The sequence below is a fragment of the Myodes glareolus genome, chromosome 3, assembly GCF_982192425.1.
Source record: "Myodes glareolus chromosome 3, mMyoGla1.1, whole genome shotgun sequence".
NCBI lineage: Eukaryota > Metazoa > Chordata > Mammalia > Rodentia > Cricetidae > Myodes > Myodes glareolus.
Genome location: NC_142028.1, coordinates 56,564,302 through 56,808,094, shown reverse-complemented (window position 1 = coordinate 56,808,094; position 243,793 = coordinate 56,564,302). Strand labels below are relative to the sequence as shown.

The window sequence follows — 243,793 nt, the reverse complement described above, 5'->3', positions numbered from 1 at the left end:
AAGTGGTTTTTCATCCTAGGCAACATTGGTCTTTTTAATTTCAGCAACTACAGAGAATGTGTGTAGTGTGTGTATAGTCCTGCCTCTTCTTTCTTTTTCGGAGGCAAGTACTTGCTTGCAATACAGATCTGATTAGCATGATACTCTTGTAGCCCAGGCTGGCCTTGAACTTACAGCAACCCTCCTGCTTTTGCCTTTTAGGGGCTGGGATTACAGGTACGTACAATCATTATACCTGGCACACAGTGATATTTTATTGTGGTCTTGAGTTGCATTTCCCTAGCATGGGAGCCAGTTTCCAACATGGCAGCCACTGCTCTTTACTGACTTTCTGGTATTTAACTAGCCCAACCTAGTAGTATATACGAATGACTTATATTACCAGTAAGCTTTTGTAAGAATGGCTCCTGACTTCCTTCTGAGTACAGGTCATAAAAGAAATTTCAATTTAACAGTTGTAGAAAGAGGGAGATCAGTATTTCCCAGGGATGAGCCCCCTAATTGGTTATTCAGTACCAAGGATCAACCCTGAAATGTACATACAAAAACACTAAATGAATTCAGCAGCTTGTATTTGTGTGTGTGTATGTATATGCACATGTGTATGACAATAATCATCAAAGAAAAAGAATTCATGAATTGAGAGGGAATAAGAGGGGCAATGGGAGGAGCTGGAGGGGAGAAAAGGAAAGGGAGAAAATGTATATTTTAATTAGAATTTAAAAATTGAATCTACAAAGATGGCTTAGAGATTAAGAGTATTGACTTCCCCTGCAGAGGATCAGGGTTTGATTTCCAGCACTAACATGGTGACTGACAATTGTCTGTAACTCCAGTTATAGGAATTTATTTAGTTATCGATATATAATAAGAAACAACATATACTACATTAATATATGATAGTCAATAAATGTAATATTAGCATGTGTGAGCGAGTGTTGGAGGCAGGTGTAGAGGTTAAGAAACGACCTGTGGAAATTGGTTCTCTTTCAGCATATGGGTCCCGAGGAGTGAACTCATGTCTCAGGGGTTGTGGCAAGGGCCTTTACTTGCTGAACCATCTCATTGGCCCTGTGTAACAGCATTTTGTTAGTAGCCATCTCCAGACTTGGTGACCAGCAATGACCCCCAAAGGGAGTGTCAGGCACTATTTGGAGGTGTGTTACTGTGGGGGGGGGCGGGCTTTGAGGTCTCTTTAACTATCTTTCCTTTGCACTGTGTGTGACTGTTCACTACAAGCCCGGACACAGTACTCTCAGCTCCCGCACTACCTCTGCCCGCATGCCTCGCATCATGTCAATGTACTGGCTCTGAACTGCCAGGAGGCCACCCCAATTTAAGGTTTTCCTTATACGAGTTACCGTGGTCATGGTGTCTCTCCACAACAATAAAAACCCTAGCTAAGACACCTACTAAGCGATCTCATTGGCCCTAATTGTTTTTTGATAGGTGCTACCTCCACCCTTCCCTTTCTCACCTCTAATAACCACTCCCCAACTCTTTTGAATAAGTAAACTAATTTAATAGGAAATACATGTCAGTAAAAATGGAGTATGCTACTTTTTTTGGGGGGGGGGGCAAAGGAAACTTATTTTTGTTTAGCAATTTTTCTGATAATGGATTAACAAAAACCCAGACAGAACCTGCACAGAGAAAGCGAAAGAACAGCCTTTTTGGATTGAGAGTAGGAAACCACAAGCTGGCCTTCAGATGCAGGCAGTGCAGCGGGAGCAGAGTCCTTCCTCCAGCCGGCCACGCTTCTCCGGGCTCTCCTCCCGGCTCTTCCCGTAGATGGCAGCCGGGGCCACCGGCGTGTGCGAGGTCCTTACTTACCGCATCTCGTCCTGGACGCAGGAAGGCGTCCTGCTGGCGTCCAAGACACTCGAGACCCCAGGCTCCCCGCCTCAACGAAATGGCTCAGCGCCAATCACTGGCAGGTGCACGTGCGCGGTTGTTGTGGCGTGACGTCACGACACCGGCCCCGGAAGTAGTTTCCCTACATCCCGCCCCCAACATGGCGGCGCCCAGTTCCTTGGGGCAGCACCAGCTTCTGCTTCACCTCTAATGTTAGCCTTGGAGGGGTCGGCGGAACCATGGACGGGCCGGGCTTCACGGCCTCGCTGGTGGTGAGTGCGGGGCTGGGTTGGGTGGCTGAGTGCAGGCTGCATGGGAGCCGTGACCGCTTCTTTGCTTTGGCGCCTCCTTCCGGGTTTGCGCAGTGGTCTGTCCTCGTGTCACTGGCAGCTAGGTCTAGGGGCAAACCCGGGGGGCACCAAGAAAACCTGTTTTCAAAGTCAGGCGGGTCCTGCCGGGATTTCAGAGTAGACGGAAATGCTTGGCTCATCGTCTTTTTTTTTTTTTTTTTAAAGGGGCGGGTGTTCGAGACAGGGTTTCTCTGTGTAACCCTGGCTGTCCTGGAACTCACTCTGTTGACCAGGCTGGCCTTGAACGCCGAGATCCGCCTGGCTCAGCCTTCTGTGTTCTGGGTCCAAAGGCGTGCGCTAATGCCTGTCTGTTGTCTTCTTCACTCAAGGCAAAACAGCTTCCCTTATACACCACATTCAGTCTGAACTTGGGAATTAAAGAAACATGGAAATAAACACGATTAAGGAAAACATTCATGACCCTTCCGTCCAAGACACTAACTTGTCTTTTTGCTGTATCTATACATTTAGTTCATAGTAATCTGTTTATTTTGCTCCAAGTTTAGGCTTTGAAGAAGTACCAAGCACAAATAGTTGTGGAGTCGATAGAATATTTATTGTTTAATTCCGTCGAATTATGGGACCCAGTGCTCTTTGAGGAGCCTGTTACAGCAACTCTAGCAGGGGATAATAGACTCAGCAGATCCAAGACAGATTGGTTGATTTGACTTCGTTGTGGAGGAGCGTACAGGTGCAGACACGAAACACCTTAAATTTTAAAATTCCTCCCGCAATGAGCAAATAGAAGCTCAGAGGTGTTGTTCACAGAATTAGCTAATGTTCTGGATGAAGGGGTTGGAGATACAGTGATGTACAAGAGACACCTCCCACGAGAGTCAGGTGTTGGAGACAGTGCTGAAGTGAATATTGGGGTAAGTGACAGAGAGGGTTGGGTTCAGGATATTATGGGAATAGGTGAAAGGGAGGGGTGGCTTAGCCAGACGTACGGGATCATAGTTTTAAGTTTAGATTCAAAATATATCACATCAGCGAGCGCTCTCTTATTGTGGGTGAGGCAGCAGCAGCAGTTTTGCCAGTTAACATTGCGGTTCTCAGAAATGATATATGTGCTTTACGTGTTACTCAAATTCAGTTTTCACAAACAGCTCAAGTATTACCCCATTGTTCTAGTTTGCTTCCTGTTCCAATAAAACACGGACCAAAACCATCTTAGGAAGGGTTTTTATGGCTTATATGCCCTGATCACGGTCTGTCTTTGTAGGAAACAAAGGCAGGAACTAAAATGGAGACTGGAGGAGTGTTGCTTACAGGCTTATTGTCCTGCTTTCTGGTACCACCCAGGGCCACCTACCTAAGGGTGGCACCATCCACTTTGGGCTGGGCCCTCCTACATTAATCACTAATAAAATTTGCCCAACCAACTTGCCCACAGATCAGCTTGAGGGAGGCATTTTCTCAAGTGAGGTTCTCTTTTTCTCAGATGACTCTAGCTTGGAGCTCAGGCTCCACTCTCGGTAGTTCAGTGGTGGAGTCGATGTTCTTAGCTGCTTCCTGATTTCTCAGATCAACAACAGTCGTGGTTTTAAAAACAGATGAGTGTTGTCAGGCGGTGGTGGCACATGCCTTTAATTCCAGCACTCGGGAGGCAGAGGCAGGCAGATCTCTGTGAGTTCGAGGCCAGCCTGGTCTAGAAGAGCTAGTTCTGGGATAGGCCCCAAAGCTGCAGAGAAACCCTGTCTCGAAAAACAAACAACAACAACAACAACAAAAGAAACAGGTAAGTGCTAAAGTCAGCAAAAGAAGAATGATTTAGAAATGAACATGCAGGGGAACGAGAGGTGGCTTAGCAGTTGAGAACACTTGCTGGGTTTGGTCCCCAGCACCCACAAGGTGACCGCAACTATCCGACACTGTAGTTTCAGCAGGCAGATCTTTTGCCTTCTGGCCCCTGGGCACCAGGCATGAATGTTGGTGCACAGACATACATACACACACAGGCAAAACAGCCATAGACATAAATAAACAAAAAATCCTAGTAAATGAGCATATAGAAAAGTATATTTCCTTTCATTGTTTGGTAGAGGTTCAAAGTAGGGTAAGTGGGCAGCAGTTCCAGGAAGTTGGATTTCATTCATTCCAGCTGAAGAACAGTTTTTTTTCCCTCTCATTGCTGTTGGAGACTACAAAGACTGCCTCCCCTTTCTCATGTTTTCCTTTCTCTTTAGGTGAGAGAGGGGTGCTTAGAAAGTTTTAATGTTTGGAAATTTAGCTGTGACTCATTTGGTAGGAAGTTTTGTTTCCACTTCCAAACCCTTAACACTCCATGCCGATAGCTACCCTGTTTTATGACACAAAATCCGAGTAAAAGAATGGAGTGTCAGAGAAGAGGAAGAAGTTCCGTTTAACAGTTGTCCCATATTCATGAGCCAGGTTTGCTCTGTTAGAGCATTGTTGCCCGTTCCCTCAGAGACTAATGTTCTAGCGGGAGAGATTAGAAACCAGGCTGTGGAGAGCTGAGTGAAGAGTGAGCAGACGCTTGAAGTCATTATTAGTCATGTAAGACTTGAATTTAGAGGTTTTAATAGATGAATTTGTTCATTGAGTTTAATATTTCAGTGTAATCCTAATTCTTTGGTAGAGGACTCCTTAGTGTTTGCATGTTTTTAATATTGGTATTCAATATTGGCATTGGTAAACTTTGAAAGATTTAAGTGACAATGCAGTTCCAAAACAATAGCTCATTTATATTGATAGACCCAACTGCAAAAATAATAGCCTGCTTGTACTGATAGCTGGTTATATGCCAGGCATTCTAAATATATGAGATCCACTCATGTTTGAGGCAGTGGCTCCGTGGTTAAAGCACCTGCAGTGTAAGTGTGAGGGCCCGAGTTCAGTTCCCAGAACCTTGGAGATGCTGGCTGGTATGGTGTGCTCAGGTGGACACAAGGCATCCCCGGAGCAAGCTGGCTAGCTAGACTAAACTCTTGACGATCTCTGGGTTCAACTGAGGGACTCTGCCTCTGTGAACAAAGTGGAGAGACTTATGAGGAAGACTTCTAGACTTCTGACTCAAGGTTCAGCTTTCACACACAGACACACACACACACACTCAACACATGCAAGCACAAATGCACACAGCACACAAACATATGACTAAAACAGGTTCTTTTATTTATTTATTTATTTGGTTTTTCAAGGAAGGGTTTCTCTGTAGGTTTGGAGCCTGTTTTGGAACTAGCTCTTGTAGACCAGGCTGGCCTCGAACTCACAGAGATCCACCTGCCTCTGCCTCCCTAGTACTGGGATTAAAGGCGTGCACCACACCGCCTGGCTATATTTTTCCTTTTTTTTTTAAAGAATAAAAAACTATTGAATTGTACACTATTATTTTTTGAGATACGGTTTCTCTGTGTAGCCCTGGCTGTCTTGGAACTCACTTTGTAGCCAGGCTAGCCTCAGACTCTGAGATGCACTTGCCTTTGCCTCCCTCCTAGTGCTGGGATTAAACATGCCTGACTTGAACTGTACACTTTAATTATTTATTTTTGCAGCACTGGAGGTGCTTCATGCATGCTGGGCAAGCATGCTACTACCTGTGACTGTTTCTCCCCCTCATTTTATTTCTTCTGTCCACTCTTTCCTTCCTTTTCTCCCCCAACTTCTTTTGTGGGTCAGGGTAGAACTCAAGTCTTTCTATATGCTAGACAATTGCCATAAATCTAGCTACTGGACCTACTTGTATTTAACTTTCATTTAATATTATTTATTTCTCAAAACTCGTGAAGCATACCCTTTCCTCCATTTTGTACATGAAGAAATAGAAATGAATTTGCCCCAATTTGAGGAGAGGCTCTCCCACGAAGTTGGGCTGGAGCTAGCTTTGTCTGATAACAAACCTGTGTTTCTATGCAATAATTTAATCTGAGAGAATTTCTAAAGAAATGGAAGAATAGTCAAGCCCGATTCTACGGCTACTTTTGCATTCTTAAGAGCAGCCTCATTAAACAGATTGAACACCACAGTCCTGTCAGGAGGGGCTGGTTTCTGGAGAAGTGTCCCAGGATACAGTGTGACTGGGAATGCTAAGAAATGCCACCACCTTACAATTGTGTGTGTGTGTGTGGGGGGGGAAGCATTGCAGTGTCAGAGGTGCTGGCTTAGCTGTCTAGCAAGCTGAAGGTCACTGACCTGGCTTGCACTCTGAAGAATCTTGCGTTATCACACATTATGGTTAGTACTAAGGAAAACAGGAACACAGTTTGAGAGGGGCAGAGGAGGTAGCTTTTCACTCTAATTGGGAGGTTGACCTTGGCTTTGTGAGGAATACAGCATTTGGTTGCTGCCAAATGAGTAGATAGACAGGAGTTTTGGGAGGGATATGTGTGTGTGTCAGGTGAAAAGGTGAGAAGAGAGTGAGAAACAGTGGGAAAACCAGTCTTCTGGGAATAAGTTGAGTAAGAATGGCATTTCAGACTGAGAGAGAAGCCTAAGCTGAAACAGAGATAGGAGAAAGTTCTAGACACTTTTGGGAACCATAGTCGTTGGAGTGGATGGTGGTCCAGGCTCTGTGGTAGTGTACAGGATGCTGGTCCAGGTTCTGTGGGTGTGTACAGGCTGCTCCAGGCTCTGGGAGTGCACAGGTTGCTGGTCCAGGCTCTGTGGGTGTGTACAGGCTGCTCCAGGCTCTGGGAGTGCACAGGTTGCTGGTCCAGGCTCTGTGGGAGTGCACAGGTTGCTGGTCCAGGCTCTGTGTGTGTGTGTACGGGCTGCTCCAGGCTCTGTGGGAGTGCACAGGTTGCTGGTCCAGGCTCTGTGGGTGTGTACAGGCTTCTCCAGGCTCTGGGAGTGCACAGGTTGCCAGTGGAGAGGAGGGAACATGGGTGCATGAATGCTACTCTCAGTTGTCCTTTGCCTAGTGCCTATCAGGTGCAGCTAGTGGGCTGAAGAGGTTTGGAGGACAGGTGTATTTATGTTGAATGGCTTTTACTTATGTTTGCAGTATTCCTTATAAACTGTGAGCAATTAAAAAAAAATAATACTTACCGCAAACCTCATTCCAGGGAGGTATTTAACTTCTAACCACCTGTGTGCTTGCTTCTTGGGGTCACACATAAAGTTACACAATCTCAGAGGTGGGACTGTGTAGCGTGTATTGTAGTATCACTTGATAAATTTAAGAGCATAATGTGTTTCTCTGTCAGTAGAGACACAGATTTTTTTTCTTTTTTGGTGCCGGTGCTTGAACCCAGAGCCTCACACGCCCAGAGTCAGTCTCTCTAGTCTTCTAGTTTCTCTCTCTCTCTCTCTCTCTCTCTCTCTCTCTCTCTCTCTCTCTGTGTGTGTGTGTGTGTGTGTGTGTGTGTGTGTGTGTGTGTGTGTTTGGTGGGGAAAGGGTCTTGCCATGTAGATTAGCTGACCTGGAACACATAATTTTACTACCTTTATCTCCTGACTTCAGGAGAACAAGCCCAGTAAGCCTTGCTGTTGCTGTTTTCATGTAGTGTGTGTGTGTGTGTGTGTGTGTGTGTGTGTGTGTGTGTGTGAGTGTAGGTCAGAGGTCAACCTCCAGTGTTGTTCTCCAAGAATTGCCCACAATGCCACGATGCTTGCAAGATTTTGTCAGCTTGACATAAACTAGGGTCATCGGGTAAAGGGAACCTCCATTGAGACAGTGCCTCCAGGCCAGCACTGATGACAGCACTGATAACCAGTGCTGCAGAGTGAGACACAGTCTCAAAACAAAACAAACCAAAAGAAAAAAAGAAAATGCCCCACCAGATTGCTCTGTAGGCAAGTCTTTCGGGGGAACATTTTCTTAGTTAATGATTGATGTGAGAGCATCCAGCTGGCTGTGGGTGGCACATGTTCTTGGCACATGTTCTTGGATTGTACAAAAGAACAAGCTGAGTGAGTCCTGGAGAGCAAGGCAAATAAACCCTTTCCTCTCCAAGTAGCTTTTGGTCATGGTGTTTTATCACAGCAACAGAAAGTAAACTAGAACACCCACCTAATGAGACAGAATCTTTTACTGAGACTTGAAATGCAGGTATGCGGGCAGCCAGCAAGTCCCAGGGATCCTCCTGTTTCTGCCTTCCCAATGCTGGAGTTACAAGTGCTTGTGTTGTACAGCACTGCCCTTTTAGCCAGACTGCAGCCATCTTCATGAGTTCAACTTTGCCTGCTTGCAAAACATCATCCCAGCTGGGCTTCGTGATTCTTAACATTCCTTCATAGGAGGAGGGGTGTGGGAAGGTCTTAGGATCCTCACCTGAGTATTTAGCCACCTTTTCTAGCCAGTTGTAGACAAGCTGCCCTAATTGCTCATGGCTTCCAGGAAAGATTAGAGTATACTGGCTGGGGAAGAGTAGAAGGGGACACTCCATCTGTGGGGTCACGGAGAAGTCATCATCCATGCAGAGCATCTGCTTTGAGGGCACCCATGCTCCTCTGGTCCACCCATGAGCTCATCCGTGTTCTTTCTATAAGTAAGCCTGATAAATAAGGATTTCCTAGGAGAATATTGGTGAAATTGAACTTTCATTATCATTAGGAGCCTAGAATGGGGCAGGGTAGATGTTGCCTCGCCCCACCACAGAGACAATTCTCAGACAATAAGCCAGCTTTCTCCTGGGTGCTGGAGATTGCAGTTAGGTTCTTAAGCTTGTATCCAGGCCCTTTACCAACTCAGCTGTCTCCCCAAGACCTTGTGCGTATACACCCTCTCCCCCAGTTTTAGCCAGGGTTTCCCTCTGTAGCCCTGGTTGGCCTTGAACTCACAGAGATCTGCCTGATTTTTGCTGCAACTATTTCCGCAATAAAACATCCTTGTGTATTTGAGAATTTATATATGGAAGAAATATTGAGGAATAAATTAGTTGGGTGAAAGGTGTAATATTTAAAAATATTTATTTTGCCAAATTGTCTTCCAGTAGATCATTTCTATTAATAGTGCCCAGAGAATTCATACTTAAATATTTTAAACTTAATTTTAATTTTTTTTATTTCATTAGTGATAAGGAAGTGTTTCCTCATTTTATTGGTCATTTGTATTTTTACTTTTTTTTCTTCTTATTTTAGAGTTTGGGGGTCTTGCAGTATTTTCTAGTGACCTCTGACTCTTCAACTTGAGAGGTCGCCTTCTCAAGTAAGAGGAGTGGACCACCGGCCTAGCTTGTTTGAGTTTTGTTCTTCCCCAGAGGATAGGTGTTGATTGGTTTTACCTTTTGCTCTTTTAAAATTTAGTATATTTTTTACACGTTGATGTGCAGTGCTTTCTAAAATATGAGTAGCATCTTTTAATTGTAGTTGCTTAGTGCTTTCGTGTGCTGATGCTAGGAAGGTATTTGTAAACAAAATACAGATTTTCTAACCCAGTGGGACAGATATTAAACAAATGGTTTGATGCCCAACTGTATCGTTAGCAATTTGGCTGAGAGGGTGCTTGAGTGGTAGAACATTTGCCTTATATAGCATGTGTGGAGTCCTGGATACAGTCCTCAGCACTACATCAAAAGTAACATTTTGATTAGAGTCTAGAAACAGCATCTAAACTCAAAGTGAAGAGCGGGGAGTCCTATAGGGCTTGTTTGAAAGGAGGAAGCCAGATTATGGGAGTGGAAAGGCCGGACCAGGCTCTGGTCCCATCCTCAGGGCTGCTGGAGGGTTGGGAGATGGGTAGAGTGGAGCCTGCAGGATGAAGTTGGCCTTTTATACTGGTTAGTCTGTCTTTAGGGAGGCTGGAGTCCTGCAGGGAGAATGAGTGGCCACTGTGGGAGGAGACCAGGGTCACAGGAAGCAGGGACAGCGGTTTGAGATATGGAAGATAGCTGGTAGATGACCAGTGGCCCCTTGAATGTGCCGTCAGCTGAAAACATCCGGAGAAATGGCTTCCCAAGAACCTGTGCTGGTCTAGCTGGTTCAGTTGTCCTCTGGGCTGCTGGCTAGTGTTGGGTTTGCTTATATCACATAGGTGTTTTAGGTTTTATCCTGAAAAGGGAACCATGGTGATTTTCACATTGCTGTCCAGCCAGTGTTGTTTCAAGAAAAAGGCTTGGTAGCATACAGTCTTGACCTTTTCAATTCCTAGGGCGATTTCCAAACAGTAGTTGCATAACTTCAAAACAGCAATCACTTCCCCATAGCACGCCAGGACTTCTTACAGATGCTGACTTGAGGCAGAGTGTGTGTTTTATCTACACTGATGTGTTTGAGGTCTTGGTTAATTGTTAGTTTGTGCACAGCTTGTGAGCTTTCTGCCCCATCCCATTTTGTCTTGATTTGAATTTATAGCATATAGCCACTTTCAGCATAAGCCTCTCAAAATCTTGAGCTTAGTCAGTTGCCCAATATCCTTTATGGCAAGCTTAAAGGACAAGAGAAAATGATAGTGTCTCTTATAATCCAGCTGGTGTTGGCTTGTGGTTATGCACAAAGTTCCTGTCAAGTTGCACATATTCCATAAAGGTTTTGCTTAAATGTTAAATATATTGTGTGTCTGAATAGACACTCTTAGATTTTCTGTTTTTTATTCTCATAGAGTTAAATGACATTTTGGTTATAGAAGCTTGAAATTCACACAAGCAATTAGTAACTTCTTATTTCTGTTTCACTAGATCAGTAGATTGCATCTGGTCATTTTATCCTCAGAAGATAAGAACTCTGATGAAAAGAGGTTTAGAGGATCAACTCGTGCACAGCAACCGTGCATTAAGAGAGTAACTCATTTATTAAAGTTTAGCACAGATAGCCAGCGTTTCTCTGAACTTGTGAAGATTAAAGAGAAATTAGAGTGCAGCTTGTTTTCAAACAATCGGCGTATATCACATATCCTCACTAGATTTTGTTCTGTGTTCTGAGAAAAGGCAGGCGGAATGTTTACTCGCCGAACCGCATAAAATTCCTTTTGGAAATGTGGCAAGGGTACCAGAGGGTTGCTCAGTTCCACATCACAGTGAGCCTCTTCGAGGTTGCAGAACATCCATCCTGTCTCCACAGAGAACCATGCATCTGTCTGTTCTTTCCCTTCTTCCTTTGTGGCTCCCACCCCCACCCTGGACTGCAGCAGGCATGCACAACTGTGCCTGGCCTACTCATTTTAGTACTGTTTGCGGTCTCTCCTGACACATCACAGAGCTCTTGGTGACATCGTTTTAGAGCATTCACATTATAGTCTTTACGGTTATTTTATGTCTTTCAGGCTGATCATGGAGTATCACAGTGTTGATACATTTGCCAATCTGCTTTAGCTTTTACTAATTCACTTGTATTATTTAATTAAAAAATAGCCATTGTGCTGTTTATCATCAGTGTTTTTTTTTTCACTTAACTCTTGCAGTAGTTTTGTGCTGAAAGGCGGGTAGAGCAAGTCGATCTACCGCACACTAAGCTTCACCCAAACTGAAAAGTTTGTAAACTCAAAACTTAAATTTGAACTTTGCCCATAAGTGTGAGTAGTACCCACTCTTTTCTCTCCCTTTCCCCCTCCTTTCTTTGCCATGGACACATACTTTTTAATTGTAAATTTCTGTATTTCAAAGAGATTATGCTCATATGGTTTGATATAAAAAGATGGAAATGTCTGTCAGACTTCTTACAGACTGCTCTGAGGACTCTGATCTGCAGTGTTCTGGTCTGCCCACCTGGCCCTTGCCCCCTGCCCCCCTGCGAATGGCGCTTTAGACCTTTCAGGGCACTTTGTCTGGATTTGTAGTTTTCTAGGAGGATAAGAATTTATTAGCTGTCTGAAAATTTAAGACCCCCAAAAGTTGTTATGCAGATTTAGTACCCAGTAATCAAAAGACAGAGTAGAACATAGGTCTGATTTGGCCATAGGGTAAATTGTTGAACAGCATAAAAGCATTATAGAATGGTCTGTATATGGTATGCCATCCATTTTTGTTACTTACTTAGTTTGGAGACAGTCTCCCTCGATAGTCCAGGCTGGTCTTGAATTCCAGGTCCTTCTGACTCAGCCTCCTCAGTGCTGGGATTACAGATATATGCCATTACATCTGGGTACTCTCTTTCTTTTGCTTTTATTTATTTTCGCTTTTTATTAAGACTTAAAAAAACCCTAAAATATATCACTTTCTTCCTTGTTCCCTTCCACCCCATATTGCTTCTGCCAGTCCTTTCCATGCCCCCAAATCCCTCAAGTTAATGGCCTCTTTTGATTGTTATTGTTACATAGAAAAGTGCATAAATTTATAAATACAACTTCCTAAATTCTTTGATGTGGCTTGTGTGTGTATGGTTTCAGGCCTGACAACTTTATATTGGGTAACCAATTAGGGGCTCATCCCTGGGAGAGCTAATTCTCCTTCTCCCAGCAGTTGTTAGCTGCCTATAGGTTTTTGTCTATGAGTGGGGCCCCTTGAGAGTTCTCCCTTCTGTGTTATCTTATCTATTGACATTATCATTGTTCAGGTCTTATTTGGGTAGCTGTATTGTTGAGGTATCATGGGTGTAACTTCCTGTCACTTCTAGGAGCCACAGTCTATAGCAGACTTCGCTCTCCTCCTCAATGTTCCCTGAGCCTTAGATGCAGGAGTTCTGTTGTAGATGTATCAGTTGGGACCAGGCTTCCCATGATCCTTGATTTCTGCACATGACCTGTTGTGGTTTTCAGTAATCATCTCCATTTTCTGTAAAGAGAAACTTCTTTAATGAGAGGTGAGAGCGACACTTACCTGTGAACATAAGGATACAGTTTAGAATGCAGGTAGGAGTTTCTGCTGGTCTAATAAAGTGATGGTGTTGGATTCTCTTCTAAGATTCATGACCTCATTAGTTCTAGTTAGTTGGTTAGGTTTCTAGTACCAGGCTTGATGCTCCTCTTGTTGAGTGGATCTTAAGTCAACTAGACAGCAGCTGGCTGCCACCAAGATGTGACTGCCCCTCCTGCACCTTTAGGGATAGCTTGCTATGGTGGTCATTGTTAAAATTCACTCTTGTCACAGCTCACTAGGGCTATTGGTTACTTCCTCCCTTGGCAGCGTGGGTAGTTCTGATACTGTGAAAGATAGGACCACTGGAAGAAGGCTTTCAGGTTATTTCCAGTCCAAATCCTCAGAGTCCTGCGTGCAAAGTGTCTTCAGCAACAGGGACTACCTTCAACCTCTGAGAGGCAACCCAGGGCAATAGCAATGGCCTATTTTGTTTTCGGAGTCACTTTGACTACCCTGACCAACAACTCAAATAGAGGTTTCTCATGCCTAGTACTGCATGTACGGGAGTATTGTAAGTTCAAGTGGAATAGCTTTATTTAAGATACACACACACACACACACACACACACACACACACACACACACACACACTTTCATGCACTGTGTATAATTTCAGGTAAATATAAAATAATATGATCCTTTGATGCTTCGTCAAATATCCTTGGTGTTTTTGTCCCTCCTCTCTCCCTCTCATTCTATATTGACTTCCCTCTCCCCCCCATAAAACAGAGCTTCCTTCTCTGTCCCCCCCTGCTTCATTTCACCTGAATCTGCTATTCCTTTCTCTAGCCCCTACCATAGTTCCCTTTTGCTTTCATGGTTCTAAAGTTACTACAGGTTATACACTTAGTGAATATTCTGAGTTAGGAAGTGCAGTTGAGAGAGAACATGTGACATTTGTCTTTCTGAGTTTGGGCCACCTCATTCATTATTCCTAGTTCCATTTACCTACAAATTTAATTTAATTTTTTAAAAAAGATTTATTTATTCATTATGTATACAGTATTCTTCCTACATATATCTTATGGGCCAGTAGAGGGCACCAGATCTCATTACAGATGGTTGTGAGCCATCATGTGGTTGCTGGGAATTGAACTCAAGACCTCTGGAAGAGCAGTCAGTGCTGTTAACCTCTGAGCCACCTCTCCAGCCCTTAATTTAATTTTTTTAACAGCTAAATAGTATTCCATTGTGTATAATTGTACTATTTCACTTCGAAGGTCATCCTTGATTGTGTAACATGTTCAAGGCTACTTTGGTCTACAGGAAACCTTGTCTCCAAAGGGAGACGGGGTTCACTGATCAGTTACCATAGCTGAGTTCCTAAGCTTCAGGTTTAGTGAAGGTGAAGAGCAATTAAGGAAAGATGCCTGATTTCTGCCTCTGCTCTCTACATGCCCACAGAAACAGTACATACACCACATACAAAATTTTAAAAAGAAATCAAAATAGGTAAGAAAAGAGTACCTCATGCTTGCCTAAATGTACCTGTGGTAATTTTGGGAAGACAGAACAGGAAACTACTAAGAGTAGCTTCTTGAGTAACTAGGGTACTTTGTACTCTTTATCTGTCTTTCTTTTTTAATGGCTGTTTAAACAGTTATTGAATTATATAAGTAAATTAAGAATGAACTTTAATTTTGTTTTAAGAATAAATTTAACTCATTAAAATTCATCTAAAAAGTAAAGATATGTACAAGTTGCAAGTATAGCACAATTTATACGTGCATTATTTTCTTATTAAAAATGCAAGTCCTTTGAGTATTGCAAAGAAATTGGTGGACTCAAAGATGTGAGAAGCTATTGAAAAACTTTCTTGGGGCTGGGATGTAGCTCAGGAGCACTTGCCTAGCGTGGGGAAGGAGAAAAGGCTGCGTTCTTGTTCTCCATGCCTGAGAGCTCACTGTTCTCTTTTCTCTTCCCCCTCCTTTTGCACAGGCTGGAGGAGTAGCAGGTGCCTCTGTTGACTTGATCTTATTTCCTTTGGATACTATTAAGACAAGGCTGCAGAGTCCCCAAGGATTCAACAAGGCTGGTGGTTTCCGTGGAATATATGCTGGCGTCCCTTCTACAGCTGTTGGGTCCTTTCCTAATGGTAAGGGTGTTGATATTCACACTGCTCAGAAGCCAAGAGAGTGGATTTATTTTCGGAATAGTTTTAAGATGTTACCTACAGAAAATTCCTTATGTGTTACAGCTGATCTTCTGGATTTATGTTTTGTTCTTTGATTATATTTAAACAGAATGTAGAGAGTGTTATAGATTCCATTCCAGGGTGTTTATACAGAAAAAGAAGATAATCTTTTAAAAATGGTTTTGCTGTTTAAATCCCCAGTTTAGAATCTTTAAAATGTTGCATTTTCATCATGATCCCTTAGAGCAGTGGTTTTAACCTTGCCTGCACGCCAGAATTTTCGGGCAGCTTTATAAAGGTGTGTTGAAAGCCTCCTAGGTGCGCCCAGTGTGGAGCTGGTTGGATAGTGCCTGCTTGGGAATGTGAGCAGGTGAGACAGAGAGGCATTTGCTTAAACTGCTCTTTGCTGAGGACGGCGCTTTGCTGGGTTGTCCTGGATACTCTCTTGCCAATGCCTGTTGTTTGGGTTTTAAAGTCCTGTCATGACTTTTGGTATTTTCATGGAATAATGAGGATGATGTGCTTTCATTTAATTCTCCCGCATTTATCTGTTTTCAGCACTTGCCTGATTTTAATTGTCTACCAACGGGTGCTTTATTTTTCTTTGGGTTGTACCCAGGACCTTGCTTGTGCTGAGCAGTGTTCTCCTGAGCTGTGTCCACCTCCCATCTCCCAGTCCCTGATGGATGCTTTTAATGCTCACACGTAAACTGAGCCAGCTAGCAAAATGATACACAGCTTGCATCCACAAAATCATGGCTCTTGGGGCTTCTTAAATCCTGGGACTTGTTTTCTCTTTTCTCTTTTTCCAGGATAATGAATGACTATATTAATCTGATGCTCACATGCCCAACAGTGGAGAGAAAAGGTGGTCTTTCTTCCCCATCCTCAAGGAGTTACTCGGAGCGACCCTTGACTCCTAGTCTTTGAAAACTAATGAGCTGTTGTTGAGTCCCCACTGTATAATGCATGTATCGTGCACATGCCTTAGTGTGGACAAAGGTTCTGGGTTGTCCCAAGTAAAATGACCTGATCAACAAGCAGCTTAAAGCCACACGGAGGTCAGTGGCCACCTGCAGGAATTGGGGTGTAATTAGTCTCAGGTGTGTCCACATGCTGGTAGTTTAAAACCCCAGGGCAATCCTCCTCTGTAGATAAGTTTGAGAACATTTGAGCAGGCGATGTGCAGAGGACTGTGCTCTGTGCTCATAGCTTTTGGTCAGTAGTTTTTGTCACTTTTGTGGTTCACTCTCTTACGTATTACAGTTAGGGTTCAGGCAGCTGTGATATCATCGGTGGTGCATGTGGTACATGGTACTGTGGTAAGCTCACAAGACTGTTTTACGTTCTTCTCCAAGGCATTTACATATAGGATGGGATTTTGAATTTGTGTGTGCACGCACACACTCTTGAGCATGTATACACATGTGTGTTTGTATATCTGTCGGTCTCTGGGAAGGCTATGTTCAAAATTTTTGCCTTTTATACCACAAAGTACAAGAGGCAAGTCAAAGCAAAGCCTTCTAGAAATGGGGTTTTCTGTAAATTTTGGATGAGTCAAACTTTGCATTGTGAAAATGTTGTCCTTTTGTTAATTGGTTAGCCTCTGTCTAGTCTGGGTACAGAATCCACTGTAACCATCAGGGAATATGAACATTTCTGAGAACAGAACCAGCTGCACAGGCAAGAGATTGAGAGAGTGTGGGGAGTCTTTAAAAGAGCCCCATTCCTTTTTGGACAAGAACATAACAGAAGAAGCACCAGTCTGGCCGGGGCTTTGTTCTTGGGGGGGGTTTAGGGTGGTATCGTGGCTAGCCCAACTCCTCTTCCCTTTTTTGCTCAGAGCTTTTAGAGCTGCACTGTGCCATCATTTCCAACTCTAGAGCCTTTTTGGATCTACCTGTGTGGCAGGGCTGGAATTTATGCCTCTCCTTCACAATAGTACCTATAAATGACAGTCTTGAGGTGCTTGATGGTAGAACCTAGGAACCTTCAGCTGCCTCCTTTCTCTGGGGGTGGGGCGAGGCTTAGGGGGTGTATGCACCTGCTGAACATAGAGCTGAATGCTGTAGAGCCCTTATATTCGGACATGTGTGAATGGGACAGAGTGGGGGAAACAGTGTGAGGAGCCACATATGGGAATAGACCAGACACAGCGACATCACAGCTGTTGTGTTTGTAATTACTCTTGTGAGCAGCCCTTTACACACTGGGTGACTTTGGGAAATGGTTTCCTTTGTTGGGTTGTTTTTCTGAGTGTTTAGTGCTCTCTTGTCCTTCAGAAGATGAATTTATTGTCCATTTATCATCTTATGAAAAAGGTAAAAATAAATCTCTTGATAGTGCACAGAAAGTTTTAAAGCCTCTTGTACAACTCTGATTGCAGCAATAGAGGTAGCTTTCTACTGATTTCCTTTTTGTTTTTCCTTAGATAGTCTCAGCGTGTAACATGTCTATACTGTAGTTTGCTATATAGACCAGATTAGCTTCGAGCTCACAGAGATCAGCCTGCCCTTCCTCCAGTGTGCTGGGATTAAAGGTTGCACTACCAAACCTGGCCCGACTTCCATTTTTAATGAAATAGTTGATTGTTTCCTTGTTTTATAAAGATGATTTGAAGTAGTGAAAAGTAGCATAGTTATTTTGCATAATTCATAGAAAACATTGTAGAATCGACATTTTACTTAAGGTATGTGTTTAAGGTCTTAACCTATGTATAACTCAGCAGCTGCTTGTTTTTGTGACTATATGTAATACTGTTTTGGGTCTGTGAAGCCCACAGTCCTTTCTAAGAAGTTTGCTAGGAAATGAAGAATGGCAGTGCCAGGCTACTTGCTGAGTGTACTCAGACAGGGATCATGTCTTCTGCATTTTTCCAAGTCCAAGGTCAATAATGTAGTTCAGACTTGATAGCGCTATAAGAGAGTGGAAAAAAGGCATGTACTTGCCAGTTCTTATCTCATAACTTAATTATTATTGTCACAGCTTTTGAGAGACATTACTTAGTATGTGAGATATTTACACTTAAAAGAGACTTTTGCATTTCAGCTGCTATGTTTTTTCTCACCTATGAATATGTGAAATGTTTGCTGCACACCGACTCAGCTTCACACTTCAGGCCCGTGAAGCACATGCTGGCTGCCTCTGCAGGAGAAGTGGTAAGCAATAGGCTACATGATAAAGTATTTCAGAAATGCAAATTGTGTTTGCTGGTGCAGGGAATTGCATTATTTTTAAAATTTAGATTTCTTGTAACTGATAGATAAAATCTAAAAATTGTATGTACCTTTTAATGCAGTACTTTAAAATATATATATTGTTTAACATTATTTATGTTATTTATTTCTGTTCTAAAGATCAAATTTAAAAGCCTTTAAAATGCTAGACAAACTCTGTATTGCTATATCAGATTCTACTGTGTAATGACTATATCAGAGTACATGTATTTATCTCCTTAAAACGTATTTATGTGAATTTTATTTAATTTAAAGCCCCTCCCCTTTGAGTCAGGGTATTACTATGTACCCAGATTGGTCTTGAACTTGTAATCAAACCTTCTTCCTCAGCCTCTTGTCCACAAAAATTATAGATATGTGCCACCACACCAGGCTTTAACAGTTCTTTTTGTGAGTATGCGTGCATTTAGGTGTGTGTGTGCTATGTATACACAAGTGTGCCTGTAAACCTGTGCTGTTGTATGCAGCATCAGGAGAGGACGATGTTGGGTGCCCTGCTCTACCTTTGTTGTAGTCCCTTGAGACAGGGTCTCTCACTGAAACTGGAGCTAGGCTTGTGGCTAGCAAGCCCTAGCCAGCCATCTTCCTGTCTTCATCTCCGACAGTTCTGGGCTCACAGTGCATGTGCTACGCCCATCTTTTTATGTTTATGCTTGAACCTAGCCTCCACTGGTTTTTGTTTTCATTTGTTTTATCTAATTTTGAAAGTGGTAAAATCCCAATAATTAAGAATGGATTAAACATGATGGTTAAAAGATAGTCTTATGATATAAGAAAAGTCCATTGTATATTATTGTAAGAGGCAGCCCTAAAATGTCATTGGACTGGTAGAATTAAAGAGATGGAAGAGGATATCTCTAAGTTTGGTCACTGTTGTTTGTATTAGAGTTGGAACTACTTTCCCCAGAATGGCTTCTACAGAGTAGTTTCAGGTGGTTAGTCACAGAGAAATGAAGGTAAAGTGAAGTAGCAGTTGTGGCTATGAACAGATGTAGGGTGCAGGGCAGCCACTGTGGCAGACCTGCTGGCTGCTTTGTCACTGCTCATTGGCTTAGTGTGTTGACCACCGGCCCATGCCTTCTCCAGTTCCCGTTTGCTTCAGCTTCTCTAGGTTCTGAGTCAAGTTGTGCGTATCTGTGGTGAGGGCTCATCTTAGGGTTTCTGTTGCTGCAAAGAGACACCACCATCACAGCAACTTTTGTAGAAGAAAACATTTAATTGAAGTGGTTACTTACAGGTCAGAGGTTCAGTCTGTCATCATCATGGCAGGGAGCATGGTGGTATGCAGGTGGACATGGTGCTAGAGAAGTAGCTGAGAGTCCTACATCTTACAGACAACAAGAAGTAGACTGTGTCACACCGAGTGAAGCTTGAGCATATATGAGACCTCAAAGTCTGCCTCTACAGTGACACATTTCCTCCAACAAGGCTATACTTATTCTAGCAAAGCCACACCTTCTGATAGTGCCACAACCTTTGAGGGCCATTTTCTTTCAAACCACCAAAGGGGTCTGGGGTTGACTGTGTGTGACTCTGTAGTGAAGGTGTTGGAGTCAAGTGTGTGTGTGGCTTTGTGGTGAGGGTGCTAGGGTCAAGTGTATGTGTTCTGTGATTTGGCATCATTGTTATGAAACTGTTACCTAATTTGAGTTCATAAAGATACACTTGTGTTTTCTTATACACATTTTATAGTTTTAACTCTTGTACTTGGGTCTTTGCTACATTGTGAGTTGAATTTTGTATATAGTATGTGTAAACAGAGACTTTTCTGTCCTGCCTGGTCCTGCAACTGCTTTTAAAATAATCCCTCAGAGGCTTAATATTAATTACAAAGCTATTGCTCAGGCTTATTACTAACTAGCTCTTAAAACTTAAATTAACCGATTTCCATTAATCTATATTTTGCCACATGGCTTCATGGTGTTACCTGTTCTCAAGTACATCTTGTTGCTCCAGTGGCTGCTGGGATCTGCCCCTGACTCTGCTCTTCTTCTCCCCGTATCTCTGCTTGGATTTCCTGTCTGGCTCTATCCTGCCTTGCTATCGGCCAAAGCAGCTTCTTTAGTAACTAATGGTAATAAAACATATGCACAGCATACAGAGCGGTTATCCCACAGCAGGTATGGGCTTTTGGTCTTACTTTATTCTTTCTTAAGTTTATTTTTATTGTGTATGTGCATGTGAGTACAGGTGTCACCATATGCATGTGGGGAGGTCAGAGGCATCTGAGGATTAAACTTAGGTAGTCAAGTGTGTGTGATGTGATGGCTAATCTTGGTTGTCAACTTGACACAGCTAGGAAGAACCCTTTAGATTGACTTGGAGGTATGTCTGTGGGGCATTTTCTTGATTGCTAATTAATGTAGGACGGCCAAGCCCACTGCATGACATACTATCCCTAGAAAGGTGGCCTGGGTAGTATTGAAAAGGTAGCTGAATGTGAGCCTGGAAGCAAACCAGTAAGAAATGTACTCCCATGACCTAGTTTCTGCCTTGAGTTCCTGCCTTAGCTTCCCTTAGTGAAGGACTATCTGTAAAATGGAATAAGTGTTTGTTTCCCAAGTTGGTTTTGTTCAGTGTTTTATCATAACAGAAACCAAACAAGAATACATGGCAAGCATAACCACCTGCTGAGCTATCTCACTGGTCCCTAACTTTATTCTCTGGGATGCAAGTATTGAGTTTTCTAATACCTTTACTGGAAGGACTCTTGCTCTACACTGAGTGACCCTAGAGTTCTTGTCAACAGCCAATTGACTATCAAAGTGAGATTTATTTCTGAATTCTGAGCTCTGGCCTATCTCTGTGTGGTCCTTACCCAGGTACTATCTGGTTTAAGTACTGTATGTAGCCTTGTCATAAGTCTTGGAATCGTTAAAACTTCTCCAATAGCTTTTTTTCAGTATTATTCTGCCTCTACTGTCGTTTTCTTTCTTCCATCCTTTTTCTTTTTTCTTTTCTCTCTCTCTATTTTATTATTTATTTTTTGAGACAGGCTGCTCACTATGTAGCTCTGGTTAGCCTGGACTTACTATGTACTATGTAGACCCAGCTGGCCTCAGATTGCTTCCAAGTGATGAGATTAAAGGCATTCACCACCATACCTGGCACATTCCTTTTGTGTGTGTACAGGGATGGAAGCCAAAAGAGGTCATTGCATTACCTCAGAGCTGGCTTGTTATGTGGGTGCTGGGATCTTAACTCTGGTCCTCATGATTATAGATCACACACTCTTAACTCCTGCACCATCTCTCCAGCCCTGGATCCCTTGTGTTTCTGTGTGAGTTTCAGAATCAACTTGTACATTTCTATAAGAAAGCAGAGAGTTACTACATTGATTATATAAATTAATTTAGGGCATTTTGTCATTTTAACAATTTATTAATTTAAAATCAATCTAGACGTAATTAAAAAAAGCTGTTCCAGCTTTTTGTTCTAGGCTTAAATCAATTTTGATTATGTTTTGACATAATCATATGTTTTATATAATGAGTAGACCTTATTATATGCAGTTAATTTTGAATATTTTAATGAAAAATTGTCTGAATGTTTAAGTGCATTTAGAATTGTTTTTATGATAGTTGTTGCCTATTTTATTTATTATTTTTGTGTATATATGTGTTTATGTGTGGATGTGTGGATGTCTGTGTATGTGTTGACAAGCATGGACATATGTGTGGAGACCACAGGTCCACCTTGGGTCATGATCCTTGAGATGTTTTTCTGGTTTTGGAGACAGTTTCTCACTGGGACCCGGGACTTTGTTAGACTAGACTGGCTGGTCAGTGATATGCAGAGATCTGGTGTCTCCATTTGTAGAGCACGGGGCCTGGCATTTTACATGGGCATGGGGTTCAAATTCAGATCCTCATGCTCTTTGAACAAGTATTTCACTGGTTGATTTATCTCCCCAGTTCCTCCTCTGTTAAATTTACTCTCCCCCAGCATGAACCCAGAGTCTTGCATGTATTAAGTAGTACCCTACCACTAACCTACCTCCTTGCCTTGCCATTATTTTGTATTTGCATGTGATATTGTTTTACTTCAAATATAGTTTCAGAAGTTGTTCATTTTACTTATATTTTCTAATATGTTGTTGAAAGCAAGAAACAAAATAGAACATAGCCATTCATTTCATTTCACCTGAGACCTTGATGTCTGAAGACCTTGTCGCTATACTTTTTTCAGTTTCCATACTCCTTTGAGCGTACTGAAAGGTTTTATAGAGATATAAACACTGCTCTGTTGCTGTGGCCACCATATTAATCGAATTAATCTGAAAGGAGGAAATGTTTTGGCTTCATGGTTTTAGAAAGTTTCAGTTTGTCAGGTGGTGAAGGAGTCGTAGAACTGCTCAGTTGATGGTGGAAGAAACCTCTGGCAACCAGGTCACAGAGAGGAGGGCAGGAGCCAAGGGCAGAGGTCACAGAGAGGAGGGCAAGAAGAGCCAAGGACCGAGGTCACAGAGAGGAGGGCAAGAAGAGCCAAGGACAGAGGTCACAGAGAGGAGGGCAAGAAGAGCCAAGGGCAGAGGCGGCCTTCAAAGTGCACATCTGTAGAAACTTATATTGTCTGATGCTTTGAGATCTGTAATTATTATTTTTTATGAATTGGCGCTTTTAAATAGAATTTTCTTGTGCAGACTGTTGGACTTAGGAACCAGGCAGCTGTGAGAGTGAGGACACAGTGTGGATAAGTGCATCACTACTTTTCTTAGGGGCTCCTCCATGACTCCCAGAGGAGTTTAGGAGGAGAACTGACCAGCAGGGGCGCATGCAGTGAGGGCTTGGGACATGAAACGTTTCTCTCTGTGGACTTTGAGTCGATTTAAAGGGAGTGTGGTTTGAGAGACGGCTCAGTGGTTAAGTACATGTACTGCTCTTTTAGGATCTGAGTTAATGCCCAGCACCCACCCCGCATTCACAACCTGCTGCAACTCCAGTTATAGGGGTCTGACACCTTTGCCCTCTGTGGCACCTTCACTCTCCTTCAAAAACCCATACAAGACTCATAATTAAAAATAATACTGTATGTGACAGTAAAACTGATTTATTTTGTTAAAAAGTTTGCTAAGTGGTGCAGATGATCTCCAGGCCCACCGTTTCTGACGGGCTGTGCACTCGTCTTCAGAGGATTGGCACTGGTCTGATTCTTTGTCCTGGTGGGTGGTCCCGCATCTGTGGATATGTGGGCAGCACTGGCTAGGCTTAGCGAGTTACTAAAAAGACCTGAAGTTAGGAAGGTACTTGGGAGAAGGATATGGGAAATGGGGCTTAGGAGTAGATATGGTCTTATTTCCTACATGTTTGGATTTCTCATGAAAAACTAAGAATTTAAAAAAGTTTGCCAGATTTCTGAAGTTTACAGAAGTACTATTCTGAAGTGCTAATAGTCTTGGAACTTAATTGGAAAACCTCCCTGAAGTTCAGAATTTGTTTTGTTAAATTGTTTAACAAGTTTACGTATTACTTCCTTCCTGTCCTAGTATCTTGTTTCCATTTCATAGAACACAAACTTTGGGTTTCAGTTTCATGTAAATCTGCTAAAAATAAGAGAAAGAAACAAGTGGACATAGGGGAAATGCAATTTCATTCATAAAGTAAAAGGAATAGACAACCCTTCTTCGCAGCCGTTGCTCAGACCGGCAGCAGCCTAGATAATACGGAACAGCTCAGTGCAGTACTACTTGGCAGCGCCTTCCCTTTGATCCAGGCTGGTTATGTATGCTGCTGACAGATTCTGTAGAAACAATACCATGTTTTGTTGTTGCTATTGAATATGTCTACAGTTTCTTTGGTGTAGCGACAATAAAGGTAACTGGAAAGAAAAGAACAGTGCCACAGTAATAAGCATTCCCTGTAGCTATAGCAGTGGCTTGATTAAATGTTAATGATGAATCAATATGACTTTAATCACAACCTTCTACCTTCTGCTTACAATTTGGAATACAGAGAAATCGATCAAATAAGATTTAATATGTAACCACAGCAAGAAGAGTCCCGTTTGTGCCATTTTTGTTAGGAAGTTTGCTGTACCAAATCTCTAAATCCCTACTTCAATTATTTCCCAGCCCAGTTTTCATCACACACAGAACAAGGCCTGTGAGAAGCAGAATCCATAATGAGGTCCAAGGCACGGAGCTTTTCCTTAATGGTGTGGGCACTGTAATCTAGCAGTGGTGATGTTCTTTAATGGTTTTCAGATTTGACTTTTTTTTTGAATCTTATGCCTCTTGGAGCTTGGTTCCAGTTACTTTTAGAAATGGAAGAACATTGAAAGTTCTTTGTATCCAAAAGGAACGCATGTGAATTAAATGTTTGTGCAGTGTCACAGAAGTCCCCACACGGATGCTGGTTGATGTCCTTTTCAAACCCATTCCCACACAAGACTGAAACAGCCAGAAGAGAAATTAGATCTTGTTTTGTAGGTGCCTTTCTGCCAGCTTCTAACAGCACTTGGTCAAATGTGACCTAAGGAGCATCTGCAACGGAAGCAGCTGCCCATATGGCAGGTTACAAGTCTTAGGAGATGGTAGTGGGGACTCTGCAAGGTAAACAAGAACCCCAGATGGTGCTGGTACTCACTGACACATACACAGACTGATTCTTTTGGAGGGTGGAACAGTACTCATATGTTTAGACTTGGCTTTTCTGTAAAAGGATGTTGTGTGAATGTTGCAGCCTGCTCTAGAGCTTTCTTAAAGGCCTATGCTCCTGGAGTCTTGTAGCTGAAGACACTCTATAGTAAGGCTTCCCTCTTCTAGTAGTTCAAAGGCTACTGGACCTGCTGTGTACAGTCTACTTAGACTCTTGTGGGTAGAGTGGAGTTAGGCTTCCACTAAGTGATCTGCTTGACTAAGTGCACTGAGGACTTGAAGTATGTTTCTCAGACACAAAGCTTAGAGCACATGCTGGTATTTGTTGTGTTTTCCCTAGTGAGGATGGATGGATGGATGTTCTGTTTGTCCTGTTAGTATCATGCGTGGGTATGAGATGGTTAGCAGTTACGTACATGTGCTGTTCTTTAGAGGACTTGTATTTCATTCCCAACATCCATATTAGGCTGCTCACCACCATCTGTAACTCCAGCTCCAGGGAATCTGATTCCCTCCTCCAACCTTTGAGGGAATCTCAGTGCACGCATATGTGTGAGCACATAAATCAAAATAAAATGAATATTTGATGTTGATTATGACCTTTAAGAACCACTCACTGTCGTGGCACATACCTTTAATCTCAGCACTTGGGAGGCAGAGGGGGTGGATCTCTGTGAACTGGAGGCCAACCAGGGTTATATAGGGAGACCTTGACTAAAAATAAATAAGTAAACAAATAAATAGAAAAATAAAACAGCAAGAAGAAACATTGAGCAAAGGAATGGGAGAAAAGTTAAAAACTTAAAATTTTTTGAAAGATTTTTTTTTAAAATTTTACTTTATGTGTAAGAGTGTTTGCCTGCATGTATGTATGTGCATATCTGCATCCAGGTCTCAGAAGTGGGTGTTGGATGGTCTGGGACTGTACTTAGAGAGGCTGTAAGCCACCAAGTGGATATTGAGAGCAGAACCTGGTCCTTTGCAAGAACCGCAAGTGCTTTTAACCACTGAGTTATCTTTCCAGCTCCAAGTTAGAAACTTTTGAAAAGAATTTTACATTTTGAATTATTCATGATAAATGTTGAAATAGTCATAAATATATGTGAACCATCCTTTTATAGTTAAACTTTTTTTTTTTTTTTTGAGTTAGAATCTCACTGTATAGCCCAGGCTGAGTGCTGGATTCCAGGCGTGCACCACGAAGCCTTCCTGCAGCTCTAGTATTTTTCTGACTCCTTGCTCAGTGTGTGACTGAGTCATCAGGCATAGCTGAGTGAGTTGAGTGAATCTTCTCCTGGGCCCCAGGCAGTGTAATGATTGGTTCAGAAGGAACTCACCATGATGCTATATAGGGAGCTGCTTACAGTTGAACATGAATAGGTAGAAATGTGAGTTTAACCTGCAGATTTATGCAATTAGAAGCTAAAACAGAACTGCTATCAGCCTGACCTCTCTGAAATCGAACACATACCTTTTCTTTGAGTGTGAGCACATGCTTGTGCTCAAGGACACCTTTCCCTGCTTCCTGTGGTGCCTGGGAACCCATTCTCCATGCAGTGCACTATGTATATGAAGTAGGCAGACTTTTATTTCTTCTTAGCAATTCTATTTTTTAAAATTTAATTCAATATTATTATTTTGTGTGTGGGTGTTTTATGTGCGTGTGTGACTGTGTACCACATTCATGCAATGTCCCAGGGGCCAGAAGATGTTGGATTCCCTGGAACTGGAGTTACAGATGGTTGTAAACCACCACATGGGTACGGGGAATTAAAACTCTGTCTTCTGCGTGAACAGCAAGTGCTCTTAACCCCTGCACCATCTCTCCAGCCCCTCTTTTTTTTTTTTTTTAATTGGCACAAGCCTTTAATCCCAGCACTTGGGAGGCAGAGGCAGGTGGATCTCTGTGAGTTCGAGGCCAGCTGGTCTACAAGAGCTAGTTCCAGGACAGGCTCCACAGCTATAGAGAAACCCTGTCTTGAAAGCAACAAGACAGGGTTTCTCTGTGTAGCCTTGACTGTCCTGGAACTTGCTGTATAAACCAGGCTGGCCTCAAATTCAGAGATCTGCCTGCCTCGGCCTCCTGAGTACTGAAATTACTGAGGACTACGTTACCACTACCCAACTTTTAGCAACTCTAAACCACAGAATTATATAAAAAGTTGTTCAGTAAAAGTAGCCCAACTCTGTTACATTTTACAGCTTATGAAAGGTCCCTATCCTTTCTTAGACCGTTTGTTTGTTTATTTACTGACTGTTGTTGCGCTCAGCTTAGTTTTCTCCACCTTTGCTATTCGTGCCTAACATTATGATCTGCATCTTCCCATGTGAAGTACAGGGACAGAAAGGTCAGGAGACACACAATACCCTCATGTGTCCAGCTGTTTTAAGAAAAGGCAATCCATGGCAGAGTGAGAGCCGGAGGGAAGGAAGGTGTAGTTGGTTTTGTCTGGGTTGAAATGAGTGATGGATGTTGATTTAGAAAGTGTCTCACAGAGTGCTTAATTGTTAAGTCTGATGGATTTAACTAATTACTTTGTGTGCATGTAGTTTGTGTAATGCATATATATATGTGTGTGTGTGTGTATGTATGTATGCATGTATGAGGGCACACATGTGAGCCCTAGTGTGTGTGTGTGTGTGTGTGTGTGTGTGTGTGTTTGTGTGCGTGCGTGCGTGCATGTGGAGGTCTGAAGTTGACATCAGATGCTTTCTCTATAGCCTTCCACATTATTCATTGAGGGAAGGTTTCTTGCTGAGCACAGAGCTCACCGATTCAGCTAGTTCAGCTAGCCAGCTTGCCCCGGGGATCCCATGTCTGATTCCTGAATGTTGAGATTATTGGCGGCCACTGTGCCTACTTAGATTTTATGTGCTTTCTGGGGATCTGAACTCCAGTCCTCACTCTTGCACAGGAAGTGCTTTATCCACTGAGCCATTTCCCCGTTCCCGACTTCCTTATAAAGTAGATTTTATTGTACATATTTAAGATACGTACATTGATATTATGGGATAGGCAAAGGTAGTAAAATGGTCACTGTAGTAAAATAAGTTAACATTTCTGTCCCCTTACATAGTTACTGTTTTTGTTTGTTTTTGTGGCAAGAGCAGCTAAAATCTCATTTAATAGGAATGCAATACAACTTTATTGCCTTGTATTACACAGTGTGATAATTTGTTCAGTAGAAACAAGGAAGTCTTGGAGAGCTCTTGCCATGCACTTGCAAGTTCCTGATGGTTGGAGGGCCATCTAGGTGAGGAGGGACTGCAGGCAAGAGAATCTGCCAGGTCTGGTAAGGCGTTTGCCTTTCATTCTTTGCCATCTGCACAGGGAGTGACGATGGTGATCCTAGTTGTGCCTTCCGATCATTGTCTGGCAGCTGACTGGGTAAGGAGAGCACGGTAAACCAGAGGTTGCTAGAGCCAGAGGGACCGCTACGGAGGAGGTGAACTCCAGAGAGACTAACGAGGAATCAGCAGAGAAAGGGGTGTTTTACAGAAGAGCTTCTAAATAATAGTGTGTTTGTTGACTGGTGTGTGTTGAGTGTCTGCTGGATAATTCTCCAACAGAGCTTAGTGTTTCCATGCAGTCCACATCACCCCAATCTTTATAGCTGTCTGGGGCACCTCATGTCCAGCAAGAAGAGGAGGTAGGGGACAGTCAGGGCTCAGCCACCCTGATTTGACATCACCTACACGGAGTGATGTAACCTGCGGTTATTCACTTATGGGGCATGAATGCTGAGGATCCTGAGGGATGTGATGGAGGCTTCTTGCCCATGTCCCTTCTGACCCTTGCAGGTTTTACATCTTGTAAATTCTCGCTTTCCTAATACACTGTGCAGGTTTAGTTCAGATGGCATTGATTTGTGACCTGACATCCTCTTTTGTTGATTATGCTGTTTAGTTAGAATACAAGAAGGAAGGGAAGCTGTTTTAATTTAACTTTGGCTTTGGAACAGTATCAGTTTATGGAAGACAGTTAAGTTGAGCTTTATAGTAATGACATGATGTTCATACATTATGATGAAATTGAAGGAACTGTTTGGAACTGTGAGAGTGTAATGTGGTTTGTCGTTGCCATTATCTTGTGCATAGGAAAATTGAGTCCTTCTCTCTAAGGATAGCAGCATTAAAGGAAGTTAGGTTTAGGTACATTTGTGTGAGCCCGAGGTTTGTCAGAGGCAAACTCATTTTTAAGACAATACTAGCTTCTGAAAGTAACTTTTCTCCCAAATGCCTACCAAAAACTTGGCATCTGCTAGCCTTCTGATTGGTTAGAATATAGTTCTTGGAAAGGTGATGAATTAAATGCCTTTGCCACGAATTTGCCTTGGTCTGTGGCTGTGTGATTTCCAGTATCTCCATATAGTTGGTACCCTGGCAGGTGCTAGGAATCAGAATAAGAACTGGTAATCCTATTTCTGAAGCGCATATAAAATAAATGGTTGGATTCGTTTACTGAATGTCCAGGGACTATTTTGAGGACTTGCGATGTGGATCATCTATTTTCAGATTATAGACGGGAGTTAGAGCTGTGACTTTCCCACACTCTCACACCTCTTGTGTGTGCCATGCACGCACTCACGCTCCTGCACTGTTGCTCCATGGAGCTGCTGCTCTGTTGACCTGGACAGACAGGCTTGCATGCTGCCTCACTCCCTGTTCTTCCAGGGATGCAATAATGCAGCAGTTTCACACAGCGCTAGCCTTGTGTCTCGCAGAGTACAATAAATGTTGTTTCTGGTTCCAGGCCACATAAATTGCTGTGTGACACATTTTTATAGTTTTAATACAAGAATACAGAGAAATTAAACTTAAAAAGTTGAGTGACTTGCTGAAGATTTCTTAGCTGTGTGTGGACAATAAAACACTATGGAGGCTGGTTAACGAGGCAGTGTGTCTGTGTATTGCCAGGAGCACCTCTCCGAGATTTTGCTGTTTTATGTTATGTATAAATGACAGAAGTGGAGATGAGAAAGTACAGGACTTGGGTAGTAAGCATCAGATCAGGTGTCCATCTGACCGTATCCTGCTTGTGCCATATTCAGCCAACAGAGACAGCACAGCCTGCACAGCCCGTCTTGGGCTCAGCCTGGTGAGTCTGCCTGACTCTAGCCCACCTGCACCTTGCCCAATTCCCATACCTAGGCATGGGGCCCGATCTGTGTGTCCACATCAGACATAGAACCAAAGACATCCACATGCCCAGGTTTCCTTAAAAATAAACAGAATAAGAGGTCAAGACAGCGCCCAACCCCCATCCACCAGTCCTGTAGAAATGTTCTCCAACAAAAATGACCTAGGAACCCTAGGAAGGAGGGAAAGAATAACACTAAGGATCTTTGAAAAGACCATAGGGAATCTTATTAATCTATATTTACCTAAAATTATACAGTGTGTGTGTGTGTGTGTGTGTGTGTGTGTGTGTGTGTGTGTAGTTTAACTGCAGTTATGCCATTTGGAGGACAATATTCCCTACAAGAGCTGTAGCTTGTCTAACAAAAGCTCCAGTACCAGCTTATGAGAAACCTTCTTTTGTGCTGTTGGTCAGGAGAGGCCAAACAACTCCCCCAAAATGTAGGCTATTGCTGTTGCCCTTGTTTGCTTCCCAGAAGTTGAAGGTAAGACAGTTGCTAAAGACACCGTGCACTTTGGACACAAGACTTAGAGGAATCGGGCTGGACCTTACCCCAAAGTCTCCTCTTTGAGTACCATAGTACCAGAAGGTGACATGCAGGCTCCCAAGGGAAGAAAGTAATCAATAGTCCTGCACAGCTGTGATGCACGGGAACTGCAACAGTGACCAGCATGGCAAACTGTTCCTAATGGTGGCTGTAGTCAACAGCTGTCTAATTGACTTTAGGCCCGATCAACTGGAGGGAACCCAAGCCTGGTTCTGGAAACGCAACTGCCCAAGGCAGGTGAGGTTGTGATCTTAGAAGAGAACTTACTATCACCATTACTGTGTACTGTGTAATGTGTATTTACAATTACTGTGTGATTCCTGTCTGCACTCTGACTTCTTATCCTCAGACCCATGGGTGGTGTAGCGCCAGCCCCTCATCAAAGAGGCTGCTGCAGCTGCTTCTTTTTTCTAAACAGAGACTATTTCAGAAACAGACAGCTGGTCCAAATGCAGAGGACAACGGTCTGGAATACCTAGCTCCAGTTGATAATCCACAACACAACCATTACACCCAGGAGAACACAGTGGAAAATGGGGTGGAAAGATCGTAAGAGCCAGAGGACCAGAAAGTCTGCAGTGAAGTTGTGTGTTCTAGACATGACAGGAAGCTCCACCCATGAAATCTGTAAGAAGGAGGTCTCTTGTTTGTTCCTGGCCGTTTACCCCCGAAATAATCATACAGAAACTGTATTAATTAAATCACTGCTTGGCCCATTAGCTCTAGCTTTTTATTGGCTAACTCTTACATATTAATTTAGCCCATTTTTATTAATCTTTGTATTGCCACGTGGCAGTGGCTTACCGGATAAAGTTCCATCTGGCTTTGGTGGGTCTACATGGCTTCTCTCTGACTCTGTTCCTTTCTCCCAGCATTCCATTTAGTTTTCCCCACCTAGCTCTTTTCTACCCTATCAGGCCAAGCCAGTTTCTTTATTCATTAACCAATAAAAGCAACACATAGATAGAACGACCTCTCATACCAAAAATCTTAGTAGTATGACTGCCTAAACCAGTTAACATGCTAACATGGATGGGGAAAAATCTCATGGATTTCCACTTCTAGGCAGAGAGCAACAGGCAACTAATGACTAGAGAGAGGGAGAATTAGTGTTTTTCAGGTTAGTTCTGAACACACACTTGCACATGCAGGTGGGTGCACATGTGAGGGCGCACACACACACACACACACACACACACACACAGAGAGAAAGAGAGAGAGAGAGAGAGAGAAACCAGCAAATACCTAAAACAAAGAAGCACTGAATCTGAGATAGAATTGGGGAGTGGCAGGAGGAGAGGAATGATGTAAATATAGTACATGCATATTAAATAAAAATTTTAAAAAGTTGAGACAAAAAATGCAGATAATTTTGATTCTTAAAATAAGAAAGCCATGTTCTAGAATTTACTGTTTCTATTTTAGAGAACATCATGCCCCGTCCTGGTTCATGAAACCTGAGAATGTTACTTTGCAAAAGAGGCTGGGCAGATAGGATTAGGGATATTGAGAGCTAGGATTTCCTAGATCATCAGGTGGGCTCAGCATAATCCCAAGCATCCTACACCAAGAGGGAAGGGAAGCAGCTGGACCCAGGAGACCTGAAGATTCCAAACTGACAACTTAACGGTGGAAGGAGGAGCCACAAGCCAGGGAATGCCAGTGACACTTGTGTGCTGCAGAAAGCATGCTGCATGGCGTATATGCTTTAGCTGAGGAGGTCCCTTCCTAAAGTACATTTATCATTGTGTGATGGTGTGTTACAGAAATGACAGTATTATAGTGTGTCCCATCTGCTGGTTTCTTTGTTAAGAGTAATCTACAGATTCATGCTTAGGGCTTCCAATCCTCTTTGAGTCATGACCCACTGCTGTGGTGGAGAGTATAGAAGAGGGAGGCCTTTGGCTTGCATAACGATTCTTAAATGTTTACTGCCAGGACCTGCAGATCAGTATAATGATTTCTGTTGAAAAGACTGTTCACTTAATCTGCAGTCTACTACGAGGGGCAGTGTTGGTTCTCTCAAGAGAGCGCAGGACCTGAAGAGATTTAATTTTTTCTTGTGGTGCTTATAGGGTAGTTGTGTAAGTGAGGGGAACCACTTAAGGAAGAAAGAAAGAAAGAAGAAAGAAAGAAAGAAAGAAAGAAAGAAAGAAAGAAAGAAAGAAAGGTTGAAAACTGTCTCAATATAAAGAGATATATGTAGGATTTCCAAATTGCTTGTTCACCAGTAGGTGTTGTTCCATATGTAACCAGAAGATGGCAGGCTTGATGCATAAATGAACCACGGAGTTATAGAGGTTTTCTTAATTTTAAATGGTGGCATAGAAAAATATGTTAGCTGTTAATTGAAGTCTGCTTTCTAAAGAGAATTTAGGGAGCTAGAAAAAGAAAGTAACATAAAATACAAGTAAACTGCTTTTCAGAAGTCTGTATTGTTACACTGTTTCCCTGATGCTCCTTGAAGCATCTGCCCTGAGTTTGCTCTATAAAGCCCAGCACTGGTTTTTCTTCAGATGTAATCAGTCTCTGGTTTGCTCTGTTCGACATATTTTTAGGTTTCTGTTGAATGTATTGTAGAGTTGCCATTTAAAATATGAGCTTACTTATTTAAAATTCGCTGAGTCCCTTGAGTGTTGTAAGCATGGCAAACTTTTAATGAAGTTGATGACTGTGTGGAGCTTGGAATGTGTGTGCACAGCGAGAGGGCAGAGGGAAACTGTGACACTCTGTTGACGGTGTGGAACCTGGCTGTGGCAAGGAAGAGCCAGAGATTTTAACATCATCCCCCGCCATGTTGTGTGTGTGTGTGTACATGCGTGTGAGCATGCATACTCAAAATGCCCTTGTGTGTGTACATGCTTGTGAACATGCATACTCATAATGCCCTTGTGTATGTACATGCTTGTGAGCATGCATACTCACACACACATGCCATGGTGTGCATGTGGAGGTCAGAAGACAACTTAGAGGTTCAATTCTCTCCTCCATGACACTCAGGACACCAGGCTCGGCAGCAAGCCCCTTTACTTGTTGAGCCGTCTCACCCACCAGTCCTCTTTCGGTTTCTTACTGTGATGCTAACAATCACTGTAATTAATTCACTTTCATACATTTATGGTTTATAGTTCTTCAGTTTTGTGTTGTATTTAATAAGTGGTTGGGATACCCCCTGCAACAGTAAGTTAACTTTGAGAGTAGTTCATTTCCAAGAAAGAAAACTTGTGGTAACTGCATAGTATTTAACCGAAATTTAAACCTAAGTTTTGTCATTTTTCTGGTATTAATTCTGATGAGCCCAGCATTCTTCTTTCTTTTTAAGGATGATAGAAGATGGGTGCACATGTGTCTGTCTGTCTGTCTGTCTGTCTGTCTGTCTGTCTCCTCTCCTTAGGCTCTATTGCTCTGCACTCTTGACTCCCTCCCCATCCCCTTTTCTACTTCTGCATTTAGAAGCACAGATGTGAACCATCACACTTAGCTCTATTTGTTTTCTGTATGTAAAGTGTCCTCAGGTCTGTGAAGATGCCACCATCCCTATGTCCTGGCTCCATCCTGCATGTGTGCTCCAGAGCAGTTCCAGGAGAGCTGGGGGCAGGGTTACTTGCATTTCCTGTCACAGACCTGCAGCACTCAGGCATGCTTTGTTCCTGTGCAGGGCTCTGTTGTTCCTCACATTTGAACTGAAGAAAAACCAGAAAACCAAACAGAAGGCATGGGGAGAGCAGGAGGAGAGAGACTGACTTGGGCCTGAACTGCCACACCACAGAAGTCAGACTCCGTGCTGGGGCCTTCGTACCAGGCAATGGCTGAGACTTTTTCCATCTGAGAACCTTTTCCAAGTTTTTCTTCTGTTTCTGTATTTTTAAGAAATAAAAATGTAATCTAAGAGCATGAAGGGTTATGAAGCATGAAGTTCCATAAATATTTATGCTGAACCTCGAAAGTGGACAGCTCCTATTTTCCTGCTATATTGGGGTCATATTTCATTGTTGACCTCCTGAATTGGAAAGCTCAAGGCATTAGCGTGCCCTTTTCTTTCTTTCCTCTTTCATTTATTTATGTGCTTTCATTCTTTGGTGAGCTGTAGATGTTGGGAGCTTGCCTTTAGGTTTCTATTGGTGTCAGTGGACTTCATTTTGCATCTCAGTTTTCAGTGGGTTTCTGAAAGCTCACGCTCTTACCCAGAGAAGTGATTTGTATGTAATTCCGAGCCTCTGGGACGCTGTCTGCTCCACTCTGTTGTAGACCATTGCCAACTTAAAAACAGACATCGTTGTCAAAGTCGTATTAGTTTTGCATCTACAAGGTTATTGTAATTTGGCTCCTGCATTTTATTTCTCCTCATGTAAAGTCTGTGGTCCATGGAACTTATTCATGGTTATTGCAAAGAAGTTAGAAAATGTGGATAAGCAGAAGAAAATACCTGTAATTCTACTGTATTTTTTCTAGTCTTTTAATCAAACTATGTATGGGTATTTCATATAAAGATAATTGAAAAATAAGGGAATATCAGTAAAGGTATTTGTGTGGAAATGTATAACTTTTTGGTGTTTTTTTTTCTTTTTGGTAGTTTAATTTCCTTTCTACATACAACACTACAAAAATGTTATCTATAATAGAGTTTTCTTTTTCTTCAGTTGGTTAGTGAGGTTGATATATATTTTTCTCAATCTCAAGGTGCTTATGACTCTGTAGAAAAGTTAGTAAGTAGGACTGGGGAGGTGGCTTAGTGGGTAAGAGTACTTGCTGCGAATGCAACATAATGTGAGTTCAAATCCTAGCACCCATGTAGCAGCCAGGCATAAGCTACATATGCCTATAACCCCATTATTGGGAGACAGTGATGGGAAGATTCCTGGCACTCACTGGCCAACTAGGCAGCCTACCTGAACTGTCAAGCTTCAGGTTCCATGAGAGACCCTGTCTCAAAATATAAAGGTGGTAAGCATTTGAGGAAGGTACCAGGTGTTGACCTCAGGCCTCAGCATGCACATGCACACAGGTGTTGTGGAGCATTATTTTAATCATGTAAAGATGCGATACATTTGTTTATGCTGCATTTGATTAATGCTGTAAAAATGCGTTGCTCTGCCTGCCTAAGGCACCTGATTGGTTTAATAAAAATCTGAATGGCCAGTAGCTAAACAGTAGAGGGATAGACAGGGCTGGAGGGCAGAGAAAATAAGTAAGAGGCAATATCTAGGCCCTAGAGAATGAAAAGAGTGAACGAGGGAGAAAGAGAGGGAGACACCCTGCCGGCCAGCCAGGCAGCCGCCAGCCAGGAAGACGTGGAATAGGACATACAGAATGAAAGAAAGGTAAAAAGCCCAGAGGCAAAACATAGATAAAGAGAAACAAGTTATGAACATTCATAGCTAATAATAAGTCTCCATGTCTTGATTTGTGGGCTGGCAGTCCGAGAAAGCCTGCTACACAGAAGTGCTTGTGTAGCTGTACACACAGCACACACACACACACATACACAGTGAGTAAGTGCAAAATGTCATAGTTTTATTTAGGAAGTAAGAATAATGAAGGACCTTTTGTGATAGAGGAGGTATAGTAATGGGAACTAAAGAAAAATTATAGAATAAGAGGCCTGGAGGGATTGCTTAGTGGACAAGAATGATTCCTGTGAAAGCTAGAGGACCTGTGTTCAAATCCCGAACACCCGCGTAAAAGCCATAGATAGCTGTAAGTGCCAATCACTCTAATGTTGGAGGCTGGTTGAGACAGGAGCATTCCTGTCTGGATGCCTGACTCAGTCAGTGGACTTCAGGTTCAGTGAGAAAAGTTTACTAGAGAAACAAGGTGCAAGAGTAGAGAAGATATCCAGTGTCCTCCTCTGGCCTCTGCATGGGCACCCATAGTGGCATGAGCTTGCTCTCATATGCACACACACTACATACTTGCCATACCACATACAACACATAAACAAAAGAATCTAATGGATACCACAAAACTTCTGCTTCAGATCGGTTAAGGAAAATCACACATGTATAACATACAGTTGTATAAATATGTATGTTTATTCATTAGTCAGGAAATAAAAGTGCAGCATTGAGGAACAAAGTGAGCTGAGGGAGATCAGGGGAATGCGTAAGAGGTTGCTCAGAGAACCCCAGTAGTGGTCTGAGGCCCCTCTGTTCATGTCATTTGGTACAGAGATGGTCCCATGATAGTTGGAACTGGCCGGGGCTCTTGAACGCCCTTCCGTAGCCTCTGTGTCTTCATATCTGGTCCCACTTTCCCCGGATTGTTAGCTTCTGTCTTACTGTTACCATGGTAACAGAATACACACTCAGTTGGATGTAATGGTCCTGTCTTTTGCTAGACATCTGTGTCCTGAGCCTCCCTAACAAAGGAGGTGGCCACATCACACTGTTGGAGCTAACAGTGCAAGGGGAGCCCGACTGGGAGGATGGTCCTCCCCCAGAAGAGGAGTGTGTTTTCGCCTCAAGTGTGTTGGTAGATGAGAGGTGCTGGAGAACAACCCTTCTTTTCTCCGTGAGACCACATGTGGCAGGGTAGTGGGATATAAGGTTAGAGAGCCTGGGTCTATATTAAGTGTTGAATTGCCTATCGCCAAATGAGTTTATAGACATAGTTAGGATCACTGATGGTCACTGTTACTACTGTTTCTGATCCACAGCACTTAGAATACATGGGAGTTGGAAGACCGTGGGTCTGGGAATGCATATGAAGGAAGGCCATAGAAAACCTCAACTGGGCCCGTGTCTCTGGGTTATCCTAGGAGTACTAGGCCTGTGCCGCCGGGTGATCTTGGGAGCACTGCACCTGCATCTTCCCAGTGATCTCAGGAGCACTGGGCCTGCATCTCCCATTGGTCTCTGAAGCACTGGGCCTGCATCTCTGGGTCATCTCTGGAGCACTGAGCCTGCATCTCCAGGTGATCTGGGTCATCTCAGCCTAGCTGAGGTGCCACCTCTGGTCTGCCCCACTACACTGACACTGGACTTTAACACCTCATCCTGGGAGCTGATGCTGCTCCTGGGAATGAGGATGAAGCTGTTCTAGCAGACACCTTGGAAGCACAGTACAGAAATCAGATGTAATTTCACATTAACAATAGTAAAAAACAACAGAATTCATACTGCATCCACACATACCCATGATACTAACATTTCGGTGTGTAGCCAGGATAGAATACATAATGGGATAGTTTATGATACTTCTTCATACTGCCTTTTCCAGATCTGGTGTGTATTAAACTTTTGGTATATCTCAGTTGTCTTGGCTCCTTCATAGGTGCCCCATAGCCTGGGTAGCCACTGCCTTGTATCACTTTAAGCTTAAGACTGACTCTCTGTTTAGCCTCTGGGAAGCCTCTCACAGAGCAGCCAAGACAGCATGGAGCTCACTGCAGCTGCCTGGCCTTCCTGCCCTGTGTGCTTTTCTGACCAGTGCTTGTCTTGCTTGCCTTTCAAGGAGCTGGTGCTCCTTAGGGCTCCATTCCTGGGTGATCTGTTGTTCTGGTGCCAGCGCTCACCTGACCTCTGGTGGCTCCTGTAGTTCGAGCCATGCTATTTTCTCACTTACTAGCTGTATTAGTCACAGAACTGATAGAATGCTTACATATTAGTAAGGGGTTTATTAGAGCAGCATACAGGCTGTGGTCTGGGTGGTCCTTACAAACCAAGTCTGGCAGTTTATTCCTGTCTTTTCCTTTGAATTTGACCCTTCTCTGAGCCATATTTATTTCCTGTCATCGTTCTTCAAACTTTTGTGGCAGCCTTTTAACTTGTCTCCTTCTTGTAGCTGGTCTTTGAATCTTACCTTTCTGTTTTCTCAGATTGCACTGTTCCCCACACCGCAGTCTTGGCATAGGTGATTGCATCTCTGCTTAAACTCTGACTTTCCTGGTCTGTGGCGTGAAGCTCAAGCTCTGTATGATGGTGCCTGGGGCTTCCGTCTGATTGCCTGGAGCTTTCGACTGTGACCTGATTTGCCAACTCCTTCTGGCTCATTTGAAAGCTCCTTCAACAGAATAATCTGGAACAGTTTCCCCTAGGTCTGGAGACTCCACCCAATCAATACCCCACTACCCTAAATCCAATACCCCATTTCTCCTCCTTGATTCCTTGAAATCCTTGTCAATCCCCCCATTTATTAGAGCCAGGGCATTGTTTCTTTTCTCTTCTTTCCTCTTCCTCATCTTCAGTCTTCTTTCTTCTTTGACAGGATAGTGTTTCCTGTAGCTCAGGCAGACCTTGAGCTCCCTACATAGTTGAGGATGACCTTGAACCTTGTGATCCCACATTCTGGGATTATAGGTGTGGACCACCACGCTAAGTAAAAGGGCACACCTTATCCATCATTACAATGGCATGTGTCTGCCCCCAATATAATTTTTGGAACTGGATTAATTTTGACAGGATTTTGGGTGGGAAGATGTTGGACTCCACTGCAGACATTTTTTTGGGTATTGTTGAGATTCAAATGTTTGATGAGTGAAGAAATAGAAATTAAACTTTATTAATGTTTTATAAATCTCAGTTTTGGGAGAGATGTAATTTGAGGTAATGGATCCTCATTAGAATCATATCTATTGTTATGCATCAACAAAAAGCATCAGTGCTTTGAGCCTGAGAGATTGTGTCCATGCCACTGACTCCATAGCATGTAGAGATGCATCATGTCACCTTTGTGTTTGCATCTTGAAGTGCTGAGGTGTACATCTGTACTGTGCTAAGGATAGTACCAAAGAAGAATTTGCCACTGTTTATACCTAGAGCAAACTATTGCTTGCTTTTTATAAAGTTTAATTAGAACATGCACAAACTGTTCATGCACATAAAATTGTCTATGGCTTCTTCATACTAAAAATGGTATGGTTGAACCATTGTAACAGAGTCTATGAAGGTTTCAGAGTCTAAAATGTTTGCCACTAATGTTTTTGACATCAAAAGTTTTGTAACTCTTAGAACTGTTTAGTTTTGGAATGAATAAAACCTCTTTTGCTACATCCAAGTTAGATTAGAATGTGTGATTAGAAATTAGAAGAATATGCTTTGAAAAAAGTAAGTCTCATCTGAATGAAGCTGTTGATAACTGTTCTCCCCTAGCAACCTTCATAGCATACTTGGCTCCCTGGAGCCTGTCTAGCAGGGAAGAATCCATCCTGTTAGCACCAACTTGATTTCTCCATGTCCTGTGACCCAAGTGTCTTCAGTGATAGGGTCTTACCATCAAATTCTAGTGAGCAACCAAGTGCACTGACAATAGCCTGCAGTGGCTTGGGGGTCTCCAGGTTACCTCTCATGAGCTATAAGGAGAGGTATTCTATACCTGACACTGGGCTTTTATTTAGGCAAGCTATGACTTTTAGAGAAGCATTATGCCCTGTTTAGGATAAATCCAATTAAACACCTTTTTCCCCCAAGACAGGGTTTCTCTGTAGATTTGGAGCCATTCCGCAAACTAGCTCTTATAGACCAGGCTGGTCTCAAACCCCTAGAACCTCCAACCCCTGCCTCTGCCTCCCAAGTGCTGGGACTAAAGGCCTGTGCCACCACCCCCCTGCTAAAAGATGCATTTATATCTGGTTATAAAGCAAGAGAATACAGATTGAAACTAAAAATGGCAGTTATCCTTTTTTCTCTTTCTCTTTCTTTCTTTCTTTCTTTCTTTCTTTCTTTCTTCTTCTTCTTCTTCTTCTTCTTCTTCTTCTTCTTCTTCTTCTTCTTCTTCTTCTTCTTCTTCTTCTTCTTCTTCTTCTTCTCCTTCTCCTTCTCCTTCTCCTTCTCCTTCTCCTTCTCCTTCTCCTTCTCCTTCTCCTTCTTTTTTTTTTTTTTTTTTTTTTTTTTTTTTTTTTTTTTTTTTTTTTTTCCTGAGACAGGGTTTCTCTGTAGCTTTGCAGCCTGTCCTGGAACTAGCTCTTGTAGACCAGGCTGGCCTCGAACTCATAGAGATCCGCGTGCCTCTGCCTCCCGAGTGCTGGGATTAAAGGCATGCGCCACAACTGCCCAGTTCAATGAAACACCTTTACATGACTCTGTGTGTGTGTGTGTGTGTGTGTGTGTGTGTGTGTGTATGTGTATTTAGGAATCTTAATTGGTCTGACAAGATAATACATCTGTGTAACAGTGGCTTGAATGTTATGGGAGTAACCAGCTGTTTCTTGTTTATATTTTTAAAGCCCATTCAATGGAAGGAAACACATGTAATTATGCCCAAGAACCCATGATTGGGAAGATCATAGGCCCCAAAGGTAAACCTATTATTTTGATAAGTGGACAAAAGATCAAACTGACCTCTAAGGTCATATCTTTATTATCATAGATTAGTGTAGCATAGCATCAAAAATAGCTCTGTTCAGAGGATAGTAGTTAATAAAGGAACTCACAGTTGGTCAAAATGCTGTGGCATGCCCACTATATATGGGGCATATCTACTACATACCCTCCTCCCAGGGTTCAGAAAATGTCATGTGAGAGGGGCCAGGAAGATTTTAAGAGGCAGAGATCAAGAAGGCCTGGTTCAAACAATATCTTTTAGACAAGGCTTACAGAAGCTGTGGTTGCCTTCCCAAGACCTCCACAAGGTCAGCATTCCAGCCTGGAGTGGAGGGGACTCACCAGCCCCTGCACTCGCTGAGAAGCTTCAGAGAGTTTATGGCTGCTGAGGGAGGGAGGGAGAGAGGGAGGGAGAGTCAGTTGTTTCAGGAGTATGGCCCCTGATTAGGTCCAACTATTCAGTGGATATAGCCCCATACCCATACATATATGCAGCACTAACTAGACTTCTGGGTTATTTAAAAAATCAAAAAGGACAGGACACAAGGTTGGGATGGTTGAGATAGATAATCATATTTCATTGTATAAAAGTATGAAATTCTCAAAGATATAATGTATACATGCATGAAATTCTTAAAGAATTAATAAAATACTATATTTTAAATGAAAAAATATAAGCTTTGGCCAGCCATATTAGTACATGTGTGCCTGTAGTCCTAATATTTCGGAGGTTGAGGTAAAAGGATTCTGGATTGAAGGCCAGCCTGGGCTGCATAATGAGAACGGTTCTATTTTGCAACATAGTTTATCTTGTGGTAATCGAGACTGAACCCAGGGCTTCATATGTGCTAGATAATGTTTGTACACCTGCCTGTGTCCTCAGCCCTCCTACTTTAGCTTTTGACGTCAGTCTTGCTAAGTTGTCCAGGGAGGCCTTGCACTTTGCGATCCTCCTGTCCCAGTCATCCCAGAAGGCCGACATTATAGATCTGTACCACCTAGTGTAGCTACATGTGTCACCGAAGAAAGATTATCTGCATTTCTTGTCCTCTCTTACATATAAATATATGTTCATATTCTAAAAGCTGAACTTTAGTGTCCTCAAGCATGTGTAAAACATTGCTGCAGAAAGCATTTGTCTCTCTGGACTACTGCTGTGTTGGGGCTTCGACACAGAAACAGTTTAACGATCCCTGTATCTCCCCTGTGACTACTGCCCGTCCCCTCTCCTACTTTCTGGATTCAACTTTAGTCTGTTTCTCAAAGTAGGCCTCCAGCCTTCACAGTGTGGAATCCTCTCTTCACTGAAGTCAATTTAAGAATTGCTTGTTGACTTAGCTAGGTGTGAGTGTGGCTAGTTGGGACCAATGTCTGCTGGAATTCTGGTACTGTCCCCAGTTGTGTGGTGGGAAGGCCTAGATGCCAGGCTGGCTTGAGAGTTGGTAGAGACTGGCGTGAGGTGGAAGGGACAGGACTGCCAGCTTCCAGCCAGTCTCGCCTCTCCTGGTGTGTTACTTCTAGTCAAGCAAAGGTATATTCCTTGGCCAAACAGGCTTGAAAAGCTGCTTAAGTGTGACATACTGTTCTATGAGCTGGGGATCCATGAGAATGGAACTTTCTTCCTGCCACTGAGTGGTGTGTACGTATGCGTGGAGCTTGGTGTCCAAGGTGAGTAGATTTCATTCAGAGGAGGGTTTTTGGCGCTGATGACTCTGTGTGTCCTTGAAGGTTCAAGAATTTTAGGGTTAATAAAAGTCTTTTTGAAACCTCACATTAAATCTTAAGATAATGTTTGCATTATTGGTTTTGCTTATGAAAAGATGTCAGTTTTACAACAACAACATCCTTTTCAGATATAATTAATCTGTATGTTTTAGGTTGCCTGCTTGATTCGAGTTCCTTCTGAAGTGGTTAAACAGAGGGCGCAGGTGTCCGCTTCTTCAACAACCTTGCAGATCTTTTCTGCTATATTAAATGAAGAGGTAAGGCTGCTTTTAGACCCCCTCTTTCTCTGATGAGGGCGATTTTAGTGAGAGCACCGTGTCCTCATTGCAGGGGCCTTGGGAAACTTTAGGATGGCCTTAATGTCCCACTACAATAACTGTTTTGCTGGGATTGTCTTTTCCCTTCTTTTTGAATTTTTATTTTCACTTTTTTTATTTTGAAGCAGTCATATATTGAGTACCTGTAGTGATATTTCATTTGTATTTTTAATAAATAAAGCTTGCCTGAAGACCAGAATGCAAAACAGCCATACTCGTCAGCTGTACAGGATAGGCAGTGGTGACACACACCTTTAATCCCAACAGCCACACTAGTTAGCCATAGAGGACGGGCGGTGGTGGTGCTCGCCCTTAATCCCAGCACTAGAGAGGAATATAAGGCAGGATGAGACAGGAACTTGCTCTTTTACGGTCTGAAGATTTCACAGAGGTAAGAACTCTCTAGTGGCTTGGCTGCTTTGCTTCTCTCATCTTCAAGTTGAGCCCCAGTATCTGTCTCTGGGTTATTCATGCTGCAAGTACCACTGGTGCATATGCTCTGAATGTAATCTGCTCAGTCAGTCAGACAGGCCAGTCATGTGAAGGAGCTAAGATACTCCTTCACAGCATTGCTACAGAAATAGAGGGCCCATGGGAGAGAAGTAGCATTTAATATAAATATAATAGTAGGCTGGTAATCATTGCCAGCATCATAACGTTACGTGAAATTGTCATTTCTCCTCTGACATGGGGCACATGCCTCTAATCCCAGCACTCTGGAGGCTGAGGCAGGTGAGCTTCCTAAATTTTGAAGCCAGCCTGGTTTACACAGTGGGTTCCAGGCCAATCAGGGCTACATCATGAGACCTTTAAACAAACAATTAAGTAAATGTTCTTTCTCTTTCTGATCAGTGTTGGCTGTGGTCAGAGCTGACCTCTGTAGACATATGTCCGACATAGGCATGTTTCTGTTGTCCTTGATCAGTTTAGTGGAAGCCTCTGTTCTGTTTTGCTTTGATATATGAGTCAAAGTCTTGCTGTGTTGCTCAAGTTGGCCTTGAACTCCTGGGGTTATTCATTGTTGCTGCCTGGGCTCCTGAGTGGCTGTGGCTTCTGCCATCATGTATGCCTTTTTTTTTTTCTACTTCCCTTAAATTATGTGAGCCAATCTTAGTTTAGGTTTAAAGAAAAAGTTATTCTTTATCTTTGTTTTGGAGATGGGGACTTCCTGTGTGACACTGGCTGGTATTCAGCCTTCTTCCTCATCCTCCTGAGTGCTGGAATGACAGGTGTGTGCCACCAAATCCCTCATCTTTCTGGTCTGTTACCAACTGTAGGGATGAGGTCAGTCCTGTGAACTGCTCATTGAACTGTGTGTGTACTTAAGCATATAACATTAGGCTTATCTGTAATACATACTTTTTGAGAGATTATTGACCAATTTCTGAAATAAGTCCTCTTCTTACATTAAAGAATGATGGACCGACTTTTGGAAATGTATATAATATAAATGTTTTCAAAAGAGAAAACGCTGTTACTTAATACATATATCTTGTTTCGTTATTAGAGATGTCACCTTCAGGGGAGCTAACTGCAGGCTTGTGTGCCTTAAACCAGTTTAGAATGTTTAACTTCAGAAAACTGTGGCTAAGCAATGTCTTAGAACTCAAATTTTGGAGCAAGCAGGTCTCTTTCTAGAATGTTCTTCAATTTTCTGATCACTTGGCTTTTGTTTGTTTCAGGGCATCCAAGGACTGTACCGAGGCTACAAAAGCACAGTGTTGAGAGAGGTAACCAGTTATTACCCCTGAAGTCCCAAAGCAGGGTGGGCTTTGATTGGTGAGCCTGTATTTCTTAAGAATCAGGAGGAGAAAGCTGTCACTCAGGAACTGCTTAGCTGCACCTTGGTTCTTCCACGTAGAAGAGCGCTCGTGATGGTTTGCCCGGCGACTGGTGTCTCTATCATTCCAGCTGGCTAAGCGTCTGCTGGCTGAAATAGTAAGGACTAACACGGCAAGATCAGCTGTGTAAGAAGCCCACCACAGGGAGGTAGCTTTGGGTTCCCCGATGTGAAATGCAGTGGGTCGGACACTCTTTCTGGAGAGAAATCTAGCGCTTTCATCTTGGGCCTTCTAACCAACATGCCATATTGGGTTTTTGGAGTAGGGTGGAATGGGAGAGGGAGCAATAAAGCAAGACTTGGCCTTCAGTAATGACATCACTAGATACTGTAGACAACATGCTTTAATCTTTGCCTTCCAGAGGGGAGACTGTTTGAAATTTTATACAGTGAGGTGTGAGGTTTTAGTCCGGGACACAGTTTTCCATGACAGAGGGAAGACTGGCTGATGTTTCCTCCTCTTCTTGGAGTCCTGTGACTGAAACATTTTAACTTGCAAAAGTATTTCTAATGTAAATAATGTGGGAGTTAGGAGAATATTGGTAATCTTTTGAAAACTCTTGTTTTGCGCTCCCTGTGGCTTGCAGGTTGTATGTAGTGTGGCCTAGGCCTTTGGTTTTCATGAGGTAACGACCTGCAGTGTGGCCTTGTTGTGAAGTCTGACAGCTCCCTTTTTGGCAAACAGAATGTTCCTCATTCGTAGTGTTCTGCATTTGTTGCTATTGTTTGTGAGAAATATCACCCGAATGAATCTCCTTTTGCCCTTTCTTTCTGACTCACGATACCTGTGTTCTTTGCTCATCTTACTCCTGAGTGCAGGAAAGAGTGGAGGAAAGAAAGAGTAATCAACATTTTTTAAAAATTTTTCTGAAAAGGGCTGAATAAATGAATATATTTCCATTCCAGAGAGTGCTAGTTTTGCATACAAAGAACTAAAACACATGCTTACAACTGTTGTTCCATCCTCTCAGAAATTTGTTTTGACATATGTCGTGCTAGTAATTAATTTTTTGGCTGCAATCCTCATGAATTGTGTGACCTTACTGAGATGACTTTGTTTACTCAAAGTGGCAGAGCTTTGTTGGCAGTTTGATTGGGGTCTTGTGCATTATGCGTGCTCATAAAGGCTCCTTCAGAGCTGATTTCAGTTGAGGTGTTGCTCTGTCCACGGCCTCAGCTGGGATGAGAGGGAATTACTGTGGAATAGAGTGCAGCTCTTCTCCAGGTGAGACACATCAGAAGGGATGTCTGCTGTAAACAACAGTTTGCATTATGAAGAGTTCCAAGCCTTGCATTAGCCTGACAGTAATATAAAATCTTTCTGTCTAGAGCCCATTTGGTTGTTTCAATAAGAAACACACAGAAACATTAGTGAGAACCACCAGGACATGTATGCAATTTGTTCAGTGTGCAATTTTTTCCTTAAAATAGTTTTATCTCACAAGCTACTGCCTTTAAGAGGGGTTTGAAGTCCAGCTCCATGCATTAGAAGCAAGATCTGTGTTCTCTGGGCTTTGTGAGCACTGTCACACAGTGTTGTGTTTGGTCTTTGTAGAGATTGTATACCTTGCCTCTTGTTCTCCTGAAGTAGTTAGGTTTCTGCGAATTTTGCACTGAGTCTGAGCAAGATCAACAGATTAGACTATTTACCTCACCTTTTCTCTTTTCTTCTTTCTCATGAACTTAACCAACTTAGATATGGCTGAGCATCTTGGTGCATTGGGGTTACTGCAGTTAAGATGGAGGTGGGGAACATAGTCATGTTTGTGGGTGTAGTCAAGATGATTTTAGGTTCATTGACCTGTAATTATACAAATTAGCCTCATGCTGTTGAGTGTGAATTAGAGGGACTTAGGTGGGGAAAGAAAGCAGAGGAAAACATTCTGTTTCAAAAGAGTGGAAAGTGAGTTAAGTTCAGCTGATGCCTTTATCTACAAGTTCTACTTAACACTATGCAGATAGCTCTGTGTGGTTGGGGAAGCACACACAGGAGTCTTCTTTACCATGCAGTTAAGGGCTGGAGTGATCCAGTCGAGAGTTCAGAGGGCGCCCATCCGGTTATACCCACGTTTGTCACATTTATAATAAAAGCAAGCCTTAGAGCTGGGGAGGTGGTTCAGCTGGTAAAGTATCTGCCACACAAGAGTGAGGACCTGAGTTTGAATCCCCCAGTCTGACATCAAAAGAGGGTTGTATTGACAATTGCCTATAGTCCCAGTGTTGGAGAAGCAGAGGTAGCCAGATCCCTGGTGTTCATTGATCACCCAGCCTAGCGGAACTGATCATTCCAGGTTTGGTGAGAGACTGTCTTCCAAAAATGAGGGGGAAAGTGATTGAAGAAGACACCTGGTGTTGACCTCTGACCTGCACGTGCTCACACATACACATATGCGTACGCATTTGCATACATGTGCATGTGAGGGTACATACATGTACACACTGACACAAAATGAGCCATGATTCTTGAAGGCTTGCAGTTAGAAGTAATCAAAGAGGTAAGTAGATGTGAGAGCCTGAACTTAAGACAGGGAAGGAGTGTGTGTGTTGCATGTCTAAGTAGAATCCAGGATTCCGTTTCCCAGATGAACCTCAAGCCAAGTAAGGACGCTTTCAGAGAGCACTGATAAGGTGGGGTGTTGCAAGGAGGATAAATTGAACCTCTCACCTCAGCTGTAGGTTTGTTAGAAGACTGGAGGGGAAGACTTGGGAGATGCCCCAGAAAGAGCCTGACTTTGTGTTCTGGAGGAGAAAATTCCAGTTTGTGGCTTTTGCTGCTCTGATCTGAAGGGATGATGCTGTTAGTGCCGTCTTGTTGTAGATATTATCATCTTAATAATGAGTAACTCCTGGCTTCTTGTATAGGAGTGTAGCCACTCAACAATTTGGAGGTAGATAAAGATACCCCCCTCCCCGACACACACATCTTATAAGCAGGTCAAATGGGTAGTGCAGCCTGTTCTGAAAATTCAAGACCCCAAACTGAGATGTAAAAGCCATTGTATAGTTCACCCCAGAGGAGACGGCCTTGCTTTGCAGACTCAGTCACTCTCGTTATCCCTGTCAGGCAGCAAGCGACCCCCCTTTAGGGATGTCTATGGGTTGTCCTTAGAATTTCCTTTCTGGTTCTGTTGTTAGCCTCTCTTGGAGTCTTCCCCCAAATTCATCATGTTGTTACAGTCTCTTGAGTGCCTTCTAGGGCCATTCATTTGATCCTTCGGGCTTCATCTCATGTTGATGATATTTGCTAGCCAGATTGGATCATTTTATTCTTTATGATTGCATGGTACTTGATTGTACAAATGAGCCTTTATTTACTTAGCCAGTCTCTCATTGGTTGCCATTACAGACGCACCCCCCAAGGTGTATGCTGTTTATGTGTCATCCTGTACACATGTGCCAAGACATATAAATGTGTAATTTTGACAGATAATAGAAAGTTGAGTTTGTGGAAGTTCCATCCTGTATTTTTGCTGAGAATTCTGAAGCTCCCCTGTCCTCGGGCTTACTGGTGGTGTGAGTGGTCTATGAGCTGAAAATGATGTTTTAAGTTTAAGTAAGACTGAATGAATTAATATGTATGTTAGAATTCATTTGTTTTTTGCGTTATTTGAGTCAACACCATTCTTTGGAGAATTAACCCAGAGGATATATGTAAATCTCTTTTTTTCATGCCTCTTACCTAATAGAAACTCAAGAAACATGATCTAAGTTTGTATTCTTGATAATCAAGTCTTTAAAGTTGGAGGCAGTGGGATGACTAGTTCAAGGCTTGTATGAGGGACAAAGCAAGATCCTGTCTTCAAAGAAAGCCACAACCAGAAAAAAGCCTTTAACAGTAAGAAGACACCTACATGTAGGGTCCAGCTCTGCCCCCAGCTAAGTTTCTGCAGTTGGCAAGTGCTGTTTCCGATCCCCAGTTTTCCTTGCTTTGCCAGGGGCTTTGCATTCTGTCCTGCTGAATCTTAGATAGCACGAGGACAGCCTACTGGACACCCAGATTAAAGCTGACTTGAAGCTGAGTTCTTGCCTCCGGAAGCCGCTTGGTTCTGTCTACATTTGAATGTGTAACTGTGGTTCATGATAGGAGGTGTTGGAAAGAGGAGTCCAGGACTAGGGTCAAGATGCTTCATCCAAATATCTGCGAGAGAGGAGTTTTATCATTGTAAATATAGTGTGGAGTAGAGTTACCCTAATGTTTGAACTTTTTAAAATCATTAATATAAGGTCAGGAAAAATTGTGATTTTTAAAAATTCTGTTGCTAATTTACTATAAAAAGCTATTTTTTATAGTTAAAAATTTTGTATTTTTCAAATAAGAACACATCTTAGTTTGCTTTCTATTGCTATGATAAAAAAAATTCTGACCAAGAGCAACGTGGGGGAGAAAAGGGTTTATTTGACTTACATTTCCATGTTGGTCCATCATTGAGGGCACTCACTCAGGCAGAAACAGAAGCAGAACCCATGAAGGAATGCTACTACTGGCACGCTCCCCATGGCTTACTGAACCTGCTTTCTTCTACAACCCGGAACCACCTGCCTAGGGGTGGCAACATTCAAAGTGAGCTGGGTTCTCCCACATCAACTATCAGTCAAGGAAACGCAGCACAGGTTTGCCCATAGCCAGTCAGGTGGAGGCGTTTTCTCAGTTGAGGTCCCTCTTCTCGGGTAACTGTAGTTTGTACTGCTATTGACAGAATATTAGCCAGCACAATGATCCATTCAAACAAAGCCTTTTGCTTTGCTGGGGTTGTTCCCAGGGCTTGACTTGGTTGGCAAGCAGGCTGTGGGCTGAGGTGCGTCTTCAGCCCGAGAGACTTTCTGAGTGAGTCCTGGCCCTTCTGTGTCCTCTTAGGAGGAATGATGTGAAGCTGCCGTTAGGGCTGTCCACTGCTTCCCAGCTTCTTGGTTGTACTTTTTACTCTCTGATCAGAGGGTTTCTTTTTAGCTGTGTGCTGCAGTGTGTGTCTTGGACGTTGTGTCTTTGATTTGCCTCTTTGCTTCACCTTTGGTTTCTCTATCCTATTTCCAGTGGTTTTTTTCTTCCTTTTAAATTTTTTTTTTTTTTTTTTTTTTTTTTTTTATCAATAGCCTGCATTTCTCTTGCCTTTTCTCTTTCTGGTTCTCTAGCACAGAGATCCTACTCAGTGGTGCTCAACAGTTTGTGTTGGTTTCCTCCTTCCATTAAGATCTGTTCTGTTTTGTTCCCATGCTATCAGACACCGTGTTCATCTCTGAAGGGTGAGGCAGCTCTAATCAGGGCTGGAGGCAGTGGCTCTCCCAATGATACGCTGCACTGTGACCTGCACACTTGCCAGGCACTGAAATTCCAAGAGGGACATACTTTTCCAAGATCTCAGTTTTCTTAACCCTTAGAAAAATTTTGTTAGTCTGGCTCTGCTGGAGATCTAGAGCCCAGTGACTGTTCAGTGCAGAATGGCCAGTAGCCTTTGCAAACTTTTAACGCGAAGTTGTCTTTCAGTGATAATCGAGTGCAAACACACTGAGCCCAATTTTAATCCTCCAGAATTCATTTTATTAACTATGACCAAATAGAACATCTGTTTAAATTCCATAATGCTGGCTTCATGGGAAAAGAAAAGAAAATCCCTGTTTGTCCTTGGAATTTATCCATTGCTTTCTTATTCAGTAAACGTGTACTAAGACAGTCTTATTAATGGGAATATTAAACAAATGACAATAAAATTTCCCCTTTAATTACACAGGTTTATAAGATGAGTCACTTAATTGCATTTGCATTACAGTAACTACTAGAGACCTGTGAAGAATGAAGGATAAGTCATTCAGTTAATCCTTTAGTGTAAGATCTTGACGTCACTGTGCTGCAGCTTGGATTTTAGCCTACACTTTCCACAGTCTCTTCAGTAAATATTTTTAAACAGATCAATTTAGTAAAATTAATGTAGAAAAAGGTCCTTTACTATCTGCGTTGTGAGGTCCTGTTCACAGAAGCCAGCTGCTGTTTTCTTTCCCGTTCTTGGAACAAATTCTGTTCTCACCTTAAAGTCCCAGAAATGCCTAGGCTTACCACATGGCCCTGCTGATGAGGCCTGGCAGCCTCGGCTTGGTGCCTGGGACCCCCATGGTGGAAGGAGAACGGGCGCCTGTGAGCCTGCACACGTGTGCCGCGGTACTCAAGTGCGCACAGACATGCGCACTACAAACCAAGAGCGGTGGTGCAGACTGGTGGTGTCCTCACACACTTCCCGCGCATCTCTGCTTCCCACCAGCAGCTCTTCTCCAGCGCAGTCGGGTTTGTCTTCTTTTTCCTACTATACTTTCTGGTGTTCTTGAGTCGTCTACAGATTTAATTTCTAGGTAAGGTTGCTTCTGTGGAAGGGATGAATACACACACACACACACACACTCACATTCACACTCACACATATATATCCATGAAATATATAGACACATGCACACACACATATTCATGAACAACTATTTTCTGAAATTACATATAAAATATATAATTTGTTTTGCGAGGAGGATCCTTCATCAGATAAATGCCAAGTGTGGCCATTGAATACTAGTGCTTGAAAAATCTTGAGTCCTATTACTGGTATAATCTTACTGTCTGCACTAATTCCATCTTTCTAGAAGGACTAAGAGAGAAATAACATTTGTATATTAAGAAAATTAAATTTGAAGTAAAATACAGAAATTTTATGAGCAATTCAATGTTGAAGGTTATTTGAAGGAATTTGAAGATTTCTATGTGTGTCTATGCATATGTGGATGTATGGATGGGCATGTGGAGGGCCATGTGTGGGTGTGTGGAGGGCTATGTATGCGTATTTGGGTATGGTTGTGTGTAGGGGCGTGTGTCTGTGTACATGGTCTGTTACTCAACCTGGAACTATGCTGGCAGCCAGCAAACCCTGCTGATTCTCCTCCATGGCACTGGGTCTTTAGGCAGGCATGCGGCTATGTCCTGATTATTTTTTCTTAAACATGAGTGATTATTTTTTTTTTTACCTCAAGTGCTAGGGACCCAGGAACCATTCATCTCTCTCTAATACTTGAGCACAAAACCTGAATTTTAAAAAATTCTATAAACTTCATTAAACTTGTTTAAAACTGTTTTGACTTCTTGGACATCTGTCCTCTTTCCTTCTCCGGGCTTCAGCATGACCAGTAGGTAAGAAAGTTGATGCTCGGGCATTGAGATGGCATTGGTACATAGCCAAGCAACTACTGTGTAATGGTGGAAAAGAAGAAACCAGTAAGAAACATTTCTTTCTTCTCTGAAAATGGTTACCTAAGTTGATATGAAACGTGTGGTGTAGAATGAGACACTAGAGGGCGCTCAAGGCCTGTGTTTTAAATGTTGAAGTTGGAACTCTCAACAGGCAGGAGGAACCTGAAAGCTTGGTAGTGTTTGCTGGCATCAGTAAGTGATTCAGATTGGAGTGTGTTCACAATTGTTTATGCTCCTGACAGAAAGTACTTAAATACATAGATTTGTTTTTTAGCTTTGGTACATACATGCTCAGAATTTATTATTATTATTATTTTAATTTAAAGTCAGTGTTAGCTAGTAGAGTGCTTGTAGTTGAAGCCTGTGTCTGTTCCCCAGTACTGCATAAAAATGGGTGTAGTATGCCAGGCAGTGGTGGTGCACACGTTTTTTAAAAATTTTTATTTATTTATTTATTTATTTATTAAAAATTTCCACCTCCTCCCTACCTTTCTTTTCCCTCCCTCTCCCCACCTCCCCCTCCCTCTCTAGTCCTAAGAGCAGTCAGGGTTCCCTGCCCCGTGGGAAGTCCAGGGTCCTCCCCCCTCCATCCAGGTCTATAAAGGTGAGCATCTAAACAAACCAGGCTCCCACAAAGTCGGTCCATGCAGTAGAATCAAAACCCAGTGCCATTGTCCTTGGCTTCTCAGTCAGCCTTCATTGCCAGCCACATTCAGAGTGTCCAGTTTGATCACATGCTCCATCATTCCCAGTCCAGCTGGCTTTGGTGAGCTCCCATTAGATCAGTCCCACCGTCTCAGTGGGTGAACGCACCCCTCGTGGTCCTGACTTCCTTGCTCATGTTTTCCCTCTTTCTGCTCCTCATTTGGACTTTGGGAGCTCAGTCCAGTGCTCCAGTGTGGGTCTCTGTCTCTATCTCCATCCATCGCCAGATGAAGGTTCTATGGTGATATGCAAGATATTCATCAGTGTGGGTATGGGACAAGGCCAGTTCAGGCACCCTCTCCTCTGCTGCCCAAGGAACATTCTGGGGACCTCTCCTTGGACCTGGGAACCCCTCTAGAGTCAAGTCTCTTTGGTGCACACTTTTAATCCCAGCACTTGGGAGGCCGAGGCAGGTTTATCTCTGTGAGTTCGAGGCCAGCCTGCTCTACAAAATGAGTGGCAAGACAGGCTCTGAAGCTACACTGAGAAACCCTGTCTCGAAACCGCCCCCTCCAGAAAAGAGGGTATAGCAGTACATGCCTGTAATGACCCAACTGGAGACAGAGACGAGAGGATCAGGAGTTCGAGGTCTTCTTTGCATCTCTTTCAAGTTTGAGGCCAACCTTGGATACATGGAACTCTTCTTTAAAAAAAAAAAAAACTCCAAAATCCAAATCAAAAGCAAATGAAGACAGTGCTTCCTTATCTAGAACTGGCTGACCCCAAACTCAGCCCCCTTATCTCAGCTTCCCAACCTAAACACAACAAAAATATAATGAATTTCGGTATGATCCTGAGGCAACTTCATACGGCCAAACGGGGAGATGGTGTGCTAGCTTGTCAAGGTCGTGAGAAGTAATGATGGAAGCCTGCCTGCCATAGGAATCAGAGACTCAAGAGGCTGGTGGAAGGTGGCTTCGGGGCCTGGGGCAGGAAGCAGATGTGTAAGGCGACACTTGACGTTCAGATGAGAGCTACGGTCTAGCCTTTCGGCTTTGCAGTACTGGCCTTGGCCTGCAGCCCCTGTGGTTTCCATTTTGTATTGTAGTTGCTGCTGTTTTCCCATGTGCTGGGAACAAGCCTGCAGCCTTGTTAGGTGCCTGCTCTGCTCCTGGGCTACTTTTCCAGTCACATGGACATTGGCTTCAAAGGACTATTCTAGAACCAGCAGCAGAATGTGTGTGGACTCTGTACCATACTAGTGACTTTGATAGAAATCTATAAATTATTTTTTAAAACAAAAAGAAAAAAACGGGGACTAGAGAGAGGCCTTGATGGTTAAGATCACCTTTTCCAGAGGACCCAGGTTCGATTCTTAGCACCCCACATGGCAACTCCAATTCTAGGGTGCCTGGCCGCTCTTCTGGCCTCTGTGGCCATAGCTATGTGTATAAACATACACAATAGGCAAAAGACCCATGCACAAAAAGTAAAATAATAATTTTATTTTTAAAATCTATAAAAGGGCCAGGTTTGGGCATTGTGTGAAAGGATTTAAAATAATCTAAAAATGGCAAGTTAAGTTTAGAATTTAATTCTTAAGCTCTTACTGTTTTGTCAAAGAAGTGTAAAGTGTAAAGTAAAAAGTGTAAAGAAGGCATGGTGAGCAGGGCCCATCCTGTGTCCTTCCTCACTTTGGACATGGCTTTTGTTTGGGCGATTTGATTAGGCCTGTACTTTTGGATACTGTGTTTAGATATCAGACTGTGGAATTTTTGGGGGTAGAAGGTGGGATGTGGTTTGCTGTATGTTCCTCCCCAGCAGGGATACAGCCTAGGGTCCAAAAGAAATGCATTTAAGTGCTTTGTATTTGTGTCCTTTCTTCTCCTCTCCCTCCCTTCTGCCCTACCATTTCTTTCTCGGGTGTGTGGGGCATGCCTCATATTGGCTGACAGATCCACAGGTCCTGTGACAGTTACACGGTGTGTAGTTCGTCTGTTGATTTACTTATTTGTTTACCAAGGGTTTTCACCGTCCTTGCAGTGTTCATAGTGTACACAGGGCATCTCACTTGTGAAAGCCACAGCATGTCCTCAGAAGGTGGAAGGTGCAGCCCGGACGTGGGTGTTCATTTCCCTCATGACTTTGACATTTTGTCCTATGGAGCCACGCATTAGATTGTCTGATTTCCTGTGGTTAGTTGTGGGTTACTGTAGTCTGACTGGTTCACACAGGCACTGTGCAAACGCTGGCGGCAGGCAATGCCCTGGTGATCACCTGGGTAGGTGTGCTCTGATTTCCACGCATGGGTGTTTCAGTTCCTTGTTGTAAAGCAATCCTTGGAGTGATATTTTGAGGCTGTGTGACTCTCCTGTTCCCCAATCATCTTTCACCTAATAGTTTTACCATCTGTGGATACTTCTTGCTTGAAACATTTATTACATTGGTATTGCAAAATGATGATTTTCCTAATACTGTCTTTTTCCTCTGAGTTTATTAATTGGCATTCATCTGTGAAGAAGAGTTTTCCTCTTTCACCCTCAGATTTTTTTTTTTAAATCTTCACTGTGGACTCATGGCTTTATGTTTTTCTTTTTGGGTAACGGCTTTATTGAGATATAATTCACATACCATTAAATCCACTTGTTTAAAGTGACAGTTTAGTGGATCTTAGTGTAGCTGCAGGTATATGTTCCTTATCACCACAGCCAGGGATCGTTGCTCAATAACCATGATGTATTTACATTGTTTGGTGTGTAAGTTTGGCCAGTAGAAGCCACTCCAGGTCTGCTAAGTCTCTATTGTTGCTGAGAACCTCCATTCCTTGTTGGTTTGGTCGATATTTGTGGAGAGTGTATTTAGAAGTCAATCTCTGGGTGGTAGGTGCATCATTACACATAAATTTTTATTTGGAGCAGAAAAAAAAATGAAGTCAGTCATGTATTCCTTTAATTGTAAGGGAGAGGGCAGCTTGTTTGTCCCGGTTGCCTGGCTAGCTTACACCCGAAATAACCTCACAGAAATTGTATTAATTAAAACACTGCTTGGCCCATTAGCTCTAACTTCTTATTGGCTAACTCTTACATATTAGTTTAACCCGTCTCCATTAATCTGTGTATCGTCACATGGCAGTGGCTTACTGGAGATTCTCCTGTGGAGGATCCATGGCTTCTCTGACTCTGCCCTTCTTCCTCCCAGCATTCAGTTCTGTTTTCTCTGCCTGTTTAAGTTCCACCCTATCAACTATGCCAAGGCAGTTTCTTTATTCATTATCCAATGAAAGCAACACACAAACAGAAGGAACTCCTACACCATTCAATTTCTATATATTTATCTCAGACAACAATATATAGTTGCTGCCATGTAGGTGCTGGGAGTTGAACTCGGTCCTTTGGAAGAGTAGCCAATGTGGCCAGTGGCCATCTCTCCAGCCCTGCACACAGACATTTTCTCACACAGACATACTTGCAGACAAAATGTCTCTGTTGAGAGAAGTGCTCGCTGAGGCTCCTCTGTGGATGTCAGAGGATAGCTTCGGCTGTTTGTCCTAGCCTTCCTGTTGTTTGAGATGGGTGTCTTGGGATAACCTGGGGTGCTAGTCCTAGCCTTCTGCGTTGTTGACATGGGCCTTTTGTTTGTTTGCGACTGTGATTCACCTGTCTCCACTTCCCACCTTGCCGCGGTGTTTGTGTTTTCCATGTGTTCCAGAGATCTGAACTTGTGTCATCAGGGTTGCATGCTAGTGTTTTTATCCATTTCCCAGTGGCTTCTGGTGTATTACACAGGAGGAAGAATGCCTTAGGGTCTTCCCGTGTCTGTCAGTTGTTCTTTGTCGCAGAGTGGTATTCCATTGTTTGCAAAATTCAATTTATATTTTCTTCTAAAAGTCTCATGGTTTGTTTTTTATAATTTGAGTTGCTATTTCTTCAGGGGTGAGGTGTAAGTTTTGCTTGTTTTGTTTGTGCATGTGGGTGTGCAGTAGCTCTAACATGGTTCTGTTGAGATGCTCCCTCTTGCCCCGCAGTTGATGATGTTTGTGGTTATGTGTAAAAAGCCATGTGCTTACTTCTCATTTTCTGCCAGGCAGTGTCTTTGCTTTCTTGTCATGCTCAGGAATTAGTTTGCCTGTCTCTCAACATTTATCTGCTTTGATTGTCTAGGGAATTTTCCTTTCTTTTTTTAATTGGCAGAGTAGGCTGTTGATTTAAAAAAAAAATCCTCCAAATTTATGTCTTCTGGATTCCCCCGTCCCTCCCTGATTCTTTTTTAATGGATAGGAAAGGCAGACTAAAACCATTCCAAACCTTATTATATTTCCTACCTTTTTCTTTTCTTACCATTTGTGAGAATGTCTGTTTTTTCTTGACTTGCTGTACTGTTGATGTGTGTACACCAGTGAGCCAGGACAGTTCTTTTTCTAATTTCAATTCACAAAATAATGTTTCTTTATAGAGATTGAGCTAGTTGTGTTTCCAAGTTATTGTTAGGTTACCGTGTAGTCACACTAATCTTGACATTGACCTACTGGAAGGAACAGGTTACGGCCTGGAATTCATGGGGGCTTTTCATGAAGAGCAGCTAACGGTAGCTGTTCTCTCTGTGTCTTACACACATCTCATGTGTCTCTGTGTCTGTGACCACATTGCGAGAACAATTAATATCCCTGGTGTGGTTGCTGCATAATGTTAGTTCACTTGGATTCGTTTATAGAGCCCATGGGGCACAGAGTCAGTTCCTAGGTAGGTGAACGTGTCAGGTGCTGACAAGTGCAGCACTAAGCAGTCACTGGCCCCAGAGTGAGCCTTCTCTCTGAATGAGTTGGATTTGCAGTAATGCTTTTACAAGAGTTCCTAGCAGGAGGAAGAGTGAGATGGGCAGACTGATACTGGGAAGCATCCTAGTAAGTATGTGCTGCTTAATTGCCTTCAGAATCTTTTGTAACTGGAATGTTTGTTTCGAGTGGTACTAAGTGCTACACTCGGAGTTCCTGCCTGGAATCACATGCACAGGCCCCCTTTGCAACTGGCACTCCTTCAACCCCATGCCCAACTCAGGATTTAAGTTAGAGGGCAAGCAGAATTGAAGCTGAAGTAGAGTTTGTTTGTTCGAAGTTCCATTAATCTCATGTGAATAAAACAATCAGTGTGGGATAGACAAGATTAAACACACATATGCACACACATATGCACACACATTCACTCCACTAGCACCATCACCACCACCACCAGTTAAAAAAAGGCATGGATTTGAGAACAAGGAGGGGTTCATGGGAGGAGTTGAAAGGAGGGAAGGGAAAGGGGGAAATGATGTCATCATAATATAAACAATTTTTTTTTTTTATTTTTTGAGACAGAGTTTCTCTGTAGCTTTGGTGCCTGTCCTGGAACTAGCTATTGTTAGACCAGGCTGATCTCGAACTCACAGAGATCCGCCTGCCTCTGCCTCCCGAGTGCTGAGATTAAAGGCATGTGCCACCACCGCCCGGCAATTTAAACAATTATTATTTTTTTTTTTTTAAAAAAAAACCCCATCCAGTGCTCATTATCCTCACTGGTTCTGGTGACACTGTAAAACACCCACTAACCTATTCACCGTGTTATTATTTATTTATTTATATTTGAGCACCAGAGGTAATAAGAATGACTGTGGCAAGGGTGCCCTGAGGCTAAACTGTGTGGCTATAGAGATGTGTCCTTTTGCTCTTGACTCCTAGTCTGGGGTTACACTTAGAAGGTTTGACTCTGCTTACTCTCATTGCAAGTAAAACCAGACCAGCCTTTTAGCGGGGCACCTACTGCAGTTCCTCATGCCGAGCTGGTGCTAGAGGTGGGCTGCAAACAGCGAGTAGTCACAGAAAAGCTTACTAAGTTAATCTCATGCAGAATAACACCCTGAAGAGTTGATTTCCCATTTCACCGTTTAGAGAATAGTAAGTAGGTATTAAAATAGTAGATAGTCTCATGGTGAGACGTTTTAGGCATTGCTCAATATATATGACTTTGTCAAGTTGAAGTGGCTCCTGTATTTTCTCAGACTTGCTTATGTGTATCTGAAAAAGCCTGTTATTTATATTCCATTTCTTAAAATAAAGAATTGGAGCCATCAAAATTGGCAAGCGTTAAGCATGCTAATTAGTTCAACATACTGACCAATTCTCTGAATTACTAGTTCAAAGGAGTGTGTGGACAGGGATGAAATTAGATTTAGGCCTTTTTCACTCTGGTTGTTTTAGGATCCTTGGGGTTGCTTTGATCTGTAAATAACAGCTGTTTCTTCATGCATGGTTCAGGATACATGAAACATGTTCCAAACTGTGTCTCAGACTTGGAACTCATCATTGTGATCCTGAGCTGGACATGCACACATTAACTGCAGCTCCTTTAGAAATGCCTTCTTGAATCTGTGAACAGAAGTGAACAGATTTTATTTTTCTTTACTTTTAAATAAGCTGGTATAACATAGTTACAAGGTACTACATAAAATTTACTCATCAGTTACCAAGGCATATTGACTTATTTAAATATCACTTTCAATTACAAAAGCTGAGACAGCTGCAAACATATGTAGATGATGTTTGTATGTGTGCATGTTTATAATTTTATAAACACATAGAAAGTTATTCACATGTATATATGTATATATATAACTAAATATTATAGACGTCTACTTTGTAAAGATAAACATGCTTGTCTTGCTTGCTAAATATTTAAATTTAAGAACTATTTGATAACTAGAACTACTTCACTTCAGTGCACAAAACATTTTACTTACGTATCATAATTTATACCTTTTTTGGTCCTATGCGAGAAGATTTTAGTGCTGGGGAAATTGTTTTAAGAAAGGGCAAAAAGTAAATAGTAGATGAAGAGAGAGACATTTAAAACCAAGGTAATAAGGACCTAGCTTTCTTTGTTTTCCACACCTTGATCAGAAGGTTGAACTGCAGGCTCATTCTGGCCAGGTGTGGTGTACAGCAAAACGGTGTCACCAAAACCCAGTTAGTGTCCTCTGTATGCTTCTGTTTACAGATAATATCAGAGATAACAGACTGAGGAGATGGCCTAGCCTTAGGAGAGTGTACCCTGTTGCTGAGGACGTGTGTTCAGTTCCAGCGTTAATGTCTGTGAGCACAGAACTACTTGTAACTCTAGCTCTAGGGATATAACGCCCTCTGCAGGTACCTACACACTATGACACACCTACGTAATTAAGAAAAACAAAATCTTGTAAAGAAATAGAAATAGTCATGTCTTATATTAACTCTAGAAGTGAGATCTCTATTTAGTAAAGCCTTTTGTTCATTGCAAACTACACAAGGTTCACATTGTATTTTTTCTTTCCCGTCCACTATGTCAGACCCCAGGAAGCAAAGTCCCGGTTGCAGCAATATAATCTGTTGTCTTGTGACTTTTTGAGGTGGCATGAACCATGTTGGTTTTAAAATGCTATGCTGTAACTTGTCTTGGTAGTAATGCCTGTAGGCTCCTAGCCACTCTCCTGCACGGCCTGCTTTCACACCGCACAGACTGCACTGGTGTGGGAGAGACTACGCAGCCTGAAGAGTCGGCTCTCCTTGTTATCTGGCCAGTTAGAAAAAGGTTTGCTGAGTCCTGGACTCTAACCTCTGAAGAATGTTCCCTGCCTGCGTTGGGGTTCTTTTTTGTAGAACCCCTTGTTAGCTCCAGGACCCAAAAGTCTTTCTAATTGCCAGGTCCACTGACTATCAAGAGAGGGGGGAATGCCCGTTTGGTTATTCAGGTATGGCGCTGGGCCAACAGCTTCAGCAATTCCTGGGTACTTGGTAAACATGTAAGTCCTTAAGTTCTGCCCCACGAGTTTGCATTTTATCCCCTCCAGGTAGGCAAACCTGCTGAAATGTGAGAGCAGCTGGACTGTATGATACCAAATTCAGAGAAGAGATTTCGCTGTGGGATACGAGCTTACTTAGTGTATGCAAGGCTCTGTGCCGTCCAGTCCCCAGCACAGCAGAACAAACAGTAAGCAAGACAAATCCCAAACAACCAGAAACAAAAAAGAGGTTCTTGTTCTGTTTTGAAATAAAGAAACAGTGGATAATATTGCAAGGATCGGTGAGCTAAAGTGTTTTTTTTCCATCTCTAGTAGCGTTTCTGTCGTGTTTATGACAACCCCTGATGTCTGTGTTATCTTCCACATATTTTTCATGCAGACACAACTCAGTGGATTATTTTGATAGTTTCATGTTTGTGTATTACACACTTTGCTCACACTCTCACCCACCCTCTTCTCATCGTGTTGTTGTTAAAGGACAATAAACAGCATGATTGATTTCTTCATGTATTTTTTTCTCCTGTTTTTGATAGTTGACTACTTTGAATTTTTTAAAGCTAAATGATTTAAAATAATTTTCAAGATAAAAGAATTATATGAAGAATTATTTTGATTATACAGAAAACACTTTGAGAAAAGTGAAGATTTAGCCAGCCTGCCTGCTTGATTTCTTTCTATCGTGAACAAGGTTGTTGTTGGATCGACCTTTTCTTCTGTGCTAAAAACCCAGTAGGAATGTCCACCCCTCAGATGTGCTTCATAGAGAGAAAGAGAATTGCCCATGTCAGGAAAGCATAATGGGATGGTGGTGTTGTCTGGAAAATTGCTTTCATCTCTGAGATAGCTCACACCTGCTTTATTTGGCGCAGTGATCCCAATGCTCGACAAGCAGCCTGCTCTCCTGCTTCCCAGGCTTGTGATTACAGTAACAAGGAACATGCTTTAACATAAAAACGCACAAGTGCTACTGAAAAATCCAGGGTATGTAAACTGTTAGGCCCGTGTGTGTATGTACATGACTACACATAAACACACACACTTATTTTATTATATGCTTACACTTTAACACATACAGCTCATCTGACAGCTATGTGGATGTGATTGCCCATGTTGCTTGTGTGTGCATTTGTTTAGGCCCCCGGCACACTTTCGTATATTTAAGCCATGCTTATATAGTCCTGTATAATTGTCTGTGAGCCCCATGTGAACTGCCAGTCACTAGTAGGCTACCATAGGCTGTGTGTGCACTAGTTGTAGTGAGTCGCCCTTTTCAGTAGCTCATGTGACGGGAGGTACGCAGTGTACGGTGGCATAGGTTCACATCGGGAGTGAGCATGTGGTGTCTCCTGATCTTTGTTAGATTCCCGGAACTGCTTCTGGGGTGTTAGTGCTTTAGTTTTTACTGGACATCTGCTTATTTACATGTCATCATAGCTGTTTGTGGAAGCCCTTGAGAAGTATTCTCATGCTGGGAGGTTTTGGAAAATGGACTGTTTATTTGGTTCAGTTTTTTTAGAGGGTGGAATTAGACTTTTTCACATTTTATCGATGACCCATTTGGGCCATCAATAGGCCAGTTCTTGTTAAAAATAATAGTATTTAATGTTTAATAAACTGCCAAGCTTTGGAGCCATCTGGAACTTTATTTTCTTTTCACGCAGCATCTGAGTTTCAGCTGTTAGCCTTTCTCCTTTGCTCTGGGAAGGGTCAATTGCTTTTAAAGTCTTTGATGCTTGCTGTGTCAGCCCTTTTCATACTTTCAAAATGCCCGTGTAAAAGGGCTTTTCATCCATTCATGCTGATAATTCTTTTGAACTTGAGGTTTGAACCAAAGTAATCAAATTTAATTATAGCTCAAATCCTGTTACAGTGAACTCCAGTAGACTTCCAGGCTGGTTTTTTCTTTATTTCCTTTTTGTTACACTGGAATTCAGCCATTACCAATATTACATTAAGTGAGCAGGCCATTGACCACAGTGTGGGAGACTCTTTGCAGTGGCCAGGTTTTTGTTAAATTGACATGGTAATATGATTTGAACTTTCTCCTTTCTAAAGGAAATCATGAATTAGTCATAAGCAAACTTTTTGTTTGCATAATTCTTATGTAATCTTTTCATATTGTATTTAGTGGTTTTAACAACTAACATCCAGAATTAGAATGTGAAAACTATTTCCTTTTTTGAAAACTTTTATATTTTTGGTTTGGCAGTTCTGAGTTGCTGACTTCCTCCATTATCTGCTCCATAACCTAAGACACTGAGTACTTACTGCGGTGGGAGTTCCGAGGCCGTCTGCTCCGCTTTCCTTCCGTCTGCCGGCTGTCTGTAGACATTAGGTATATGATACAGAGGAACTTGGGCGGCCATGCCCAGGGTGGTGGATTGAACGAGCTCTCCAGTTGGTGGACTTGTTTGGGAAGAATGTGTGGTCTCACTGGAGGATGAAAGTCACTTTCCTAGAGAAAGCGCTGGTTTGTTGCTTATGCTAATTTTTATTATTCTTACTAAAATTTAGAATTTCCATCTGTCCCCTTGGGGACACCACCATGACTTGTGCAGTTTCCCTTGTTCTGAAGAACAGTGACTTTTCCTGGAGAGAAATTCAGAGGCCGTGTGATAGCACCGCTGTGCTCATGGACACGGAGTAGTACTGACTACCCAGTGCTGCTGGGATCGCTGGCGCACACATGAGCATTGGACTGTAGCGCCTTGTTGATCTGTGCCTCCGCCTCTGTAGGTGTGGATGGCTTTCTCTAGCATAGCGTAGATTTTCTTTTACAATTCAGCTCGTGTTTCTAAGCAGATTTGGAAATGACAGCATTTAAAAAAACCTCCAGGTTTCCTCTCATCCATAAATAAAAACCTATACAGGTTTAGTATCGGATCAACTTTTGAGCTTCAAGAATCAAATGGCAGATTTATACTTTGCTCAGGATATTTGAATCCGAGATGGAAAATAGAATTTATTTTAAAAAAAAAAAGAACAAAAAGCAGTGTTCCTAGTAAGGTGAGAATTGACTCATTTTGAAATTTTAACTCAAAATTTCCATTTTCCCTGAGTCAATTACGGCATGGGCTTTTGATTTAAAATGAAGTGAAATGTGAAGTTAATTTATATACTAGTTACTTTAAAGTCTGAGTTTTGTTCCGAGTTGGAGTAGACGTAGGTCTTTGCTGTGCTCTGGAATTGTTGCTACACCTCCTACTCTGGCTGGAGAACAGGGCTGTGTCAAAGGACGCAGGAGCGCCTTTGGCTCTGGCTGCAGGGAGAGTGAGCAGGGACATGAGTGACAACTGCAGGTTTGTCTGTCAGGGTTCATGTGTAAGCGGGAGGCTGTGACTGGAAAAGCAAACTTGAATTCAAAGGCCCATGCTGGGCGAAGACCATTTCCCAAGAGCAGTGGCTAGCATTTGACAACAGCCACATCTGGTTTCTTGGCAGCGGACCCCAGCTCGCCTTATGTGTTTCCTTGTCTAAGTGTTGTCATTCAAACTTGATAAAACATAATGTCCACAGGTACAGATGCTGAGAGCTGTGGAGCCAAGTGCCCATAAATGTCTAGAAATGCTGGCGGGAGGCTGTTTGGGGTGGTAGGTAGATGCACAGGCGGTGAGGTCGCCTGTCTGGATGCGCCTCAGCTGCAGCACCTGACACCTGTGTGGCCCTAGGCAAGTTATTTCAGCTGTCTCCTCTCATTTTCTTTACTTCTGAGACAAGTACAAAACAATGCCTCCCTGAGAATTATGTGGGGGGCTCAGGCAAGTGCCAGTGACATAGATCTGTGTTTACACGTGTGAGGAGCTCAGGAGAGTTGATTTGTGTTCGTACACCTGAAGGGGTCTGGAGAGTGCCTGCCCCAGACAGTGCTTTGGGTGTATATGGTCCTGTTTATCATGGTGCTGGCGCTGGTGCTGGCAGTCCCCAGAACTAGCCCCTCCCAAGTCTCCAGTGTGCCAGTGTAGAGCCAGCTGTACTTACCCCGGTTTTGGGGGATGGACCCATATCCCTGCAGGGGGCCAGTTATTAGGGAACTGCCCTAGGTTCCGCAAGTCTCCAGCCTTCCTGTTGTTTTGATCCTTCCTCGCTGGAGCCATTTGCTCAGCTGTGGTTCTTGTCTCTTGTGCTCTGCTTCCCTTAGCCCTGTCTCTTCCAGGACTGTGACGTTGCTTGCTAAGAGGAAAAGGTTAAGAAAGTGTAGCTTATGTTTAAGTTCAAGCCTTAAACCAAAAATGATGAAAATTCGAGTCTCAAAACTTGGGACATAGGAAAATTTTGCTTCTAGTTTAGACTACTGCTTAGTAGTATGTCCAGTTGCAGGGATGAGAGGCCAGCAAGGATAGAGAGGGACACCTGTGTCTCCTGAGCAGGACTTCTGAGCAGGATTTCTGGACCTGCTCGCTCTCCCATGTAGTGGGAGATATTTAGCAGCATCCTGGTCTCTACCCACTAGATGCCAGATGCCTCACTGAGTAGGGAAATCCAGATATTCTGGGTGGCGGAAGGGCACTTTGAAGACATAGGAGGTGACAGTTACAACAGAGTAGCTCGTGTTAGTTACTGTGACTGTCTCCAGTGCTGTTTTAATCGTCACCTCTTTTCTAACATAGCTGTGCAGACATAGGGGTATTTTGGTTGACAGTAGAACCGGTGGGTGATGTGGTCTGGTGAGGTTGTAATGGATGCCTGCTGTCACAGCAGCCACTTACAAGTGGAAAGTGTGGTGCATGACCTGTTCGTGGTGTTGCTGGTGTTAGGAAACCCTGTATCAGTTAGTTTTGAGTTTCAGTAACAAGATGCTCAACATAACAAACTGAAGAGGAAAAGTTGATTTCGACTCGCAGTTTTGGTCCATGGTTGGTTGGTCCCTTTTTTGGGGGGACCTGTAGTGAGGTCGAGTTTCATGGTGGTGTGCATGCAGTCAGTGAGCTGCTTCCCTCACCGGAGCCTCAGAGTGAAAGAGACTGGAAGGAGCTGGGTAGACCCCAGTGGCCTTACTTCCTGTCTGCACCGCTCACAAGGCAGGGGAGGGTGAGTGTTGTTTCATACGTGTATTGGCTGTTTACACCTCATCCTTTGAGAATGTTTGCTCTTTTCATTAGCCCTTTTGTTGATTAGGTTTGATTTCTTGTTTTAGTCTTTTGAGTTCTTTGTATAGATGTGAATGCTGTATCCAGTGTGTAGCTGGCAAAGGCTTCCTCCCATTCTGTAGGCTGTCTTCATGTGATTGTCTGCCCTTTGCTATGCAGAAGCTTTTAATTTCCTGAAGTCCCGTTTGTCAGTTGTTGTCACTGTTTCTATAGTGACTAGAGTCTTATTCCTAAAGTGCTGTCTGTGACCCGAACTTTTATTTATTTATTTGTTTTTCAAGATAGGTTCTCTCATTGCCCAGGCTGCCTCTAATTCACCATGTAGCCAAGGATGACCTTGAACTTCTGATCCTCCTGCCTCTGCTCCCTGAGTGCTAAGATCATAGCCATTGGGCTCAGTTTTATTATCCTGATATTGTGAAGATTTCTCCCTACTTTGTCTTAGTTTCCAATCTTATGTTAAGGTCTTTGTTCCCTTTGGTGTTGATTCCTGCAAGGGTGAGAGGAAGGGATCTGGCTTCATTCTTCTCCATGAAGACATTCAGTTTTGCTACCACTATTTGTTGAAGAGATGGGCTTTTCTTCAGTGTGAATTTTTGGCATCTTTGTAAAAATCAGGTAATTGTAGCTCTGGGTTTATGTCTCGGTGCTTTGTTCTGTTGCACTGACTTACGTGTCTGCTTTTGTTCCAGTCCCATGCTGTCTTTATTACCATGTCTGTGGTATAACTTCAAGTCTGCGATGGTGGGACCTCCAGTGTTGTTCTTTTTATTCTTTGACTACTCTGGACATTTTATGCTTCCATATAAATTTTAAGATTTTTTTCCTCTCCTATTTCTGTGAAGCATGATTTTCAGATCCTGATGGGGATTTTACCGAATCCATAGAATGTTTTTGGTCAAATAAATGCTTTCAAAATATTAATTCTCTGATCCATGAACAGAGGAGATGTCTCTGATGTCTTCTGGCAACTTCTCTGATTTCTTCCTTCAGTGTTTTTTTTTCTTTTTTTTGTGTATGTGTGTTAACAGTTTACTATGTATACTGCAAGAGGGCAGCAGGCTGGGAAGTACCTAGGGTACCGCCTCTTTCATTGTTTAAAGATCTTTATTGCAGGGCATTTCACTTTCTGGGTTAGTTTTATTCATAGTATTTATTTTTAATTTAATTTTTTGAAGCAGTTGTAAATAATTTTTTTTCTTGGCATATTTGTTATTGGTTTCTAGGAAGGCTGCTGATTTTTATATCTTGACTTTCTATCCTTCCACTTTGCTGAACATGTTTATAAGATCTAAGAGTTTTCTGCTGGAGTCTTTAGTGTCTCTCTTGAACCTGGGGCTAGGTGGCAGCATACAAACTCTCCAGCAGTCCTCAGGCTTCCATGCCCCACAGTGCTGGGGTTACATATACACAAGTGGCCACACCCAGCCTTTTCTGCACATGCTGGGGGTTTGAACTCAGGTCCTTATGCTTGTGCAGCGACATTGTTACCAACTGAGCCCCCTTTTAGTTCCTAATAATGCAGAATCTTTGAGAATAGCAGCCTTTCTGAACTTTTAAAATTTTTTTTAATTTATTTTGTATACCAACCACAGCTCCCTCTCTCTCCTGTCCACATGCTTCCCCCACCTCCCCTCGGCCCCACCCTCCAGAGATCCACAGCCAAGCACCAGGCTGAGCTCCCAGAGTCAGTCAAAGAGAGGAAGAAGGGATTTGATGAGCAAGATGATGATGGGGAAACCTTTCTGAACTCTTTATGGACTTGACCCAGGGGTTAAAATGCTGGAAGATCAAATATTCAGCAAATGTCCTGAGATAGCGGCTCTCAAATTCTTTGTCTCATGTTGTTGAAGAATAAAAAGGACAATGAAAGGCTGGAGAGATGGCTCAAGGGTTAAGAACACTGACTGTTCTTCCAGAGGACCCAGGTTTAATTCTCAGCATCCACGTGGTGGCAAACAGCTGTCTGTAACTCCAATTTCAGGGGATCCAGTGCCCTCTTCTTACTTCTGAGGGCATCACACACACATGGTGCATTGACATACATGCAGGCAAGACACCCATTCATATAAAATAAAATAGAAAGATGTCTGAAAGAGCATGGGCAAGTGAAAGTGAGTTTTTTAGTCAAAGAACAGGAAGGCCTAAGGTTCATGTAATTGGGGAGCGAGGTAGGATCCTGAGGGTGTTGTCTTGTTTAGAGGCTTTTTTGTAAGATTTATGGTGAAGCTAGACAAAGTCTGAATTTTAATGAAATTAGTTATTTTGGGTGAGTTTATTGTGATCTGAGCCAGCAATTGGGGGAGGCTGTTCTCTTTGAGATGTCCCCCTGGCCCAGCTGAGGAGATAGTCACTGCTTGCCAGATTAGGGCCTATCATGCTTTGAAATCCTTCCAGTCCCTTTTTCATGTATTTTGTTGGTTGCTGTCCTTGGCCTTTTTCTGCAGGCCGGCGACCCTTGCTGGTGTTGCTGGCTGCCCACCTTAGCTTGTTTATCTGTGCTCTTTCTGTTCACTACTTATGTCCAGCTTAGAGTTACCATGGCCTTCCCCATACTGTCCACGGGGAGTCAACTCCCGTCTCACTGCTTTGGGATTATTGGGCTATCCTTCTGTCTTTGAAAGGAAGTCACCTCGACCTTGGAGAATGGTCTTTGTAACATGTTCGTGAATATTTTTGTCAGAGTATTTTTACATCTATGTTTATCAGAGAGACTGGAATATAATTTTCTGGTCTATTGTGATGTTTATTTGCTGTTGGTACCAGAGTAATAGTACCTGTTTTCTAAAACTCCATTCTTTTTAGTGGAATAGTTTGGGAAGCATTATGCTTAGTTCTTTGAAGGTCTGGAAGAATTCAGAAGTAAATTCAACTGTGTCTGGATTTTTTTTTTCCGAGTTGAGAGTTTTTTTTTTTTTAAATTACTGCTTCACACTTGCTGTTTGCTTCTTAAAGAGCCAACTCTTTATCTCCCTGAGTGTTCGTTTTTTAAAATTAATTCCATCTTTTTCTGACTATTTCTTTCTATGACATTGGCTTTGGCTTGTTATTTTTCTAAGGCCATAAGGTACATCATTAGGTTATTTATTTGAGATCTCTCTGTTTTGTTTTAAAAAAGACTTTATTTTTATTATTTTAAAAAATTATGTGTATGTGTGTCATGGATGAGGGGTTGTACACATGAGTGCAATGTCTGCAGAGGTCAGAGGAAGAGTGTCAGATCTCTGGAGTTGGAGTTACAGGTAGTTGCAAGCTGTTCGACATGGATGCTGGGAACTGAATTCAGGTTCTCTACAAGAGCAATACACATGCTTTCTGCCCAGCCACTATCTCTGCTCTCTAATTTTTCAAATGTAGGACCTTATAGATATGGATTTCCTTCTTAGTGCTGCTTCCCCTGTATTTCATAGGTTTTTGTATGGTGTGTTTTCATTTTCATTCAACTCTGGGAATGTTTTAATATCCTTTTAATTTCTTTGAAGGCCTTTCCATTATCCATTGTGTGTTTTCTAGTCTTCATACTTGGTATATGTCCTGTCATTTCTCTTGCTGTTGATGTTTTAGTTTTATTCTATTGTCAGATAGCATATAAGAAGTTATTTTTAATTCAGTGTTCTTTATTTGTTATGACTTGTTTTATTTTCTATTGTATGATCTATTTTAGGGAAAGTTTCCTGGGCTACAGAGAAGAATGTGTATTCTGCAATGTTTTATGGAATGTTCTGTAGATGTCTGTTAGGGCCATTTGATCTGTGGTTAACATACATGTTTCTCATTATTTTACTTTTTATTGGGATGCTCTGTTTATTGGTGTGACTGGGTATTGAAGTCACACACTGTTTTTGTGTTGGGGTAAATCTGTGTCTTCCCATCTATCAGTGTTCTATGAAGTTGGATGCACCTGCATTTGGCACTTAGATGTTTAGATATAAACATATCCATGTCCTCTTGATGGATAATAAAGATATCAATATGATGTGATTGTCTTTATCTTTCCTGACTAATTTTGATTTGAACTTTCATTTTGTTGGATATCAGAATAGTAATCTCCATTTGCTTTCTGGTTCCATTTGCTTGGGATTTTTTTTTTCCCATCCTGCCACTCTAAGATTGTGTTTGCTTTTTGTGATAAGGTGTATTTCTTTGAGATAACAAATAGGGAAATTTTGTTTTATAATTCAACCTGCTGGTCTGTGCCTTTTAATTAGGGAAATTAGCCTATTAATATTCAAAGTTGCTACTGGAAGATATGATTCCTGTCATTTTGTTGATTTTTGTAGTGTTTTGTGTCTTCCTGTTTCTATTCCTTATTCTTGCATTGTTTATTCTTGCATGTAGCCTAGTAGGAAGCCTGAGGTTTCTTCAAGGGTCATTTGTAGAACTTGTTTAGTGGTCACGACCCCTTCAGCTTGTTTTTATCATGAAAGGTCTTTTTCCTTCAGTCATAACAGACAGTTTCACTGGGTACAGTAATCTCAATTGTCAATTACTATGTTCCAGTGCTTAGAAATACATCGATGTTGTTTTCCTGGGGTTCTGGCTTCCTGTTGGGGAATGTGCTGTAATTCTTATGATTTTTGCCTTTAAATGTGACTTGATACTTTTCTCTTTGCAGTTTCAATACATCTTTGTTCTCTCTAGTGTTTTAACCATATTATGATGTGGGATGGTTCTTTTCTGGTCTTGTCTGTCTGTCCTGAATGCCTCTTGAGTCTGGATGTTCATCTCTTTTTCTAGATTTGAGATGTTTTCCTGAACATGTTTATCCCTTTAGGCTGAAGTTCTTCCTTTTCTCCGTGTGGTTTATAACTTTGGTCTTTTAATGGTGTCCCATGATCTTGTGTACTCTGTTCATAGTTCCTTATTTTATTCTTTTGTTCAGTGTTCAAATGCTCTGATTTATCTGTCTTAGTTTCCATCTTCAGGGTAAATTTCCACATCCAGGCCACATCACAGGTGTCGGGTGGTGTCTTATTGTAGTTTTGAGTTGCATTTCCCTGGTAGTAGGTGATGCTGAACTTTTTTTTTTTTTAATGCTTGTTGTCTGTTTGCTTATCTCTTGAGAGAGAAATGTTTCTTCGGTTCATTTGCCCTTTTTTTACAGAGATTATTCTCTTCGATGGGGTTCGGAAGAGATGGCTCAGCAGTTAAGAGCCCTTTGTGCTCTCGCAGAAGACCAAAGTTGGCAACTCTCTATAACTCCAGTTCCTGGGGATCTGGTACTCTTTTGTGGCTGCCACAGGCCCCAGGCACATAAAATAACATAAATAAACTTTTAAAAGTATTTTTAATTTGTTTACTAATGTGCATGTGTGTATGGGTGCTTGTGGAGGCCAGACGCGGGTGTCATGTCTCCTGGAGCTGGAATTAGAGGCAGTTGTGGGAAGAGTTAGTGGGATGTGAGTGCTGAGAACCAAATCTCTAGTACTCTGCAAGAGCATCAAGTGCTCTTAACCTCTAAGCCATCTCTCCAACCCTCTGTTTGCTGTCCTTTTAAAAATAGGATAATTAGCACTGGGTATGGTGACACAGGAGACAGAGGCAGGGGATTGAGACTTCAGACCTGTCCAGGCTACATAATGACATGGTGTCTCAAGAAGACAGAAAAACAACAAATGAAACAAAGCCAATCTCCTGCTATTACCAACCACGACAGCACCGATGACAAAACCAGCACTGGCAGTGTGACCGAGTGCCGAGCACTGCAGGGCTCTGGGCTTGCTACTTCGTTCCCATCCTGACCTCTTCACGAATGTGTGCTTTCCAAAGCCGCCATCACAATTTCTTCACTGATAGTTTCCTTTGCTGTGTAGGCGTCATTGTCGGAAGTGACTGCAGTTGTCCTCGCTTCTGTCCTGTGCTGTAGGATTTGTATGTTGTCACTTTTATCTCAATAGTCATGGTCTTTAAAAAAAAGTGACACACATTAAGAAAAACCAATGTGATGGGAACATTTTGTCAGGAAGAACCACACTTTTTATATTTATTTAAAAGGAGACATGTAGTCCAGGCTGGTCTCAGACTTTCTTTGTGGGGAGGTGAGCTGGAGCTTCTGACCCTCCTTCCTCCCTTCTCAAGTGCTACCGTGCAGCACGCCCCACACCTGCCTTACTCCACATGAGTGCAGCAAATGCTTCAGTTCTAGCAGGATTTTCCACATAGACCATAAGCATCTGCTTACCACAGAGAATCTGCAAATGTGGTCTTCGGACAAAGTATAACGTCAGCTGGCGTTGCAAATGAAGGCAAGTGCTCAGGCCCTACTTAAGGTGGAGATGGGAGGACTGGATCCTCACCTGTGTTTGAAGCAAGCTTGCATGGGATTAAGAGGCATGGTGATTTTCTGCATCTGGAGTTCTTCGCTGGTCCTTGTAGCATCCCGAGAAGCTGCAAATCTTGGTTCACTTGAATGCCACCCCTTGACGGAAGGCTCTCTCCCAGCTCTAGCCCCGCCTGCAGTGGTGCTAGTTTGTTGGGGCTGTGGCCTGAGGAGTCCGTCAGTAGGCATATTTATAGCTCTTTGACTTGTTTATAGATCACAATACTTAGCAATCAGTAGCAGCTCTTTAAAGTATTGTTGATTTAAATTTTGTGCCGGTGGATTAGGTGTGTGTGTGGGGGGGGGTGCTGAGGCACACAGGGCAACAAGAGGGAAGGAGAGAAGCTGGGGTTGCTTGATTTACAAGGTAGTGGAGAGAGCAGTGAAAGTTCACTCTTTTTTGAAATGTTTTCTCCATGAAATTTTGTCATTTTCTTGTTCCTGACCAGTTTTTTGGCTTTGTCGCATTCAGTGGTGGCCTGCCACTGAATTAGCAGGGAGAACTTTAACATCACATATTTTATGCTGGTGGGTAATTTGCAATGAAGGGAAATTTAATTTTTACATCATTTTCTTCCCTCCTTCCTTTCCTCCCTTCCTTTCTTTTTTTGAGGCAGGGTCTTCTGTATCCAAGCTAGCTGCAGTGTACAAAGGATGATTTGGAACTGCTGATCTTCCTGGCTCACTAGCTCTAGTCCAGTTTGTGTGTTGTTGGTGATCGAACCCAGGGCCTTGGGCAAGCTAGGCAAGCACTCAAGCAGCAGGGCTCTGGCTGAGAGCTTATTTCTCACTGTAAAGGCTGGTGGTCCAGTGTTGGAGAGCTCTACCTGGCAGGGGTCTTCTTTCTTAATCACCCCAAGGTGACTTGGGTACGTAGCTCAAGCCTCCGTGAGCTACATGAGACGCTGTCTTAGAAAGCCCAGACCAAAATGAACCAGGACCTACTTGTGTTTAAAGGGTTTAATAAAGGGATAATAAAGCCTTGTTATCACCAATAAACTTGAAGGCAGTTGTGGGAAGGGGTGAGGTTTTGAGATGATCCTGTATTTGCAGTGAGAATACAGCAAAGAGTCCTTCAAGAAAGGAATCTTCTGCATTAATATTAATTCACTGGTTTAATATACATTTAATTTTGTTAAATAGGACACTTACCCTGTAAAACTTGATATTACTAGCTGAAGCTATTTAAAATGTTATAATGCATTTTCTCATTGAACAAGTAATGAGATCCATGTTTTCCAATCTCTAGGATAAAAATAAGCATTGGCCCCAGTTCTAATCCCATCACTACGATGCAGTTTTCTTTTTAGCACAAGCCCCTTCCACGACAGATGCACTTTTCAGGACGGCAGCCTGAAGCCGGTGACAGAGGTTGTCCCGGAATGAGTGTCTTGCTTTAACAGACTTCTGGGGCTCTATTTGTTTCCCATAATTTTCTGCATGTTTATTTCAAATGAACCATGAAATGACTCAGTGCCAACATGTTTTTTTAATAACAAATAAGGGTTGGCACATGAATGTTGATTTCGAATTTAAAGTTTTATATTTTTGCCATGACTGACTTCTGAGCCAGTTTGTAGCTCAACACTCAGTCTGTGTTAAACAATTTATGAGCAACAACTTGGATATTCTCTCTCTCTCTCCCTCCCCCTCCCTCTCCATGTCAGTTTTCTAAGAGCACCTGTTCATAATTCAAAAGCATTAGTTAATAAACCATTTTGATAGAATTGTTCATAATACATTTCTTGTAGGTTTTATGAAATAGACATAGATTTCCCTTAGGGACCCTTCTTATTTTTTAATTATTGTTGTTTATACTGCATCATAACACCAATTTCAAAATAATTAGACATGGCATGATAAAACTCCTCTCTATGCAAAGATTTCTACTGGCCTGAGATGTTAGAATCGGGGTGCAGTGTAGTGACCCCTCTGAGCACTGGGCACACATGGCCATCTCTTCCTTTTCCCCTCCCTGGCTGCCAGCATTCACAGCTGTGCTGTGTCAGAGGGGCTGTTCGCTGAGGTGGAAGATGGAGAACTTGGCTGTAAGGGCTGATGTGTGAGGGAGAGAAGAGGCCACATCAGATTTGAATGTCTGCTGTTAACAGGCTTCAACTAATTTAAAATCATGTTGAAAAATCAACATTGCATTAATAAGAATATTATGATGTAAGGAGAAATAATGTAAGGAGCAAACACAATATTCTGTATTGGTTGCCAAAGTTCATTTATAAGCCCAGTTTTATTTTGTCTCGTATTTTATGTCTATTGGGGAGTGAAGTGCTTGAAGGTCCAAAATTAAACTGACAAAAGATAGATTAGCAGGAGAGAGGGGAAAAACAGATTAGCAAGAATAATAAAAACAAAATGGATCGAATTTGTGTATACAGGGTCATTAGAAAATGTACCTGGAAGTGGCGTTAGAGTGGGGTTTGCACAATCTGTGGTCTTTAAGTGGGGACTGCAGAGGAGCAGGGAGTTCTGGGAGAGTAACCGGCCTTCTAGAATGAGGCTAGGTGATGGCATAGTACAGACAGCCAATGACTTTGGAAAGATTAGTGGAGCTCACACTCTAGAATGCAGCGCCTGGCGATGAGTCTGTATGGTGTGATGTTGGCTTCCAGGAGGAGAAGCTTAAAGTTGCCTCTGGGCATCTGTGGCCTTGGGCTTCTTTTAACCAGTTCTTCTTTTAAGCTTAAGGCAAGACCTTAAGAATGCCAGTGCCTTCTGCTCTACTTTCTTGTTACAGAATGTGTGGTGTCCTGACTCGCTTTGCGTCACAGCTTTTTCTTCCCAGTTTCTGAGAATAATTGTCCATATTCATATCATGGTTATTCCTCTTCGAAATACTTGTTTCTTTTAAGTCAATTTTAATGAGTTGTTATTTTTATGTCTAGGGAACCTGCTCATTTCATGACTCGTGAGTTTTCACATCCGTCTTACAGCCTGGCCACCTCAAATAAGATGGGAATGTAGAGCAGGTGCCTCTAATCTTTCTACAGATGTGTCTGATAGTTTAGACTGCCGCCAGACCGTCACTGTTGCAGCTGCTCAGCTCTGCTGGGTGGTGGGAGAGCAGTCAGACAGTGCACACACGGATGGGGGTGCCCAGGACAGCCTGTGGAACATTTCATCACCACCAGCAGCTCGCCTGTGCTGCTGTACAGTGCAGTCGCCAGGCCCCACCACCCACCGTCTCTCACCCAACACTTAGGCTGAGGATGTGCGAGAATGTATTGGTTTCTTTAGAAGATTCCGACTGTGTGGAATTATGCAGTAGGTCTTCTCTGGTATCTGGCTTTTGTCACTCTTGTCCTCTAGTGTCCTTTTTCAGGTCTGTTTCTCCTTCAGATAAAGAATCACCAGATAAGAAGGTTGTAGTCACAGCATACAGCCAGGACATACTGAAGCCGAAGAAGCACACAGCACTCAAAGAGGTGGACTCCAGAGTTGGAGCACTAGGGGTGGAGTCTGGGCTTTTATGTCTTCCATAGAGTGGGACAGGGCTAGGACTCATTTCCTTTCCTTGAATTGTCCTGGGCAAGATTCACTTTGTGGTTGGGTAGGTTCATCTGACAGCAGGGATCTTATTGGATAAGGCAGGTTGGCGGGGGGGGGGGGGGGGGGGGGGGGGGGGGGGAGGGACGACTGAGATTCCTCCCTAGGAAAAGCTTTTGTTTGGACAAGAACTTGGGAGTCAGCCTCGTGGATCAAAGTGAAAGCAGTTGGAGGTCAGTTGGGTAGGAGGCAGGCTCTTTCCCTAGCTCCGCCTATTTAAGGCCTGAGTATCTCCTGTCCTCCTTCGGCTCCACATGTTTGGAGTTTAGTCACACTGTTGCATAAAACAGTTGTCTCTTCCTTTGGGCTGTTAAGTGTTGTTTAGTTGAGTAAGGTCTGTTCTCTCAGAAGCTGACATTTGGGTTGTCAGCTTTGAGCACAGGTTAGTAAAGCAGCTGTGCCCGTTCTTGTACAAGCTTCTGTGTGGATATTTCTTATAGGTACTTAGTGGGGTATGGAATATGTGCCTATAATCCTAGTACTTGGGAGGCTGAGTCAGAAGGATTGCAAGTTTGAGGCCAAACTGGTCTATATGGGGAAACTCTGTCTACAAAAACAATTTCCCAGAGTGATGGGGTCTCGTTAGATTTCTCCCAGCCCAACTGGTGTTGACAGTCTTCATGATTTTGAACTTTGCCATTCCATTAGGCAATCACCTTATTTTTTTTCTTTCTTGGCTGCTCTGGCTCAGCCCTCCAGTGATGCTGAATAGATACAGTCACTCTGAGCCTCCTTCCCATGTTCCCAGTCTCTTGTGGAAGGCACACACAGGAGGGAGTTTTGACAAGTAGTGTTATAACTGTTGCTTTCTTATACATGTTTTAATATTTAATTCTATTTGAAGTTGATTTTACATTTCTTTAATTTTTTGTGTATACTCATGTGTAAGTGCATACTACAATGTGTGCATGCGTTTGTGTATGTATAGGTCAGAGAACAACTTACAGAGTCAGGTCTCACTTTCACCATTTTGGCTCCCAGGGATCAAACTCAGGCTGTGGAGGCTGGGCTAACAGGCGTCTAATCCCCCCCCCACACACACACACCATCTCCCCAGTGTGAGAGGTTTATTGTGGGAGGCGGAAGGGGAAAGTGAAAGAGCCCAAGGCCATCTCGGAGTGGAGACAGTGAGAGAGGCAGGCAGATAGAACGTGCAAGAAGAGAGACAAGAAAGGCAAGAGCCTTTAATCTTATTTCTGAAGGAGCAAAGTTCCTTACTGTTCCTACTTGTTTTTGTGTGTTTCACAATAAGTGTGTGGGATTTCAGGAGCCTTTTCTTTATCTACTGAGATGACTACACGTCTCTTCTTCAATTTGCTCATAACTACAAATCATACCGACGCCAAAGTAGTGGCGCAGCTTCACAGTTGTAGAATATACCTCACTGCTCATGAAGGATTATTACTGTTTGTAATTCATAATTAACTTTGGCAGTATTTAAAGTTTACCCTTTCTTTAGGGATTCAGGAGGACAGCACCCCTGTGGTTTCCGAGTTCCCTTTCTTCACACTGTTGATGTATCAAGGCCCTTAGGACAGTTAGAGTCTTTCACGGGCCTTGCTTGTGCTTACCTCACGTGTGCATGGCTTGCTAAGTGAGATGGAACCGGGGAGAATTGTTCCTTTGCCACAGGAATGAGGTGTGGGTACGCACATGATCTCCTACAAGCGTGTCACAGCGAGCACGGAGTCTCCTGATGCACCATGTTGTTTCCATTTGCTTCTGATATGGGGTTTAATCATGCTGGCTCAGACAGTTATGAGCCCTATCAAGAGACCAGTTCCCAGCCTCTGTGTTGTTCATTGTTGTGTATGCTTTCTTCTGAGCTCACAGATGGCTATTGTAGGAATGTTGCATTTCCTCCTGTTTGCATGTGGACCCATTGGTTTTCTACTGTGTGCCCTGGGCCAGCTTAGGTGACAGGAATAACAAGGGCAATGTCCTTTTCATGCTGCAGGTCCTCACAGTCCTCTGGCCCCAAACACAAATGGTATCTTCTTCATTCCTGATGGTGAGGCCAAGCTTATTGTCACCCACCTTTAGTTGCCTCAGCCATGCTATAATAGAGTGACATTAGGTGCTTTTCTAATTTACAAAGACCCTTCGGTGCCTAGCACTTTGTACAGTGGAGCTCTACAGGGGTGCCTAGGGCTTGGTCCTTTGGGAGGCCACAGCAATAAAGAACAGTCTAGAAACAAAGGAAGCCCTTTCTGCAGTTTTCAGAACATAGCAAGTGGTTTTTGAGTTAGTGAGCCAGACTTCAATCTTACATACCTGCTCTGAGCCAGGCCCTATGCTGGCACTGTGTCCAACCCCATGCATGCTGCATATAACAAAGTGTAGACCCGTGAGCAGATATTACAGCCAAGGAGTAGTACAGACGGATCTCTGCAGGCGAGGAGGTCTCTTTGAATTGCTGCCCCATCAGCCCTCCTGATTGAATTTGTTAGCATCTTAAACAGAATGGTTTGAATATGTACAGCTCTATAGTTGCTTTATTCTATACTCAGCATTATCTCAGGGGTTGTCAAGCTTTAGTGTGCACAAGTCACTCCATGGGGTTGTATGTGGAAGACGGGTGTTCTAAATGTGACTATTTAAGAGAAGTATATGGAGGTTTTCTTTTTTTTTCTTTTTCTTTTTTTAAAATTTTATATTGTTTTTATTGAGCTATTTATTTTCTCCACTCCCTCCCTTCTACCTTCTCCCATGGTCCCCATGCTCCCAATTTACTCAGGAGATCTTGTCTTTTTCTACTTCTAATGTAGATAAGATACATGTATGTATCTCTTAGGGTCCTCATTGTTGTCTAGGTTCTCTGGGATTGTGATTTGTAGGCTGGTTTTCTTTGCTTTATGCTTAAAAACCACTTATGAGTGAGCACATGTGATAATTGTCCTTCTGGATCTGGGTTTCCTCACTCAAAATGATGTTTTCTAGATTCATCCATTTGCTTGCAAATTTCAAGATGTCGTTGTTGTTGTTATTATTATTATTATTATTATTATAGTACTCCATTGGGTAAATGGACCACATTTTCCTTATCCATTCTTTGGTCAAGGGGCATTTAGATTGTTTCCAGTTCTGGCTATGACAAACAAAACTGTTATGAACATAGTTGAGCACATGTCGTTGTGGTACAGTTGAACATCCTTTGGGTATATACCAAAAAGTGGTATTGCTGGGTCTTGAGGAAGGTTGTTTCCTAATTTCCTGAGAAATCGCCACAATGACATCCAAAGAGGTTGTACCAGCTTGCATTCCCACCAGCAATGCAGAAATTTTCCCTTTTCCCCACAACCTTTCCAGCATAATTTGTCATCAGTGTTTTTGATCTTGGCCATTCTTACAGGTGTAAGATGGAATCTCAGAGTTGTTTTGATTTGCATTTCTCTGATAACTAAGGATGTTGAGCATTTTCTTAAGTGTCTTTCATCCATTTTAGATTGTGTATGGAGGTTTAAAACTGATTTTGGCACTATCATCCTTTACCCTGCTTCCTTCCAACTGTCTGTTTCCTTCACCAGCTCTGCTTATTGTTGGAGGAAGGGTTGTTCCTTCCAGCCGCCTGGCTAGACCCAAAATAGTCACATAGAAACTGTATTAATTAAAACACTGCTTGGCCCATTAGCTATAGATTCTTATTGGCTAGCTCTTACATATTAATTTAACCCATTTCTATTAATCTGTATATCACCACAAGGTCGTGGCCTATCAGCAAAGTTTCAGCACCTCTATCTCCAGCAGCAGCTCCATGGCGTCTCCCTAACTCCGCCTTCTCCTCCCATGCTATAGACCAAGCCAGTTCTTTATTCATTAGCCAATAAAAGCAACACATAGAGAGAAGGACCCCCCACACCATCTCCTTTTTCTGTTTAGAGGGGACTCCCACATCAGCTTATCTTGGTCTCTTTTGTTTCTACAGTCCTAGTATAAGTGTTTTTCTTAGAACATTTATGCATTTCTAGTTGGTACAAGACGAGAAATACATGTTAAACAAAAAAGAATGTGACCATAACAAAAAGTAAAAGTTTCAAGGAAAGGTGAGTTCATGTACCCTGTGTAGTTGGTACATATAGTAAATGAGGTTTTAGAGGGGGGGGTGGCTAAATGCATGGTTGTTTGATTAACTGAGCCATTTACAGTGTACACTTACTCTTGCATGGGGACAAGGTACTATGAAGAGGAGAAACATCTGCTAACAAAGTAAATCTGTTCTTTGCCCCTAATTCTTGCCTGCCTCCCAGTGTGATATTTGAAACAGGCATGGTTTAATTTGAATACAGTGAGTAGGAGAGCGTGCCTTTCCTTACCCATCTTCACTTCTCCCATAGGCCTGAATGTCCTGGTCCTAGGAAATCTGCAGATGCTTGATAAGTACCATGTTGTCATCTTTCTCTTCAGAGTTGTATTTTAGTAGAAATGAATTTGTTCAGTCATTTGGATGTTAAGGATATAATTATTTTTGGAAATTTTTATGACTTTTCCAGAATGCATGTGTTTGTTATGCCCTGGGTGTCTGGTTTCAGATCTCCACATCATTTTGACATTGTTTCTGGGTCCCAAGGGAAGGAATCAGATGCATGGAACTAGAGTAGGAAGACTTGATCAGGGAAACAGGCCTCATTCCAAATTATTTTCAATTCATTTTTTATTAAAATATTGATTTATTTGTGTGTGTGTGTGTGTGTGTGCATGCTTTTGTGCACATACCATGCCATGTGTGTGGAGGTCAAAGGATACCTTTGTGGAGTCAGCGCTTTCTACCTGTCTGTGGGTTCTGGGTGTCAAACCCATCTTGCCAAGTTTTTGCAATCAGAACCTTTACCCACTGATCCATCTGACCCACCCTTCTTATTTATGCATTTATTTGCAGTGCTGGGATGCAACATCGGGTTTCAAAAGTGCTAAGCGAGCTAGCTTGTTCTCTCTCTCTTGCTCGCGCTCTCACTCTCCATGATCTCTACCCCCATTGCCTGGTCCAAAAACTGAAATGAAATCATTGAGAATTTATTTTTAGGTAATAGCATGTATGTAATATTTAAGTTATTTTTGAGACCATCACTTGCTGGATTATCTGTAAACTTGTACATATAATATGGTCTGTGTATATAATAAGTCCAAGTTAAGTTTAATCACACTTCAGGATGGCTACTCTGTGAATCATCAGGCGTTTAGAAAGATCCCGATCAAGTCTGCATTCCAATGGTGAGAATGGCAAAGGCTCCCTCTCAACAGCACACTTAAATCTCTGGGACCCTAGGTGACATCAAGAGCTTTCATCACAGCTGCAGACCATCCATATAGACAGCTTACTCATTTGTTTTTCTACCTTTGCTGTGTCTATTGCCATGTATTGATTTATAAGCAAAACCTTTAAAGATAAATGGTCATGGCTCATCTAGAAAGAATACAGAAAATACTGCTGTCACATTTTCATAAAGGAAGTTAATTTTGTGTAGTTTGTAAACAATCTAGATAATATGTATATTAAAAAAACCCACAAAACCTATTCCCTAGTATTCTCCAGTAGTCTTCCAGGTTTATTGGTATAGTTTGTAAGCATACCCTTATCATTTCTCTTTATTTATTGTGTATAATTGTATTTATGTGTATTTATTGTGAGCGCTCTGTTAGATTAGTGAGTGTTTTGCCAATCTTGATAATTTTTTAATTTTAATTTTTATCTCTTCAAAGAAATGTCTTCTTATTTAATTGATCTTTTTTAGTTGAAAATAGATTGTTTTTTGAGATACTTTATCTTCATTGCAGTTCCCTCCCTCTGCTCCTTCTAGTTCCTCCTCATCTACATCCACTTTCTTTTTGTCTCTGCTTAGAAAACAACCAGGTATCTAAGGGATAATAGTAAAATAAATTAAGATTTAAAACCACACAAATCAGAGTAAGGTAGAATAAAGAAACAGAAAAAAAAAGAGCCCAAGAAAGAGCACAGAAATAGGCATAGATGCAGAGGCCCACTATTCTGCACACTCAAGAATACCGTAAAACACAAAACCAGAAGTCAGACACACACACACACACACACACACACACACACACATAATCTATAAGGTAAAAAAAGTAAGAAAGAAAGAAAGACAAAAGCCCTGACCTGACAGGACATTATGAGAAAAAGGAACCTCCAGAGTTGCCATTGAGTTAGTTTCCTATTCTTCATCTACTGTGAGCATGCAGCCTACCCTTAAGAAGAGTTTGTTTCTCCAGGGAGATCCTTGGAGGAAACTAAATTTTCATTTGCAAGTTACTATCAATTGGAGATAGCATCTGGGTTAGGGATTGGGGGATGTGTCCACTTCTCCTTTCAGCTCAAGGCTGCATCTGGTGTATACCTGTGCAGACCCTGTGCATGCTGTCTCAGTCTCTGTGAGTTCATGCATGCATCAGTCCTGCTGTGTTTAGAAGGCCTTACATCCTTGGTGTCCTCCATCCCCTCTGGGTCTTACAATTTTCATTTAAATTGCCTTCATGTATGTATGTATTTTAGGAAACCTTTCTGCATTAGGTTTTCGTACTACCACCTGAATGACCCTTAGATTCAATGCAATTCTCATCAAAATTCCAACAACTAACTATTCATAGATTTTGAAAGACAATTTTCAGTTTCATATGGAGAAACACACACACACATGTGAAACAAACAAGTGAACAAAAAACAGGTTAGCTAAAACAATCCTGAACAATACAAGAACTACTGGGGGTATCACCATCCCCAATCTCAAACTGCACTACAGAGTTATAGTAATAAAAACGGCATGGTACTGGCACAAGAACTGTCACACTGATCAACGAAATTCAACTGAAGATCTAGATAGAATTCCACACACCAATGGACATCTTTTTTTTTTTTATAAAGACAGAAATATACATTGGAAAAAAGAAAACAAAACAAAAGACAGCATCTTCAACAACTGGTCAAACTAGATGGCTATTTGTAGACAAACTAAAATAGAAGGATGTTTATCACCATGCACAAAACTCAACTCCAAATGGATCAAAGACCTCAACATGAAACTAGATACACTGAATCTGAAGGAAGAGAAAGTACAGTCTAGCCTTGAGCTCACTGGTACAGGAAAAGTCTTTCTGAACAGGACACCATTAGCACAAGCACTAAACTAAGATCAACAATTAATAAATGGGATCTTACTAAACTGAAAAGCTTCTGCATACACAGTAAAGGACACCACTATTCAGACAGAGTGGCAGCCGACAGGATAGGAAAAGATTTTTACCAACTACATATCCGATACAGGGCTAATATACAAAAAATATATAAAGAACTCAAAAAACTAGATATCAAGAATACAACCAAATTTAAAAATGGTATAGAGATCTAAGCAGAGAATTCTCAGAGGAAACTCAAATGGCCGAGATATACTTAAAGAAATGTTCAACATCCTCAGCCATCATGGAAATACAAATCAGACTAACTCTGAGATTTCATCTTACACCTGCCAGAATGGCTAAGATCAATAAAATAAGATGTAACAAAGCTTAACCATTGAGCTTGTTAAATGGTTGACTATTCTTTTTCCTTCTTGTTTTCTGAGCAGTATGATGCTAAAATATACTGGTGGAAGGACGGAATTGTAGTGGAAACATCGAAGTACCGTACATATCCTATGCATGCTGTCCTCAGAAGCAAAGACCATCTTAAAACAGGGGGCTAAGGCTAAGTGTGAATTCACTCACGTTTCATATTTACCATATGCACATAGCTTGAAGGTAATTTTATACATTGGCTGTGGGGCACCTGCCTTTTGATTGTGATCCCTCATGTGAGGTCAGGTATGCAATTTTCTACTTGGAGTATCATGTCAGCTTTCAAAACGTTTAAGATTATGGAGCCTGGAGAGATAGCCCAGTAGGTAAAAGTGTTCACCATAGAAGCACGAAGATCCGAGTTTAAATCCTAAGCACCCATACAAAAAATAAAAAAATCAGACCCAGCAACTGGCCACTCAATTCCAGTGAAGGAACCTGCCTTAGGCAGCAAGGTGGAGAGAGAGTGAGGAAGACATTGCAATGGCCTCTGGCTCCCACAGGGACATGTGCCCTCATGTACATAGGTACATATGAACACACCACACGATACAAAATAACTTAAAGATCCTGAATGTGCCCGTGCTGCCTCCACCTCGTGCCTGTTCTCATCTGTCTTCTGTGTGGCCTTGTGCAGTGGCGTGCTCTCCACCACGTCTGCTTCGGTTCCTAGAGCTTCGCATTCTCGCATGCCTGTTGGTTTTGTTGGTTTCCGGTTTGTCTGGCTTTGCTGGCTTCACCCTCTTTAGAGGAGTTAAGAGATTCTGTGAGTCATGATTCCTTGGTTTTTCATGTTTTGTGTTTCTGGGTTGCACCTTGTACCTCTGTTGGTATGGTTGCCTCCTTTGGTTTTATTCATGAGTCTCCTTACTTAGAAACCCTCATTTGAGGGCTCAGTAACCTTCAGAGAGGAGAAGATAAATCAGTGTAGCAGCCAAAACACTGAACCAAACCAGATATAGAAATGCAGTTGAAATTGATTAAAGTCAGTTACTAAACTACCAGTGACCTCATGTGGAAGAAGTGACAGGCTCTGGGGAGATGGTTTGGTCAGAGAGAGCCTGCTGTGCAAACCTGAGGACCTAAATTTGGTCTCTGGTACCCATGTTCAAGCATGGCTGCATGCATCTGTACTACCAGGGCTGGAAAGATGGAGACGGCAGGATCTTGGCACTCACTGGCCAGCCAGCCTAAGCCCAATCCATGAGTTCCATCATCAGTGAGAGACCTGTATAGGGGCTAGTATTGTCAACCCAGCACCTAGGAGGCAAGCCTCTAGGCACACCTACTAGGGATTGTTTAGATCTGAGAAGTCTGTGAGGGATTGTCTTGGTTAGATTAATTGATGTGGGGAGAACTGTTTTAACTGTGCTGGGGCTGTTCTCTAGGTGGCAATCCTGGGTGTGTAAATGCGGAGCACTAGCAAGTATGTATTAATTAATTGTTCTCTGTCCACGAGGTGTTTGCTGTTGAAATTCTGTCCTGATAGGCAGTTACTAGCAGACTTTGAATGGCTCTACCTCTAACCCTGTTGTTTGGTTTGCTTTGTTTTTAAAGAATGCTAGTCATTTTGAAGCAAGGGGTTTCTTTCTCCCCATCATTTGCCTTTGGCCTCCACCGGTATTGAACAGAAAAGGCTGACTGAGCTGGGTGGTGGTGGCGCACGCCTTTAATCCCAGCACTCAGGAGGCAGAGGCAGGTAGATCTCTGTGAGTTCGAGGCCGACCTGGTCTACCGAGTGAGTTCCAGGAGAGCCAAGGCTACACAGAGAGAAACCTTGTCTCGAAAAACCAAAAACAAACAAATAGTTAAATAAATAAATAATAAGGAAAAACTGGCTGTTCAAGAGGGGAATGGCTGTCATTTGTGGGACACTAGAGTGGGAAACCCTAAATGAAGCACATTAACTTGGAAATTGCCATGCAACAGAAGAGAACTCTCCCTCATAGGATTCCTTGGAAAGGGGACTGGGCAGCTTTGGAGCCATTCCTGTGTCGGTGGCAAACGGAGCACTTCCATGCTTGCTTTTAAATCTTAGGCATTAGTATTCGCCTTGTTTCCACAGTGAAATACCTGGCAAAAGCAGTTAAAGAAGGGAGGGTTTAGTTTAGGTCTCAATGTAAGTGGACACAGTCCACCAAGGCCGCCGGAAGGCTGCTAGCAGGAGTGAAGACAGCTGCTTACACTGTGTCCAGCCAGAAAGTAGAGAGCAATGGTGTGTGCGCAGAGTCCATTTTCCTATTTTTATTGAGTCTAAGACTCCAGCCTGTGGAATGATACCACCCACATTTAGGGTGCATCTTCCTACTGCAACTAGCCTAGTCTATATAATCCCTCACAGACAAGCCAAGAGATTTGTTTCCATGGTGACTTTAAATCTGGCCAAGCTAACGATTAGGACTAATCATTAATCCTTGAAATTTTAACTCTTGCACATTTCCTTGAGTTTATAAACAGAGATGTTGGTCATTTTTGCCAAGTGTAATTACATTCATTCTTAAAGTATAACTTCTTGTTCCTTAGGTTTGTAGGTCATTCACATTGTATTTATTATAGCTTACAATCTACCCTTATTTATTTAAAAAAGTATCTTGTTATATGATTGTTCTATCAAATAGTCAAATTGCAGAGGTAAATAATACTTAGAAATGATATTTTATAGCCCCTCAGTTATAAATCACTTCACTGTTTATGAAAGGCTATTTATCTTAGAATCATAAAGTTAGAAACATTGAATTCAAGCAGAATTGTAGACCAATATTTGGGGATAGTAAGTCCTGCTTATGATATAACCATGTGCATTGTTCGTGTTACCAGTGATGCCAGCACTTCTTGCTGGGGACAACTGGGTTTCACTTTCTCTATTTCCACCAGAGTCCTCACATATGCTCAAGGGATAGAATTGCTTCTTTGCTTGTTGCTAAGGTTACTGAGCAGAATCCATGTTGAACTGTAGCAGGGTCTCCTGCTTCTGCCTCTTTGATGGTAGCTGGGTCTATTGCTGCTCACTTATTAGTGCCCTGGGTCTTAACAACCTTACTCTAACAAAACATCTTAAATGGAGGCATTAAACAAGTCCCCATTTGTAACATCTTAAATGGAGGCAAAACAGTGACCCATTTTGTAACTTTTGGTTCAATAAAATGGGTATGTTGTATTTTGGAATCGAAAACCTCTGAGTGTAGCTATTCATTTTCTGCATCTATAAAGCATTTTAGAATAACAGCTTACATCTGTTTGAGGTATAAAATTCCACGTTTTGAAGAAACATCAGTGTTGTTTGACTTCAAACCAGACCTGAGAAGGGAGGCAGCTCTCCAGTAGCCTGTGTTCTGCCCAAGGTAGGAGCAGCGTGGAGCTGCCTCATGCATGTGTGCTCTGTCTCCATAGCGGTTTCCTCTTACTGGGGAAGATGGCAAGCAGCCTGCACACTTTTGACTGACATTTGAGAAGTTTGCACACATCAGGTGTTTAACTTATGAGGGACCTTTTCAGTACTAGGGGCCCCAAATAAAGTTATATGTTCAAGTATTTATAGCATGTTTAATTACCTTAGTCTGTCAGTTAATCTTGTTGTAGGGAGCGAAGCTGGGGTTCACTGCGGACCTTCTTTTTTAAGCAAATGCCCCAAGGAATAGTTGAACCAGGGTATTCCATTGTATGATATGTATGTTGCCTATTTAAGCTGAAGGAAGAATTTCATGAATAATTTGCAATAGAGGCAAATGGACAAAATATTTATCCATAGAATGAAAACTGAATAGTCTTAAAAGCCAAATAACTTCTGGTAAAATAATTTAGAGCTTTTTCACTTGCAGTCAAGACATTTAACATTGCTGTAGAATGTGCTGTTTTCACATTTAGAAAGGCTTAGTCCAAGGAAGAAGGTTAGACTGAGAAGACTAAGTCCTGCTGCTTCTCCTCTTGGCGGTGTTCCCCCGCTGAGTATACTTTGTTAAGATTTTAGAAAAGTTTTTAGAAGCCAGTGTTGCAGCCAGGGATTTTGTTTTGGTATTTGATTTCATTGAAAATACAGTTCTTGAGTTTCAGAATGGACAATGTCAGATATGTTTTGGGAATCAAAACACTTGACTTAACATTTTGTGGGACAGTGACACCTAGGGTGAGTAATTGCTTACTTATGATGTGAACAAGCTTCTCTGAGATTGTCATTCGTTAACCTAACCCAAACTAGTGGCATTGACACACACACACACACACGCTACCATTTTCTTTTTGAGTAGGACAGATTCTCTCTGTGGCCACTGTCATTCCCAGGCAGGGACACCATCTGCCTCAGACAGATAGTGACAGACTTTGTGTTTCTGACTAAGCATAGCAATAGCTTCCTGCCTTGAGTTCATGTGATCGCAAATAGTTGTTACATGCCTGTCAATTCATCCAAAAGGTGTGGGGATGCACACTGGTCGACACTCCGGCAGTCCATATGGGCACAGTCTAGACGTATCCCTGAACTAAACTGTGTAGAGATAGCAACTCTGGGGCCACTGTGAGCCCCTGAGTGTGCCAGGCAGTGATGGGGAAGCAATGACTGGAGTCCACTGGAGTTTATTCTTATTTTGAAAATGTGGGTGTGGGTGGTTTTTTTTTTTCAGAATTTCAAAAGTTTAATTAAATACGAAGAAATTATACCATGTGGATTTATAAGCAGATAAACACAGTTAAATGTTTGTCTTTGCAGGTAAAATAGTAATTAGGACTCTGAAGTCAGGTGGCCTGACTCTGTGTCTTTTGGCAAGGTACACAGTTTCTGTGGACCCCAGCCTCTTCATCTATCAGCAGGGCGAGGAGTACAGCGCTGATTGACATGAGGGCTTAGCAGCGCTTTAGTGAAGTCCAGCTTACTGGGCACCCGGCGACTCTGTCCCATAGTTCAGTATTCACGGTAAACACTTTCTAGGTGTTGTGTTCTTGACCTCTTCTGAGGACTGCAGGGGACTTTCTCCCCGACTCAACAGCTTTACTTTGAATTCCGCATGGAGTACAATCCCTATAGAGCTTTTCTTCCTCTAGGGTGCAGCCATTCCACTCCCAGACAGGTGGCAGCTTCCTGGAGTTTGCAATATTGACATGCCTTTGCAAGTGACTCTGGCCTCCCTCCACCAGCCCCCGCCCCATTTCCATTCCTCCATCCTCTCCTCTGTCTCCCTCTTCCTTTCCTGCCCATTTTCTACTGTCTTTCCTTCATGCTAGTCCCCTCCTGCCTGCATCCTTCTCCCTCTCCCCCTGCTGCCCTCTCCTGCTGTCCTTCCCCTGCTGTCCTTCCCTTGCAGTCCCTCCCTTGCTGTCCTCCCTGCTGTCCTCTCCTGCTGTCCTCCCCTGCTGCCCTCTCCTGCTGTCCTTCCCTGCTGTCCTCCCCTGCTGCCTTCCTCCTACTGTCCTCCCCTGCTGTCCTCCCCTGCTGCCTTCTCCTGCTGTCCTCCCCTGCTGCCTTCCTCCTGCTGTCCTCCCCTGCTGCCTTCCTCCTACTGTCCTCCCCTGCTGTCCTCCCCTGCTGCCTTCTCTTGCTGTCCTCCCCTGCTGCCTTCCTCCTGCTGTCCTCCCCTGCTGTCCTCCCCTGCTGTCCTCCCCTGCTGTCCTCCCCCTACACTTCTTATTTCCATCCCCCCTCTCCTTGTTTTACTTTCTTTTTCCCCCTGCATCTGTCTTCATATTGTCTCCATCTTCTGTATCTTTCCCTTTCTTCCCCCTCACCCTTTCTCTTCTGCTCAGGTGCTCTTCTGAGCCTCAGATTACCTGCTGAGGACTGCATAGCCGCAGCTGTTATAGAACCTGCTTGGGCCTTACTGTGGGTGTTGCTCTAGGAGATGTTTGGTGTATCGTTTCTGTGTCAGCCTTGCCCCTGCATTTCTCTTCAGTTCACGGGGCTCACGATGTTCTTTGCATTCCTTAAGCTTGAAATAGTAGAGGATCTATGGCCAGAGTTTATCAGGTTTTCAAACACGTACTACACCTCTGCATTTGCTAATATTGTCTATATTACAGCTATGAGATAAAATGAAGCACTATAATAATTGTGGGTTCTTAGAATAATGCCAGGAAGATGTTACCTAATTTCCATGATTTCTGATCCATGTTACCTAATTTGCATGTTTTCTCTCTTTCTTTCCAGATTCCTTTCTCCTTGGTCCAGTTTCCCTTGTGGGAATCCTTGAAAGTAAGTTTTTAATCATCATTTGGAGAATTTTTTTTCTAATTCCCAACAGTGTGGGTATGCAATGGAATAAGATATTAGTGAGTAAAAGTTTAAAAATTCCAAATTACCAGCAGCCAGAAGTGTTTCTCCACACACAGGCTGGGGTGTGTGTGCGTGTGTGAGCATGCACACACAGAGAACCTGATTAATTAAATTGCTTAAGCATGCATAGACATTGCATTTGTTTTTCACCATTGAGGCAGTGATAGTGGTATGAATTACATGGGTCTTTGCCAGCATTGTAAAGGACTTAGCAAGACGAACGATCCAGGTTGGCATCCTCATGAGCACTGTGCACAGAGAGCTGGACCGAGTTGTGATGTAGACCGAGTAAGACATACGGTTTAGTAGGTTAACGGTCAGGAAAGATTGGAAGTTCCTGTCCAAGTGAGAAGGGTTTTAAGTAACCAAGCAGGAAAATGGCAAAGTATCAAGGTAGGGATTGGGGCTGGGTCAGCTCGGCAGTACATGCCTGCATCTCCAAATTCAGTCTCAGAACTGCAGGAAAGAAAGCAAACAAAACCCGAGTTGATGCTACCGTAGTTTTATGGAGTTTCTATGCATGAAAACTCTCTTAAAAAGTATCTTAAGAGTTATTTAGGAGTTTGGACTCCTAAATAAATTGTATTAAAATTTCATGCATACCAAGAATAATAAATGAGTTCAAATCATTGTTCTTTTAGAAAGTAAGCTGGAGGCTTGGAGCCATCATGATAACTCAGAAGGCAAAGGCATTTACCTTCAAGCCAGCTGGCCAAAGTTTTAGCCCTAGGACCCACATGGTAGAAGGAGAGAACCAGTTTCTAAATATTGTCTTCTGACCTCCGATCTCATGCCTTGGCATGCATTTGTAAGCCCTCCCCCATGAATACATGTGTGCGTGAAAACACACACATATAAATAAATGTGAGGTTTTTTTTTTTAAAGTTAAAGTAAACTAGAACATCCAAGATTCCTTACATGTGGTCCAATTTTAAAAGGTAGTACCGCTCGTTTACTGGAGTTTGGGGTCTTCGTTGTTATGTTTCAGCTCTTCCTTCCTGGTGCAGGGTAAGCACAGATTCTTTGGCCAGTGTTTCAGGGCCTGATGTAACAGCTATCCAGTGAGAAGGTCACATTCCCTTAGCATACCAGTTCCCCTTTTTAGCCTGTGAGAAAAGAACAATGTAACCACCAGCTGTCCGGCAGACAAGAGCCCCTGTATAAGTGCCTCAGTGACCAATCCACACAGACTCTACACAGTCTAACGTCCTGGCACTCGCGCCCACAGAGGAATGCGCGGAGGTTCAGAGAGGGAGAAGCATAAGTTGGTTCATTTCTTTCCAAAATTTTAAGGGCATTTGTAGAATTCTAACTATTTAAGAAATCACAGTGAATTTTTGTGGTAATCAGAGACAACAATACTGTGCTTCAAGGTTTTTGGTTTTTGTTGTTTTTGGTAAATTTAGTTTTAATTTTATGTGTTGTCTTCATGCATGTCTGCTGCCTTCAGAGGTCAGAAGAGGGCGTCGGGGCCTGCACTGTAGTTACAGATGTTTGTGAGCATACATGTGGGTGCTGGGAACTGAGCTCAAGAAAGAAGAGCAGCCAGTGCTCCTGACTGCTGAGTCGTCTCTCCGGCCCTGTTTAAAGCGTGTGCGAAGCGCTGTGCATTTGTTTAGTTCCTTAAAGAGTAGTCTGCATACAGTCGGTGTCACCCTTAAAAAGGATACGTTAGTTACGACAGGCTCCACTCGGTATTCATTGAGCTTCTGTAAATATCTGTGTGTAGTATTTGTATGGATGTCCCCACACACCCGAGAAAGCTGCTCAGGAGTGGTGTCCCTGGACCGGAAGCAGGGCACGTGCTTAGCTGTATAAGAGTCCATAGGGTGTTTTCCAGTGCATCGCCAGCAGTGTGTGTGCGAGATTCCTAGAGAAAACAGCCATTCTAATAATTGTAGACAAGTGTCTCGTCATAGTTTTGCTTTGAATTTCCCTCAAGGTTAAATGATGGTTAGAGATGTTTTGCATCTTTTCAAATATTCTGTGTTTTTGTTTAACATCCAAGTGTGAGGTTACAGGGTCTTTGTAGAAGCAGAAACCTTAGAACACTTGCTTGTGTGTTTCTGGTTTTATCCACTCAAGTTGCTTTTGCAGTCCTGCAAGGAGATTGTGTTATGGGTGGGGGGATTCTCTGTTGTTCTCATATAGGGTGTGATTTAGGAAACTTTCTCAGCCTGGGCCCTATGTTATGTAGTTATGACTATGTTATGTAGTCAGCAGTGTCTGGAGGTAGTGGGTGAACACCACTTTCCTGGACGTTCTTTGTCCAGATTACAGTGGTCACCCCCTCTAAACAGACTTCCTCCTGCTGTCCCCCACTTCACTTAACCAGAGCTGCTTCTATTCACCTGGTCTCCAGACCCATTACAAAGGGTCACTGCTGGTTTCTCTTCGCAATCACATTGTTTACCTTGTTTTATTGACTGACTTAAAAAAATATTTATAGTCTATGTATGAACACTCTATATGTACATCTGCAGGCCAGAAGAGGACATTGGATCCTATTATTGATGGTTATGAGCCACCATGTGGTTGCTGGGAATTGAACTCAGGACCTCTGGAAGAACAGTCAGTTCTCTTTTAACTTTTGAGTTATCTCTCCAGCCCCCTGTCAGCTGACTTTTTAAACCTGTAGACATTGGCTGTAAGATTTTTTTTTTAATTAACTTATGCCTGGCCCAAGCCCTAACAGGTTCTCTAATTTATTATCCATTACCATGGTATGTGAGTGTGAATGAGTGTGTCTGTGTGTGTGGTGTGGTTTGTGTTATGATTGTGTGGTATATGTTGTGCACTCATGAGTGTGTGAGTGTGTGCACATGTGCGTGTATGTGATGTGTGTAGTGTGTGTGTGAAAGTGTGTTTGGGTGGTGTGTAGTTGTACATGTTTTTGGTGTGTATGAGTATGTGTGTGTGCTGTGTGTGAGTGTGTGTGGTGTGTATATTTGTGTATATATGTGTGTGGGTTGTCATGTATCTAAGTACATATGCACATGTGTGTTCATGCATGTGGAGACCCAAAGCTGACACTGCCTTTTTTCTTTTGTCACTCTCCACTTTACATATCAAACCAGATCCTTTACTTAACCTGGAACTTGCTAATTCTGGCGATCTAACTAGCGAGCTTGCCCCAAGACCCCTGTCTCTGTCTCCCAAGTGCTGAGATTGCAGGTGGCCGGCCTCCTTTCCTACCAGGCTTCTCTGTGGGCGCTGGGTTACCTGAAGTCTGGCCCTCATGCTTATGTGCCAGGTGTTTTAGCTTGTGAGCTGTCTTCACAGCTCTCGACCTTTGGAAGGCATTTGTGTCCTTAGACACTTAGGACTTTGTCAGTGTGAGGTCGCTGGCGCTCACAGCTCTTCATGCCTTGCAGTGATTTCCCAAACTCTTCCTCTTATATTTTTTCCCCTGAATTCACCACCAGAATGCTACTTTCGTGGATCCAGATGGGATGCATCTTTCAAAGTTTAGTCAGGTTTTGATCTCCTGCTCAAAGCTGTCAGCTCTGGGCTGTGCAAACTCCCTGATGCTTGTGTTTTCAGTTGCTTGTCTCAGAACCAAGCCGAGAGCACTCAGATACGACCCTTCCACAGGCAGACCAATGGCACAGGCAGCCAGTGTGGTGCAAGCAGCCGGTGCATCTTCATTGCCCCGTCCTGGGCCAAACCTTGTCCAGTCCGGTAGGATTGCAGATGAGTGCAGTGGGCAGAGGCACACAGCATGCAGAGCACTGCAGTGGTCAAGCTAATCTGGAAGCCACTCACCTGTGTCCCCAAGGTCTGTCACCATAATATATAGTTTCTTCAAAATACCTTTCCATGAAAAAAGACAGTGCATCTTGAGGACAAATGAAGAGGTAGATTGCACGACGGACCCTTAGAGAAGGATCTTTTCTTCATGGTTTATGCTTGCCTTGGGCCAGGTTGTGGTGTATACCTATAATTCCAGCCCTTAGGGCTGGGGCAGGAGCATTGTGAGTGTGATACCCCAGACTGGCTTCCACAGATGTCCCCGCATATGTGGCATGCACTCAACCATTTTATAAATTAATTCTCCTATGCTACATGTAGTCTAGCTCTTTCCCTCAGCCTCAAGTCCAGCTAGTCATCATGACTAGTTCTTAGACCAAGTCTCACCCTCTTCCAGATAGGACCTTTCATTGTTCTTCCTCAGAAATCATAACACCTTATAGTTCGTGCTGGCATTTCAAGAGGGCACTTGCCATCCCTAAACACACTTACCAAAGACATCGGTTGTGGGCCAAGCAGATTCTATGGCAGCCTTGCATTATAATCTTATCCCCACCGTGCAGAACTCAGAGCTGAGCCTTTCGTTAGACTTAGCTAGGAATGCTAGGCATGCAGGTCTCTGCCATCAAGTCACTTAGGTTTATATTTGCTCATGGCACTTTTTACTGTGCAACAGCAATGACTGTGACAGGTGTCATTTGTCCTTACTTTGTAGCTGGGGAAAGAGAGAAGGGGAAAGAAACAAAGAGAGAGTGTGCCAGCCACAAGCCTTGCTCCCAATCACAGGAGTGCTAAGGAGTATCTTTGAGATCTGAACCCGTGTCTGACTCTAGCCCTTATGTTCTCAGTCCATCCACACGTGAGCTTGTTCATGAAGTGCAGTGTCTTTGCTGTGACTGTCCCTTTCATTTGACCCACAGTTAGTAAAAGTTGATCATATTCTGTCTTGGTGGCCTCTTGAAGGCAGTTCTTTGGTGTGGGAAGTCCTTTGGTCTATGTGTTGCTTTTATTGGTTAATGAATTAAGAAGCTGCTCTCAGCCAATGCCTTAGCAGAATAGAGCTAGGCGGGAAAACTAAACTGAATGCTGGGAGAAAGAAGGCAGAGAAGCCATGGAGCCACTAGAGAAGACAGATGCAAACCACCAGCCGGAACCTTGCCAGTAGGCCATGAGCCTCATGATAAAATATAAAATAATAGAAATGGATTAACCAAAGTTATAAGAGCTAGTTAGCAATATGCTTAAGTGATTGGCCAAGCAGTGATTTAAATAATATAGTTTCTGTGTGATTATTTTGAGTCTAGGCAGCCTGGAATGAAGAATGACTTCCACCAACAGTTCTTCAGGACCAGTGGGAACATGCAAAGGTCACCTCAGAGCCACCTCTCTAGGCATTTGTGTCACATTCCCTACAGCACATTGCTGTGAAGATGAATGGATATTGTCATCAGCCTGTTTATGTTTATATTCTTTCTGCCTGTTGCACTGGGGGTTGATAGGTGTTTGCTAATTGTTGAAGATTAGCAATCTTTCTTGATTGAGTTCCATATAGACTTATATACCTGTTGTATTGGCTATTTTATTTATAGGTTCCTTTAGAACTATATTCATGGCCATAAAAATATGTTTTCTTTTTGAAACATACAGGTTTTTTCTTCCTAAGTTTAGATGAAGAGTAAATATATTATTAAAAGATATGTTGAATGTTCTGTAGGAAGGTCAAGCTTAGAAAGAACAACAACAAAACCTAGGAAACAGAAGTTCATAGTACAGGAGGAAAATTGCTAATTGCTTCCAGAGCTACATAGTTTTACATCGGCTACAATATGGTGCAGAATTACATAGTAATAACTAAGAAATGAAAACATATGAAACTTGGAAGCCAATCTAAAACAAATCAGCTTACTTGGAGAAGCCTGTGACATCATTCTGTGCTTCTTAGGATGGAATTGAAGTCTTGGAATAGGAAACTGGGCTAGCACATCCTCATTTCCTTTACAGGTGACTATGGACTATAGTTACTTGCATATTTCTCTTTTATTCTTTAAGTATCACGCAGAAGCAGCACTGTATTAAAACTATGTTTTCAAGTTAAAGAGCAGTAACTTTTTGCTGTTGATTGTGATGTAGTGATTGCTGACTATCCAGCACAATCACATCCACAGAAATGTCTCTGATGTATTGAGTCATAAAGCATCATTCAAAGATGCTCAGTCTTCAGTTTTCCTTAGGCACCGTTTTGTGAGACTGGGAGAGAGGACTGTCTCCGTGGATAGGCTTGCTGACTCAGAACAGTTCTCAGTACAGGCAGGTTGAGATGGTACGGATGAAGTAAAATACACATGTATAATTATTACCATGGTAATGTCATGCCCTGTATGTCAGCATGGAGGAAGAAATCTTAAGAGCAGAGTGGTTCTATTTCCTGATTGCTGATTGAATCAAACTGTCCTCGTTTGCTTCTCTGGTGCTATGATGAACACTGACCAAATCAGCATGGGGGAAGAAAGGGTTTATTTCAGCTTACAGTCCCATCATTGAGAGAAGTCAGGAAAAGAGCTCAAGATAGGGACTGGAGCAGAGACCTGCTGTCTGACAATATTCCTGGGAGATGGGAGCAGATGTCCATTCACCCAAGATAGGGAACTAATGACAGACCAAAGTATGATACAGTGAAGTTCATCTTGGTGAGCCAGTGGGTTTTATTGGGGTTACGTACAGGTTTAGATGATCAGTGTGCTATGTGTGTGCTGTATCTTGGCAGACGTCACCAGTTGATCACACAGCTCAAATTTCATCAAGCTCACACTCTTGGGAAGTTCACCATCAGGAAGAGAGCTGCCCACACTGGGACTCCAAGTCATTCCTGATGCTTCCTATTTGTACCTCTTGTGAATACTGCTACTGGGGTCTGCCATGCTGGGATGGGGTGGGAGAGCCAGAGTGTCTCATGTTATTCTTTCCCAGACAAGCCTTCAACAATGGCTGAAACCAGGTGGTGGTGCATGCCTGGAGTTCGAGACCAGCCTGGTCTACATATGGATCTCTAGACAAGATTACAAGGTGAAACATCTAAAAAAAAAGTGAAGAATCTCTTGGGGGATGCAAACAACTCAGTTATTTCTGTAGCAATGCACGGAGTTGCCATCAGCGGGAAAGAGCCAGGCAGATGGAAGTTGCATACTTTCAGACAGTAGCAGTTCCTGTAAAATCCATTTAAGACCTGCAGCTTAGCAGGTTTGCAGTGATTTCTATAGTCAGCTTTGATCCTTGAACAATGGATGCTGGGGCGGGGGAGTACATAGGAGCTGAGCTCTTTCTGCAACTCTTCTGCAAACCTAAAGTTATTTTAGAATAGATTTGATCAGAAACACTTCCTTCTCTATCACCCTGCATTAGGGAAGGTTAACTAAGGAGAAATGACAAAGTTAAGTGCATTCTGATGTTCAGTCTTAACCCTTAAACTTGAATTTCTCTTTGATATAAATAAATGTCTGTAGAGTCATCATAAAATTTCGTTTTTATTTGAAAAGAAAAAGGAAACAACATGATACTGAGATTAGAATTCAAACACCTGCGAATATGTGGCTCTTTGTATTTTTAAATCCTTACTTAACAGTTGAGGCTCCAACATTGTTTCTTCGTGTTTGGCCCCTTTCTGCCCCCCCTCACCTCTCCAGTCATTCGCCTTGGTGGGAGTGGCAGTTACTCTAATGTGGCAATGGAAATACTTACTCAGGTTTTGTGTGTATATGTGTTCAGAAAGGCCCTTCAGGCAAGAAAACAAGACAACAGAGAAAGCTCTGTTATAAACTACAGTAATTAGACCGATGCTATGGGAAGGACACCGTTTTTCTCGACAGCTCGCGCGTTGTACCACACTCCACCGGAGGGTGTGCTGCTGTGGTGACTAACCTGGAGAAACACGCGCAGACCATTCTGTCTGTTACAAGATGGAGCTTTGTGCAGAACAAGAGCAACCAGCTGGGTGAGCCGTGTGACCTCAGGCAGTGAGTTCAGCACTCTAGCCTCTGTGTTCCACCTGTCGTGGTTATACAGGCTTTCCAAAATTAAATAAGATGATCTGGTAAAATCTTTAATGCCCTCTTGGGATACACTAGTTACTTAGTGAGCTGTCCAACAGCGTCAGTAGGGATCATGTGACCCATCACTGGCACTGTATTTATTTTTATTCTATTTCCAGTGTGGTCTGAACTTACTTAAATATAACCGCTATTTAATCTTTCTGTGAGTGACGCTTGCTAGCTTTTCCGGTGAGTATCCTATCCTCTTGTCCTTGCAGACACATGGGCTAAGATACAATTTCAAATATATTTCTAATTTATATGTAATACTTTTTATCGGCACAGTTCTTATTGTTCTTATTTATTAACTCCAAAATGCAGCATTTGTAAATGGCTCTCATTTGTTTACATTGGTCAGTCTCGATATTATTTTCCCAAGATTTTATATTCAGTTACTCACTTAAAAAAACCCTCAAACTTACTGAAGCAAATTGCTTTGAATATGGCATAGTATGGGTGCTTTATTTGTTTACTTAATCAGTCAGCCAGCCTGTTTTTTTTTTGTTGTTGTTGTTGTTGTTTTTTATTTGTTTTCTTGAGTGAGTCATCTCATTCCAGGCTGTCTTGAAATTCACTATGAAGCCCAGGCTGTTCTCAAACTCATATCCATCTTCTAAGTGCTGGGATTACAGGCATAAGTCACCTCACTGGGGTATTTCAGTGTCATGGCAGTCGCAGTTGTGTTCCCTGAGTATATACCCTGTTTTGTTGAAGACAAAACAGACACTGTTTTAAAGTCAGCGGCAATCTGTAGGTCTATATCCAGTTGTACAGGATGCACCATGTGGCCCTATTCAGATCCAGTTCCATTGCTAGGCTCGCCAGTGATTTAAGGGTGACAGAATGCTAACAGGCGCACACACTCTAGGAGAAGTGTTTAGTAGCTGGAGGAGTCAGTTGTGCCTGTTGCTCGCAGTCATATTTGCATTGTGCCCTGAGTTTGCCACTGACATTGGTCCCTGGCTTTGTTTTAGAAGTCTTGGGGACTGTTTTTCCTAAGATGTTTGTTATTAGTAGTCACTTTATTATAAAATAAATTTTTTTTATATCTTCTTAGGCTAATTCTGGCCAGGTGAAGTGGAAAGTCAGGCTGATCTATATAAAGAGTCTATATTTAAACAGTCTTCAGACACCAGAGTCTGTTTTGATTGTTTCCTTCCCTTGGTAACCAGGTCCCTTTCCTAGAACACAGAGGGCATCCCCTGTAAAGCTCTTCCACCACCAGCCCCACCCCCCCTGCATAGCCCTGTTCCTCCTGCTCACTACTTACTGTATATACCCCCCTCATGAATGTTCCAGAAGTTTTGTTTTCCCATTGAGCTTGCAAGAAACACCTGGTAGGCAGTCCCCAAACACTCGTTGCCTTCTCCTTTTGTGATCTCTTTCATCCTTTGGTTGTTCTTTACTATTTCTATAAATCAAACTTCTGAGCAGTGGCTTCAGTGTTTGGGATAGTGTCCTCTTTAGAAGCTATCAGAAGATTAAGAATAGAAGATGACCTCTCTCCACTAAAACACATAGGTCATGTTCACATTTTGCTAGTCATTATGTTAGTGAGTGATGGCATTAAGGACTGGGGTTGTAACTTAGTAGTATAACATGTGCTTAGCATGAGTAAGGCAGGTACAAACATACACACACACACACACACAAACACACAAACAGGCGGGGGGTGTATTTAACATGAACGCTTTGTGACATTTTTATAAAATGGTATCTAAATCACATAAGGATTGCTACAGAAGATAAAAGTTGTTATTCTTCATTATGTCCCATTGGGTCTCTAATGCTTATAGAGAAATGGAGACAATAGTGCTTTCCACAAAAGTACATATTTATTTTCATATAAGTTTGAGTAAAGCATTTACTCGGAATGTACCAAATTCTGTTCTGTAGAGCTACAGCCTTTAGAAACATTTGCAACAAAGTTTCTTAAAGCTTCTTTGTTTTCATGTGCAGAATTAAGAAGTCTATTTGATAGGTAGACTTTTAGCCCAGTAGGTTTAGTAAATATACTTTCAGAGAATTACTCTTCCTCATAGGACTGGGAAGAAATGAGACATCACACAGCAGCATGTATCTTATTAGTTATTCTGTTTTGTTGACAAGGTAAAGAGGGCCATGTGCATATTGATTGATTTTTATGGCACCATCAAATCTTTAGCAGTCCTGTAACCCTTCCAGAGGGAGTTGTCAGTGGGGAAATAAACACCCAGAGTGGGAGATGGGTGCTGAGTCAGCTGCTGTTATTTCATGTATGCTGTACGTGCGCATTTCCCCAGAGCCACACCACTTTCATGTCGTACTATTCTGCACATTTAAGATGAGATATTCAGGAGCTCTTTTTGCTAACACATGTGGCCATTATTTCAGGATAAGTAAAAGAAATAAGAGGTTCTGATTAGAAAGGAAGAAGTAGACCTAACTTTAGGTGTGAAGAAAGTTGATGGTGTCCCCACAGGCACCAAGCCAAACCACTGAGTGAAGTTGGAAAATCGAATGCTATACAAGGGACGTATGTACCTTGAGCCTGGCAGTGAATATACTTTCAAATTTTTTGGTTTTGTTTTGTGATGCTGGAAATTGAACTGAGTGGCTAATGTTGCAGAACACAAATTACATAAAATCATTTGTATTGATAAACAGTTTCTATTACATTTACATATTCAAATTAACCCTTTACATAGCTCCATGACGTGGCATATTAGAAAATAAATCTGACAAAACCAGGGTCAAAGCCTATGAAACTCTAGCCCAGGGTTGAGAGGCTATAGGAAGCCAGAGTGAGGGGAGAAATGCTTCCTGTGGTTGTTTGCATGAGAATGGCACCCATAGGCTCTTGCATTTAAATGCTTCATCACCAGGTGGAACTGTTTGGGAAGAATTAGCAGGTGTGGCCTTGTTGGAGGAGGTGTGTCACTAGGAGTGGCTTTGAGGTTTTAAAACGGCCATGCCATTCCAATTTAGTTCTCTTTTCTCTGCCTCCTGCTTTGAATCAGAGGTAAGCTCTAAGCTATTGCCCCAGCACCATGCCTACCTGCTGCCATGCTCCCCGCCATGTTGATCAGGACTCTGAGGCTCTGCAGCTGTGGGCCACAGTAAACATTTTCCTTTATGAGTTGTTTTAATCAGTGTCTCTTCACAGCAAGAGAAAAGGAACTAAACGCTTCTGATGAAAAAGTCAGGAAAAGATCATTATTGTTAATGTGTCCATTCTACCCCAAAACAGTCCATGGACTCGAGTACTTTGGGTGAGCTCTCAGCAGGGTGTTCTGTGAAAATTGGTGATCTGGTATAAAAATTTGCGTGGAAATGTGAAAAGTCTAGAATAGTCAGAACAACTTTTAAAAAGAACCAGTTTGGAGGATGGAAACTACTGAATTTCAGACTCTCTTAAAACCTGTGGCAGTCACAGAAGTACAGCACTGGTGTCTGGAGATGAGGACCAGCTAGAGGGAGATTTTTGGAGAAGGGATTTCGCTGAAGAAAGAAATGCTTTTTTCAAGCACTAAATACAGCAGGTGTTTCTCCATATGTCAAACAGAATGAAAGAACCCTGCCTAGCAAAGGTAAAGGTGTAAAACCTTTAAAAAACAAAACAAAACAAAAAACGTAAAATCTCTGCACATAATGGGGGGGAAAGCTTTGCACCATTGAAATAGGCAAAGTTTTCTTACAAATGACACCAAAAGCAAGCTTCATAATCTAGGTCCCGTGGCACACACCAGTGGGCTCAGTGCTGAGCAGGCAGCCCCAGGAGGATTATAGTGGGTGGGTTCAAGACCACTTTGGTTCATGTGGTGAGTTCCAGGTCAGCTTGAACTACAGAGTGAGACCCTGTCTCAATCAAAATCAAACAAATCTCCCCCATTAATAATACGAATATCAACATACATAAATATTATGATTACCTTAAAATAATTTGGATATAATCAAAATTTAATGCTTATTTGAAAAACATTCTCCAAAGGATGAAAAGATAAATCACAGATTAGAAAAAGTAACTGCAAATGCCTTGTACTCCGAATATATTTAGAACTTTGAAATATCATGAATTTAGATAATAGACAACCCAATAAGCATACACAAATATTTGAAAATTCATGTATTTGGGCAAATAAATATGTAAAGAGGAGGCCAACATCATTAGAACCATAGAGGTGATTTGTGGCTAAGAGTATGTACTGCTGTTGCAGAGGACCTAGGCTTGGTCCCTGGTCGCCATGTCTAGTGGCTCACAGCTACCTGTAAACTTCAGCTCCAGGGCATCCAATGTCATCTGACCTCTGTGGGCGTCTGTGACATGTGGCCATTCCCTCCCCTCCGAGGGATACACACACATATACAGAACTTAAAATCTTAAAAACAAACAAAACGAAAACAGTAAAACAGTACTGCGTAGTTCCTAGGGCATGAGCACTTATGAATGCTGGCAACCTAGCTTTGGAAGGATGTGGACAAGTTGGGACTGCTGGGAATAGAAAATGTACAGCCGTTTTGGAGAAACAGCTTGGCAGCTTTACAAAGTTAAACCTACCTCGACCTCTGACCCAGCAACTTTCTTCTTAGTTATTAGTATTTCCTGAGCAGAAGGGAAGGCATCCTCCATATAGAGGTCTGTTTGCAAATGTTCACATGGTTTATCAGTAACATCCCCAAACTGGAAAAACAAATAATGATCCACCTCTGTGCTGGGTTACTGCTCACCAACAAGGAGGGGATGAAGTCTTGAGATCTGTAATGTGGATAAAACACAATAGTTATGAGAGAAGACAAAGGAAAATAACTGATGGGTTTAAATTTGTATAACATTCTAGACTAGGCAGCCCAGTCAGTAGTGACAGGAATATCAAGTTGCTTAGAGGACAGTGAGGTGTGGCTCGGGAAAGAAGTTCCAAAGGGATGCTGAACTTTGGCTCCTAAGTATGTGGTCTCAGTTGTGTGTGTATGTGTGTCCACCTAAACTTACTTAAAGTGTATACTTTAAATATATATATAGTTTTGATCCCCAGCTTATTATGTGAACAGCACAAACATGTTTTCACCAATTTTAAATTAATGCTAGGCATGGTGGCACACTGGTATACTAGCACTAAGGAGATTGAGGTAACCTGGATTATCTTTAGACCCTGTCTCAAAACATGCCCTCCATTAAAGTGTCACTCAGGTGACAGCTAGTGTTTTTCAAAGGTGAGTTTGGATAAGATTTTTAAAAGAACTAAGGAATTTGGCATACACTGTTCTGGAATAATTATGAATTATAATGCGCAAAATATTTCATTGTCATAAATTTATTATCTTTATTTAATTTGTGTGTATGAAGTCTTCCTTGATACTTCCTTTGAGACTCATATCGTGGCTGTCACTCTCCTTCTTTGACTAATTTTAGAATGCAGTTAAGTCCTTGGGAAAATCACTTACGTCATCATTGAAGAATTCCTACCAAAATAGCTTCTCACTGAAGTTCCCATCCCCTGTTAAACCCACAGCAGGTTCTGATAAACTCAAAGATAGAATAACTTTTTTTTTTCTCTTTCCACACAGGCCCTCTGGTCGTGGCAGCGCGGTCATGTGGTGGATTCTTGGCAGTCAGCAGTCTGTGGGGCTTTTGCAGGTGCAAGGGATTATATTATACTGGGAAAACCAAAGTAGGGGGAGAGAATGTGAAAATGCTTGGTGTGCGGAGCAACATTCTTCAGGAAGTCCACATTGTTTAGCCGGGCAGAGCCTCACTAGCTGTTTGGAGTGAAACAAACCCTAAAGAGGTGTCTGCTTGAATGACAACCAATTTGTTTTTTGACAGATTCCCTTTTTCCTTTTTATCTTTATTAAAGCCTCACTCTGGCCCTTGGATTATTTTAAGGATGGTTTATAAAGCCCTCTGTGTGTGTTGGGGGAGTACTGTGCAGCTGTCTGCTGCAGGCGATGGGAGATTCACAGCCCGTGTGACATGTTTGACAGTGCAGGAGATTAATTGGTATCAGGAGAGCAGGGGCTCCTCCACAGCTTACAGCAGGCTGAATGCGCTGGGCAGGACATGTGGGCTTGTGAACATCTGGGCATTTTGGAGATGTTAAAGCAAGAGCAATGTGCCAGCATGCAGGGTTGTGCTGTCCATAACTCAGTACTAAGCACACAGATGCTTCAAAGACTGTAGAAGAGAAAGGTCTGTTTGTCAGTACAAATACAGGTAAATTAGAATTATAGTTGCAATAAAAGTAGAGCTTGGCCAGAGAATTGTAAAGTGTTTAGATATAGTGCTGGTGAATGGATGGGCAGGCAGGTTGGAGGTCAGCAACTTTGGGGAAAACGATTCTTTTACAAATATCTGTAACAGTTATTTGATTTTATTTGTTTTCATGAAGTGATTAGGAAAACAGAATCCATACATTTTATTGACTCATTTGTTAATAATTTAAACCCATGTAAGGTTTGGAAGTAACCACCAGAGATAAGAACTTTACTGCAGAGAAGGCATCAGTCTGTCCAGATCAGGGAGGATAATGGTTTCCACACCTACATCATCGGGAGTGGGGGTTAAGGGAGGGGTCTTGATTGATTTTCCAGAGGTCAGGATGCTTTGCTATCCCACCCTTTAGAGAAGTGTGTATTACTTTTGTTGACTCTCTTCTTGCCTGGGGCAGAGTTATTAGGGGTGTAACACCAAGTAAACATGGAAATTGAGTCATCCTGGACAAGAGAAGCTACTTTTTAAAAAAATATATAATATTAATATATAATATAAAATATATAATATTAATATATATGATATAAAAATATATAATATAATATTTATATATTATATATGTATATTTATTATGTATACAAGTGTTACGCCTGCACGTATGCCTACAGGTCAGAAGAGAGAACCAGATCTCATTACAGATGGCTGTGAGCCACCATGTGGTTGCTGAGACTTGAACTCAGGACCTCTGGAAGAGCAGCTAGTGCTCTTAACCACTGAGTCATCTCTTTGGCCCCTGAAAAGTCACTTCTTGGTGTTAAATACTCTAAAAGTTACCTGCCTTCAAATAAGAAATAAGTATGTTCTGGTATATCCCTTGTGGTGGTTTGACTAGGTGTTTGAATACTTGGCCCATAAGGAGTGGCGCTATTAGGTGTGTCATTGTTGGAGTAGGTGTGGCCTTGTAGGAAGAAGCTGTCACTGTTGGAGCAGGCTTTGAGGTCTCATAAGCTCAAGCTATGCCCGCCCACTGTGGCACACAATCCCCTCTGCTGCCTGCAGATCAGGATGTAGAACTCTCAGCACCTTCTCCAGCACCATACCTGCCTGCATGCTGCCATGGTTCCCACCATGATAATAGACTAATCTCTGAAACCATAATCCAGCCCCAATTAAATGTTTTCCTATATAACAATCGCCACAGTCATGGTATGGTGTCTCTTCACAGCACTAGAAACCCTAAGACATCCTTCAAATCACGATTCCAGAATTTACATGCAGACACATGGATACTGTATATTTGGGGATTTGTTTTTATACAGTCCTCTTGCTGAGGAATGCTCTGAATGGTACTCACATTTGTCAAAGGAGGGAAGGAGACAGTTTCTGTCACACATGTGTTATTTGGTAGGAACCCTCTGCCCCGGCCCTTCTGGAAGGCAGTGTTTCCGGAGGATGCTGTGATGCTGAGCTAGGCTGGGCTCTCTGTCTAACAAGTGGCCAAGTCTCTGGTTTAAGCCCAGTTCCTGGAGGAGACCTTGGGCTTTCTGACCTGTAGCATAGAAATAATCATTCCTCCCTGGATGGATCTGGTGATCTGTAAAACTGAACAGCTGTAAGGAGTTGCTAATCTTCCAATTAAAAAAAAAAAAAGCAACACCCCCCCCCAATTGGAAAGCAGTCTCCATAATAATTCATTTCCTGGACAGCACTGGATGATGTCATGATCTGCAGTCACTGCACAGTGTAGTTTCTTATTTGAGCCTGTAGGTTTTCTGTCCAGCCATCTCATTGTTTTCAGGTGAGATTCTGCTAAGTGAAGGAGTTTAAGACCTATGGGGGGGGGTTGTTGACAAAGGTTTCTGTCCTGCCCTGTCCTGCAGCTATTCAGTCCTAAGGAAACACACAGAGGCTTACATTAATTATAAACTGGTCAGTCTTTTAGCTCAGGCTTCTTATTAACTCTTATATCTTATTTTAACTCATAATTCTTGTCTGTGTTAGCCACGTGGCTTGGTACCTTTATCACCAAGGCATTCTCACCTTGCTTCCTCTGTGTCTAGGTGACGACTGCAGACTGAGCTTTCCTCTTCTCAGAATTCCCCTATTCTGGTTACCCTGCTGTCAGGAGCCAGGCTCAACAAAAATACTTTTCTCCAGACTAGAGGTGTGGGGATTTAGAAATGTAGTAAAGAATATGAAAACACAAATGAAAATAATAAAACGGAGAAACATATAGGATAGTATCAGGAGGGAATTTTTTAGTGAGTATTGAAAATTTGTCTGCGTTTAATTTCTAACTGCTTAAAATACCCCTACCCCAAAAAGTAGGAGTAAGACAAAAGACTGCATTAACATGATACAAGGAATTGAAATTCCAATTGAAAGTCCTGGGCTACATTTATAGTTGCTAGAACAAAACAAGTCAGGCTCACACCCTAGACCAAAACACTGTAGGCAAACCACTCCCTGGGTGGAATCCCAAGTTATTTCCATAAAGGGAACTGGAACTTAGTTGGATCCTTAGACTTTTATTTGAGGTGGGAACAAACTACCTCCCTATTCCAGGAAGTCTGGTCTAGCAATTAGCCACACCTGTTGACAATAACCTTGAGAGAGCAGAACTCTCTGCTCAACACCTAGGTGGGACCTTTGTCTGAGGTAGAAGCACAATAACTTTGAGGGAACTAACAAGTCCCAACTCTGAGCTTTGGTCAACAAGGAAATAGGCCTTTTTGGACCTCCACAGGCTGCCTATACTTTTTGCCTTGCTACTGGCCAGTCAGTGTTTTATTAAACCAATACAAGTGACAGATCTTTACAGGATACAAGACCATTGTCCCACAGTAGGGGGAAAATGCATTGTTCACAGATCTTCATACATTAACAGAAAAGAAATACATTTCTTGTTTATATTCTTGTTTCTTTGGAAATTTTGTTGGATACAAACATTAGAGAAACAAGATGAGAATTTTGAAAACATTGCTGTAGGATAAACATAATTTGAAAACTGTCCAAATAGAGTAAATTGGTATTCTGCAATGGCAGACTGCAGCCCTGTCCAGACATCCACACACCGCCTTACCTACTCGCTGCTCTTCACGATCAAACTTGCCCTCGAGTCAGAGATGAGATTTTTCACCCGCATGCGCTTTTCCAAGTTTAAATTGGCCTGGTCATTGCCAAGGACTGTGCTGTGTGCCATCCTCAGCATGTTCTTCTATGCCCGTGCTTGTTTCATAAGCTACTTGGCACAAATACCCAAAAATGTCTCTTGAGATTGGAGGTGTTGATGGCTTGTCATGCTTAGAAATTCCCCTGGCTTCTGGTCAGGGTTAAAGTCAGGAAAAGGAAGGGCTTTGCCAGCTTCCTCACTTGAGGCCTTGACTCTTAAATAAAACCTAGTGATGTTGGGTATTGATATGTTTACTACATTTTGGTATTCTGGTATCTTTGGATCAATTTCTTATAATAAAAACTTTCTTATATTCTCTTAAGAGCAAAGGTATAGGGGAAAGAGGAGGCTGTCATCCCTCGAACTGTAGAATAGGGTGAGATTTGTGTGTGTGTGTGTGTGTGTGTGTTTCACAGGAGCCTTGCTTGGAGCCTGAGAGGGAGGCGGACAGGAAGAAAGTCTTGCCCCTGGATGCATCAGTTAGGAGGCTCTAGGAGCAGAGATGAGCTGGGCTGCTGGGGTTGGCTTGGGGCCCCTTCTCCGCATTCCTAGCTTCTGCTCTGAGGGGCAGCTCCAAGCTGTCAGAAAGAAGGGGTTCCTTTGCCTTTTAGAGGGTTATTACTACGTTTGTCTCCCAAGACAGCAAGTAGTTTTCCTGGGAAAATCAGTTCCATGAATGTGGCTCCGAAAGCTGCAGCTGAGCATTCAGGGAAGCAATGTGCCCTTAGGAGTCTGGGCCACACAAGAGCATCCTGTGTCCGCCGCACCCCATAGGTGTTGTCTTTGATGTTAGATGCTCCTCGCAGTTACCCTCTAAGTGAACGTACAAAATAAGCAGTTCGATATTTGAGGGCTTTCAAATTGATTTATTAATGCCTTACATAAAATACCGATCTCAGCATGATAGTACAATAAGGACCTGTATGCTTTGAGCTCATCTTTCATTCAGACTACTTCCATGGAGCACAGACCTCTAAAAAATATGCAAGTGCCCACAGGAAAGGATAGCTAACCTCCGTTGGTGGCCAGGGCAAGTTTGACTTGGCCTATCCAAATTTATTATGTGTTAATCTGCTTTATAAATTAATTTAGGGAAGCCCGTGAATATTTTTCTATAGGAGAATGAAGTTTAATGCTCAGGCTTATTTGATGTGTTGTATCAGAGTCCTTAGGTGTGACAAGAAGATCCTTTTAGAGGTCAGGATACATATGATCCCACTTCCTGCTCCATACTAGCTGCTCCATGGCCATGGGCAGATGCTAGTGATGGTGCGGGCATAGTTCTGGAGTTTGATAGTAAGCAAGGGATGGCATTCATGCCAACCTTTCCCTGCCCTTTACATATTTAGTTTGTAAAAGCGTGACTAGTGCGGGGCACCCACTAAGGACATGAGTGCCTGCTGTGTGCACTAGATTGAGGTAGGAAGAAAAATCACGCATTCTCTCTACCCATGTCTTAGTTTCTTTTTCTATTCTGATAAACACCGAAAACAACAAGGGGAAGAAAGGGTTTATTTCAGCTTATAGTGTATCCTGAAGAAAAGCCAGGATGGGCACTCAAAGCAGGGACTGAAGCAGAGGTCCTATAGGGATGCTCCTTCAGGCTCACTAAGCCTGCTTTTCCATACAACCCAGGACCACCTGTCCAGACATGGCACTGCCCACAGTCTGCGGGCCCTCCCACATCAGTCTTTAATCAAGAAAATCAGACTTGCCTATAAACCAATGTTATGGATGTAGTTCCTCAGTTGATGTTCCCTTTCCAGACGACTCCATCGTGGGTCAAGTTGGCAAAAGCCTAACCAGCACAGCACCCACCTAGACTGGACTGGGTTCCTTCATAGTGCTACTGTGTGCCATGCCTCTTCTAGACACTTTGCACTTTTCATAAAGAGAATCTGCCGCACGGCTGCCTGCCCTTTACAGATGAGCGTCCGAAGCCAGGCCCCAGGGCCAAAAGTGCTGGAGCTGATCAAGCTTAGAGCAGACTTCAGCTCTGCACTAAATGTTTTTTCTTTCTAATGTTTTCAGTTTCTTTTCACTAGTATGTGGTGGGGATGGGTGAAGGCACGTTCATGCCATGGCAGCATGGGGAGTCAGGGCACTTGTGGGTCAGTTCTCTTTCCGCCATGTGCCGTCCAGGGCTCACACTCTGGGCATTGAACTCGTGGCAGATGCTCTTGACTTGCAGAGCCATCTTGTTGGCCCACAAACTCATAATCTAAAAAGAGAAAAAGTAAGGGGTTCTAAACAAAGGGGGGTGCTGACAGGCCTAAGGTGTGTGGCAGTCGTGGGTAACCAAAATTAGAACATAAACTGAGAGTAGGTGTGCCTTCCCACAAGTGTCAGAACAGATGTCACTGTGCAGCCCAGGGTCACCGTGGCCACTTATTTCAGTCCCACATTTAGAAAGAGATTTGTCGGAAGTCAGTGCCCCCTTTGTCCACATGCCACAGCAGAGGGAGCCCGGAGCTACTTCTGGAGCCTCCTCTGTAAGCCCAGAAACTACTGATCCTCTCCAGCTCCTGGGGGCTGGACCTCCTGAAAGCCTTTAAGGGGTTATTGTTTCACTCTCCTTCAGTCCTTTCAGGGTTTTGTATGCAGCTTTGCAGCAAGTTGGTAAAGTATTTGCAGGCCTGGTGTAGTGGTGTCACGTGCCTTTAATCCCAGGACAAGAAGGTGGAAGCAAACTCTGTGGGTTTGGGCCAGCCTGATCTACATAACAATTTCCAAGCTAGCTCTGGGTACATAGTGAGACCTTGTCTTAAGCAAACAAAACATTTTGAGACCATAAGCTATAGTTTATATTAGCAATAAATTCTTGGTTTCTGTGTCCACAGATAGAAACACTTAAATCTGTGGACAGTTTGCCCATCATGGTAGTTAGATGAAGGAAACAGGAGAATATGGAAAGGAAGCCTTGAGGCAGAACGTGCGCCAAAGCAAGAGGAAATGTAAGGTGATGCTGAGAGGGTAAAGCGTATTATTCTCTGGACTGTTATCCAGAGCCTGGGAAATAGAGGAAGCCTCCTGAAGAGGCGGCTCTTCATACAGAAGTCCTGTGGCACACATGAGCCTGCCCATGCAGAACAGAAGCAACCGAAGCCTCTGGAGGCTGTAAGACAGGTAGCCTACAGAAAGGTGTGATCCCCAAAGCCACTGGAAGCTGTGTGCTTCTCACAATAAAAGCCCGTATCTGGCTGTTCATGTGTCATACGTGCTTGTGTACACATGTATTAGTGTACCAGGCTGAGAGAGAGCAGGGGGAGTTGTAGGCCCCACTCCTTAACCCACGAGGAAAAGAAGTAGCCTCCGCTTCCTTGCATTATCACTGCAAGAGGTGTGAACAGTGAAGATTAAAATTCTTCATGTGTGCACCCTGTTCTCAACACACTCAAGCAGGCATGATGGCAAAGACATGACCGACAGTTCTGTGACTCCAGATGTAGAAATGGCGAGGATGCTGTCTAAACGTCTCATGACTGTTGGGTCTCTCACACAGGTGGCTTTGCAGCTGCAGTTACTACACCTTTGGATGTGGCCAAGACAAGGATCATGCTGGCCAAGGTGAGTATCAGATAATGCAGGCAGAGCTGTAGGGATGCAGGGATCAGTGCCTGCTGACCCTTGGTGCCTCTGACATTGGGAGATGAGCACTGTCGTTGTGATGGAGCTGTGTGGAGCATGCTGCCACTCACAAGCATTCTCACAGCGGCCCTCTGTAAGCCTCTGCCTGCAACTGTTTTCAGACCTAAGACTTGACTGGCTTCGTGTTCTTCGGAATCTAATATACAGACTCAGAATTTAGTCATGGTTGGCTGTGACCAGAAAAGACAGTTGTCAGAACTGTTAAAAACAACAAAACAAACTCCAGGCTGAGCTTTAAGGAATTTCAGTAGTAACATATCTGAACCAAGCATTCTCTCAGAGTCCAGGTCTGTAGGAAGCAGAGCAATGTGAGCAGAATTCTAGTCCGTAGGTGGACAGGACCAGCTCTGAGAATGGGGTGATTATAAAACTGAAAATGGCATTCTTCATCCCCGTCAGGCTTTATAGTGAGACCCCACCCCCACCCCATCAGCCAGGTCTGCTGCTTCCCTTCAGCTCTCTGTTGAACAGTTGCTATTGGTTCTTACGTGAGCTCTGAGAAGCGGCTTCCCTGACGTGTTTGTCTGCTTCTCTGAATGTAGGCAAGATTTCCAACCAAGTGTGCCTTGAGGGAGAGTGAGGGGAGCCTGTTCAGAGTACTGGGAGGTAACAGCCCTGTCTTTCCTATCTTCTGCAGGCGGGTTCCAGCACTGCTGTCGGGAATGTGCTCTCGGCCATGCATGCAGTGTGGCGTGCACAGGGACTAGCAGGGTAAGGACACAGTCAGCCCTTAGCTGCCTTGTCTCCTCTTTCCTGGCTCTTCCTCAGATCTTTGTGCTGCCATGAACGACATGCAAATATATAACCCTCAGCTGTATTTGGGCTACAGCATTGATACAAATAAGTTCTCACACAGTGTAGATATGAAAGTGAGTTAGAAGAAAGTGGGGCTTGGGTGTTTGTAGCCACTTTTTTTTTTAATGTATACAGTATTCTGCCTGCATATATGCCTGCAGGCCAGAAGAGGGCACCAGATCTTATTATAGATGGTTGTGAGCCATCTTGTGGTTGCTGGGAATTGAACTCAGGACCTCTGGAAGAACAGCCTTAACTGTTGAACCATTTCTCCAACCCTTGTAACCACTTCTAAGAACCATTGGTAGGCATGCCGTGTGATGGGCATTTGCTCTGCATCTATAGGTTTATTTTGTTTTACTGATGGACAGTTTTGTCACTGTGCAAATGTGTCATACAGTGTGCTCACACAAATGTAGATGGTGTGACACACCTGGAGAATAGTAGCTGCAAGTACAACACGTGATTACCTTGGAAATTATGGATAGTTGTAACAGCAGTAAATGTTTGTATATCTGGAGATATACAAATAGAAAAAAAAACTATTTCCAGCCACATCCTCACCCTACAGGACCAGCAGGACCTGGCTGTGCAGTCTGCTTTTCTCTGAAGTATTACCCAGTTCACAGCTGTACTGGCAGTTCCACCATGGTTGGCCTTAGCTGGGCAGTACTGTTCTGTGTTAATAGCTAAGAACCTCAATCTTTTCTCTTTGCATATGATGTGCAAACAGCTGTATTGCCCACATGTGTGCCTGTAGATGCCAGAAGTTGGGATTGGGTGTCTTCCTCATCAGGCTCCATCTTTTTTTTGAGTCTCTTTCTCAGAACCTTGAGCTCACCATTTTGGCTACAGCAGCTGTCCGGTGAGCCCCAGATCGACTTGTCCCCCGTGTGCTGGGTACAGGTGTATGCCGCTGCACCTGGCTCTTATGTGGGTGTTGAGGACCTAAGCTTGGCTCCTCAAACTTGCATATTGAGCACTTTCTGGACCCATCTCTCCAGCTCCACGTGCTTCAGAATATCTTGCTTTATGTCCTAAACAGCTGTTATTCTATGCCGATTTCCCATATAGTTTTTCTGAAGCTGTGCAAATGCTGAGATGTTAGCAAAGGAGAAGGATTTTCTACTTGGAACCTTCTTGATATGCTGTGCAGAGTCCTCAGTAATCTCCTTTGGAGAGGGAGGGTGAGCTGGCACTGGGATGGCTGGGTAAAAGCAGCACTGTGTGCATAGCTGAGCCCTGCTACCCTCAGCCTCTTCACCGGGCTCTGCCACCTGTCTCATCCCCGTGCCAAAGTAGATCACTAATTGCGTTTTTGTGTAACTTCGGCATTTTCAATTTCTGATGGTCTGGGGAATGTGGTCAGGCTTTTGACACAGAGCAAACCTATTGTTTTGTTTGGGTTTTCCAGTTGGAAGTGGTAGCCAGTGGCTTTACTGAATGTCCTGCTCCAATGTTCTGAAATACAGGTTGGATCTGGTGGACAGGCTAGACTGACGGACTTCTGATGTCTCAGAGCACAGGGTTGGCATGGTGGGAGCATTTGCAGTGACATGGCTGACACCTTCTGAGGGAATAAGACACGACAGTCATTCATTTGGGAACTAATTCGACTCTGAACAAAGAAATGGAGGAGTGGAAATGGGCTGTGAATCCCATATACACTGTTTGGGGATCCTCTTAGATAAGCAGTGGCCGGCCCACAGAAGCAGCAGCTGGGGACAGTGGCTTTCGACATCATAAAGGCCGCCTGCCAGATCTCAGTCTCATTTCCACATGTTAGCGGCAGCGGTGACTCAGCCGAGCCTCTGACCATGGTGTTGTAGAGCTGCAGCCATTTGCCAGTGTTGAGAAAGTGGTGACAAGGGATGGCACAGTGGCTGGGGCATTGCCCCATCGTGGTGATGCAAGGACCAGCCTTCCCTGTCCAGGTCATGGCACACATTGATTAAAACTAAGCAGTGTCAAAACTGCAGGCAGAGGAGAGAAAGCAAAACAGGTCAAGGGTGGACCCAACCTTAGCGCTGACCCAACCTTAGCGCTGAAAGGTAATTTAAATTTTTGGCTGTCTTCTGAGTCTCCACTCTGGGACTCTGGTCACCTTGGATAGAGTAGCCCTGAACAGTGTGTTCCAGGCAATCATGGCTGTGACTGAACACACAGCAGCTCCAGCCCCGCTACTGATAGGCGTTAAGAAATAAATGAGAATAGCTGGCCCCTTCCTGGGCAGATGGCTCAGTCCACCTCCTCTGCTGCAGTTCAGATACAGCCACCACTGTCCCCTGCCCTGTACTAAGCTGACCAAGTCTGCATACCTCACAGCAGCTCCCACCAAGGAACCTGATGCTCTCAGAGTAGATGCAGGGAGCAGGTCTTGCTGTTAGTTTCCATAGGCAAAAGCCATGCTGGGTGGTGGAAGCTGCAGAGCAGGGGAGGGGTCTGCTTGTCTTGGATTGTCCCCTTTCTTGCTGATCACCTAGGCTTTTTTGTTTTTTTTTTTTCTTGTACTCACTGTCGCTTCTGGGAGCTCCTGCTCTGTGATCCTACCTGTGCTGTCACCTGTGGTCCCTGGAACATATCCTGACCTCCTCACAAGTCTGCCTACAAGCCTAGGTGGATCCCCACCCCCAAAATGACACTCTACTTCATTTGCCGCCTACTGACTGTAACTGCTTCCATCTGTCTTGCCTCTGTCGAGCCTGAAGGTGGCAAGAGCCGAGAGGGACTGGCTCTTAGGAGCCAGTGGTCTGCAGCCTGTCTCTGGGCAGCCCTCCTAGCACTTCCCTCTTATAGGGTGGGTCTCTTGTTTGCCACTTCATATGCAGGCTGGCTGACCGGGGAGCACTGGGGTTACAGAAGATTGCTGCCATGTCCAGCTTTACATGGGTTCTAGACTTGGACTCAGGTCCTCATGCTGGCACTGCAAGCACTTTACCCTCTACGCCACCTCTCCAGCTCCCTAAATGGCTTATCAAAAGGGGCTCTGTGATATAAAGTCCTTGCTTTCCTGTGAGGTGCCAGATAGAAGGGTGGGACAGCTGACCACTTCCAGTGGTTATGTAGGATGAGGGGGCTGTATGTCCAGCAGGCATGAGTGTTGGCATAAGAAAACAGTTGCCCTACACCCCAAGTCTCTCCACTAGTGTGCACATATGGACACCAAACAACCTGTGATAACTGGTTCGTTCCTTCTCCAGGGATTGAGCCTGGCTCATCAGTCCTGACAGCCAGCCTCTCTAATCACCTCACGCCTAAGTTCTGATTTCCAACTTTTTCTTTCTGCATATGAAAGCACTTTTCTGGGCAGCAAGGTTTAAAGAAATAAGAGCAGGTCTTCTGCCTCTTCCTCCTCTGCAGAAATCAGTTATTTACAGCCTAGATCATTTCCTGTGACTAACAGCTTGGTGATCACACAGCCTAGACCATGTCCTGTGTCTTAACAGCCTGGTGATCACACAGCCTAGACCATGTTCCTGTGTCTAACAGCCTGGCACACAGACCTTTGACCTGTTATGGCTGTGCCAGGCCTGCTTCTTCTGTGTTCTCTCCAGCTGCATGCTGTTCTACTGGTTTCACAGTGCTGGTCTATCTAGTCAGATGAGGTCATTAGTAGATTACTTTTTTCAGTAATGTCACAGTGGATATTTGAGTATCTGAATCTCTAGAACAGTTCTTCTCAACCTGTGGGTTGTGACCCCTTTTTGTGTGTGTGTGGGGGGGGCTGAACAACCCTTTTACAGGGGTTGCCTAAGGTCATCAGAAAACACAAATATACATTATGATTCCTAACAGTAGCACAATTACAATTATGAAGTAGCAATGAAAATAATTTCATGGTTGGGGGTCAAACATGAGAAATTGTGTTAAAAGGTCACAGCATTAGGAAGGTTGAGAACTACTGATCTAGAGAGTGGTTTGCTAACACCACGGTTCTGATTGGACTGGGATGGAGCACCAGAGTGTCCAGGACTGCCATGTATGAGGTGCTCCCCCTCCATCACAGGCATGTGCCTCTGGTGTCCTTATGTAGCCTGAACGAGAGAAAAGAAGCCACAGAGATGCATTTCCATCTTGGGAACTCCAACAACAGAGTGCCACTGAGTCATCAGGACAAGAAAATAGCAGAACTGTTTAAGAAGCTGTTTTGCTTCCCTGAACTGAGACCCAGAGACTCCTCAGGTGTCCTCAGATTCGTCCCCTTGACTCCATTTTTAGAGCACAATATTGTTACTATCTTAACATGAGTGCTCCCAGGTAGACAGCACAGCATTCAGCCATGCTAGACTGGGCTCCAGATTCTCATGCATACTTGGGAATGTACTAGTGGTCTTCTGAGAGGAAGGGAACACAAGGTTAAGTGTACTGAAGTGAGCAAACCGTGGTTGCTGTTCCTAGGTTATTTGCAGGTGTCTTCCCACGAATGGCAGCAATCGGTATGGGCGGCTTCATCTTTCTGGGTGCCTACGACCAGACCCGCAGCTTGCTGTTAGAAGTGGGCAGGAAGAGCCCATGAAGCAGACACTGTGTGTCCCTGGAGAAAAGGGCTGCTGGCTGCTGTGCAGCCCCTGCCTTTTCGTGACTGGCAAAGTCGACACTGCAGTGTGGCACCTTGAGAGGGCTGAGTGTCGTCCCTGGAAACTCTCCTCGGTGGACCTCCAGACCAACATCTCCATCCCTTAATAAATACTTCAGCGTAGTTGTTGGATCCGTGTCCTTTGCTCCCTGCTATCTACTGAGTCACTAAAATGCGAGCGAAGGCTAGATTGGGAAAAGGAAGGAGGCTGGGGCAGGAAATGTGCGTGTGGGTGTTTCTCCCCTGGGCTAATTCCTATTGTGTAAGATTACAGCTTTGTTTAAAAAGCATGAACTACAGGTGCATAGCATACATTCTTTCTGGTAAGGAGACTGCTGTTTTTAATTACCCTTGTATTTCTCATATAAAAACACATGATTATATTATTTTACAGCAGAGTGCCCCAAAATCCCTAGTGTGAGAGATAGCTGCAGCACCAGTGACTGAGTGGGTGGGCCCAAGCGACTTTGCTGCGGGACCTGAAGCCCCATGACTACCACTGTCCTCCCGGAAGGGCCAGCTAGAGCTGTTCCTTTGTCCTCACGGTGTGTGCAAGCAGCACTGGCTGCAGGAGGCGGGAGGGTCAGCATATTCGGAGAGCACAAGGCTTAACTAACCAGCTCCAGGTGGCAAAAAATTAGTCAGCCACCCAAGGAATGTGGGGACGCTGCGCCTTCTGGGCAGCACTGTCGTCTGTGATGCTCTGTCTGAAGTCGTCTCCTTTTGGGGAAAATAGTATTAAAGGCAGAATAACTGCTCTTAGAACAGTGACCACAGCACACACTTAGTATTTATAAATGAACCTTTATTAAAGACACTTTAATGCCATTTGTTAGACACTTCAATATCTTACATGTTTTCAATGTACACTGTACCAAAATTCTATAAATAAATAACTCTGTACATAAAAAGTAATACTTCCTCTTTCACATTGCCTCTCAGAAGCAGCAAATTCACATATTTTGTGGAAGTAACATTAATCAGCCGACTGTGGAAAATAAACTTCTGTGCTTTGTCCTGGGGCACAGTGATGACCTCTGACACGGCAGTGCACTGTCTCAGGCCATCACTGTGTCAACACTTCCCTCAGCTTCCAGGGATTTTAAAGACTGAGTTTGCTTCCATGTAGTTTTTACTGAATTACACATTGGCACTCACAAGATGGTTAGCAACAGGGCCCCAAAGTGCAAATACACCCAGGCCTGGGACTCAGTCTTGTATAGTCCAAGCCCAGTTTCACTGTATGAGGGAGCGCTGTGGACAGGCCTGCTGGGCAGAAATCAGCTGGCCTAGAAGTGAACTTCTTTTATCCCCCACTGCAATGCTGTATTGGCAGAACTAAGCCTCACTATTGGAAAATCCACAGGTGTACCAACACTGGAAGCCTCTGCCTTAATAATCTCCAAAGAACCATTGAAGGAGACAAGACATTTGCTTTTACCAAGTGAGTTACAAAGAAAGACGAAAGGCAGTCCTTAATTGTTTTAAGCCATTGCTTTTGGTGGATTAACAGCCCTCAACCTCATCCTCAAAGCCAGACCCTGAACCTAGAAGAAAGGCAAGTGACATGTGTGCCCCACTCTACAATGAGGCCAGACAACAGCTGCACAGGTCTGGTCAACGCACCTGAATCTGACTAAGTGAGCACATAGCCAAAATGCCCTCCTTCCCAACCACCAGCAATAGCTAATGTGGTTTTACCTGAATTTCAGCTGTGCATTAAGGCACCACAACTATTCTTGACCGTCTCCAAAATTAGACAGCAACCTAATGCGAAAATATCACTGAAGGCGGGACCCATGCGCTAAGGATTAAAATAGTCTCTGTAAAAGATATATAATATATATGAAATCTCTGAAAACTCTTATGTACAATGGTATCAAATACTTTTCCTGCCTTTTGTACACAAATAGTCTCTTGCATTTCTGTGCTCCAGATGTCAAGTCCTTTAGCCAACTGACACTCCACATGGAAGTTAAAACTGTGTCCAGAGTGCCTGCCGTTTTGGACACAAACTTCCCACAGCTTCTCCTACCTCTTCCCTGTAGCGATTGCTTTAAACGAGCTGAGGTAGATGAAGCCTAGCTTTTCGGTGCCAATAGCAATGGTCCCCTCCGTTTCCCAGTGAGCTGTCCTGTCAGTGGCATAGACTCAGGACTAGAGTCACAGGCCTGGGGGAGGTGGCCATTGGAAACAAGCAAGTGCTGGGCTTCAGTAGATATGGCATCTTCTATGAGCTCTGGGCTGCCTGAAGTTAACGTAGGAGAAGGCTGTAGATCTATGGAGTCTGGTGCATGTAACTTTGCTAAAGCCCACGAGGAATCTCCTGTTTAAGAAAACATGAGGACACGTTAGCCTGTGCACATTAACCCCATCTGGGCTCCCAACCCACGGCAGACATGCTTCTTAACACAATACTTACCTTTCCCATCTGGGGACGCTGCCTTGTTCTTCAGAGACAGTAATATTCTGTCATGGTTACTCGGATAGAGGGATCCTCCAGAGTGGGTGTGAGACCCATCAGCTGTCCCAGTGTAAGGGTGGTGTGGAGAGTATTCTGGGTCATGCTGCCTGAGCTCTTGGCTGCTTGGTGTACCTGGCCGTCCACTCTCTCTGGACACAGGCTGGGGATGGAAGGCTTGTTCCTTGGGCTGACTATCCGTGTCAGTATTGCAGTCACCGCATACAGCAGAGCCACTGTGTGCTGAATGAAGAACAGAGCCACTGAAGTCCCCATCCCCTCTCAGAGGCCTGAGTCCTGTTTACCACTGTAATCACCCTGTCCTTCCCTGGAATGTACACATGGAGAGTAACTGAGCCCACACCAAGTTCTGGTCTTTTGTGCTTAAGTGAGCACATGAAATTAATTTAGAATGCACACTTTGACCACAGGAAAAATGAAGGGAAAGTAAAAGGGAAGATTTGCATTAGGCATCACATTGTGATGAATCTTCTCAACAATCAGACATTAAGCCTTAAAGACTCCAGGTAGCGGGGCTGGGAGTGCTGGATGAGCATAAGGATCAGAGTTCAGGTCCCCAGTACTCCCGGACATGCCAGGCAGTGAGGTGGCCCATCTGTAATCTAGGGCTTGGGAAGCGGAGGCAGGAAATCCTGGAGCAAGCTGGCTAGCTAGAGTACTGGTCAGTGAGCTGGGCTTAAGTGAGAGACCCTGCTCAATACATAAGGTGGAGATTGACCGAGGAAGACACACCAACCTCTGTCCAATGGCTGGGCAGGGTCGCCCGTGCTATAATCCTAGCATCTGAGAAGGCTGAAGACAGCCTGGGCTACAAAGTGAAACCTTGTGTAGATAAGACAGTCTGGGTGCAAGGATGCTAACTTCCATGATTTGTGGGCCTTGCCCTGTAAGCTCCTTACAAATTTAAGAAAACTCACACTTGGGTTCGCCACACCAGACTTACCTAAGACACACATGACTCTGAAATCAAAGGAAGTCGGAGCTTCCAGTTTGTTTTCTGAATACAATTCAGAGACGGTCTGAGACCAGTGATGTGCTGCTCCCCAACTTACTCCTATTTCAGTGTCGAAAGCAATGGCTTTCCCTGTCACAGTGACTCCTACCTGCTGTATGTGGAGCAGCGGTCCTGTCTGCTTTCTCCATCACTTTCCAGGGCTCTCTAGTATATCCAACACACAGCTTGGGCTGCCGGCATGTAATGCTGTGCACGTCAACCTCTGGGAAGAGGCTCGAGTCTCTCAGACACACACCTGAAATGAAGCCTCTTACAATTTAGAAGCTTTTTAGGTCTCTCAGCCTCTAGTGAACAGGCTACAGCTCTTTCCCAGCACCCATCCCTTGGCACCCACCAGGGATTGGTTCCTATGCTCCTCAGAGATACCCAAATCCAAGGATGGTCAAGTTCTTTCTGTAAAATGATGCTGTTTGCACACAAACCGTACATCTTTGACAGACCTTACGACATCTCTACTAACAGTACCCAGTAACAGTGGAAAACCTGCATATTCAGTACAGATACAACTTTTCTTTCCTGAATTTTTAATCTATGGTTGATTGAACCACATGCAAAGCACCAACAGTACTGTAAAGCTGGTTCAGGACCTGGAATGTTCTTGGCATCTACTCTTCCTGGCAATCCTCTCTTGACTGAAGACATAGTGCTAAGCCCAATGTAGGGACTTCTGGAGGACCAGATGTTAAAACCATAGAACTTGTACACACCAGATCCAAAGCAAAACATCTGTCAAAGACCTGGTTCGCCACATATGACACAGATGCCCAGCCTACCCTGGCAAGGAGGTAAAGCCGTGTCCAAGACATAGTCAGATCAGACTGTTTCACTGTTCTTGAACTTACCATTGCTTTCAATGTGCACACTGGCCTGATGACCACCTTCCGTCCTGACCACAGTTTCCTGCCGGTCAGAAAGGGTTCCCTGCGAGGAGAGGTAGCTCGGCACATCTGGAGGCACGATCGTTTCATCTGCAAGAAGACATGACGATGAAACAACAGGGCTGCTGCCACAGTCAATACAGATAGACATTTGCGGTCACACAGCAGTGGCCCGAGCTCTGTAGATTCAGCACTGCTGCTTAACCTCCTTCCCATCCTGTTGTAAAATTGTGGCAGTCAGATGCCTTACTCCACAAAGATGAAGGACCTACCTAACAACATCCCAAGACTGTGAGAGCTTGGAAACAATCTGATTCATGACAACAGGCAGGGCCCTGATGCCTTTGAATCACCATGGAGACCAGAAAACTGCAGGGGCCAGCAGGTGCTTGAATTTGAGAGTGTTCCAATTTCCTGTTATGTCCTTCGGAGTTACCATGTTGTGTGTGTGGGTGGGGGGGGGGGGAACACAACGCCTCAACTCTACAGACAGAATTCATATTCCTAAAGATTCTAGAAGTCTCTTCTTAGGTTCTAGGCAAAGCCTCAGGCCTGGTGTCATTCATGTTGGATTGTGGTGTTCACTACTTTTGCTCCCCCTGAACAGCCTGCCATACTGCTGACCTGTGTTAGTGACGCTGTACTCCTCACTCTTCTTCCTGGTCTGGTAGATGATGCACACCCACACCAGCGAGGTAAGCACGATGCTGCAGACCACAGCGATGGTGAAGATGCCTATGGTGGTCCCATCCTTTCGGCAGCCAGGGGTGGGCAAAATGCTCAGTTGGCTATGTGCTCGCTCGGTACCCAGGGGATTAGACATCTCACAGGTATACCGGCCTGCATCCTCTACTATCACATTCTGAACAACCAGCAGCTGGTTGCCTGGAGTAAAATGGTGCCGCTCAGTGAGGCTCAGCGGGCGACCTCCCTTAAGCCAGGTGATGCGCGGTGTGGGACTCCCAGTTGCTTTGCACTGGAGGGCCACTGTTTCTCCCACAGTTACCACACGGTCTTCCAAAGGCACTGCCAAGGACGGAGTTTCTGCAGGAAGGCAGCGGAGATTGCACATTTATTCTATGGGTCTTGCTTGCTGGGGGTCTACTTGTTTTCCAGTCAGGAGACAATCCCATGTAGCAATGAAATGCCATCTGAGATCTTTTATGGGTGCTCCAAGCTTTTCAGAAGGCCAAATGTGACTAAATCCTCCTTGCCAGTTTAGGAACGGCCTCAACATAGCAAAGACCTAAAGCCTTACCTCATACTAAACTGTCCTTTGTAGACCTGCATCACTCACTACTCCTGCCAAGATCGTACCCACCCATCCCCCACACAGAGGGAATCCTTACTCAGACACACAGCGGAGTACTGTCAAGACTGAAGTTCCTGCTCATTGTCTTTTATGAGGCACAACAACTTACTGCAAAGCAGCCCCAAGTTTCAAACTAGGTACAAAGAATCTACCACACTTATTCCAGAAAGCAGATGCCTGTAATACTTGAGTTTTATCCCCATCCCACCCCACCACATACACTATCAATAGCGAACCTAGGACAGTCAGGGTAGCATTTGCTGAAATAGAGCCCGCCGAGTTCTGGGCAGTACAGCTGTAGACCCCCATGTCGTCTATCTTCACATCAGTGATGAAGAACACATCATCATCTGGCATGACATGCATGCGTCGCTCACGAGCTGCAGGGAAATCAGTGCCTCCATCCTTTTGCCACGCAATCTGGGGGTGAGGGTGGCCTGTGGCAGCACACTCAAGGCGGGCTGTGGTGCCAGTCCGAATGGCAATGTCATAGGGAATTTTGGTGAATGACGGCAACACTGGGGAAAAAAATGTAAAAGTTATATGAGATGGCTGCATGCAAAAGGAGACTCTTGGCAAACGACCCCCACTCTGCTCAGGATTCCGCTCATTGCTACCCCACCCTTCCCAGGGGTACCCACCTTCTCCTTATCCCAGGCACAACTCTGCACTCATTATACTTAAAGCCTTGCTATATTGTAGGATGGTACTAACCACTCAAAGCATTCTGCCTCTTGTACTTCCACAATAGTTACTATACAGGGATCCTCCAGAAGTAGAGGTCTGGGGCGGGCCTGCTCTAGGTAGCTGTCTGGAGAGAGCTGGACAACAGCTCATCTGCTCTTAGGGGAAAGCTGCATGTCTTTATCGTGGAGAAACAAATGGGCTAGCTCAGCCCTTTTGAGGAAACTCACACAGATGGACCTATGGGGGCCACATTACTAGTCACGCCTAGGCAGAAATATGCAGTTGACTAGCCTATATAGCTTTGATATCAATGCTGACACAGTGGACAGTATCCAGACTTTATGTCCAAGCCACTGTGGGAGTCTTACCAGCTGCCTCAGTCTCCAGGAAACACCCAGGCTCTTTCAGGCGAGCCCAGACAGTCTGCCCACCTGTGGCAGAGACTAGCTTAGAAGCACTGGAGGATGGGGGCAGTGCTTCAGATCACCCACAAGCCAGCTCATCAGCCTGCTATGGAAGGCTTACCTGCTCATGCTGACTTTACTCCTCAAACACCACATCAAACAGCAGTCCAAAAGAAAGCCACCTTAATGGTCTGAAAGGCTGGCTTTTGAGTAAGAGGGCCTTGACACAATTTCCCTGCACACTGGACCATCAAGCCAGGTGCTCAACTCACGCCTAACTCCATATCCTCTAAAGCAGCAGTTCTCAACATGTGAGTCTCGAACCCTCTGGCAAACCTCTATCTCCAAAAATATTTACACTATGATTCGTAACAGTAGCAAAGTTACAGTTATAAAATAGCAATGAAAATAATTTTATGGTTAGGGGTCACCACAGCATGAACTGAATTAAAGGGTCACACTTGTCTAGGGGAATGGGGACTGGCACTTGTCCCAATCTGCCTTGCATCTATTCTGAGGGCAGAAGCTTCCTCAGGATCCAGAGATGCTTGGAGTCTGGAAACCACATCTCTTGGTTTATGGGAGACAATGAACAGATAAAAATAACAAGGCTTAGCTCCACAATGTCACTTTACGCAAATGGACTTTAACCTACCCCAAACCAAAAAGAATGATTCAATGTGTAAAACTTGATCTAGGACAAACCCAAGGAATGGTACAAAGAAATGCACCCCACAGCAGCTTTTGTCTCCTCGCACCAATGACAGACAACCGAGAGCACAGTCTGTGGAACTCTGTGCTTGAGAAGCACAAGACGACATTGCCTACCATTCACAGTGAGCCTGGCCTTGTGTGAGTATGTGGAGCCAAAGTGGTTGGTGATGACACACTGGTAGCGGCCCTCGTGCCCGAACGTGACATGACGGAGGTGCAGGATAGTGGTATACTCCATCACTTCGCCATCCTGTGCACGGACGTGTGCAAAGTTCTCCATGTCTGCATTGGTCAGGACCTCATTGTCCTTCTTCCAGGCAAAGGTCATCGGGGAGCTGCTGCTGCTGGCTGCTGAGCACGTGAAACGAATGTCCTTGCCCACCACAGCCATGGTCGTCTCTGGCTGGGTGATGATCTGTGGCTTTGGAAAGTCATCTGGGGGAGAGAACCAACCGTAAGGCCCCCTGCTCTCTGTACACGGGCTGCCAGTCAAGCTAAGAAGGACCTGGGTCAGTTCTGGGCACAGTCCAGCACAGTCCCACTAGACATGGTGAGGGCTGTGCCATGGCTCTCAGGCCTCACTGCCTCCTTGGCTAGAAATAAACCCATGACTACTTAATCCATCAAACCAGCCTAGTGTTTCCTTTCAATAGCGGATGGATCGGTTGGATTCTGATGTAAGCTGTTGTAAGTCTTACTTCTGTTTATTAAAGCTATATATTTTGTATCAAGATAGTCTGGAAACTTTTCTTTACCAATCGCCCTACAGCTTCATGTATAAAAGAAAAGGGCAATCTGCAGTAGAGAATTTCATGTGAGTCTTGCAGACTAGATCTAAATGAAAAAAAAAATCCAAACTGTAAATTACACACATAAGTATAAAAATCAACACAGGCCAGTTAGCCTAGCGGAACTGGTAAGCCAAGCCCTAGTTCCCAGTGAGAGCTCCATCTCAAAAACACAAGGCAGAGAGGTCCTGAGGATGATATCTGAGGGTGACCTCTGGCCTCCGCAAACATGCAAACAACAGAAAAAGCTCTACAAACAAAACAAAAGGCAGACAGAATATATCATATCAGCACAGTTGTGCAATACAAAATCCATGATGTAAACTTGAGTTGCATTTTCATATCCAGCACTCCAGTTAATATCCCACTCAACTGTATCTCCATTTCTATGTGAGAGTAACATTTTTACACTACAAATCTAAGAATGAAAGAATAACAAGAAAAATAAATAAATGGAAAGCTGAGAAGTATGTTTATGCTTCAGAAAGACAATGCAATTAGCATGTGCATGCTCCCAGGTTAATCTAGAGTCAGTAAAATGCCAAAATCCTAGTTTCCATTATTAAAGAAATTTACAAATTAATATCTTATAGAGAAATGGCAAGGAACCCATAATCCTCAAAATAATCTTGACAAAGAACAAAATATGGAGTCGCTGAAGTTCTATAATCCTTGGGGAAAGCAGAGGAGTAAGGTATCATAACCCTGTGTGAGGCATTAGTTCTCAAAAATGACAGTGACAGCACACACAGCAGAGTGGAGAGAACTTAAGACTTGGGAACTCTAAGACTTTTGCACTGCGACTGTCAAGACAATGAAAACACCTTACAGAGTAGGAGGACATATTGGCAAATATATCCATGATCAAAGTCTGGACTATAAAAAGCATTTACAGCTAAAGAGCAGGCACAACATGGATAAATTATTTGAGCAGCTATATTTCCAAAAGAGACACATTCATCCTGTAAGCACAGGACAGTTCACTCCGCAGCTAAGTCATAGGGAAAACAAATGTCACTATGGAAAGTAGAATCCCCATACACTGTCAGTGGGTTTAAGGCGTCATGAAGCACCTTTGGGAAAACAGATTCAGCAATTCTATTCTAGGTATAAACCCAAGAAAACTTACATCAAAACACAAAAACCTGACCGTGTGCAGCACATTGTTTGAAAGGTCCAAAGAGTACTCACAACCTAATGCCCAGCATCTGATGGGTAGACAGATACATTGTATACCCATATAACAGACCATAGTGCCACTAAGTGAGTACATGTTAAGGAATGCTACACTGGAGCGTACTCAGTGCTAGAATGCCTGGCTAGCATGCCTGCGGTCCTGAATTCAAACCTCAGCACCATCAAAGCAAAACTGAGAACTCAGTTACAACTTGCCAGAAGGGGCAAGCTAAATTTTTGTATAATACTATTTATGTCAGCTGATCCAAGACAGAACTGGGCCGGTGCCCTCACGGGATCTAGGGATAGACTTGGGACAAGGGCAGCTTCATGGCATGGGGGTGGGGTTCTTTTAGAGATTATAAAAATATAAAATGAGTAGTAATAATGGCATTAATTTTGAGTAGTCTAAAACCATCTTAAAAAGGTAGATTTTTACAGTATGTAAATTATATTAAAAAGCTTTATTCAGCTAAAATCCACCCCTGTAAAATATACAATTCAGTGATTTGGTGTTTTGATTTGTTTGTTTGGTTTTTTTTGTCTTTTTTTTTTTTTTTAGTATCTTCACAAATCCTAAACACTTTTATCACCTCCAACAGAGAAGGCTGTCCTTTTTAGCTCTTCCCCGTCTATCTCCATCTCCATTGCTTCCCATTCCAAAGGAACTGGTAACGTCCTCCTCCTGCCTCTGCAGTTCCCCTTACTCTAGGCATTCCACGTTGACTCCATGCACTTGTGTGATCGCTGTCAGAGTCCATCCATGCTGTGAGATGGACTAACTGACGTGATGTGATGGCCAACAGGACTGCTACCTGCCAGTTGTCTATCATGGGGGTTTGTGTAGCTCCAGCTTGGGCTGTTTTGAGGAATACTCTGCAAGCACTTGGTCAGAGCTGCTCCCGCCCCCTGAGCTGTATCACAGGGGTGGGCCCAGTATCTCAAAGTGTACTGTTGACACAGTAACGCTCCTGTGCAGCACCAAAGGGCTGTTCTTGCACTCACCTAACTTCATAACTTCATGCTAACTTCCTAGAATGTGTAAGGTGGCCATTGCTATTTCTTAGAAACACAAGTGGGAGACATTGAGAAGAATCGGAACCTCTGATTTCCTATCAAAGATTCTCATAGGTGGTTATGAGGGATTGTTGCTGTGATACCAAGTGTGACAAAGCCAGCAACTAGAGATCAGGTACATCCTGCCCAAAGTCCCATGGCTGCATGCAAAGAGAAAACTGCCCTCTAGCAGGAAAGATGCAGGAAGCCAGTGACTACTTAACTTCAGGAAGTCCAAACAAGTTAATGGCCGTAGACTTGCTTAGCACTGGCCTTATAAGTGGGACCTGCTTTTCTGTGACTAGGGCACTCTCTACGTAACCCTGGATTCTACTCTGGGAACTAATGTGGTGGAAGGAGAGGAAGAATAGATGAGAGGACACTTGCCTCACCTCAGGCAGTCATAAAGAAAAAGAAAAGAAGTTGGACAAAAGGCTCTCGGACATTCATGCTGACTATCCAGGAAGAGACTGAAGCTCAGTGAGGCCGAGGGAACCAATGACAAGAGGATCACACACCCTACTCCTGCTCAAAGCAACCCAGACAAAAGATTTCTCGTTCTTGGAATCCATCTTCTTATCTATGTGGTTATGTTAGTGCTGTCGGGGCTGGCCTGTGTGTGTTTCAGCTGTTCTGCATTTTCTGTGCTCTTTGTAACTAAACTTGGATCCTGACCACCCCTGCTCACAAAGATGGTGACGACTATGTTCCAGCAATGTAAAGGAAGAAAGACTCTCACCAGTGCACATTTCAGTGGTTTGGACAAACGGCAAGAGTGCAAGTCAACATCGAGGAATTATTTTTACTACAGTGGCTGTTCTCCTGAGACCCGTTCTTCCTGTGTTTAACCTCTCATTCTTAGGGATGGAAAGAAATACACACTGAAACCCCATCCTCATGCACTGTGTAAATTCACAGCCAAACCCAGGCACCAGACCCTTTTGAAAAGGCTAGAACTATCTTCCTGTAACCGATTATTTAGATTTGTAGCTGAACCTACTCCCTTCTAATTAAATACATGTACTCCAAGAACCACATAATGAGGTATCGTACAGTAAATACATGTGGTTTCCGTGGGAAATAAATTGCACCCAGCAGCTAATCTGTAACCATGGACTACATTAACTACCGCCATAGGAATGAGTCTCATAATGAGCAGTTCCTTCTGGCCTCTCTGCCCTTCATCCACCAAACAAACAAAAAAAATCAAATCTCAAAGATAATCTTACCACACACGAAACTGTCCGGCAGCACTGAGAAAATGCTCTGGCCCTTCAGTGACTCTGGATGGGCACAGATGGCTGTCACAAAGGCCTGTAGCATCCTGCCCACTAGCCATGGGGGAAGCCACTTGAGCTGGCAGTCACACAGGAAGCTCTCGCTGCTGATGTGGCTGGAAGAGAAACAAGAGATGGACACTTAACATGTACCCATTGGAGGTGGCTCCCTCACACAGAGAACAAAGCATTGCAACCAATCAGCTGAGAAGTCGGGACATCAAACTACAAAAGGAATGCTATTCCTCATGGCTTTCTCCAGTGACCAGGGGCAGCTCGTGCTTCTGATGGGAGTCAGAGAGGCAGAACCCAAGGTGCTGCATGTCTAACAACCCCCCAAGAGAATGCTTATCCTTAGACCACACTTGAAACAGTAGCACCTAGTGAGTCTACCCATGTTCCTAAGGGGCTCAAAGCTCCTATTGCCCTGGGGATGCCTTGTAACATGCTGTGATCATGAATGTGTCCCACATGGGAAGAACACTGGCTATCCACATTTCTGATAAGCTGTACCGAACTTCCAAGGTGAAGCAGACTTTAAATCCTACAACAAATCCTATGAATCTTTTCCTAAATGGCTGTTATCTTTAGTTATTTACAAAACTGTAAATGTTTTTAACTTCCAAACTGGAGCCTCACCAGCACACCTTCCTCTTGCCGTGTTTACCCTCACACCAGCATTACTTGAGGAGGCAGCAAAACTCGGCCCCACCTCCAACACAGTGTGTGCAAGTTCACTGCTGCAGCCCGGCAGGCATGGCAACGCTCAGTTTTGATTTTGTGAGGCTCCCACCAAAACAGAGAACATTTTCCTTTTTCAGCAGCTGGGGTTATACTTCCAAACAGAAATCAGAATGGCCATCTAAGCGGACATTCCTTCTCCAAGAGTCACTCAGATAAGTCACCCAGAGTCTAGCTGCCTGAATCTTTAAAGACCTGGAGTCTTGAGTTAAAGTGTGACCCTGACCCACAGCCAAAGACGAGATGACAGTGAATGAACTGCCTGGGGTACGTGGTGACAAAGGGGGCAATTCCAAGCACATCCTATTTCCACAACAAGTGAGCTAGCTTTGTTTTCCATCTCTCTCTTGATGTCTAATGAACAGTGATGGTATGGAACTAGGAAATAGCATGGAGGGATGAACACAGCCTATGCTGACCCCACAGAGTAAAGCCTCCTCCTTCCTCCTGTTCTCATATCCCCACCTCAGCCTCTCCAAATCACCTTAGGAAATATTTTCCCAAAGACTCAACTAATTATCTCAAAGCACTAAAATGGGATGCTCATCCCTCTTTCACAACAGTACCAGTATGAGGTTTTTACACCTTTCACTTGATGGGCAGGTAGTATCTACTGAAAGATATCTGAGGGCCGTCCTGTCAAGGGCTACTGTGGTGGCAGAAGCCATCAACACTATCCATGAGAAAGTGACTAATTCATACACCACACAATGAGGCAAGTGTCACAGGAATGAGCCCTGTGTGGTGGCAGGCTGGCTGTGTCAGGCCAGGTGAAGGACCAGAAGGAACTTCCCACTGTCAGAAACACTCTTCATCAAAAGATACTTGTGTTGTGTATACTGTTGATACACAACAGACAGGAAAAGGCATCATGAACAAGGCTAGGACATTGCTGGGAGCTGGGACAAGGATATATTTAAATTTATTTAAATCTTAGCCATAGGAGCAAATTGAGGGGGAAAAAAAAAACCTCATTCAACCCTTGATCAGATGTTTGTAGAAAGAATCAGGCTTTGTACCACATTCAGTATACCTGCTGGGTTCAGCACTAAGGTCTTTAGTGAAGCCCACCCCAGGGAAGAGGCCAGGCTAGACCCAGCAAGATATGGGTACTAGGAATGGGAAGGTCTTCCTAAGTGATGAGTGTGAGGACCAGAGAACACAGGAAATGACTAGAGTAGACCAGTGAGATCACTAGTTCCTGGTCAACCATGCATCCCATAGTTAGAGGCAAAGGCCAGGCTGTGGATGGTGGAACCGTGAGCTGCCCCAGGTCCTATAGATTCCAGTCTTTTCTTTACTCAGGCAAAACTTCCTCTGTTTAACATGGCTCATGCCTCCAACCAGCCCAGTTCTTCACTGGCTTACATTGTACATTTTCATGATTCCAACTCAAAGTGTGTTTCTAATCATTGCTTGTGGAAATTTACCCAAAGGCTGACTAAGGGCACAGAATAACCTGCTGAGATCTGATGGAGAAGAAAATGACCAAGCAAAGTGAACCTCTTTCTCCAACCAGAGGACTGGGCCCTGGGCCAGCCATGGTTTAAGAACACATAGCAGTTGAAGGGAAAACAGGCAAGAAACCAAGGCTGAGCATCCAGAATTAGGCCATAGACACCTTGCTCACAGTCCTACAAACTCCTTCAGGAAACCCTTCTCAAATACAAAATCAAACCTAAAAGATCAAACAAAATTGGTATACCTAAAAAGGTGATGATCCATTTTATAGAAGAGATTTTATCTTACATATCAGCACGGCCTTAGTAGACTCTGGCCTGCAAGCCCACTGTCTGTTTCTGTTGGTATGAATCTAGCAGCACACAGCTGCATCCGTTTGTCTGTGTACTATTACTGCTGTCTACTGTAATAACATATCTGAGTAGTCATGACCCAGCCCCATGACCCAAAAACTCCAAAATGCTTACTATGTTAGCAATTAAAAAAAAAATTGGTACCCTTATCCAGAGTTAAGCCCCATGAGGCATTTTTCTTTTAACTTACATCTAATCTATAAACGATCAGAGCTATTATATAAAGTGAGCACAATGCAATGACAGGTCTTGCTTATTCTCAGAGTCTCCACACATGTCAATCAAGCCATGGATTCCTAAGTACTCACAGCTCTTTAAGATTCTTCATCTTTGCAAAGGCATCAAACTGGATAGACCTGATTGCATTCTCTCCAAGATTCCTGAAATAGAACACATAATTTGTCCATAGGAACTGTGGGCAGCTGTCAAGTGTGTGGCTGAGTAAGGACAATCAGGGATTTTCCAGGCCAGCCCTGGTTCACAGATGACCCACCCACAGGAGCGACCCTTACACCACGTGGCAGATCCACTGGGAATGGCTCTCAGTTCTCTTGTTTATGTAAGCACACAGAATGACTTGGGGTCCAAGCCAACCATAAGGGCAGCCTTGAAGCTAGGTAGAAAGCTGAGGAAAAAAGTTACCCAGCAGAACAAAGGCTAATCTTGATTCAAAGAAGATAAAACTAAGAATCAGGCACCAGAGGCATCTACTCTCAACAACAGCATAAACATCTCGGGACTAGTGCTGCCTACTTCATTCCAAGGTCCCTTAGGCAAGCATCCCAGTAGAAAAGCTCCCTGCATGTGCTAGAAATGGCTTAGCTGCTAAAGGGGAGGGGTGTTGCCTGGCTTTGCCAGGATAAAGTATCCTTATGAAGTAGCAAGAGCTCAGGGACCCTGCAAGGAGTCTGATGCAGGGTGATGTAGTCCAGCAGGTGGGACGAAGGTATTTGTTCCAATACCAATTGAGTTAATTAAGAGAACACCAGCAGACTATGTGCTTTGTGAGTGTTCCTGGCATGAGCAAAATAAAGGCCAAAGTTGAAGCTGGCTTATAATGAGAAGGAAGCAGATGGTGTTTCCAAACAGCCTGTTTCTCGGTTTACAAAGAAGCGATTAAATTGCTAGCAGACTTCCCCAGCAGCCATGTTTAGCAGGCCTGTGGGGCGGGCAGGGTCTGGCAGGATACTTACAGGTGTTCCAGGCCTTCCAGCCCTGAGAATGCTCTCTTAGCGACAGATTTGATCTTGTTTCCAAACAGAGTTCTGTAGTTTCCAAACATCCAGGCCCAAGGTAGACAGGATGGGGACGAAGGCGCATTAGGAAAAAGAAAACACATCATTAGGGCAGTGCTACTTGACAAGTGTCTTAGAGAGAGGGTGCAACGCTGACCTGTGTGGGGATCACAGAGCTGCAGTACACAGGCCACCCCCACCCCGAAATTAAATACCTTTAGCTTTATTACAATTTCATGCTGATGACAGGTTGGAATCGCATGTTCCACTAGGTCTCAAGAGACCCCTTGTAGTGTCAAGTAAAAATCACCATGGCCACGCCATGCTGTCTGTCCTAGGACCAACCAAGGGGGTAGGAAGTTTGTCAAGGTGGTAGTCTTGCAGGAAAAACAGGCTGGTTACTGTTTTAGTGAGAAGTAGAGTCAGAAGGCAGTGTAAACTGTCACTGAAATCTGCCATTCACCTCCATGGTCTGTGGCATAAAGGGTCCTGAGTGACCAGAAGAGAACAAGAAGATGGTCAGCCATCCAGATGACTCCATAGGTCTTTACATCTGCCATGCACATACAGAGGCCAGGATGCAGCTGTCCTGATTTTTATCCTTACCTTTAGGGCCTGGAGAAGAGGCCCTATACTCTGGCTCTTGAGTGAGAGCCCAGAATTTATATGCAGTAGTCCAGAAGTTCATTAAATCCCAGGTAGTTGGGGTGTCACAGTCTACTTTTCAGGTAACTAAAGTCTGTACCCTTAGGCATTCGAGCATGGGACAGGACTGTCACAGTTCTAATTCTCGCCTTAGCAGTGAGTATTGAGTTAATATACACAGTGTTCCTTTTACTGGCTATGAAACTCAGAGTTCCCACCCAAGGGAGACCCTTGAGTATGCTGAACAATTAAATACAAAGTTCCTTCCTTTGTTATTCAGGACTTTGATGAGAGGCAGATATCTTTCGGGACGACCAAAAGTGGTGCTTGTCATCAGCTCTGCCCCTTCCATTTTATTGTCTTCCAGGATTTTCTAACAGGCATGTTAAGCAGGCCGGATACCTGGGAAATGTTAAAGTCCACAAGGCCTGACAGTAGTGTTAAAGTGGACAGAGAAGAAAGCCCATGGACAAAGTTAGGCTGGCTCACTTCTTCCCGAGAGAGGTATTTCTTGTTGAGGATTTCCAGTAAGGACCAAGGATACAATCTGGACTAGAGACTAGTTATTCTTCCACCCATGGAAGTCTGTCCCAATAAGAACCAGGAATATTATCTGGACTAAGAGGCTGGCCATCTTCCACCTATGTAAGGCTGTCCGGTAGGGACCAGGGATACAATCTGGACTACAGGCTGGCCATCCCTCACCTATGTAAGATGTTCCAGTAAGGACAGGGATATGATCTGGACTACAGGCTGACCATCCCCCACCTATGTAGGACTGAGGCCATGAGGGAGGTTGAGTACCAGTCTGTGGCTGGAAACTAATGAAAGGTGACGTGAGGTACCAGGTTGTACCATGGCCAAGCCATCATCCACCACGTGGCCTGGAGTCAGGCTCTGAAGGAACAGGCAGTACAGGGCAGAAACAGGGCTGGCCTACAAGAAAGACACTGGCTTACACCCCAGAACAGGCTCAAACCATGCAAGGAACACAGACAGAGGTGCCAGTTCCACCTGCTCCCAAGGGCATCACCGAACCACACCTAAGGCTTCTTTAGAAACAGATTCCTGCCCCGGGGGCTTCAGCAGTCAGTTCAGCCTTTAAACAAAGCCCACTGTTTCCAGCCTTAGTAAGGTGAAGGGCAAACAGGCGAATGACCTCTCTACCTTCTTCTTTCATGGGCAATCTGTATAGACACAAAAACCATCTCAACCTGAAAGCACTTCCACAACTCACAACCTGGAATTCTTACTTTTAATAAACCAATTGCCCAGAAACCCAGTGGCTATGTTCACTTTGGCTCCTAAGCCACAAAACTAGCAGCAATTAACAGCTCACGGGGCACTGAACCCCAAGTGTGTCTGCAAGACTGCCAATTCCTGCACTTACTCAGATCCCCACAAGCCAGGGCACCATGTGCTCCAAGTCCTAGTAAAAACAAACTGAGCTGTTTAGTGAAATCTCCCATAAACTAGATCTAGGAAAAAGCTGTGCCTTATTCCATCCATTAAATATTAGTCACGTTGACCTCTTTTACAGTGAGGGCAGCTGTTATTTCTAACGGTGACAACAGCAATAAAACAAATTCTCAATTACACAGTGCCAATCACTCTGCTGGTAGGCTGAATCAGGCCCCGCCCTCCTCTTGGCAGACATCTGGAGGTGTTGTGGGGTGGGCTCTCAAGCTAGCAGGTACTGATGCTCCTGGGGTGGGAAGGTGCTTCAGGGAAGGGGTGGTAGCCTGGCCTCCCCAGTGACCTCAGACGTTTCTTAAACTCTCTTACACATATGGCCAGTCCAGCCAAAGGCTCCCAAAGGCCATCTCAGTGCTTGCTAAAGCAACCACAAAGGCACCCTAGTGTGTGCAGAGTGGAGAAACATGTCATGGTAGGACATGCACTCATGTCCTTGGAAGGAGCCATGGCTCTCCATTTGGAGTGCCCATCCAGGCAGGGTTCCACTTGTATAACCCCACATATTCCCTTCAAGTGCACTTCACACAGAATGCCTTCTTCCCGCCTCAGCAATGCTGAGAGTGGACCTGGAAGCAGAGTGCTGGGCTGCACCACTTCTCCCACACGTCTCTCCAGGGTCTATGAAGTCCAGAAACACCCCTCCCTCACAAGCTGCCTGTGGGCTGGCCCCCAGCAGCGTAACTCCAGTGCCATTCTGAAACTTGGACAAGGGAATGAGCACACCATCTCCATATCCAAGTGTATAGATCTGAACCTGCCACCTGCAAGGTCTTGGGCTCAAAGTCATCCCACCTAGCTCTAAAGTCGCATAACGGAGCCCGTCCTCATGAGATCATCAGGAACCTCACACAGACATGAGTCTAACACGGCAACTGGCAAATTCTCAGAGGGAAGGGCAAAGATTCCCCAGATTGAATTCAAAGTAGCTATTCCTAGGGGTCTTCGTAATGACTGCTCCTAGCTGAGATTGTAATAACAGAAGTACTGACAAGATCCTCAAAACTATCAAGTCACTGAAAGATATTTCACACATTTTCTAGAATTGAGGAAGGCAGCCATACCCTTCTGTGCAGAGGACAAAACACTTAGACATTTCAGATGGGCTGTGAACAGGACATCACATGCTGCAGAGAGTGGCCTGTGGACAGCTAAGGAGCCCTCACACTGGTCCTCAGCCTCTTCTCTGCACACAGCCGACCCTCTGTTGTCTTTTGTGAGCCCAGGGGAGCTGCTAGAGGGCATCTCCTGCATTACAGAATTGCACACCCAGAAATACTTACAGTTTGCTGAGGTTGTCGAGCCCCATGAAGGCACCACTGGTATCTTCGATTGTACCTGAGATCTCATTATGGTCCAGGTCCCTGAGAAGAAGACAGAAGGTGAGTTCACTCCCTCTTGAGCTATGACTTCATTCTTCACTGTGGAGGAAGACCAGCCCCACACCTGTGCTTTTCACTGGGAGGCCTAAAGCATCTAGGTGCACCCCAGAGGACCCAGCATTATGCACTGCCACAACAGTGTGGCTGAACAAAGTCCTTTTGCATACTGTGCAGTGTGACCTTGCTTCTGCTTCCAGCAAAACTAGCACACCCATCAAATCCTTTGGCTGGCTCCAGGGAGGGAAACAGTAGAGACAGCACCAGAAGACGTCAACACCTCCACAAAGACCTCTAGCATAAATGATTCCGAGTGGCTCCTGTCTACTCTTGTATTAACCACAGTCCTCTCTCGGGGCTCAACCAGGACACTGGAAGGCATGTGGGAGAAAGGGATGGCAACAAATGGGGCTCTGCCCTGGTGTTCCTTCAGGCTGGCCTGTGTCTGGGGCCGGCACCCTGCTCCTCATGAGGCCTATCCAGCACTGGACTCTTAGCCAGAGCAGACATCTGGGTGCTGACTCAGTCTTGTGACCCACTTGCCAGGACAGGAAAAATAAGGCCAACTCCTCGGCCCCAGGCTGCCTGAATAAGGTTAGTATTTCGGCTTCCTCTGAGCTTCTAAGAGCAGGTCACAGTGCCCAGCGACACACCACACCTGTAGACCCCTACTCTCACATTTGGTACTTTCCAGATTTTTACAGGGCCATGGTGTCAGCACATCCCTTTCCAGAGTCCTTGCAGATATGGCCAAGAGCAGAAAGGGATGCAGCTCTTGGCTCGGGGAAGAGGCTGGAAAGTCACTGCCAACTGGGAGTAGAGCTGGGACGCAAGTGCAAAATGCTTGCTGTGACCTTCACTTTCCAGTCTGCAGCTAAGAGAACAGCGCTGCTAGAAGGCACCTCCCCTTTCAGTGAGTCCCACCCTGTCGTCTTTAGACTGAGTACAGCAGCGGCCCAGGCTGTGGCTTTGTGTGCCTGTTCTGCTCTGGGCCTTGCCTGCCAAAGTCTCCTTCTCTTTCTGGCCAGCTCAGCCTGAATGTTTCTAGCCTTTCTGTTCAGGTCTCACAAGGGCTCATAGACTGACCTCGGCTTGGATAGCTTGGCACTAGCTCTTCGTACTCCCCAGCAGTGACTCGCTCCTGAAGCCCACTCTGCCAGGTGCGAGTGCAGAGAAAGGACTTCCCCCAGGCACATGACAGGCGTGCTCTCCCAGAAAATCACGCTGGAGACAAGGCCGCCGAAGCTGCTCCCTCTGTCTGTTGAGAACCCTATGCCCTTCTTGGAGTTTGGGGCTCAGGCTGCTAGGAATCTGCCTCACTTTTGTAACTATAAAGTCCCAGGAAAGCACCCTTAGCAACCTCTAACAGCCTCATCCAACTGGATGCTTTAAAGGATGCGACATTCACATTTCCTCTGTTACACCCCTCCCTTGCACAAGCAAGGACATAGGACCTCGTTTCTATCTCTCTAGGATACTAGATCCACTGAAGAACTTCAAGAAGCAGGAAAGTGACCATGGTACTGACTTGGAGAAAAAAAAAACACATAGGATTTAAATACAGAAGTCGGGGCTAGGGATGTGGCTCAGAGGAAGACAGCATGCCTGTCATTCACAAGGCCCTGGGCTTGATCTACAGCAACATGAGAAAAAAAATCTCAAATTTACAGCCAGGCCCAGAAGCTCACACACCTGTAATCCTATTGCTTGAACCTGATAATCACAGGTTCAAAACCAGCTTCAGTTATATGCGTCTGAGACTAGCCTGGGCTACAGAGATCCTGTCTTAAAAAGTAAATGAACAAAACTACCACCCTCCTAGCTCAAAAAAGAAAAAGAGATGAGCAGACACAGACAGAAGACTGGATAAGAGACACACAGGACTGTCTGGGTGCTGCAGCAGACACCCTGTGTAGTCACTGCTTTCCAGACCCACCCACCCTGTCCTGCCAAATGTACTCAGAATTACTGATAATAACAATTTTTAAAAAGTCCTTATCCCTCTATAGGCACCATCCTGGGAAAGAAAAGATTTTTCTGCTGAATGGTATTTTTTTGGTCAATGATATAAAAGATTGAGTCCATGTTCCTGTAGCAGGCCAGCTTTGGGTCCGATTCTGACTAGACACCAGCAAGAGGGACTCTCAACAAAGCAGGTGCTTTTCTGTCTGCTCTCCCAACTGGGTACCCTTTATTCTGTCACCCCTAAAAGCAAAATCCTTACAAGACCCGCAGACTCTTGAGTCCCTTGAAGGCGCCCTCAGCGATGTGGCTGATGGCGTTGTGGCTGAGGCGCAGGATACTGAGGCTGCTCAACTCGGCCAGGCTCTCCTCATCCAGCCTAGTGAGGTTGTTGAAGGATAGAACCCTGAGGAAGAAGAGTAAGACAGATGGCCATCAGGCTATGTGGTGCTCTATGCTCTCCACAGTCACGCCACGCCTGGCCTGACCTCACCGGAAAGGGGATACTTAAGCACACCTACAGGAATCCTCAGTAAAAGTGGCCGTACAGAAAGAAACCCATCAGGTCAACATTCATCTAGTCTGATAACTAAATGAAATCCATGCCAGAAAACTGAGGACTAAGGCTTACACATACTGCAGACACCTGTCATACAACCCAAATCTCAAGGCTCCAAGCCCCTCCATTGCTGGTGTTGGCGGAGACTGATACAGTGAACAGAATCTGGAAGGGTTCTGCACTCAGCAAGGAAGCCACAGCTATACTCCTGTATCGGCCAGCAGAGGGCACCGTGAGCCACTGCCTGGGACAGCCAAACCAGGACCTGTCATCTTTGCAGGCTAAGACCCTGAGGCAGAAGGCCTGGGTTGTGACTACTACACGGTCATCAACAGGGATCAGGTCCCTAACATGCATTTGACTCTATGATGGAATCCAATTCTCTTCCCAGTGTTACTGCAGGTGCTGCACAGCACTGGGTTGGTTATGTGACTTATTAGTTATCTATAGTTAGAAAGTTAAGCCTGGACTGGTACAAAAAGAAGCAGAATGAATTGATTGAAGATCAGTGTGGTTTTAAGGGTGGCAGTGAACACTATGCTGTCCCTCTTAGAGAAATAAGCCACAGTGTCTATCAGTTGCAAAGACCAAAATTACATCCTCAACTGCAATTAAATTTAGCTTAAAGGAAGGGCAAGAAATGACTGGAAAGGAATCCTACATCTGGCTGAGGTTTCTAATATGGAGCAAATTACTAGGACTAGTCCAGTACATTCGAGTGAACATTCCCTTTCTCTAGAGGGCACAAGAGACACTGTCATATTGCCAGGCACAAACAGGAGGAGGGAGTTCAAGGGTCTCCCTAGAAGTTTTACTTTTCCATGTGGCCCCAGCTCCAGGGGCTCAAACACTTTTTGGTATGTTTGGAGGACTGTCCTCAGGTGGGGTCTGAACACCTACAAGGCCCCTCTCTTCCCTACTACTCCTAGCCCCCAACAGAAAGCCATGAGTCAAGGCTGGTCAGAGCCACTAAGTACCACAAGCGGTGGTCAACTGCGGCCTTGTACAAAGGACAGGACCAGCTAAACTCTGAACTCCAGGGAAGTGTGGGATATGGAAGACATTTACACTGAAGGTGGACGACCAGAGGAAAACTCAGCCTGCGAGACCCTGTCAGCATCAGGGTCAAGTGTCTCTAAGTATGGCTGGTGAAGTCAAAAACCACTGGGGAGGCTGAGTAAGGAGTGGCATTCCTACCAATCACCTGCTCTGGTGGATCAGTCTTGTCCTATAGCCAACCCTAGCCAAACAAGATAAAAAGAAAGGAAAAAAAAAACTTTCTGGACCTCTCAAAAATAAACAAAAAGAACTAAACAAGTGACAGGGACAAAGGGGCACACGATCCCCTCCTTCTGTGAGGGGATGCCTAGGTCACACACACCCCCCCATCAGGGAAGTCTGTCACTACCATTCTCAGGAGTTCCTGTCCGGGAACTTCCCAAAGGACCTAAGTGATGCTGCTTCTCCACACATCCACCATCAGGCTCTGGGACACAAACAGGTCAGGAATGAACCCAGTGTCCCGAGAAACTGAGGAAAGGATGGTAGAGATCCCAGGGCTAACAAAGCCTCCCCCCATCCGCACACCATCACTTTCCGGTTTCAGTGTCCTATCAAAAGTGCTATGATGACAACATCTAGGCTTCTGTTCTGTGGCATGTCCTCTCCTTCATTGCTGACTCCAAGCCTCAGACCTAAGACTCGTGTGGATCTTCCTTCCTAAACAGATCACCAGGCTCCCTGCCTCTGGGCTGCCTCTTCCTCAGGACCTGTGGGGTGCACTGACTCTAGAGGCTTCACCAGGTACTGTGAGTGACCACTGCCCCAGACGTACAGCTCGTGCAGCTTCTGGCAGAAGCTCCAGCCATCACGCTGAATTCGGGAGATGGAGTTGTTGCTTAGGTGCAGCTGGTGCAGGGCTGTGAGGCCGTAGAGGGAGCCGCTATTCACTTCCACCAGGCTGTTGTACTCCAGGTGTCTGCAGAGATGATACACACAGGATGAAGAGGCTGCCATTCCCTCATCTCACAGACAGCAAATAGGAGGCCCGTCTGTATCAGACATGGTCATTAGCACAGAGATAAGGATGCACAGCTCGCTCTATGGTCAGTATTAGTGAGAAGTTAACCAACTGGAACTTGCTTTTGTCTATCTGACTTTCTCTGCTTAGTGTATTAAAAAAAATTCTAAGAAACACACAGATTCAACATAAGCAAGTGGAGGGTAATCAATTTTCTTTTGAGAAGTCTGATCTCAGCAAATGACCATTTATTTAGATTTCAGATTCCCCAATAAACACAGGAAACTGACATCCAGTTAATCAGAAGTAGGTGTGTATGAGGAGAGGTGGGTAGCGGGACATGCTTCTGATAATGAGACAGGGCCACACACTGGAGGTTGGGGGCCCAGGCTTCCGGCCTTGATCCCATCAACAAAGACAATAGCAGAAGTACAGGCTAAGATGTGATTTGATGAGAAGCAGGAGTAAAGGAGGTGGCTAGCTGAGCCACTGACAGTTGTGTTCCTCTGGAAGGAGCCATTGACAAGCCTGAAAACCAGAGAACCAAAGACAGAAATGGTAAGAAGTGACTTCCCTATGGAAAACAAGCTTGGTGGTGGTGGTGAGGTGACACCACCTTTACTGCCTAGCTGTGCAGATTCAAACGACTGTAGAGGTTTAAACTTGGAAGATCAATGATTGCCTCTCTGGTGTTCTTTTTCAGTATTCTGGCAGCAGCCAGCTCTGCTGCTGCACACATCTGGCTGGAACCCCCTGATAAAAGCTGCACATCTGCACTCAGCATCTTGATTAGCTCACAAGACAGGAATAAATCTCCCAAGATGGACTATACATTTTGGCCCACCTGCACATCAAGAAAGACCATCAACCTAGCATGAGGAAGAAAGGGACTTCCTCTAAGATGTGGGAGTAGAGAGGCTGGGGGAAGGAATCACTCTGCAGTCTTAGGCTCCTGGAGGAAGTGGGGGAGGAGAGCAGGTCCGGAAGACTGGTGCAGTCTGTCTCCTTCCACTTCCTTAGCTGACCATGTGTCTGCTGAAACCTCCTCCTACCTCTCAGGGAAAAGAACCTGGGGTTTGGTTCATTGTGCAGAAAAAGGCCCAAAAAGCAGGGGCCTGGGTGGAGGCAGCCACCACACCCAGCTGAAAGAGTCCATGACTACGTCCTCCCAGAGCCCAGGAGGATGCCTGCACTTACAGCACGTGCATCTTAGAGAGCCCCCAGAAGGCACCGTCTGTCAGCTTGCTGATGTTGTTTCGTTGAAGCTTCAGCACCTCCAAGCTATCAAGGCCCTGGAACGTGAGGCCCTCAATCAGCCGAATCCGATTCCGATTCAGGTCCCTATGGAAATGAAGCCGTCAGGTCAGAACATCCCATGTGCCATCTAGTCTGCACCATTCCCAGAAGTTCGAGCAGGTTTTTGAGTCAATGGGGAAACTATGGAGGAGGAGTCTTAGGGGAGCCAAGAGTACACCTCACCTGGCACACTGACAACTGTCCACAGCATGGGAGATGCAGTAAGAACCCTACAGTGAACACTGCATAGCTAGCTCTGTGCTGGCCCCGGTACTGTGGGAGCATAAGCACCCTCATTTCTACCCTGAAAAGTCACCATTCACGATTCTATAGCAGGCCCTGGGCAGGACTCAGGAGATGCATTCCTTAACTGAGGTGCTCAGCAACAGAAATCCATACCAGATGCTTCAACCCAAGAAAATCCTAACCACTAGGTATCAAATAGCAGCTGACTTCCACTCGGGTATCTGATAGACCTCCGTACAATGGAGAGAAGCGACTCTTTATGGAGGGTGGGAGCATACACTTGGCCCCTAGTCCTAGCAGAACAGCTTTCATTGACCAAGAGAGAGCAGGAATCTAGGTCAGCTGGATCCCATCAGCAACTCTGTGGAAGGTGGAAGAACACAGCACTAGCTAGGAAGCCCTTGGTTTTCCCCAGATATTTCTGCAGTGTCTCATGACCCTGCATCACATACAGCGTCTTCTGCCTCTTAGACTAAAAAGAGCAAAGCGAAGCTCCAGTACCCAAGGCTGATGGTGCATAGGAGTACGAGGATAGGACACACTCCACCTTGTGCCAGCATGACCTGCAAGTGCTTCGTTCTGTTTAAACCGAACTTTGAATGTCAGCTAATACTCTTCTGCTAAAAGGAAGACACAGAAAAGCAAAAAAAACAGAGTGGAAAAGCCTTTTACTAGCTACGGTTAATTTGGTTAATGTAAGTTTTCTAGCAACCTTTTGCTGTTTATGCTATCTGGAAGGATGCAAATACATTCTCTTATACAAAAACAAACCAATTAACCTTCTAAAGTTTAGGAATGAAGTGGTGGCTTCATTCAGTCAGAGGTGGCTGCCTCTGATCAGGTTAGCTGCATAGCAAACAATTCAAGAAAATTCAGATGCCTTCGTGTCCAAGGTACAGCCTGCCTCAGTACCTGAAACCTCGCTGACCCTCTGAGATGAGACCGTGGTGGGAGTGGTGGTGTATGCCTGTAATCTCAGCACTTGGGAGGTTGAGGCAGGTGGATCAGAAGTTCAGAGAAGGAAAGCCATCAGCAGGCGTCAGGGACTGCATTTCAGAAGTACAGTGTCAGTGAGGACAAGCATGTATGCACGTGGGTCTTTTCCTCGGCCATCTGAGGCAGCCTGCTGACACCAGACCCAGCTCCTAATTTGCTTTTATTAGGTGTTGCGGTAGGGTCATAAATGATAGTTTATGCAGAGCTTTACCAAGGGGGTCGAGGAAGGGGTGGCGATTGGTACAAGGTCCTTGGGGAAATTTGGCCCCCATAAAGTTTGGCTAACCTTAATTAAAGTGCAGGTTTCTGTACTCACAATTGTGTCAGCCTGGGTAGCTTGAATGCTTTCACAGGAAGCTGGGTGATCCTGTTTTTGCTCAGACGAAGAGTCAGCAGCGACCGTGACAGACCATCAAATGCTCCAGACTCCAGGCTGCTGATGCGGTTGCTTGCCAAGTTGCTGGAATGATTCAGTAGAGAAAATGTAGTGGCAGGAGGAGCCGTCCTCACTCCTTATAGCGCTGGACCCAGCTGGGTCTGCTAGGAAGCGCTAAGACGGACCCAGAGGGTCAGCTTTCCACTAAGTTGTTTATCATCTGGAGGCTTCCAAGCCTATCCTGACTGGAAGACAGGGAATCTGGGAACGCTGGTAGCAGAAATGTGTGATCAAGAGAAGACCCTGAGACACACTGTGCTTATGCTGGTGGGGATGACACTAACCTTTACCCACACCAGCTGCATGACACAAGGCCTGCCTCACTCAAGAGAACCTGTGGAAGTCCTTCTTCACCAACAATTAGTTCAGACTGGACAGAAAGGCCCTAAAAGCAAAAAGTCAACTGGGAGGCAAGGTCAAGTGGGTTGTACACTTTGGGAAAACAACCTTTATTTTAAGCCTGAAGTGGGTTTGACTGTATGATTTACATAATAAAAATGTGCAAACCGTTCATTTAAATAATTCTAACACCTTCAATAAGAATCTCTGTGAGTTCTTTGGAAAACAAGAAGTATCTTCACAGGGCTACATGTTATGCACATCAGGGGAGCCTCCTGTGACCACACAGGAGGGGGCTTCTTCTCAATATACGTGGCAGTGGACAACCCAGATGCAAGCAGCTTAAAGAGCAAATTCTGTCAAGCAGTAAAAAGACAAGACATAGACAACGATACAGGCTCCTCCCAAGAGGCCATTCCACACCTCTTCCTGCCTTCCCCAGACACATGCCTAAGTGAAAATGAGACAGACAAGAGAGAATCTTCAACCACAATGGGTTGTGTGCCAAGAGGGAGTGAGGCACTTCTGTTCCCGCCATCAGGCAGCAGCCCAGAGCAGGGCACATGAGGACTCTGCAAATGGGGCTGGACTGTTTGTTCTTAGCACTCCAGATTAAAGAGCAATCGGTGTGATGAAGACATAGGAGTCAACAGCTGCCAAGTAGAAAGTGCCCTCTGTATCTGTGCAGGGAAAGGACAGTGCACCCAGGGCGACAGTCAGAGGCTGCTTTGTGCCACATAAGAAGCACTAAGTGGTAGCTGGACCCCTTTTGAAAGTCCCCTCCCAGGGCGTTATAGAAGCCAGGGCCTCTTGTTCCCAATTCCTGTGCCTTGAGGAACTCTCGAAAGCAATCACTCCTCTCTCTGGAGACTCAGAAGGACTTGGGAAAGATGCACCAAGTGTCACCTTCCTGATGGTCACAGTGAGCCCTAAAGCAGCCTTGCAAATGAGCTGTAGAAGCAGCAAGATAGGGGATGAAATGCATTCACAACTAGGAACTGTTTCTTTAGCTTTGGTCTTCAGATTTCTCCTCAAAGCAGTACTTTTCTCCTGCAATGAGTGGATTACATAGGTTTAACTTCTTCATTCTGTCTACCATTCACTCAGTGTGAGACAGGTACTGAGACTTTTTTTAGACATCTAAAACAACTAAAGCTGAGTAACAGCCCTCTCCAAAGGAGCCAGTCACAACATGGCTTATTTGAATGGTCTCTGATGCTACAAAGATATGCTCTTTGAACCTGTCTCCCTGTGGTTCACACCCAGTCATCACCCAACCACTCCCTCCCAGCTTCTCTGGGAGACAGTTCAGAGCATGAGAGCAAACTTAACTTCTAGCAGAGAGACTAGTCCCAACTCCTGGGCTCCGCACGGTGAGGGGGCAAATTCTTTGGGTAGCCAATTAACCTTTCCAACTTCACGGCTGCCCTCCTCCACCTGTGACACCACAGAGTACTACAGGGTTTGGAAATGCTCTAAAATGGGTGCCCAAGGTATCATGGGTAGACTCCACTCTTGGTCTGCCAAAGGTCTGTACAACTTCATAGATTTAGCCAAGCCAGGGCCAGAGTTAAGCAAGCACCCATCCTGTCTCTAGGACTGAGAACCAGGGCCATTATTACAAGGCCTGGAAGCTAAGGTACATGGATGGCAGAGACACTTACAGCTCCCTTATACGCAGGCCATTCGGGAAACAAGAGCTCCGGATTTCCGTGATGTTGTTCAGACTCAGATCCAGAACTTCCAGGGACAGATAGGACTTCAGCTGGCTTCCATCCACACTGGGGATCTTGTTGTGCTGCCTGAAACAGAGCAAGGGTGAGACAACAAACTCTTACCTTCCCCACTGTTTGTTTGTGATTTTACTTTTACCTAAAATTACAATTCAGTGGTATTCAGTATTCATTATCCCTCTTTCTATTGCACTATCATCTGCTGGCTCAGTGTTATATATAGACTTTTCTGTGCAGAATAAGTTCTTTGCCCAAATATTGTGCCTCAGCTGTTCTACCCAAGAGAAGAACATAGGATGATAACATGCCCAGTGCCCAGTGATAGATGACATGCAAGTGCACCAAGTTGTCCCAATCCAACCCCATCTCTGATCTCTGGTACCTAGCATTGGGGCTTAAGACTGCAGGCACCAGAGCCCGAGCTCAGTTGTTTGTTTGGTTTTTTTAAATTTATTTATTTTTATTTTATGAGCATTGGTGTTTTGGCTGCATGTAAGGGTGTTGAGTCTCCTGGAGTTACAGATAGCTGTGAGTTGCCATGCCGGTGCTGGGAATTGAACCTGGGTCCTGTTTTGGTGCTCTTAACTGCTGAGCCATCCCTCCAGCCCACCCCATCCCCCAAGAGCTCAGTTTAATCCAACTGAATATGTCACAACACAAGTTACAGTCTCCTGACATGTACTGTATGCCAGGCATGAAGACAAATGGGACTGTAAAGAATACAAAAATGATGATGACCAGACCTGACTCTAAACTGAGACAGGTGCTCATTGCTGGACCCAGCTGGAGCCAAATCCCTGAACCTCTACCTTGATCATTTTGGCCCTTGGTTTTCTCATCTGAAAGATGAGGCCACAGTCTGCTCCCTGAAACCTCACTACAGCACCTGGAGGGCACAGCAGAGCTTAACTTCCTGCCATGACTTATTCGCACTTTTAATCCTGTTTCCGCAAAACCAAAACCTAACCAGTCAGCATTAGCAACAGCCAGCAATGGGGTGAGGGCTGGGCACTGATGTGGGCTTGGTTCTGCCTACTGAGGTCACAGTGAAGTTCACTGGATGGTAGGTAGTGCTGGGACTGCAGATCCCAGCCACACACTCCCGCCAGCTATGAGTAAACAGGGACAGCTCTCCAACCAATCAAAAGCCTTTTGGAACAAAACCCAAAAGAGCCTGGTGTTGCTTACCAAGTGGCATCTCCTTTAAACAAACACTTGACCAAATCGGTTCCAACAGGCATAAACAAGGACCTCTTTCCCAGAAGCTCTGGGACTCTCAGGCTCCTTTGTTCTCTTTGCAAGTCTCCCAGGCCCTGAAGCTCGAAATGCATTTGCACAACTGTGCTGATGTAGAGACAAACTTTACCTCTCCAGGCCCCTCCCTAAGCTACTTCCTGAGTTCTTCATTAATGTCTTTAATAAAGGCGGTCTCTTCAGTTTTCTGACTCCAAAAGGAAAATAGAAGCTTTATTATGTAAAGTATGGGAAGAAAAAGAACATGAAATAAAGGACACAGCACTGGGCCTCATCCGGGAACTCTGAATATAGTACCAGGGAGCCAGAAAGAGAAGACCTGGGCAGAGAAAGGATGGCTCCACACAAAGAGTCTGGCACAAGCCCTGGGACACAGTCTAGCCTCTCTCCTCTCCCCCACACCTCCTCTGTCTCCTCTGCCTTTGTCTTTTGTCTTACACGTTTTTCTTCTTTCTTGGCAGTATATTTATCCATTGAACCGCATTCTAGGCCCCCATTCTGGATAAATGCCACTTGAAGAAGACAAGACATTTTCACACAGTGGAAAAGTTCCCCACTGAGCAGAGAAGGCAGCCATGGAGACTGTGGGAGTGAGGTATGAGCTCTGGGAAAGACGAGTCAGGAAGAAGTTGCCAGGACAGGCCTGAGAGGAGGACTGAGGCAGGAAGAGCCAGCTGGGGAGATCAGGAGCTGGGTCAGGCTTAAGAGCTGGCCTGTTGGGCCGAACCAAACCAGGGAAGCACTCAATGGGCCAAGTGAGAGGGGTTGCCACCAGAAACAGGAACAGGAGAATAAAAAGAAGAACCGGCAGGCAGCACCCTAAGAGAAGCACTGGATGGTCAGCAAAGCCAGCCAGGTGCACAGTGCCACCTGCAGTCAGTTCCCAGCCCAGTAGCCTAACAAGCCAATCAGGTCACAAGCCAATCAGGTCACCAAGCTTGGGAACTCGGGTGAAGGCTCAGAATAGGCTCAACTTTTAGATCCTGCGGGTCCCACACCCGCAGAGTTAAGCAAATACATTCACACATGATAGTCAGTAGAAAAAAAAATAAGACCTGTACTGCACATGTGCCAACTTTCTTTTCATCATCCCCAAAACCACAAAGACAGTGACTTACAAAGTATTTGCACTGTCTTGATTATTAAATGTAATTCAGAGATGACTTCAAGTAATGTACACAGGTCAATGCAAATACAGCATTGTTTTACACACAGAACCGATGCATTCAGGGTTTAGGTTATCTATGAAGAACTGCTACAATTCGACAACAAAACATCATGATTAAAATATCAGCAAAGGGGGCTGGAGAGATGACGCAGATCTCTTCCAGAGAACCTGAGTTCAGTTCCCAGCACCCATGTCAGGTTGCTTACAACAGCCTGTAACAGCAGCTCAGGGGAGATCTAATACTAACTTGTGGTCTCCACAGCCACCCTGAGACATGGAAAACAGTCACACAAACACACACCTACACATAAAAGAAAAATAATGTTTTTAATTAGCAGAAGACTTAAATAGACATTCTCCAAAGAAGGTACACAAATGGCCAACAGGTGTTGGTAAGGGAAACTAAGTCAGTCCTGACAGCGACGATCAAAGGAACACATGAACAGGAGAGTGCAGAGAAATTAGACTGTGGCAGGCAGTGTGGATGAAGGGTGCTTTAGAAAACACAACGGCCATCAGAAAATTAGCACAGGATCACCTTTTAACACCCCTCAGAGCAGACGACTTCAAGAGGACATTTTCACTTGTTCACAGAAGCGCTATTCAGAGTATTCCAAAGATGAAATAACCCAAATGTCCAGTGGCAGAAGAACATATATAAACTATTGTTATCACCTCGTATGGGGCCACATACAACTGAATGTATAGAGGCTGCAAACATTTGGTAATAGATTTCTGAATGCACACAGTGACAAAATAATATCTCAAAACTGAATGTGTAATGACCCATGTTTCCGATGGCACTTGCCCATGGTGAGTCACATGTCTTCACTGCAGCCTAGGTTCTGAACACACAATGCCTGTGCTGCGAATGTTGATATGCCACGGAAACACGACAGCTCATAAACGTCAGTGTTTTTACTGTACTACTTGCAGACACATCAAAGAAATGCTTCAAAATAATGTATGACTTATTGTCAATAAATGTTTAATTTGTATACCTAATTTATATACCTGGTACACAGATTAATCATTTAATGCCTGACATTGTGCAAGTTTTCTGTTCTTACAGAAACATAATCATTTAACTCTAAAAAACAAAGACTTAAATTTTCCTGTCACTACTGAGCATGTATCAAATTAATGTATCTCTGAATTATATTGAAATATTACATTTAAAAAAATTGTTTCAGTTGCTGACTTCAATTTCATACACACAAAAAACTGTTCAGTGAATTTTGGCTTAAATTAAGATAAAATTTCAAACAGGTTGTGCATGGACCTAAACATACTTCTATCATTTCATACAACATATACAAAATGGCATTCCTAGCACTACTTGTGTGTATCCGCACGTGTATGCATATGTGTACGAGTGGGAGAGGTACGTAAGCCTGTGCATGTGTGAAGACCTGAAGAGGGCACTGGATCACTCAGAGTTGAAGCTACAGGTGTTTGCAGAATGCCAAGCATTACATGGGTACTAGGATCAAAGCTTTAACCCTAAACTAGGGACTGCAAGTTTGAGGCCAGCCTCAACTACACAGCAAGTTCTAGAGAGTTCTAGGTACCCTGGGCTACATGATGAGAGACCCTGTTTCAAAAAGAAAGAGAGGGAAAGCAGGCAGGGTACCAAAAACAAAATAAAATACAAACATGATTGCAAAGACAGGGGCCTTTTAAAAAAGACAATGTAGACTTGTTGGTAATGGACATGGAGTTTAGTACTGCAAGATATTGGGAATGGCTCAAGATAGGTTGCACAACAATATCAAAAACTACTACATTTTCTTTTTAATTTTTTAAATATATATTTTATAACAATTTTAAAGCAAAACAAAATGATTCTTGGTTCACGAGACCCTGTTGAAAACAGATGAAGTCCCTCATTTAAGGCCTCCAGAGCACAGCATCTGTCACAGGTCTACCTACTCCTCCACTTCACATGTTCTGCCCTCAGCAGGCCATGGGCCCTTGTACTTCCTGCTCCTATTGCCTGGAATGCTGCTTCTCCAGAGACCCAACTGTCTCATCCCTTACTTCCTGTCTTTATTCCAGTGTCACCTCCTGGTCAGGCCTTTCCTGGCTACTCTTTCTAGAATCATACCCAGCATGCACTCCCATCACCTGCCCTGTCCTCTAGACTCCAATTGTTATCTGGTAAACTGAGTGCTTGCTTATCTAGTTCACCATCTTCTTTCTCACCATGGCATAGTGCCATGAAGAAAGGCAGGTCTCTCTCTACTCCTGACTGCCTCCAGACACTTGGAAGGTACAGGTTGCAGGATAGGTGCTCAATACAGGTCACCAAGAGTGAATGCAACTACTTTCAAAAGGTCTAAGGGTAAGCACACAAATGGGATTCACCAGCATTCTTGCAGCAAAAACTGTCCAAGCAAAGAGCTTCAGGCAGAATCAACAGGAACAGGAAGGAGTTTGCCATGGCACAGATGTTGTGACAGCCCTTCCCAGAAGCAAACACCTATATCATGTCCAAGGCAGTCCAGCTGCTAAGAACACACACCATATTCTCTCTGGGGTTTCATCTCTGCTGTCAACTACAGTCTGTGCCCCAAGCAACCTTTCCTAAGCACTCACCCAATTTCAGAATGTGGATGCTGAAGCTCTGATCCTGCAGAACTCTGCACCCTTCTTGAAGGACAATCCATGTGCATGAGATCTATATGATGATCCTGGCACCTCTACCCAAGAATGGGCACCCTTGCTCTGAAACATGACACAGCCCTACTGAAGATGTGCCATGAGTATTGTCATCCAAGTTCATAACTCAGTGGTACCACTAGGTGTGAAACTTAGAGTCCCATTTGTAAAGTGAAATATGAAGTTCGTATACCCATAAGCTGATATGACCTGACATGTACCAGCAGTTGCTTAATAAAAAAAGATCCGTGATTTATTAGTCATGTTTTATCCTCAGAAGCAAGCTATGGATCTGGTTCATAGGAAATGCTTTGGGGGAGAAAAAAGAGAGTGAGAACAGTGAATGGATGACTAGTTCCCTACAATTCCTTTGCAACATTTCAATGCAAACCAGCAAGCCCAGCTCCCCTCTCAGGAACAAAGGACTGAGTCAGAGCTTTCAGCTCCTCTTAGGAGCCAGGCCTGCTTCAGCTGCAGAATGCCATCCCCAGCCCCGGAAAAACCAAGCTGTCTCAGGGAGCCAGACTTCAAAGCAAATTCAAGACTGAACCCCAACCAACTGGGGTAGATCCCAGTAAGCTCATATCCTTGACCCTTGAGTGTCAAACACGCCCAAACCAGTTTCTTCTTGGTGGCTGACCCTCCCTTCTAGCTCTCCATCCTTAAGTCTAGAGGAAAACGACCAGCATTTAGATCACACAGTAAAGCCATCCCACCTCCCCCTGAAAGCAGAGGGCCTGAGAGCCCATCTGCTGGCCCAACTCAGGACAGCACACTACTTCACAAAACTCCATATTTTTATTTGCTTGTTTGCTTAAGACAGAGTCTCAGGGCCCAGATCAGAAACACCCCATTCTTAATGAATATCCAAACAAGTCATTTTACATCACTCATTAACCTGAGTGCTCACTTCCCTTAAAGGTCCATATTCATCTCCAAGTTCTTAACTGTAAATTGCTGCATGTCATACAACCGGTCCTGAACAAAAAAAAAAAAAAATGAAACCAAGCAGCAAACTAATCATGTAAATATGACTACCATTTCTTCTTAGATGTTCCAAAACAATGAACTCAGAGCTCTGTTGGAACTAAATTGAGGACACAGCTAAGATGCAAGAGCAGCTAGGAGGCAAGCCCAGAATTTGAGTCTTGGCTTGGCCCACTCAAGAAGTTCTCCCAGCAAATTCTATTTCTTGATCAACTTTGATGGGTCTGTGCAAACTAGCCTCCACCAGATGGCCCAGCCTATGCCCCAACTTCCCAGGGTTCTACAAGAATAGCATGCGGTACAGGACCTGTGGGACCTAGCCTCAGAGAGCATGGCAGATGGAAGCAAAGATCCCACAATGGAGAGAAGAGTGGCTCCCCAGAGGCCACCTCACAGCTGCTGTCAGAGGACTACCTCCGCCTCCTCACGGGGTGGGTGAAGTGCAAAAGGACATTCTTCGTTCAGTTCTACAAAAAAAAAGACCAGTGCAAGGCAGGGGACAGCACTGTGCTAGTAATAATGTCAATGGCCTCATCAAAGGAACACTCACAAAGCCAGGCATTCTGCAGCCAGGAATTTCGGGTAGCGGGTGGCAGCCTGGTCACACGGCACTCACTTCCAACTAGTGTCAGTTTACCCCTGGGGCTTCCCTCTGGGGTAAGGAAAACTTAATACAGCAGAAGTCTATTAAAGCAACACCTGTTAAAGGCTTCAAAAATAATATCAGTCTTCAAAGGAAGAGGACAGGCATGATAAGCTCCCTCCACTTGGCTACATTTTCAGAGCTGATGTTAGACAGTAAAACAGATGGAGGCATGCGAAACCAACACTTAAAACTTTTTATCATGAGTGTTTTTCCACTACACTCTGTGAAAGCCTGGTTCACGAGGTTCCCTTAGTAGTGGAAAAGATCTTAAGAATGAGTGGATCAAAGGACATGCTGAGTGGAAATTTCTGGTTCCTAAAATTATGTACCTATTGTCCATACCAGCAAACTTATGCTATAATAGGACAGGTGGTGAAAAACTTGTTTTGTGGACCATGTGGTCTTTGTCACAACTACTTAAATTCTACTTCTGTAGTGATCAAGCAGCATAGTCAATACACAATCAGTGACTTACAGCACAAGAGGTAGACCAGGACTGGCCATACGCTATTATCTGCCACCTTCTTGACAGCAGGTTTCTAGAGACTCTCATTCTAGGTCTGATGCAGTTTTCTAACTGTGTCAACCTGCTTCTCAGTCTGGCTTAGCTACCTGCACAACTGGGCTAAACCTCCCTCTGCAGAGACACCCTCCTTTTCTTCCTCTGTCCATGTCACTGCTATGACATCACTATTGCACTCTATTGCCTATATCTTTTCTAGCTCTTCAGAAAGTAAAATGAAATCTAAATTACCAGCTTTATATATTCCTCAGAGATGGCCCGGGTTACATCCTGGAGCCAGTGGAAAGAGATAGGCCAATGAGGTTATCATGGAGAATACAGAGCCACCCTGTGGGTCTCTCCTCTATAGCTCTCCCAGCTATCCTGAAGCAGACTGAAGCTGGCCAAGTCACCAGTCCTCACATCCAATCATGGATGACTTTTAGCTCTTCCCAGCCATTATGGTGACAGACCATTCCTCAACTGTGGACTCTAACAAGAAATACAAAATCTTCCATCATTTTAAATCACTGAAGTTAGGAAAGTCCAAATTACAGCTGTTTGCCTGAATCTAGACCTGAACAGGAAAAAAACTGTAAGATGTCTAGTATACCCCTGACTCTCTCACTTCCAGCCCACCATCCCCACAGTGATCCTGGCAGACAGGTAACCAAACCCTCCACTAGGGCAGCTCTGGCTGCTTAGAGCACTTTGCAAACCATGGCAGTGCTCTGGACTTCTGAGACAGCAGGGTAGTACATAGCTCACTGCTCATAAGTAGCAGGCACTCAATCTCGTCAGAGCAACTGAAGGCACCCACCCACCCATAGGTGCTGTGGGGAATGACAGTATAGCTTCACACATCGTGCACATAACTAGCACAATGTGAGAAAACTGGAGACCAGCACTGAGAGTAAAACTTAGTGCAGCACTGAGCAGCCTCATAACATAAGCCACACCAAAAGCAAGGTAGATAATGAGTTCAAACAGGGTGCCCTGGGCAGGTCACATGATACTAAAAGCTATTTATTTATAAACATTTTAACTATATAAAATCCATAGACTTTTATGCATAAACTATACACACAGAGTTCAGTGTATTTTTATAAGATACATATACAGCCCACATGAGCATCACTCAGATCAACACAGAAAACTGCCACCACCCAATCTCTTAGCCGTTATTCTTCTCAAACCACCCGTAATTTCTTCCAACCATGAATAATTGTGCTTATTTTAATGCTTTATATACACAAAATTATTCCACATGAACGCTTCTATATCTGGCTACTTTCACTCCCATTTTGAGATACACCCAGACTGTTCTACTGAGAGTGAGTGTGCATGCATGTCTTTGTGTGTGCATGCACATGCACTCGTGTGTATAACAGAGTGTGGGTGTGTAGCTCAGGTCAGCAGTACTCTCTCCTAAACCATGAGCCTCCATCCACCCTCCTGGATCATAGGCACATGCCTCTATCCCAACTTCAGCACACTATTTCTATTGAAGAAATACACTGAAATTTGTTTTCTCCATTTTTTAAGCAACAAAGGGGTATTTCCAGTTGGGGCTATAATGAAAATCATTACCATAAACACAGATGAGTCTTCCAAACATGCTTGTTGGTGTGTATCTGTGTGTTCTCCAGCAGGCACACAAGGGCCAGTGCTCACATTACACATGTCATCAGGTGTGCGCATCACCAGCCTCACACGGACACTAGTACCTTTCTTTCGGACTAAATTCACCAAGGTTGAAATGAACCTAAGAAACGGTTTGTTCCAAGAGCCCATCTCATACTATTTCATTTAACCATTTTCAAAAGTCACAAATTGCCCACCTAACCCCCTCCCCCCACTTCCACACCATCAGTAAAATGTGTTACAAGAGCCAGGGATATGACTCAGTGGATAAGGACACTTGCCTAACAACCTAAGTTCAACCCTAGGACTCACATGGTGGAAATGACTATTGAACACTGGTTCCTGAAAGATAATCAATATATATATATATATATATATATATATATATATATATATGTATGTATATATATATATATAATATTGAGTATTAGGAGTATAGCTTGGGGCCACAGAATATGGCCAAGTTCAATTTAATCATCTTGTCTGGCTATTAGATGAGGACCTAATGAGCACAAAATGATGATAACAAGTGTAAGATATACATTGGCAAGAATAATGTCAAGATAAATGCCCATATGCATCCTGAACCCGAGGCCCAGGAGAGTCTTAAACCCAGTGAGCACAGAAGGTCTTTGAAAGGTCAACCTAAAGAAAGTTTGACATGACAATCAGAAGTATTGTTGCCCCCACCAGCCTGGCTTATAACCATCTTTCTAAACTTTCTAAACCTAAACCATCTGTCCCATTGTACAAACTGACAACCCGCTTGAACACACTGGTGTCTTGTAAGAGACAGCCCAGCCCAGATGAGCTGGAGCACAGGAAGCGAGAGTCAGCACAAGCAGGTCTCTTGCTCACTGCCTTTCTCCTTCCCCTGCTGCTAGTGAATCACCCGTTCCCTGGGGAATTTTGGCAGATTCTCAGCCTGGCTGCAGATGACGTTCTGGATCTGTTTATTCAGGTGGAGACTGGATAAAAACAAGAGCAGCCCAGTGGCAGGATAAACAGCCTCCGCCAGGCAGGGTCAACTCTCCTAAGGCAGGACTGGGCTGTGTCAACCAATCTCCCAGCCGGCTCACTTCCTTCAGGATCACTGACCCCCTTGGGGGTCTTCAACAGACAGTTTCCATTAACTCTTTCAAAAATAAAAAAAATCTGATGCCTCAAGCCCATGCGAATGCATGTCCCAGAGACCCTGCTGCAGCAGGTTCCACTTGGTTCTGCCACCATCAGCCTAGAAGTATTGAGCCAGAAGCTCCAGGTTTGCAATGAAGAAACCCAGAGACGATCAAGCGGCAGCCGGCACTACGTCTAGAGTGACCCAGCCCAGGGAGAACTGGTTCATGAAGACACAGTCCAAACTGTCAGACTGTTGCTGCATTTCATAAAGATGCACAAATAAAACAGTAACAAAGAAATGTCCTGAGGAAAATGTGTGTTGCTGGGTGAAAAGGCCTCCTAACATACACTTCTGAAGAACATTCTGAGAAATTCTGAAAAAAATTAAAAACACCAAGACTATCAGTAGTTGTCAAGAAGGGACAGACAGGGAAGAGGGTGGGACAGCTAACACTAGAGTCTCAGGGTAGCTACTGTTCATCTTCAAACCAACAGCCTATCCAATACCAAGAGTTACACACTCCCGTTAGGGACAATGTATGGATGTCGGTTCATCAAGTATGAACAATGAACCACAGAAAGACAGGGGAAGCAAACATTGGGGTGGGGTGGGGGATACAGGAATGCTCTGTACTTTACAGTTAAGTCCCCTGGAGTATTTTGCAGTCCTGAGGTTACAGCAGATATAGGGTGTACACTGGCTGGGCATTTTCACTTCTTTCTTTACCTGTTATACCCTCAGTAGCTGGAAAAACGCTTAGAACGCAGAAGTTTCTCTACCAGAGTTTGTTGAGCAAACAAGTGAATTACAACTCCTGACGATTACACAGATGAAAACAAAGGCAAAACCATCCAACCTAACATTTTTTTAACCAAAAAAAGGGGGGGGGGAATTAAAAGTAAAGCAGAGTTAACTTTCTTTTCCAGGTAAGGAACCTCCAGGCAATTTTAAAGCCAACAGTGGGAAGAGTGGGTTTGAGTCACTCACACCTTTCAGGTGCTCACTTAGCCCCAAACACTGAGGTCCATGCATGAGTCCATGCTAGCAAGTGAGACACTGCAGGTCAAGAAAGGCTGGCTAATGTTTCTTTTTGCCTGCCTCTGGGACAGCAAACTAAGAGTCACCTCAGTGTCACCTGAACAGTGTCTCTCCACTCCCTCTGTAGAGTTCCTATCAGATTCACTGACGAGTGTGCTCTGAAAGCCACATCTGCCTTTATCCCTGAGGACGTAGGCTGAGCCTCTCCAAAACTGGCAGGGATTTCTGAGGGTCTGGACTTCCTTCCATGCCTGCAGAAATGGAAACTGTCCTGGTATCTTGGCAGGACAACATGGTATCAACTGGAGTCAAGAGACAGAAATCAAGGCAAGATCAGTCACTTCCATCAGAATCTACTTACAGACATAAGAGTTTATCACTCCTGGTCAAGGCCACCATGGCCACCAGACACTCTCTCAGCTCTGTTATTTTCCTTGTTTGTGACACTAGCCGTCTGCACTTGCTACCTCACAGACCCCAGCACACCCATGGGGCTTCTCTGCACCACTCCTACAGATCTTAGCCCTAGACAATAGCCAGAGCTACTACGAGGCTGGCCTGGCCCTTCCTGACTTACAATGGATAAGCAAGCCTAAGGTCAGTCTCTTACATACTAGAGGTCATGGTCCATTCCTGTAGGAAAGAAAACTCCTACACAGAACAATGAGTAACTACAGACTCTCCTAGCCTCCAGGACAACAAATCAGACAAAGCCAGCCAGCACTCCTGTTACTGCCCAGTCCCTAGCCCCTAGCAGTGTACTAAATGAAATTTTCTTTCTGTTGGAGGATGGAGAGGGGAGGGAGGGGATGGGAAAGGTTGTAGGAGATGGCAGTTGCTAAAACAAGGTGGGGAGGGGACTTACTAAGATCAGCTACTCTGAGCAAGCCACTGTAGGGAGGAGTCTCTCCAGGAAGGGCTCTGCCCAGCAAGGGTTTCCATGAAAGAGACCACCCACAAATTCTGCTTTGTAAGGGGAGCACCAGAAATTCAAAACCAATGGACCTGTCACCAACTCTTGCAATCCTTCTTCCTAGTGACATCATCCAGAATCACAACAGATGGAACCAGGATGAAAAAAAAACAGTTTCTATATCCCCTAGCGGAACACATCTCCTTCGTATGGCCACACTTTGTGTCATCCTTGTGTACCAAGTATACCAGGAGAATGTGCATCCAGTGTGGTGAGCCAAAAGGCAGGAAGCATGGGCTATCAATGTGCATAACTACTATTTTTTTTGACTTTTCGAGACAGGGTTTTTCTGTAGTTTTGGAGCCTGCCTGGAACTAGCTCTTGTAGACAAGGTTGGCCTCGAACTCACAGAGATCCGCCTGCCTCTGCCACCCAAGTGCTGAGATTAATTGTGTGCACCACCACCACACAGACACATGACTACTATTCTAAAAGTCATAGAGAGAGCAAAGCAGGGCATAACTCTCACCCAGAGCCTGACAGCAATCCAATCATCACACTTACTATCTTACACAACATCAATGTGCTTGTCAATTAGGTAAATAAGCTTATTAAAAAGCAAACAAACAAAAACAAAGTGAATTTAGGTGTTGAACTGTGGGAACTAATCTTTTTTTCAAAGCTTTTTTCTTAGATTCATTTATATAAGTGTTTTTCCTGAATATATTTCTGTACACATATGTGTGGTGCCTGTGAAGGACAGAGCTCCTGGGACTGCAGTTACAGTTTTAGCTGTCATGTGGGTGCTGGAAATTGAACCCTGGTCTTCTGGAAGAGCAGTCAGTGGCCTGAACCATCCCTCCAGCCCTCATGGGACCCAATCTTTAACTGGAAATGCCTAGGGAAAGAATAGTATGAGGCATGGCGTTTACTGCTTTATTACCTGTGCACCAGGCACAGATGAAGATTTGGGGTACTGAGTCTGGAGTCTCCTAGAGGACCTTGTTCCCTAACAGTCTCACAGCATGTTAGCCTACTCTAGGTGAGAGGCACTTAAAGGGTTATTGTAGCGGGAACCTAGATTAAATTCACTGGCACTTGCCAACAGTCAGGCTTGCCTCCCCATCTTGTCTTTACACAGGAGCCCAGTATGTGAATCCCACAGTCTCAGTGATATGGAATGGCCTCATGATGTAGGTGGGTGGTAGAAGGACTCTTAGGAAAGAGATCATCATTGGACAGGAGGGCCACCATGTGATCAGAACCATGGCTGGGCCTGTCCCTCCTGTTGAGGGAGCAAAAGAAGCTAGGAGATACTGTATAACCCCCCACCCCAGTCTCCTAATGGTGACCCACACACCTGCAAGGATCTTACCAAGTACTTAGCCTACAAACCACAAACACATCCTAGGACACCAGACCTCCCCTATTATATACTGAGCATGACCGAGGTGGTCAGCTTCCCATTATCTGCACAGACAAGGAGAGTGCCTCTCATTTCCTAGGCAGACAGAATGATGGGTGGCACAGAAGCATTCGCTAAGGAGACGCTTCCACCCTCTGCTCCCAACCATGCCAGGCTCAGGAGTTACACCCTGGCTGGGAGTCATCCAGCCAACTAGGGTGTAAGTCCAGGTGTTCTCAGACTCCTGGCTATCCTGTCCTGTGAGCAGAAGCAGCACAGGAAGCCAAATCATACAGCAATGGCTGAGAGAACAGAGAGGGGTTTGATGGAACCAGAATGTCCCGGAAATGTCTTCAGAGGCCACCAAAGGGCCTCCTGTCTTCACCTGCCACTGGAACATTCCCCAAATCCACATGCCAGCTTCGAAACAGTCCTACAGTTCCAGGCAGGGGAGGAAGCTATTTCAATATTTGGCTGCAGCCTCTAAGACAGAGTCCTTTCCCTCTGGGGAGTTATACCATGATATGCCTTTAAAATAGAACCAGGCCTGTTTCCTGCCTCATCTGGAAAACTTTTGATGTGATCATATGATTTAGACTATCTCTTACCACACAATTTCCCAAGCCTCTCAGCATACAAACTAAGAGAATCAAGGATGGGATTAAGAGCTGACCCTTAAATGGTATCCTCCTTATCCACCCCATAGATGGCAAGATTGCCACAGCATCAAAGCGGCACCATAGTCAGCACCACTGTTCCGCACCCCCAAACCACCAGTCCCCCATCCAGTCTGCTCTGCATTCCCACAAGAGCAAGCAATTGCCCTGTTTCTTCCCTGAAAACACATGTTTTTAAAGCATTTCATTGTGGACTTAAATACAAAAGGTAAGACTGCAAAACATAAAGGAAAAAAAAGGAGAAGAATCTTTCAGTTTTGGGCTAGACAAATTCTTAGACCTGACCCTAAAAGCATAATCCATAAGGTAAGAGACTAGTGCACTGGATTTTATCCCCAGGTTTAAGGTATTTATAATGTAAGCATGTTTGTTAAATACAATGTCAGATTAGGTGAAAATATTTTCAAAGCACACATCCAAAAATTGAAAGAAAAAAGGTTCTAGAATATGTGAAAACCTCCCAGAACACAAATACCAAAAAGTAAAATAAAATAATTTGTTTGAAGACTTGACAATAAGCAAGAAGTCTGACTACATTTCAGCAACAAGACTCACAGACAAGGAATGAGACCTCAAAGCTAGCTGCACAGCAAGATCCTATACCAAAACAGAAAAATAAATAACCCATAGGTAGAAAAATTAGCAAATAAAAATATTCAACATCAATAACTAACAGAAAAATGCAAATTTAAATCAAAATGCAATAGATCTAATCTATATATCTAAGTATTTAACAGAATGATCAACGATCTAAAAAATGAAAATATACAGAGAAAAACAACTGGGTTATTCATACATTGCTAGTGGAAATATAAAACAGTACAACCGTTCTGGAAGAGTACAGCAGTTTCTTAAAAAACAAAACATGAAGTGTCATGCAAGTTGTCCACTGCACTTTGAGGCATTTATCCCAGAAGATAAAGATTTATATTCACACAAAACAAAACAAAATCAATGGTCACAGCAGCTTTATTCAGAACAATCAAGAACTGGGAAAACTCCAGGAGCCCTCACTGGGTGAAAGGTTAAACAAAGTATGATATATCCACACCATGGAATACAACCTGGTACCAGAAAGGAACTAAATGTCGACACACATCTGTACCAACCTCCAGAGAATCACACTCAGCACGATGACCAGATCCAACAGTGTGCTGTACAGTTCCATTTCCATAATACGTTAAATGAAAAACGTAAAAAGTATAAATTTGGAGAATAGCAGTCCAGGTATGAAGCAGGAGGAACTTTAGTGGGGAATGGGTATGTTCTGTGTCTTGCCTGTATCAATATCAATATCCTGGTTGTGAAGTTTTACAAAATAGAGCCACTAAGGGAAATGAGGAAAGGTATTCAGGGAATTTCTGTTTCTCACAGCTACTTGTTAACCAACAATTACCTCCAAAGCAAAAAGTGTAACAAAAACAAAATGCCAGGCAGTCATAGCTGACAGAAGGCCTAGTGGAATGAGAGAGAGCTATACTCTACAACTCCCCAAAAAGGAGCTAATATATCTGAAAGCCAAGAATGAAAACATACACACACACACACACACACACACACACACACACACCTGTGAACTCCAATAGGTTTTCAAAAGATCATCCAAAAGAAATATGTGCAAATGAGATCAATTTTAGGGCAGACAGATGAACTACCTGACACCAGGAAACAAACACCCTCAGAGCACAGCAAGGCAAGAGCCATGTCAGCCCAACCCTGCAGCTACAGGTGACAATATGAAGCAAGAACTAATTTACCTCCATCACAGAGTCATATGGTTCAGAAGTGACTTCCCAGCGGCCCTCCAAGGCTCTGTACCAACACAGCTGGGCAGATGCTAGTGCACAAGAGAGAACAGACCCTGGGGGCTACAGTGTTGCTGCCTCCCCATGCTCACTTTGAGCACCCAGTTAAGAAGTTAGGAAGAGAAACCACAAATTGGCACCTCTGCCTCAACTGTTTTGGTTTGAAATGCATCCAGGAAGTGAGGAAATGGCATAAGAATCTTGGCCTAGAGTGATGTCTTCGAGGGCAGGTCCGCATTACGGGCAACTCTGCTGGCATTTCCACAAAGGAGGCTGGGGCTCTGTGGAGGCCTGGCAACAAGAGCACTTCCCTGGATGTGTCTCCTCTTAGGAGGTAGCCAGCCATAACCCTTCAGAACAACCAGCTACCTGAGTGCACAGGGAGGATCAGTCTGAACTGCAGGCACGGGAAGTATTTCTGTGAGTCCGCAACCTTTAATGAGAGTGATACCATGAGCTGTTCCAGATGAGCTCACCTGAGGCCAACAAGGCGCTTGTAAAGCAAATACATGTAGGGATAAGCTGGACACTGCCTGGGCAGAAGCATCTTGCCCCTCACTGTATGTCAGCTCTGGACCTGACAAAACTCCCCTAGGCTCCCAGACCACATCATTCCAGAACAAGTGGGCAACCAGCTTTAGAGGTGGAGAAAAGGGAGATCAGGACCCATCTCTGTCACTCTCTGACCTCAGTGAAGACTTGCAGTGGGCACCTTCAGCGTCTCACAGACTACAGAACTGCACCTCGGAGGGTACACAAGACATACACCAAATCTGCACTCACTGTTTTATATCTAAAAAGGTGGAAGGATAAGATAACATCTGATCATTTTTAATTACGGAAATGTCCATTTCATATGCCTGTCAACATAATGATTAACTAGCCTATCTTTAGTTAGTGTGATTCTTTGCACAAGTGGTTGAATCTGTACTCCCTATATACTGCCCAACAATGACAGGCCTTATGAAAGAAAGGCCTGGCATAAACACAAACACATTTCTTCCACTTGGGCTAGAACAGCTGAAAATGGCTCCCAGGTGTGAGCAGACACAATAGGAAAACTGCCTTCTTTGCAAGGTCATCCTGCAGGTCAAAGTCAAGCCAGCCATTTTCGGATTAGGTGTGTGTGCACAAGAGGCTTCCCCAAGTGCTAACTGGATTACAGAAGCCACCTGCAGGAAGTGGTAGGGGGAGGAGGGGAGAAGGAAATGGCCCAGTTGGAATGAGTTTGTTGATATGGGCAGGAGCCAGCCCCTTTCACACTGGAGGTTGTGCAACCAGTGCGGCTCTGCTTCCAAACTACATTTCATGGAGCCCTAGAGGGTGTTCAGAGCCCACTCCTGGAAGGCGTGGCTCCTCCCCTCCAAGTCTTTCCTGGTTTCTCAAGCATCAGGAGCAGCCTGTATTCCCACTGGATCCTGTACTATATCGAGAGAGGAAGGGAGAAAGGGAGGAGGGGGTGGGGGGAGCACCACCCAAACTTCTAACAAAAGCCAACACTCAGCAGTATAACTTCAGCTGCTAAGTTCCCAGAAGGCAAGAACCTCCATGACCAAGCTGGTATTCTGCAAGTGCTCCCCTGCCTGGGCTCCCCCAGCTCTGCAGCTGGAGTTCCTTCACTTTCTCAGCAAATAACTTGCAGATGTACCTCTCATCTCCCTGGTTTACCACCCCCACTCTCAAAGACCGAGGAGAGAGGAGGAAAAAAACCAGTCATGACTGTGTGTGATTTGGCAGGCTCTCTAGGAGGCCACATCGGCTTCTTTCCCAGAGAAAGGCTCACTTCAACTAGGGGCAAAAGGACATCTGCAGAATCCCCAGGAAGCTGCCGGGACACAGGACTGCTCTCAAAAGTGGGAATTTTCTATTTTAAGGCTCAGTGGTGGTACTCAGCATCTGATGAGGCTGCAGTGCTGAGACCACAGGTCCTCTTCAGCCTTTCAGCAGAAACTTGCTGGCTTGCCTAACAGCCTGTTTGCTGACAAAGAAAAAAGATGGAACAGCAGATTGGCCCCCAAATGGAGCTAACCATGTCTGCTGGTCTGCTAATACGGGTGAATGCCCCAGGGTCTCACTGCGCTGGCTGAATAGTGTTAAATTACACCCACTTCACGGAGGAGGAAAAACGGAGTCTAATATTAGAGATGCGGATCAGAGTCCACAGGGTACCCACTGAGATTTCCAAATTCCTGAATCCTAGAATAAAGAATTACAACAGAGACAGGCAGTGATAGGAATAGGGGCAGTGTATTAAGGAAGAGAAAGGCATTCCTGAGAATGGGCTAGACAGCTGGGACAAAACTGGGACTTTTGCCAATGCCCTAAGCCTGGTGACCCTCTGCAGGCCATTTCCATCACACCGACCTTCTCTTGAAGATGTTGTAGGTGGAGAAGGGTTTTCAGTCTCTCTGCCAGCTGGCTTGTTCTCTTGCTTTAATCTCTTCTGCCTACTTCTCTATGCCACACTCTTACTCCACAACCTCGGGTAAAATGTCGCTTCATCTGAGAGCCTTTCCTGCCATGCATGAAGAAGGGACCGCAGACAGTGCTCAGCCCTTGTATGATGATTATCTGTCCATCTTCCTTTGCAGCTAGATGGAGCTCGTTAGGAGAAGATGGCTTAGACCACTTGTTCCTGAGCTTCTCTTCTGGTGGACCCTCCTAGGAGCCTCAAAGCAGGTCCAGCAGCCTTAATCACACCTCCAGAGTCCACCGCAAACCAGCCTGTGCTCTACTGCTTTGTTTTATTGTTAAATCTGAAATTGCGAGGAGAAAGACCAACTCCATGACTGACTAATTAAAGCAAGTTTTGTGTTAGAGGTGCACCTGGAACTAGCTAGCTGGCTCTCTGGATCTTAGAGAACAGCCCCAGATGTGAAGGAGACAACTCTTTTTATAGCTTGGGGTAGGGGTTTTCCAAATGGTGGATTTGGTGGGCAAAATAGGTAGGGTCACAAGCATAACAAGTTAGTGATAACAACCTCCTGAAACAAGGACATGACTTCCAGGTGGTCATAACAACAGGTAGTCCTACCCAGGTAGCCATAACAACCCTTCTGAAACAAAGGTAGGGTTGTAACATGGTTATTAACTTTTTGAAACAAAGACACATTTGTCATTCCTGGAACAGGCAGTATAGACTATTTGGAGTTAAGGTTATAGATGGGGTATAGCTCAATTCTTAAGAAACTGAGGTTTAATCATAAACAGGAATGAATCTAGTTTGTCTTTACTATAAGTTGGCTTTTAAGTCTAAGATGGAGGCAGGCTGGTTCTTGGTTATCTCTTATGCTTACTGGTCATCAGGACTACAGCCTCCCCGGGGCAAAAGGCTGGAAAGTGGGAATAAATGGAAGGGTTATGCACAAAGCAAGGCTAGGAATAGACAAGCGAGGACAAGGAGAGAACTGCACATCTCCCCGACACCCTTTTAACTGTCACATGAAACAAAGAAGTACTCTTCAAGACTTAGGTAAGGACAAGGATAACCAGCAGTAAGGTCAGAGGTATTAAAACTGACTCTTGCTCTGGGAGACAAGCTTCAACAGCCACCAGTATGCTAATGTTCAGGTGGTGATATGTCTCCTGCCAGATTAGGCTGCATAACAGCTGCATTAACAGCGTTCCTTGTCTCCTTCCCTCCCTAGTAACTTGGAAAGTCATCTGGAGAGCCCCAAGTAGGTCACCAATAAACAACAAACTGTTAAAAACCATGGGTCTCGAGCATGCTCAGTGTATCCAAGGTACTTATGCTTTTTGTTTCCTGCCACTCAACTCTGAGTAGTGACTGCTTGGAGCCCAATATTCCTGGCAGGTGCCTGTCACCACACAGGTGACATAAGGAGATGTCTGACTGATTCTCTTCCAAAGTTTATTGGGCTTGGAAAGGATACATGAGACCTGGGGCTTCTCTCCCACATCTCATATAAACCTAGGCAGTGACCCTGCATGGCAGTACAACAGCATCTGGGAAGACATAAGCTAATTCTCTTGTCCCATACAGAACTGTTGAATCAGAACAGCGTGACCAGCTTTCAATACCCTTGACTGTCTTTCTTCTCGTGATGGCTGGCACACCAACAAGAAGAGCAGCTCAGCCACCTCAACTGTGTATAACCCCCACAATGTCCAGTTTCTTTAACAGTAAAAATAAATCCACCACCTGACAGTAACCCTCAGCTTTTAAATATGATCATTATTTCATCCGTCCTGGGATAAACACCATGTGCTAACGAAGTTTTCTTTGTTTTTGTTTTTACATGAACTCTTTATTATGTCTTCTAATACTGCCCTTTCAGGGGATGCACTCACAGAAAGTTTGAAAGACAGCTGAGGAAAAACAAAGACAAAAGCCTCACCTACTCTTGCATCTCAGGTGAGAAGTAACACTCCAACCACAATACACACACACACACACACACACACACACACACCACTTCAAGAATATTAGCAACTGTTACTCAAATTCTAATTAGTGTTAATAATAAAAACCCAGAGTCAGATTATCAGGGTAAATGCTGAAAGATCAGAGAAGCAGAGCAGTCAACCACTGGTTCTTACCTCTATGAAATCCTCAGACCAAATGGGGATTCTTGTCTCTAAAAGTCCTCAGACTGAATGCCTTAAGATCCTGTCTCCTCCCACCTTATATTCCTCTCTAGGCCCAGTCCATCCATATTCTTTCCTGTCTCCACCTTCCTAGTGTTGGGATTAAAGGTCTGTGATTCCAGAGTACTGGCATTAAAGGTGTGAGCCACCACCGTCTGGCTGTTTCTCTTGAGAGATCCGTCTGCCTCTGCCTCCCAAGTGTTGGCTGGAATTAAAGGTGTATGCCATTACTGCCTGGCCTCTATGGCTAACTAGTAGCTCTCTGCACACTCTGGTCTTCAGGCAAACAAAATATATCCATACGTAAGAGAGTTCTACATCCAGCAAAGTTACACCTGTGACCTTGAACTACTATCTGTCTCTAAAAATATAGTATACAACAAAAAAAATGAAAGGAAAAAAGAATATTAGCAACCAATTATGACTCAGTATACATTTGCCTGTGTTTCAAACCAATTTCTGAGGGTCTTTGCTCAGGTCCTGAAATCATAAATAATTTCCAAAGCTGAGTGAACTCCCTATGTCTCCGACTTCCAGGGACATGCTCATGGAGGGTAGGCAAGGAGGATGTCTGCAGATCACAGCTCTCTCCCCTTTAAGATTTGCTTTTCAATTACACTTTCATTGTTAACTGATTTCTGCACTGGCTGCTCTTTCTTCCAAAGGATCTGGATTTGATTCCACATGGCAACTCACAACCACCTGTAACTCCAGTTCCAAGTGAGATGCCGCCATCTTCCGACCTCTGTGGGTACAGGCATGCACACAGTGCGGAGAAATAACAACCACATACATGAACTGAAATAATTAAAATATGTAAGAGAAGTATTTCTAAGCAACAACAGAAAACTTTAAATAGCAGTGTCACGAAGTCACAAACAATTGTAATTGTGTAACTCAGGTGTCCTGCCTATCAAGGACACAGGTTGAGAAGAGCAAAGAGTAGGGCATGGTGGCAAATAAGGCCTGAAATGTCCCACACCTGGAGAAGTAAGGCAGCCCCTACAAGGGTCACATGGGAAGTATGCTGCTGCTGCTGCAAGACACAAAGTCCCCCACGTCCCTGCAGCAATGCTCCCTGGTCTGAGAGAGGAACCACTTCCACTGCTCAGTGAGCTATGGCAATGCTGGAGGAAAAGCACAAACTCTTCCTCAACGGGAACGATGTTCATTTCTCAGACAAAATAACTATTGCCATGAGAATCAAAAGTTGGGTTTCCTGTACTTCCAAAATTTTTTCTTAAATCTCAAATATAAAAACCTGCTGGCAGATTCAGTTCCTTTTGATAAAGTTTGTTTCATTTTTTCAGATCTATTTTTATGAAATGAGTTCCCTCACTCCAACCCAATCCTATTAAAAGCTTTCCTTGGGTTTTCATGCTTTTTGTTATCATTAAGGACAAATGACTTCAGTATTATCCTTAACACTAATGCAAATAAACCTGTTCTTTGACAAATACTTTAATTAAATCAGATCCCTTCAATCAGAAAGCATTAACCAACTGAAACTGTGCTGGATGATCCCAGCTCCCCAAGCTCTCAAACTCTTTTTTGATGCCCTGATAGTAAAGGTACAAAACTGAACTTTTCCATTAGGCCTCCCAAGGTTGACACCTAGAGAGAAGAAAATTATGATCTGAAAACCCAGTCCTGAGTAAGAAAGACACAAAGAGCACACTCTAAGGCTGGCATCCAGAATGGCAGCTATCAATGCTAAAAACCACAAACCTACTTCTTAAGGTCTCAAGTACCAATAGTAGTTCAAGCAGAGGGGTAAATGTGCTTTTTGTTATGTTGCCCTCTTCTCAGATTCTAGGTCACAGAAGGAAAGTGAAAAGCTGAGGGGATCCTTTTACCATGTTTCAAGTCCCACATTTAACAAGTAAGGAAGGGCTGGAGAAATGGCTCAGTGGTTAAGAGCACTGACTGCTCTTCCAGAGGACTCGCTCGGGTTCAATTCCCAGCACCCACATAAGCCTACTCAATAATGCACAGTCAACTAAATAAATGGGTTAATTTACGTTAAAAAAAAAAAAAGTAAGGAAAAAAAGGGGGAGGAACGTCCCAGGCCACACCTGCACCAGTGACAATGAGACACACACACACATACACACATTCACCTTGTCCCTGCTTTCCCTTGATACATTTATTGAGAAATTTACCACAGGAATGCTGCCCAAGCTCCCCAAACTCACATGGCCCCAGCAGACATACACTCCATTCCACAGATCCTCAATTTTTTCAAAGTGAGTAACGACTTGGAGCTAGGCTAGACATGGTGGTTATTACTCCAAATCCTGAGGCAGGAGAATTCAAGTTCAAAGACAGTCCAGACAACATAGTGAGAGCCTGCCTCAATTAAAAATGTCTTAAAAGTGCTGGTATTAGGCAGAACTGGAGTCCTTCAGTAATACGCTTGCCTTACAAGCACAATAATTTGATTTCAACCCTCAGAAGCCATGTAACAATGCTGGGCACAGTAGTACACATTTGTAATCCCAGAGCGGGGTAGGGGGGGACTGACAACAGGAGGATCCTTGGGGCTCACCTGCCAGCTATGTCTAGTCTAATTGGTAAGCTTCAGGTCTATGAGAGAAATTGTCTCAAAGAAGGTAGATGGTTTTCCTGAAAATGGCACTTAGCCTCTGGCCTCCACATGACATGTGCAACTGAATGCACATATGCATGCACACACACACACACACACACACACGCATGCATGCACACAAATATTTTAATGGAGCTGGGGGTATACCTGGACAGGCATGTGCCTAGCATATATAAGATCCTGAGCTTAATCCCCAGTACTACAAAATGATGTAACTGAAACAAAGAATTGCAGGGTAAAGATTAGAAGCGTCCATGCCCTGCCATATCTTTATGCACAGCATCTGGGGCAAGCTCTAGACAGAAAAGAAGGAGCGGCAGAAGAGGCACCCACTAAGTTGTTACAGAACACTGCCACCTCTTAGTTCTGCGGTCCTGAGACACAGCACAGGTTAAGAAAGCATACTGTTCTAAGTCTGAATGACTTGCAGTGGCTTCCCTGACTGTTCCCACGAGGAGGGGACATGGGCTTTCTGCTCATCTGCTGGGAGCAAAATGGCCTATAACCATGCTCCCCAGACTGCCAACTCAACTTTTTTTTTTTTGCAAGCACCCGAAATACAGTTTCAAAACAAAAAAAGGACAAAGATCCTTCAACTTCTAGTTTCAGAGAAATTACTGCCCAAGTCAGAGAGGATGAGAATAGACCAATGAGGTGGCTGCCAACATGAACCTGCATTTTCCAAACCCAATCACAACAGAAAGGGAGGCTTTTTTTTTCTTTTATATATTTCAACATAGTCTAATGGAAGAAAGGGAATAGGGCCAAACAGCCCTACTGCTCCCTGGCACTGGTGCCAAAGAACAGAAACAGAGTTTTAGTTAGTAGAGAAGGGAAAGTTCAAAGAGCCACAGGTCCAGTCAGGGCACTATGTCAGGGGCCCTCCTGCCACTGACTCAGAATCACCTATAAGGGCATTTTTGTCCAGCCTCGGTCCTACCGCTGTCTTGCAACTAAGAAGAGTTTTGGGGAGCTACTCCTCCCTAGTTTCTTCACCAAGTAAGGAGCAAGCGGAATGAAACCAGAACTTGTACTCGAATGAGTGGGCAAGTGGCCTTGTTAAATAAGGACTGTGATGGGTGTGGCCCAATGCTCTGCACTCTAGCATGCCTGGAGCTGACAGGAACTGCTAGTCTGCGATCTGGGCTTCCAGAAGCCACAAGTTAAATCTTCAAGTGTTGTGCTTCATGGACACACAAGGGATTATCACATCCCTAATTAGCTTCACATAAGGCTAACTGACCTAATTTACCAGCAGTTAAACTCTCCAGATGCCGTGCACAAAGGCCAAGTAGATACAAAAGAAAACCAGACCTTTGCCTAGCTAAAAGGGTTACAGCTTTCCCAAAAGCACCTCACATAACAAGGGCTGGTCCACAGATCCTATGGTCCTAAAAGTGAGAGCTTACCAAGGTCCACAGAGCTGTGACTAGCCACCAGCCAGAAGCAGTGGCCAGGTATCATGTCTCATGGGGTAACAAACACTTTCCATGTGGTCTATTCCCCATTAGTCCTGACCTTGCCCATGGGGAATGTATAAAGGAGAAGGAACACATTTTGTAAATGAGGGAAAAGAGGCTCTAAGAGCATAAGTCATTTTTCCAGGATACAGACAGTGAGTCACAATTCTGTTCCACAGGTTTTCCTGCAAGCTACCAGGCCTCATAAAGGGTTAAGTTCCAGGGCAAAGTGCACAGGACACAGCGCCCGTGGCCAGAATCAGATCTGCAAGCTACTCCAGCAGCAATCTTATTAACTTCCTGCTAAGTCCCCTGCTCAGCCTGCTTAGCCTGTGTTGAGAAAACGATGTATACAGGTGAGACAATGAATCCTAAAGCCAACAAATTAAAGGTATGCAGGGAGTAAGTGGAGATGGGAAATCCAGTATAACAAGGTATTCTGCTGGAGAAGCTGCCAATGAAACCTGGTAGCCATCATTCCTGTACTCAGGGCATATGTGGAAAGACCGCTGTGTGAGCTTAAACCAGTGGCACTTGACCTGATGCCACAGCAATGGGGTGGAGCCAGGTGCATAATCCCCAGATAAGGCTAGGAGTAGTTTAAATGATAACACCCTCAAAGTTCCCTCCTCTTCCTTTTTGGTTAAGCCCCTGTATGCCTTTTCTCATTTTCAATATTTTGTCTACAGTAACACACAGCACTATGATTTGAGTCTGAATTTCCCCCACAAATTCAGGTTTTGCATGTTTATTCCCTGGCTGACAGTACTGTTTGGGAGGTTGTAAAACTCTTAGAAGCAAGGGCCATGCAGCAGAAGTGTACCAATAGGAGCAGGCTGTTGGAGGTTACCAGGACCCTGGTTCTAGGTCCCTGCTTTCTGGTATACCAACATGTGGACAGCCACTGCCACAAGCTCCTACTACAACAGACTGATCCACTGGCCCACCTGCATCTGCTATGAAGGGTCAAAACCCTGAAACCTGAATCACAGCCACTCTTTCTTTGTACAAGCTGTTCCCATCAGGTGTTCTGTCACAGAGATGGACAGCAACTTCCATACACAGGTCTTGTCCCAGCTAACACTTGGTGGTGACAGTCAACTAACTCCTGATATTGGGATGACTCCAGGGCTCTGTGGTAGTTTTTAGTCTCTTAGGACCATAAAAGTAAACTGGGTTTACCGAGGAAACTGACACAGTTCACTCTTCTAATCTAGTTTATTAACCCATGCTGGAACTTAACTACTAAAAGCAAGACATCTGGTCTTATGTACCTCTAGAGGTGTGTAGGGTATGTGGGGGGAGGGGAGTACGGGAACCAACTTTCCCCAAGTTAGAAATGAAGCAACAATTCAACTTAACACCATAAACCACCAAACAGCAAAACAAAGTGCTTGCTATGATCATTATCAGGCAACACTAAGACAGGCCCTTGTTTACCAGAAAACACACGGACACACAAGCTCTTGCTAGCAAGTGTCAGCAACCACCACAGTCCCACCGCACAGCCCAGGGTCTCCAGGTGGCACCACTTACAGAAAGAGAGAGACGACGTGTGCAGAGGCAGCGCCCAAGGATGGTATGGCTGTCAGCTCATTGTTATTGAGGTACCTGTAAGAACAAGAAGTGATCGTCACTTGGAGCATTTAAATTAGAACTCACATACACAAAAATTAACAAATCAGTGCTGTAGGTAACCATAGTAAGGCTACAATGGGATGTGAGATAAAAGAGAAGGGATTTAGAATCAGTTTTTAAAGGGAGACAAGTCACATTAAGTTTAAAAAACAAACAAAAAAAACCTAACCACTTATCACATCCCTGGTGAGAAATAAACACAAAGAGGAACTATGTTCTGGCTTCCCATCAAGCTCAGAAATCAACTAACAGGAATAGTAACAACAGGCCATGGTGTGGGTTCTAGCCAAATGTGTTCCCATGAACATCCACAGAAATGATCTTGATGAACTAAAGGATTTGGGGGATAGGAAGAATTGATCCCTCCGAGTTACTCTAGTTCTGTGTCCCACGCAAGGGACAACATGAGAATGAGAGCTGAACACTGCTCACTCACAGGGATGGTATTCCAAGGGGTTCCATGTGCCTCTGATGTAACAGGGGGCTGGACTCACACCCTCACCTATCTGAGGTTCCTCTGAAGTCTCTCAGTGATGTACAAAAACAAACGTACCGTGCTTCCACAAATAGACATTTTGAAACTTCTCTGCAAATGGATTCATTCTCCAGGATCCCCTCCCATTACAATATTCTAAATCCAGATTTCCACAGTTAATATCTCTTAATGGAAGGGAAAGCCCACAAACCGAAACACAGCCTGCCTGTCTACCCACAAAGGCTGTGCAATCTGGTCTCTTTACATGGGCATACATTTCTAAATCTGGGAAGAGAATCCAAAACCAGACTCCCAATGTAAGCCCCAAATGCTATAAGAAACCCAAGGTACAAAGTCAGGCTGCTGGGGGGATAGGCTAGAAAGAAATAGTATTTAAAAGAGAAATTGAGAGGATAAAAATGGATTATTTTGCTCCCGATTTCTTAAGGGAGGTATATCTTGCAAAAAGCATCCTACTCCATTTGAGGACAAGACACAGAAATGACAGCTGTATTCAAACAAGTACACGACTTGGATACTTGTTTGAATAATATGGCTGTCTGCCATCTTTTCATAGATGAATAGAAGGGGTGGGGGCTTGAATTATCTCATTTGCTTTCTTCAAAGCCAAAGTCAGTTAGGAATGAAGCTTGGCAATTACTGACTGTGGGACACAGAATGCCTTTTTCACTAGCTCCATGACTGAAGCATCTGGCAGGGAGAAGGCAGGTCTGTGTCATGTGGCAGATCTCTTCTCCACTTAAAGAGGCCTTGTTTGTGGAAATAGACAATTAATTACTTTAACAGTCTCTTATCTGACTGCCCCTTAAATCACACAGTTTCTGCCTCACCGTTATCTCTTTCTGCCCTGCCATTTCCCATCACAGTGTGGAAGTACTGAAAACTCTCATCAGTCCTAATCTCAACCAATAAATCTTCGTAATACCCACCAGAGTGCTGATTACTAGAGAGGACCCTCACATCTTATCAGAGTAAGAAACACTGTCAGGAGTCTGTTGCCAACAAGTCATCCTGCATAAGAACTCATTTCTTTTTTTCTTTTCTTTCTTTCCTTTTTTTCTTTTTCTTTTTGATTTTTTTGAGACAGCAGTTCTCTGGAACTAGTTCGTGTATACCTGGCTGGCCTCGAACTCACAGAGAGTCACCTGCCTCTGCGTCCCGAGTGATGGGATTAAAGGCACCAGCTCAAGAACTCATTTCTTAAGGATTACTGGAAATCAGAGGATGGCGGTGGTAGTAAAAATAGCAGTAGTGCTTTGCTAGAGACTTACTGAGGTGGGAACCATTCTAGGAGCTTTCCATGCGCTACACCTCATCTTTAGATACCAGGATCCCAGGAACATCCCAGTACACCAATGAAGCAGCCAAAACACTGAGATGTGCAATAACCGGACCACAGTCACCACAAACACCTGACAGTGATCAGAGAGTCAAGCTTAGGATCTAGGTTTTCTAACAACTACTCGTTGCTTCTTTGTAATTACAACCCAAATTCCATGTGCATTAGGTAATTTTATCTTAGCAACAACTTTGAGTCAGATACCAGCAATTATTATTCCCTACATTATAGTAAGTTTAAGTCCACTTAAATACATAGCCTGGGGTCCTATGACCCTAGCCCAACACTTCACATATACGACACAGCCAGGAGATGAACACAGATGGACAAATCAGAAAAGAGAAAGTTCACAGGCTAGGAAGGATGGGACAGGCTTGAACACTCATAATCCCTCAGGTAACATCAAGGTTGTTTTCCCGCCTGCTTACCGTAACTTGATAAGAGAATGAGATTCAGTGCAGGTAAACTTCAGCTGAGGAACCTGGTCTCAGGCCAGCCCTGCTATGCATATGACACACCACTGCACTTGATACATACCACAGAACTAAATGTGTGAGAGAGGCGAAGGGGCAGGCCAGCACTTCACATCTCCATGAGCCTGCTGGAAGTGTATTATGCAGGAACAGGAGACCACGGCTAAAGATTAACAGGGAATTGTATGTCTTGATGAGCAGCCCCGGAGCAACAGGCTTGGTCAGAAATAGCAGGCTCTAATTTCAACAGGGCTGCCTGATTTATGGAGAGGACAGTTGGAGCCCAAAGGAGAGGAACTAACTGCACAGCTAGCTAACTTTTATATCGTTTCTACTTTCAAGAAGAAAAAAAAAATGCTAGTTCAACATAAGCTGCTAGCTCCATCGCTATTGGCTCCCCAGTTGTTTGTCCTGCCGAAAAGAGAATGCAATCCTCAGAAGGCAAAACCGTCGAACTCGCTCTGAGACCTGAAGAGCTGTTTGCCAGACTGAAATAGAGACTGGTCAAAAATAGCACTGCTGCGGCACTGAAGGAAAAGAGGCTGCTGGATGTTTATCAGTCTCCATGAATACAGGCATTTTAGAGGTTAAGGATAGTGGGTGATGAAATGCTTTCACTATCTAGGGTTCTACTCTTCCTCATGCCTGTGCTCTAGCAGCTCCCCGCTGACTCCACCCACCTACCCCCACACCCAAAACTTTAATTCCACTCAAAACACTACGAATCTCCCTGAAATGCCTAGCTTTTATAAACCGTCTCCTGATGATTCAGGACCAGAGCATGAATCATGGCCCAACCCTGAGCTGGAGGAGGTGTAAGTAGGGTCAATGAGATACACAGATTGCCTGACTCCAGGACAGAACCTGGAGGTGGGATGCTTCCCACTGACCCTTAAGGTCAGCTTGGACATTCTGATCCTGCAGCTTTCTCTTTAAGCTTCCACTTATAAGCAATAAGTAGCTTGCTAAAGGGAATATTACATGCTGCAAGATGCACGGTGTCATAAAGGGCAGGCCACAATACAGCAGCATCATTTATTAGCCTTATCAAATATGGCTTTAATAAACAATATGAAAGCCAACAAAGGTGTAATTGGGGGTTGGAGGGGAGGCAGTGAAGTCTTTATTTACTTGAATGGCTTAAATGGACACACAGAGTTTCACACACTCCAATGAGAATACAAGGAGTACTCAGTGAAAGACAAAGCTTGCTCATACTTCAGGCGCCTGCTCTGCCCAAGAGGAAGCTCCCGAGACAGTCAGGAGAGACTTACATGTTTCTGTTTCACATAGACATGTGCACACTACACATACTGTTCAACACTGCTTTTCCATTTAGGGATATATCATGAAGACCTTTTGACCACCAGCAGAGTTTATTTACTAACTATTTAGCCAATTGGCTCTTTGTAGACAGAGTGGCTGCTCTGGGCTATCTCCTAACAGAGATGGAGCTGCAATAGGATTCAGATTGAGAGTTTGGTTGGTTGTTTCTTACAAGGAAAAATCCATTAGCAGTAGTGCTTAAAAGTAAACGTGAGCTTTAAATTAGGGCTTCAGTTACTGGAGAATAACACTGACACACGATTTTTCTTGGTAAGACTTTATGGTATATGCAGCTGGTCAGATAAAATTGTTTTATATAATAATACAGAATATTGTTTGTTAGAATTCATGAAGGTTTGATCTGTGACTCCCTGAAAATACCGGAAGCTCAAGAACCATAGAAAGATAAATATATAGCACCTGTCTATAACCTGAATGTGTCCTGGGAACCCACAACCATCTCCAGATTACTTAACACACCTAAGATAATGTAAATGCTAGGTAAGCCATTAGATTGCACTGAATAGGATATAAGCACAAGAAAATAAGTACATCTGTACATGTTTCAAACAAGCATTTTTCAATTATCAATTAGAGGTTGGCTGATCCACAGATGATAAATCCATGGATATGGAGAAATAGTTACTTTAAGTTAATAATCACACATGACAAGAAGAATGAATGACTGCTATGTGCCCAGCTCTGCCCAATCCTGAATAACACACCAGTCCCTCAGGAGTCCACTCAATTTCAAGTCTACCTCTAATGAAGAAACAAGTAAGGAGTTGAGCAGGGAGTTTTGGGCATGAGGTCATACAGCATGGATTTTTAAATCACAGAGGCTTAGGTCTTCTACTCCTTAGCAATCTAATGACCTTCAGCTTGCCATTTAACCCTGCTGTACCTTGGTTTCCTCCTTTAAGAAATGTAAATAATACAAGTACCAAAGTCACAAGGCAGGATCCAGAAGAAATAAATCTAAAAGTGAGAAATACTTAGCAGTCAGTACTAACAGCAAAAAAAGCCCATCCAAACTTCCCTCAGTAATCCAGTCTTTTTTTACATAACAACCATGAACCCTCTGCACCTGTGCTGTACATGCACACGGGAGCACAGGGCTTCCTTGCCCTCTCCAGGAAGCATGGAGGGCACAGCAGCATAGTAGCAAGCACTCCCAAACCACCCACAGTAATGTGATCTGAGTGTCTTTGCACAGAGGACTGTATAAATAGCCTCTTCTTAGAGGACTCAGTGTCCAGCATTCTGGTGGAGGCACTCCCTGCTGGGCTTTCCTCAGGGTTGTAAGCAGTGAGGACTGTGACTTGGAAGCAGCTGCACATAGCCATATCCTCCAGGGGCTCCAAAAGGCTTGCTTTCTGTCTCTCCTCAGCGCACAATGCTATGTGGTTCTAGAGCTTCCAAAATTAAACCACTGCTAAGTCACTACAACTATCGTGCTGGCCTTTGCTCCAAAGATCACAAGGGAGAACTGACTTGAGCCAAGTTAATTTGGAAGCACTGGTGTGTTGACTGTGGGTTGTGTTCTTTTTCCATTATCCTTACCTAGGTCCCACCACTCACTGCTGGTAGCTCTCTGAGTCACCAGGATTTTATTACACTGGGCCTCCACCAGTGAGAAGTTAGTGTTGCTACTCTGGGCCCGATGAAAGCAACTCACCATCTGCAGAGGTAGAGACAGTCACGGTGGCAAGAAGTCCAATCTGTCAGCCTCAAGGATGTGTTACTAAACAACACACTCAGTACGGGGGTTGCAGGGCTCAAAGGCAGGAGGGAATCCCGCATCCACATCAGTGAGGAGCTACAACAGGACTGACTATGGGCCACTACATCAGTGTCACTGAAAGTGGAAAAACCCAAGAGCAGGAACAGACCTAGACCAGAACCACAAATCCAGCCATTTCCCCACCAGGAGACCTTGTAGCCACAGGGCAGTGGGTGAGCTGTGCACACTCTGCTCCTTACTAGCTGTGAGCATAAACTCTTCAGAAACCTGGAGCTGATGGAGATTACAGCTGGAGGTCCAGGGAGCCAAGCAAATGAAAGAAGGAAGCCTCTGAGCAAGGAACAGGGATGGAGGGAGATAAACACAGAAAGTGCTCTTCAGAGCGCTCACCACACGTATCAATGACAGAAAACAGGATATATTAATAGAATTTAAAAGATATGCATCAAAATGAATGCAAAACACAATCCACAATAAGCAAATTCAAAAGTCTGAGATAAGATGGATTAAAAGTAGCGCAGTCAAATCATTCTGGTACTGAGGCAATAGGAAAAACACCAGAAATATTGATTCTGTCTTGATTCAGACTTTTTATAATTTTGTTCATTGTAAACTTTCTAAAACATTCCTCTTAACTTTTAAAATATAACATCAAAATATCCATTATCTTGGCTGGTAAGTTTTGGTGCCTTGTGACATCAGTGCCTAAGGACAGGCCCTCACCTGCCTCACCCCAGTCACAACCCTATTTTGTATCTCACCTATTTTGTATCTCACCTATTATGGATCTCACCTATTTTTTGTATCTCAACTAGCACAAAGCAGACACAGGAATAAGTATAAACAAAAGCCTGTGGTGTCACAGGAAATAACATCATTTTAATCTCTTCCAATAATCTCTGAGACTGACACAGAATTTGAACATATAATAATCTCAAGAGCCAAGAACATCCTGGACCAAAGCAAAGTGCTGGGTTATAAAGCCAACTGGCTCCTGACAGACTAAGATTATCAACCTAGGTAACTAGGGCTGGCTGTACTGTGTCCTCTTCCTCAAATTAGTGTGTGGAAGCACACATCTAGGACATCAGAGTATAAATATATTTACAGATAGGGCCTTAAAAATGGTGTTCAGGGTCTGTAGCTCAGTGTTGTGGTACAGTGTTGGGCTAGGATGGTCAAGGCTCTGTGTCAATCTCCAGCACAAGGGTAGGAAAATATCATTGAGGTTAACTGATGCCATATGGGTGGATCCTGAGTGATGTGACTGGTGTCTTTGTAAGAGGAAATCAGGACACGGCCATATGCACAGAGGAAAGACCACGTGAAGACACAGTAAGGGGCAACAATCTGCAAACTAAGTAGAAAGAGCTCAGGAGAAGCCGGTCCTACAGGCTTCCAGCTCTCAGAACCATGAGGACTCAGTCTGCTGTTGAAGTCAGCAGCCTGTGGGATTTGTTACTGAAGTCTTGGCCCTCTTCACATTTCATCCTATCATCCTGGCTAGCTGAACCTCATGGGCAAATGAAAGACCAACACAAGGCATTCCCAAACTCCTTGCAAGTCTGCCATTTAACTCTGGAAGTCTAAGCTTTGTAAAAGGACATAAAACCCATATTGTTTGGACATGAGGAATGGGAGTGCAGCTATTCTACAAACTCTATCAGTGAATGAAGTTAAAAATTAAGGTTTCCTTAGATAAGATGCTACTATAGAGCAGAAGAATAACCACAAGGACTTTTATCAACTACTTGTAGTAAAAATGTACAAAGAACTTAATAATCTGATAAAATTCTATAACAGTAAACTTGAAAATGATTTATAGTAGTTTCATATAAATATTCACATAGAGCATAGACTTTATGAGTGGGCTGAGAATAGGGATAAGGGGGACAGGGACACGACAGGATGAGACTGGAATGGGAGGACCAGGTGGTAGGAGAGATGGGGTTGAGGGAGGGAATGTACAGAGAGACAGCTACAATTAAGGAGCGTTTGAGTGGGGCTATGGGAACCTAGTGCATTAGAAACATCCTAAAATACATGAAAGTGATCTTAATAAAGTGTCCAACTAATGAGGGAGAAAATTTAAATTATGTATTTTTAAATGTGAGGATTAGTAGGTAAGCCAGATACAAAACCATAAACACCTGCAACTCTAAGCACTCAGGGGGCTCAGGCAGGAGGATCCTGTGACTTTGAGGCCAGCCTGAGTGACACAGCAAGATCCTGTCTCAAAACAACAACAACAACAAGAAGCTGTAATATACATTTTGATCCTAAAATGATGCACATATATGTATGCAGTCTGCAGTAAATAATCACAGTGGCTCTGCATGACTTATGTGAAATTTCTGAAAAACTGCTGTGGAGCTAAAATTCCCAGTGCATGTAGCAAAACAGAATTCATTACAATAAAGAGAATGACTAATTGGGCAGTGGTGACACAAGTCTTTAATCACAGTACTGTAGAGGCAGAGGCAGACTGATCTCTGTGAGTTGTGAGTTCAAGGCCTGGTCTACAGAGTGAGTTCAGGACAACCAGAGCTGTACAAAGAAATCCTGTCTCAAAAAACCCAAAAACCCAAAACACGCCCCCCCCCCCCACCAAATACCTGCTGTTCAACAGCATTGGTGCTCGGCTCTGCCAGGAGATACAGGGAAGACGAGCCTCTATTGCCTATGCTTTTATGTCAGATTCATGGGAAACACAGACAGTGGGCTAGTACCAGGTATCACTGCTGACTAAATGATTGTGGAATCATTTAGTGGGACCTGTGAGAAAACACCAGGACAGCTTTGTGTCCCGACTGGTCAACAGGGTTTTCTATCTCTTACACACCCATCTGGCAATCATAATTTCCAGAATGCCTACTACACTGAAGCATGCCCTTCATAGAAAACAGAGGCTGCAGCAAAGCGAGAAATTTAATATGGCTCCCCTTTATCTATGAGGACTATACTCTCTGGCCCCCATGGACACCTGGAACCCTACATAAAGTCTTTTTCCATAGGTAAGTCAGTTATAGTAAGAGACTGATAATAATTAAAAGAATACAGAATAAAATTTATGTGAATTCAATCTCTTACACAAAATCTTACTGTATTTTCATCTTTTCACTTAAAGAACTACTTCAGAGCTTCTTTTTGGCATATTCCGTTGTCATTATCATCAAACCTGTGCTTTGGGACCATTACTAGGGAAAACTGGCATAACTTAACATAAGCACAACAATGCCATGGCTGATGATCTGATACCTAGGCAAGTGGCATGGACAGTGTACACAGTCTGTGACCTGGGCAAAAATGCAAGACTCCACCACACTACTCATAATTAGTGTAACTTGAGCTCATGAACTGTTTACTTCTGGAATTTTCTACTTTGCATTTTTGGTTGACTGTGGGTAACTAAAACCATGGATGAAAGAAATTGTCCTAGTGCCATTTGTCAGTGAAGACCTGTATGCAAAGTGCCTTCCTATAAGCTGAGATCACTCGCCCAGGAGAGTGGGAACAGTATAATACGAAAAGATTCTCCCCCCCACCCCCCAGACCTTTCTGCCCTCCATCCCTGTGGGTTTAGGGGAACACTTACACTTCCTGAAGATTCGTCAAGTCCTCAAAACCACCGGAGTCAATCTCGGAGAGTTTGTTATAACTCAGGTTTCTGGTAAAAGAGAAAGTGGAAAACAATAAATAGTTGACACTATATCAAAGACTAAGAAACCTCTCCTCACTCACCTCCAAAGAAATCCAGTCCCTCTGCCTAGTGACCTCTCATCCTGCTCACTGTTTAGTAACACACAGTGAGCTCTGTAAACATACTTCTCCTCACCTGCTTCAGTGCACACAGAGTGCAGAGGGCACAGCTGGGAACCCACACTGCTGGAGCAGACTCAAGCACACTTCAACAGCACCAGCTGGCTACCTGACACTTGAAAACTTAGGTGGGCCATTCCAATCCAAAAGGTTTGCACCAGGTCAGGTCCATGCCCACTCATTTTTTAAAATTACATTTATTGGAACTGGAGAGGTAGCTGAGCAGTTAAGAGTACTTACTGATCTGACAGAGGACTTGAGTTCAGTACCCAGCACCTATAAGGCTTACAAGTGCCTGTAACTCCAGTTCCAGAGGACCTGACATTCACTTCTGATATCTGTAAGCTCATACATGCATGCAGTGCACAAACATATACTCAGGCACACACACATATAAAATAAATATTTAAATTACAGTTGGGGTGTGTGTGTCTGTGTGTGTGTGTAGGTCAGAGCCAACCTGTGGAGTTGGTTCTGTCCTTCCACCATGTGCCCCTTTTAAGCCGGTGATTCTCAACCTTCCTGATGTTGCAATCTTTAATACAGTTCCTCAAGCTGTGGTGACCCCCAACCATAAAATTATTTTTGCTGCTACTTCGTAACTATAATTTTGCTACTGTTATGAGTCATAATGTAAACATCTGTGTTTTCTGATGGTCTTAGATGGCCCCTGTGAAAGGGTCATTTGACACCTCCCCCACTGTGACCCACTGCTCTAAGCCATACATTCTCATTGTTGTTTTGAGAGAGGGTCTCTCTATGTTGTCCTTGCTGGTCTGGAAATTGCTATGTAGACCAGGCTGCCCCAAGAACTCTAAGATCAGCTTGCCTCTGCTAGGGTTAATGCAGCACACCATCAATGACTTTTTAAAAATTAATGTTTAACTAAAGTATCAACAACAAACGCTAGTTACGGAAAGAGAGATCAGGCTGTCAGCACTTCACAGTCTAAGCCAGAAGTTCTCCAAAAGTGATTTCACACACACACACACACACACACACACACACACACACACACACACACGGCAATGTCTAGAGAGACGCTCAGCTGTCAGTGATGGTGGAAGATGGCACTAAGATCTTATGGTCTGAAGCTGGAGAAACTCTCAAATACCCCACCAAGCCAAGCAGTGTCTCACAATCGGGCATCCAGCAACTCAGGGTCAGTACTAGTCAGACTGAAGATCTTGGTCTAAACAAGAATCTAAGATTAACTTTAAAAAGTTCAGGAGAATAGACAAAGTTCAAGTGACATTTAAAAAATGAACACTACACGATTCAGAATAGGCAGCCTACATGGATGAACAAAATTAGGAATGTCAATCCCAAGATAAGGGAGCCAACTGGTGGGGATGTATGTTGGTGATAACCCCAGCAAGGGAAGCCACACATATGCAGCATTCAGGTAGTAGCACCATCCTGTACAGAACTGGGCGTCTCTCCCCGGCACTCCTAGCTCTAGCCTTAGATGCAGACAGAGCAAGTTTGGCAATGTTCATTCAGCTAAGCCTCTTTAACCACAGGCTGAACAGAGCCAGCCTAATCCATCAGGAACAGAAGCCACTGGAGGTGATCAAGACGAGTTTTCACTGCCATCCAGTTCCTGGCCACAATTCCATCCAGGCCTGGGGCAGGGGAGGTCAACATCTTTCATCTTGGCTATTGATTCCCTTGACATTAACGCTAATTAACAATACTACCAATCATAAATGGGGACTATCTTTTAAACTTACTCCAGAGACATTTCAATCAATACTACCCTAGAGCTGATAGCCACTTCACTGTGAACTCAAAGACATTCATCTAAATAAAAGTCACTCTGCACTTGAAACGAATGGCCCATCTGTGTTCACGGCACAGTCTGAATTAAAAGCAATTTGTCCAGAGATTAAGTTACCATAAAGATTGAAGGTGGTAATTTTTAAAACACATACTGAAGTCAAGTATGAGCTTGACTACGCTTAGGGGCGCTTACTAATGAGGATGCAGACATTAGCAGCTTAGACCTGGGAGAGAAAACCCAGCTGGAGAGAATTCCCTCCATCAGCGAAAGGGCCTACTGGACTATCGTTTTCTGCTTTGGTCTGATTATCAGAAAGGGTATGTGGACACTGTCTTGGGGGGTAACGACAGCACAAAGTTTACATCATCACAGGGAACTGGCATGGATGAACTGAAGAGAAGTTTATAAAGACTCTCGGAAGTCACAGAGCAGGTAGAAGGGCAAGCAGACTAGGTGGCTGACGGACTGAGACTAACACGGAAGCGTGCCCATCCACCTACACAGCCATTTACTCCTTGGCACCAGAGACAAGGACCAATGCTGACACCAGGCGAGGCTTTCCAGAGAAGCTCAAAATCTGAATTCTTATGAGAAAACCTTTTCAGTTCCTTTACAAAAAAAAAAAAAAAAAAAAGTAGCCAGGGATGGGTCAAACAAAACCTCTTTGCCAGCCAACTCTGGCCTGGGGAGCACTGTCTTCTGCTGGGACCTGGACTCCTGGCTCCTGAAGCTACAGGTTCAGAATGCACAGATCAGGTCAGGGGAGGGGCTGGGCTCAGCAGGCTTTCTACAGCTCACTGATGGCTCCCTTGGAAACATTCTGAGATAAAATCACGTCTTTCCTTTCCCACCCCTCACGTGTCCATTTTAAGCTGTACACCCACTGCTTGTCTTTCCTTGCAAGGAAAGATAACTAACTTTCAGATATGCTAATCAATTCTGCTGCTTAGAGCAGACTGTGAGAAACAACTTTTCCTGACACTGTAATCCAGAGCTGAGAAGCACTTGGGACTTGATACCAAGATGACAGCAAGCAGCTACAAGGACAAGACACTAAGTGTGCATTAGCCCTCACTGGTCACTGAACCAGAAAAGCCACAGATCAACACACGTGCCAAGGGGACTGCCTAGAAAGGGACCCTCTCCCACAGCACCTGTGGGCAGCAGGAGCAAAGGAGCCACGGCTCAGAGCCCCTGTCTGCAACAGCTGCTGTCCCTAGACAAGCTTTTAAGTTTGCAAAGTCGTCCTGAATCCCTAAAGAAACTGTGAGATCTCAAATGCCTTACCAGGAAATGAGGGAAACAATGTAATTCCTCTGTGGAAATATAACAAGGAATAAAACAATCGGTATCAGTCAAAACATAAATTTTCACACTACTTGCTCACTCATTGAAAAATGTATATAACATAAAATTCACCATTTACTCATTCGTAAATTGCTGCTCAGCGACCACACATACATTCAGACACACCCATCATAACCACCAGTATCAACTTTTTTACCATAAAGTTCCCAATTCCAATCTGCACCGGCTATGCCAACCACCACTTTGTCTCTATAAACACTTCTCTGGGTACCACATGAGTGGAATCATAAGACATCTGTCCTTTTGTGTCTGGCATATTTCACTTAACACAAATGATTTCAAGGCTCATAGGTGAGCCTCATTACATATGTCTAAGTGTCACTGCTTTTGATGGTTGAATAATACTTGGTATGAACATCCTACATTTTCTTATCTGCTGTCTGCAGACAAGCATTTAGCTTGTTTCTAGTTTTGGCTGTTCTAAATACAGCAATTATGAGCACAGTGTATTTTTTCCTAATTAAAAAATTACGTTTTTTTAATCCTTTGCCTTATATACTTACTAACACTCGTTTTTCAACATTAAAGGAAATATACTTAGTCCAAGAAGTTAGCAGAAAAGAATATGATTTTTAATTTCCCATCCCAAGAACAGTGAAAGGGTTAACTACTGAGAAGCATTCCTCCCGGTGGCAGCTGACCTGCACACACATCTAAAGCCTCCCACGTATCTCCAGGAACATGGCTGCCCCTTCCTGCCTGACAGGTGAATGTGTCTTCAGTGGAGGGTTCAGATTCTGTCAAACAACTCATCTGTCAGCAGGTCACACACTGTCAGTGTTCCTGTACCTTTCAGTAGCAGAGAGCTTCCAAGGAGAGAAACCTCCGGAAATTCTGTCTCTGCTAACTGTGGCTTTCCCTGAGCATCACCAGTCACTGTCACAGCACAAATTGTCCCTGTTCTTGCACAAAGAGCGTCCGGATCTTCAAACAGTTGAACCCAGCCATAGATATTTTTTCAGCTAATCTGCTGAAAGATGGCCATGCGGCCCACCGTTTGCAGAACACACAAGAGGTAGGGCTGCAGAGAACAGCTCAAATTTTATTCAGGCGTGCCTGAAAAGCACACTGTTTAACAGGGCACGACAACCCTGTGCTCGCTGAGCATATTTCCCAACAAGCTCCCAGCCCTGAGCCAGAGAAGTTCAATAGCCGAGAAATCGCTACCACCATGCACACCCGAACTAACCATGTGGCCTTGTAGTGAAACCACTTAATATATCAGAAAATATGAGCTCAGCTCCTTATCACATTAACTGTATTTCGAGCACTCAATAGGACATGTGCACTGCATGGAGGAAGGGCACTTAGTTATCGGTGAAATTTCTGTTAAACTGGGGTGGAACTAACCATAAACGAACAATGCTTCTAAATCATCACACGATTAGCAAATATTCTAAGTGACGCAGCAACTACAAAAGAAAGATGGATGTCAAAAGTTAATCTCAGGGGCTCTAGGTAGAGTGACTGCTTGGCATGTGTGAGGTCCTGGGTTTGATCCCCAACACCAAGCAATATGATACTGATAACTCAGGGCTGTGGCAGACATGGTGGGAGGGTGTTTGCCTAGTACTCAGAAGATCCTGGGTTTGATCCTCAGCACTACAAATCTGTTTCCTAGTAACACAAGAGCTTTGTTAAAAATGTACAGTGATGTTAACAAATAAATATAAGTCTTTCTTTCCCTTTTTTTCTTGAGACAGGATCTTATGTAATGTAATTCTGGCTGGCCTCAAATTCACTAAAAACGCTGAGAACAACCTTGATCTGCCTGTACCAATAAAGTGTCAGGTTTATGCACAACCAGCCTGACTCCCAAGTTCTTCTCAAGCAAGTTCTTAACTATCCAAGCAGGAAAGGGACACTGGAAAGCCTAAGTTCCTTGGAAAGAAGGGAATTCTAATAAAAACTGCTCCAGTGTAATGCTATAGGCTTAATCAGTATTTCCATAATCTGACCAGCACCTTCCTGGATTACAGCCTGAACCACATGCTACAAACTTGGCAAGCATTCGCCAAAGTTGGCGAACAATAATTCATTGACTTCTCAGAAGCTAAGGGACAAAAAATGCCACTTACTTTTTGAGTAAGCTGTGGTAAGGAAGTAACCCCACTTTATTAGACAGCAGGATGAGCTCAGTCCCCCAGACAAGCCTCTGCAGGCAGACTCTCACAGTGAAGCACAGCAAAATGCATGTTTCCGGCTCTCAACACAACCAGACGACAGCTCCAAGCGGAAGAAACTAGTCCTAAATCTGTGACAAGCACTCCCCACTGAATGAGGTTTCCCTTTGCAGTTTGGTTTCCAAGTGAATCTATTTCCCATTACTCAGGTCTGGCTGGGCTCCTGGACAGCACAGAGTTGTTCATAGTTTAAGCTTTCAGATGTTTGCTAAACTGGGTAACACAGCAAGGAGGGAGAAGGGTATAGGCAACCCAATGGCCGGCTTCTGAGTACCAGCAAGTCCCCAGGGCTGGCCCAGGAAAATCGTTTTCATGATATTTTTTAGGCTCTGGCTATCCATGTCTTCTTCAACTTCAGAACTTGCAATGTTTGTCACCCATTAAAGAGGAAATTGCCTATCTGGAGCCAGGAAAGCAGGACTGGTCCTTTTAAGAATTCTAAAGTACAAAAACTGTTCAAGCCCTCTAAGTCCCAAGCGTTTAGGGCTGTTTCTTCTGTGTTTGTACTTTCTGGGAACTCACATGTCACACAGCAACTTCCAATGAAATCACTGCCATGGCCCCTACATCCATTTGCCAGGTTTGTGAATGTAGGAAACACTTTAAATCCAAGACATGACATATCCTTATCCCTTCTTCTAATGTAGAAGCTTCGCCCAGCCCACAGTGAAGAGCCTGTTAATACACATTACATTAGGAACAATACAATTGCAACTTAAGTTAGACTCATCATCTGGAGTCCACACCCAAGGGCTCTCTCACTCAGAAAAACATCCTTGATCTTAAATAAGCCCCAGTCACATGAGCCCAAGTGGAGGTTCAGCAATGGAGTAACTTCTGCGAATATGGAAATAGGAAGTGAATGGTGTCCCAACAAGATACTTGCCACTCATTTTGTATTTCTGGTTAATTCGATTTCAGAAAGGCACTAATAACTGCAATTATCTCCAATTCTAAAAATGCTACTAAAGCCATCTTCCCTGAGAATAAAGGAGGCCTAAGAGGTGACTTAAAAGAGAAGTCAACACGCAGCCATAATAGCACAGCCACAGAAGGATGAAAACTCACCCATTCCTCTTTAAATCAATTCAATTAATTAGTACACACCTCTGAATTTTTTTTTTTAAGGCAGCGTTTTCATGTGGCCCAAACTGGTTCTGAAAGTGCTCTATCCAAGGACAACCTCAAACTTCTGACCTTCCCATCTTTCACTCCCAAGACCATGTCGCCATGCCTGTTTTATGCAGTATTATGGATCAAACCCAGAGCTTCATGTGCTAGGCAAGCATTCTACCATCCAGCATCTACAGGCCAGGGCCTCTGAACTCCAATGCCAACTCATGCTGACTTTATAACCTCAGAAGGTCTTGAATGTTCTCTATCCTAACAGTGGTTAATCTGATAGAGACATATATCTTTTTCCTCTAGTACCTAACAATAGTCAAATTCAACAAATGTTTGAGTATATGTCTACCATAAGACTTTCTGCAATTTATCCTAATTACACATGTACATATACATGAATAAACATATACATGGGACTGCAGTTAAGACTACTGAGTATTCTTAAGGACGACCTGGGTCCAATTCCCAGCACCACACGGCAGGTCACAACAGCTTATAATTCAAGCTCCAAGGATCTGGCATTTTCTCCTGGTTCTGGGGACATTGCACACATGTGTTGCACTGACAAATAAGGAAACAAAACACACATACACATAAAATAATTTTAAATAACTAAATAAATTCTGAAATAAATTAGGATAAGATGTTATCTGCTGCCAGAAGATTACAACTTACTGATCAGGTAGGACTCCTGACCAAATAACCACAACCAAATGGCTCTCAGAAAGTATCTCCCAGTCAGTAGTAGACAAAAAGTTGCATACTGGCTGATCTTGAGCTAAAACTGGGCTGCAGAAAAATGTGTTTATTTCTGACTGAAGTGTTTGGAAAAATGATTCTAAGCACCCACATGGCAGACATAACCATCTGTAAGGGTTCCAGAGGGATATGACCCCCTCTTCTGGCCTCCACTGGTACTGCATGTGGCACAAGGACATATTTGTAAGAAAGAAAAACTCTAGGGTTTTCACGGAAGAGTATGCTGCAGTTTCTCTTGAGGACAGTCACTGAGTGGGCATTTCCGCACCACAATGGGCTATGTGGATTTTATAAGCAGCTTCCTGAACACAGACCTCAGCACTCCTGGTGACAACCTCTATACTCATCAGCAGTATCTGCTTGGCACCTTCGTGAGTCTAGCACCCCTATAAAAAGTACATGAAGTCCAGAAGCATCCAGAACAACAACAACAAAAAAGGTAAGCCAGAGGAACTTGTTTTCTGAGGAACTGAGGCTAGAGGAGCAAAAGAGGCCACAGAGCAAAGAAGTAAAGTAAATTGCTAACGAGGCCAAGCCATCCGGACCTTGTAGAAAGGAAAGGGCAAAGCGGCAAAGAAGAGCCCAGAGCTTCCTGGTCCATCTAACAAGCAGCTGAATCAACGGTTATACCAATCCTAACTGCTCTCAGAGCTGAGACCTTCATGAGTGTCAATCACCGAACCATTAAAGTCTTTCCACAGAACAGATTAGCTCCTTGTTCCTCCAGGAAGACGACATTTTCCTGCCATCACTGCAGACAGACAGCATCTGTTTTCAGCATCACACCTTACTTACAGCAGGAGAGTCTAGGATCCGTCTTCCTTACAAAATCTTTGCTTGGACAAAGATAGAGGAAATAGGTACATTTATTTTATTATTTAAGCATCCTTGGTGGAGGCTGACACTGAAAAGAATCCCACATGGTCTGTGCACTATTAACCCCTACAGACGAATTAATTCAATGAGGAAGGTGCACTCCAGCCCATGATTGTTGCTGTGGTTGGTAGATATTTGATAAGCAAATGGCATTCGTTTGAGCAGGGAATGGCTGCCTGCCACAGGCCTGACCATCCCACAAATCTACTACCAGAGGAACATTACCATGACCACCGAAGCAGGACGAGGTACAGAGGGCCACCATTTGACTTTCTAATTAGAGAAGGGCTTCAAACAGACTGAGAAGTGGGAGTGAGAAGACGGCAGGGTCAGAATGCTAGCCCCTCAGAATTGCCCTTTTTCTGTTCTATCACCTCTACCAAGGAATCACAAACGCACATTTCCAGTGTCTAAATTCTACAGGGCTTTGAGAATTCATTGCTTGCACAATACCCATCCTTGGGCTCCAAACTACCTTTTGTTCTACCTCAGAGCCACGCACTTCCTAACCTCAAGATGGTCACCAGACCTGAGAACAGACAGTGTCCAATTGTGGTCACTTATTCCGAAGATAGCAATGCTCCTGGGGAGAGGGTGGAGGAGCTGTATTCCCAATGCTCTACTGAGGAAAGAAATGGGCTTTTGCAACAAAAATCAGGTGGGTAAAAGGAACAGGAAATGAGGGATGCATGAGTCTGAGAAAAAAAAAAGATATCTAGTAAACAAATTTAGAATCCTGGGTTCTCCAAGGGCTTTGGTAAGTCCACCAAAAGTGCTCTTTCGGGAGATTAGCTTCCTACAGTCATCCACTGTAAGACAGTGTTTTCTGTGCTCACAAGACAGCTTGAAAATTCGCTAAGTTGGGGTATACACAGAAAGATGGAAACTGGCTGCCCTTATGGATACTTCTGATGGCCCACAGAATTTAGTTGTCAGCTCTGTAAAACCACTGTCCACAGCAACACTGTGATCAAGCTCCTGCTGCAGCACCTTAAATGATTCTCTAATTCGTGCCCATAGGTTCACATCTGTGTGTTTACAGTTAAGAGTCTTGAGAGGACAACTGCTTAAGATGCAAAACAATCATCTCGGCACAGCTCCATAAGGAGCACTCCTGCTCAGGGTGGCCAAGTCCCACACTCGTCTTTCTGGCGGGAGGTACAAACATGCAGTAAGAATGAAGGCTCGATGATGCATTACTTCCTCAGAGTACGACAGGCATACATCAAAACAAACAAACAAAACTCTATCTGGGCCACCCATCACACCCCATCCTAAACACCATCTTCCAGTTTTCTAGAACCAGGAAATGACAGGCATTCTGTATGCCCCCCCAACAAAAGTCTAACTCTATCTCCTAATATAAGCAAAGTGGAGAAAATATTAGTACAAAACTTCCTGTACAGAAATGAATGGGAAAAAACTCAACACTGACTTACTTCTTGGTAACGATCAAGGTTTTTCAGTATTCATTCATTCATTCATTGGTTTTCTTTTGGGTCAGGATTTCTATGTATAGCCCTGGCTGTCCTGGAACTTGCTCTATGGACCAGGCTGGCCTCCAACTCAGAAAGTCCCCCTGCCTCTGCCTCCTGAGTGCTGGGATTAAAGATGTGCACCACAATGCCCAACTATTATTAAGTTTTATTTGATTTGATGGGTGTTTTGACTACATGTATATATGTGCCCGCAGATGTCAGAAGAGGGTGTTGAATGCTCTGAAACTGTTGTTACAGATAGTTGTAAGCTACCATGTGGATGCTGGGAATTAAACCAGCTCCTCTGGACGAGACCAGTGCTCTTAATCACTAAGTCATCTCTCCAGTTCTCTGCCCTTGTTTATAATAAGTGGTTAGAAGGATAATATTGAGCAAATAAGTTCCGGGTTACAAAGGAACAATGTGTAATATGCTGCCTATCTTCCTCCACTAAAAGGGAAGAGGAAGGAAATGAAAGCGGCTTGTTTTAAACAAATCCATTTGTAGAAACAGCAGCTTACCTTAGTGTTATCAGTATTCTTTCCTCTCACTGCCATATAAAAGCTTTACTAGGCAAACGACATCAATGAGTGTGACTTTACCATGCTGAAACTTCTCATTAAAAAAAAAAGGGGGGGGGGAAAGGCCTTGCCTAGTGGACTGTCAGCTTCCATTGCATACATGTGCCCTTGAATTTTCAACTAAAATCACCCCACTGATTCCTAGCAGGTCTATGTGATGTCACTGTGAGTCTTTATAAAGTCCAAGCATCCAGGATCTGTAATCCAAATATTCAAATATAAAAACCCATGTTTACTGGAATTTACCATGATGCATATACAGGAACTTAAGTATAATATACCTATAAACATTATTTCCTTGATCAACAGCCTCTCTTTCTCGCCTACCCAAAACTTAAAATTGAAGATTGCCCAAATGCAGAAAGCAGAAACCCAGGAGAAAATGAACCAAATGAGAAAATGAAAAGACTCACAAGCACCCATCTTCTGCATCACAGGCAGGCGTGGGAGTATTTAGCTAAATATTTTAACGAAGATATAGTTCTGAAAGGTCAGCCACACGGCCAGCAGTTAACAATTTTATTAACTAGCTTACAGCCATGGGATTTCATTCTGTCCATTTTTCCAAGGGGCTTTTTAAAAGTTTAAGTGTGTTATGAAATGCCTAGCTAATGCCAAAAAGCCGGTTTTTCTTTCTGCAATAGTAAAACATCATGAAATACTATGAATATGAAAGACTGTCCACAGCATGATTGTCTCACTGGAGAGCCTGGAGGGAAGTAGAACTCACTCTGCTTCTGGTGTTGAAGCTCCCCAAGACACACAGTTAGGGTCTGCCTGAGCAGTGGTTATTTCAGCACTCACCGTTCACAGGCTGCTCTTGCAGTGACAACAGGGGCCTTCCTTTCCACTGGGTTAGTGCAGAGACTCAGATCGCATGCTGAGACCTCTCCTCAAACAGTCAATTCTACCACCACCACTAATGGAAACACAGATGTGCTGGCTATAGAACAAATATTCCTTTCTCTGGTCTTTACTCATTCATCAATGAGGCTCACAGCAGCTAGTCACTCCTTCTCCATGTGAAACTGAACAGTCCTAGGTCATCTGCTCCCTGAGTAGATATAAGCAGTCAACTCTATTAGCCAAACAAGAAGTGAATGATATACTACTCTATCTAGGGCAAGGACCAGCAAAGTTGATTAGAAGTCCTAGCAAAAGTCACACATAAATGACCCCTTTTGGAGTTCTAAAGACAAAATCCTAAGAAATACAGCACACATATCTAGACCCTGTGTGTGCAGACTAGTTAACCCACAGATCTAGATCCTCAGTACCCTGTGTGCGCAAGGAGAGGCAGAACAGTCACCCCAAAGAGCATCTTCCCATCTCAGCAGGAAACCCAGACACTCATGAGGGCACACACCTGAGGACTCTGCCTCGTGCACAGCCAGAACTTCCACCTACAACTTCCTATGCAAAAACAGTCCCCAGTTCCACCAATCACACCTGTTCAAATGCGCTATTAAAACACCAAAGCTATGAACCTGTCCTATATCAAGTGACCCTAACAGGACTTCCCTGGCCTATAAGTGTGTGAGGGGGCTGCTGTACAGTGTGCACTAACAAAACCAGCATTATCTTCAGAAGTGTCAGACTAGTTTTTTTTTTCCATAAGAGGGGTCAAAGTATGGTCTGGGACTAGGCATGGTTTACCCAGAAGGCATTCAGCTCTGAGCTCTGTATCTGCAGTAGACGGGTCTATACAAGTCTTCCCTTTCTTATCGCGATTCCACACTCGGTCTTCAAATCCAACCAATGCCATTAAAAGGCATTCCAATCCCAGGGCAGCCCAATTACCCTCACTTGCAGCAAACCCACCCTTGATCAATAAGCCAGAACCAGTTGAGATCAAGTCAGACTATACCTGCCCAAGCACAAAGAGAAAACCAACTCTCAAACCCCGAGAAACAGTGCAGAAGAGCACCTGCACAAACTCGTCAGGGTGGTTTATAAGGTCATGAGCACCTGAGAAAAGAGCTTTTATTCCTAGGGGCATGAGACAAATGGTAGGCCTGTCACACTGCTGGTGTCAATATTTATCTAAGGCCTGGGTATTCATGATGGTATAAAACCAGGCACCTTTTCAATTCAGACATTCGTGTAATTTGCCACTACAAAGCCCCAAAACAGAGACTCATTTACAGCTTGGGTTTCTCCCCTTCCATCGCCATACAGGAGGCTGGCGGCAGGACCCACCGTTTATGTCAGCACTAATCCCAGCAGCTTGGGAACAATGCGCTCAATGTATTTCAGAACTGCCAATATCAAATGGCACTGCACCTGAGGACAATAAAGAGGTAGGAAGGCAAAGCACCTGCTTTCTCCCCTCCCATGGCATGCACGCTTTCTGCCCTGGAAATGAGCAAAGCTTTGGGCTTGGAGTAAGGTAACTGAACCCCAAGAATCACCTCGACGCATTACTCACACCGAACATCATTTCAGTCACCACCACTCAAACCCATGGGAAGTTCACAGTAAAACCTGAGTAGGAAATGGGCCCTTCTGGTCAGCTTTAGTTTTCCCAAGCTCCTTCCTCCCTCACCCCCTCCCCGCCCTTTACTCCACTCTTACTCCACATGAAAGTCTAATCACAATTTTTCTTCCCAGGTAAAGGACAGAAGAGCTAACCACTCCATCAATATCAGCTGCAAGAAGCCCTAGGAACCTCTAACCACAGCTGGTGGACACCAGACTCACAATTCTATCTCCGAGTCTCTTCTTGTCACCAGGGGTCCCCAGAAGATGTTACACTGTAGCTTCCTCTGTCTGTCAGCTCCTCCAGTTCTGTCATGGAGACACACTGCATCAGAATCAAAGTACTTAAGAAGAATAGCTCCCTGGTGACAGATTAAATACGCCTCAAATACACTTGTAAAAACCACTAGGCAAGTGATGGGGACAGACTTCTCAGGCCAACCCTTTTAGCCATACTCTCTGGATGTTCCACATACAATGTGGTTCCCAACCGGAGGTGCACCCTACCAAAACCTCTCTCGATTCTAGCTCCTCGGTGCATCTGTACATTCCAGAGGCTGACGACAGAACCCATTCCTTTCTTCCTGTTTCAGCAGAATGGGATGACCACTGAGGAGCTGCCACACACCATGCACCAACATTCCTGCACTGCTTGAAATATGCTGCCTGGTGCACTCGCTGGATGAGCACACAGATTCTCAACCCCAAATGATACCAGCTGAGGGTGTGGCCAGTTTTATTTTTTTCTTACATACAAATACAGCTGACACTTAGGTGGATAATATTTCCTCATGCATGTTGAAGTTAATCATTCACAACCAACGAGCTTTCATCAAGGATCAGAAAATTTGAAGGTTGCTTGTGCAAACACTCCTATTCTTAACAGCTGCATATTTAACTGGTGGCTCTGTTGCCAGTAGGAGCAGGTAGCACTTCAAAGTGTTGTTTGTGAAGCCAGGCATACCATCACCCAGGTTCCTTGGCCCCTGGGTTCCACAGTGTGCAGCAATTACAACAATACAATAATCCACCACAAGGATGGTGTTTGCTGTTGAGACTTCACTGTAATCCTGCTTTCCTGTTCTATCTGGACCCTCCAAACTGGCAATCCCCAAAGGAGCCAGGGCACAATGGAGGGAAGGGTGTGGGTAGAATAACCACCATTTAAGAGACAGTTGCCCGGGCCTCAGAGGACCTTCTTTATCGTGCCTTTGTGCCCGCGCCCTTCCCCTCACACCCTCGCCTCTCTGACTCTTTCCTCAGTCTCACTTAAAATCACCCTCTCTCAGTTTTCAAAGAGAGGGTACAGGCAGGACATGAAACCTAAAGGTGTATGCAAATGAGGTCTTCTCAGACCCCTATCTGAGTGTCACCAACAAGCTGAAGATTAGGGGACGACCAAACAGCTGTTGACTGCTATCCCCAACCAAAGGAAATTAAACTGTGGCACTGAGCTGGATGCACTGTGTGCTTATGAATCCAAGCAAGCTACAAGGCAACATAAGGGTCCACCTGAGCCTAGGTAACGAGGTTTGCTGTTAAAGTGAGAACCACACACTTTCACAGTGGTTCTCACCCTTCCGCACTACAACCCTCTAATACAGTTCCTCATATGCTGGTGACCCTACCACAAAATTATTTTCGTTGCTACTTCATAACTGTAATTTGCTACTGTTATGACTCATAATGTAAATATCTGTTATGCAGGACGTCTAATATTTGACCACTGCTAAAGGGTCACTCAACCCCCAAAGGAGCTGTGACCAACAGATCGAAAGCGGAAGCACTCTAAGGAGAACTAGCACCTCCACTCCCCACACACCTTTGTGTTGTTTGGGGGTTTTTTTTAGTTTTGGTTTGGTTTGGTTTTGGGGACCTCCCTGTGCAAGAGCCCCAATGTCCTATAACTCTTTGTCCTATAACTCATTTGGTAGACCAGGCTGGCCTTGAACTCACAGAGATCCCCTGCCTCTGGGAATAAAGGTGTGTGCCACCATCGCCCGGCATGCCCCACACACCTTTTATATCGCATTTTTGAAAGAACTTAGGGAGTGTGAAAAGGATAAAAATGAATTTAGCTCTTGGTTTGGGTTTTAATAAACTAAGGCAGGAACACACAGTGTTTTGAGTAACAGAACATATCAGAAAAGGCAAGGGGCGTACACAGCTGGCTTGAGACTAAGTTAAGCAACTAATCATGCGTCAGCTGAGCCCAGGCATGCAGATTTACTCTAGAGGGTACCCTCATTCTAAGAATCCAAAGCAATCCCCCTAAAGCTTTTAAAATGCAGGTTCCAGCCCACAATACCATAATTCTAGTTTAGGGTCTATTAAAAAATATTTCTCTGTTGTTAATTTTTTAAAGCCTACTAGCTACCCAAACATCTCCTGTGTAACTCCTGTCTTGCTTAGAGAAATGCACCCAATGACTATCCGCACAAAATGAGTTTCGAAGAGCAGTGCTGTCGGTGCTTCCAAAAAAGCACCTTTTTTTTTCCTCAAAAGCTGACTGCCACCACGAGGATTTTCCCGCCCCCACCGTGTCTTCCCACTCTGTTCTGAGCAGGTGTGAAAACAAAAGCAAAGACCAGAGAATCTCATTGCCTACCAAGGTTCTACATTGCTTGAAAAAGTCCCAAACCAACCTCCTGAGTAGCTCAGTGAGCTGATTTTTCTCTCTGCTTTCTTGCTTTAAAAGAAACCACACAAAGCTGTGGGTTCCTTTCCAAATCAAAGTCACCAGAGCCATAGTTTTCAATTACTTGCATCAGTCCCTCACCCTGAAACTGCTCAAGTTCAATCTGGAGTCCCTCCCCCAGCTTCCGGCCTCCACCAAGCACTTCACACCTCTCTATTGTAAACCTGTCCAGAGCAATTACCCTCCCTACATTTTGACAGCCTCCGTACCGCATTTCTGTCTAAATTTAAAGCTGCTAAACTCAGTTGGCAAAGCAGGCGCCCCAGCAGAGAAAACGGTCAGGCCCAGAGACAGGTGCGGACACACAGCAAATTTCAGCAGGCTGCAAGAAAGTAAGTCCCCCTCATCTGTTTTGGTAGAGGCCAGTGCTAATAACCAATCTGGATTCCTGCACCTAGAGTTCCCACAGCAACCACTGTCATTTGCTGCCACATTTACTGCTTCTCTTGGGATGACAAACAAGGGGCAAGTCACGAAGCACAGTTACTCTTCTTGGACTCTATGATGGTCCAACAGTCAGACACATTCAGTAAGAGCCATACTTGGAATTCTGAATGTGGCCTTTTCCCAGACTAGTAGTGATGTGAGGTCTGATCTTTACTCTCAAAGCAAGCAAGCAAGCAAGCCACAGCTCCCAGTAACCAGCACAACCACTCATTATGTTGCTAAGCTACAAGTTACCGGTAGCAAATACATTTTCAACTTGGTGGTTCTAACTCAACATGGGTTGTGGGATATTACCTTAATGAACTAATGAGCACATGTAATACCCTTATGTTTCTATCAGAAGATCCCAAAGGTTCTAAAAGTCTGAGGACAACAAGCCTGAGAGGAACATCCTAACCTGGGGAACAACCCAAACCTTACCTGAAATCACACTACTTGTCTCTTTTTAAAATGATACACACAGATTCTTCATAAACAGCCTAGCAATCCTCCCAAAATCAACATGTACTACCTTACGCCCCAGCAATTCTGCATATACATATCCAAGAAACAAACTCTCACACAAAAATGCACACATTGATAGTCATGACAGGTTCTGTGGTGCATGTCACATCCCAGCGTGCAGAAAGCAGAGCAGAGCTACAGAGCAAGAGCTTGTCTGAGGGGGAAGCTCACAACCGCATTATTCTTACTAGCCGAAGGGTGGGGGAACCCAAGTGTCTTGCTAATAAATGAATAAACAATATGTGTTACATCCAAACAACAGAATGTTATTCAGATGTCTGGGGGAAGGGGTGAACGGGACAGACAGACGGCTCAGCGGTTAAGCACATTTGCTGCTCTGACAGAAAACCAGTTCAGTTCCCAGCACTTGCAACAGAATGCTCACAAGTGTCTGTAACTCCAGCTCTGGGAGAGAGAATGCTCTCTTTTGTTCTCTACAAGCATCCATACATGAGAGCAAAGAAACAATAATGTGTACATACGTAAGAACTTTGGAAATATTAGGCTAAGCAAAGGAAGATAGCAGGCATGACAGGCCAGGTACTGCATGTTTCCAGTTATACCCAAAGTTCAAACCAGGCAAATCAACACAGAAAACACATACTCCTAGACAATAAAGAAGGAGGGGGGATGGCAGCACCAACCAGCATGAGGGTTTGTGCTCCAGCACAAATATAAATATAAGATTAAATTTAAAAATATAAAATATGGAGATAAAAATATCCCAGAAGTAGTGATGACAGCTGCATGCTGTTGGACATACTGAGAACTCAGAGCCTGAACGCGTAAAAGACAACTGTGATATTCAGACTCTAGCGCGATTAAGCTGTTAATTAAAAAGAAAAAAGATGCTGGGTGTGGTGGCGCATCCCTTTAATCCCAGCACTCAGGAGGCAGAGGCAGGTGGATCTCTGCTGAGTTTCCAGGACAGTGAGGGCTGTATAGTGAGACCCTATTTCAAGCAAAAGAAAGAAAGGGAGGTGGTTGGGAAAGGGGGGGGGAAGCCCCATTGTCTCAGGACTCAAATTCCAGACTGAAAATGCTACCTTACTTCAACACCACAAAAAAATAAAAATAAAAAAAATGTACAAATAACCTTGCTAGAAGATACAGGAGAGGCCAGAGTACCCACATTTATGGTAAGCCCGTGATACTGCCATCACCACCCCCCCCCACACACACACCAAATTACCTCTTTTCTGCTCCTCAAAGGACACACTCCTAGGCTCAGCCAATTCTCGAGGCACAAGATCTGAGCTGCAGCTGATTCTCCCTCCCACAGTCTCTAGATTTTGAAAGCTTTTTCCCCCTTTCTTTCTTCTTTTAAGTAATTACTTTAAAAAGCTATGGACAGCAGGGCTCCCAATGGCCAGCCATTCAAAAATTAAAAAGAAGCCAGAAGGCAGGAGGAAATGTCAGTGCATTGGGGAGAAAATAAATTAGTCATATTAAGATTAGAATCTAACCTCTTTCTGTGGTTGGGGCAAGAGGTCTTAGAATAACGGCATGCTGTTTCTTGAGAACTCCCTCCAGAGGAAATCTTGGGAGGTGCATCTGTCTGGTTAGGGGTCAGGCCAGCATTTACTGACGTTAGCTGAGGAGTCTCTATGGGAGAGGCCAGTGACTCCCTTTGCATAGTACCTGACCCTTGACAGTCAAGAGCAAGCTCCTGGACACCCTGAGCACCACACTCCAGCACCACTGCTGCCAGCAGAGACGCAGTTAGCTGGGAAGCCCCAGAGACTAATGGGGCCAGGATGCTAGCCAACATCAAAGAGATTCTACTTGCTCCCTTGTGCAATAAACTTCTTTCACCCAAGATCATTCACACTCCCAGAGTGCAAAGTTCGCTCCGAGACTGGTGGCCTTCTCACTCGAACCCTTTTGGCAAGTTCCCCTTGGCCTGGTTGTTCATTAATACATAATCAGAACATTAAAAGTGTTGTTCCTTTTAGGAAGATTGTGGCCAATTTAGTAAGACACTGTTCCTCGGATGGGAAACCATTTTGAGCCTGGCAGAGAATTCAAAGACACACAGGCCGGGAAAGAGTGCAGGGTACATACTCACAAACACACAAGAGTTAAGTATTTCACAAGATGTTTTTGATATTCCCACATGGCAAGGAGGCAAAATAAAAACAGTTATCTCACCACAGAAATGCCCTGGTGTTTCTTTCCCCTTAATCTTTTTAACACCAAATGACTCCTCACTCCAAAGGCCTTTCCAGGAAGTGGTATCTGCGCGGCAGGAAGACAAATGAACGAATGATGTCTTACGCACAGTATTAGAACTGTCTGCCAGCACTGCCTCAGTCGGCTACTTTTACTTTTCAAATCAGACACAATGACAACTCACTTTAGAGACCATGTTTACTTTGCTGAAAGCCACATTCTAAACACAGGCTTGTCTGCAGAAAGGGGGCAGCTTATGGTCCAACCTTGTTTATGTTCCAAGTAGGTTTGACAGAAAAACCACATCAATTTGTTTTAAAATAATTTCCATTTGCTGGAAGCTGTTCCTGAAGGGTTCTCGGCCATGCTAATCTGCTCTGATTCCTACCAGCTGTAGGTACCATGCACACTGGCCACAGGCAAGGTTCCGGGGTTGAGTGGGCTGAACTGGCTCCATGAGGGCCACAGCCTGGGACCTACAGAGCCGCTGTAATTCTGTGGAACATAAGTACAACTGGAGTCTATTTTTAAAAAAGAAAGGAGAGAGAGAGAGAGAGAGAGAGAGAGAGAGAGAGAGAGAGAGAGCGCACATGACCTGCTTAAGGGCCAAAACTATGCCATGGCCACCAGGAGCACAGCTTTCTACAGAACTAGACCTGCCCTGTCTCAGAAACACAGCTCTATAGAATTCAACAGTGCTCAAGTCTCAAGTCCACAGTTAAGGACACCGAGATAATTACTGGATTGAACCTAGAAAAAAATGAAACTTTAAAAGGAAATATCTGTGAGTGAGAAGTCTTCAGCCTTCTCCACAGAAGGAAGACGAAGAGACGGCAAGGCGCTTTCCAGTACACGACAACAGAAGACAAAGGGGACCTGGGAACGGGAGCGTGTCAGAAAACAAGCACAGCTTCCCCGAGAGTGTCGCGTTCTTGGGGGAAGTCGTAGCAAAAGTCTTACGAATCTTCCTATCAAGAGCAACCTAGACTTGGTAACAGCCTAGGGAACTAAGAAGTATACAAATAACCACGCACAAAAGGATGCCCGGCAACAGCAATGGTTTCAAAAAGCTTAGAGGCTCTGTATCAGACAAGGTTTAACTATAACTCAAACCACACGTTTTATAAAGTTTAACCATAACTTTAACTCATAATATTAACTCATAAGTATTAACTCATAATCCTGAGTCTTTAAAACATAAGTTGAAATTGTTGATTATCCAATACCAAGTGACCAGCCCTGAAGTCATATACTACAAGTAACAGTATATGGACTGAGCAGATTGTATTCATATACTTAGGAACACACACACACACACACACACACACACACACACACACATACACACACACACACACATACAAAGAAATGGAGGCCATGAATTTGAGAGAGAGCAAGGGAAGGAACAGTGCATGGAAGGGCTGGAGGAAGGAAAGGAAGGAGAAAAACTATGTAATTATATTTTAAGTTAAAAAATAAAAGACAATAAATAAATAAACAGACAAATAAACAATCCCTGAACCCATAGTTTGAACCAGGCATGGCATGGGGCTATAATCACAGCACTTTGGAGGCTGAGGCAGAAGGCTGTGGAGTTCAAAGTCAACAATATCATCATCTCAGAACAAATACTAGTAATTTGATGCAGTTATTCAACTGAAACACTGATGCAAATTTATACAACTAAATGATATTTATCATTGAATAATAAAGCTAATTATCCTTTCTTTTGTAGATTGCCTCTGATTTAATAATTACTAACATTTATTACCATATAAATTAAAAATAATTAAAGACATGTTCACTAGACTAAAGTAACTTTGCTCAACAGAACAAAGCCGCCTCATAAAGTGCCTCTCCCACCTAGTACAGGTCGACAGGTATAAAGGCCCGGGCAGAACCCCAGCCCAAGACCTTTTAATCATTAAAACCAACACAGAAGGAGCTCATGCAGACCCCGCTCCCCAGTGCTCTCTGTTAGTGGCATCTCTGTGAGACTAACTGCCCAGTGAGAGTTAGGTCAGCAACAAACCCTCTGTCGTGAAGAGAGGCCTATGTGTTTAAGGGAGGAATAAGGGCTAAACTGTCACACCTGAGTGCCACACAGAATGGGGTCAGATTTACAAGTCCATAGGACCAGAGTCTCCTGTTGTTTATGTCCCTACAACTCTGTGTTGCTACTCTGGCTTCGTCCCCTGAAGGTACAGTAACCTGCCCCGAATGCCATTTGTACTCTAGTCAAGGAGAGCGATCGTTCCCTCTGCCAAGAGCAGAGGAAGAAAAATGACCTTGGCCTAGCCGTGCTTTCTGTCAGGGTAGGTCTTAGCAGAGTGACCAAGAGCTCAGGCAACCAAAACCAGCTGCCTGGCGAGGGCTCAGCATAAACTGAGCAGAAGAACCACAAGGGGAAGGGTGTCTAGACAGCCTTAGTCTAAGTGAGAAGCAGCCCTCCCCAAAACAGACTCCGCCAGGCAGCTCGGGCAAAAGAGCAGAATGAGAGACCATGTCAACAGTTCGGAGCTACACCATGGGTGCCCCGGCCAAGCACAACTCAGAAGAGAACTGTGCAATCTGGCCCACCTGCCAACAACAGCCATGGGGAAGACTCCAGCAAGGAAGTGGAGTCCAGGGCCCCCATGTGAGAGGCAGGTCCCACGTAGGGCTTCCACTGCCTGTCCATCAACCTTAAATTCCAGTTGTATGACGTTAAAACCTTCCTGTTCTTCTCAATTTTCAACATGTGCTCTTGGTAGAAGATGAAGGGGACGACCCAACAAAGATGTCAGTAGAAAGTGGACAGATATGGGAACCCTGGGAAGTCTGGGCTATTCTGTCTGATTAGCTCTACTGAATTTAGAAAAGCAGAGAGAAAGAATACCAAGGGCTGCAATCTGGCTCAATCAGTAGGCTAAATGCATGAGGTTCTGGGATCAATTCCACTGTTGAGTAAGCAGGTGAAGTGGTGCAGACCTGTAAGGGCAGCACTTGGGAGGCAAAAGCAGGAGAATCAGAAGTTCAAGGTCATTCTCTACTAGTTAGCAATCTGAGGCCAGCCTGGGCTATCTAAGACCCTGCCAGAGGCGAAAGAAGGAATGTCAGTGCTCTTGTCTACATCTGTATCTGTACTGCCTGGGCATTTTATGTGTTCCAGACTTCATGCTAGATTCTGGGAAAACAACGAAGCATTAGAAAGAAAGCCAGTCTTTGCTGTCAGGCAGCTTAGGGTGCCAGATAGCAACCAAATTAACACCCTGAAAAGTCTACATGAAGTACGGCAGGGTCTTCCAGATGGGAATCCAAGTCAAAAGGAATGGAAACAATAGTTTCCAGGGGAAGAGACATTTAAGGACAGACAGGAGCCTCCAAGACAAAAGAACCTTCCTCCAGACATACACCAAACAAGCTGGCAGTACAGAAGCTGTAAAAAAGCTTGGGCATGGTAGCATGGGCAGATGGGACCAGGCAGGAAGGCAGTAGGACACTCAAGAGTGAGTGGACAGCCAGCAGGAGGAAGTTCATTCTAATCTGTGACTCTGTGAAGACCCCTTGTGGCTCGAGAGGAGCTGAGAGAAGGCAGGGACAAAGCAGATGTGAGTTCAACAGCTCTCTACTCCTGCCTGAAGTCTACACGACAGAGAATATGTACTTTTTAAAGTTCAATGTCAAATGTACCGTAAGAATAAGCAACCGGCACCTCCCTTCATTCCTTCCAACCCTGCATTCCTCATTCTAGAATGAAGGGTTGGGGGCCACGGGTCACTGGTGGCCACAGCCCTCTCCTAAGACCACATGTATCCCCAGCACACCCAGGCCAAGGCATGCCAAGGATTTCAGGCAAGTATAAACTCCATCAGCAGGCTAAACTGTTTATATGTTCTTGAGTTAAAAATACACCGCTTGGGTCAGCGTTAACACCAGGGCCTTATCACCAGGCTGTTTGTGTGCTGGTTACACAAGGCTGGACGCGGACCTGCCCATCTTTTAGCTGAGCCTCGGTCTGCAAACTGTCTAACGATACCTCCATGAGATTACAATAAAGCCACCAAATCCACACGCGCTGGAGAAGAACACTTTCCAAACCCAAGGACACTTCACTGCTTACAAATAGTTTACTCTTCCTGATCCCCAAGCATATAATATTCGCAGTTGCTCCAGAAACCAAAGAAACATGCAACAGGAACACAAACCACAACCTAACAGAAACAATAAACAACAGATGGCAAGGCATATGTGCACGCTGCCACCCTTCTCACCAAAGAGCCGGAGCACAAGCCAGACCAGGAAGAAGCCGTGCTTCAAAATCGCATTTCAGACACCATTAGAGTACCAACTGTATACCAAAACTGTGCTGGGTACTCCAGCCACTCAGAAGCAGAGAAGCCAGTGACTGGCCTCAAGGAACTCAGACTTGGAAAGAAAGGGAAAGGGCCAGGACTGGTCTTAGAGTATTCTTTCTACTATGGCCGTGTGCACACGGAGTAGACACCTAACTCCAGCAACTGCTAGACCTGACTGGTTCTTTACCAACCCTGAGCCTGGTGCATAAAACACACATGATGTATCCTGCTATAAAAACATAAACTGTTAGTACTCTACCGGCTTCAACCATGTGTTAGGCATTGTCATTTTTTTGTCCTTAAAAAGCTCAATAAAGTGGGCACTTTAATCATCCTTATTTTACTTGAGGGAACTGAGGCAGAGAGAGACCAAGCAGATGCACCAAAGTCACTCAGACAGGCGTCCAGGTTCCAGGGATGCCACTCTTAACAGAGACCACACAGCCACTTTATCTCCCACCTCATAACCACAACCTGTGACATGAAGGAGCTCACAGAAGATGAGAGCGCAGGGTCTCCTCACAGACCCTGAACCATGGACCTGCTTAGGGCCTTCCCTGGTAATCAGAAGCTCAACTGGTTTAAGGAGTTCAAAACAAAAACTTAGCTCACTCAGACTCCAAAGTCACACTTGCAGTTGCTGGTGACTTCTGATAGCGGGTGCTGATGACATTTCCTAAATGTTGTCTGCGCCAGAGACAAGGGACGGGGGCCCTATATGTAAGCTGGCTGTGGTGCTGCTTCCAGATAGAAACATTCCATTTTAAGTATGGAATCTCACGGTCAATTACTCTCCCGCTTTCACCTCGATGCTAGTGTTTTTAAACTCTGACTACAGTTTTCCAACTGTGCTCTAACTTTAAGCTTTTATGTTTCTTCTACATTTAGAAAGAATGCCGTTTCCCAATATATAACTCCCAGATGTAGAGTTCGCGATGATTCATCTACAGAACAAGTGTTCTGAGACATCAGCTCCAAACAGAGGAAGAACTTGGAACTCCCTCCTCTCTGAGCTAGAACTTGCCGAAATCTGCTCTGTCCAACAGTTTGTTTTCAATTATATTTCCAAATTCTTTAACAATAACTGCGCAGCTTGTGGCACCAATACATCTGACTCTTTGAAGTGGTTCTCAAGCAGAAAGTAGAAAATAAGGAGGAAGAAGGAAAAGTAGGTGTCTCCACAACTTTTGTTTTAGGTCAGAGATTCTCCCCAAAGGTCCACTCTCTCACATAGAGGCTGACAAACCACACAGTCTGACTGCACGGTGCAAAGCAATGCTCCCTGAGAAGGCTGCAGTTACCCCTTACCTCACTAGCTTACGAGGGCCACCCAGATCCTCCACACAGCCGAGCCTCATGATTGCTAATGCTCAAACCACTTCCCTTCAGTCCTCCACATAGGCTGACCTGAGACGGTAATATCCGGACACTAAACCTCTGAAGCCCCTGGAGGATCAAGGAGCCACGGGATCCTTTCAGCCCAGAAAGAAAAGTCCAGAGGCAACAAACAAACCTTGTCTGGTGATTCGTAGGTACATGGACTTATACATTTCCTATGACTTTCAAGACTAAGTGAGGTGAAAAGTTACTTAATCAGACTGAGAATCTTTCACGAGAAGATTAGACATAAATGATAAATTCATGGAAGGTAACAAGAGTGACAGAAAATGACACTATATATGAAGCTCATAGAAGGGTGGGAAATCATTTTGCCTATACTGATCTAACAGAATAGAAAAGGGTTATTTGTTTTGGTCTTTTGTTTGTGTTGACAGGTTCAAATCTAGTCTAGACAGGCCTTGAATTCTGCCGACAGTAGGTGTTGGCTTTGAACTCCTGATTCTTCTGCTTCCACTTCCCCAGTGCTGAGACTTCATACGGCATACAAGTATGTGTGTGGGGTGGGGGTGGGGGTTCATATGTACATATGGAGGTCAGAGGACAACCTCATATGTCATTAGGTACATGATTTTTTTCTGAGACAGGAGACACTCTCACCGGCCTGGTACCACTAGGTGACTAAGCTGGTGACCTAGTGAGCACCAGGCATCTTCGGGGCTCTACCTTTCCAGCATTAGGATTTTTGAGTCGTCTAGCTTGGATTTTATTACATGCACTCTGGGGAGGGAACTTGGGTTCTCATGCCTGCAAGGCAGTACGTTAATAACTGAGCCATCTCCTCAGCTCTCGATGAGAAATGTTTTTGTTATTGATTTTTTTTTCCCGATACAGGGTTGCTCTGATAGGCAGTTCTGGAACTAGCTCTTGTAGATCAGGCTGGCCTTGAACTCACAGAGATCCACCTGCCTCTGTCTCCGAGTACTGGGATGGACTAAAGGTCTGTGCCACCACCATGCCAGGCAAACATTTTTTTAAAGTAGCTTTTTGAACTGTTCAGTCCTAATGTTGTCTCTAATTCCTGCTAAACGTATGTCAAAAGGTTCCAAACACCACTAAAGGTTCCTCCAACTTCACTCTATTCGGGTCTGCAGCCCCAAACAAAGCTTCAACTTCCAAGAGCATGGTCTAAAGAAAATAACAGAAAAACATCCTTTCTCATTTTATGAAAATGTACATGATATGCATAAAAGGGAGAGCCCAAGAATCTCCAGAGAAGAAAACAGCCATCCCACATAAAAGAAGATGGCTGTGAAGAACACAGAAAACAGGGGATGGGGAATGGTCCAGTTGTGTAAAATCCACACTGTACAGACACAAGGACCTGAATGCAGATCCCCACCACCCATGCAATTAGTTGGATGAGGAGTCATGTGCCTGTAACCTCAGCACCAGGGAAACGGTGGCACCAGTTTCTGAAGCCTTTGGCAACTCAAGCAAGCCAAAAGGATGAGCTTCAGTTTCAGTGAGAGATCATTTCAAAATAAAGTGCAAAGCAACACAGGAAAAGACACCCAACATTGGCTTCTAAGCTCCCCTTCCCCTCCTCCCACAAATAACTTCTTAAAATATGGAACATCGAAAACAAAAGCTACGTGATAAATATAATCTCTTAGGGACTACTCTATTTGGCAGGAACCAAGATTTTCTAAAAACAATGTTAGATCAAAAGGAAACCCATAGATGGATAAATTTGGTGTTCACTGAACAGCAATACATTAAATAAAATAATTTTTTAAAAGGAAAGAGAGACTTCAAACATTAGGGAAAGAAGTCACTGAGCTGTACAGAAGTTAGAACGCTGAGTTTCTGCACCAAAAGACACACTGAAAAGCTCCCTGGGAAAAAATGGCCGAAAGTTACTCAGAAATCAGCCAGGCCCCTGCACAGAACCGAAGGACAGAGCTGTGGGTGTGTCCTTCCCTGCAGCTGTTGCTAATGAAGCTGAGAGACTAAAGTCTTAGGGACAACTTCACTGATAACCACTCACCAATGGCCAGCAGCAGCCCTAAGAAAACCCTACTCAAATGATTCTGTAACTTCTTTCCTTTTTAGGAAACTATGTTCCTAAAAAGCTAAGTCAAAGATAATCAAGTTTGCAACTTCCATAGTTTTCTTTGGTCCAGGAGGGAAAGGCAAGCTAACAATCCTTCAACCAGAATGCATGGGGCCAGTTCCCCAGATCTCAGATATTTTTTTTTTAATTTCTGATTATTTATATAAGGATGGTACCCAAGTCTAAACATGAATTCATTTATGACTCATATACACCTTATACACATAGCCTCAAGGCAATTTTATACACTAATTTTAATACTTTGTACATGAAAAATGAAGTTCCCAGTATGGAATTTTCCACTTGTGGTGTCACGTCAGCACTCAGAAACTGTCAGATAGTTTCACCTGTGCTTTTAGATGTAGTATTTGCTTCTCCTTGATAATAACAAAGGCCCATTGGAGGGTCCCACACTGAACCTCTCCCCTGATGCTCCCTGTCTCCTTTGGCTGCTCTGGGTACCCATCTGCAGATCCCACGGAGTACTTTCAAGTAAGCATCCTATACACAGACTGTTTACTCTCTTACCAGCAAATTCAAGGAGTAAGTTCCTTCCCCCTTTGCCTCCACTAGCTAGAATCTGAAAATGAAATCTTACATCCTTACAGATAGGAAAGTAGGGGACCAGTCCAAGGTCATACCACCAGTCAATAGTACATTCAGGATAGCCCCCCACCCCTACCCGGTCCTCTGAGACTCAGCCACAGCAAGTCTCCATTCTATCACATTCTTAGTCTCCACAGCTTTAGAAAAATTCACTCTTTCTTTTTGGTCAATAGTTTTCTCCCCATTTAGTCAAGAACTCCTTTAAGAAGTTTCTAAGCTCTGGGCTCCTTTCCTCCAGAAAGATGTGCTAAGTACCAAGCGTTTCCAAGGAGACTCAGCCTTGCCTCCTGTTCCCCTCGGGTCCAGAGAAAGCTATGGAAGCTGCAAATTTCTATCTTCAACCTTTTAAGAGCTTCACTGTTTGTTTCTTTACTTGCTGCTTTTGTTTGTTTGTTTGTTTGTTTAGGCAAGTAAGAGCTAGGTATGATGGTGGCATGTACTTGTGACCCTAGCACTCAAGAGACTGAGGCAGGAGATTGCTGTGAATTCAAGACCAGCCTGGGCCATGCAGTGGAGAGACCTTGTCTTGAGAACAAACAAACAAACAAAACAAAAGGCAAGAAAATTTAAGGACATGCAACAAAGTTCTGTAGACTCCAAGTCATTAACACTTGAGGTGAAATAAGTTTCTTTGGGGGGGGGGGCTGCCCAGAACTGAACATAATTAAACCATTCCTAAACAGTATTTCTAACAGACTTAAAAAGAATCTAAAACTCCTCTCAGGGACTGGCAAGATGGCTCACTGGTTCAGAGCACTTCTGCTCGGTCATGAGGCCCGGACTCTGAATTCCAGTGCCCATGTTGAGTGGCTCACAATCACCTGCAATACCAGCTCCAAGACATCTGACTCACTCTTTTGGACTTCAAGGGCACGCATACACACATGCACACACACACACATTCACATACACACACACCATAAAAACACATGAACACATAACAAACACATATACCTAAATAAACCACTTCAAAAATAAAAATTTTATCAGAATTCCTACTTTTTCTTGGGCAAGGCCAAACGCACATATATAAACAAACTACTTCAAAAATAAAATAAAAATCATATCAGAATTCCCTAATTTTTCTCTTGGGCAAGGTACAGCTTCTTCCATGAAAGGAAATGATCTGGGGAGAAGACACAGACTTTTGATCTGAGGAAACTGTGAACTGGGAGTGAGGTAGCCTTGGAAGCTGGAAAACACTTGCTTTCTCTTGGTTTCCGCCTCTCCTCTCCAGCAGAGGAGGGGACAATCCTTCCCCACTTGAGCAGTGGCTTCAGCATCCATCACTTGGTTGCATCAACAACCCACTTCCTGGAAGCTCCGAGCTCTTCTGGCTGTTTATAGAGTTTTGCAAACACTAGGCGCTCATGTGCCAGAAACTCACACTGTCCCAGGTGGAGAAAGGCAGTCACACACAAATACACACACACACACACACACACACACACACACACACACACACACAAACAAAATTATTTTAGTAAAAAATAAAATAAAAGGCAGTATGTGAGCACAAGGCTGAACCAAGATACCACATCAGGAAGGGGACCAGAGAGAGTTCTCCCCATCGTACACAGCAGAACTCAAGCTCATGGTCAGACCCTCACACTTGGTTCTCCTGCCTCTAAGTTGCTCTTAACTCTCTGGCGTATGTTTTTATAAACAGAGAATCCACTGTAAATGCTATTCTAATCAAATATGACAGCAGTTTAATTATGCTCAACAGATTTTTGAACTTAAAATGACATGCTGGATGGGTTTTTAAACCACTAAACGCTCTATAATTTACCTAAAATTAGATCTTTACATACAAAATATGAAAATCATCGATTTATTTGAAAGGAATTCCTCCAACCAACAGAGAGACAATAGAGAAACAGAGCCACAGACTTCTATAACACAAACCACTCGGTAGCCATGAAGAGGAAGCATTTTTCTAATCTGTGTGAAGCTAAAAAGGAACCCAGAGGGTTCCAGGAAGCTGGCTCTGAGCTTTGGGGGATTTTCTTATAGGGCGCTTCTAACTCTATTTAAAGCAGACTCAAGTAGACACAGCTGGAGGGTCAGGCCCTGCAAAGTAAACAAGAGTTAACTCAATTCAGATTCAAGACTTAGCTACAACCAATAGCTAATTATCCCTACATTAAATAATAATAATATCTAAAATATCACTTTTAAATGACCCATTGTAATCATATTTGCTCACTAATAGATTGTAATCAACAATTAATAGGTTGGAAGGAACCTCCCAATTATGGGATCTACGGAAAAAGAAGAAAACGAATGAGAAAAGCACATTCTGGCAAGGAGCTCGAACTGAAGAACTTTTAAACACTCCCCACAAAAGCAAAGGTAGGAAAACAAATAACATGTAATCTGAGAACATTAAAAAAAACCACAGTGCGTGAAACATGTGCTGAGTAAACATCCTGCAAATACAGTTTGTCAAAATTCCCTTTGGAATTTTGATTCATTATTTTTCAGAACTTGTTCATTTACAGATTTCTTCAAAGTCATCTTTTAGTGAATAGTTGCCATGTGAATGCTATATCCCCCAAAAGCTGTTCAGTGTAAACCCTACACATTCACAGATGAAATGGCGTGCTTTGGATTTACTTCTTTAAAACACTGTAGAAAGGGAGGGGACACTGAGGCACAGAGCCTCTGAGACAGACCATGAGTTGGTAATTATGAAAGCTGGCTGACATTATTAATAAGCTGGTCACTTGACTCTCTTCACAAGATAATGTTAAGAGGAAAACACCCTACATTAGCAGAGTGGGTTCCTTTAAAGTATCTGGCTCCATGGCAAGCATTTCCTTAACTCAGAATTGGTTTGAAGGCCAATCTTTCTAGTCATCTCAGAAGAACAAAAGTTCTCTTGGCAAGAGGCTTCGTCCCAGTCAGCTGACAGTTTTCACTGTCCTTTCTTGTTATCCAACCCACACTGCAAATGCTTCAGATGCAAAGGCTCTCAAAGGCAGAGCCCTGGAACCATAGGACCTAGAGCTGCCAGGGCTCTATGCCCCAGTTCACTGGGCCCTAATGGTCCCTAACAGCCATCATCAAGTAGGTAACCCAGAACAAAGAATTTAGCAGTGCAATGTGTGCTCTGCTGAGATGAGCAGTGAATTGTTTGAACAACAAATTATACATTAGTAGAAAGGTCAAAGGACAGGCAGGGGGAGCAACTCCTCGCTCTGCACAAAGAAGCCAAACAAGGCAAATTTTAAGGGGGTTTGCTTTATTTTTAGACCAGCTTTTAAAATAATGGGAAGGGGCTGCTTGTGAAAGAAACCATACTCATTCATTCATTTCCAATTCCTGCTAACCATAAAAGGTGAGAGGCCTACGCATCACGAAGACTTAAAGACAGACCACCTTTTCTTGTCTTCTGCCAAAACAAACTCAAGGAGCGGGAATTGGAACCAGCATCCTGGTTCACAAGGAAGCAGCAGCGATGAATCCGGCCTCGCGGAGATGAACGGATTGGTTGTTAGCACAGTGGGCCTTACCGGTTAGGTTAGATTAAATAGTAATAAGGGTGCAAACAATTGCAACCGTTCATGTGGGCAAGGCAGTGAATCATGGCCATTCACAAGGGGAAAGACCCACTGACAGGTGCACCAGGAGCAATAGCAAACGGCTTTTCAAGGTACATCCTTGCCAGGTTCCTTAGATGACCCTGTGTTTGCTGTCTGTGGCCCCCTTCAAGTTGCCATACCATTGTAAACAGATCAAAACAAATAAAACTTGTTCTCTGCCTTCAGCCAATAACTATCTCCCCTCCCACCTCCTCTCCTTCAGGTCTTTCCAAAAGGAGGTGGGGATGCAACAAGAATCAGTGGGCCCTAAAGACTGTAACCTAATCTCACTTGGAAGAGCACACCTGCACTTTTCCAAGCTACTGAGCTACCTGCATTTGGGTAGGGCTCAATTTCAATGAAACCTTGAGAAACAAGAGGATAAAATGATTGGTTTAAGGACTTCTCACTTTCCTGCTTTTTCCCATCCACCTTCCCCAAAGAATAATGCTAAACAGGCAGTATTTATACAACTGGAATAGATTTTAAACTCCCCCAACAAAATTTGCTAATTGTATAATTTACCACAACTGTGTACAGCTTCCTGCCCATTTCTCTGAGATTCCCAAGCACACGAGTCTACCTGGTGCAGTACTACTGCACCGCCAAAGCTGCTGCTGGAAAACGATGCCTGGCCTGAGTGAGTCACGCTATACTCCCACACCGAAAGATCCCTTCATATCAGAAAGGTAAACTTTCCCCAGGAAAGCTTTTGTCACTAGGAAATGCAACTCGACGGGGCCGGTCATGAGAACGGATGCAAAGAGGAACTGCCACCTCAACCTTCAATTGATGGACCACACAGAGGAAGCAAATGGCACATATGCACAGTTTAACTGTCCTCACGGCAGCGACAAGATATGATACTATGATCCCCTTGGCAGAAACAGGGGCAAGGGGCTGGAGAATAGTGACATCAGAAATGGACCCTAAAAAGAACATTCCAATCTTTCTACCACTACTGCCAAAGTGAAGGGTGGCATTGGGTGCCCTGACCCCTGCAAGGTGAATGGCACCACCATACACAGCAGAGCAAAAGTAAATAAAGTTCCAACCACATCATCCCCGCCTATCACATTACCAGAAACCAGGGTCCAAGTATCCAATGCCCATTTCAAGAGGATGCAAAGAACTCAAGGCAGGGAAACAGAGTGCAAGACCCAGGGAAAGGAAGAAACCACTTTTGAAAACTTAGAACAACTTTTATTAGCTGATTGTGTAACCCTGTTTTAGATGTCTATGCATAACATGCTTAGGTCAAAAAAACAGATGATCAAGGCCAGAGAGAAAGCTGAGACTTAAGTATACTTCCTACTCTGTCAGAAGACCTTCGTTCAGTTCCTAGCACCCAGGTCAGGTAGCTCGCATTACCCTATAACTCCAGCTCCAGGAGAATCCGAACCTCTGGCATCTAAGGGCACCCACCCTCAAGGGTATATACCCCCCACAGACCCTCGGGCATGCGCATACCTAAAAATAATAAGTCTTTTTAAACCCACAACTGAAGCACTAAACTATACAAAACATGACGACATAGAAGCTAAAGTATAAAGCTTTTGGGTAAGAAAAAGGATATCCACCCAAGAAAGTATGGGCAAAAATTAGCAGTCTGAAATTCAACTGGCGAAAAACCGTAATCTTCATTGTGTTTTGCATTCTTTGTTGACCTATTCACTTTGCTTAGGAACAGTGACCATGTTCGGCATAGTTATGTAAGTGACCAATGAATTGGTCAGACTGAACTACTATCCTAATCTCTGTCACTACATAAAACTATTTGGGCTAAATCAATAAATGAATGCAATTTCCATCATACAAAGTTCAACCTCTGGGCTTCAAGGTTCATAGGAAATAAAACCAAATCTGCAATTTTACTAGAAACAACAGCAAGAGATAACAGCCAGTTACTAGCACAGAGAAAGAAGTGAAGTGATGAGGTTCATCCCTAACAGACTCCACTGGCTCAATACCATGCCTAAGTTGTAAACACATATTACTAACGGCCCCTAAACCTCCCACAGACCAGACACCACTTGAGAATTCTTCCTAGTTCCCTTTCTCTGCCTGGGATATTTCCCTACACCCCCTTCTCCCTCCTGTCTCAAGACAAAGCATTCAGCCTTTGAAAGTGCATTCACTGTGAACAACAACATTAACACAGCCCAAAATCCTGTTCACTTCTAAAAGACCCCCAGGGTTTCAAACTGCAATTACTGAGGAGGGGGAAGGTCCCCAGTGAGTGAATATCACCAAGCTCATTCAAATAAGCTGGAAGTTAGGCTTACCCACAAAAGTTAGTCTTGCAACCTATGTGGTAAAGAAGAAGAATCCCTTCAATGTTTTAGACAAATGAGGGAGGAGGAGGAGGAGGATGACAACAACCTCAAGGTCAACCACCACCACCTTTCCTACAGCTTACAGCAGCTTTCAAGCCGATGAACCCTCTTCTAGATTTCCCTCTCACCTTTTCAAGCAGCCACAGGCTACTTTGAACAGCCACCATCTGGCTTTCCTATCTCACAGTCCTTTCTCTGGGGCAATAGTAGATATTTTAGAGCCAGGTGTGCTAAGTCACACTAGCCCCTAGCAGGCTCTGGGACATTTCTATCCACCCTGGGAGCATGCTGAGAAGGCTTGCACCACAGAGACACTGCAGAGGAGGAAGAGACCCTCTCATAGGGAGCATGCAGCCTGACAGCGGAAAAGGTCAGCCAGAGGGCGACCCAACTGGTCAGGGAAGTAGTCCAGGGAACCCAGGCAACGCAATTAACCAAAGAGGGAGGAGGCTGGAGAGCAGGAATACCGGACATCTGACAGAAAGAAGTTCCTATCGCAACGTACAGCACTGTCCCCAAGCCTTCTCAAGATGTTGCAAGAGTTACTGCCTATAAGTTTGTGAAATCTAGTGACCATATGTAATTATAGAAAGAGATGAGCACACTGACTCTTAAGATAGTGCCCTGAAGGGGGACAATGCGATGAGGATGTGGCTCAGTTGACAGAAGGCTGGCTTACAGAAGGCAAAGCCCTGGGTTCGATCCCATCCTTACAGATCTGTATCCCCGTGAACTCACAGGAGAGTAGACTTTGAAAGAAGCAAGTACCCTCAAGATTCGTATAGGGCTGGGTGATAGAGCCACTCAGTGGAAAGCCCTGTTGTTTACCATGCCCCAGGCAGTGAGTTCGGATCCCTAGCACCACAAAAATAAATAAATCCATCTTTATTCAAAACAACGTTCAACCCCAAGTCAGAACAAGTTCAAGATTTGCTGAGTTCTTAAAATGATAGGAGACATACATACGTACGTACATTAAAAACAGTAAGAAGGAATATGGACCAGCTAGGTACTCCATTCAAACATACACATCTATATACACACGCCCCAGTTTGGAATCTAAAAGGATTTGGTCATTCTAATTTGCATTAATAAGATGGAAAGTAATTTCCAGAACTTTAATTCACAACACCTTGCATGCCTGGTCCTTGGAGCCCAACTGTATAATTGAAAGACAGAGATTCTCCTTGTTTTCCAACTATACAGTGAGAGCACTGGCCATTTACATGCTCACACCAGCAAAGCTAGATTTGAGCCACCCAATTCAGTTCTGCAAAGTCATAATATGGGAGAAACAAATCAATAAACTATTGGCACTCAAGATGACCACATTTGGTGTCCTTTCCTACATGTCATTGCTTTTGAATTCCAGCTAACTTCCCTCCACAGAACAAGAATCCAAGGCCCAGCCTCCTAAGGCCTTCCTACCTCCCACTCCAACAGGCCATCAGTTACCATCAGAATGTCAAAGCCAACAGCATTTTGTAACTAAACTCTCTACTCAAATCTAGACAGGTAAGAAAGAGTCTAAAGTAAATCCTCTTTAATACCTCAAACAGCTTCTGAAATCATGCTCTCAAAAATAGTTTCAAGGAAAGCAAGCACGTAAGTTCTAAGAAGTCAGCCTCTTCTACGGTTCTGGGAGTTGGAGTAAGTCTTGGCAGGATTTGGTGCTATTTCTGAATGTCCTGATTGGAGCATGCCAACCTCACCTATGCAATGAGATAGGAGCCTCAGTCATGCTCACCACCTTCAGTTATCCTCAGCCCTGGAGAGGAATCTGTTTCCCCCCAGAAACACCAACCTGAATTTTATGTACTATTAAAAAGTTTTAGTTTCTCTATGCTTGGCCTAAAAGCAACTCCAAAAGTAGACGGACTGTTTACAAAAGCGGGAGGAGTTCGGTAATGCCATAGGTCCCTAGATATCTCAAACCCACAGCCTGAGACTGTTTGAGCAGACTGCAGTTACTTACTTCATAGGCTTATAAACTAGCTCAAAGCATTTTCTAGACACAGTGGCCTCAGAAGGTATAAATTCAGTGAAAATAGAAGGTACTATATTATATATGGAGACTTTCTCTATGTGTGTCTTGCCACATCAGAGCCCAGAGTATGCACATCTTTATGGAAATCCCAGACGGAAAGCAATGGTTTGAAATCAAAGTGCTGGTAACAGAAATACAGCGTGGAGGTAACAAGCTTGCCTAGCACACTCCTGACCTTAGGTTCAAGTCTCAATATGGGAGGGGGGGGGATATTTAGAGAAATCTGAAGGTTAGAAAACAATTCATACTTGATTTCATTTTGAGCAGAAATTAAAAAAAAAATCCTAAGTATTTTTCAAAGGACACCCTTGTGTGTGTGTTTGTGTGTGTGTGTGTGTGTGTGTGTGTGTGCATGCGCGTGCGCACGGGAGGGGGGAGGCGGCACATGTGCGAGCGTGTTGTATTTACCACATGCTAACCAAGAAACCGCACTGCTTGAATCCTAAATCTAATCCGTTAAAGCCATCCTCAGCAGAGGCAAATCTCCTGAGGCTCAAAATACCTAGTCTGGTATTTATTGATCATTACATTCTGTGAGTAACAGAGAATGCAACTTTAAAGGTATTTATGCTGTGTGAATTGTCACTGTGGGCAACTGAAAGTCTAAAAATGACGAGTAAGTTCTGCTCCAAAACAGGGCAAGGCAAGGTGGGTCTTGTGACCTAGGAAAGTGCAAATAAGAACACTCTGTCCTCTCCAGGAAGTTAGGGCTTGGAAACCCAGAGCCTTCTTCCTCACAATGACACCAACACATGGCTTTGCAATTCTCTCTCCCAACAGGTGAGCACTTACGTTATCCTGATTCTACCCACATGGTTCTAATATTTAATTTTAAAAAACTACCTTAGTATACAAATAAAAACCATGTCCCCAGACTGCCTCAACTATTAATAAATAAAATCCTCGCAAAGAGCAACAGTGTGTTCATCTCCCAGTAACTAACTGAAAGAGCCACTGTGCTCAAACCCATTCTAAGACCATGTATTTTCACTAGTGAATTCGGGACAGGAAGCAGATCCTGAAGAAAAAGCCTAATAGTAGCAATGGTAGCTAATGGGTCTCAGCCAGCTTCAGGGCTCACACAGCAGCTTGTCCCAGAGATGGAAGTAAAGACCTATGCCTCATTTTAAGAAAGTACGGGGTCTTCTTGTTAGAAAGGAACTAACTTCTCCCCGTAGTGGCAGGCCAATCCTGTGTCGTCGATTTTCTCTTTTTGAAAAAAATGTCATGACTGAAGTTCTGCTGCTCCTCGTCTATGTCCTAGGAAAGACATTCAACTGCTCAAGTGAGAAGCAGACTACTCAAGCCAGGCCTTTTCTGGAAGGTACTAATAGTTCTAGAGATGCTAATTACTGATAACCGAGGTCTAAGTTTTTAGAAGAGTAACAAACCTATTCCATTTCACTGTGCTTACAGAAACCGAATGTCTTTTCGTTCCTGCCAAATCCCCTGTAAAAAGCATCCCACTAACCCCTGACAGGCCCCAACCCCAAGAGTCCAGAAATGTCCCCTCTGTGCTGTGAAGCCAACTGACAGAGCCAGCCAGGCCCCTGGCAACCTCTCCCGACGCAGCACTACTCCACAACTAACTTGTGCCATTTATGGAGGAGAAACTGGAGGGTGGAACCCACCGCTGTGGATCATCAAGCCCAAGGGGGCCCCAGGGAACAGACAGGAAGGGATATGGAACACAGTTCCTCTACATGCCAGTCGGGCGGAAAAGGGCAAACAGCCGCTCTCAGAGATCTCCAAGAACTCTCAAAGCTCCTCAACTCCTGGGTTCGCCAGGGCAGGGTCCCTTCTGCCCTGGCCAATACCAAGTCAAGCCACCACCGTCTCTAGTGATCAGGCGACAGCAACACACACTCACTAATAAACAATGTAAACAGAACAAACCTTGGAGATAAGAGTCACCTCCATTCATTACCAACTGGAGGCAAGTTAGAACTCAGACACCAAAGATCTGTCTTGGTGGAGACGAAAAAAAGGAACATACGCCCACCGATCCTGACATAGGCTCCAAAACTCGCGTGCACACAAACCCGCTCATCTCCATTCTTCACTCACAGACACCCCCCCCCCCCACACACACGCATGCACGCACCTCCCGCTAGTCACCACACTCACTCACCTTCAAGTCACAAATCGGTGGCTCGCCTCCACAACCCACACTTGCAGGCCTCCAGACTCCACGAAGCACGCTCAATCCCCGCTACACTCATGTCCTGAACCCGCACGAGAACATGCGTTGCAAGGCACGCTTCTCCTCTAGAATCCCATGAGTCAGACCGCAGAGACACAGTCCTCTCCCCCGGACCCCCACACGCGACCACCACCAGGCCACCCACAAGTCTCCCGGCCCGCAGAGTGCACTTCACACCCTCCCCAGCTGTGCACACCCGCAGCCCTGTCCTAGTGACAGCGCCCGGGCCAGCAGCAAAGGTGATACTCACAAGCTCCGCGTCCAGGAGGGCAAGTCCCGGGGCAGCGTCGTCAGCCCGCGCCCACTGCAGTCCAGCGAGTCCCCGGCGCAAGTGCAGGCGGTCGCGCAGGGCTCCCGCGACCCGGCCTGGGCGCCCGCTGACTCCGGCCAAGGCAATAGCAGCAGCAGCAGCAGCGGCGGCGGCCGGAGGAGAAGGCGAGGCGCGAGGCGCGGGGCCCCGAGCACTCCCGGACCCGGCCGCGCCATCTTGTCTGGAGCGCGCCGCGAAGCTGGGGCGCGAGCGCTGCCGAGGTGCGGGCTAGCTAGCGGGCGGGCGCGGGCTGCGCTCGGCGCTAGGCTCCGCACCGGACCATGGACGCCCGGCCCCAGTCGGCTCGGTGGCCGCGGCGCTCAGCCCGCAAGCTCAGTCCGGGCCGCTTCGCAGCGCCCTGCGGGGAACGCCACCCCCGCGCCCATCCGGGCCGAGCCCTGCGCGCGGCGAACTCCGCGGAGTCCTGCGGTGAGTGTTCGGCCGCCGCCGCAAGTCCTTCCCGCCGCGCTGCGCGTAGCCTCCCGAGCCCGGGCGCGCACGCCGAGAGTCGCCGCCGCTGAGGACGGAGGACGCTTAGCTTCGGCCTCTGAGCGTGGCGCAGGCGAGCATCTCAGGGAGGGCTCCGGGTTTGCGAGCCGTGGACCCCACGCGTCCCACCGTCCCGGAGCGTCCGGAGCGCACCGTGCCTCGGCGCGGCGAACAATCAGCGGCCAGCCGCGCCGCGGTCCAGCCCCGCGGCCCCAGGCCCCGCCCCGGCTGCTCGCCCTCACACACCCCTCGGCTGGGGCCCGCCGGCCGAGAGCGGCCCACGTTGGACGCTGGGCTGCGGAGTGACGCCCCGCCCCGCCTGCCGCTCATTGGCTACGGGAGCCCCACCGGCCTTCCGAGGCCGGAGGAGCGCTCGCTCCCCCCCCAGGTCCCGCCTCCGCTTCGCTTTTCCCACCCAAGGTGTGAAGGGCGGGTACTGGGCGGGGCAATGGAGGGGCGTGCTTCCTCGTCTTAAAGGAGCCCCGCAGGATGTCGGCTACCCTGCCCCAGGATCTAGAAGTGCCTACGGTTCGGTCCGTTGAGTCTAGAGAAGGAGAGAAAGTTGGGGACGTAACGCGCGGGTTTGGGAACTATCTGGACCCAAGGTTTGTTCCGATCCCGCCAGACTACAGACAATACGGTGGATTCACAGCAAACGCGCACACTTTTTTCAGGTGCCTTTCAGGAGGCATCTAAAAAAAATGTTAAAACTTTCACAAGTTTCTCAACGTTTTCCTCAGAGGTTGATCCCCTTTCTCATCAAACATCCTAGAGCTCATTTTAGCTCCAAACTCGTTCTTCTCGACACCTAAAATTAGGAAATGTGTCCTTGACTACCGAAATGAATTTGTGCTACAGAAATTGAATCTCAAGGGCACGCCCTCTTCCCCGCCCCTAGTTAGCTGAAGGATAGTTCGGGAAATGCTCCAGGCTTGAAGAAAGGGTTTGTTGTGGTGTTGTACTTTGTTTTTGAAAATAGGAGCTTTTAAAAGTCAATTTTCAAGACACCATCCATGGCATACACTTTCTAGATAGTAAAAGAGGAACTAAACCTGTAAATGTGGCCTCTACGGTTCAGAATGGACTGAGCGCTGCCATGTGAAATAGTGCATGGGCGTAGGAGGGCGCGTACAGTGAAAAAAAAAAAAGGTTAAGATTAGCACTGTAGTACATACCTGCCGCTCTGGGCGCTTTTCCTTACCGGTGTCTCACATACATCGCTCCCCAAGAGCATGCATCTAACATAGGGCACACCAGTCAGGAAAGCTAAGTCACAGGAGTCCGGAAAACATTTGTCCTGGCGCGCTAAATCTAACTTACACTTTATAGAAAGACAGAACAGCAGAAGACAGAACAGCAGAAGAGCTGTTCATCGGGAAGGCAAAATCAAAACACTTAAAGGGTTTTTCTATTCCATATTCGGCACATTCAAGAGGTTTTCTTTGATACTAAATGTGATTGTCCCTCAAGTTATTAAACTGGTCCTAAATTTAGTAGTAAAGTAATTCTTGGTTTGCCTACCTATCTTCCCCTCCCCTCCCCTCTCCTCCCTTCCCCTCCTCTCCCTCTCACTGTCTAGCCCAGCTCCCTCCAAAGTTGTGACCCTCCTGAAGACCGTCATTGCAGGTGTGGGCACCACACCCAGCTTTGTTTGCCATTCCCCTTATCCTGACTTTGATCTTCCCTTTCTGCTGATTGTGTACACTAACAGATAAATGATGTTCAATTTCTCTTGGTTTTTTTTGTGTGTAACTCTGAAGTGATGTTGAAGCAGTGCTCAAACGTGTGTCAATTAAGCCAAATGTGATACTTCTGTGTCAATTAAGCCAAATGTGATACTTCGGGAAAGCACTGTGCTTGACTGCTTCAGCCGGTGTGTGCCTGAACACACATACGTGAGCAGGAACATGTGCACTACACATACAGTGTACATTATCATATACCTTCCATCTGGATAAGGAGAAACAGGTCCCTCTCTTTTCATGCCTTTGGGTAGAAATAATAAAAATAAGTTGGGGAATGGAATATAAAAGACCTCCAATTGAAGAAGTTCTCTCTCTCTTGATATTTAAGTATTTCAAGAACAATGGACACAAAAGAGTGCATTTTAAAGATTCATTTTTATTTTATTTTTGTGTGTATGTGTCTGTCTGTCTGTCTGTGGACATGTGCATATGAGTGCAGGGTGTCCAAAGAGACCAAAGGCCACTGTCGCCTGATGCAGGTAGTTGTGAGCCACCTGACATGGATGCTGGGAACTGAATTCTCTGCAAACGAATTATGGCATGCTTAACTACTGAGCCCCGTCTTCATCACCTCCTCCCCCACACACACTTTTTTTCTTTGAAACAACATCTCACTATGTAGCCCAGGTTAGTACCAAACTTGCAACAATCCTCCTGCCTCAGCATCCCAAGTGTTGGGACAAAACAGTACTTTAGGCCAGGAAGATGGTAGAACAAGAGAGTAATTTGATCCCTGGGACCCACAAGGCAGAAGGAGAGAGCTGATCTTTGCAGTTGTCCTCTAGCCTCCAAATGCATGTGTGTGTGTGTGTGTGTGTGTGTGTGTGTGTGTGTGTGTGTGCAAGCGCACGCACACACTTGTACACACACACTTAATTTAAAATTAAATTCAATCTAAATGTCTTGTTTTGTTTTATGTGCATATATGTTTTGCCTGTATGTATGCCTAAGCAACACATGCATGCCTACAGAGATCAGAAATGGCATCAGACCCCTGGCACTGGGAATTACAGATAGGTATGGGCTTCCAAGCAGTGCTAGGAACCAAACCCAGTCCTTTGTAAGAGCAACAGGTGGTCCTAACCACTGAGCCCATCTCTCCAGTTGCCTCCCTCCCCCAGTTTTTAAACAAAAGAGTAATTTCTTTCAGAATGCTTGTGAGGCTTTCCATAGAGAAACTCATCGGCTTGTCCCCACCCCACCCCAGAATCAAACAGTGTAATAAACACAGCTAGTCACACTTCTTGAAACTAAAGATTACCTTTAGGTTGGCACCAACTGAGTGTTTTCAAATGCTTGTAGGTGGAGCTATGAGATGCACTTGGGACCTCCAGAGTCCTAGAGGACAGGATTTGGTTAGCTGCAAGGTAATTTGCCCACAGATCTACAACATCCCCTGTGGTCTGGTTGCCACACCACCAGAGAAGAGGATTCCAAACAGAGAAAGACTTGGGGGGACCGGGCGCCTGAGCCTTGGCAGTTCTTCTTGTCTACAGCGAAGCATGAAGTCATGTCTGCTCCTCACACCATGTATGGAAGTCTGCCCACATACTAGCAACCTGCATGTGATTGCAGCAAGAATGTGGACTGGAGAGCAGAGATCCAGCTTAGAAAAGAATCATCTGTGGCCACAACCTAAAACCAGGAAGGGATATCAAGGGAGACATTTAAGGAAAGCTACCTGCTAGGAGAACAGGTCATGGTCCTTTCAACACAGAGCATTGTGTTCTGGATCCTCAATTTTAATCTACTGCTCTAATTATTTTTTTTTTTAAAAAGCTATATCATGTAGTCCAGGCTAGCCTGAAACTTGATCGGTAGCAGAGGATGACTCTGAACTCCTGATCCTCCTTCCTCTACCTCCTTAGCGCTTGAACCATTTAGCTAAGCATTCTAGATTTTTCAGTTTGCTTTAGTCAAGCAGGAACCAATACCCCGAACCAGCAAGGAATGAACACCCCTAAAAATCATTTCAGCGTTCTTGCATTCAGAAGTCTCAGCAATACATCATGCTAAACCCACTTGTAGAAAACCTCAATTACCCAACTGCACTGAGAAGCCCACAACAACGTAATAAGAAAGGGGCCAGCAAGATGACTCAGTGGGCAAAGGCACTTGAGGCACAAGTCTGGGGACTTAAATCCAACCCCAGAATCCATATACAGGTGGAAGCGGAGAGTCAACTTGACAAGTTTGTCCTTTGAGCTCCATGTGTGTGATGTGTCATGGGCATACCCCCACCCCGCACGCACACCCCTTTCTGCAAAGCAGAAAAGCAGGTTGATTACAGGGATTGAAATTCCAACTTCAAGGAGTCAGAATTATGCCTTCTTAGTGCGAAAAGAGAATGTACATGGTATATGGTGCACTAAAAAGCACTGGAGTCTTCACGAGTATAGCTCAGTCGTACACTCTTTGCCTGGTGTATACAGGTCACTAGTTTTGCAGAAACCCAGGGAAGACCGGGGATTCTGCCAGAAGACCTAGGTTCCAGCCAGCCTTGTTACTAGAACCCTTTATACAGTTCTTTCTCTTCTTAACCTTCAATATTCTTGGATGGCAATGAAGGATAATTCCTTCTGTGCTCGAGAGAGTTAAAAATTACCTATGTTGAGATGAGGAGACGGCTCGATGGAGAACAGCACTTGTTGTGAAGTATGAGGACCTGAGTTCAAGTCCCCAGCACCCACATAAAAAGCTGGCTGTGTGCCTGTAGCCTCAGAGCCGTGGGAGGCAGAGACAAGAGGACAGCTGGGCCTTGTCTCTGTCTGCCTAGCTCCAGATTCAGTCAGAGACCCTGCTTCAAGGGCATTAGGCAGAGAGAGGTAGAGTAGGACATTCAAAGTCTTCCTCTGTCCTACCTTCAATGTACACAGAAGCACACACGTACACACATTCTAACACAACATATCTCTCTGATAAAGGGTACGGGTGTGTTCAGGGATGGTTTAGGGACGGTTTAGGGCAGTTTAGGGGCACACATATCTAAGGCTTCTTTTCTAAGTGTTACTAACTTTAAACTCTGACGCAACAAAGTCCATGGTTTTACTACAGATGGAAAATCTTAGTAGGTTCTTCCAGCCCCAAGCTTCTCCTTTCTAGGAGTACCACGAAGGGTTAATTATTACCTGTAAAGCCCCCAAGGACTCGGGAGTGATGACAGCCTGCTCTGAGCCTGTCTAGTACTTCTCTCCCAAGAAAAACACAACTGTGTACTCATTAACTCCTTTTTCCCAATAATCTTGTCAAGGAGATGGATGGGGAGAAAGTCAGCGAGGGGGTTAATGAGGTGGGGATGGGAAGGAAGAGAATTTTCGGTGTCTCCCTGCCTCCGGTTCCAGCATTTTCCTCTGAAAGAGGTGAGGAGAAGTGGGGTTTTCTTGTGTGCGGTCTCTGGCTAGTGTCAAACTGCAGCTGCTGTGCCTGCACAGGCAGAATGTGTGAGGCCTGTGACTCAGCTGTGACCTGCACGGGTTCCTGCCCTCCTCTAAGAACTATTAATATCGGCTAACAACTGTGGGGTCCGCTCCCTGGCACAAGCCACGTCCTGGGGACACTTGTCCTTTACCTGTAAGTCGCCATTTTAACTGAGCGACTAGCAGGAGTTTTTAAAAAGCTCTGACCATCTCGAAATCCTGCAGCTCCCCAGAAGAGGCGGCCCCTTGCCTCTAATGACGGGCCGATGACGTCACCGGAGGCTGATTAGAGAAACACGTGGAAGATTAGGGGTGCAGAGAAGCAAGGCTTGTTCCTCACTTCCAGCAACTCCAAAGAAACAGTTGGATGCAAACCGGAAACAGCACATTCATCACAGCGTAGAATAACCATCCTCATGAATACACCTTGTGTGGTTATTTTTTTTTTTAAAGCAATTTCATATTACAGCCACAGATGTCATTTACTGGGCATTTGTTTTGTGCCTGTGACACTGCTGGGGGCTTTGTGTATTTTCTCTGTTGGGGGAAGATTCCAGGGAAATGGTCATGACCACATGGGGAGCTGGTAAGTGACAGAGCCGGGATTGCAAGCCAGCTCTGCAGACACCGGACTCTTTACGACGCTTGGGCCTCCCAAAGTCTGGGCTGGGAGTAGAAGGTGTTTATTCTGATTTGAGACTGAGTCGCGCTATATTGCCCAGATTGGTCTTGAACTCTTAAGCTTAAGCGGCACTTCTGCCTCAGCCCCCCGCCACACACACACACACACACACACACACACACACACACTGGGACGACAGGCAGGCCACCATGCCTGGATAACAAAATGTTTTGAACTATTCCCACTTACAGAGGTGAAAGCTGTGGACACACGAAGTCAGGAATCAGAAAAATCCTAAAATTCGTTGGTCATCCATGATTTATATTCAGTAAATGTCTCATAAAATGCATCAAGATGCCCCTTTCTTGACAGTGTCGTGAGAATGACCATAATTAGTTTCTTTTTGTATACTTACTAATAGAGTTCCAGAATTTTATCTATGATGTTAATAAGCTAATTTTTTTCCAGAAAACACATGGACATTTCCCTCGGTTACCCTTACTCGTATGGTAATAATGGTTAATCATTTGGAGAACTTATTATCTGCTAAGCGTTACTTCATGTTATGGCTTGATTCCACCTAAGTCTCATGAGACTTCCACAGGGTAAGAGCTAGGGCAGAGCTCAGTGTCAGAGAACCTGCCTAGCATACACAAGGCACCATTTCGATCTTAGCATTAAAAATTGTTTTTGCAGACTATAAGGTTGAAAGGTCACTATTTTTTTTTCTGGATGAAATTACAGAGACTCTGAGCTCACTCAACTCCTATCATATCCTACTTAAACAGTGAGCAGGAACCCAAAACCGTGCTCAGAGTTAATCCTCGGCAATTCTACACCTCCTCGCATCGTTCTGTTTCCACTCTCTTTCCTTTTAACTTCCTACCAACCTGGAGGCTCACTAAGTCCCGAGACCAAGTTTAATCTGATCTTAGTATTCCGTGGTCTAGTTCAATTTCAGGCACACATGCAATATTTGGTCACTAAACCATGTCTGCATCTTAAGAGAGGACATTTGTCAGGCCCTTCCTTCCCACATCTTATGCATGTGTACTACTGTTTAAACCTGGCCAGCACCATCATCCATAAAGCCTCTCAGCGTGTGACCTCAGCTCTCCCCATACCCACTAGTTCAGAATCTGTCCTCTTTAGAGCGGACTACCCACAAACTTGCTATGTAGTTGAGGAGGGTCTTGAACTTCTATTTGCCTGCCTCTACCTCCCAAGTTCTAAGATCACAAGCCTGTGCCACCTCTCTGGTTTTATGTGGTGTTAGAGACTCAACCCAGAACCTTATGTGTGTTAGGCAAATGTTCTAACCAGCAACACTCCCAGCCTCAGAATCTGCCTTTACCTAGATCACGATTCATTTGCGCATTTAACGATAGGCAATTACACCAGGTCATTTGTGTTCACCACACCTATCCCTCATGCCACTGTGGCCCCTCGGTGCTATATGACAGGCCGGCTTCTTTGCATGTTATGTATTTGTATATGCTGGTGCATGTTTACATTTTTTCATATTTTTACAAGCCCTTACTAAAACAATTTCAAAAATAAAGGCAAGCATGTGGTTTCTATTATTGCCCCAGAACTGAAGAGCATTCAAAACATCTGCTGCACATGAGATTCTGGAGAACACACACACACACACACACACACACCACTACCACAACCCAAAAAAAAAAAAGCTGCATTCTCTGGTGCCACTCAACTCTTTCTCTTTGAGCTGCATGCAGATTAATAAGAAGCATTTGTGAATTTTATGACCTGTTATATTTGTTTCCAAAAGGACAGTTGGGTTTATTACACATTTCAAATTTATCTGACACATATAGACAGAGAGGCTGGGAGCCAGTTCAATGGGCAAAGTGCTTACTATGCAAGCATGAGGAACCAAGTTTAGATCTCTGGCATCCATATAAAAATCCAGGCATGGCAGGGTGCATCTGGAATCCCAATGCTGAGGGCAGGGTGGAAACAAGAGAGAGCCCATTGGCCCATGAGTCTAGGCGAACATCAAGGAACTATCTCAGAGCTGGGGAGGACCATGCTCATGCAGAGGACCTGTGTTTGAGTTCCAGTATTATTGTAAGGAGGAGAGTTCCTTGTTGGTTCCTGGCTGCTCAGTCTCCTGAAATAATCACACAGAAACCATACTATATAAAACACTGCTTGGCTCATTAGCTCTAGCTACTTATTGGCTAACATTTATATCTTAATTTAACCCATTTCTAGTAATCTGTGTATTGCCACGTGGCTGTGGCTTACTGGGTAAAGTTCCCAGCAAGGCTACATGGCTTCTTCCTGACTCCGCCCTTCTTTCTCCGAGCATTCTGTTTATTTTTTTCCGCCGAGCTAAGTTCTGCCTTATCAACAGACCAAGACAGTTTCTTTATTCATTAATGGTAATCATAGCATACAGAGGAGAATCCCACATCACAGTATCTAGACAAAGGTTCGTAACCACTTAGACCTCTAGATCCAGGGCATCTGATGCCTCTTCTGACCTCCAAGGACTCCTGCATGCATGTGGTGCACAGACATATACTCAGGCACACACACACACACACACACACACACACACACACACACAAAATAAGGTGGGGGCAGCTGCAGTTGAGATGGCTTAGTGAGTAAAGGTGATTGTGCCAAATCTGACAACCTGAGTTTGGACTGGGTACTCACATGGTAGAAGGAGAGAAGCAAGTCCCATGATTTGTCCTCACCACACACGCCATGGCATGAACACACACACACACACACACACACACACAGAGAGAGAGAGAGAGAGAGAGAGAGAGAGAACAGATAGATAATAGATAAACAAATAAAAATTTCAAAGAAGGTAGAAAAGCAATTGACCAGTCTCTGACCTCTGCAGGCACCTGCACAGGTTAGCACAGCCACACATTCATGAATACACACTTGCACGTACTGCACACACAAATGCAAAATAAGCAAAAATGTACAGACAGACACATATTCTGTGCTATTCACTGCCATTCTAGCCCAGGAGCTGCATTCCTTAGATAATCATCTACGTTTCCTTATTTCCCTGAGGGAATCCTGACCCTTTCTTGAGTACAGATGCTCTAAATCAAAGAAAACTTTTCATCTTGTCACCCAGAAACGCTGACTCTCACCCCATAAAAATAGCCATGCTTTCATGTTGGAAGTGCATTGGTGGGTAAGAATTGGAGAATCAAGTGTCTAGAATAATAGTCAGTAAAGATAGCCACCAGCAGTTCTTCCCAGCAAGATGGATTTTTCCTCCCTCTCTGGATAATGACTGACATGGTGACTTACTCTAACCAGTGTGCTATGATAGAAGTCACATTCTAACCAGTTCTAAGTCTGGCACCTGTGCCTTATGTCCATTTCCTACTCCAGTTATCATATGAGGAGCCCCAGGCTGTCCTAGAAATTGAGGCCCAGAAAAATAGAGACCATAAGGAAAGAGAGGCCATGTATAGGGACCAGAGAGGCACAGTCAACAGCCAAAACTGTAACGAGGTTTGACAGAAAAGCCTCAATGTTTAAAATAAAATGGTTTTTTTGGGGTTTTTTTTTTTAAATTTGCTTATGAGCATGGTGCTGGTATCTGCTCAACACCTGGTCACTGTCTTTTATGTGAATGAATGTGTTCCCTGCCTGCATGCATGTACATCTCTAGTGAGCACAGAGGTCAGGAATAGGCATCAGATCCCCTGGAACTGAAATTACAGGTGGTTTGTGAACCTCCATGTGGTGCTGGGAACCAAACCCAGTCTTCTGTAAGAGCAACAAGTGGACAAAACGGTTCAACCATCTCTCTGCCCCACGATGCCCGTTTTAGCCCAGTCTAGCTGCTGGCTGGGTGCAGCCGTGAAAATGAGCATGGCAAGCAGAGTGGGCGGAAGGAGCCATCCCTGTGAGCCTCATTCAGATTCCCAGCCCAGACAATCATGACCAGTAAGAACAGACCCCACTCCCAGCCACTGAGTCCAGAGGGATTTGTTAAATGGCTGGAGATGGCTGAGACTGCAAGCGTGCCTAAGTAGACAGGCAATAAAACGTGAGTGGTTTGGAAGAGAGAAAAGTCTTATCAAATACACCTGTCATTGGGAACGTCAAAGGATCAGTGTTATTACTGACCTCCTTGACATCTTTGTCACCATCTTTGATTGAGTGCCACACGCAGCCTGGCTGACACTGTCTAACTCGGCTTCCTGGGTAATATGTGTTCTGGCTCTTCAGCAGGCCACAGAATTGCTCCTCTCCCCCTGTCTTGAGGTTAAAGGAAACAAAAAAAAACATTAGTTTATTCTTGGAAGGTGGATTTGGAGCTGCGACTGTAACTCAGTTGGTAGAGTGTTTTACACATGCACAAAGCCATGGGTTTGACCACCCTGTAAACCGGGTACATTGATGCTAAAATCAGAGACAGAAGGATCAAGAGTTCAAGGTCATCCTTGGCTACGAAGCTAGTTTGAGGCTATCCGGATTTATCACGAGACTCCGTCTCAAAGACCCAAAAGGAAAAAGATGGATTCTCAAACATATCCTCATAAGCAGCGGCCCTCTGCTCCCTTGGGGAGCCCCTATATCCCACTCTCTTCTGGCTCTTGTGTTAAGAGCTCTACGGCACAGAGTATGGGGAACACCAGAGCAGGATCCAAAGTTGAGGTCACCAAGCCCTGCCATCAGAGAATTTCTAGACACAATTCCCCAGTTCTGAGTTGAAAAGTAGCAGGTGTTTAGTAAATATTGTTCATCATCCAACAAATGGTTTACTCTATGGGAAGCTCATTTTCTCAAGCTAGACTCTAAGCAGATCACAGGGAGGTGGCCATAGAATCCCAGACTTCTAGGTGGCTACCAACATTGTGATTATCGAGCAGATTGAGTCAGGTCCTACCCCTGTCTCTGGGGGTGGAACCAGCATTCTATTTTAACAATAGGTGTTTCAGGCACAATAAAGTTAGAGATCCACCTATTTAGTCTAAATTCACCAGTAGCTTCAAGTAAAATGAGGATGCCAAACTACCTGGGTTTGCCCAGAAACGTGCAGTTTCCTATGTCATGAAACTCCTGGTTTATATTATATTGCCTTAGCGAAATACTTGATACCAGATGACTTACAATGAAAGAAGGCTTATGTAGCTCACAGTCCTAGAGACTGGGAAGTCCAAGAGCACGGTGCTAATGTCTGCTCAGCACCTGGTCATGGCCCTTTTGCTGCCTCCCAGTGTGGTGTCACATGATAACACAGATCAAATTTCTTCTCGTCTTATAATGTTCCTAATGCTGGGCCAGTCAGATGGCTTCATGAGAAAAAGAGGTCCTGATGAACTGGGTTCTGTCTCCAGGACCCACAGTGGAAGGAAACATGTGGTATGTGTGGACCCACACTAACACAAACACATTACATGCAGAAATTAAATTAAATAGCTTAAAGTTATTAATGACACAGTGATCCCCTTACTCTATGACATCTAACACTAATAACCACTCCAACTGCCTAATGCACTTTAGGTGAACGTCTGAACTGGGGTGGGGGATTACATTCCTAACACGTGAACTTTTGAGGGGATGACACTCAAAATGCAGAAAAAAATTCTAGAAAACTTGTGACAAGTTAGTAATACTGATGGGAGCTCAAGTTTCCCAAGTCTTAAGTTTTTGCATGGCATTTGGGTAACCTGGGTGAGATGCTGTGTGCTGGTGCAGAGCAACCTAGTATTTTCATTTTGCAGGACAGAGTGCTCAAGTACAGGAACATTAGTAACTCACCCACCCACGACTGTGCAACCAGGACCCGGAATCTACTGTCTGCCCCAACCCCTATATGCTGTTGTTACTCCCATGATTCCCAGACACTTCCCTAGTTTTTACAAAATCTCATCCCCTTATTTTCATAACTCATCTTCCAGTTGCAGTTATATCTCTAATCAGTCAATCTGTTTGTCCCGAACTCTAATAGTAGGGATAGAGATGGAAGCAGGGACCAAGATTCAGATCCAGTGTGTCCCACACAGCTCCTAGCATAGAAGGAGAACCGGGACGGGTATGTGGGAAGGAAACAGAAGCATTAAGCACAGCGGGCTGACCGAAGGACAGGCTGGCCATGTTTCAGATGTCACCCAGGAACAGAGATGGACCAAACTTAAACTTCACTTAATCCGCTGGGCTTAATTTGAAAACAAGGATTTAACTACCTGTAGGAGATGAGCATCTGCTACTTATTTTATATGTCACATCCCACCTTGAGGGCATGTCAGTTTGCAGCTATGTTCCTGAATCCCTAACATCAGTTCATTGATGCCATACCACAAGCCTGTGCAGCTACGTCTTAAGAATGAAAACTTGAAGCTTGGGTGGAACAGGCTTCTAGCTGAGGTCACAGTTCATATACAGAGGACTAGAACTTGGGATTTACCCTCTTCATAGCTGCATCCTTCCCCTACTAGAGTCCTTGGGGCATTGTGGGAAAAAAAAGGTGCCATTCTATGTCCAGTGACATGTTTGTGAGACCAGTCTGAGGTGTATGCCAAGAGGAGAATCCTTCTGCTATCTTCCAGTCAATTCAAATGTATCCCAGGGGTCCTAGCATGGTTCTCTCCCATGATGCAACCCTAATGCCCTCAGGAGGAGAGCATAAAGGTTCCAGAAACTCGATGGAAGTCAATTCAATGATTCTGGACATCCTGATGAGAACTTTGTTTCCCTCTATGCTCCCTACCCCACTTTGAGGCAAGGTCTTACTTTGTAGCACAGAGCCTAGAATTCACTATGTTGCCCAGACTGGACTCAGATTCATGATGATCCTCTTGCTTCTTCTTCCTGAGTAGTGGTATTGCAAGCCTGAGCTACCACATCCAGTTTAGCAGTAAGTTTTATTTGTATGTTTGATAAGCCTCTCGTGAAGAAAAAAATCAAGGAAAACTGGAGAATTAAGAAGAAAGGGTGCAGAGAAGATAGCTCAGTCAGTAAACTGTGTGCCCTGCAAACATGAGGACCTCGGTCAATTGCCAGAACCTGTGTGAAAATGCCAGATGTGGTGGCATACCCTCATGATCCCAGAGCTGGGAAAGTAGAGACAGGGATGTACTGGGGCCTCACTGGCAAGACAGTCTTGCCTAATTGGTGAACTCTAGACCAATGAGAGACCTTGGATGATATTTCTGAAGACAACACCAAGGTTTTTCCCTCTGGTCTCTACACATGTCCTCTTCCATAAATCAATGTGGGTGTGTACACATACACATGCATGTGCACATGTGTGCGCACACACACACACTGCACGCTCATGCACAAAAGTAGCATAAAGAAGATGGAAAGAAGGATGGGGTAGGAGTGTGACTCATTTGCTAGAATGCTCTTCTATCACACACAGGAGTAGCTGGGAGGCTCGCTTAGTAGAGTGCTGGTCTACCAAGCATATAGTCCCAGGTTTGATTCCTGACACCACATAAACTGGGTGTGGTAGCATAGCACTTGCAAGGCCCAGGTAGAAATTATCTGGGTCTCGAGGCCATCCTCAGCTGCATGTGAGTGAAGGTTGAAGCCCCCCCCCGGGCTACAGGACACCCCAATACTGTCTCCTAATAATAGTAATAAATGAGGAAGATTTTAAAAATAATAATGAGGAAAGAGATTGGGTATCATGAGGAGATCACTTTTAGGAAGTGATGTTAGGGTGGTGGCTAGGGAGATGGCTCAGCAGATAGGAGCCAGGACTGGCTCCCAGCAGCCACCTCAAAAGGCACACACTACCTGAAATTCCAGTTCCGTGTTTTAAAAAGAAATAAAGACATCCCTCAGCTCCTGGCCCTAATGTAAAAGGTGTGAGAGAAATATTGGTCACTAAATGTGTTAACTTTCTCTGGAATTAAGATAAGCAGGTACTTGCTAAAATAGGCATCATTCCCATGGGCAGATAAACTTTCTCTGTGAAAGGTCAGGTAGTAAACATTTTCAGTTTTGTGGGCCATAGTGTCTCCACAGCCAATACTTGGGTAGCAGGCTTTCTTTGGGACCACGAACCAGCTCCCAAATAAAGACATGGAGACTTAATATTAGATATGAATGCTCAACCTTAGCTTATGCTTGTCCCATTAGCTCTTATAACTTAATTTAACTTGTTTCTCTACATCCACGTTTTGCCTCCAGGTTTTTACCTTTCTTCCACTCTGTGTGTTCTACTCTGTGTCTGGCTGGCTGGTGGTTGCCTGGCTGGCCCTGGGCAGCTCTCTCTCTCTCTCTCTCCCTCTCTCTCTCTCTCTCTCTCTTTCTCTCTCATTCTTTCTTCTCGCTCAAGCCCAGATTCTTCCTCTTACTTATTCTTACTTATTCTCTCTGCCCAGCCGTTCCACTTTTTCTGCCTAGCTATGGGTCATTCAACTTTATATTAGATCAATCAGGTGCCTTAGACAGGCAAGGTAAAACAGCAACACATCTATAATTAAAAAATGCAACATAAACAAAAACAGCACACTTTTACATAATTAAAGTAATATTCCACAACGTGCTTGCTTATGTCCTTGCAGCTCAAATACAGCCATAGTTAGTATGTAAACACCTGGCTATAACTACATTTCAATATCTACAAAAACCAGCTGCGGGCCAAATTAGGACTGCAAATGAAAATCAGCTGACCCCAGATCAATACTGCTGGAAGAGACTTTACTGGAGTCCCAGTAAAGAAGATAGGACATGAACCAAGAATAAACATGATTTCAATTCAGGGTTCTCTTCGCAGGTAGAGCAGTCATGTGAAGATAGCTGAGTCCATGACTCTATGTAGGAGGATCCCGAATTTGAGATGAGAAGGGCTAGAGTAGGCAAAACCAGAATATACGAAGGGAAGAGGACAAAGCTAAGAGCCACATTCCCCAAGAGTTGAGAAAGAGCAAGGAAGGCCTAGGAGACACTACATGTAGGTTCCAATGTCAACGACTTCATGCACAGTGACTGAGGAGAGAGACATCAACGTTATCTAACAACCATGTCAGGTATCTGTTTTCCTTATTTTATTTTGAGGTTACCAAAAACTAAGGTGTAGCAAGGCAGTAAATATCAAAACTGAAGTTTGTTTGGCTCTCCACTGCGGCTTCTTCTTTTCCTGTCCGCTTTTGGATTGGATACAAGGTTTTCTAAGGATGACCTAGCAAAACATATATTCAGAAAATTTCTCCTGGAAGCCTAATTAAAAATAATTACATACCTTAAAAGACACTAAAAAGACAGTAGGCATGCCAGCAAGGAAGACAGTTCATATTATATCAATGTCTTTATGGGGTTGGATTCTGTTCAGAAAAATCTCAGGCTCAAAGGGTAATTGCTGGCAGCATGCAAAATCCATCAACCCATAATTAACATGTGACAATTATTCTAATTGCCTCTAACAACATTTCTATGTTTTTAATTGTAGAGCAATTTGCCAATCGTATTGTTAATTGGCAATTCATAGTTTAAACACGTCAAGGACAACGGAGCCTTATTTCTTCCCAGGCACGGAAGACATTCACTAAATTTTTAAGAGACATTTGCTTCTCTTCTCTGACCTGCGGACCCTCCTCAGGTGACTCTGACTGCAGTTGCTTCTGGCCCAAGTGTATTTTCTTGTGTAACTTAATCTCCCTTTAAGCATTTTAATACATTTTTCTAACAATTCACTAGACCAGATCCTTGGTTCCTGCTAGACACCCTAAACAGGGCTCCCGTTGACTTCAAAAGGAAAAGAGGGTGTGCAGGGTGGGGGTGTGGGGAGACGAGGAATCTGGTTCTTGGTTCAAAAGCCCGGCACACACCATAAAACCTCCCTGGTGTCTTCCTGTGTGTTAAGGGCCAATTACAGCTTGTGAGGGAGACCATTGTATGAAACCACTCTGGCAACTTGGGAACTTACTGGAAAAACTCAACACAGAGTGTGAGACCAAGTTGAGTGGCCCAACTCCCAGGCAGACCCCCAGCTGCTCACAGAGAGGGGCTCAGAAGAACTGCCTTAAAAGACAGAAAAGCAATAAAAACCGCTTCTCTCATGTTTGGCGTCTTGAGAGTGTTTCGTGTAGCCTGATCTAGCCTTGAACTCCCTATGTACCTGAGGATGATCTTGAGCTTCTACTGTCTTTCAACTCCAGAGGGCTAGGATGACAGATGTTGGCCACCAAGCCTGGTTAACGTGGTCCTGGGGTTTGGAGCCAGGACTCTGTGCACTCTAGGCTAGCTCTGCATCAGCTGAACTGTCTGTCCTCTCTCCTCTCTCTGTCTCTGTGCATCTGTCCCTCTTTCTACTTCAGCATGTGTTTATAACATCAAAGATTTAAAAATAACTCATCCGCCATGCATCAACCTCCTGTCCCAAATCCAAGGATCTCTTTCCTCCAGGGGATTGGAGACTGGGGTGGTTTGCCTCATATCTGAGGCTTTGGGCTGCAGAACTGTCCCAGTGGGCTGTTAGCTGTCACCTCAGGCATTTGTCCTGCCTGAGATGCTGCTTCTGTGGGGAGGGGTCCAAAATGGCCTTTCCTTGCTTCTCATCTCTCCTACTAAAACTATGACCCATGACTGTGACCTCAGTCTGTTGATGCTAAATTAAGCTGTTAAGAATTTAGTGACAACTGGGGTTAGGGCGATAGTTCACCCTGTAAGGTTCAAGCAGGAGGACCTGAGCATCAACCACAGAATCTACAATAATAATAATAATAATACCTACATGTGGTCCAGCATATGTTTGTACCACTAAAAGGTAACTCAGTACCACTGAAAGATCCTATCTTGAAACATAAGGTCAATAGCACCTGAGAAATCACTCTTGAGATTGACATCTGACCTACACACACACACACACACACACACACACACACACACACACCTGCCTATGACAGGCAGCTGATGGAAACTATAAACCCACATTTGTAACCATGTGGCACTCTTCCATAGAAAAGGAAAAACAGAAAAAGTCACATGTCTTTTCCAGTCTGGCACTGCTTTCAAACTAGTACATCCTCCAGCCAGACCCAGTTCTTCTTCCAAACACAGGGGAGCTGAGTTCTGAGTGCTAGGACCTGTGGACATTGTCCCTAGGGACTAGTCAGGATCCTGGACATCTTGTGTATTGATGAGTTCAGTGTGTGGGGAGAGTTGGTAAGACTTCCCTCGGTTAAATCCTGTGCCAACTCATGGGGCAGGTGGGGGGGGGGGGGCTTCTCTGCAGATCCGCAGGCTGGAATCGTTCAGTCTAGACCAGAGTTTGCAAACTGGAGGCCCACCCACAGGCTGGATCGGACCAGCAGATGTGTTTTGTTTGGCCCACACGGGGTTTTTAAAAAATCGGCTTACTTGCCAACATTCATTAATGGGACTATACTACACAAAAATCTGGGGATCTGGCTTCTTTGGGAAAACAGGACTATCTAGCCACACTCAGTCTGCATTCCTTCTAGAACAACAGCAGGCTGGAGAGGAGCCACCCAGCCCTGTGAGTACAGCCTGTGTTGTCTGGTTCGCCACAGCCGACACAGCTCCCTCTGTCCCTTGGGGGCCAGGCATGCCTGGCTCATGGGCCTTCCTAGACCAGGTACTTCTGATTATGGGGAGAAGAATGGGGGAAGTGCAGTACCGGGGCTCCTTATCTGTCCTCACAGGACAAGGTAGCCACCAACCCACAGCTATGCGGATCCTCAGAGAGTTAAGGAAGACAGGATTCAGCGTATGCATGAATCTGGACAGGTCCCCGCCTACGACAGGACAGTGTTTGGTGCTGAGCGCACAGAGGGGTGGGTGGTTCTCAAGCGTATCTTTACCTCCCTGGCTTTATTCAACCTCAGGCTTGGACTTGCTTGCAGAGGAAAACCGTCCCACCTCCGGACTATCCGCCCACTCACTGCATGCTACACATTTACCGATCATCGGTGCCTTGGGCCGGGTCACATTGCCAGGCCAGATGGCCCCACACCTGTCTTCCTGGGGCGTTATTTCTCAACCCGTGGTTCAGGTTCACACACCTCCTGGCGGATTCCTGAGCTCCACCCACATGAACTGAACCTGGATTTCTGAAGGCAAGGCCAGGCATCTATACTGGCGTACCCACTGAGGTTATTACAACAGACCACAGTTTTCGGTGGGTCTTTTCGTACATCAGCGCAGACCCGATGGAGCTAGGGTAGAGTCGTTCCACTTTGCAAAGAAGTGCGATGTGTTCCAGAGAGGTTAAGAAACCTGTCAAAGGTCACACAGCCTGTAAGAACCAGAGTCTGAGATTTTGTTCATTTGTTCTAGTTCTTAAATCACTGCCCCAAGTGATAGGGAGTCAGGTAGATTCATGGTTCTCCAAGCCACTCTGGTTGGGGGAGGGGGGCACTCTGTCAGCTGCAATAGAACCAGACAAAAATTTCTTACCAAAATCTATGATACCATGTCATTGGGTAACAGAAAGTACCTTATATTGCCAGGAGTGGCTGTTCACATCGGCAATCACAACACCCAAGAGGCTGGGGGCATAAGAATCACTGTAGGTTTTAGGCTAACCTGGGCTACATATGGAGTTCCAGTACAGCCTGGGCTACAGAGTGAGAACCTGTCTCAAACAAACACCAAAAACAAAAAGTATCTGCTAGTTTCTCATTCTTCCCCCCTAACTTTTCTGCTGTCTTCTAATCCCCATGTAAGAACTTAGCACATATCCTGCTCCCTTTCTGGGCGCTCTTTCCTCCTTCAAATCTTTTAAAATGATTTCACTTTTTTGTTTATTGTGTGTTTGTGTATGTGTGTGCAGGCACTGTCACCATGACACAGCCTTCATGGCACACACCTGTGGAGTTCAGAGGACAATGTGTGCAAATTCTCTCCGCTGTGTGAGTCCTCATGACTGAACTCAGGTTTGTCATGCTTGGCACCTTGGCAGCGATTTTATCTGCTGGGCCTCCTTCGCTAGCCTTCCCCTCCATTTTTAAGAGACAGTCGTTCTGCACAAACCAGGCTATTCTCCCTAGACCTTCCTTCTTTCTTTCCTAATTAAAAATTTTATTTGTTATTGCTGGTATTACAGGCACGCACCACCATGCCTGGGTAACCTCTCTTTGTATCTGGAAGGGCAGTAAACACTCAAGATTCAGGTACTACAAGCTCGGCACTGAGGTCACCATACGAGAACACCAACCACGGACCATATATGAACCAGCGGGCATGGCTGTGTTCATGGACAGTGCAAAGTTATATTTCCTACCTGTTTTCTGTGTCACAGAATGTTTTCACTTTAGGGCTAGGGATATAACTGAGTTGACAGAGTGCTTGCCAAGCTTGCCTGAAGCCCTGGGTTCAATCCCCAGCACTGCTATCAGGGCTTTAAATTCTCTCACATCAGGGTCTGACTTCTCACAGACCTATCAGTGCTATTCAGTATTTTTAAAATTTCTGTAAAACCTGCTCATTGCTTGTCTTACGCCCCACCCCCCAAAAAGATAGTGCTTTTCTTGATAGCATTCTGGTGGAAACAGCAGAGGTGCTGCCATGCTACAAGTTTAAAATAATATTCATTACACAAGTCTTTTGTATCTAATATCTGGTGCTACAAAACCTCAGAGCAGAGCAGACGAAACCCAGTTTCTGGCAGTCTCTGTGTTTCTGTTATTGCAGACTTGGGTTTTGATTGACTCAATATGCTATTAGGCTGTGTTGAAGAGTGGTGGGGACAGGTTTAGTGCAGCCCACTGTAGTTAGTGAGATTTCATTTGTATTTAAATAAATAAAGCTTGCCTGAAGTTCAGAGAATAAAACAGCCACACTGGTCAGTCTTACGGATCAGGCAGTGGTGACACACACCTTTAATTCCAGTAGCCACACTAGATACCGGGCGGTAGTGGTGTGTGCCTTTAATCCCAGAACTAGAGAGGAATATAGAATGGGAGGAGACAGTTCTCACACACAGTCTTATTCTGAGATTCCTGGAGACAGGGTCATCGTTTTGGACTGAGGTAGCGGTAAGAGTCAGTGACTGACTGTTTTGCTTTTTTGACCTTTAGATTGAACCTCAAATTCTGTTTTTGGGTTTTTATTAATTGTACTACAGCCTGCCACCCACTGATGCTGGAATCGAACAAAGGTGCCTTATCGAAATCCAATCAGAAAAATTGGCTCAACACATCTCTAAGCTGATTACCAGAAACTTGCTTCATAAGTACCACATATAGAGTCAAGTTCATGATCTATCTTCTAAGGACCATTATCATCTATTTTAAAAACATATATCTTCAAAAATCTCCCCTGTGGCCTAAATTAAAAGATAACAGGACTAGAGAGATAGCTCAGGAGTTAAGAACACTCATTTTCTTGTTTGGAGCAAGACTTCATGTCAGACCCTAGGTGAACTTAGGGAGACTGCTAAGTGAACAAAACCACTCTGGTAGTTACTTCTGCCATGGTCTTACAGAACACCCAACAGCAGCAATCAAGAAAGAAGTAACTTATTTTGGCTCACAGTGTAGAGAGCTGTTAAACTCTTCATTGTGGGGAAGCATGGTGGTGGAACCTGATGGGACTCCCCACATCTTGGATCAGAAAGCAGAGAGCTGGGGCCAGAACCAGAAGTGGATATCACCTTCAGTGCCCCTCATCACTGCCCATGACCCACTTGTACAGTCCCAAAGATTCCACAACACTGGCCCATGGAGTGTATTCTACCTCTGAACCAGAGAACTTAGACCTCACAGCCTTAGGAAAAGAATCAGGTACACACCTAAGCTCCTAGAAAGTGATTTTCAATGTTTGGAGGTGAACTTGAATCCTTAGGCATATCTATATCTTTTTGTATGGGTACCTATGCACATATGTACACATGTATATGGAGGTTAGGGGCCAACATTAGTGTCTTCCTTATTCCTACCATTTTCTACTGTATTTTTTGAGACAATATTTTTAATCTCACACTGTACCTAAAGTCCCTGATTCTGTTAGGCCGACTGACTAGCAAGGACCAGGATCCTCCTGTCTCTACCTCCCCAGAAGTGAAATTACAACTGCCTATCACAGCGTCTGGCTTTATTATTATTATTAGCTTATTTTTGAGATTATAATTACATCATTTCCCCCCTGCTTCCTTTTCCCCTCTCTGATTCCTCTCATCCATTCCCCTCCCCACTCTCTTTCAAATTCATGGCCTCATTTTAAAAAATTGTTGTTGCTGTTGTTGTTATGTGTGTATTCTTATACATATGAATGCAAACTACTCAGTCTTCATAATGTTACATATATGTTTTCAGGGATGACCATTTGGTATTGGATAACAAATGGGTGTGCTCTTCTCTGGGAAGACTATTTCTCCCACTCTCAGCACTCCTCAGCTACCCTGTAGCTCTTTGTCTAAGGTTGAGGCCTCATGCACTTCCCCTTCTCACGTTAGCATGTCTGTTGGCATCATCCTTGTTCATGGCCTTGCACAGCCATACCAGTGAGACTTTGTGGTGCAGACTCTTTGACATTTCTAGGAGACACAACCTCACAGGAAGCACCCTGTTCCTCTGTGTCTTACAATCTTTCTGCCCCCTCTTCCAAAATGACTCCTAAACCTTAGATCCATGACATAGTGTCATTTCACTTGTATTTTAATAAGTAAAACTTGTATGAGGATCAGAAAAGTAAAACAACCAGCCACTGGCTCTTACCTTGATCTCAGTCCAAAATAGCGATCCTGTCTTCAGGAATACTCAGAATGAAACTGTGTGTGAGAGCTGTCTCCTCCCATTTTATAATCCTCTCTAGCTCTGGGATTAAAGGCATGAACCACTGGGATTAAAGGCATGCACCACTAGGTTTCTAAGGTAAACTAGTGTGGCTACTGGGATTAAAGGTGTGTGTTATTGTGGCCTGATCTATAAGGCTAACTGTTTTACTCTCTGAACTTCAGTCAAGCTTTATATATTAAAATATAAATGAAATATCACTACACCAAGAGTTGTATTGTAGACGTATTGGTTGGGACTGGGATCCACAGCTCTGCGTTTAAATCAGTTGTGGTTTTCTGTTATGGTCTCCCTATGTTGCAAAGAGAAGTTTCCTTGATGACAACTGAGAACTACATTTATCTGTGAGTATAGGGGATAAAGGTTTAGAATATAATTAGGAATTATGCTGTCTTAGTAAAGTGGTGGTTATCGGTTCTCCTCCAAGATCCATGACTTCACTAGCTAGGTAGTTGGCTACGTTTCTAGTACCAGTTCAATTTGCCCGTTCTTGAGAAGGCTTTAATCCAATTAGAGAGGTGTTGGTATCACCAAAGTACATATGCCACTATTTCTACCCTTAGGGTTATCATAACATGCTGGCATCATAACCTAAAGAACCATTGTTTGCTTCCCTTCTCTGGAAGCTTGCATGTTGCCTTTTGGATTCATAAAAACTATTCCTCAGGGTTTAGGTCAGAATCAACTTAGGTCTTCCAGGTCCTGAAGTACATGCTGTCTTCAGCAAAAGGAACTTACCTTCCGTCTCTGAGGTATGACAAAGGGCAATAGCAACCACCTTCAAGGTTTTGAGAGTCTCTTGGACAACCCAGACCAACTCCAAGAGGGCTCCTCATACCTGGTGTTGAGGGTTCTGTTAGATAGTCTATGTCTCTTTGTAGGGAGCATTGCTAGGCCAGATGGGAATTTTTCATTAAAACTATAAATGTTTATGTATACAAATTTTAACGTGTATTAGAGGTGTTTCTACGTAGCTAGCTAATAGTATGATTTCTTGTGACTTTTAAGACCCCTTTAATGCTATTTTACTATTCCTCCCCCTTCTTCTGTCATTGATTGCCTCCTCTTTTGTTGAAGTTCCGTGTTTTTCCCACTTCCCCCTTTGGACCACTCGTGTCCTGCTATTTCACTCTCTGTTGCATTCATGTCACACAGTCCCTTTTTACTGTCCTGGCTTCTGAAGTTACTCCAGGTTAGATGTTCACATCTGAAGATTCAGAGCTAGGAACCTCAGATGAGAGACATTGCATGTGACATTTGTCTTTCTAGGTTGGTTTACGTCTCTCAAAATGATTGTTTCTAGTTTCATCCATTTACCTGCAAAGTTTATGATTTCATTTTTCTTTACAGCTGAAAGGTACTCTGTAGTGTGCCTGTGCCATGTTTTCAGTATCTATTCATAGTTGAAGGGCATTTAGGTTGTTTCCATTTCCTAACTATTGTGAATAGAGCAACAATGGACATGGCTAATCAAGTTATCTGTGGTGTGTGCTAAGAAGTGATATAGCTGGGCCATATGGTAGGAGTAAAGACAATATGGTACTGGCACAAAAATAGACATGTAAACCAATGGAACACAACTGAAGACCCGAACATGAGTACCTATGACTTCAGCTATTTACTATTTGACAAAGACACCAGAAACATGAGCTGGGGAAAAGAAAGCATCTTCAGCAAACGGTGCTGGGGAAACTGGATGTCCATGTGTAGAAGAATGAAATTAGACCTGTACCTATCACCTTGTACACAAACTAACTCTAAACAGATCAGAGACCTGAACCTGAAACACTGAAACTGCCGAAAGAGAACATAGACGGTGCTCTACAGAATGTAGGTGTAGGAAAGAATCCTCCAGTTGCCCAAGAAAAAACCCAAGAATTGACAAGTGGGACTTCTTCAAACCAGATAGATTCACTAAAATCAAATGAAGAGGAAGCCTACAGAATGCGAGAGAATCTTGGCCACCTATGCATCTGACAGAGGAGTAATATCCAGAATATACAAAGAGCTCAAAAAATAGTAAAGAAATGACCCATTCAAGAAAATGGACTTGGGATCTGGACAAAGAGTTCTCAAGAGAAGAAACAAAAAATGGACAAGAAATAGCACTTAAAAATGTTCATTGTCCCTAGAAATTAGGAAAATGGAAATCAAAACAAGTTTGAGATTTCATCTTACCCTAGTCAGAATGGCAGAGATCAACAAAACAATGAACAAATAATGACCCAGCTATTCCACTCCTAGGTACTGAGCCAATGAACTCCAAGTCAACATACCACAGAGATACTTGTTCGTCAATGTGAATCACAGCACTGTTCACCATAGCTGAGCTATGGAGCCAATGTAGGTATCTAACAATAGCCCCAATAGATATGGAAAGTGTACTCACTGGAATGTTTTCTGCCATGAAAGCTCTGTTATTTGCAGAAAAATGGCTATAGCTGGACATAGTTGCATTAAGTTAATAAAGCCAACCTCAAAATACCAATATCATATATTTCTTTCATATGAAGTGTCTAGATTTTATTTAGATACATCAATAACACATGTATAAACATGAGAATAGATGTGAGGTTCTAGGGAACCAAAAGGTCTAATGGGAAGGGAGAGGAAAAGAAAGGGGTTGGCAGGGGGTGTGAACATGCTGTTAACTGGACGAGAATCACCTACGAAATGGGCCTCTGGGCATGTCTGTAGGCAACTATCATGATTATACTAATTGATTAGGAATATTAGCTCAGAGATGTTGGGTTAGATCTCTCCACTCCAGGATTCTAAGAGGACACATTTGTGTTGTTAAATTTGGGGGCATTTGTTACACCAGTAGAAAGCCAGCGCAGACTCCAGCCAGGCTATGGCTTCAGGGAGCACCAGCGAACAGCCAGTCTATGGCTTCAGGGAGTACTAGTGAACACCCAGTCTATGGCTTCAGGAAGCACCAGCAAACACCTAGTCTATGACTTCAGGGAGCACCAGTGAACACCCAGTCTATGGCTTCAGGGAGCACCTGTCAACAGCCAGTTTGTGGTTTCAGGGAGCACCAGTGAACACCCAGTCTATGGCTTCAGGGAGCACCGGTCAACAGCCAGTTTGTGGTTTCAGGGAGCACCAGTGAACAGCATTAGCACCTACCACCACTTGACAGTCCTTTGTGAGCTTCACCTCCTTCGGAGCTAGATTCTACTTCATATTACATGAAAATACAGTCCTTCGAGTCCAGATAAGTCCCTGACTTTGACTGTTACTTGACCTCTCTGAACTTGCCTGCCTGTTAAGTGTGTGTAGGGGGGGTAAGCAAGAACACTCACCTCCAGGACATTACACTCTACCTGGACATGATTATAGAGAATGTTGCTATCATTTGGACACTCATGGCTATAATCTAAGTTCGGAAAAATCTGGACTTCTCCAAAGATGACATCTTCTCAGTAAGAAAGCATCTTGGGGAACCCGAGAGATGGCTCAGTGGTTAAGAACACCAATTGCTCTTTGAGAGGATCCACGGTGTAGGAAATTCTTCTGTCTATGTGTTGCTTTCATTGGTTGAATAAAGAAACTGCCTTGGTCTTTTGATAGGGCAGAACTTAGGTAGGTGGAGTAGACAGAACTGAATGCTGGGAAGAAGGGCAGTGTGGCAGATGCCATGAAACTCCTGCCTGAGAGTGATGCTGGTTAGAATCTTTCCTGGTAAGCCACGACCTTATGGTGTTACACAGATTGGTATAAATGGGTTGAATCAAGATATAACAGTTAGCCAATAAGAGGCTAGAACTAATGGGCCAGGCAGTAATTTAATTAATACAACTTCTGGGTGGTTATTTTGGGGGTTAAGCTAGCCTGGGACCGGGACAAACAAGGGGCCCTGCTCCCTACTACAGACCCAGGTTTGATTTCCAGCACTACATGGTGGTTTACAACCACCTGTAACTTCAGTTCTGGACTCCACAGGCACCAGGCATGCATGTGGTGCACATACATCCATACAGAAAAAACATGCACATAAAATATAGTAATAGACTATATTTTTAAAATGAAATCTCAGAGTATAAGTGACATTTTTGTAGGAAAGGCAGTACCTAACTTGCTGAGGTTAAATGCAGAGTTGAAATTCTCTGAACAGTCTATGACTCTGCTATTTTACAAAGAAGGCACAGAAAGACATTGAGGAATAATGGCAGGAAGTGCCTAGCAGTGCCTAGCAGTGAGTGGTCCCTGGTGGTGCTGAGAATTAGCAGCAACTGGGAGGATTGGCCTCAATGTTGGTGTGAGCTTCCTGGAGCTGGAACTGGAGAGCTCTAGGAGCTGAAGTGGTCTGAAGTTCCTGAGGGCAAATCACAGCAGAGAAGGTAGAGCGAACACAAGGTGGAAAGTCCCACTTACTTAACCTTTAAAAAAACCTCCCTACCCCAAAGCAAAACTGAACAAACCATTAGCATGGCAATATACTATTAGCCTTCCCTCCTTAATTATTTAATTAAGAAATGACACACTTGGGGCTGGCAAGATGACACAGATAGCAAAGTGCTTTCCTTGGAAGCAAGAGGACCAGAATTCAATCCCCAGGGCCCATGTAAAAAGGTGTGTGTGTGTGTGTGTGTGTGTGTGTGTGTGTGTGTGTGTACATGTGTGCACACACACACACACACACACACATCTGTAATTCCAGCGTTAGGCAAATGGAAACAAAAGGATCATTAGGGCTTGTACTCCAGCCAATCTGGAGCGTCCCAGTTTCCAGTTAGAAACCCTGTCTAACAACAACAGAAACTCCAGGGTGGACAGTTCCTGAGGAATACCCTAGGTTGACTTCTGGGCTCCACATGCACTCAGGCCCATGTGCATACCAACACAGAGAGAGAGAGAGAGAGAGAGAGAGAGAGAGAGAGAGAGAGAGAGAGAGAGAGAGAGAGAGAACACATTCAATCTTTGTGGAGGGGGGAAAAGGCCAAGGATACTGTAAAGATTGCTAGCCAGATTCCTATTGTATAAGAAAGAGAAAAAAAGAACCAAACCGAGACAAAGACTACCAGGGGAGCTGATCGACAGGAGCAGGCCCGCTGGAACTACATCTAGTTAATGACCCTGAAGTTGTTTCCGGTTGAACATCTGT

General features: G+C 44.2%; 2 protein-coding genes and 1 long non-coding RNA gene across 4 annotated transcripts; 2 read left to right on the top strand and 1 right to left on the bottom strand.

The window, feature by feature from the left end:
• The first annotated feature begins 1,990 nt into the window (after positions 1-1,990).
• On the top strand, positions 1,991-115,486 carry Slc25a26 (solute carrier family 25 member 26). 2 transcript variants are annotated; one of them, XM_048438425.3, is made up of 10 exons: positions 1,991-2,126; positions 14,834-14,990; positions 18,078-18,187; positions 42,684-42,788; positions 44,531-44,578; positions 89,025-89,069; positions 102,530-102,599; positions 109,847-109,911; positions 110,630-110,703; positions 115,186-115,486. In XM_048438425.3, the coding sequence occupies exons 1-10, from the start codon at positions 2,094-2,096 to the stop codon at positions 115,301-115,303; spliced, it is 825 nt and encodes a 274-aa protein (XP_048294382.3). In that variant the 5' UTR covers positions 1,991-2,093; the 3' UTR covers positions 115,304-115,486. The 2 variants fall into 2 exon arrangements, with proteins under 2 accessions (XP_048294382.3, XP_048294383.3); XM_048438426.3 differs by lacking the exons at positions 42,684-42,788; positions 44,531-44,578.
• Positions 20,234-35,090, top strand: LOC146895216 (uncharacterized). Its single transcript, XR_015000954.2, has 2 exons — positions 20,234-20,385; positions 34,206-35,090. It is a non-coding gene; the product is annotated as an uncharacterized LOC146895216 (long non-coding RNA).
• A 661-nt stretch (positions 115,487-116,147) lies between the features above and the next one.
• On the bottom strand, positions 116,148-217,007 carry Lrig1 (leucine rich repeats and immunoglobulin like domains 1). Its single transcript, XM_048438348.3, has 19 exons — positions 216,630-217,007; positions 179,134-179,205; positions 170,059-170,133; positions 143,958-144,095; positions 141,835-141,978; positions 140,178-140,321; positions 138,795-138,938; positions 136,664-136,807; positions 134,344-134,424; positions 130,901-130,972; positions 130,016-130,087; positions 127,105-127,268; positions 122,970-123,290; positions 121,287-121,568; positions 120,363-120,782; positions 119,703-119,828; positions 118,949-119,095; positions 117,786-118,067; positions 116,148-117,689 (listed from the first exon to the last, which is right to left on the bottom strand). The coding sequence occupies exons 1-19, from the start codon at positions 216,863-216,865 to the stop codon at positions 117,445-117,447; spliced, it is 3,309 nt and encodes a 1,102-aa protein (XP_048294305.2). The 5' UTR covers positions 216,866-217,007; the 3' UTR covers positions 116,148-117,444.
• Positions 217,008-243,793: the final 26,786 nt, after the last annotated feature.

Excerpts from the sequence above, each read along its gene's own strand:
- Slc25a26 (XM_048438425.3), top strand. The coding sequence starts at position 2,094 with ATGGACGGGCCGGGCTTCACGGCCTCGCTGGTG. Across the intron at positions 89,070-102,529 it reads CCTTGTGGGAATCCTTGAAA|GCCCTCTGGTCGTGGCAGCG; the intron begins GTAAGTTTTTAA and ends CTTTCCACACAG. Across the intron at positions 102,600-109,846 it reads AGTCTGTGGGGCTTTTGCAG|GTGGCTTTGCAGCTGCAGTT; the intron begins GTGCAAGGGATT and ends TCTCTCACACAG.
- Lrig1 (XM_048438348.3), bottom strand. The coding sequence starts at position 216,865 with ATGGCGCGGCCGGGTCCGGGAGTGCTCGGGGCCCCGCGCCTCGCGCCT. Across the intron at positions 138,939-140,177 it reads CTCTCTAAGATGCACGTGCT|ACACCTGGAGTACAACAGCC; the intron begins GTAAGTGCAGGC and ends TCATCTCTGCAG. Across the intron at positions 130,973-134,343 it reads CTCGACAACCTCAGCAAACT|AACTCTGTTTGGAAACAAGA; the intron begins GTAAGTATTTCT and ends TGGAAACTACAG.